This window comes from Corythoichthys intestinalis, chromosome 7 (genome assembly GCF_030265065.1).
Source record: "Corythoichthys intestinalis isolate RoL2023-P3 chromosome 7, ASM3026506v1, whole genome shotgun sequence".
NCBI lineage: Eukaryota > Metazoa > Chordata > Actinopteri > Syngnathiformes > Syngnathidae > Corythoichthys > Corythoichthys intestinalis.
The window spans coordinates 38877853-39166210 of NC_080401.1; the positions used below are offsets into that span (position 1 = coordinate 38877853).

At 39.6% G+C, this 288358-nt stretch overlaps 6 protein-coding genes, 45 non-coding genes and 1 pseudogene across 56 annotated transcripts; 2 read left to right on the top strand and 50 right to left on the bottom strand.

The window, feature by feature from the left end:
* The first annotated feature begins 887 nt into the window (after window positions 1–887).
* si:ch1073-396h14.1 (disintegrin and metalloproteinase domain-containing protein 10) lies at window positions 888–83077 on the top strand. Its single transcript, XM_057840506.1, has 15 exons — window positions 888–1090; window positions 6925–7072; window positions 10151–10269; window positions 10329–10478; window positions 27698–27789; window positions 30150–30272; window positions 38544–38636; window positions 43543–43711; window positions 68844–69007; window positions 72169–72340; window positions 72432–72576; window positions 75573–75756; window positions 75959–76058; window positions 77046–77266; window positions 82348–83077. Exons 1-15 carry the CDS (start codon window positions 1030–1032, stop codon window positions 82450–82452), a joined length of 2046 nt encoding a protein of 681 aa, XP_057696489.1. The 5' UTR covers window positions 888–1029; the 3' UTR covers window positions 82453–83077.
* Window positions 24010–26190, top strand: LOC130918595 (eukaryotic translation initiation factor 4H-like; annotated as a pseudogene).
* Window positions 83078–86504: 3427 nt separating the features above from the next.
* LOC130918635 (lipoprotein lipase) lies at window positions 86505–114369 on the bottom strand. Of its 2 annotated transcripts, none has more exons than XM_057840509.1 (10): window positions 114124–114369; window positions 113246–113442; window positions 109958–110137; window positions 109664–109775; window positions 109356–109589; window positions 107351–107593; window positions 90116–90236; window positions 89675–89893; window positions 87569–87676; window positions 86505–87477 (listed from the first exon to the last, which is right to left on the bottom strand). In XM_057840509.1, exons 1-10 carry the CDS (start codon window positions 114221–114223, stop codon window positions 87456–87458), a joined length of 1536 nt encoding a protein of 511 aa, XP_057696492.1. In that variant the 5' UTR covers window positions 114224–114369; the 3' UTR covers window positions 86505–87455. The 2 variants fall into 2 exon arrangements, with proteins under 2 accessions (XP_057696492.1, XP_057696491.1); XM_057840508.1 differs by having other exon boundaries at window positions 107351–107596.
* On the bottom strand, window positions 93482–93553 carry trnaq-uug (transfer RNA glutamine (anticodon UUG)). The gene has a single exon. It is a non-coding gene; the product is annotated as a tRNA-Gln (tRNA).
* On the bottom strand, window positions 93644–93715 carry trnaq-cug (transfer RNA glutamine (anticodon CUG)). The gene has a single exon. It is a non-coding gene; the product is annotated as a tRNA-Gln (tRNA).
* On the bottom strand, window positions 94128–94199 carry trnaq-cug (transfer RNA glutamine (anticodon CUG)). The gene has a single exon. It is a non-coding gene; the product is annotated as a tRNA-Gln (tRNA).
* On the bottom strand, window positions 94457–94528 carry trnaq-uug (transfer RNA glutamine (anticodon UUG)). Its single transcript has one exon. It is a non-coding gene; the product is annotated as a tRNA-Gln (tRNA).
* Window positions 94619–94690, bottom strand: trnaq-cug (transfer RNA glutamine (anticodon CUG)). Its single transcript has one exon. It is a non-coding gene; the product is annotated as a tRNA-Gln (tRNA).
* On the bottom strand, window positions 95259–95330 carry trnaq-cug (transfer RNA glutamine (anticodon CUG)). The gene has a single exon. It is a non-coding gene; the product is annotated as a tRNA-Gln (tRNA).
* trnaq-uug (transfer RNA glutamine (anticodon UUG)) lies at window positions 95588–95659 on the bottom strand. Its single transcript has one exon. It is a non-coding gene; the product is annotated as a tRNA-Gln (tRNA).
* On the bottom strand, window positions 95750–95821 carry trnaq-cug (transfer RNA glutamine (anticodon CUG)). Its single transcript has one exon. It is a non-coding gene; the product is annotated as a tRNA-Gln (tRNA).
* trnaq-uug (transfer RNA glutamine (anticodon UUG)) lies at window positions 96390–96461 on the bottom strand. Its single transcript has one exon. It is a non-coding gene; the product is annotated as a tRNA-Gln (tRNA).
* Window positions 96552–96623, bottom strand: trnaq-cug (transfer RNA glutamine (anticodon CUG)). Its single transcript has one exon. It is a non-coding gene; the product is annotated as a tRNA-Gln (tRNA).
* trnaq-cug (transfer RNA glutamine (anticodon CUG)) lies at window positions 97036–97107 on the bottom strand. The gene has a single exon. It is a non-coding gene; the product is annotated as a tRNA-Gln (tRNA).
* On the bottom strand, window positions 97365–97436 carry trnaq-uug (transfer RNA glutamine (anticodon UUG)). The gene has a single exon. It is a non-coding gene; the product is annotated as a tRNA-Gln (tRNA).
* trnak-cuu (transfer RNA lysine (anticodon CUU)) lies at window positions 97527–97598 on the bottom strand. The gene has a single exon. It is a non-coding gene; the product is annotated as a tRNA-Lys (tRNA).
* On the bottom strand, window positions 98013–98084 carry trnaq-cug (transfer RNA glutamine (anticodon CUG)). The gene has a single exon. It is a non-coding gene; the product is annotated as a tRNA-Gln (tRNA).
* trnaq-cug (transfer RNA glutamine (anticodon CUG)) lies at window positions 99452–99523 on the bottom strand. The gene has a single exon. It is a non-coding gene; the product is annotated as a tRNA-Gln (tRNA).
* On the bottom strand, window positions 99781–99852 carry trnaq-uug (transfer RNA glutamine (anticodon UUG)). The gene has a single exon. It is a non-coding gene; the product is annotated as a tRNA-Gln (tRNA).
* On the bottom strand, window positions 99943–100014 carry trnaq-cug (transfer RNA glutamine (anticodon CUG)). Its single transcript has one exon. It is a non-coding gene; the product is annotated as a tRNA-Gln (tRNA).
* On the bottom strand, window positions 101390–101461 carry trnaq-cug (transfer RNA glutamine (anticodon CUG)). Its single transcript has one exon. It is a non-coding gene; the product is annotated as a tRNA-Gln (tRNA).
* On the bottom strand, window positions 101719–101790 carry trnaq-uug (transfer RNA glutamine (anticodon UUG)). The gene has a single exon. It is a non-coding gene; the product is annotated as a tRNA-Gln (tRNA).
* trnaq-cug (transfer RNA glutamine (anticodon CUG)) lies at window positions 101881–101952 on the bottom strand. Its single transcript has one exon. It is a non-coding gene; the product is annotated as a tRNA-Gln (tRNA).
* trnaq-uug (transfer RNA glutamine (anticodon UUG)) lies at window positions 102366–102437 on the bottom strand. The gene has a single exon. It is a non-coding gene; the product is annotated as a tRNA-Gln (tRNA).
* On the bottom strand, window positions 103812–103883 carry trnaq-cug (transfer RNA glutamine (anticodon CUG)). Its single transcript has one exon. It is a non-coding gene; the product is annotated as a tRNA-Gln (tRNA).
* trnaq-uug (transfer RNA glutamine (anticodon UUG)) lies at window positions 104141–104212 on the bottom strand. Its single transcript has one exon. It is a non-coding gene; the product is annotated as a tRNA-Gln (tRNA).
* Window positions 104303–104374, bottom strand: trnaq-cug (transfer RNA glutamine (anticodon CUG)). Its single transcript has one exon. It is a non-coding gene; the product is annotated as a tRNA-Gln (tRNA).
* trnaq-uug (transfer RNA glutamine (anticodon UUG)) lies at window positions 104788–104859 on the bottom strand. The gene has a single exon. It is a non-coding gene; the product is annotated as a tRNA-Gln (tRNA).
* On the bottom strand, window positions 105427–105498 carry trnaq-cug (transfer RNA glutamine (anticodon CUG)). The gene has a single exon. It is a non-coding gene; the product is annotated as a tRNA-Gln (tRNA).
* Window positions 114370–130686: 16317 nt separating the features above from the next.
* On the bottom strand, window positions 130687–151218 carry lpla (lipoprotein lipase a). The gene is made up of 10 exons (XM_057841724.1): window positions 151003–151218; window positions 150030–150238; window positions 149677–149856; window positions 140176–140287; window positions 139845–140087; window positions 137665–137910; window positions 137465–137585; window positions 134503–134682; window positions 131721–131828; window positions 130687–131633 (listed from the first exon to the last, which is right to left on the bottom strand). Exons 1-10 carry the CDS (start codon window positions 151103–151105, stop codon window positions 131582–131584), a joined length of 1554 nt encoding a protein of 517 aa, XP_057697707.1. The 5' UTR covers window positions 151106–151218; the 3' UTR covers window positions 130687–131581.
* Window positions 151219–178809: 27591 nt separating this feature from the next.
* On the bottom strand, window positions 178810–208933 carry safb (scaffold attachment factor B). The gene is made up of 19 exons (XM_057841543.1): window positions 208640–208933; window positions 208282–208372; window positions 200714–200775; window positions 200446–200625; window positions 196128–196161; window positions 195042–195435; window positions 194695–194726; window positions 194515–194618; window positions 193462–193611; window positions 191334–191422; window positions 191217–191254; window positions 191061–191137; window positions 190348–190490; window positions 190178–190277; window positions 188354–188541; window positions 188122–188281; window positions 187977–188041; window positions 179436–179522; window positions 178810–179340 (listed from the first exon to the last, which is right to left on the bottom strand). Exons 1-19 carry the CDS (start codon window positions 208790–208792, stop codon window positions 179232–179234), a joined length of 2256 nt encoding a protein of 751 aa, XP_057697526.1. The 5' UTR covers window positions 208793–208933; the 3' UTR covers window positions 178810–179231.
* A 1700-nt stretch (window positions 208934–210633) lies between these two features.
* On the bottom strand, window positions 210634–239082 carry malt2 (MALT paracaspase 2). Of its 5 annotated transcripts, none has more exons than XM_057842212.1 (18): window positions 238937–239051; window positions 238505–238656; window positions 233084–233250; window positions 230998–231128; window positions 230768–230927; window positions 229006–229193; window positions 228673–228769; window positions 225603–225653; window positions 225224–225310; window positions 220840–221043; window positions 220591–220768; window positions 220453–220527; window positions 220255–220382; window positions 218255–218404; window positions 218126–218180; window positions 217950–218052; window positions 215527–215664; window positions 210634–215448 (listed from the first exon to the last, which is right to left on the bottom strand). In XM_057842212.1, the coding sequence occupies exons 1-18, from the start codon at window positions 239012–239014 to the stop codon at window positions 215230–215232; spliced, it is 2361 nt and encodes a 786-aa protein (XP_057698195.1). In that variant the 5' UTR covers window positions 239015–239051; the 3' UTR covers window positions 210634–215229. The 5 variants fall into 5 exon arrangements, with proteins under 5 accessions (XP_057698195.1, XP_057698196.1, XP_057698198.1 ...); XM_057842213.1 differs by having other exon boundaries at window positions 210635–215448; window positions 238505–238661; window positions 238937–239082; XM_057842215.1 differs by lacking the exon at window positions 238937–239051 and adding an exon at window positions 238809–238897 and having other exon boundaries at window positions 210635–215448.
* Window positions 239083–246666: 7584 nt separating this feature from the next.
* On the bottom strand, window positions 246667–260152 carry tmem161a (transmembrane protein 161A). The gene is made up of 11 exons (XM_057842268.1): window positions 260013–260152; window positions 257988–258091; window positions 257828–257911; window positions 257226–257317; window positions 256984–257140; window positions 256673–256888; window positions 254841–254984; window positions 254651–254764; window positions 254404–254578; window positions 254246–254342; window positions 246667–250881 (listed from the first exon to the last, which is right to left on the bottom strand). Exons 1-11 carry the CDS (start codon window positions 260013–260015, stop codon window positions 250574–250576), a joined length of 1494 nt encoding a protein of 497 aa, XP_057698251.1. The 5' UTR covers window positions 260016–260152; the 3' UTR covers window positions 246667–250573.
* A 1217-nt stretch (window positions 260153–261369) lies between these two features.
* On the bottom strand, window positions 261370–261441 carry trnaq-cug (transfer RNA glutamine (anticodon CUG)). Its single transcript has one exon. It is a non-coding gene; the product is annotated as a tRNA-Gln (tRNA).
* Window positions 261442–263569: 2128 nt separating this feature from the next.
* On the bottom strand, window positions 263570–263641 carry trnaq-cug (transfer RNA glutamine (anticodon CUG)). The gene has a single exon. It is a non-coding gene; the product is annotated as a tRNA-Gln (tRNA).
* A 1372-nt stretch (window positions 263642–265013) lies between these two features.
* trnaq-cug (transfer RNA glutamine (anticodon CUG)) lies at window positions 265014–265085 on the bottom strand. Its single transcript has one exon. It is a non-coding gene; the product is annotated as a tRNA-Gln (tRNA).
* A 257-nt stretch (window positions 265086–265342) lies between these two features.
* trnaq-uug (transfer RNA glutamine (anticodon UUG)) lies at window positions 265343–265414 on the bottom strand. The gene has a single exon. It is a non-coding gene; the product is annotated as a tRNA-Gln (tRNA).
* Window positions 265415–266966: 1552 nt separating this feature from the next.
* On the bottom strand, window positions 266967–267038 carry trnaq-uug (transfer RNA glutamine (anticodon UUG)). Its single transcript has one exon. It is a non-coding gene; the product is annotated as a tRNA-Gln (tRNA).
* A 422-nt stretch (window positions 267039–267460) lies between these two features.
* trnaq-uug (transfer RNA glutamine (anticodon UUG)) lies at window positions 267461–267532 on the bottom strand. The gene has a single exon. It is a non-coding gene; the product is annotated as a tRNA-Gln (tRNA).
* A 586-nt stretch (window positions 267533–268118) lies between these two features.
* On the bottom strand, window positions 268119–268190 carry trnaq-uug (transfer RNA glutamine (anticodon UUG)). Its single transcript has one exon. It is a non-coding gene; the product is annotated as a tRNA-Gln (tRNA).
* Window positions 268191–268618: 428 nt separating this feature from the next.
* Window positions 268619–268690, bottom strand: trnaq-uug (transfer RNA glutamine (anticodon UUG)). Its single transcript has one exon. It is a non-coding gene; the product is annotated as a tRNA-Gln (tRNA).
* Window positions 268691–269112: 422 nt separating this feature from the next.
* Window positions 269113–269184, bottom strand: trnaq-uug (transfer RNA glutamine (anticodon UUG)). The gene has a single exon. It is a non-coding gene; the product is annotated as a tRNA-Gln (tRNA).
* A 701-nt stretch (window positions 269185–269885) lies between these two features.
* trnaq-cug (transfer RNA glutamine (anticodon CUG)) lies at window positions 269886–269957 on the bottom strand. Its single transcript has one exon. It is a non-coding gene; the product is annotated as a tRNA-Gln (tRNA).
* A 255-nt stretch (window positions 269958–270212) lies between these two features.
* Window positions 270213–270284, bottom strand: trnaq-uug (transfer RNA glutamine (anticodon UUG)). The gene has a single exon. It is a non-coding gene; the product is annotated as a tRNA-Gln (tRNA).
* Window positions 270285–270702: 418 nt separating this feature from the next.
* On the bottom strand, window positions 270703–270774 carry trnaq-uug (transfer RNA glutamine (anticodon UUG)). Its single transcript has one exon. It is a non-coding gene; the product is annotated as a tRNA-Gln (tRNA).
* Window positions 270775–271320: 546 nt separating this feature from the next.
* On the bottom strand, window positions 271321–271392 carry trnaq-uug (transfer RNA glutamine (anticodon UUG)). Its single transcript has one exon. It is a non-coding gene; the product is annotated as a tRNA-Gln (tRNA).
* A 750-nt stretch (window positions 271393–272142) lies between these two features.
* On the bottom strand, window positions 272143–272214 carry trnaq-uug (transfer RNA glutamine (anticodon UUG)). Its single transcript has one exon. It is a non-coding gene; the product is annotated as a tRNA-Gln (tRNA).
* Window positions 272215–272475: 261 nt separating this feature from the next.
* Window positions 272476–272547, bottom strand: trnaq-cug (transfer RNA glutamine (anticodon CUG)). The gene has a single exon. It is a non-coding gene; the product is annotated as a tRNA-Gln (tRNA).
* Window positions 272548–273782: 1235 nt separating this feature from the next.
* Window positions 273783–273854, bottom strand: trnaq-cug (transfer RNA glutamine (anticodon CUG)). Its single transcript has one exon. It is a non-coding gene; the product is annotated as a tRNA-Gln (tRNA).
* A 1309-nt stretch (window positions 273855–275163) lies between these two features.
* On the bottom strand, window positions 275164–275235 carry trnaq-uug (transfer RNA glutamine (anticodon UUG)). Its single transcript has one exon. It is a non-coding gene; the product is annotated as a tRNA-Gln (tRNA).
* Window positions 275236–275645: 410 nt separating this feature from the next.
* On the bottom strand, window positions 275646–275717 carry trnaq-cug (transfer RNA glutamine (anticodon CUG)). The gene has a single exon. It is a non-coding gene; the product is annotated as a tRNA-Gln (tRNA).
* Window positions 275718–276954: 1237 nt separating this feature from the next.
* trnaq-cug (transfer RNA glutamine (anticodon CUG)) lies at window positions 276955–277026 on the bottom strand. Its single transcript has one exon. It is a non-coding gene; the product is annotated as a tRNA-Gln (tRNA).
* Between the last annotated feature and the right edge of the window lie 11332 nt (window positions 277027–288358).

Sequence of the window (288358 nt, forward strand, 5' to 3'; positions counted from 1 at the left end):
CAAGGTGGTGGAAACATCATGCTTTGGGCTGTTTTTCTGCAAAGGGACCAGGACGACTGATCTGTGTCAAGGAAAGAATGAATGGGGCCATGTATCGAGGGATTTTGAGTGAAAATCTCCTTCCATCAGCAAGGGCATTGAAGATGAGACGTGGCTGGGTCTTTCGGCATGACAATGATCCCAAACACACAGCCAGGGCAACAAAGGAGTGGCTTCATAAGAAGCATTTCAAGGTCCTGGAGTGGCCTAGCCAGTCTCCAGATCTCAACCCCATAGAAAATCTGTGGAGGGAGTTGAAAATTAATTAGAAACTTCAAAAATTAGCATAGAAAATGTAAAATTTCCCTTTTTCACCCAAGCAACGTCTGCCTGTCGCTCAATAAATGTCCTTTCTGGCTTTATGAGTATCATTTTTTTCTATTGTTGCCATTATTCGGTGCTATAAACAAAACAAAAAAGTCAAACATAAAAATCAAAGAAAAACTTTTCATCAGGAACAAAGATTGTTAAGCTTTTGAGTCTTTCGAAACCTGTTGAAATACAGCCAAAAACTCACTCACACACACACACACACACACACAAAGGCATCTGAGGTAAGCGGTTAGAAGTTGCATTGTATCAAACTGTTCACTTGTCCTTTTGTAATTTACATAAAAATAATAAAATAAAAATCTTTTTTTTTTTTCTTCTTTTTTTTAAATTTTTTTTTTATAAAGACCAACTGAACTTAGCTTCAGGTCACAACTTCATTGCAAATACCTTTCCCAACACTTTTTTCTTAAGTTTGGTAAACTTCCACGAAAAATGGTCCATAGCGCTCCTACACCTGCACACATACAAGTCTGAATACGCCTCTCCACTTCGCGTCTTCAACTTCCAACAAGTCACATTCCAACATGGGGAGACTACGAGATCGAGTCCGCTTTGGTCGGAGAGGATGAAAAAGAAAGATGGGGATATGAGTTAGAGAATTGAGCGGTAGAAGAAGCTGAACAGGAAAAACAAAGTGACCGCTCATCGGAAGCTGTCATGAGGCCTCAAATTTGCTGCCTGCTGATTTTGTTGCTCGACTGTCAGGAGCGCATTACAGGTAGTGTGCTCGGAGAATGTGCAGATTAGTGTGCGTGTTTGTCTAAAGGAGTGGCCTTTTCTTGCATTGTTTATAGTTTTATAGCTCTTTGTGTGTGCCAAAGTGTTGTTAACCGACATGGGGGGCTCCTGGCATGTACAACCCTATCATCCCAAGAATGTCACTGCCCACAATACAAAAGCTGCTGGGGACATTTGTCTTTCATAGCAGGGGAAATGGTACTTTTTCTTGAAGCAGGCTCAATGAGAGTCTGGACACAGGTTCCTTATTTCACTTTCAAATAGCTCAGGGAACAAGGTTAAATCAAGGGAAGTAAAAGTAGAATTTGTGTATCAGATGTAATTATGACTTAAACTGGCATTTACTCATCCATTACTCATCATTTTGGTGTAAAAATAGTATTTTAGTAAGGCAGAAGGGAATGTGGGAAGTGAATAAACATTTGCCTGTCGGTGTTCTATTTTTGTTCACTATTATACTTTTGCTTGTGTTTTTCCTCCAAGTAAGCAGAATGAAAAAAATTACACAAATACCTTTGTATATTAAAGAGACAGCACGTGGTGCAAATTACCTTCATGTGAAAGACAATTTAAGTACCGTAATTTTCGGATTATAAGGCGCGCGCGACTACAACCCGCCACCAGCCAAATTTGACACGAAGACGGCATTTGTTCATAGATAAGCCGTACTGGACTATAAGCCGCAGCTGTCCTCACTGTATTATAGGATCATTACTAGGGTTGTTCTGATCATGTTTTTTTTGCTCCCGATCCGATCCCGATCGTTTTAGTTTGAGTATCTGCCGATCCCGATATTTCCCGATCCGATTGCTTTTTTTTTGCTCCCGATTCAATTCCAATCATTCCCGATAATTTTCCCCGATCATATACATTTTGGCAATGCATTAAGAAAAAAATGAATAAAACTCGGACGAATATATACATTCAACATACAGTACAAAAGTACTGTATTTGTTTATTATGACAATAAATGCTGAAGATGGCATTTACATTATTAACATTCTTTCTGTGAGAGGGATCCACGGATAGAAAGACTTGTGACTTTGTATATTGTGACTAAATATTGCCATCTAGTGTATTTGTTGAGCTTTCAGTAAATGATACTGTAGCCATGCTCAAATGCATGATGGGAAGTGGAACCATGACTGTGCGCAGTGCTACCAATTGATATATCTTCTCTGCGTTGGGAAATAACATAAGGTGTTAAGAAAAAGATCAATTGCTACCTTGCTTCCCCACATTGCTTCCCATGATATTTCTAATCGTAGGGAGAGGGGTTGGAAGGCTTTAGCCAATTAAAAAAAGGCTCCAAAGGCTGCCAAAATTCACTCTACTCATTTTACGCTGCCTTTATCTCTCTATATCAGTAAAACGGCGATTTTACAGATTGAGCGCGACAATGCGTGAGTGAGTCGTGCAGTGCATGCATTAATTGCGTTAAATATTTTAACGTGATACTTTTTTTTTTTTTTAATTAATTACCGCCGTTATCGGGGTAAATTTGATAGCCCTACCTTAAGCCTAAACTAAAGACTCTGGATGAGTGTAACATATTATGTCTGTAACGTTAAATACAATTAGAAAAAGAAAAAGACACTTGAAAGACAGTTGGTCAAAGTATTTAAGTACCGTAATTTTCGGAGCCGCAGCTGTCCTCACTGTATTATGGGATGTTCACACCAAAATATATTAACCGGTAATATTTTATTTGACAGCGGCATCATGAAACTTTCATAAGACTAAATGAACCACCATGAAGCTTTGCAGCCAATTGGTTCATAGCTTCAAGAAGCTTCATTTAGCCATCACTGCTCCCTTGGGGGAGACAGTCAACCCCTGCTGCCACCTGCTCTCAACACTGTTGTCATCCAACATTCCTCCTAGCATGCATTGCAGCGCTACAGATGTAAATGACGATCAAAATGTATCTTCTCTGCTAATTATTTCTTCAGTTACTGTTCCAGTTATTTCATTAATTGCTAGTTATGGTATTTGGTAACATTCTATTTGACAGTGGTGCTGTAAGACTGTCATAGGACAATCATGATTATGACACTGTCACGAGCATTAATGAATTCTTATAACAGAAGTCATTTTGTGTCATCTGGCAAATTATGTCACTTTTGAATGGATGTAAAAGACCCTAGCTGGACATAAATGGAGTTAGTGACATAATTTGCCAGATGACACTTAATGACCTCCATCATAAGCATTCAGTATTGCCCATGATAGTGTCATGTCATAATCATGATTGTCTTATGACAGTCTTGCGTCAAATAAAGTGTTACCTATTAACCCAAATAAATCAACAAATAAGCCGCACTGGACTACAAGCCCCAGGATTTAAAATGATGGAAAAAAAGTAGCGGCTTATAGTCCGAAAATTACGGTATGCAAATCGAGTTTCTTAGACCTTTAATAATGAAGACAATATTTTTAAACACAAAAAAGACATTTGACAGCCACATTGTAACATCAGTTAAACCCTCGCACATACAGTACACACTGATAGACTTGAGCAAAGGTGCATGTGATATTGAGTATTTATGATGTCACAGGCAAGGGCGTGCAATCTAGGATAGGCTACTAGCATTTGATTGACTACAATAGTACTGATAAATAGTACTGATAAAATGTCTGCGTGCACTAAGGGCAGTCATTTCCTGGAAATACTTATATTGACTGTTTCAGCGTAATTTGTACAAGTAAGCACTGATTTTTAAATGTGTACGCCGTACGTTCAAAATCTGTATGTTTTTCGTGCATTACGTTTTTTTTCTTCTCCGTTCGGATTTTGTCACCGTTTTGGCAACGAGACAATGTGCGTTACTGTGCGTTACTACGTTGGTTGAATTACGCGAGAAAAGTCAGAGACACGAAGAAAGAAGAGCGGGATTGGGAAGGAGGGAAGAGTTGTGACGCTGTTGTAAACGCAATGCTAGGCTAGGTGGCTACAATATTTCCTGACTGTAGCCGACAGCCTACAATCTCCGCCCACTTGATGCAACACTAGATATCATATGCATATAGAACGAGAAGACTGACTCGGCGGCATTAGTAAACAACCGCCATCTTAAAGCAGTAGACTTCTCAGAAAGGCTCTGTTGTAGTTTAGAATACTCCTAAATCGGCAAAACCTTAACTTGAATCTATCTTTAAATGATGAAACAGTTTTAAAACTTTCACATATCGAAAGTAGAAAGAAGGGAACAAATGCAAAAACGGGAGCAATTTTAACAACTTTAGCGGTTGATTCACAACATTAAATGACCTTCAAACATAGCAAAGGTTAGTATGCTTTTTTCTTTCTTTTTTTTAAAATGAAAAAAAAAAACAAACAAACATGAAAGGTAACACCAGTTACTTTGCCGAGTTACTAACTCAATTACTTCTTTGGGAGAAGTCATTTGTAACTGTAATTAATTACTTTTTTAAAGTAAGATTAACAACACTGTTCATAAAGATGCAGTCTGTAAAATGAAAAGTGACAAAAGCTGAGATTTTATTCTGCCAATTTGTTGCCGAACACTATTTGCCTGCAACTATTGCTGATCACTTTTCAGAATTAGCTAAAGAAATGTTCCCTGACTCAAAGATTGCATCAGTAAGTTAATTTTATCAATTGACCTTTTTAATTTATAATTGGACACTCTAACAAACTACCTTCAAGTCAAACTGAATTGCGAGCTGAAGTGCAGTCATCAAAGGACATGATAGAAATTGCCAAAAGTGCTACATACAGTTATAATAAAAGTCACTGTTAAATTTTAGTAATCATGATGTAGCTGAAGATATCAATTCTTCTTTGATTGCACCACGTTATATGTGACAATATTACCAATAAATTCATATTTTTTTAAAAAATTGAGTTTTATTTTTGTTTCATATTGCACGCTATATAAAACGTTGTAAGATTAGTCATCAATTTGTAAGGGCATACATCACTATTTGTAAGATTGCCAATGGCCTCGGGTTGACAGGTATGCTTTAATTAAAAATTGTGGGTGGCACATAGAAAAAGATGCAAATAACTAACATAATGGCAGTGTACTGTTGATATTGTCACAATAAAATAAAATGAGAACAAAATGAAATTTGAATTTAAATTATTTGACAGTTTGTATAATATAAAGTCAATGTGACACTGAATATACAAAACACTGTATTGTATACGGTAACCACGCGTTAATTGGTGCCGGATCCTGCTGGAGCAAGATCCGGCACCTCTCGATTTTGGCCTCCCTATGTTCCGGGACTTATTTGGGCAGATCCGGCACCTCTCGTGTATACAAAATAATAATAATATGAAAATGTCTTTAAAAATGTATTGTAATAGCCCCGCATGGGGGAAAGAAGGAGAGGAGTCATTGATGGCTTTCTCCACTTTATTGTGGCAACAATAAGAAAACAATAAACAAAAATAACAGACTGCCGCAACATTCGACCGCTAACTTTTGCTTCTTGCCTGTCTCCCCCTCGCTTCCTACTACCTCACAGCTCTCCAGTCCCAACGTCTCTTAAAGGGACTGTGCATTGTTACGGACATTACAGTGTATAATAAAATAATAATATGCATACATTTATTTACAGAACAAAGCCCAAGAATTGCATGTTATTTATAAAAAAATTAACATCATTTAAAAGAGTCGGAGATTTGTTGATGCACTGAAAAACTGGACCAACAAATCACGCCCCTGACATTAAAAAAAAAAAAAAACTGAAAATTTGCGGCTTCTGGGAGTAAGCAGCCAGGATCAAACGGTATTTCAACATGCCAAAAAGACAGTTGCATTTACTGTCTTTTTTCAAAACGAAGGAAGATGGTTCAAAACGATTCAGAAAAGCAAGCAAGCATGAGGGCAGATGCAGCGATCATGCTAACGGGCAAGACCGGGTGCAGCAGGAGGCTAGCGCCGCAGCAGCTAGCCAGGTTCACAAACAGCCAGCCAAGCCGGGGCAGGAGGCTGCTATCGTGGCAGCAGCTGGTCAGGTTCAGCGCCACACGTAGTGGGGGCCAGCTACAGCACCAGCAGTCAGCCAGGTGGACCAACAAAAGCCGGAGCAACAGGCCAGGACCCTTATGGGAAATTTGGGTTTGGGCTGCACAGTTTGTAAGGCAGTGGGAACTTTGGGGCCAGAGAAGGCGGGGGGATGAAACTCGCAAAAGAATGGGTTTGTGTTATTTATTGTAATCTCAGATTTAGTTTTTTTATGTTTTGCAAGTTAGATTGTATGTTACTGTAAGTCCCACCTGTGGTTATGTGGGCAATTGCCTGTGCTGTGCAGAGTAAAGCCTAAATAATTGTATATTGTTGTCATAACATTTATACCATGGATAATATCTGAAATTGAGGGTTGTAAGTCCCACAGCATGGCAAGTGGGCATTTGTGTGTTGTTTTCAGCACCATTTTTTGCGTATGTTCCAGGACCTGTATCCGTCTCGTCATCCCTGCGCTGTCATAAGTACTTTGCATTCCGGCACCTTATGATTTACAAGTTAAGCACTGATGGTAACTGTAAGGCAAGGTCACTTACTGCTGCAAGTGAATAATGTATTTTTAAGTGGCGTTAACATGTTTGAAAAGAAAGCGGAAAAAAAAAGTTGAAAAAAAATATATCATATATTGTCTTTTTGTTTTCAAGAATCGGTACGGAGAAAACTATCCAACCAACATAATTTACGGAGACTAAATTGTACACTGTAGGTGAGGGCTAATAAATAATTGGCTGTTGGGCTGTGGTATAATGACAGATAAAGCATTACATCCGAAAGACCACTTTGTTTTTTGTTTTTTCTCCCCTTTTTCCGCCAGGTGCCGTGAGTTTCATTAGCCCCTACATAAAACACTATGAGGGATTATCATACGACAAAGAGGATCTTCACAGGAAGCACCTGCGAGTGCGCAGAGCTGCGCAACCTCAGAGACACACGCTGGATTTGGACTTTACCGCTTTTCACAGGTTTGGACTTTTTTGGACAGAAAAAAAAAGTCCATAATGCATCATTTGCTAATGGACCATATACAGTGAGAAACTTAAAGAGCATACGACAGGAGAAAAAAAGTCTTAAATAGCATTATTATGTGAATTAGAATCATATTTTGAGACGATTCGACTATATACAACAATTTAGCAAAGCGCCGATGACAAGAAATTAGTCATTTAATCTGCCGGTTAGCCATGCCTACCATTATAGGGCTCAAGCGTCCCCAACAGGTGGATGACGTCAGCGGGAGGCTGGGCTCATCGGTTTTACTATACAGCCCATTGAGGGGGAATTATTTAGAACGAGGAAAACGCGATGAAGAGAGCCGCAAAATGTCATTGTTTCAGTGTCTCTACTCCAATATTTTTACAGGAGAATCTTTTTATCCAAGTATTTTTCCCCAATAGCTAAATAAATGGCTTGAGAAGGACCAGTCAGCCCGTCGAGGGGGAAGTATTCACAACGAGGAAAAGGCGACGAAGAGATCTGCAAAATATCATTGTTTCTGTCTCCTTACTTCAATATTTTTACAGGATATTCTTTTTATCCAAGTATTTTCCCCAACAGCTAAATAAATGGCATGGTCATGAAAAATAAGTCTTGTGCTAAATGGAATATGAAATAATAAAAATGCACTTATTCAGGACGACATAGCAAAATGACTCCATAATGGTCAAAACTGTCGACTTCACCTTTACCGTCGCACCTCCCGAACGATATTTTATGACACCTAAATCAGACATATGTCATTTCCCTTCCCCGGCTTCGGAGAATGTAAACAAACCAAGAGGCGTGACAGCTAGCCGACAAGCTAACCCGAACCGAGTGATGTTTCAAAGTCTTCGACGTGGAAAATCACACATAACTAGCCCGGATTATTTGAACTGACGACTGGGTTGTCGATTGTCTTCGCGGATCAGCAAACCGCCCGGCGGAGAGCAATTTACAACTCGTTCCCCGGAGGAGGGCGGCTGCAGTTGTTGTGAAGCTAACGTGCAGCTAATGTGCAGAAGGAGAGCTTTTTACATCAATGATCAAACGTAAGTAGTCCTTTATTTAAAGAAAGCTTGTAGTGTTTACTTTGTAATCGCTGTATTCGTATTTGACATAATACAAAACAAGATGTTTACTCACTTCCTCGTCCAAGTCCAATGGTCCCACAGTAGTAGGGCTTGTTTTGGCCAATATCCACGGTGAATGAGAACCTTTTGAAACTCCAAAACGGCGCACACGCCTCTCCCTCATACAGCAAGATTTTTCTGCAGTCGTTTGGCTGGCGTGATGCGAAAGATAAATGTATTAATCCGAAAAATCAGATGAATCCTTAGTCCTCATACACAACAGTAGGCTGTATAGTGAAGAGGAGTCCTTCTCCCGTACACGTCACAGCGCCCTCCTCCTCAATGCATGACCGAAGCCAGAAGTCACTCATTTTCATGGCGCGGGATTCAAAAAACTAAATAAATATAACGATCGCTTCCACACACATCCAAGCGGTCCATATCATTCAGGAGCATAAAATACCGTGTGTATTATGAAATAAACATGCTTTTTTGTGTCACATGCACTTTAACTCCCATATTAGATTCTGCAGTCACTGTTTGTACGTCTTCCAAGACTAAAACAGCTACAGGCACTGTATATTTCCCAAACTGTAAAAGTCAAATGACAAGGTTACAATAACCCATAGTTCAAACTAGACCTCTGCATATACTGTGAAATTTCACCTCAGCGAGCATTTCAAAGATTTGCCTTTTTTAACGCAAATCCTGGGGTTGGCCAAGTGTATAAAATTGTGATTAAAAAAAAAAGAATTCGAACTTTTTTTATAATGAAGACCAGACAAAAATGTCTTTGCCATTACTGATCAGTACAATGTGTCAATAGTAATAAAAGTAGAAGAACAGAATGTACACTCTCAAGTGAGTTGCATATGTTATGGCTTTATCTGAACTCGTGAAGACAGCTCCCAAATACCAAAAAAATCTCAGTGACTCTTCATTAAAATTGAAGTTGAGCCTATGTTTTTTTTTTTTTTTTTAAACATATTTGAATCTTAAAATTGAGACCATTGAACTGTACATTTTGAACCTAAAATAGATGTTTCCTGCATTTTGTTAACTTTTACTGAGCCCCCCGGGTGCCAGGATAGAAAAAATAAAAAAATCATAGCTAATCTGTACCCACAGTTTACTAATCTGTGGGTACAGTTTAGTAATCTGTGGGTACAGTTTAGTATGTACCCACAGTTTACTAAACTGTACCCACAGTTTAGCAATCTGTACCCACAGATTACTAATCTGTACCCACAGTTTACTAAACTGTACCCACAGATTACTAAACTGTACCCACAGTTTAGCAATCTGTACCCACAGATTACTAATCTGTACCCACAGTTTACTAAACTGTACCCACAGATTACTAAACTGTACCCACAGTTTACTAATCTGTACCCACAGTTTAGCAATGACCCGGAAACAGTAGTCACCAATGCTTGGCAGGGACTCCGAGTCCAAACGCCGAGTAACCGACCGAGCAAGCATCTGCACCATTTGCCCTCGGCGAACAAAAAGGTTTTAAAAGGTAACTATTGCATGTTTTCTTTGTTTACATTCTCCGAAGCCAGGGAAGGGCTTATTTCGAAAGAACTAAAAAACACTAGTTGAATTAAGCATGCACGGACACGACAGCAGTCCAGAAAATGTGCAAACACAACATGCCATATTGATTGATGACACCTGAAAGTGTAGACGGCTACCAAAGAAAATGTGCAATAGTTACCTTTTAAAACCCCTTTGTTCGCCGAGGGCAAAAGGTGCAGGTGCTTGCTCGGTCGGTCCCTTGGCGTTTGGAGTCCCTGCCAAACATTGGTGACTACAGTTTCCGGGTCATTGCTAAACTGTGGGTACAGATTAGTAATCTGTGGGTACAGATTAGCTATGATTTTTTAAAAAAAATTCTACCCTGGCACCCGGGGGGCTCCGTAAACTTTAAAGGTTGCTCTGTCCTTTTTTATATTAGAAGCTGCCTGCTTCCCTGTTTGTTTACTATAGAATATTCCGACTGCGTCTGCGACGAGATGCTGCGACGTTTTCCAGCGACTTTAAGGTGGTCAGCGAGGATGGAGCCACAGCGGCCGATCTTTCCCACTTATATTCAGGGACATTGCATGGTGAATTTGTTTACATGAAGGTGCTCCACTGGCACTCACTGACCTTGTGTTTCTTGCAGGTGAACATGACTCTGCTTGTCACGGGTCAGTGTTACAGGGTCAGTTTGAAGGAAGCATCCGCACCAACAATGTCACTTATCACGTTGAAGCGGCTCACGCGTACAACCTCACTGACCACCACTCCATCATCTATCGTGAGGATGACATGGGTGAGAAAATTATCCAGATCCAGTACAAACTTTGTTTTGTGCTTAGTTTCACAGTTCATTTTCACTTATTTGCTGCCAGTGACAAGGATAAACATCCAATCCAAGTGGATCAGACGTCTGTAGCGGTCATTGGCAATGAATTAGTTAACTGAGTTGCTGCCATTGACGGTGATTGACAAACAGGAGTTTCTCAAAAATTTACTTTTTACATTGATCACACTGTAACCTTGGCATAATAAGAACACAACACAGAAATTAAAAGGAAACACATCAACAATATTACTGTTCTAACAACTTGAGTATTATTTCATAAATGAACTATAGACCCACCCCACACATAGTGCAATTCATGGAAGCCCCGGTGCTTTCAGACGCTGTATACTCATTGGATGTGTTGCATAAAAGGCGTTATGTGGAAAAGCTTCGGTCGATCCATTCGCCAGATCCATATTTGATGCCTAAATCGATATTTTTCGACCCGCTGTCTTGGCCGTCTCTGCCTGACATCTGCTACCCTGATATTTACAACCATCTTGTCCACAGAAACTCAGCGTATTCTCACGAAACTTTGAAAAACTTTAACAGCAGCATTCTAAGCAATATTACCCCCGTGTGACCATTTACTTCCAATTTTCTAAAATAGCGACAATCAATAAAAAAAAAAAAGTTGACTGCGACGGCCGATGCTTCAAGGATAGGTGGATATTTGACTATTTCTTCAATAAAATACGCAACAACTGTGTCTGCCTCATTTGCAAAGAGACAGTCGCTGTTTTCAAAGAGTTCGATGTGACGCGATATTACCAAACAAGACACGCTGACATGTACGACAACATTACAGGGAAGATACCCAGCGAGAAATTAAAGCAACTTGAATCTAATTTAATTTCACAGCAGCAGTATTTCGCAAGAGCCCGAGTGTCGAAAGAGAACGCCACAAAGACGAGATTGTTGAAATTATGAATTAAAAAATAATAATAATAAAGCAAATGTGACACACAGAAGGGCTTGCTAAAATTTGTTTAAATATATTGTTCTATGTAAATCAGCCAAGGTAGCCCCCTGCATTTTTACCACACCAAATTTGGCCCCCTATGCAAAAGGTTTGGACACTACTGTTTAACTGATGATCCGTAGACGAGGCCAGCTTCTTTCACTTGGTAACATCTACATATTATTCAAAAAATAATGATGGTGGAAGAAATAAGCATCTTGAATTTGAAACTGTATGTTGTCGGCGATTAGCCTCGCAATGATCTTAATTGTGGTTGTCAGCCCAAAACCCTCTAAATATACAGTATATTAAATGCACCAGATATGAAATGACTACTACATAATCTGTGGTGATCGTTTGGTGCCCAGTTTTCTCGTCAATTGCAGCCGTCCATCTCGCTCTCCTCTCCGGGTCTCTCGTAATACGGTAGAACTTCAAGTCTCTCCGTCTATATTCTCTGTTACTGCAACCAACCGCCACACACGCCTTCACCATTTTGATTATTAATGTTAACGGGCAGAAAAACACGCCATAATAGGAGGAATTTACGTTGCGGTAATGCGTAAACATGACGAGTGGACGGACAATATGGCGCGGAGGCGTGGTTGTGACGTCAACAATATATTTGAGAGAAAAGGATGTTATTTTGCCTCATTCAAATCTTAATGTCTGAACATTTAAATATGTAAACTAAAGTGCAATCACATTCGTAAATGAATGGCTTCTGGTTTTTGAAATGTAAATAAACCAATCTATTGTGATAAAACAAAAAAATTGCAATAACGGCATTAACCATCAAAGTGAAGTATAACTGTAACTCTAGTTTTGAAACAAATCTGAATAAGGAAAAACATTGCAATAAAATAATGCAAACTGGTTAAACTTGAGAGTAGCTGTGATCTGTCATGACAGAACATCGCTTTGAGGATATCTGGCGCCATCTAGCGTCGTGAATGGGTATAACATCTAGACTGCGAATATAAGATGACCCCTCTTTTGTCAGTCTTATTTCAATGCAAAAAACACTGTCTTATATTCGGGCCAATACGGTATTTTCGTGGCGTAAAATGACGCTTTCAATTATTTTTTATTATTTTTTATCTACGCAGTTCACGCTGTCTGTGAATCTGTTATACTTCCTCAAACCAAGTGCCTGTCATCCTTCCACTGAGCAAATTGATTTTTACTCCCCTTAGATAGAAGGCTCGCATTTGAAAGAAACGGAATAAAGCCTGGAAATTGGGGCCAAACCAGGACAAAACGTGGTCTAAATGCCACTTTGCCTAGATTTCGTCAGCGTACAAAATAGGGCTCTGCGTTTCTTAACCCTCACCAAACCAGAGATTTACTCATTGAGCGAACCCCAGTTAAGAACCACTGTTCTACACTATTTTTTGCCGAAATATTTTAATGTAATTTTATTAGGTTAGCCAGACAATTTGCATTGAAATTGGCCAGAATATCCTGTTGTCCATATTCTTTGTTTTTGCTTGCCTCTGCAAATGGCCAGATTTTCATTAATATGTGACTGACTAGATCAAATTTGAATATTTTAATAGTACTCTGTGCTGTACTCTTTGAACTCTGTGCTATGATATGACATTGGTCAATGGGCATGTGAGAGGGTAAGTTTTCATATTAAGAACTATCTATTATGCTATTACTACTACTATACTATAAGAACTACATATCAACTGACGAGTAGGTATGTAAGAAGCACAAAGTAGGCAGTTGAGCTGCAACTAACGATTATTTTTATAGTTGATTAATCAGACGATTAATTAAATGATTAATCGGATTAATGACTAATCAGATAAATATCACTTTTTTTCCCACTTACAATTAACACAATTTAACTTGAAGTTATTTAGACATGTTGTAAGTAACAATGAAGACAAAATAGAAGACTATTTCCTTCCAAAATAATATTTTATCATAGCTTCCTGACTTAGCTGTAGTCTACAACTGTACTGTTTTAAGTTCATAAAACTAGGAAAAATATATTCCTATAACTTCTCCATCAGATTACCAATGTCTCACCAGTATTATTTAAAGTATTTAAAGCATAGAGAAATTTGGGTAAAATAGTGCCTGATAAAAAGTATATACAGTGGGGCAAATAAGTATTTAGTCAACCACTAATTGTGCAAGTTCTCCCACTTGAAAATATTAGAGAGGCCTGTAATTGTCAGCATCGGTAAACCTCAACCATGAGAGACAGAATGTGGGGGGAAAAAAACAGAAAATCACATTGTTTGATTTTTAAAGAATTTATTTGCAAATCATGGTGGAAAATAGGTATTTGGTCAATACCAAAAGTTCATCTCAATACTTTGTTATGTACCCTTTGTTGGCAATAATGGAGGCCAAATGTTTTCTGTAACTCTTCACAAGCTTTTCACACACTGTTGCTGGTATTTAGGCCCATTCCTCCATGCAGATCTCCTCTAGAGCAGTGATGTTTTGGGGCTGTTGTTGGGCAACACGGACATTCAACTCCCTCCGCAGATTTTCTATGGGGTTGAGAGCTGGAGGCTGGCTAGGCCACTACAGGACCTTGAAATGCTTCTTACGAAGCCACTCCTTTGTTGCCCTGGCTGTGTGTTTGGGATAATTGTCATGATGAAAGACCTAGCCACGTCTCATCTTCAATGCCCTTGCTGATGGAAGGAGATTTTCACTTAAAATCTCTGGATACATGGCCCCATTCATTCTTTCCTTTACACAGATCAGTCATCCTGGTCCCTTTGCAGAAAAACAGCCCCAAAGCATGATGTTTCCACCCCCATGCTTCACAGTGAGTATGGTGTTCTTTGGATGCAATTCAGTATTCTTTCTCCTCCAAACACGAGAACCTGTGTTTCTACCAAAAAGTTCTATTTTGGTTTCATCTGACCATAACGCATTCTACCAGTCCTCTTCTGGATCATCCAAATGCTCTCTAGCAAACCGCAGATGGGCCTGGACGTGTACTGGCTTCAGCATGGGGACACGTCGGGCAGTGCAGGATTTGAGTCCCTGGCGGCGCATTGTGTTACTGATACTGAACCTTTGTTACTGTGGTCCCAGCTCTCTGTAGGTCATTCACTAGGTCCATCCGTGTGGTTCTGGGATTTTTGCTCACCGCTCTTGTTATCATTTTGAAGCATGATCTTGCATGGAGCCTCAGATTGAGGGAGATTATCAGTGGTTTTGTATGTCTTCCATTTTCTAATAATTGCTCCCACAGTTGATTTCTTTACACCAAGCGTTTTACCTACTGCAGATTCAGCCTTCCCAGCCTGGTGCAGGTCTACAATTTTGTCTCTGGTGTCCTTCGAAAGCTCTTTGGTCTTGGCCATAGTGGAATTTGGAGTGTGACTGACTGAGGCTGTGGACAGGTGTCTTTTATACCTATGATGAGTTAAAACAGGTGCCATTAATACAGGTAACGAGTGGAGCCTCGTTAGACCTCGTTAGAAGAAGTTAGACCTCTTTGACAGCCAGAAATCTTGCTTGTTTGTAGGCGACCAAATACTTATTTTCCACTCTAATTTGGAAATAAATTCTTTAAAAATCAAACAATGTGATTTTCTGGGTTTTTTCCCACATTCCGTCTCTCATGGTTGAGGTTTACCCATGTTGACAATTACAGGCCTCTCTAATCTTTTCAAGTAGGAGAAATTGCACAATTGGTGTTTGACGAAATACTTATCTGTAGAGATGTCCCGATCGATCGGCATCCTGATCAATTGGGTCCGATCACGTCATTTTCAAAGTATCGGAATCGGCAAAAAAATATCGGCCATGCCTTTTTTCAATATATATATTTTTTAAATAAATCGTTTTCTAATTGTATTTAACGTTACAGACATAATACGTTACACTCATTCAGTCTTTAGTTTAGGCTTAAGGTAGGGTTATCAAATTTATCCCGATAACGGCGGTAATTAATTTTTTAAAAAACATGTATCACGTTAAGATATTTAACGCAATTAATGCATGCACTGCACGACCCACTCACGCATTGTCACGCTCAATCTGTAATGGCGCCGTTTTACCCATATACTGGACTGTCTCAGAAAATTAGAATACACAATATTCTAATTTTCTGAGACAGTCCTGTACATTAATCCACCATTTAAAGCAGGGGTGTCCAAACTTTTTGCAAAGGGGACCAGATTTGGCGTGGTAAAAATGTGGGGGGCCGACCTTGGCTGACGTCCTTTACATAGAACAATATACAGGACTGTCTCAGAAAATTAGAATATTGTGTATTCTAATTTCCTGAGACAGTCCAGTAGAGAGATAAAAGGCAGCGTAAAATGAGTAGAGTGAATTTTGGCAGCCTATGGAGCCTTTTTTAAAATTGGCTAAAGCCTTACAATCCCTCTCCCTACGATTAGAAATATCATGGGAAGCAATGTGGGGAAGCAAGGTAGCAATTGATCTTTTTCTTAACACCTTATGTTATTTCCCAACGCAGAGAAGATATATTAATTGGTAGCACTACGCACAGTCATCGTTCCACTTCCCATCATGCATTTGGGCATGGCTACAGTATCATTTACTGAAAGCTCAACAAATACAATAGATGGCAATATTTAGTCACAATATACAAAGTCACAAGTCTTCCTATCCGTGGATCCCCTCTCACAGAAAGAATGTTAATAATGTAAATGCCATCTTGAGGATTTATTGTCTTAATAAACAAATACAGTACTTATGTACTGTATGTTGAATGTATATATTTGATTGGAATTGAATCGGGAGCAAAAAAAAAAAGCAGATCGGGAAATATCGGGATCGGCAGATACTCAAACTAAAACGTTTGGGATCGGCTCGGGAGCAAAAAAACATGATCGGAACAACCCTACTTATTTGCCCCACTGTATGTGTTTTAAAATCTAATGTAACGCATTTTTTTTCCTGTCCCATTTGTGTGATGTAGATCACCTCCACAATTCAATTCACATTCCTTGTAGCAACAAGATCCAGAATGCTCTGGTGGCAGGTTTACTTCAGGTCATGGAATCAGACTAATCTAAAGTCAAGTGAGAGATGCAAGCCACATGAAAAGCAGCCAAAGAAAAGGCTAGATGAATTTGGCATGATATTGAGGGAGAGGAAAGAGTTGAGAGGAAACTACAAGAAATATAGGAAATTGAGTATATTACAAGGCCTTGTTTTATACAATGGCCAGATGAGTGTGTCAATATCAAGTACAAGAATGTTTCTTTATTTGTGCAACATGTCTCGGTGTTTCTGAGAAATGATGCCCAATTTTCCAACATTTTTGAATGGGAGCACGGGTGGCCTTGCCTCATCTCCTCTCAGACAAAACCTTGACTTTGATAGCCTTGCAAAATGACAACATCCTGCACTTTCATGCAAAGGCCAGGTTATCTCAAAGGAAACACTAAACAATCCGACACGGCGCGTTTCGAGGCAACAATCGGTGGTGATTTCCAGTTTATGTGGATGTCGTCAGACAGATCTGGTGTTAATGTGCAGTTAAAATAATTGATTTTAAGAAAAAATGAATAGAAATCTAGTCATTGTTCACATTATGTTTGCTTGTAGTGCATGTTTTAGACCTCTGTGTATTCTTAGCTATTTTTTTCTTTTAAATTCCCACAAAATATCAATACAGTACAGTATTTTAAAAATTATAGGCCATCATTTTGTCACGTCTCAGCCTGATTCCTTTGGCCTTTTTCTTGCTGAGTCTCTCATTTTCATTCACTCCCTTGAGACTAAATTTGGACGTGGGTAAGGCAAAGCAGTTAACTATAAATCATTTGCAGATATTTGCCTAGTCATAATGGTTTTCCAGTAACTTTAGACAAGCCAATGATTTGAGATATATGACAACGAAACATGGCTGAACTCTGAATACCTGCTTTCCCATTTTGATGAAGTGGAATTCTTGGAAGTAGCTTTCAGAGGAATTGCACAGCTGTCAGGGGGCTAGGGTTTGTGCGTTAGGTTTTAATCGGATAAGGTAATGTGAAACACTGTTAATCCATAGTGCAGGTTTTAATCGGATAAGGTAATGTGAAACACTGTTAATCCATAGTGCATGAGTCCAAAAAATTTAACGCTTCAATCACCTGAGTTTGAGTTCCATAGAGTGGTGTGATCTAATCAAGTGTTTCCTAGCTGCTGCTCTCTTGTTCATGTGTGTCTGTCCTTCTTGATATTATGGGTCACCGGTTTACTGACGAAACATTGCCAGCTCCAGTTTTCAAGGACGATTGAAAACAACATGTGAAAGTGATTTGAGGTCATGTGATTCAACAGCATCTTCTGGAATGTACAGCCATTTGTCTTAATTGAATGCTGCAAAGATGGTGTGCGAGCAGATGCTTCTTCATCAAGTGTTGATTCTACACCACCATTACCAGAGTAACACATCCAAATACAGTCATTTACAGAGTTTTGGAGGCATTTTGTATGACTTGGACTGTGTTGTACGATTTAGAAATTTGCACAAATGCAATTACTCTCGTGTGAGTTAGCCTGATTGCAGAAACAGATTAAGAAAGTTGTCCAAAAGCTGTTCCAACGAAATCAAGCCTATCACCCAACTTTCTACAGACAGCCCATTGGGAATGCCATGTTTCCCAACCTGGCTCTGCTGTTTTTACATTGTCTGATGCTGTGATTGTGCATGATTTGTGTCAATGCTGTACAAAAGAATACAACTATGAGATAGGAATCTTTGCAGGCAATTTGGAGGCAATTTGTTTCTCAATATGACATCTGGCAAGATGGCGCAATCTCTAAGGTTGTGTGGTTAAGAATTTGCCCTCAAACTGTAGGATTGCTAAATAAATTCTGGCAGTTTTCCTTGTAATTATAAGGATATTTTGAAACAGTTAAATGCTTCAGACAGCAAAGCGTGCCCTAGTAGGCCTACATAAAAACAGTACTGTACCTTTGCATCGTACATCAATAAATGGACAGACGATATAAATGGTATAATGGTAAACAGATATAAATGACCTTCATTAAATATATAGTAAAATCCGTTTTTTTTTTTCAAATTAATTAATTTTTTTTATAATGGCGTTTCTTCGACGCGCCGCACAGCCTGAACCTTTTGACCGATTGGCAGCGTTCAAATATCGAAATTAGTTTTCGCACGACGCAGGGAATTATTTTTCAAATGGCCCCCCAAAAAGTTCCGTTCACCCGTAAACACAGCTTAAAAAAAAAAAAAAAAAGTTTTTCAAAACGCTACTTGTCCTACAATTTTTGACCAAATAACAAAATGTACACATCGAAAATTCCAGGACAGCAAGGGGCATAAAGGTAGTATACAGAATTTGGCAAAAACTTAAGATTCCCCAAAAATTCGCTCAAAACTTGCCCCTTCATTTCTAATGGGATGCCTTTGACAGCCATGTGCGTCCAAATTTCCCATTCACTTTCAATGGCTGTAAAACATAGGTCCTTGTGATTTTTGACCATTTACCATGACAGCCTATTGCCATTCACCTGGCGCACAAGTAAGTCGATGCCATTGACAGCTTTGACGGCCATGTACGTCCACATTTCCCATTTTCATTAGCAGAAAAACCCGTGTGGTTGTGATTTTTGACCAAAAAGCATTACAGCTCATTGACATTCAACTGGCGCCCAAGTACAGTAATTCACAGCCATGTAACCTGACGTGTCCCCGAAATGTCCCAAATCAACGGGAAGTGATCTGATATCAACAGGATGTGTCCCCGAAATGTCCATAAATCAACAGGAAGTGTCCGTCAAATGTCCCCAAATCAACAGGAAGTGACCTAATAGATCTGTACAGACCACAGCAAAGCCCAATCATAATTTCTGAAGAAATTACGGTTTCTAGTTGATAAGAAAATATTTAGTATGCAAATCACGGTTTTCTTAGCCTTCTGATAAGGGATAAAATCATTTTCAAACAACGAAAAAAATTACACTTGACTTATGTGTGCGGCCAGTTTGTGACGTCTGTTATGCCCACGCACATGCAGTGATAGACTCAAGCACTGGTGCATATGATCATGAGTATTAGGGCGCTTTCACAGCAGCACTGTTTGGTCCGTTTTAAACGGACCAGAGTTCTTTTTCTAGGGATGTCCTGATCCAGGTTTTTGCACTTCCGATCCGATACCGATATTGTTTTGCACTTCCGATCCGATACCGATACTGGCCGATACCGACCTATCTGAGCATGTGTTAAAGTTTAAAGTTATTTAGCCTCCTTACTTAGTTGTCAGACTCATGTTGAAAAAGGTTTTAGTACTCTTGATAACAACTAGCCAGCTGAATTAGGTGAGTTTGAATAACACACAACGGTTGGTAACAAGAAACTGAATTGTTTATTCAGTGACAAACACAAAACATTATAAATAACAAACAGAAATGGCATAGTCAGTCAGTAAAACGTGCAAATAATATTGTAAACTGTCTTAAAAAACCAAAACACACCAAAAACTTCAGTGTAGAATCCCACAAATCCCCTAAGCTATTAGATGCTTTTAATGTTTCGAGCATTAGTTACAAAAATTGTATAAAAAGCCTCTCAGGTTTAAATAAAGGACTATTTCAGTATCAAGTTAACATTTTAAAACAGTAAATAAAATACTCAAGTCCCCATTCTGTATCAGCAGCTTTAAACTACATTCATTTAATTTTGCGAATCAACTGTTAAAGTTGTTAAAATTGCTCCCGTTATTCCATAATTTCCCTTCTGTCTACTTTCGACATGTGAAAGTTTTAAAACTGTTTTGAAGACAGATTCAAGTCAAGATTTTGCCGATTTAGGAGTATTTTAGATTTTTAAAAAAAGTTAATTAGGTTCGCTTGGAAGGTTCACAACAGCCTACTAGGGAAGTCTTCTGCTTTAAGATGGCGGCTGTTTACTAACGCATCTGGTTTTCAATACTTCAATGTTGCTAACGCAGTCGAGTCTGTCGTGTAGCATCTAGTTCTATATACATATGATATCTATTATCTCCAGTAAAACGACGTTGACGTAGTTTGTAGCGGCTGTCAGCAGCAGTCAGGTATTCTTGTGTTTTTTTATCCAGCGGCATGAGTTGAGCTAAAGCCGTGAGTTGAGCATTGGCATTACCCGGGTCTATGACAAGCATTATGTTTACTTTCGGGACGCAATGCGGTCAGTTTCTCATTGCGTCCCGAAGACCGCGCTGTGCATTAGTGCCGCTTTACTTGACATATTTCAATAATCGGAATTTGGATGTTTGTGAATCGTTCTCAAATCTTCCACGGCCGAATCGCTCAAGGATGTAATGACGGCTGGGCATGTTGTACCTTGGTTCTAAGTGTTGGATGGTGCGTCTTTACTCACGTGAGATAATGGCTCGTCATCCAGAATGAATTCTTCGGCAATGACTCTTGTTATTCCCGGGGCTTTGGGACTGTTGAGTGCCAGTTTGTCACGCATAGCAAAAGTTTCTGCCAGTGTTAGTTGCGTAGGACTTTTCTTTTTGTCTTCGGTTTTCTTAACATACTCCTCATATTTTTGTGTAAATGCTTGATTAGGTTGGTTGTAGTAAAACTTCTTACAGCTTTACCACTACGCTTGACTTTATTGTGGCATATGTTGCACTCTGCCTCTTCGTCTTTGTCGTCCTATAAGGTGAAATGATCCCACACAGCTGACATTTTTACCAATAAAGTCTCTCGGTAAATTGGGAGACGGTAATGTAGTTTGTTGAAGGTGTGCCGTAAAATGCGGACCGGATTTTAGGGAAACCGAAGCAAAAACTGGAATGGATTATGTAAATCAGTGTGATGGAAAACCCGGACCGGACATGAAAAAAAAAAAAAAAAAAACTGGATCGGAAGTCTGGATCGGAATTTTTCCGTGTTGGCCAATCCGATAGCGATGCGCATTTTTTTGCCCATATCGGCGTCCGATCTGATCCAAATATCGGATCGGGACATCTCCAGTTAGGAGTGTAAGAGGCAGCTAAGATTTGTTGATATTTCAGACTATTTATGTTGCCTTCCACCCTGCAGATCTCTCGCACACCCCCATACTGGATGTAACCCCAGACCATGATTTTGGTAATGATGTAACCACCAAACTTCATTCTTTTCTGAGTGAATCTCAGATCCATGCAGGCTCCAGTAGGTCTCTTGGACTTAAAAAAAAAAAAACTGGATTGGAAGTCTGGATCGGATTTCTTCCGTGTTCCGATCCGATGCGCATTTTTTTGCCCATATCAGCGTCCGATCCAAATATCTTTTTCTCAAATAGTCCGCTTCGTTTTGTAAATGTAAACACGCATCCGAACTCTAGTATGATGTATGACAATAATAATGGACCCGGAAGACAGAATACAGAAAGAAAAAACATATACAACAGGCATTAAAAAGGTGTCAGTATCCACAGTGGGCAATAGAAAAAGGTGCAGGACAGGTCAAAAACAAGAACAACACAACACGGGGGGAAGGTAAAAACAAACAAAACAAGAACACAGAGATATGGTGACGTTGCCGTACGTGAGGGGAGTCACGGAACATATCCAAAGGGTCATGAAAAAAATACAACATACACACACCGGTCAAATCACACACAACACTTCGCCAGATATTGGTCCACCCAAAGGACAAAATCCATCCAGAAAACCTACAGTTGTGGTCAAAAGTTTACACAGTTATTTCTACAACTCTGATTTTTCTCCGATAGAGTGATTGGAACAGATACTTCTTTGTCACAAAAAACATTGATGAAGTTTGGTTCTTTTATGACTTTATTATGGGTTAACAGAAAAAGTGATCAAATCTGCTGGGTCAAAAATATACATACAGCAACACGAATTAGCAATTTCTTGTGAGTGATTATTGACTTGAACAATCATTGACTTGAACAAGTCAGGAAAGTCACTTGGAGCCATTTCAAAGCAGCTGCAGGTCCCAAGAGCAACAGTGCAAACAATTGTTTGTAAGTATAAAGTGCATGGCACTGTTTTGTCACTGCCACGATCAGGAAGAAAACGCAAGCTATCACCTGCTGCTGAGAGAAAATTGGTCAGGAGGGTGAAGATTCAACCGAGAATCACCAAAAAGCAGATCTGCCAAGAATTAGAAGCTGCTGGAACATAGGTGTCAGTGTCCACAGTCAAGCGTGTTTTGCATCTCCATGGGCTGAGAGGCTGCCGTGCAAGAAGGAAGCCCTTGCTCCAAAAGCGGCACCTTAAGGCTCGACTGAAGTTTGCTGCTGAGCACATGGACAAAGATAAGACCTTCTGGAGGAAAGTTCTGTGGTCAGACAAAACAAAAATCGAGCTGTTTGGCCACAATGCCCAGCAATATGTTTGGAGGAGAAAAGGTGAGGCCTTTAACCCCAAGTACACCATGCCTTCAGTCATGCACGGTGGTGGTAGTATTATGCTGTGGGGCTGTTCTGTTGCCAATGGAACTGGTGCTTTACAGAGAGTAAATGGGATAATGAAGAAGGAGGATTACCTTCAAATTCTTCAAGATAACCTAACGTCATCAGCCCGAAGATTGGGTCTTGGGCGCAGTTGGGTGTTCCAACAGGACAATGACCCCAAACACACATCAAAAGTGGTAATGGAATGGCTAAATCAGGCTAGAATTAAGGTTTTCGAATGGCCTTCCCAAAACCCCATTGAGAACTTGTGGACAATGCTGAAGAAACAAGTCCATGTCAGAAAGCCATCAAATTTAACTGAACTGCACCAATTCTGTCAAGAGGAGTGGTCAAAGACTCAACCAGAAGCTTGACAGAAGCTAGTGGATGGCTACCAAAAGCGCCTAATTGAAGTGAAAATGGCCAAGGGACATGTTACCAAATATTAGTGCTGCTGTATGTATATTTTTGACCCAGCAGATTTGATCACTTTTTTCTGTTCACCCATAATAAAGTCATAAAAGAACCAAACTTCATGAATATTTTTTGTGACAAAGAAGTATCTGTTCCAATCACTCTATCAGAGAAAAATCTGAGTTGTAGAAATAACTGGAAACTCAAAGCCTTGACATTATGTTGTTCACAAGTGTATGTACATTTTTGACCACAACTGTATGCAACTCAATATATGAAATTCCATGCAAATCATGCAATAAATCATACATCGGGGAGAAGGGAGGAGCTTCATTACAAGAAAAACACAACACAAGAAGGAATGTGAAAAGGAGACAACAATGAGACAAACAATGGCAATAAAAGAACAATCACAACAAGAACGTCACAAATCAGCCATCACCAATCACTGCAAAAGGGAAAACCACATCATGGACTAGGAAAAGGCCAAAGTCATCCGCACCGAAGAAAACAAACATCAGCGCTGGATCGGGAAGGCCATTGAGATCCGCAAGCAGGGCCCGAGGACCATCAACAGGGACGAGGGAGCATACATACTCTCTACGACCTGGAACAGCATCTTGGAAAAGTGAATGGGCAGCAGAGGGCTTGGCTCGCCTGTCATTCTGACAGGTGAGTCACGCCTTCATCCATCAGCTGATAAAGACGCGTCACACCAACATCTGGGACTCTCTGACGGAGGCGGAAGTGCTCGCCGAAACATGTCAGGTAAATAAAACCACCTATAAAACCACCGACTATTGCCTGGGATAAAAGAAAAGGTTTGACGAATTTATTAGTGTAAGCAAAATGAACTCTATACAACGTTATCATAAAAGCACCGAGGCACTCTCAATCAGTGATGATGTATCAAGTGTTTAAACTGTCTGTTGTTGAAAGCAGTTTTCGGCCGCCTGGGTCACCGCTTCGTGTGGCCATTCGGTTCTGAACACACACATACTTGTCTTAGAGGTTCTTCCATTTTTAATGCATTCGCTGACCTAGTGCCTTGAAGAAACATTGTACAGGTGGTCGTATTTAATTTTAATTTCGCGCTGAATCGGAAACAACAGTCCGAGCGGACTAATCACAGTCCATTTGCGTCACGTCACCACTTTGATGTGATGCCCCGTCAGAAATTTGTGGAGGATCACGTAGGCTACGGCAGAGCGTCGTAAATCGGGTCTGCCTTGATGGTGTAGGTCTGCCGCAGAAGTATAACTCGGCCTTTAGAGTATTAAGGAAACAAACGCCTGCACCAGAGGCACCATTTTTCAGTTGTTTCTTTGCCCTTTTTCCGGCGGGGATGGGGGTGGGGGGTAGTTCGGTTAGCGCAGTGTGAATGCTAAAACTTTTCAATAAGTCATTTGCAAGTGTGGATATGAGGTAGGTTCTCCAACCGGACCTTGGTCCTCTTGGTCGCGTGTGAACGTGTACTTCATGACGTCACATGCAAGGGTAAGAAATTTGGGATTCTTGTATTCAGTGGCGCCACCAGGGGGTGGCCAGGGGTGGCCACGGCCACCCCTATAAATTGGTTGGCCACCCCACTGTCCACCCCACTTGCCAGCATATCGTTAGATAGTTGGAGCATCAGTTATGCATTTCATCCCAAATTAATGCATTTATTTTGAATTGGTAAATGTAGGGCTGTCAAATTTATCGCATTATCGGGCGGTAATTAATTTTTTAAAATTAATCACGTGAAAATATTTATCGCAATTAACACATTCGCGATATGACTTATTCACGCATTACCGCAAACAGCCTACACTGGCGCCGTTTTACTTATATACAGAGATAAGAGGCAGTGTCAAGAGACTGGAGTAGATACAAGCATTCATTGGGGCCGTGCTTTTAATTGGCAAAACCTTTCATTAGTATCATCAAATATTACACAATACACCAAAGTATATCAGTAGCCGTGTCCTTAAGTCTTTCTGATAGTTTTCCCCTGACCTTTTTACTGCTATAATATAACGCAAACCTGAAATTATGGCTTTTAGTTTTGGCCAGCCCAAGATTTTAAGTGGCCCCATCTGGCCACCCCTATGAAAAATTTCTGGAGGTGCCACTGCTTGTATTTGATTGGCTAAGGTAGTACTGGTATTAACAGATATGCAGCTCATTAGCCTATAATGGGAGTGGAAATGTTTATAGTCTGAAAATTATATTACCTACATTTGAAGAGATTATTATTCAAATTTAAAATGAGTGCCTTTGAACTACAACGATCGGGACCCGGCCTACAGCAGTTTCGGCGGCAACAGAGGGCCTCGTGGCAGCGGCTAGTGAGCGGCGTGGCAAGGAGCTTCCTTCGAAGCCGTCCTTCACCGCCTACGAGGGCAACCTGCCCCCCAATACAGTCCAGGGCGACCTGGACGACATCTTCAAGGGCCTCAGCATACGCAGTGTCAGACTGGTGCGCGAAGTTCAAAGGTTTCTGTTATGTGGAGTTTGATGATCTGGAGTCCCTGAAGGAGACCTTGGCCTACGACGGCGCCAATTTAGGCTCCAGGTCGCTTCAGGTAGACATCGGCGAGGGACACAAACAGACGCGAGGGGGGACAGGCTTCGGCTTCAAAGACGACGGTCGAGGCCGAGGAGGTCCCCGAGAAGGACGCGACGACTTTGCAGACGGAGGCTTCAGGGACGACTACTACTCGAGAGGCCAGAGTCGGGGCGGTGGCCGCATTGGCAATCGCCAGGGCGGCGGCGGGATGGGCCGATTCGGAGACGGACCACCTCGTGGAGGAACCACCGACTTTAGGGAACCTTCTGAGGAGCGCGCTTAGCAGCCGCGTCTTCAGCTGAAGCCCCGCACCATGTCGGAGCCTCTCAACCAAGTGGCCAAACCCAACTCCGCCATCTTTGGGGCCGCCAAACCATGACAGGAGCAGTGACGCGTTTGTGGCGGCCAGGCGAGAGAGAGCAAGCGAGCGGACGCTGGGAGAGCGGGAAAAGGTTTCGTTGCGTCAGTGTAGACCACCAGAACAAAGTCAAAATTGTTGCCCATTGTAAGCAGCGCCACCTAACGTGATCTGCTTTGACTTCCTTTGCCCCAACTTTTCGCTTTCTGCTCTTGGTCCACACCCAGGGGGTCCGTTCCGGTCCGGTCCCGAACTGGACCATTTTGTCTCTACGTGCTCTTGTGGACCGGCTCAGCGAGCTCTGATTGTTCAGGTTTTTGTCTCGTGTGTTCTGGATGTGGCAGACACTTTCTTACTGTACAAAAGAAATAAATCGGCTCTTTTAATTTTTTTTTCTCTGTGATAATGATGGCAATAAACAAAATAATCCAACATTAGGAAAAAAAAAAAAATTAAACAAATAATGAAATAAAATGAGTGCAACTTTGCTCAATAAAGTTGGAAAACACTGCATTAAATATGTTGTGTGAAAATCACCTATGACATAAACCCCATCAAGCACTACTCAGAATAGGAAGTGACCAAATATCGTGTGTGCAAAGTAGCTGCAAAATTCCCACAGACATCCTGTAGAAAGTTTTCCTAGAAAAGTGGAAGATGTTGGCGCATGTAGGGACTGAAAACTGCCTCAACACAACACTTCCTTAAGGTTTTATGGCCAGGTGTCTCAAAACCCCATGGGTCCAATCATGTTTAAAAGGAAGAATCTTTTTCCCATGTCCATTTTTAGATAATCAGTTTGCTCTCACAACCACAAAAGCACGTCCTACCGACTACAGGTTCACGTCCGGTAATTCTTGGCTGCACAGAGAAAAAGACAACTTTTATGACTCCGGGTGCTGGAGCACTTAGATTAGTAATTTGGTTTTCTCTATTGACCTTGGCCTACATAACAAAGTCACGTTTTATGTTTATTTCATATCATTTGCATGAATGAAACTTGTTTTGGTCTGAGATTTGTTATTTCCAAGAATTGTTTGCCTTTTATTTTGCACATCCTTTTTCAACTGCGAAACTCAATTTACTGTAAATTGGTGCACAACTGCCACTGTTTAAAGAGGTTTTGATTTACCTCAAATAAACCTAAGATGTTCTAGTTGGCTTTTGCTGACATTTTAGGAAAAATATCTAAGCGCATAAGCTCTGGTTCCAGGTTCCACAATGGGGAAAGATCAAATTGTTTAAAGGTATCAGTCAGCAGAATTGTACAAAAGAAATAAATATACAATCCAACACAGTTTTTTTTTAGCGCCTTCAGGATTCTTGTCATTATTAAGTTTTATAGGTTATACAGTTCACATTAGCGGTGGAAAGTTTAAACATTTATCTTGGTCTCCTTTTTCATATTCCGAAAACCTGGCATTGAAACAGTGGTGTGGAGACTTTTATAGGTACTGTAAATGACTCATAAAAATATAGTGTGAACTGTTCTGAAAGTAAAATGATGTATTTATAATGGCCTGTGCTTGTTTTCATGTAGTCTTACCCACAATGAGAACTGGACTGGATTCTGAATTTTGCGGTGCAGAACATCTAAATGTGCTTGCGCAAAGCCTCAAATCTGGTGATCAGGTAGGAAAGTTCTAACCTTTCACAGAGACAATCATAGAATATTTGTCCGGGCAATCTGGTTATTCTTGTGATTTAGCTGAAGATCAGACCACATTTTGTGAACTATTTAAGTAGAAATGTAAGAAATCCTCAAAGGTTCACATTAGGGGTGTGACAAAATATCAAAATGGTGATATGTCATGATACGTTGTATCCCGAATGGTTATCGATATGCTCCTGCCAAGAATCGAATTGAGATATCGTTTTGAAAAGGTGTCAGTGTTTAAAAAAAAAAAAAAAAAAAAGGGACCAACAAGTTGCTACCAAATCTTCCACCATAATAGTGTCTCAGGTAACTCTAAGGCTGCCATTGACGGTGCTCGACGCCCAATCTATTTAGACTGGGAACGTTCGTTCATTCGAAATAGGGCTGCAGCTATCGATTATTTTAGTAGGCGATTAAACGATGAACTATTTATTTCGAATAATCGGATAAGGGACATAAAAAAATCAAAATACCTGAGCTGAGCCTCACACGGTATATATATATAAAAAAAGGGGATCTATGTACAACAAAAGAACAATTGGCTAACTTACATAGCAAAGGTTTGCTAGCTTAAATGCTATAAAATGCTAACACTTTTTCACAATGCTCTTAACAAATGGCTCAGACACATATTCCCACAAAAAAAAGGCTAAATATACCTTTAAACTAAATTAAGAATGCATTAAAGAAAAAAAAATCTTAGCTTATGTTGGTCTTAACAGGGAGCAGATGGATTCAGCCATGTGAAATCAGGTAGAGGGCCGTGTATCCACCCAAATACTGTATTGGCCTGAATATAAGATAGTGTTTTTTGCATTGAAATAAGATTGAAAAAGAGGTCGTTTTATATTCTAGACGTTATACCCATTCACGACGCTAGATGGCACTAGATATCATTGAAGCGATGTTCTGTCATGACAGATCTCAGCTACTCTGAAGTTTAACCAGTTTGCATTATTTTATTGCAATGTTTTTCCTTATTCAGATTTGTTTCAAGACTGCAGTTACAGTTAAGATTTCTCTTTGATGGTTAATGCGGTCATTGCAATTTAGTTGTTTTATCACAATAGATTGGTTTATTTACATTTCAAAAACCAGAAGCTATTCATTTACGAATGTAATTGCACTTTGCACTTTGAACATATTTAAATGTTCAGATATTAAGATTTAAATGAGGCAAAATAACATGTTTTTTCTCTCAAATATGTATTGCCCTAATCATTTGTTTTGGATGTACTGTAATTATTTTCTGTATAAAAATTAATTTGGGGTTCAAAAAGTATTTTTTCAAACTTGAGCTTTGAAAAAGAGGGGGTCGTCTTATAATCGGGGCCGTCTTCTATTCGGTCCAATACGGCAAATGAAAATAAATGCAAACACTTTCAAAACAAACCATTACAACGCCAATTTAATTAAACGAATACTCGAAGCAGCAAAATTATATAGTTTGAATCTTTTTTTCTAATCGAATACTCGAGTTAATCAATTAATCGTTGCAGCACTAATTGGACAACAGAGCATTCAGTCATTCTTTTCATCCGATTTTTCGGCGCATTTACAGGTCACTTGCTGTTCATTTACAGGTCATTTCCTGTTGAGTTTGAGTCACTACCTAATCATTTGGGTGATTCCCGTGTCACTTCCTGTTCTGTCAAAATACAAAATCTCAAAATAAACAGGAAGTGACTCATACAATACCCCCAAATCAACAGGAAGTAACTGAAAATCAACAGGTAAATGACCTTCAGTGGCCCAAAATTACCTCATTTCCTGGCATTGGCAGCCAATGACGGCCATAGAGGTTCAATCCGTTTGAAGTGGGAGGGACCACCCACCCCGTTCAGATGGATTGGACGTCTACTAGTAATAAACTCATTCCAATTCACAGCAGAAGCTTGTTTTTCTGTTTATTAGTTGTTTGTAGAATATCCTAGAATGATTTCCTGACCAATGTATCGTATCGCTAATCGTTGTATCGCCATATCGTCAGATCGTTGTTATCGTGAGCTTTGTATCGCAAATCGTATCGTATCGTGAGGTAACAAGAGGTTCCCACTCCTAGTTCACATGCTCTTTCCTCCCACTGTACTGATTATTATTCCCAAAGGTTAACCAGCGTATTGTTAATCAGGGGTGTCCCTGATGTCCCTTTCAACAATGGCTTCTTACACAATTACACGTATCCATTTTTAACAACATGACAGGCTGTACAGATCACTTCCAGTCTTTGGACATGTGAAATGATCTGAGCAGATGTTGATCCCAGAAGGGAGTTAAAGTTGTGTTCCTGTCGCCACAAGTTCCCCATGTGACTTTTCCTTGCAACATCCCACAGGAGGCAGCAGCGAACCGTGCAAGAAGAACAGTGGACGAGGCCAAAACCAGCTGCCTGCTGCACCTCACCGCTGACCACCGCTACTTCAACAAGTTTAAGTCTGTGGAGGCTGTTTTGGCTCAGGTGACCTTCACACACCTTTTGCCTGGCTTTGCTCTTTCCAAAGTTAAATGCCTCACTTGGCTTTAGAATTTTTCAGATAACTTCACACTAATCTGAATCACGAATAAAGCCAGATTTAACCTCTAATTCTCCCGATTTTATAATGATTAATTGTACAGCCGAGCACCTTATCCTCAGAAAACATGAATAGACAAAGCAGCACTTTACTCTACTTTATCTTGCGCATGGAGCAGAAGATATCTTGCTTATAATATTGAAAAAACATTTCGTTTTTCTGACATGTAATGTTGGAGAAAAACGTGAAAGAAAAACCACTAATTCATTAAAGTGCCTGCAACAGCATTAAAAAAAATCTTTTAAATAGCATTACTATGTGAATTAGAATCATATTTTGAGACAATTTCACTTTATACAACAATTTGGCAAAGCGCAGATGATGAGAAATCAGTCTTTTAATCTGCCGTCTAGCCACGCCTTTCATTGTAGCGCTCAAGCGTCCCCAGCTGGAGGATGACATCGGCAGGGTCACGATTTCAGCTGACTTAGAATTCAGCCCACTGAGAAGGACGATTCAGAACAAGGAAAATACGTCATCATTGTTTCAATCTCTCTACTTCAATATTTTTACAGGATATTTTTTTTAACAAAGTATTTTTCCCCAATTGCTAAATAAATGGTATGGTCATGACAAATAACAGTTTTGTGCTAAATGGAATATTAAATATTAAAAATGCATTTATTCAGTATGGCAGGGCAAAATTACTGCATAATGATCAAAACTGTTGACTTCATGCACCTACCGAACGGTATCTTATGCCACTGGACTTAGTTTGGCTTTTGTCATTTTCCTGCCCCAGCTTCGGAGACGGAGGAAAAAGCGTAAGCAAAGCAGGAGGCGTGACAGCTAGCCGACATGCTTACCCGAACCGAGCAGCGTTTCCAAGTCTTATTCACGCCTTTCGAAAACGAAAAAGCACACAAAACTACCTTGGGTCATGTCACACGGTGGGGTTGAATGTCTTCACCGACAACTTGCGGCGAGCAAGTTACAGCTCGTCGTTCCCCTGCTGCGTGCAGGAGTGCTCGTTGAGGGCGAAGCAGCTGGAGAACAACCGCCGGACGAACTGGCCGACATCAGAGGAGCGGGTTGCTGCCCGAGCCTAAGACGAAAATAGTGGTCTATTGCCGGGCACACGAAGAGGGCAGAGACAGCTGGAAGTCTGGACAATGTGGCAAACCGCAGACGAGAGCGGGGGGCTTCACGAGCATAAGCCGAGTATAGCGTCCTCTCGGCGGGCACGTGAAGAAGACTGAGAGGGTTGTGCGGCAAGCCACCAGTCGTCGGCGGAGTGGCCTTATTGGTGGACAATCAGCTTCAAAATCCAAGCCACCTCCTTATTAAAACGTGTGCCAGGATCCCAGTATTTGACATAATACAAAACACATAGTTACTAGGGTTGCCACCTGTCCCTTAAAATAAGGAGCGATCTGAAATTGGGAAACATGCTGCGTTCCGTATTGAACTAATGCGTAAAATAAATGAATAGATACATTTCTATGCATTTTAGGAGTTTTGGGGATGTCTCTTTTTTTCTCTGCCTGTACAGCTTTGGGCGCGAGGGGGGTGTTCCATATTTCTTATTTCCGAAAGGTGGCAACCCTAAGAGTTACTCACTTCCTCGTAGGTCCAATGGTCCCACAGTTGGCCAATCTCCGGGGTGAATGGGAACCTTTAGAAATCCAAAAAGGCTTATACGCCTCTTCCTGGTGCAGCAACAAAAACCTGCAGCAAATTTGGCTGGCGTGATGCAAAAAATAAATGAATTAATCCGCAAAATCGTCTGAATCCGCAGTCCATCTACATGCTATAAAGCAATGCTGTATTGTAAGATGCTGACCCGGGTGACCTCACATTCGCATTCATCCTCACCCCGAGACTGGAGCCGGAAGTCACTTATTTTCATGGCGCGGGATTAAAAAAATTGAATAAATAAAACGATCGCTTCCACACATATCGAAGCGGTCCATTTTATTCAGGAGCATAAAATACCGCGTGGAATATAAAATAAACATGCTTTTTGCTGTCACGGGCACTTTAATGTCTTTATTACTTGTGCTTGAATTGTTTAGTGTCAGTTATGCCCAAGCATATACACATCTAAAATTACTGTGCTCGTAAGCGATGACATATTTTGTGTTTAAACATTATTTTGACTTTTACATGAAGGTCATTTATTCAGTACAAGGCATCTGTCCCTTTAATGCCAAAAACATAAGATAAGTGTTGCTCGATCCAAAGATGTTTTGAGTGTCATCCATATTAGGAAAAAATAAATAGCCAAATCCAGACTTTATTTGTTGACAGCTATATCGCAATTAAAAAGCGCTTGGGTCATATCGAAGCCATGCAATTCAATGCATCGATGGGATACGGGACGAACACTCCGATGCTCACGGAACCGTTCGAATTTTTAAAATTTTGATTCCATGTTTCGTTGCCCTGACCGCCGATCGGAAAAAATAGCTGCCAAACACCACGAAGAAGAAGCCACATGAAGCGTGTGTTTGTGCATTGCAACTTTCAACCATGAGCACGGTACGGCGGCACTCAAAAGTTTGGCTGAACCTCACAAAGAAAAATGACCAGTCAGCTCAGTGCAACATTTGTAACACGGTTGGATCATGCAAAGGTGGCTGCACGACCAATATGATTAAACACCTCCGGCTTCATGGAATACAAGTGCCAAGTAGTGCAAAGCTGAGTGCCGCATATTTGACATGTTGCGCTGGTCCTCTAACCAGTCAGAACCAGGGGAAGTAAAACAAAAAATTACGTATGTCTTCTGTTGCCCCCCTGACCCGACCCCGGATTAAGCGGTAAAGGATGTATGGATGTATGGATGGATGGAACAGTACAAGAAAAAGTCGTATGATTACACCGGGCTAATGTAGCTATATAAGCAGCTACGTAGCGCGTTGCCGCCACGTTTAAAATCAACAGTTTTAAAAGCATCGGTTTTACAAATAAGGAAATACTTATTATTTTGCCTCATCTACATCAAATTATAATCAATAGAAGAATGTATACTAATGCTTCGTCGTAGCTTCCAGCTAAGGTACATGTACGTAAAGTGCGTAGCGGCTCACAACTACCTTACTCCTACGTAATATTTGAGGCTTTTTCTCGCTTTCTCATATTTATGCATTCCAGTTTCATCTACACCCAGTGATCGTGTGTTCTCCACTGCAGGAGACACTATCTGTCCCGAACGCTCACGCTTATTGCCTGAGAAGGCAGATATGATCATCCTCAAGAGAAACTGTTTCTGATTTTTACTGTACGCGCTGCTAATCTGGACTGGGTTTTACAAGTTGTTTTTTTTGTTGTTGTTGTTTGTTTTATATTCTGCACTAGGTTAGCCCATAAGCGGGAGCTCAATAACATGTCAAAATATAAGACACTCTAAAATGTTGGCAAATGAGTATGTGTAAATGTTTTCTACGTGAGCTTTAAAAAAAATAAACATCTTTGTGAAAGTGCACTCCAGTGGAAAGAAACTTGTTCATATTCAAATTCAGAATGACTGATATTTATATAGAAGTTAAAAAGAGTTAATTGAAAGTTCATATAATTTAAACATAATCAAGAAGTTAAGAAATTAATATAAACTGCATTTTTTTTTACCCTGCCTATTAAAAGAATCAGAATCGAGAATCGTTTGGAACCGGAATCAAAAAGTGGAATCAGAATCGGAACCAGAACCGTTCAATTTCAAGCGATGCCCAACCGTAATTCACGGTGTTGAATAACAACTATTCAGACAACAGAACGTGATTAACTGGTAACGATTAGAGGTGTACGAAATTTCCGATTCTTAGATTATTCGCGATTCGGCCGTGGAAGATTCGAGAACCAATCACAAACATCCAAATTCCGATTATTGAAATATGTCAAGTAAAGCGGTACTAAAACACTGTCAGAGCGAGAGTAGACATCATGCTTATCAATTGTCATTACCCGGGTAATGACAATGCTCAACTCACGGCTCTGGCTCAACTCATGCCGCTCGATAAAAAAAACAATAATATCTAACTGCTGCCGACAGCCGCTAAAAACTACGTCCACATAATGCTATGGTAGATATCACATATATAGAGAACTAGATGCGAAATGACAGACTTGGCGGCGTTAGCAGCACATGTATAGAAAACTAGTTGCGAAATGGCAGACTTGCCGGCGTTAGTAAACAGCCGCCATCTTAAATCAGCAGACTTCCCTGGAAGGCTTTTGTAGCGAACCTTCCAAGCGAACCTAATTAACTTTTCACTAAAATAATCCTAAATCGGCAAAATCTTGATTTGAATCTCTTTAAAACAGTTTTAAAACTTTCACATGTCGAAAGTAGAGATAAGGGAAATTATAGACTAACGAGAGCATATTTTAAAGTGTATGTCAACACCTGGGGAAATGCTAATATTCCATCATTTATCCATAAACGAATGCCTTTTGGATTCATATCATGTCACTTCGTGTAATTACACACATCGCAACACCAAGAAAATTAGAGAAATTTGGGTCAATTGCAAGCTAAAAAGACCCGCCCCCGAGATCCCGGAAATCTGGCAGATTGTGGGCGTGACATCAAAACAAGGAAACAACCGGCTCAGTGCTTTAGTACTGAATGGCGGCGATGATGGCGGACAATTACGTTTCTAGTTGCAGCGACGAATCCGACGTAACGAACATTCTTCTAATGGTGACGAGGAGAGTTATGAACCTTTCTTTGGTGTTTTGGGTTATCAATTTGAGCCCAAACGAAAGCCAGTGCAGCCTAATGAAATGATCATTGAGGGGAGCAATCACACTGATGAAACCCCGACAACAGTTCGTGTGGGAAACACCAAATGGTATGTTTTGCATTTCTTTTTGTGAAGCTGATACACCGTGACCGCAAAATAAAGTAATGTATAGAATAATTATCATTTAATATGCTATCATCGGTTTCGCTCTGCCAACCGACACAAATATGAATGGGATTAGAGCAGGGGTCCCCAACCTTTTTAGCACCACGGACCGGTGTGATTTGGGTCTTTTTTTCACGGACCGGTGTCCCTCTTTTATATTCAGTTGGACTCTCAATGTTATCCAATGGTGCTAAAAAACTATTTACATCACAAACATACATGTGCAACACGGAAATGGCGTAAATTAACGCTTAACGACACGGCGAAGTCGTTAAGCGAGAGAGCTACGTGCAGTTGTTGTGTGCGCCAAACATTGGAAACGTAAGTTAATATTCCTTTCTTTAAAGAAAGTTTGTAGTGTGTACTTAGGAATCGCTGCATTCGCGGTCCTTTTTAACGTTACGCGCATGCCAACTTTGTCAGAACACCGGCAATGTGTGGCAGAAAAATACAGCAAATATAAAATAGCATTTGTTTTTAGCCCCGTCGTGTTAAGTGCAAGGAAAAAATACAACTCACCCGCTGAATCAGTGCGAGGGCTGAGTTTGTTTCGTTGAGACGAGATGGTCCCGAGATGGGAGAGTGAGAGAAGCTAGCATCAAGCTAGCGATGTTGGAAATTGTAGCACAGTTTTCAGCGCGCTCCAAGCAATGTCGGGATATTCCGAAATGACTTTAATCCAGAACTTCGGTAGAGTTGTTGTCTCAAATGTACGTTTAAGTCGCCGTGATTTGCGATCTCTACAAGCTGATATTCCTGTTCCACAGACATGCTCGAATCACTCGATTTATTCACATACGGGTCACGAATTCACTCCTTCGCAGTTCGTGGGTCTTTAGTGATTGGGAAGTAGCATAAATTTTGTTTTCTTTGAGGTTGTAGGCACATCTTCTGGCTCGTCAGGTTCCCGTTTTCCTGTAAAATTGCAAAATTAGCCCTCTTAGCACTGACGAACTTTACTCATTGTCTGCATAGTCCAGCTCTTTTTCTCGCGTTCGGGAACTCATGGGTACTACATTGCGACAAATGGCTATTTGTAAACCACATAGCATGACAGGTTTGAACCATTTTAGCGATTTTTTGATAAAACACGAACGCAACTCTCTCGTCGATAAACAACGATGGCACCTGCCTCGACCTTTTGTTTCCTTGTTATGACGTCTCCGCCCCATTCGGCTGTTTCCGGAACACTTTCGGAAATGTTCGTCATTTTCAATCTATTTTCGATAACTGCTCATTAATGTGATTGATTTTTTTGTTAACTTTATCAATATTTGTTATCTTGGCACATAACGGTTCTATTGATGTCTCACACGCCCTTTGCGTTTTCATACCCTTTAACAACTTTAACGGTTGATTCTAGTGCTGTCAAATTTATCGCGTTAACGGGCGGTAATTTTTTTTTTTTTAATCAATCACGTTACAATATTTGATGCATTTAAAGAATGCGCGGAATGACCCGCTCATGCATTGCCTCAAACAGATTACAATGACGCATTTTTTTTTTCACATTGAGCGCTAAGAGGCAGAGAAATGCGAGTGGACACAGGCGTTCATTGGACCGTGCCATTTATTTGGATAAGCTTTGGTAACTCTTTCATAACAAACATAATTATTGAGGCCAGCAACGTGGGGAAGAGTGACAGGAAATGATCTTTTTCTTAACACGCTTCATTGAACACAACGCAGAACATACACGTACCATTTGCAGCCACCACTGACAGTCATAGTTGCCCAAATTCCCATCATGCATTTGGGCGGAACAGTTAAGTCACTACAGTATCATTTAGTGAAAGCGCAACAAAAATAATATTCCAATCTCTCTCTCAAAAAAAATAAAATAATGGTCACAAAAAGAAAAGCGCTCAATGCAAAGAGAACTGGCTTTCCCAATCAAAACAGCTATGTAAAACACACATAAAACTTACTCAAGACTTTGGTCGAACTCAATTCGAACATTTCGTTTAGCTCAACAAATACACTAGATGGCAATATTTAGTCACAATATACAAACTATCAGAGGTCTCGTACGTTGTGAAGTCAACACTCAAATGAACGTAAGGTACAAGTCGATTTTTGTAACTAATGTACGAAACATTAAAAGCAGCTAATAGCTAAATCAGTATTGGGCTTGAATGTCATGTAAATGTGAATCATTGTTTGGCTAAAAATCCTACAATTACTATCAAATCATTAGAGTTATGCCCTTATTCCAATAATGTTTCATATCCAAACAATTATTCCTTTACTCATTATGACACAAGTTGTTCACCTTTTGAAATGTTGCTTTATTTAGCTAACAAAAGTCAACAACAACTGAATGAAGTGTTGCTCCTGCATGGAATAAATAATGTAATAAATGTCAGGGGATGAAAAGCTTTGCAGATATCCGACATGGCGTTGCACACATCATGTTGTGCTTAAATAATATGTTCTAACACTGTGTTCCAACAACAAAACACATTGTCAACTTACCAAAATGTAATGAGAACTATGTTATTATTAGAGGTGTACCATTACAAACAATTAGTGGTATTTGTCCTATAAATCCTCTCATCACTTCCCCTGACCTCCTTTGCATTCTTTCCACGCCAAGCAATCACATGCACAGACGTGTTGTCCCTGGTTCTCTGCCAGATTCTTGTAAGGTGGACTATCAAAATATATTGTAAGTGATGCTGTGATATGATCTGTACGTTTAAATAGACAAAAGGTTGTTGTCAATCGCTGCTGGCCTGCTTTCATCATCTCCTGTGTCCAAGGTGTCAATATTTACAGTCAAGGAAATTCTCCCACCCTTTTTTTTCCCGCCTGTATATACCCTCAGACTGTCACGCGTGACTGCTTTTCACGTGCATCTTTAAGCGTAAGACCTCTGAGGAAAACACCTCGTGGTATACTAACTGTGCTGTGTGCTTTTTATCCGATATGGCATGAATAATATTATTAATGATCAGAGGGCAGTCCAAAAGATTAGTAAGGGGCCTGGACATGCTGCACTCGCCTCCTAATACATTCAGAATTCCTTTATGTACAAGGTTATTACAGGTCGTTTATTGAAACTGAATACAATGGGAAAGACTCATTGGCCGCAATTGACCTTCAATTCAATTAAACTGTGGGGATTGGCAGTGAATGATCATGTTTCACTGCTATAAGCATCTATGGACGTCCAATCCATGAGTTAATTGTTATACAGTATGAATTTGTTTCTGGCAGTATTAAATACATCATGTGCTTGGTGGCTGACATAAAGTGACCTATTAGTCCTTATACATTTTCACTTAATTATGTGGTTTGTTCCAGGTTGCTTCCTACATGCGAGCTGTCAATGACATATATGACAAAGTGGAGTTCGATGGAATCAAGCTGATCAACTTTAAAGTTAAATCTCTCACTGTAAGAAGCTATTGCATACCAAACTGTTCAACAGCTAATCTACTGGTTTAAAACTTAACTCACACACTGTGTAAGAAAAAGAAATACATTTCTTTTAGTCATGCTAACTTAAGATTTTAAGTACCGTAATTTTTTAACTATAAGCCGCTACTTTTTTCCTTCATTTATTTGGGTTAATAGGCAGCACATGCCTCCTAGCATGCATTGCATCACCACAGATGTAAATAATCGTCAAAAGTCATGTTCTGTCCTAATTGTTTATTCAGTTACTGTTCCAGTTGTTTCTTTAATTGCTTTTTATGGTATTTAGTAGGGGTGTAACGGTACACAAAAATCTCACTTCGGTACGTACCTCGGTTTTGAGGTCACGGTTCGGTTCATTTTCGGTACAGTAAGAAAACAAAATGCAAAATATAAATGTGCTACTTGTTTATTTCACACCTTTGTGCTTTCAACAAAAGGAACATTAGCCTATACAAAGCTAGAATTCTGCTCAAAAAGTAGCGGGTATTTAAAGATAATCCAACCACAATTTGCCTTTCAGACCCCGGGTATTGGTCAGCTTTCTTTCTGAAAGAAAGAAGAAAAAAGAAGTCCTGTGCTAAAGAGAAAAGCATTCCCAATGACAAAGATATTAACATGTATTTTACAAATGAAATGCCTCAATGAATCATTTTTTTCCCCTTAGGAACGGTTTTCAAAAGCTTTATTGGTGGATTTTCTCAAGTTAAAGCGCCACACAGAAATTAATAAATTTAATTGTGTAAGGAGGATCTGTGTATTATTCTTATTATTTAATTACAGTTGTTTTAGCTCATTTCAATTTATTTTATTTAAATGGGCTATTATTTATTTTATTATGTGTTTATATTTTATAAATGTGATGTAGTATTCATTTAAATTGTATATTTTATGATGTATAACCAGGGGCGCACATAATTTTTTCGCCCAGGTTCTCAGAGGAGGACCTGGAGATGTGACTTGGTCCTCATTGAGCTTGAGAGCCGACCCGCCTGATGCGATAAATTTATGACAAGCTTTACTTAGAGCCAATTAACTTTAATTAATTATATTAACAATTAATGCTTGATTAACATCAACTGGCCCAACAAAATTGCCATTACTTTGAAGTGAAATGTAAAGAAATAAAAAGCACCAATTCAAAATAAAGGGCATTATGCGGCTCCCACATTAACTCCAAGCCTTTTTAAAAGTGGGATGTCCTCTTCATAAGACCTCATTGAACGTGCATGTTTAGCTTTGTAAAATGCGAGCAAAAACACGTTTGTCAGTGCATGTCGCTGTTCATTACCTTTATTCCGCGACTTGTCCATAGGGCGAGTGGGGTCATGTCTGACATCGATAGTTTGCTTAAATGCCACATGCTCTCTGTTTTTTCGTGCTTTTCAAAGTTTGGATGGCTGAAATTCTTTGACCCTACATAAAATGCGCTGCTCTTATCGGCGACATTGGGATTCTCACGGCACATTTTGTACCGCATATCCGTGCGAGCATCATTTGCTTCTAGCCATGATACCTCCTGTAGCCACTTTTCAGCAAAAGCCCTTTTTTTCGGTAGCTCCGGTGACGTCTCTGTCGTCTGTCTGTCTTTTGACGGGGGTGGGGGAACATGGAAGTAATTACTCAGTGTGGCCTGCCTCTTCGACATTTTGAAAAGTTTTTTTCTCGTGTCCGCCACAAATACAGTGGTCAGCCATCGGTACGCAAAAGCGTATGGAAGCCGTTGAGGGCCAGTGCGTTTGTCTACGTCCAGTACGCATGCGCGCATGCTACCACTTATGTGCACCCCTGTGTAAAACTTTAGTTCCTATGTCAATATTAGTTCCTACTTGTTTTGTTGTGGTAGGAGGGTTTTGTATTGAACACGGGGCCGTGTTGGTTATTATTATAGCAGAGAAGACAGCAGTAAATCAACAAAGACAAGTCAACTGTGCCCCGATCTACCACTCAAGAGATCTGATGGACTCAAAAAGTGGGTTACGATTGCATATTAGTTTGAAAATTGACCGGATCCACCGTATTTTTACACGAGTGACTTCCGGTCTGCCCAATCCTACCTACCGGTAGTCGTATTGACGCAGGAAGGTCGCGTCTCGCATCAAATAATAAACTCTGCCGTTCTTTTCGCGTGCGTCGTGTTGAGCCGCTTCTGAGCAGTGGCGCCCCCAGGGGGTGGCCAGGGGTGGCCACGGCCACCCCTATTTGTTGGCCACCCCACTGGCCACCCTGCTTGCCAGTATATCGTTAGATTGTTGTAGCATCAGTTATGCATTTCATCCCAAATGCAAATCTGCCAGCACCTGCTTTTCCCCAGTAATTATTTTGTTTTGTTAAATATACACCTTATGCCTAATATATACATAATACAATAAAACAGAATTATTGTGGAACTCAAAATGTTGACTGGACAGTTATGGACTATGCACATTAAATCATTAGTAACATAAAATATTACACAATACACCAAAGTATATCAGTAGCCCTGTCCTCAAGTCTTTCTGATAGTTTTCCCCTGACCTTTTTACTGCAATAATGTAATGAAAACCTGAAATTATGGCTTTTAGTTTTGGCCACCCCAAGATTTTAAGTGGCCCCATCTGGCCACCCCTATGAAAAATTTTTGGAGGCGCTACTGCTTCTGAGACACGTCTAACATGCGGCCGCACTGGGACTAGTGTGCATTGGCTGATTGACTTTAACGCCTGCGTTTCACTGAGTTCTCGTGGTGGCCATGTTGTCGCGCCGTTGACCTTTCTGGGTTATACTGTCCTACCGTGTTGGTCCTCGTTATAGTAGAGAAGACGGAGTAAATATAATCTATACAAAGAAACTGTAACCCGATCGACTCACAGCCTCGAAAAGTAAGGGTTACATTACGTCAGAAACTCGTTCGGTACGTCACCGTTCCGAACCGAGCACCACGTACCGAAACGGTTCAATACAAATGCATGTACTGTTACACCCTTAGTATTTAGTAAAACTTTATTTGACAGAGGCGTCGTAAGACTGTCATATTTATGACATGACACTATCATGGGCATTAAGTCATTAAGTATCATCCGGCAAATTATGTTACTAACTCCACTTCCATATAGTGTTACCAAAGACCATAATTAGTCATTAATGAAACAACTGGAACAGTAACTGAATAAATAATTAGCACAGAGCATGAATTGTGATTGATATTTACATTTTTAGTGTTGCAATGCATGGTAGGAGGCATGTTGGACAAAAACAGTGTTGACGGCAGGTGGCAATAGAGGTTGACTGTCTCCCCCAAGGGAGCAGTGATGGCCAAATGAAGATTCTTGAAGCAATAAAGCTTTGCAGCCAATTGGGTCAAAGCTTCATGCTGGTTCATTTGGTCTTATGACAGTCGTATGATGGCGCTGTCAAAGTAAGCGTTACTGGTTAACATCTTTTATTGTAAATATCCCGTAATACAGTGAGGACAGCTGCGGCTTATAGTCCAGTGTGGCTTATGTATGAACAAATGCCGTTTTCGTGTCACATTTGGTGGGTGGCGGCTTATTGTCAGGTGCGCCTTATAGTGCGAAAATTACGGCAGCTATAACTCAAATTCTTCAGTTCTCTCAAGTAAATTTTGCGTATTTCTAACTCAATTCATCAAATGAACGTTGTGAACTTGATTAAATGAGTTGAACCAACATGCATGATCAAGACTGTGTGTTTAACTCAGTTGTCTGCGAGCTAGCTGTCGCGATGGTAGCCAGTGTTCAATTCCCAGTTAGAGAAAATGTTCGATATATTTACTTGAACTGAAGCTCAGTTAACTTAAAATGTTGAGTTCGAACTACCCTAATTTTCAGACTATAAGCCACTACTTTTTCCCCTCATTTTGAATCCTGCGGCTTATTGTCCAGTGTGGCTTTTTTGTTGATTTATTTGGGTTGATAGGTAACACTTTATTTGACAGTGGTGTCATAAGACTGCCATAAGACCATCATAATTGTGACAATATTATGACACTATCATGGGCATTAATGAATGCTTATGACAGATGTCATTAAGCATCATCCTGCAAATTTTGTCACTAATACTCCATTTATGTCCAGCCCGGATCTTTTACATCTATTTAAAAGTGAGATCATTTGCCGCATGACACAAAATGACATCTGTCATTAGTATTCATTAATGCTCATGGCAGTGTCATGTCATAATTATGATGGTCTTATGACAGTTTTATGGCGCCACCGTCAAATAAAGAGTCACAGAATACCAGAGCTAGCAATTACATAAACAACAACTGAAGAAATAATTAGCACAGAAGATGAATTTTGATTCTTATTTACATCTGTAGTGCTGCAATGCATGCTAGGAGGCATGTTAGACAACAACAATGTTGAAAGGAGGTGGCAGCAGAGGTTCACTGTCTCCTCCAAGGGAGCAGTGATGGCCAAATGAAGCTTCTTGAAGCAATGAAGCGTTGCAGCCAATTGGTTCAAAGCTAATGGTGGTTCATTTGGTCTTATGATGCAGTGGTCAAATAAAGTGTTCCCGGTTAATATCTTTTAGTGTAAAAATCCTATAATACAGTGAGGACAGCTGCAGTTTATAGTCAAGTACGGCTTATCTCTGAACAAATGCCGTTTACATGTCAAATTTGGTGGGTGGCGGCTTATAGTCAGGTGCGCCTCATAGTCCGAAAATTACGATAAACTGATTCCAATTTACTTAGAATGTTGAGTTTGGTGTGTTAACTTGTTTTTTCCCCTTTACTTTTCAATCAAAACTTGAAGATTCAAATTAAATTTGTTGAATCGAAAATTCAAGTTTTGCCAACTTCTATTAACAATGCATATACAGCATATGACTAATGAGGAATAAGAATTACTGTACCTAAAAATTATGATATTCTGGCCAGGTGATGACTGAGGAGAACAAAAACGATCGTCTGAATCCTCTCTACATCGGCCCAGAGAAGCTGCTTAGTCTTTACTCGGAACAAAACTGGGGTAACTTCTGTCTGTCGTACCTGCTCACCAACCGAGACTATAGTGGAGTGCTCGGACTTGCCTGGGAGGGCAAGCCTGGTGAGTTACGACATACTTCATGGTAACACAGCCTTACAATAAGTCGTAGAATTTATTCTAAACAGTCTATTCCTTTTTGTGAACAGTATGTTTTTCAATTTTGAATATGTTCTCACTCAACATGGCGGCATAAAATTCCAATCAGAAAAGAGGAAGAGTGCAAACAGTAACATGAAGACCAAAGACTCATCAAAATATTTGACTTGAAAGCTGAAATAATATTTGTCTACTCTGCGTCAGTGTTTGAATATCTGCATGGTGTACCATTGATTCATTGCCTACATGACTGTTTGGACTCTCTGGTCATGACCAGAAACAGAAAATAGTGTTAGATGTTCCGTATATGTGTCAGCTAAGAAGAAAAGCTTTCAACTTTTCAACAAAGCTTCACACTCGTGTTGCTCGGTTAAATAGGACGCTGTAACAAAGTCAAAGAGGTGCCACAATCCTTAATTCAGTCTTGTTTTGCAGGAAGTGCTTTGGTTTCAGGGACCAAAACAAAACGTGAGGGAACTCCTCAATTGAGAAGGCTTTTCTTATGCATACACAATGCCTCAACATTGTTGCAGGGGATAGCCAACTAAAATTCTCGTGGGTAAATAAATATAGAGAACATATTTTTCCAGTAATACTGCAAATGTATTCTTTGAAAAAAATACAATCTTCCTTTTATAATATTTAGGAATAATATAAGGACTTAATCCTTATATGATTGACAGTGGTATGAAAAAGTATCTGAACCTTTTGGAATTTCTCACATTTTTGCATAAAATCACCATCAAATGTAATCTGATCTTTGTCAAAATCACACAGATGTAAAGACATTGTCTGCTTTAACTAAAACCACCCAAACATTTATAGGTTTTCAGATTTTAATGAGGTTAGCATGCAAAAAAATACAGAAGGGGGAAAAATAAGTAAGTGAATCCTCTGCCTAAGGGGGCTTAAAGAGCAATTAAAACCATTTTTTGCTAAACAATTTAAGTCAGGTGTGTGCCCAATCACTGATGAGTGGTTTAAAGCTGCCCTGCCCACTATAAAACACACACCTGGTAAGAATTGTCTTGATGAGAAGCATTGTTTGACGTGCATCATGGCTCGGTCAAAAGAGCTGTCTGAAGACCTGCGATTAAGGATTGTTGATTTTTTATAAAGGTGGAAAAGGATACAAAACCATCTCTTAAAGTCTGGATGTTCATCAATCAACAGTCAAAAAAGTTGTCTACTAATGGAAAGAGTTTGGCAATGTTGCTTCTCTCCCAAGGAGTGGCCGTCCACCAACGATGACGCCAAGAGTTCAGCGCAGAATACTCAGAGAGGTAAAAAAGAACCCTAGATTGTCAGGCACAGTTCAATATCTCTGTGCACACATCAACTATATGTAACACTATGGTCAAGAATTGTGTTCATTGGAGGACTTCACAGAGGAAGCCACTGCTGTCTAAAAAAAAAAAAAAATGTTGTTCATGTTCGCAATGTTTGCAAAAAGGCACTTGGACACTCCACTGCACTGATGAAACCAGGGTTGAATTGTTTGGGAGTAACACACAACGTCATGTGTGGAGGAAAAAATGGAACTGCTCACCAACATCAACACCTCATCCCCACCGTGAAGCATGGTGGAGGGAGCATCATGATTTTGGGCTGTTTTGCTACCTCGGGGCCTGGACAACTTGCAATCATTAATGGAAGAATGAATTCAAAAGTTTATCAAGATGTTTTGCAGGAAAACCTGAGGCCGTCTGTCAGACAGTTGAAGCCAAAAAGAGGATAGATGCTACAACAAGTCAATGATACAAAACACAGAAGTAAATCAACTTCAGAATGGTTTCAGAAGAACAAATTACACATTCTGGAGTGGCCAAGTCAAAGTCCAGACTTGAACCCCATTGAGATGCTGTGGCATGACCTAAAGACAGCGATTCATGCCAGACATCCCAGGAATCTGACTGAACTACAGCAGTTTTGAAGAGAAGAATGGGCCAAGATTAGTCCTGATTGATGTGCCAGACTGATCTGCAGCTACAAGAAGTGTCTGGTTGAAGTTATTGCTGCCAAAGGGGGGCACAAAATATATAAATGTGATGGTTCACTTACTTATTTTTACCTTCTGTCATTGTTTGCATGCTATCCTCATTAAAATATGAAAACCGATAAATGTTTGGGTGGTTTTAGTTAAAGCAGACACTTTTTCCATCTGTGTGATTTTGACAAAGATCAGATCACATTTGATGGTGATTTTATGCAGAAATGTGAGAAATTCCAAAAGGTTCACATACTTTTTCCTACCACTGTACTTAGTAAAGTGCTTCCTGTATTGCAATGCCGTTGTAAAATTTAAAAATTTGTAAAAACATTTTTCTTGTGTCATTATAATTGACATTTTTCATACTTTGATTTGGTACATAATTTTTACTTTTGCATGGTTTATTTCGCAACTATGAATTCATTCTCCGAATTCTACATCTTTTCAGTGTGGTCCTTATGTACCCCGGGATGTTGTAGCCACTGAGGGCTCAAATACACCAGTCACATCTTTGTTCAAGGTTCGGTCTGGCTTTATTAACACACGGCGCTAACAACACCTGTGGCTCTCGGTAGACTGTCTCTTTCTCACTCCCGCATCACATGAACAAAACAACATCATCGTAGAGTACACTCCATGGTGCCTCGGAAAACATCCCATCAGAATATTGCACATGGAACGCCATAGCAGAAGTTATGGGGATGGACGGGGAATTTTTATGCAAGTCATGTAATTTAAAACAGTAATTAAATAGTGTCGCAAACTCTTGGTAAAAGCAAAAAAAAAAAAAAAATCGGGGAAAAAATGTTCAGTCAAATCAATGTCTGATGAGTACAGACTCCGTGGGTTTGTCATTGTTTTGAATGCCATATTACGATGGGACGGAGTTGGCGGACTGCAGCCGTGCGCTGCCGGTATGTTTTGCCTGCTTTTGATGTACTGCGGGGCATGCAGTCAACAAAGAGCCGTGCCGGACCCGGAACGAAGATGCGTTTGGTGTATTTGAGCCCTGAGTGTATGCAACGCTACCATGTTTGGGATATGAATTTGATACAGGCTGGCAGAAACATAAATTTGTATAGTCGACCTTAGATTACCTTTACCTCCTCTACACGGTGTCCATAAAGTCTCTTTACCATTTCAAAAATTTATTAAAAATGCAATAGATATTTTATTGAGATTTGATCTATTGTATTCAGCGTTTATAGAAGTTTTTTTGACCTCTTTTAATACACTTCTACATGGGCACCATTAATTGCCCGAAGCACATCAAGACGGTACTCGATTTCTTGCCATGTTCGCTGTAGCATAGCCTCATCAATTGTAGCAATGGCATCAGTAATCCTTCGCTTAAGGTCAGTAATGTCCCTTATCTTTGTTCAATACACGATATCTTTAACATAGCCCCATAGAAAGAAGTCATTTCCAGACCAATGGATTGGAAGGGATGGGCCAATTCCTTGGCCGCCACGTTCACCAGATATCACTCCCCTGGACTTCTTTCTATGGGACTATGTTAAAGATATCGTGTATCGAAGAATCGAATCGAAGACTCGAAGTCCCTTAGCTGGGACTCGAAGAATCGAATACAGTAGAATCTGAATAAAATATCTAATCAATTGCATTTTTAGTAAATTTTTGAAATGGTAAAGAGACTTTATGGACACCCTGTATTTTGCAGACTTTGTGTGTGGTATCATTGCTAAAGAGCAGGAAGTTCTAGAATGGCGGAGTTGTGTTGGTAAGAGGATTCTTCCTGTCTGCTGTCATATACAGCTTTTGATTGGCTATCCTGGGGGGGCGTGAGAGCAGACTGCCACAATGACATGTGATTAGGCACCAATGAACCTTTGACACCAAACACACCACTACTATCGGCACCACCCCCAGATGTCTTAGAGGCTACATTCCACAGTGTGATCGCCATGGCGACGTCTCACGTGAGGATCGCAACTTTGTGGCCAATCAGACTGTTGTAACTTCCCAGCACCATGTGACCAGCAGTTGGGTTTATTTAACTTTAATCCTATCTGACCTCAAACGACTGATTTGTTCATATCTCACTAACCCACTTCACTGATTTATGGCTGGTGTTGGCTAATATGTGCCTCAGAGAACCCGACAGCAGCAGGTTGCGCCATACACATACATGGAAACACTACCCCCCATTGATCACACAAGACTCCTCCTCTAGTTGAGTTTCATATGTCAATGAGGGCTGGGGGGTTGGGTGCTAAACCATGGTAAAATTCCATTTTTCCTTAAACTGATAGCAATATTCTACTAGTATTTGGTGGTACCTAATGATGCTTTGAAGAACTGTTTTAAACATAGCGTGAAAAGTAAATGTATTTAAATGTTGTAATGAGGTGTCTTAGCAACAGACTCTTTCGAATTGTTCCCATTGTTAAAGAATTGTGCATGTGAAACGCTTGCTCCTCTTGCTACACACCAGCATGGCTATTCTCCAAACTGGGATGGCACCCAGCCTATACGGTTGCATTAGTTAAGATGACCTAAAACAGCACGGCTGAGATGAACTCACAAGCTGAGTGGGGTTGACTTAAGACCATTCCATCCTTTCCACTCCCAAATACCGAAGGCAGTCTCTGATAAGTCCTGCTCTGTAGGGGCAAGTAATGTCAACTTTGAGGAGGGATTCAGCCCCCACTATTAGCAAATCTCAATTTCCATATGTGAATCAGTTAAATGTGCCTGGTCTTGGTGCACATAACTAGGGGGTACCTACCTAAAGTTCAAAACTAGAGTCAACAGCAAAAGCAAAATGACCCCACAAATAACCTAGAATACATTTTGGCAAAATTTTCTTGGGTGCAAACCACATACTCAGTTTAGCTGCTAATCCCACAGATACATTCAGTACCAAATGCGTGATTTAATGTCATTTATGGGGTTTTTTTCACAGGGAGGGTTATTGGAATGTTTAAAGCTGCTCTATGGGTGAATTCCAAGTTTGTTAAAGGGGTAATAACATGTAATGCCAAGGAGCATTACAACAAATAAATAATCTACCAAACACTATTTTCCTTATTTTTATGCTATGTTACGATAAAGTTTTTATGACTTACATAGCAGTCCATTGACACTGCGTTTTATTACTTGCCTTCGTGGTGTATAACTATGCTCTCTCACAATTTTAGAGCTTATTTTACACACAATCCTCACTCAGTATTATGCAGCACCATTACAGGCTTCAAATTCTACATGGATTGACTTGCTTATGTTAAACATTGAAGCGAAAGAGGTGGTTTTTGCCTATCATTGGATGCTCGTACCAGCAACAAACACAACAGCAATTTAATTAGGAGTAGTTCATGTGGACTGGTTTGTGTGATTGCTCGGTGCCCTATTGAAAATTCTTGTGTGAAATTTGCTTCAATCTGGTTTTACTGAAAAATTCCCCAACAGAAAGTAACTGAATGGAAATGTTAAGACAATGTTAATGCCTTCATAATACTTAAAAGCAGATTGAATTTTCATGATTTGTTTGGATGGAATTTGGGCGGTAAGATAAAAACATGTTTATGTATCTAATCATTTTTTGGATACAGTCAACACTGCAAACCACATTCGCAATAAAAGGACATTAGAATAATTCATCTCTGTCAAGTTCAGTCATAAAGATGCATGCATTAATTGCAAAGGCTGCTACTGTGTTTAGTAGTAGCATTTCTACCATTAAGAGTGCTCTATTATGAAAGACACCGTTGGGTGACAGCCATGTACATCCCGCCCACAGCTGAACTGTTTTTAAGTATTTTACTCCTAGGGAGCTACTAAATCTACACAATAAATATTGCTCAATGTGGCTCAATAACAACATTGAAAGAAGTAAACAAGGTTGAATACAAGCATCTCTTGTGCTTAACCAAATCAGTTTTTTTTTTTTAAACTCAAAACAAACCCAGAATTATTTTTTTCTAGTACATATTTGTGTGGTTTCTGTAAAAGCTCAGATAGAATTAAGCAATCCTCCCCACAGTCCAAATAACTGTCTTGACAAGATTTAGCTGCACATCCTTGCCCTTGAAACTATCTGTCCTATCATCTCACGGTCAAGTACGACGGAGGATTAGGGCCAAATCAAGGAGAAGAAAAAAAAAAAAAGACTACAAGATTAAGGTCATACTGTACTACGAGAAAAAAAGTTGTATTATTACATAGGGTAAACCGCTACGCACTTTACGTATATGTACCTTAGCTGGGAGCTACGACGAAGCATCAGTATAATGACATCTATTGGTTATAATTTGATGTAAACAAGCCAAAAGATAAAGGATATCCTTTTTTATGAAGCACACCTATAATATAGAGTCAGTAGATGCACAGTATTATTCCAATTCACTATTACGTCACTTACGTTGTAAAGCTATTAGGTAGCTGGGAGCTACGACCAAGTGTTAGTGGCCCATAAATCATTTTATCAACTTTTTTTCTCGTAGTAATAGTATGACTTTTTTCTTGTACTATGACTACGAGAAAAAAGTATTATTTTGTTGGGCTAAAGTAGCCCAAACTGCTACTAACTTTACGTAGCGCTTCGCCTCAGTTAAAATCCACAATATTAAAGCATCTTGTGTTTTAGAATCGGTTTTATAAAGAAGGAGAAAGAAATCCTTCATATTTTGGCTCACCTACATCAAATCATTATTAATAGAATGATTTATAGGCTACCAACACTTCGTTGTCGCCCCCAGTTACGTAGTAGCATTACGACTAAAGATGCACCGATACCGATACTAGTATCGGCAGGGGGCGCCGATAAGGCCCAAAATGGTGGTATCGGTATCGGCGAGTACCAACAAAGACTGCGCCGATACCATTTACCGGTCCATTATTTTAACATTTGACCGCAGCCTTTTTTTTTTTCTCCTGGCGCTCACTACACTTTGTCTCTGTGTTGTGTGATGACACGTGAACACCAAGCAGCTATCGCTATTGGCCTGCTCCAGACCAATGAGAACGGGCCAATAGCCACTCCTGACCAATGACAAGGCCGCTATGTCGGCGCCGCCAACATGGCGGCGGTCGGGGAATATTTCAAAATAGAAATCCCTTCAATTAAAATCAATAGCTGCATGCAAGATTTGTGGCCTGAAAGTTTCGAGATGTGGAGTTAAATCGGCCAGTTTCAATACCTCGAACCTGATAAAACATTTGAAGACGAAACGCGAACGAACACAACGAGTTTGAGCCTGCAAGAGCAGGACTGCTCTCCAGAGGAAGGGCGCAGGACCGGAGCAACAATCTCTGGTCAGTTTACTACGTCTACTTTACTTTTATTGTCTTTTACTGAAAGAAATGCCGCAGTAATTTGGGACCTGTTTCCAAAGTAGGGTTGCCACCTTTTAGAAATAGAAATAAGGGACTCCCTCCCCCTGAAAAAAGGAGGCTAATAGAGAGACGGGATGCTGTGGTCAATTATTATTACTTATAATTGTTAGCGTCCGCAAATGCGGAAACAAGGTTGGACCTCGACGCGGACAACAAGCGGGGGATACGTACAAGGGTTTAATTGCAAACAAAAAATTACACGCGATCGCTGGATAGTAGAAATAACAAAAGGAGTCTGTGACAGCAGGTCAACGGAGCTCAATACTACAAACTCGAAGGTTTACTAAGACGATAGGCAGCGAGCCAAAAAGCCAAAATAAAAACACTCAAATACCTGCACAGGGTAGAGGTTACAAACGAGTGCAGCACACTAACAGAAAAAAACCCCAATGCAGGGGCGTAACAAGCAAATGTAGCGAGACTATAGTGCGAGATGTCAAATGGCGATCAGCAAAGCAAATATCTCGGCAGCCTTCTCTGAGCTCACCTGTGCTTAAATGCTGCGTTGATGAGCCCGCATTGGATTCAGGTGCGACGTCAGGAACGCCCCCACTAACAGCCCAGCAACAAAACACAATCTAACCAGCAGCAGAATGTGACAATTTCATGAAAGTTGCACTGTTTGGCCTTTGAGGGGTTTAAAAAAAGTTTACTCAGTTCATTCAGAGTTTATTATTATGAACTTATTTTTACTTTCTTACTGTTGGGCTAGTATTATACTTTGTACTAGTCTTTTTCCTATTTTGCAAAGGTAAGCAACAGCCTGACAAAGACTTGATAGCAATGATTTCACATCCAATTATGTAGCTCTTTTGGGGGGAAAAAAAAAAATATATATATATATATATAAACGGGGTGGTATCGGTATGGTATCGGTATCGCCTGATACTGCACAATCAGGTATCGGTGCAACACTAGTTACGACGTAAGTGAAGTAATAGCGTAGGCCTATTGGAATAATATTATGCATCTCCTGAGTCTATATTTTAGAATCATCTTCATAAATAAGGAAATCCTTTTGGCTCATCTACATCAAATTATAATATTTGTATGTATATGTAAACTATGGCCAAGAATGGTGTTTATGGGAGGACTCCAAGGAGGAAGCCACTGCTGTCTAAAAAAAACATTGTTGCTCGTTTAATGTTCATAAAAAGGCACTTGGACACGCCACAGAAGTTTTGGCAAAATATTTTGAGGACTGATGAAACCATAGTTGAATTTTTTGCGAGTAACACACAACGTCATGTGTGGAGGAAAAATAGAACAGCTCCCCAACATCAACACCTCATCCCCGCCGTGAAGCATGGTGGAGGGAGCATTCTGATGTGGGGCTGTTTTGCTATCTCAGGGCCTGGACAACTTGCAATCATTAATGGAAGAATGAATTCAAAAGTTTATCAGGATGTTAGACAGCTGAAGCTAAAAAGAGGACGGATGCTGCAACAACGCGATGATGCAAAACACAGAAGCAAATCAACTTCATAATTGTCATATTTGTGTGTGTTCTCAGCTCTTTTTTCTTTATGCAGCACCTGATCGAGCCAGATTGGCGGGGTAATGCAACACACCTGTGCTTGATTAGGAAAGCTCAGTATTTAAGGAAACCTGTCACCATCTGCAAGTGTCGGACTATTGCTTGCTACTTGCCTTGCTTACCGCCTGTGTGTTCATCGTCAGCCTTCGAGTTTCCCGACGTTCTACGGTCGTATTTTGGTTTGGTCATCTTTACTTTAGTGCTCTTTTGGGCTTTGTAGTTTGATTCTTGTACTCTGTTATATTCATGCATATTTCGCATGCTCCCTTTGTTGTACTTTATTATTATACTCGCGTTTATTTGCGTGCTCTCTCAGTTTGTTATATCCGCATTTTTCGCGTGCTCCCTTTGTTGTAATTTATTATTACACTCGCGTTTATTGGCGTGCTCTCTCAGTTTGTTAAACCCGCATTTTTGGCGTGCTCCCTTTGTTGTACTTATTAAACACAAACTTTAGCTTTACCTGATCTCTTGGTCTGTTTTTGGGATTCACATCAACGGCTTGCCGTTCTTGACAGAATAGTCCGACCACATGGATCCCACGGACTCGGAGGATCTTTTCCGTGCTCTCGCTGGTCACGACCAAATGATCAGTCAACACGAGCAATCGATATGCAAATTAGTGGATGTGATCAGCTCGCTCACCACAAGAGTTGCGAATATGGCTCCGCCTGTAAAACCCGGAGGTATAATTGACGCTACCGCGGCGCCCGACCTGCCCGCCCCTCCTCCGATGAGCCCGCCGGCGTCTTTTCGGGAGCCTATGTTGCCACACCCTCATCGTTATGAGGGAGAGCCAGGTGCTTGCCGACAGTTTTTGCATCAGTGCTCCCTTATTTTTGACCAGCAGCCTTTTACGTTTGCTAGTGATAGATCCCGTGTAGCTTATGTAATAAGTCTCCTCACCGGTAAAGCGGCTACATGGGCCATGGCGGTAAGCAACACAAGGCCCGTGGTCCGTAATTGTTTTGAAACTTTCGAGACTGAGTTCGTGAGAGTTTTTGATCATCCGGTTAGGGGCAAGGAGGCAGCCAGCCGCCTGTTGGATTTTTTTCAGGGCGATCTGACGGTAGCAGACTACTCTATTCAGTTTCGCGTTTTGGCCGCGGAGTGCGGTTTTGGAGAAGCGGCGCTGTGTGGGATTTTTCGGCGTGGGCTGTCTTCTGCAGTGAAGGACGAGTTAGCGGCCCGGGACGATTCGTCGAATCTGGAGGACCTGATTTCCTTGTCCGTGCTTTTGGACAATCGTCTGAAGGAACGGGAGAGGGAACGTGCCATGGAGCCTCGGGGACGTCGTTGGTCGTCGTCGCGGAGCAGCCCGACTGCGGTCCATAAAGACGGCTTCGTCGAGCCGCCGTCCGTCTCTACGCCGACGCAGAGTCCAGTCCCGACGGGAGGGGAGCCTACACAACTCGGTGGCGGCCGCCTTTCTGCTGCGGAGCGACGGAGGCGGTTGGAGGCAGGCTTGTGTCTCTATTGTGGCTCGCTGGGACACCCTATCGCCGCCTGTGACGCTGTTCCTTCGCGTCGACCTGGATCTTCGGTTCCTGGGGTTCCCCTCGCCCGAGGGGGGCCGAGGTTCGTACATGACAGCAATCCGTCAAGTGAGTTGCCCCACGACGACATAAAGGAACCCAGACACCCCCAAGGCGTTATGAGACTGCAACTGCCGTGTGAATTGTCACATGGTGGGGTTAATTTTAAGTTTACTGCTCTGATCGATTCGGGGGCAGATGATTGTTTTGTAGACCAGAGTGTTGTGGACGCTCTTGGCTGTACGTTAATAAGACTTGCTAGGCCAAAACGGGTTTTAGATCTCGATGGGCGACCCCTGGCGGATATTAGGTTTATTACGCCTCCACTCAAAACAAAACTGTCGGGCAATCATTTTGAGGTCCGAAGCTTTTTGGTTATGCCGTGTAAATCTGCTCCAGTAGTACTGGGGCTCCCCTGGTTGAAAGTACATAACCCCAATATTGACTGGGCTAAAACGCAAATAGTAACTTGGAGTACTTTCTGTTATGCACACTGTTTACGGTCGGCGTGTCTACTTCCCGCTCAAGCACACGTGACGACCGAGCCAGTTAATTTGGTCAATGTTCCTACTGATTATCACGATCTCAAATACGTTTTTAGTAAAGAGCATGCTATGACCCTACCGCCGCACCGTCCCTACGATTGTGCCATTAACTTGCTGCCCAATGCCCCACTGCCCAATTCAAGGTTATATCAGGTCTCTAAACCGGAGCAGGAGGCAATGAGGGAATACATCTCCTCTTCCTTAGCTGCTGGCCTTATTCGCCCTTCGTCTTCTCCTTTGGGGGCAGGATTTTTCTTTGTCGGCAAAAAAGATGGGGGTCTTAGGCCGTGCGTTGACTACCGGGGTCTCAATGAGATTACTATAAAGAACAAATACCCCTTACCATTGTTGGATTCGGCTTTCGCCCCATTAAAATCAGCCACCATTTTCACGAAATTAGATTTGCGCAGTGCTTACCACCTGGTCAGGATTCGTGAAGGGGATGAGTGGAAAACCGCTTTCAAAACACCGCTCGGGCATTTTGAATACCTGGTCATGCCTTTCGGTCTGACTAACGCGCCTGCGGTATTCCAGAGCCTCATAAACGATGTGTTACGCGACATGTTGAATGTATTCTGTTTTGTATATCTGGACGATATTTTAATCTTCTCAAGAAGCCTGCAGGAACATCAGCAACATGTCCGCCTGGTTCTGCAAAGACTTCTGGAAAACAAACTATTTGTCAAAGCAGAGAAGTGCGAGTTTCACCAGGATTCAATACAGTTTCTGGGGTTTATTGTGGAAAAGGGACAGCTCCGGCCTGATCCTGCTAAAATTCAGGCAGTAGCCGAGTGGCCGACTCCAACATCGCGTAAGCAACTACAAAAGTTTCTCGGGTTCGCCAACTTTTACAGACGTTTCATTCGTAACTATAGTATGAGGGCCGAGCCCCTTACTAGACTAACCTCCAACAAAAGGCCGTTTACGTGGTCTTCGGTGGCAGAGGCCGCATTTGTAGGCCTTAAACGGGCATTTACGAGTTCACCTGTCCTGGTCCATGCTGATTCTGATCTTCCGTTTGTGGTCGAGGTTGACGCATCGAGTTCCGGAGTGGGGGCCGTCCTGTCCCAGAGGTCTACCGTCGACCAGAGACTGCACCCATGCGCATTCTACTCCCGCCGCCTCACCCCAGCGGAAGCAAACTATGATGTCGGCAACCGGGAGCTACTCGCCATTGTGCAGGCTTTGCAGGAATGGAGGCACTGGTTGGAGGGGACTGAAGAGCCGTTCCAGATACTCACAGACCACAAAAACTTGGAGTACCTTCGGGCTGCCAGACGCCTCAACTCTCGCCAGGCCCGTTGGTCGTTGTTCCTGACCCGCTTTAACTTTGCAATTACTTACCGTCCAGGGTCAAGGAATGGAAAGGCTGACGCGCTATCAAGGATCCATGAACCGGTGGAGGAGGGTCCTTCAGAGGAGCCGGTCGTACCTGACCGCCTGATTGTTGGGGCGCTACGGTGGGAGGTCGAGCGTCTGGTGGAGGAGGCCTTGCGGGGTGTAACGGTGCCTGGAGGCTGCCCCGCTGACAAGTTATTCGTTCCAGAGGCTCAACGTGCAGGAGTGCTGAAATGGGGTCACACTTCCAAGTTCGCCTGCCACCCAGGTGTGTCTCGCACGTTCTTCCTCATTTTCCAGAGGTTTTGGTGGCCGGGTATGCGCAGGGACGTCATGGACTACGTCGCTGCTTGTACCATCTGCGCTCGAGGCAAGGCGGTTCATCGTTCCCCAGCTGGATTGCTGCATCCACTTCCTGTTCCATCTCGCCCTTGGTCCCATGTGGCACTGGACTTCATCACTGGACTCCCGCGCTCCAAAGGTCTTTCTGTCATCTTGACTGTGGTGGACCGTTTCTCAAAGATGGCACACTTTGTCGCACTCCCCAAGTTACCCTCAGCTCTGGAGACTGCTGATTTGTTGGTGGCGCACATATTCCGGGCTCACGGCATTCCTACTGACCTGGTCTCTGATAGGGGGCCACAATTCGTCTCAAAAGTTTGGGGGGCGTTCTGCAAGGCATTGGGGGCCACGTCAAGCCGGTCTTCTGGTTACCACCCGCAATCGAATGGACAGACAGAACGGGTCAATCAGGAGCTAGAGGCCGCCCTCCGCTGTGTTTGTCAACTGCATCCAGCCTCCTGGTCAGCACACCTCCCGTGGGTGGAGTATGCCCACAACACCCTCGTTTGCTCAGCCACCGGGAGGTCACCATTCATGACCGCATACGGATTCCAACCTCCATTGTTCCCGTCGCAGGAAGCAGAAGTAGTTGTGCCGTCTGTCCAGGTCCACCTGAGGAGGGCCCATAAAGTCTGGAGGAACACAAGGGCTGCACTGGTCCGCACGGCAGCACGCAACCGCCAGATAGCTGACCGCCACAGAAGGCCTGCTCCGGTCTATCGTCCAGGCGAGATGGTCTGGCTGTCGTCGAGGGATTTGCACCTTGCTGGGACTTCTAGGAAGCTGAGCCCTAGATACGTTGGTCCGTTTGCTGTGGATGCTGTGGTCAATCCGGTCTCTGTCAGGCTGAAGCTTCCTAGCTCCATGAGGGTCCACCCAGTTTTCCATGTGTCCCTGCTCAAACCGGTCTCCACCTGCCCCTTGAACCCTCCGCCAGTGCCTCCTCCTGCTCCTCGCGTGGTCGACGGTGGGCCGGTGTATACGGTGCGTACCATTCTTGATTCTAGGAGGCGGGGTAGAGGGGTGCAGTACCTGGTCGACTGGGAAGGTTATGGCCCAGAGGAACGCCAATGGGTCCCCCGCTCCTGGATCCTCGATCCGTCGCTGCTGCGGGATTTCCACTCCCTTCATCCCTCGAAACCAGGTGGTCCGCCAGGGGGCGTCCGTTGAGGGGGGGGTTCTGTCATATTTGTGTGTGTTCTCAGCTCTTTTTTCTTTATGCAGCACCTGATCGAGCCAGATTGGCGGGGTAATGCAACACACCTGTGCTTGATTAGGAAAGCTCAGTATTTAAGGAAACCTGTCACCATCTGCAAGTGTCGGACTATTGCTTGCTACTTGCCTTGCTTACCGCCTGTGTGTTCATCGTCAGCCTTCGAGTTTCCCGACGTTCTACGGTCGTATTTTGGTTTGGTCATCTTTACTTTAGTGCTCTTTTGGGCTTTGTAGTTTGATTCTTGTACTCTGTTATATTCATGCATATTTCGCATGCTCCCTTTGTTGTACTTTATTATTATACTCGCGTTTATTTGCGTGCTCTCTCAGTTTGTTATATCCGCATTTTTCGCGTGCTCCCTTTGTTGTAATTTATTATTACACTCGCGTTTATTGGCGTGCTCTCTCAGTTTGTTAAACCCGCATTTTTGGCGTGCTCCCTTTGTTGTACTTATTAAACACAAACTTTAGCTTTACCTGATCTCTTGGTCTGTTTTTGGGATTCACATCAACGGCTTGCCGTTCTTGACAATAATGGTTTCAGAAGAACAAAATACACGTTCAGGAGTGGCCAAGTCAAAGTCCAGACTTGCACCCCATCGAGATGCTGTGGCCTGTGACCTACTAGTCCTTCTCAAAAAATTTGTATATTGTGATAAAGTTCATTATTTTCTGTAATGTAATGATAAACTTTAGACTTTCATATATTTTAGATTCATTACACACAACTGAAGTAGTTCAAGCCTTTTGTTGTTTTAATATTGATGACTTTGGCAAAAAAGTCAGGAGAAACCAAAAATCCCTATCTAAAAAAATGCATATTTCATCCGACCAATACAAAAAAGTGTTTTTTAATACAAAAAAAGTCAACCTTTAATTAATTATATCAGCTATGCACACAATACTTGATCGGGAATCCTTTTGCAGAAATGACTGCTTCAATGCGGCGTGGCATGGAGGCAATCCGCCTGCGGCATTGCTGAGGTGTTATGGAGGCCCAGGATGCTTCGATAGTGGCCTCTAGCTCATCCACAGTGTTGAGTCTGGTGTCTCTCAACGTCCTCTTCACAATATCCCACAGATTCTCAATGCGGTTCAGGTCAGGAGAGTTGGCAGGCCAATTGAGCACAGTAATGCCATGGTCAGTAAACCATTTACCAGTGGTTTTGGCACAGTGAGCAGGTGCCAAGTCGTGCTGAAAAATGAAATCTTCATCTCCATAAAGCTTTTCAGCAGATGGAAGCATGAAGTGCTCCAAAATCTCCTGATAACTAGCTGCATTGACCCTGCCCTTGATAAAACACGGTAGACCAACACCAGCAGCTGACATGGCACCCAAGACCATCACTGACTGTGGGTATTTGACACTGGAATGCAGGCATTTTGGCATTTCCTTCACCCCAGTCTTCTTCCACACTTTGGGACCTTGATTTCCGAATGACATACAAAGTTTGCTTTCATCTGAAAAAAGTACTTTGGACCACTGAACAACAGACCAGTGCTGCTTCTCTGTAGCCCAGGTAAGGCGCTTCTGCCGCTGTTTCAGGTTCAAAAAGTGGCTTGACCTGGGAAATGCGGCACCTGTAGCCCATTTCCAGGTTTCTGCAGGTCCCCCAAGGTCTGGAACTGGCCCTTCTCCACATTCTCAGGGTGCGGTCACCTCTTCTGGTTGTGCAGCGTTTCCTGCCACACTTTCTCCTTCCCACAGACTTCCCACTGAGGTGCCTAGGTACAGCACTCTGGGAACAGCCTATTCGCTCAGAAATTTCTTTCTGTGTATTAGCCTCTTGCTTGAGGCTGTCAATGATGGCCTTCTGGACAGCAGTCAGGTCAGCAGTCTTGCCCATGATTGCGGTTTTGAGTTATGAACTAGGCGGGGAGTCAGGAATCTTTCGCAGGGGTTTTGGGTTAATTCGTTGATTCAGATGATTAGGTTAGTAGTTTCTTTAGAGTACCTTTTCATGATATACTAATTTTTTTAGATAAGGATTTTTGGTTTTTCTTGGCTTTTTTGCCAAAATCATCAATATTAAAACAATAAAAGGCTTGGACTACTTTAGTTGTGTGTAATGAATCTAAAATATATAAAAGTCTAATGTTTATTCAGTACATTACAGAAAAAAATGAACTTTATCACAATATGCAAATTTTTTTAGAAGGACTAGTAAGGAAAGCGATTCATGCCAGACATCCCAGGAATCTGACTGAACTACAGCAGTTTTGTAGAGAAGAATGGGCAAAGTTTAGTCCTGATCGATGTGCCAGACTGATCTGCAGCTACAGGAAGCATCTGGTTGAAGTTATTGCCGCCAAAAGGGTGGGCACAAAATATCAAATGTGATGGTTCACTTAATTCTTTCCCCCCTTCTGTCATTGTTTGCATACTATCCTTATTAAAATATGAAAATCTATAAATATTTGGGTGGTTTAAGTTAAAGCAGACCCTGTTTTTTCATCTGTGTGATTTTGACAAAGATCAGATCACATTTGATGGCGATTTTAAGCAGAAATGTGAGGAATTCCAAAATATTCAGATACTTTTTCATAATACTGCATATAGATGCTTCGCCGTAGCTCCCAGTTAAGGTACATGTCGGCAAAGTGCGTAGCGACAAAGAGCATAGCGGTTTACCCTATGTAGTAATACTTTTTTTCTTGTAGCACCAGTACGACTTAAATCTCGTAGTCCTTTTTTTTTTTGGCCCTAATCCTCCGCCGTAGTCAAGAGAGTCAGAATGAACATGAAAAAAGTGAATAAAATCTGCTGTACTAATAAATCCCCCCCACTTGTGGGAGTAAAGTGTTTTCACGTACCTATTATGAATACTATATTCAAATGTGGAGGTCATTGAACTCTGCAGGAAAAAAAAGCCTCCTGACTATTGTTAGCTTGTTTTGTATCGGACAATGTGAGAACATTTTATGTGCCTCAGGAGAAAAGTAAAATTTTACTAGCATTCAAATGTTTCCCTTAGTTGACTCATGTTCCTTTGTAATGTGCACGTGTTGTTTTTGTTGTTGTTGTTGTTGTTAGGTAGAGGGATGTAGTGGAGAGTTTGTTTCTAGATGTGTTTATCCATGCGGCTAATAATAGGAGCTTTTCATGGTGACTCTCTTTTGTGGCCAAGACGAGTAGAAGAAGGGAACAAAAGTGTGCAGGCCAGCTTGTGCTCAGCCTGCCAAAATCCACAGCAAAGGCATTTCAAAGCAGCAGTCTTTCTAGGAATCACAGCTCCTTGAATGAGCAGTTTAGCGGTCGCGGGAGGACTGCGTGGGGAGCACTTTTTGCTGAAAAGAGCTGTGTGCAAGTGGAATTCCCAATTAGCGAGGCTTGGTGTATTAAACCTTTTAATCATGAGCACGAGTGGCCAGGCCTTTAATATTGATTAAAGAGTCATAGTAAAAGGATCATCGGCTGCTTCCCTTTTGGCATTTCTGCGCTCATTGTTTCATTAGGAGCAATGGGAGCGGAGTTGTAGAGTCACTTTTGTTGTTGTTTCCGGGCTCTTACGTGGACGTCACAATCACACCATCACACCACACAATAATGCTAATGGGCGATCCAGATGCCCACAGCTGGTTCCCACAGTTCCAAATGACATCTAGTGACCTCATACTTCTCTGAACTGGGAATATCTTTAACAGAAAAGCACACGGTCCTTCCCCCAAAATTGGGGATTCCACAGGTCAGGTTGCATAAGATGAGTTACATAAAAAAAAAATTAAAAAAAAAAAAAAAAGTGACTAATGTAAACTGCACATGGTGGGGCGAGATGGACATAATGAAATGGCGCCCAGAGGCAATTGCAGCAACCAAACGTTAGGGGTGCTCTTGGCCTACTGCAGATGTCTAGCATGAAGGGGAATAACTAAGGTCAAACACGTTGCTTCAGGAAGCTGGAGACCCTCCTCCTAACTATCATGCAAGTGTAAAAAGAAGTCACTGTAAAATATTATAAATTATTCATGGTCACTGACATTGCCAGCAATGGATGTCCATTTGGACTAGAACACTGGCAGTGATCGTTCACTGGATGTAGTGTTTTACAATGAAGTAAAAATGCTCTAGCACAGGGGTGTCCAAACTTTTAGCAAAGAGGGCCAGATTTGGTGTGGTAAAAATGTGGGGGGCCGACCTTGACTGACATCCTTTATGTAGAACAATATATTTAAGCAAATTTTAACAATCCATTATGTGTGTCACATTTGCTTTATTATTATTTTTTAATTAATAATTTCAACAATCTCACAACCATCCTTTGTGGCGTTCTCCTTCGACTCTCGGGCTCTTGCGAAATACTGCTGCTGAAAAATTAAACAAGCTTCAAGTTGCTTCAATTTCTCGCTACGTATCTTCCTTGTAATCTTGTCGTACATGTCAGCGTGTCTTGTTTGGTAATATCGCCTCACATTGAACTCTTTAAACTACAGCGACTGTCTCTTTGCAAATGAGGCAGACACAGTTGTGTATTTTAGTGAAGAAATAGTTCAATTTCCACCTATCCTTGAAGCGTCGGCCGTCTCAGTCAACTTAATTTTTGTTGACGCCATATTAGAAAATTGGGAGTAAAAGGTCACAAGAGATAATGTTGCTTAGAGTGCTGCTGCGTTTTAGTGGGTAAATGAGGAGCAGCATTTAGTGTGTACGCTACTTCATATGCTGGTAGCAGTACTGCTGACCAATTTATTAAGTCTGTGTGCGGGCCAGACGTTATTGATTTTATGACAGAGGCTGGGGGCCAGATGAAATTTGACCACGGGCCACATTTGGCTTGCCTGGTATACCAGACTCACCGCTGTTCCAGCGATCGAGTCTGGCGACCGTCCGGCAGATCAAATTCCGAGGGGCGGAGCAAGCCACAGCAAACAGACAGCAGAGTGGACCAATCAGCGACGGGCAGACGTGACGTTGTTAAAGCGACAAGTAATTAGCGTGAGCGGAGAATGGAGACGTTTATTCAACATGGCTAGCGTGAGCCATGTTGACTGTTGTCGATGTGTTTTTGGTAATTTAAAACTGGTTATGGAACATATTCTCGGCTCTCCTGTTCGCCATGTGTGTTGTTGTAGAGACAACTTTTGGCGCGCAAGAGTGACGTTACTTGTGAAACGTCTGAACTTATTCCCCCATCGAAGAAAATTAAATCGTTGGTATGGGAATACTTCGGCCAGAGAAAAGTTGAGGCTTAGAGGAAGGCCAACCGAAATGTAAAATATTTTTGAGGAGGGTGGCTGCCGAGGAGGCATTACCTCCAATATGATTTCCCATTTATTCAAAATTAAAGGTTAGAAAACACTGTCATGAATGTTTCCAACCAGTTAACTCCAGCGTGTTTAGTGTGTCTAGCGGTAGTAAAACGTGTTTTTTTTTCTCTCTGGCAACTGTCTGTGTTGAGAAAGCGAGTGTGTGTATAATGTGAACATGATACGAATCGTACACACATGCTTTTTATGGAAAATAATTCAATCATTTTTGTTCTCATGGTAATAATTTGAGCTACGACTGTGGGTTTAGGTTAACCAAAAGGACTACATTTATTTTAATTTTATTTAGAATATTTATTTTTATTTAATTTATTTATTTTCATTTTTACTTATTTTAATTTAACATTATACCGTACTGGCCCGAAAATAACACGGCCCTGATTAAAAGACAACCCCCTCTTTTTCAAGACTCAAGTTTGAAAAAAGACTTTTTGAACACCAAATTAATTTTTATACAGAAAATAATTACAGTACATCTGAAGCAAATTATAATAATAATATATGTGAGAGAAAAAGCATGTTATTTTGCCTCATTCAAATCTTAATATCTGAACATTTAAATAGGTGAACTAAAGTGCAATCACATTCGTAAATGAATGGCTACTGGTTTTTGAAATGTAAATAAACCAATCTATTGTGATAAAACAACAAAATTGCAATAACTGCATTAACCATCAAAGTAAAGGCTAACTGTAACTGTAGTCTTGTAACAAATCTGAAAAAGGAAAAACATTGCAATAAAATACTGCAAACTGGTTAAACTTTAGAGTAGCTGAGATCTGTCATGACAGAACATCTCTTCAATGATATCTGGCGCCATCTAGTGTCGTGAATGAGTATAATATCTAGACCGCGATTATAAGACGACCCCCACTTTTTCAGTAGTATTTCAATGCAAAAAACACCAAACACCGTCTTCTATTAGGACCAATACGGTACGGTTATCATACTGTCAGAATCTCATACTGGCAAATGCCTAGTTATAATACATTTAGTATTGGTTGAAAAGTTAATTGTGATGGTAGGGTTCCCAGAATTGCTTGAGGTGGCATTTTGTAAGACATAATTTGTTCGTGGCCAATTCTTTCCTCAATGTAGTAGTAGATACTATTTCTGTTTCTCAATGTAGTAGTAGATACTATTTCTGTTTACCCAATTAACTAATAATTCAATTGGCATTAATTGTCTTAATTGTATGTAGTAAGAGTTTATAAAGTATCATTGGTGGTGGTGTAGTACATTTGCCTGAAATTAAGGCAAGCAGTGCGGATTCATCATTGGTGGTGGTGTAGTATATTTGCCTGAAATTAAGGCAAGCAGTGCAGGTTCAATTAACAGAGCGCAGTGATTGATGATCCGTTGCGGTTGTCATTGAGGAGAGACACCAGCACCCCGCGACCTGAACCAGGGTAACTGCCACTAACTGGTGACAACAATCGATGTATAGATGGAGTATCTCCAGTAAACAAATGTTTGACATTCTTTGTTCATTAGTTTCAGGGCTTCTACGGCTCGTTCTGTGGTACTACTGAAATAAATTGTAGCCCTTAAATGGCTTCTTGGTGCACATGGTCTACAATATTGTCAAATAAATGATGTCAGTGATAATAGATGGGAATTATGTCGACAGTAAATTTACTATTGTTTAGCCAATATATACTGGACTGTCTCAGGAAATTAGAATATTGTGTATTCTAATTTTCTGAGACAGTCCAGTATATCGTCATTGAGAGTTTTTTCTAATGTTTTATTCTGCCGCTTATGTGTTGAAGTGTTTTCCCAAATTGCACACTGTGCTCCCCCACAAATAGGAGCATAGTTGGGAGTCTGAGCTGTTTATTGCTGTTTATTTTTTTTGGTTTTCCCTATGGAATCAGGGTGCCTTACAGTGACTGGTATGGTCAGGTCTCCCTGACCCGTGTGCCACTGACTTGTTTTATGTTTCTTAGGCGGGTTGAAATTGAGAGCATGTTTCCAACATACTCAGCCACTTAGCCAGAAAGATGACTCTCAATTTTCAAATAATCGTCACATATCAGCAACAGAAAGTATTCCATAAATTATAACTTGCAAAAAAGCAGGGGAATACTGCAATTTCTTCACATTTTTTGCAAAAAATTGTTGAAATTCCTTCATTAGTGTTACTAGCAATTGTTCCAGACAGCAAGTAGAAATTACCTTCTTGTGAAAGACAGTAGCTCTAAGTATTGAATTATGTAAATGGAAAATTTCCTAGTCGAGAATGAGGCAAATAATGTTAAAACACAAAAGATGAAACTTCTTATGAGCACAACTACTGCTGTAACAACTGTGATGTCAGTTATACTGACACATATGAACATTGATAGACCCGAACATACATTACCAAAAGTATTGGCACCCCTGCAACTCTGTCAGATAATGCTCAATTTCTCCCAGAAAATGATTGCAATTACAACTGCTTTGGTAGTAAAATCTTCATTTATTTTGCTTGCAATGAAAAACACAAAAAAGAATTAAAAAAAAAAAAATCATTATCATTTTACACAAAACTCCAAAAAAGGGCCGGACAAAAGTATTGGCACCCTCAGCCTAATACTTGGTAGCACAACCTTTAGACAAAATAACTGCATACAAACACTTCCGGTATCTTATTTAACATCTATATGCTTCCGTTAGCTCAGATAATGGAACAGTATGACATCTCCTATCACGCCTATGCAGATGACACACAACTGTACATTTCTGTGTCTCCACATGATTATAGTCCCTTAGTCTCCCTGAGTAAATGCATTTATCAAATCAATGAATGGATGTGCCAGAATTTTCTCCAGTTAAATGTGGAGAAGACAGAGGCGATCATTTTTGGGCCAAAAAAGGAAAGGTCAAAGATAAGCAGGCAACTTAGCACAATGTCACTTACAGCTACAAATTAAGTCAGAAACCTTGGCGTAATTATTGACTCAGACCTAAAATTTGACAGCCATCCGAAGTTCGTCACTAAATCCGCTTATTACCACCTAAAAAATATAACCAGAATTAAGGGGCTTCTGACTCAACAAGACATGGAAAAACTTATGCATGCATTCATTTTCAGCAGATTGGACTATTGCAACGGTATATTTACGGGTCTTGATCAAAAATCAGTCAGGAAGCTGCAGCTAGTACAGAATGCTGCAGCCAGAGTCCTCACAAATACAAGGAAGCTGGACCACATTACACCGGTTTTGAAATCGCTACACTGGCTTCCAGTGAGTCAAAGGATAGACTATAAAATACTACTGCTCGTCTACAAAACACTTAATGGCCTTGGACCAAAATACATGCTTGACTTGTTAGATTCCTATGAGACATCTAGACCCCTAAGGTCGTCTGGAACCGGTCTTCTGCATATTCAAAGAACAAGAACCAAGCAGGGTGAGGCAGCATTTAGTTATTATGCTCCTCACCTCTGGAACAAGTTACCTGAACGCCTGAAGTATGCTCAAACTGTTAGCTCTTTTAAATCAGGGCTAAAAACGCTTTTGTTTAGCACTGCATATCCATAACTGGCTATATATTTCAATCTACCTGCTTTCTATTCCTCTTGTGCTTATCTCCATTGCTGATTTCAATTATTATTAGTAGTAGTAGTTTTTGTTATATTTTTGTTTTATTTTTATTTATTTATTTTTATTCTACTTGTGATTAAATGCGATCTTTTGTCTTGGTTTTTACGTTGTATTGATTTAAATGTGATTTTTATGATCTTCATGTGATGTAAAGCACTTTGAATTGCCTTGTGTTGAATTGTGCTATATAAATAAATTTGCCTTGCCTTGCCTTGCCATCATTGAGTTTCTTACAATGCTCTGCTGGAATTTAGACCATTCTTATTTGGCCAACTGATCCCGGTCTCTGAGATTTGAAGGGTGCCTTCTACAAACTGACATTTTCAGATCTCTACACAGGTCTTCTATGGGATTCAGGTCTGGACTCATTACTGGCCACTTTAGAAGTCTCCAGTGCTTTCTCTCAAACCATTTTAAAGTGCTTTTTGACGTGTGTTTTGGGTCGTGGTCCTGCTGGAAGACCCACGACCTCTGAGGGAGACCCAGCTTTCTCACACTGGGCGCTACATTATACTGCAAAGTTTGTTGGTAGTTTTCAAACTTCATAATGCCATGCACACGGTCAAGCAGTCCAGTGCCAGAGCCAGCAAAGCAACCCTAAAACATTAGGGAACCTCCGCCACGTTTGACTGTGGGGACAGTGTTCTTTTCTTTGAAGGATTCGTTTTTCTCCCTGTAAACTCTATGTTCATGCCTTTTCCCAAAAAGCTCTACTTTTGTCTCATCTGACCAGAGAACATTCTTCCAAAACGTTTTTGGCTTTCTCAGGTAAGTTTTGGCAAACTCCAGCTTGGCTTTTTTATGTTTCTGGGTCAGAAGTGAGGTCTTCCTGTGTATCCTACAATGGAGTCATTTTTCATTCAGACGTCGAAGGATAGTACGGTTTGACACTGTTGTGCCCTCGGACTGCAGGACAGCTTGATCTTGTTTGGATGTTACTCATTGTTTATCCACCATCCGTACAATCTTTCTTTGAAATCTCTCGTCATTTTGTCTTTTCTGTCCACATCTAGGGATGTTAGCCACAGTGTCATGGGCTTTACACTTATTGATGACACTGCGCACGGTAGACACAGGAACATTCAGGTCTTTGGAGATGGAGCCTTGAGATTGCCCATGCTTCCTCACATTTTGCTTCTCAAGTCCTCAAACAGTTCTTTTGTCTTCTTTCTTTTCTCAATGCTCAATGTGGTACACGAAAGGACGCAGGACAGGGGTTGAGTCAACTTTAATCCATTTTAACTGGCTGCAAGTGTCTTTCTTTTCTCCATGCTCAATGTGGTACACAAAAGGACACAGGACAGAGGTCGAGGCAACTTTAATCTATTTTAACTGGCTGCAAGTGTGATTTAGTTACTGCCACCACCTGTTATGTGCCACAGGTATGTAACCAATTCTGTTAAATACACAAATTAGAGAAGCATCTCATGATTTTTCAAAGGGTGCCAATACTTTTGTCCAGCCCATTTTTGGAGTTTTGTGTAAAATTCATTATTATTTAATTTTTTTCCCATTCTCTTTTGTGTTTTTTCATTACAAGCAAAATAAATGAAGATATTACTACCAAAACATTTGTAATTGCAATCATTTTCTTGTTAGAAATTGAGCATTATCTGAAGGAATTTCAGGGGTGCCAATACTTTTGGCCAGCAGTGTAGGTGCATGGGACAATGGGTATTACTGATGTCACAAGGTAGATCTGGAAAACTCCCATTTGATTGGCTAAAATACTATTAATAAAATGTCTGCCCGCACTAAGGTTGGCAACTTCCTGGAAATATTTTTTTCTTTTTTTTTTCAATGTATTAATCAGAAATATTTCTGATGGAATACACATGGTAAAGTTGTTGTCTCTCCCTTTAAAATATGTACCTACCGTCAAGCAGCACAAAAAACGGGATGCTGTTAGACAGGAAGCCATATAACTTCAGTAATCACTGCTGCATTGTATTCACACACGTGCTGCCTACGGAAAAACCTTCAAGCGTCATTGTGTCACATGTCACCTATTATCAGGCGGGCCTGTCATCAATGCCTGCTTTAACCAATAGCTTTCTGTCCAGTGAGTCCTCTGAATGACGTCACACAAAGTCCGTGCCTTCATGTGAGGGTGACCAGCTGGTGGTAAACACACGATTGCCTTTTTAAGACCGTTACATAAACCCAAAGGTGGAGCATGTTGACTGTTGTTTGTGGGCCTTGTATGAAGATAACCTCTGTAAGCAAAGCCTTGTTGGTTTAAGGTATTTCCAGTAGCTGAAGGTCAGTTATGTAACCTTACCAATACAATTTATATATAGTATGATGGTGACTTATTGGATCACGTACTTCACACAAAAAAAAAGACTAAATAAAGCGGCCTGAGGTTCTCTTTTGGTCTTCAGGTAACTGGGGAGGTATCTGTTCGCAGCAGACAACCCTTCGTAATGGCCGCACTTCCACACTGAACACGGGCCTGATCACGATTCAGAACTACGGACAGTTCCTGCCTCCTCGCCACGTCCAGTTGACCCTCGCTCACGAACTCGGACACAGTCTGGGATCGCCGGTCAGTCACTATTTTCGACAACGTACACAAAAATATTAGCTACCCAAAGCAAGACTTTATTTTTTTGTCCACAACATGTCGCCTAACACCTAAAGAAGGAAGAGCCCGAAACCCTGTTTTCCTGCCTCCTTTCACACAACCTTTTCTCCAAACACGTCTTTGTGTTTTGACTATTTTGTCTATATACCCGCTTTACTGAATCCCTTTTCAGTGCTGCCGTCACCAGGAAATCACCATGACAAAACACGGAGTATGTGCACACACTGATGCATGTATACACCTTTATGTGTGTTATGACGAGAAACACCCACAAGCCTTTTCACTCTGCCAAACTTGTCTTTTCACCCGGGCCTCCCTTTCGCACAATTCCCTGGAGCAAAAAGAATCTGGTCGAGGTACTCCTGAGCTGATTAGTTCTAGTTGGTCAATCTCCGGCCTCTCTCTGGATGCACATGAGGAGGTTTGAATCATTGCGTCATAGGAATGAAATTCAAACAGCGATTAACCCTGTTTATGTCCTATCTTTCCAATCTCCTTCTGTTATTTACACTGTTAGTAAACAGTAAGTACTTTGAACTACCCCATCCACAAATAACCATGCATCTCTTTCCTGTTCACAAATACAGACTGAAAAACCTACAAGGAAATATTTCAAAAAGTGTCGCTCCGTTCCTTTGACCATTTCTATTGAAACAACCACTTGACCTCAAAGGAAGTGCAATTACAAGTTGATTGTCGCATGGTTTTCATTTTCTTTCTTTCAATCTTAAGTGGCCTTTTCCGTGAGCATGATTACAGTGGACATAAGAAGTGAACACGCCCTTGTGAAAGTTATTTTTTCCAAATGTAAAACAATGACTTCATATAAGGGTGTTCTGCTCTGAATGAGAAAACTCAAGGTTATTAGAATATCGTATTTTTGGCTCAACATTGCACACTTTTTTCATTGAACCCACTGACTGCCATTGACAGCTCCAAAAAATGATTATTAGTAACAAAAACAAAAAATAATAATAATAACAATTATAATTGTAACTGAGACCAGGCAGTGCTGGCCAAAAGTATTGGCACCCCTGAAATTCTGCCAGATAATGCTCAATTTCTCCCAGAAAATGATTGCAATTACAAATGCTTTGGTAGTTATATCTTCATTCATTTGACTTGCAATGAAAAAACACAAAAGAGAATGGAACCAAAAATTAAATCATTATCATTTTACACGAAAACTCAAAAATGGGCCGGACAAAATTATTGGCACCCTTTGAAAAATCATGTGATGCTTCTCTAATTTGTGTAATTAACAGCACCTGTTACTTGTTTGCATGAAACCTGGTTTATTTAGTCAGAGCTATGCTTAAGTACATTTGAAATAAACAGATCCTGCCACTGACCAAAAAAATATATTTATAAAGTATTTTATTTTGTTATTTTCAGTTAGTTATGTTCAAGAGAGTAAGAATACAAACAAACAATGCTATATTTTGTGGTCTGGTGACACAAATCAGTTGTATTGAGTGAATTGTGACTATAATTATATTAATGCGCGTATGTAAAAAGCAAAAGGGGACGAATTAGGTCACATTTGCAGGAACTAATGTTCGAACGTTAGCATCTGGCAACCCAGCAGCCTGGCCTGTGAGCGCTGAAAACTTGTTGTTGTCGGGGAAAATGGCGTCAAACATAAGAGCCCCGAAGCGCTGGTACCTCGCCCTACTCGGCTTCGCGGAGCATTTCCAAACCTCCAGTCCGCCAATGTTTAAGACACTTTATCAAAACAGTGGTACCTCGACATACAATCACTTCGACACACGATCCCACGTAAAATTTATTACAGCGCTGCAGTTTCTTTGTTTTCCCGCTAGACGAACGCACGGCGGATTTTCTTGTGAGAGAAATCAACATGGGTTCCAAAAATGTTAGTGCAGGTGGTGACAAATGGAAAAAAGTGAGGCATACAATTGAAATGAAGATGGAAATGATAGAAAAATATGAGCGTGGTGTGCGTGTCCGTGAACTGGCTCGACAATACAGCCGTAAAATGTCTACAATCTACACAGTCCTCCTCTGACCTCCGTTCACTAGTCTTTATAAGTTATGGTGACAATTACTATTTTTGTAACCTCGCCAAAGAAATCACCAGCTTCGTCAGTTTTTTAATCATTTATTTCAGAACTTGTGCAAGACAACATGCCTACTGTCTGCCACAGCTGACGCCAACAGAACATGAAAAGTGAAAGTAAAAAGTCCTCTCTTACTCTGTCACGTCAGCCACGCGGTGCATTGCATTCAGGTACACCACGCAAAACAAATCCGCCACATTAGAAACCAATTCGTTACATTATTACAGGTATTATTATTATTATTATTATTAATATTATTATTCCGATTTTTATTCATAATTTATTTGTTTTGCTCTGCGTAATTGCTATTTGCAATAGTACCAGCAGTATTTATTAAGGATTTAATGTAAGTTTTCGGGCTGTGGAACGAATTGATGGAATTATAATGTATTCTTATGGGAACATCCTGCTCGAAATACAACCATTTCGACTTACAAACAAGATTCTGGAACGAATTAACTTTGTATGTAGCGGTACCACTGTATGAGTAAATTTAAGACTTTTTAAGACCCCACAGTAACCCTGTAAATACAGTGTATGATTGTTTTTTCTTCTTCATGATTTGTTCACGGCGACTTATAGTTCAACACAATAAAATTTTTACATTACATTTTGTATTAGTGTTCCAGTTATTGTTTCCATTCTAAATAAAAAATTAATTATGCTGTTAAAAAGCTGTTATTTTCTCTATCTATTGCATTAGCAGGGCATAACCTACATGAATTGTTTTGTGTTATCTACAGCATAGCAAGAGGGTCTAGCTGTTCTTTCAATGCCAAACATTCCCCTGCTCCTTCAGGGTCATCACGTAGAACAGCAATCTTAACTGCCTATATGATACAACAACGACAGCTGCATAAGTGGATGTCAGTGACACTGCATTCTGGCATGTTGACTGACTTCACTGGCTTATTTGCTTTCTTACAGCCATCTTGGATGATAAATGTGAATTTTATAAACAGACCACTGGAACATTTGTAATTTATCTTATCATCATGTTATGCTATCTAGTGTCCATTGGAAAAAATCTTTTTTTTACAGCACGATGAAGGCTCTAATTGTGGCAACCTGGGCTCCCGTGGTGGAAAGGGCAGGTACCTGATGTTTCCTCACGCCACAGACGAAGTGCGGGAGAACAACGACAAATTGTCCACCTGCACCATTGAACACATCAACAAACTGCTGCGCCTCAAAAAGGACGACTGCTTCGTGGGTGAGCACGTGTTCACATTTACAAGGTTGAGTCACTATAAATATTATCTCTGGATTGTCACGGTATTTATATGCGCACACTCTGTGGCCAGTCAGCGATCAGCCCATTTGCGGCAACCAGATGGTGGAGGAAGGAGAGGAATGTGATGTGGGTCATAATGACATGGACCTCTGCTGCTATAGTGCTAAAAAGCCTATTGGGGTGCAATGTCGACTTAAGCCTGGAAAAACGTGCAGGTACATTGCAAATGCGCTCACCTGTCATAAAATTGTTCGTAAAACACTAGGGAATTGATTCAAGGGTTTTCGATCAATTTCATATGATATTATGTACATATTTAACACAATCAGTTACAGTTCACCTAAAGCACATGTGTCAAACTAAAGGCCTGGGGGCCAAATCTAGACCGCCATATCATTTTTTATTAGAGATCGATCGATAGTTGTTTTTCTGGACCGATACCGATTATTAGTAGTTAGAGGGGTCGATAACGAATTTTTAGAGCTGATATTCATTTCCAGTAAAAGTGTAAACATTGGCGTTGAAAAATTAAATAATGCAAACACCGAACTTCAATGAAATGCCAGAAGCATGTTTATTGAATCACGCAAATAGAAAATATAGCTCCAGAAATGTACTAATTACCTAGTCTAAGAAACATCTCTGATGAAGTTGAATAATAATAATAAATGGCTGTTTGAAAGTTTTCCACAGAAAATACAACAAAAATACAGTGAGGTCTCAAGCTCAGCAGCACCTCTTGTAAAGTTAAATAAAAACTTAGATAATAGCTCCCTGTTTTTTTTTTCAAAATAAGTAAGATGAAATTTCAAATAATAATTATTTAATATGTTATAATAATAATTTGAAATAATTTAATTTTGTTTTAACTTCAAACTTAACCAATCACGAGACGAGATGAATACTAGTGCAGGATTAAGCAGGAGAGAGGCGCAGCTGCATCTGAGCTGAAATAATCCCCAATTTAATTTTTTTTTTTTCGTATCGGCCAGTCAGATAAAAAAAAGAAAGAAAAAAGGGCTAATATTGATGTACAGTGATCCCTCGCTACTACGCGCCCTCAGTCCATCGAGTTTTTTTTTTTTTTTTTTTTTAATTTAAAAATAAATCATGTAAATATAGATGAGCTGTCCCGATCCGATCACGTAGTCTCACTCTCCCTTCTAGTCCTTTTCTTGGTCAGGCAGTCTGCTGGAGTTGATTATTAAAGTTAATGATGATTGACAGACGTTAAGGTTTGATCTTGCCAGAGTTGCCTGGAAGCCGAAATCAATCATCGTTTAACTCAGGGGTCCCCAAACTACGGCCCACCTCCACATTTGGTATGGCCCCCAGAACAATACCAGAGAGCATTTTGAATTTTTTTTTTTTTTTCTCAATAGTGTTATTTATTTCCTGGCCTTTTTCTGTGAAGAACTCAGTGAAGGTTATTTGGTTATTACCTATTTAATTAATAGGGGTATTATTATTTATTATTATTATATTATATTATTATTTTTATTTTATTTACTTTTGTTCCGTGAAGAATCCAGAAAGGGTTATTTGATTGTGGCTTTCTGAAAAACAATATTTTTTTAAATTTAGGCACTCCTACAATCATCACACTTTTTCTGTTACAAACTGACCCCGGCCCCTCATCAGAGAAGGGAAAAGTTATGTGGCCCTTACAGGAAAAAGTTTGGGGACCCCTGGTTTAACTTGTTAAACAGTTGCTGTGGCAACTCGCTGTGTGTAAGTGAGCAGCTTGACCGGATTTGAGTGAACTCACTCAGTGAAGCATTTAATAAAGACAAGCATTTTTCTACTTAATCCTTGTTAAAAAAAAACATATAATTATTACAATTGAAGTGCTTAAAAACCATTTATTAAAAAAAATTATATATATATATATATATATATATATATATATATGTATACACGTTTTTTTTTTTCATTAAACATGTTTTATATGCATCTCTTTCCAATGCTAAATCTGAATAAATATATTGAACACTTTTTTTGGGGGGGGGGGGGGGGGGGCTCTACTTCGCGGTTTTTCAGTTATCGCTACGGGTTCTGGTCCCCTTTGACCGCAAAAAACGAGGAATCACTGTATGTCAAATTTCCAAATATCGGCTCAGATAATCAGCCCAGCCGATAATTGGTCTATCTCTATTTTGAATGCACCCACAAACGATCGGATATCGACTACGGTTGTAAAAATTAATCTAAATCAATATATTGATTTGTTAAGTGCAATAGAATCGAAATGGAATGCAAAACATCAATATCGTCATCATTTTGATGTGCTGTTTCATCAAAATGAATGATTTTGATTAAAATGTCTGAATTGTTTCCAAAACTAAATTGTCAAATGCATCAAAATTGCTTTGAATTATTTTATTCCTTTGGGTATAATTTTACTACTTGTGTTGAATGTGTTGATATCGCATTAAATCGATCAAAGGCCCTTAAAAAGAAATCGAAATGTGGCAGACTTTGTAAAATTAAAAAATATATATCATACCGTGATCATAACAATTGATATCGTATCGTGATGAAATTGGTGATTTACACTCCTAGTATCGACTGCATATTTCATGCTAAAATATCAAAAATGTTAAAATATTGCAAGCATTTTTTGAGAAAAATTACAATTTGCTCAAACATGAGCCACACTGCACTGTGTCTGTAACTATCATTGGATTATTATGCCAAAAGATGTAACTTATTAGCCAGCATAAATTCATAAGTAAGGTGGAAGTAGAAGGATTCAAACAATGGGGGGAAAACGTAGCAAGTTATAGTCTGAAAATCATGGTAAATGGAATTGTTGTTAAACAAAAAAGTTTTTATTGGTTTCTGATTTTAAATGCAGGCATCATTCAGTCCGTTGCATTGATGCAATAATATGAGGCAACCATTTATATGGGTTCACAGTCATATTGGCCCTCCAAAGGAAACCACAATTACCATGAGGCCCGAGACAAAAAATGTGATTGACAACACTGACTTAAAGCATTGGGGGAAAAAAAGCTATTTTGACATTATTGACAATTCTGAATGAAAACTATTCTCTTTAACACAACAGTGCATCTGAGATGACGAAATTAATCGATTAACGGGCCACACGGTAGTTTGATAGGAATCACATCTAAATTTGACCACTAGGCGTGGAACAACCAAAAATGACTTTTCTGTACCTTGCTAAAATGTGTATGTCGTTTTCTAGTCCCAGTCAGGGTGTTTGCTGCAGTCAGGATTGTAGCTTCAAGTCACAGGCTCAAACCTGTGACGAAGAGACGGACTGTCAGATGGAAAGTGTTTGTTCGGGTTTCTCACCTCTGTGCCCTGATCCGAAACCAAAGGAAAATCTCACTATTTGCAGTAGAGGGACTCGGGTCTGCCTAAATGGGGTGAGACTGAACAAAAAACATATAAATGCAATAATCATATCTATTGTTGACAATTTAACTCCTTGGCTGCCATTGACAACAATGCATTTTGAGTGTGAGGGTAGACAGCGATCATAATGAGTTAAATGGGACTGGATGTCTATCACCATCAATGATACTGAAACTTAGTCGTGATATTTTTGTGTTGCTTTGGGCACTGCAGGTGTGTGCCGAATCTGTATGTGTGAAACACAACATGGAGCAGTGTGACTGTCCAGGTGGTTCCAAGAAGCAGAAATGCCACATGTGCTGCCAGCAGCCCGGTAACCTCATTGGTCGATACTCTACGTCAGAGGAATCTGTTTACACTTTTCTAACATATGTATGAGTACTTGTGTCAGTTTGCATAGAGGCCACATCTGGGTCTTGTTGTTTTCCATTAAACTCAGGGGAACCTTTTTTGGGTCATAAATTTTCATCCAAAATAATATACTACAGGTAGTCCTCACGAACAACATACCTGAGTTACGTGATTTCAACTTAATAACGCTGGAGTCTTGACCACTATTTTGTCTCCAGTCTTTTTTTTTTGTTTTGTTTTGTTTTTTTACACAATGTTGACTTTTTTTGTGATGCATGCTTTAATTTCAGCACAGGAAGCAAAGCAGGTAGTACTTCTTCACACGAGTAAGAGCGCATGTACAGACAATGTACAGATTTGCATACACGAAGAAGTCGAGCAGCCGACTGAGAGAGAGAGGGGAAAGAAAGCCTGCGCGCACATTTGTTGGTTGTGAAGCATCAACGGAGGCAACACCTGTATATAACACCTTTTGTACCGTTTATTGTGCGTTTTCAATTGTAGTCGAATACTTGGGGCGAGTTTATGTGATTGTTTTTGATGATGTGGGGACGCTAACTGATGCATGCTAATCGTTTGTGTGGATTGTCATTGCTGTATCAACAGCTAGTTATAAACACAAACTTGAATTGCTGTTATTAAAGATGAAACTGATTTTAATTTCATTGTTATTTAAGTTTCATTCTGGATGTGTTCATGTCATTATCAGCTCCAACATCTTGGCGAGGACGGTACATTGACATATGATAGATGTTTTTGGATCGTTATTTTCAGATTTAGGAGGTATTTAAGGGCATTTAAAGGGTTAATTCTGACTTACGCGGAAATTTTGGTTATGTCGCCAGCGCAGGAACGGAACTCGTTCGTAACCTGGGGACTACCTGTATATCTATTTGAAGCTATATAATGAAACCTAGTTAAATCTGCATTACCTGTACATTTCTGGCAGATAAACCTGGGACATGTGCCAGCACCACTTCCTCCGTCTTGTCTCGCCACTTCCAGAAAAAGGCTTTGCCCCTGGTGGGCGGGGCTCCATGCATGGGTAACCAAGGCTACTGTGACAAATTCCACATTTGCCGCTTACTGGATGCAGACGGCCCCATCGCCAGGTTGAAGAACTCCTTCCTCCACCTTGATGACTTTGAGGACCTAGGAGAATGGATGAAGGTTATGTGCAAGTGGATTTTAATATTGGCAAAAACGATAAAGCTGAAAAATGATTAAAATGTTCTTCTGAAGATGATGCAGTAATAACACAAAATGTTACACAAAATATTAATTAAACACAGTGCTGTTTTTTTAATTATTACTATTTTTGTCTTAGCCTCTTGGAGGAAAACACTAAAAAAAAGGGTTTCAATAATTTTGAATGAACATAGACGAGCACATATTGTAGCGTGTACAAGGACAACGCCAGCGTTGAGATAATAATTCACACTCAGCAGTAAAAGCAGAACATTATTTTCAATTAAACCCACCTTGAAGCCACGAACTGTATGTAAAAAAACCAAAAAAGTTGTCTGAGCGTTTAAGAGGATGCTCGTCACGCTAATGTTGATACTAATGCTAACGCGAATGCTATGCTAACGTGACGAATTACATTTAGTGTGGTAATCACTCAGCAGACCTTTAAAGGCTAAAGCAACATTGTATGTTCTTTCTTGCCAAGATAAGAAAACAAATCTTACCATGTGTTTCCAAAAAGCAAGATGGAGCGCAGCCTAGCTTAAAACACATGGCGGAAAACACCCAGGCCAAATTTCAAAATTCTCCTATATGTCGTATGTGTGATACATCATTGGAAAGCTTAAAATCTCAATTTTCTGGGGGAGAAAAATTTGAACAGGAGGGCTTTTTTTTAAGCAAAAAAAATTTTTTTGAACCCCTAAACCCGGGGTGGGCAAACCGGTCCTCGAGGGCCGCAGTGGGTCCTGATCTTTGTTCAAACGTATTCAGCACAGACAGTTTAGCCAATGAGGTATCAGTGGAAACAAGAAGCACCTGACTGAAATCTACTGATTGCACTTGTAAGAAACCGGATTGGTGAAAGGCTGTCCTCATGATGGGTATGAACAAAAACCCGCACCCACTGCGGCCCTTTGTGGAATAGTTTGCCCACCCCTGCCCTAAACCCTAACTCGAGGTGAGAGCATAAGAGAGCATATTTAAAGGCACCATGATTTCAACGAGATATTATCGCGTACTTACCTTGTTGTTTCCATCCAAAAACTCCGTGTAGCATGTCTCATCGTGTGTCAAGACACAGCTGTGAATGGCCACAGCCGGACTTTTTAGGGATTTTATGGATGAAACACGGTAATATAATAAGGGTTGCAATACAGAAATCGCAGACATCAAGGAGTGTTCCGGATTTTCTTTTTTAAACTTTTTTTTTCAATTTTTCTTTGTTTGGGTCAATAATCTATCATAACAAATATCGGGGGAAATGCGACAGTAACAAAAAAAATCCAATTAAGCGATAGTTATGAGGTAGATATCCGTGACCTATTTACTGACACTATTTTTTTCATTGTGACGTAATTTGTTTAAAAGTTTAAAATATGTGGGTGTATAATTTCATAGTCTTTTTTTTTTTTTTAAACTAAATATTAGACATCAATGAATTATTCAAAGCTAAAAATGATTGACATTTCAAATAGGGGTGCACGATATCCACTTTTTGAAACCGATACCGAAATCGATAACTTCCTGCTCCTCAAGACCGATACCGATACGATAACCGATAATATATCTAATTTTTCAATGTATATTCACCTGAGTTTTTGAATACCTGTAGGTCAAAAATACTAGTGGTTTATTCAGCATAGATTTGCCTTTGACCGAACCAGAATTTTCATGATGACATGAACATTATTATAATGAACAAAACAAAGACAAGAACAGTTTTGACTTCAAATAAAGTGCCCATATTAATTTTTTCACTTTGAGTCAATCACAATCAGTCAATATTATTGACGATGTGTTCACCTGAACAATGAGCACTGATCTAAAACAAACATAAACCAAACAGGTATTGTGCTTTTTCAGCAAATAAAACATTTGGTGACAAATGTGACAAAAAAGGAGAGGAGACTTTTGTCGTCTTGGTCCATGAAACAACTTTCTTAACCTGGCAATTGTAGAACAGCAAGCCTATCAATGAGCAAAAGGCCTCTCAAGAACTTGTAAACATAACACTGTAAAATGCAAACATTTGGTAATGGCATACCGCAAGCAACACGTCACTTCCGCTCATTAATATTTATGACATTAGCTACTGTTGCTAAGTAAGGACAAGACACCGTTTGTCCCTAATAGGAAATGAATGGAAATCGTGTATGAAGGAGATGTTTACAGATTTAAACCTACCAATTCTCTCCGAAAATGATGTGCCTGGTGCCAAATTCACTGGCAAAGATGTGGAAGAACATAAAAATGTTCAGTTAAAGAGATGGCTTTAGTGTCGAAGGCTGAAAAAGACGAAAAAAATGAGCCGACCTAAGCATAGCTTTAGCTTTTCTATCGACGCGACTGACAATGACATTCTCCTGTTTCAACAAGCTATCCTTTACCATCAGCCCTGTCTTTCTTATATATCCTCTGGTTGTCCTACGCCTCTTACCGTTCTTGGGGGTAATTTAGTTAGCTTTGTGTAGCGATCGCAAATGCTACTCAGTAACAGCCAACGAACACTTTTAATTTTTTCATTGATAACACATCTTAATTTTATAATTTATTTACACTTCCCCCTTACTAAAGTTGTCTTTTCATATATATATATATATATATATATATAACAGAAACGGTAACAGTGGCAGTCAGATACCATTGTAATTCTTTTCAGGTCATTCATTGTCAGACAGAAGCAGTACGGCACAACGTTACACTACAAAAATAAGTTAAAAATATAAAAATGGCTTACCTCTTTGTCCTCTGAAAGACCATGCCAACCCAACATAATGTTAACTGCATATGAAACGTGAATGGATTCACCGAGCTGGTGTTAACGTCAGCGCAAGTTGATTCGGTCTTCACATTTTTTCCTCTCAAGTTTTTGGCTTCCGGAAACGTATGAAGAAAACATCCTTCATGTGTCGTAATGTCTAGAGTCGTTTCTACAAGTTCCAAAAAAGCAATGCGTGATCGGCATGTTCGTTTTTGAAATATTACCGGAGAAAAGTAGCGCTTTTTACGTTGGGTCTCTGCGAGGGCGGGTCTATAATGTCCCACTTTGGCTTTACTTCCGCTTTATGATGCTACGTCAAGGTCTAAAAATAGCCTGCGTGCGGTACGCCATTGCCATAGTAAGGTTTATAACTCGGTTAAGGAAAAATACGGTCTCTATAACAGTAACAAAACTTTGCATACTGGCAAAACAGGAGTGGAAACAAACGCACACATCCCAATCCGACACCGTGCCCAAAATATTATTAATAGGCCCGATAACATATTGTTATCGGATTTATTGGGATGACGTCATAATTCCTATTATCGGACCGATAATTATCGTGCACCTCTAATTTCAAATAATAAATATAATAATTACTTACCTTATTTTTATGGCTGGGTTGTAACAAAAGCTGTTGCGCGGTGTCTGTAAACGGGGGTCTCCAGGGTAAAACGGACAAATTAAAAATAGTTCGGGGGCTTAACACGCCATGAAACTGCTATGGCAGCATATAGACATATCGTTCTATCAAGCACAAAAGTTCTTTTGGCTTAAAATACGGCAGTTTACTTTAAAGAGGGGTTTCGAGAGCAGAAACTGCTCTTTCAGCCTTGTCTGTGTTTTCCGACATATCTAAACTCTGCTGAGGAGAAGGAGGGAGAGGCGCAGCACATTTCACATGAGTGACACGATGCAAACACTGCTACGATGAAAGCTGATATACTCCACATACAATATGAAAATGTCATTGTGATCAGATGACAGAAACGATGTCGCATTTTCATCTCATTGCCATCTCGTCAGACGAAAACTGGTATTCGCATGGTTAATTTCTAGTCGCCCAAGCCACGTCTTTAGCTCGTCATCATCACGACATCATCATTAAAAAAAATTGTACGTCGACGAAATATTTTTGTTACCGTCATTGTTGACTTAAACAACTACAGTACTACCGGTAGTATAATTAAAAGGTATTTATTTCTTTAAAAATGGATATGGTTTCTTATCTCATTAATGAGTTTAAAAAAAAAACTTATTCTTAGCCATTTTTCACATGTGTGAACTAGGGCTGCAGCTATCGATTAATTTAGTAGTCCAATAATCGATTAACTATTTAGGTCGTATAATCGAGTAATCGGATGAGGAACATAAAAAAATTAAAATTCTTGACCTGAGCCTCAAACGGTATAACGGTATTAAAAAAATTCATGAAGATCTAAATACAACAAAAGAAAAGTTGGCTAACTTACATAGCAAAAGTCTGCTACCTTAAATGCTATAAAATGCTAACTTTTTTTTACAATGCTCTTAACAAATGGTTCAGACACATATTCCCGCAAAAAATGTCTAAATGTACCAATAAACTAAATTACGAATGCATTAAAAAAACATGAGCTCAAACAGCTTATGTTGGTCTTAACAGGGAGCAGATGGATTTAGCCATGTGACATAAGGTAGACTAGAGGGCCGTGTATCCACCCAAAATCAATAAAACTAAATGCAAACACTTTCAAAACAAACCATTACAACGCTACTTTAATTAAACGAATACTCGAAGCAGCGAAATTTAATTCGAATCTTTTTTTCTAATTGAATACTCGAGTTAATTGATTATTCGTTGCAGCACTAGTGTGAACAAACACTGTTCAAAAACTTTCACATTCTAACATATTCTAATTCAGAAAATGAAGAGAAACGAAGGCAATTCATCTCCTTTTAGATGTCTGAATGTGAGGTAGCTTAAAGGTCCAGCTCTTGACAGCGTAGCGAATCTGGAATGCTCATCTGGGTTTTAGGCATCTCAATGAGCCGTTTGGAAATAGGAAGAAACCTCGCCTAACTGCATCTTCTTTTACTTTATTTTTGTGCTGATTCATTTTCCTCCTCATTTGAAAAGATAAATGTAAACTGCTTACAAACAAATTGATGGACAAACATAAACACATATATTTCACCTGAATATTTGTTTTAAACAGTTCAGCATATGTCATATGCAGCAGGGTTTGATTGGATTCTGTTCCTAAATAGAGAACACACTTTGTAATACAGTTCACAAAAATAATGTTTTTTCTTTTCACAGGCTCATTGGTGGGCTATTTTGCTGGCCATCCTGGCACTGTGTGCAGTAATGGGCTGTACTGTTTGCCTCTGTGGCCAAACTCTGGATACCAGAAATCTGGAGTAACTCACTTTGAGGGACAGTTATCTGGAAATTCACCTTGAAGACGCTGCATTTCTCAAAAATATGGATGAAGCTTATTACAATCATACCTGCCAAATTAACTCCAATTTGCATCTTGTGAAACATGCTAGCCAACGTTAGCTTAGCAATTTTACCAGAACACATTTTGCTAGAACACACTCAAAACTTGTACAGATACAAATTTGTCATGTTCACTAATTTATAACACAATAATCATTTGACACTCACAACATACCTTAAATAAAGGGAAGAAATCACTACACAAGTGGCAATTTTGGCTTGAATGAGATGAGCGAATCTGTGTGTGATTAGACTTTGCAGCCCAAAGCAATCGATTACACGACACGAGGGCTAACTGCAGAGCACCAAAAAACAGAATGACACCAAATTTAAAAGACGACATCTAGGACATTCTGCATTATCATTATGCCTATACATATAAAAATCATTTTTCTTTCTTTCTTTTTTTTTTTAATTAGGTTTCTTTTGCACGCTGCACAGCCCAAACGGCTTGACCAACCATCACTGTTCCAATATCAAATTGACCAGAATTTTTGTCCGACGCAGGTTTTTTTTTCGAATGACTGCCCCCTCAAAATTTTCTGTTCACATGTAAACGTGGGTTATTCAGATTTTTTTTTTTTTTTTTTTTTTTCAAAATATATCTAGTCCTACAATTTTTGACCAAATTGCATAATTTACTCATTAAAAATTCCAGGACGGTAAGGGCATAAAATTTGTATACAGAAGTTGCCAAAAAATTTACAGTTCCCTCATAATTTGCCAAAAACTTGCCGGTTCATTTCTAATGGGAATGCCATTGACGGTTGTACGTCGTTCCATTCATTTCTAATGGCAAACATTTCCCCTTCTTTTTCAATGGCAGGAAAAACATAGGTGGTTGAATTGACATTCAACTGGGGCCCATGTAAGTCAATGCCATTGCCAGCCATGCACGTCCAGTTCCCATTCATTTTCAATGGCAGAAAAACCTGTTTTGTTGTGATTTTTGACCAAAAACTTAACATTAGAGCCCATTGGCATTCAACTGGCACCCAAGTAAGTGGACGCCATTGACAGCCATGCACATCCATGACATTGACGGCCATGTACGTCCAAATTTCCCATTCATTTTCAATGGCAGAAAAACATGTATTGTTTAGATTTTTGACCATATACTTACTGTACCATTACAGTCGATTGACATTGGGGCACACAAGTAATTTGATGCCACTGACAGCAGTGCACGTCCATGCCATTGACAGCAATGTACGTCCAAATTTCCCATTCATTTTCAACGGCAGAAAAACATGTGGTTTCGATTTTTGACCATACACCTACCATTAGAGCCCACTGACATTCAACTCCCTAAGTATGTCAATGCCACTGACAGCCATGCATGTCCATACCATTGACGGCCATGTACGTCAAAATATCAGCAGGAAGTGACCTTATATCAACAGGAAGTGTCCCCAAAATGTCCCCAAATCAACAGGAATTGATCTAATAGATCTGTATCTACCACAGCAAAGCCCCATCGTATTTTGTCCAAAAATTGCAGTTTCTAGTGCGATTTTTAAATGTTAATACCATATAATATGAATAATTTTTGTGAATCATTTGAACTAATTGTATTATACGAGCCCAAACGTCCAAATATGGCTCCACGTGATAATTTATGCAGTAAATTCTTGTCTTCTGTGTTTGTCCATCAGCAATCCATCTAACGTGTTATCGCGCAATATATTGCCTCCTCACATTACAGCACGTGTCATGGAAAAAACTGCTGCCCCTGCCAACTGTGGCCAAAAGTGACTCCAAGGTTCTTTGAGTTCCCTACAGACGCGGGTTGTCATTTAGAGAGCCGGAAAAGTCCAAAGGAACTTTCACTCCATTTCGTCACTGTGTCCTTGTCTTCTTTGAACCAGAGCGGCAATGCGTGCTCTGATGGTCGTCCAGGTTTCCATTACATTAGTGTTATACTGGTGCAACACTGACAACCTTTAGCCCAAATACTATGCAAGGGCTACTTTGTTGTGATGCATCACAATGATGAAAACAAATATGATTCAAGTAGAGTTTACATTTAAATTCAGAATAATAGAAAAATACTACAACATAAAACACAGCAAACAAAATGTGGTCAAGTTATGAATTATTTTGGACTTTACTGTGCTTTTCAAGAATTCAAAATACATAGTGTTAAAAGTGCGTGTGACACCAAAAAGCATGTTTATTTCCTATTTCACGCGCTGATTTATGCTCCTGAATGAAATGGACTGCTTTGATGTGTGTGGAAGCGATTGTTTTATATATTCAATTTTTGAATCCCGCGCCATGAAAATTAGTGACTTCCGGTTCCAGTCTAGGTTTTAGGACGAATGCGAATGTGAAGTCACCCGGGTCAGCATCTCACAATACAGCATTGCTTTATAGCATGCAGATGGACTGCGGATTCAGCTGATTTTGTGGATTAATTTGTTTATTTTTCGCATCACGCCAGCTAAACGGCTGAAGAAAAGTGTTGCTGCACCAGGAAGAGGCATGTGAGCCTTTTTGGGTTTCAAAAGGTTCCCGTTTAACCACGGATATTGGCCAAAACAAGCCCTACTACTGTGGGACCATTGGACTTACGAGGAAGTGCGTAAACATCGTAATTAGTATTATGTCAAATACTGGGATCATGGCACACGTTTTAATACGGAGATGGCTTGCAAATGCCACTCGGCCAACGACCGGCGGCTTGTTTGCACCCCCCCCCGCTATACTCTGCTTATTGCACTCTTTATTTGCCCGGTGTTCTGTCAAATTTTCAACCCCATCAGAAATTGCAACTTTGTGTTCAAAATGGCAGCGAATACAGCAACTACAAAGTAAACACTACAAACTTTCTTTAAATAAAGGACTATTTATTTACTTATGTTTGATCATGGACCAACATGTAGAAAAGTTCTCCTCAGACACATCCTGCCATGTTAGCTGCACAACAACTGCGCGCAGCTATCTATTTATGTCTTCGCCGTGTTGTAAAGCATTTTTTCCCGCCATATTCATGTTGATCATGTGGCAGCTACGCGCTCCTCTGACGTCGGCCGGTTTGTCCGGCGGTACTCTCCAGCTGCTTCCACGGCGAACTCTCCTGTCTGTGGCAGTGGAACGAGCTGTAAATTGCTCGCCGCCAGGCGCGTTGCCGATCGGCGAAGACAATCAACAATCCCGCCGCCGTGTGACATGGTCCAGGCTAGTTTTGTGATTTTCACTTCGAAAAGCAAAAATACAGTAAGACTTTGAGACGTCACTCGGTTTGGGTTAGCATGTCGGCTAGCTGTCACGCCTCTTGGTTTGTTTACATTCTCCGAAGCTGGGGCAGGGAAATGACAAAAGCCTGACTAACTATGGTGGCATAAAATATCGTTCTGGAGGTGCGACAGTAAAGGTGAAGTCAACAGTTTTGACCATTATGAAGCAATTTTGCCATGTCGTACTGAACAAAATCATTTTTATTTTTTCATATTCCATTTAGGACAAGACTGTTATTTGTCATGACCATATTTATTTAGCAATTGGGGAAAAAATACTTCGATATAAAGAAGATCCTATAAAAATATTGGAGTAGAGAGACTGAAACGATGACATTTAGCACCTCTCTTCGTCGCATTTTCCTCGTTCTGAATAATTCCCCCTCAATGGGTTGAATTCTAAATCAGATGAAACCATGACCCTGCCTCCTGTTGGGGACACTAGAACCCTATAATGGTAGGCGTGCCTAAACGGCGAATTAAAAGACTAATTTCTCGTCATCTGCGCTTTGCCAAATTGTTGTATATAGTCGAATCGTTTCAAAATATGATTCTAATTCACATAATAATGCTATTTAAGACTTTTTTTTAATCCTGTCGTACTCACTTTAATCTACATGCATTGGAAATTTGGGTCAATTTGACATAATTCAGTGATGCCGCCACTGCAAGGACAAAGATTATTTGAAAGTAAATGTACCACTCCTTTATCAAAAGAAAAAAAACAGGAACAAGTTGAACTTTCATGTTGTTTATTAAATATACACAATATAACATATTTACATTTATATACACTGAAAACTGACTAGATTTTATAATAGAAACAGTGGTTTTTACTACAAAAATCAATGGTCTCTTATTTACATCAGATCTTCTTTCTGTACACTTTAAAAATGGCCTCCCCTGTAGTCAGTGCAGTAACAAAGTATTCGCACGTGTTTTTGAAGTTGGAAAAAGTCACAATGATTACAGTACCGATCTCTGAGGAGTGACACAGAAAAATGGAAATTCCTTTTTTTTGTGCATTATCGTGGAAGACACGTGCAAATTTAAAAATTGGTGGAATTACGTAGCTCATTGGCTACCACTGACGTCCAAAACCATGTGCCCCCCTCATCCCACAAACGCAAAAAAAGCCTTCATACCTATTGGGAACATTGCTATACTTAGCCGTTTTACAGTATAGACTGTCCTATACCCTGCAAAAGCACCATTGCACCCCTATAAAAAAGCAATATAACTACGTTCAAACAAAAACATCACTTTGTTGAGGTAACAGTCAAGTCTTATTTCACAGCAGGAGGTGTAACTCAGTAGAACGGCAATAGTAATGTCTGTTTGTTGCCATAACAACAAAAAAGCACCCACAAAACACACACGCAGTGACAAAGCACTTTGTTGAACTTAAGGCACACTGATCCAGTCCCCCAGTCACATGCAGTGTTAGGGGCCACAGTGGTGAATGCTTGTTAGGTTACATTTAGAACACTACATATTCAGTAAATACGCAAATGAGTAGAACACATAAAACATGATGTTTTAAATATTAAAAAAACCAAAAACACGCCTGTGTATACATAAAAGTCAGTGTGAGGCTTTTTTTGTATTAGGTGACATCAAATAAATTATTCACTAAGTGCTTAAATGTACACAAGGTTGATGTTGGTGGTAGTTTTCTCCACAGGTTCAGTGGGCCTCCAAGGTTATTCTACAGATAAAGACATTGCTTGTTTTTACTGACAAAACCTTGACGAAATGATTGGTGTGAAAAGATAACGCAGGTGGGAGAAGCCAATTACCTTTTGGGAGTGCTTTTTGGATGCGTTCTCCACGTTCCCTTACATTTGACGAAGGTAAGTTCTTGCATTAAGTTGGAAGAATCAGGATCTTTTGAGCACAATACCATCCTGGAAGAGAAAGGAAAGTTATTTGGTAAGTACGGTACTCACAAAAATTCTGGTGTCGACCTGGTGAGTTTAAACAAGTTTAAGGTCATTCCAGAATTGGAGGACATTTTACGTCCCATCCTTCAAACGTCAAATAATCCACAGATAAAATACTAAAACATTTCATTTCTGAATAAATGCACTTGTACTGAGATAAAATCTTAAGAAAATAGAATTTTTTTTAAAAAATTGAGTACGCCCTAAAAAGCCATTTTTCTCCCTCAAAGAACAAATTGAAGCGCAAAATAGCCTCTTGTTCAGCAGTGACACCCTCGAACCCTCCAGAAAAAAATCACATAATAAACATCAAAATGTCCTCCAATTCTGAAAAGACCCATCGTTTCCTAAATACAGTGGTATGAAAAAGTATCTGAACCTTTTGGAATTTCTCACACTTCTGCATAAAATCAACATCAAATGTGATTTATCTTTGGTAAAATCACACAGATGAAAAAAAGTGCTTAAACTAAATCCGTAAAAACCATATTTTAATGAGGATAGTATGTAAACAATGACAGAAGGGGTCAAAATAGGTAAGTGAACCATCACATTTAATATTTTGTGGCCTCCCCTTTGGCAGCAATAACTTCAGCCTCCTGTGCTGCAGATCAGTCTGGAACATCGATCAGGACTCATCTTGGCCCATTCTTCTCTACAATTTGCTGCAGTTCAGTCAGATTCCTGGGATGCCTGGCATGAATGACTGTCTTTAGGTCATGCCACAGCATCTCAAAGTGTTAAAGTCTAGACTTTGACTTGGCTACACCAGAACGTGTATTTTGTTCTTCTGAAACCATTTTGAATTTGATTTACTTCTGTGTTTTGGATCATTGTCTTGTTGCAGCATCCATCCTCTTTTTAGCTTCAACTGTCTGACAGACGGCCTGAGGTTTTCCTGCAAAACATCCTGATAAACTTTTGAATTCATTCTTCCATTAATAATTGTAAGTTGTCCAGGCCCTGAAGTAGCAAAACAGCCCCATATCATGTTGCACCCTCCAGCATGCTTCATGGTGGGAATGAGGTGTTGATGTTGGTGAGCTGTTCCATTTTTCCTCCATACATGACGTTGTGTGTTGCTTCCAAACAATTCAAATTTGGTTTGATCAGTCTACAAAATATTTGCCAAAACTTGTGTGGAGTGTGTAAGTGCCTTTTTGCTAACATTAAACGAGCAACGTTTTTTTTTTTGTTTTTTTTTTTTTTTTTCAGACAGCAGTGGCTTCCTCTGTGAAGTCCTCCCATGAACACCATTCTTGGCCATAATTTTACATATAGTTGATGTGTGCACAGAGATATTGGACAGTGCCAGTGATTTCTATAAGTCTTTAGCAGACACTCTAGGTTTCTTTTTTTTTTAAATCTCTGAGTATTCTGCGCTGAACTCTTGGCGTCATCTTTGGTGGACAGCAACACCTTGGGAGAGCAGCAACAGTACCAAACTCTCTCCATTTGTAGACAACTTCTCTGACTGTCTATTGATGAACAGCTAGACTTTTAGAGATGGTTTTGTATCCTTTCCCAGCTTTATACAAATCAACAATCGATCACATGTCTTCAGACAGCTCTTGTGACCGAGCCATGATGCACATCAGACAATGCTTCTCATCAAGATAATTCTTACCAGGTGTGCGCTTTATAGTGGGCAGGGCAGCTTTAAAGCATTCATAGGTGATTGGGCACACACCTGACTTAAATTATTTGGTAAAAATTGGTTTCAATTGCTCTTTAAGTCTCTTTAGGGGGTTCACTTACTTATTTGTCCCCTTCTGTAATTTTATTGCATGCTATCTTCATTTAGTTAAAGCAGACACTGTTTTTCCATCTGTGTGATTTTGACAAAGATCAGCTCACATTTGATGGGGATTTTATGCAGAAATATGAGAAATTCCAAAAAGTTCAGATGCTTTTTTATACCACTGTACGTAGCTTACTAGTTGTCATTTTTGCAACACTTACTTTTGCTGTGTCTCTCCTGCCCGGATGCGAATTCTGTGCACCTCCATGTTGGCGCTGTCGGAGTCGCCGGACCACCAGGAAGAAACCATCTTCAACATACTGGAGGCTGACCAGCCGTTTGACTCCTCCCACTTGAACTTCAACATCAACAGCTCACCTATGTCCTTTTCGGTTACCAATAGGAAAGAATGAGTCCTATTGGCTGCTATTTTCTCCTTCCTGTAAGACAGAACCATCAAGTGAGGTATTAACCTTTACTGTAGTATGTCATAAACGTTCAGCATTAATCAGGAAGCCAACGCTTGAAACAAAAATAATGTTTTATCACATTGCTTATCAACTTTATGGTTCCTTTCAGTTTTCTTTATTGCCCATCCGTAACAGAGCAATACGTTTAGCTTTATTTAAGCTAATAAAAGTTAAATATTGCGGCACACTCACAGTTTAAGCTGCAGGTCTTCCGCTTCCCCCTTGGTTCCAAAGAGTGAGACTGTAAGCGAGGGCTCCATCTCCGAGCGGTTCACTTTACTGGAGAAGTGGATCTTCAACTGGTAGTGGTAAACTGTAGGAGAGTCACAGTTACATTAGTCAATGCTCATCATTTTTTAAATGCTCATTTAGGCTAATTAAGCAATTTGAACAAGCTTAAACACAAAGAGCAGCGAAATGAGTAAAAGAATAGTAACTAGGAGCACCATCATAGGATACTTGGCTATTTTGCCAAGGAGCCCCTAGCACTTTTCACACCGCATTCCTGGCTAATTGCAGCATTAGAGGCGAAACAGTAGAGCCGGGTTTAATTCGGCTTTGCCTTTCAGACAGAACTCGCCAGAGCGCAGCATTAACATAAGTGTGTTCACGCAGCTGTTGCGGCTTGCGACATTAACACAATTAGATGCACGGGGATGTCAACAACAACTGATTTCAACATCAAACGCTGTGCAAGGTGAGTTTAAGGGATTGAATTTGATACTCTGGTTTTGGCACCTTCACGATGTCTTAAGATATAAACAGTTCTCCAAGCCACATAAGGACAGTGTGGCAGATAACCTTTGTTCACACTGACCATTTTCTTTCATCATCATCTATCTTTATTCAGGGACAAAGAATCACATGGTTGTAAAACTTGTTAGGTGGGTGCACCAAGGGTAAAGAGTACTGTATTTTTCGGACTATAAGGCTACGTTCATACTACAGGTCTTGAAGCACGAATCCGATTTTTTCGTGTTTTTCCGACTCAAGTGAGGCATTAACTTGACGGTCTGAACGTGACAAGTCGCATAGAACTGGACCATTTCAAATCCGATCTGGGTCACATTCGTATGTGGTTCAAATCCGATCTGGGCCACATTTTTCCAGACTGTCGCGGCGGTCTGTACTGTCCAGTCTCCCAAATCGATATTCATGCAGCAATTACGTCATCAAATAGCGAGAGAGACGCTAAGGTAGCGGTGCAGCTGTGCATTATTAGCGCCTAGCTTGCAGTGAACACGGCTTTTTGGGGAATGGCCGGGCTTGACAACAGTCATAAAAAATAATAATGGGTTGAGGATAAGCCTGAGAATAATCGGTTTTCTCTCTGCTCTGTGTGAGCAATATTTTAACTAGGGCTGTCAAACGATTAAAATTTTTAATCGAGTTAATTACAGCTTAAAAATTAATTAATCGTAATTAATCACAATTAATCGCAATTCAAACCATCTATAAAATATGCCATAAAATATACACACATACACACATAGCAGAACGAGTCTCTGCCAATTAGAGCCCATCAAAAGTGTTCATTTGATCCAAAATGACAGTGATCTTGTCCTGCAAAGTGCACATTTTAGCAAAATTGAAGCCAAATAATTGATTGTCAATCAGATTTTTCATAATGGTTGTTATTTTAAAGCTATTCGTAGTGTAAAATTTGAAATATGTGAAATTAACTCCAGAAATATTTCTTTACATGTTGAACATGCCATGCTTTTATTTTGAAATGTTCACCGAAAGTACATTTGCTCAGCCGCTAGCCTTAAACGGAACCTCGGACTTCATATTATTAGCCATGATTGTTCTCTTTTACTAAGATATGTTATTAGAAACACATAAAATATTGCTATTGACTTAAAAATCTATAATATTCAGTGCGTTTTGACCTACTGAGGGCACCATGTTTTATGCGCGCAATGGACGCTCGGGTTGATGACGTAGTTTGTCACTGTTACTAGACGAACACTACGGGGTACTGCAATTCCTTCTGTGCGGCGAGATGTACAACATGTCACAAGAGATAAAACCCATTCACACTTTAATACAGGGTGTATTGTTTCAAAAAGCAAGGCATGAGGTCCTGGTTTTCATTGTACTGTTGCGGGTAACAAAATCTCAAGGTGCCACCGAGACTTGAACTCGGATCACTGGATTCAGAGTGCTAGCCATTACACCATGGAACCCATACCCACTTTTGAAGTTGGGCGTATAGTTTCATAAATTTTGGCATGAGGTTCTGCTTTTTTTGTACAAATGCATCTGCGAGTCACAAAAGATATGGGTTCCACCGAGAAGTGAAAACAGATCAGTGAGATCAATGTCCAGGGAGCTAAACATTAGAAGGAACCCAAAACAGTAGCATAGGTGGGAAAACAGGCTTACACTTTCCTGGAACAAGTCACTGCACCTGAATGTTGAAATGCAGGTTCTACCAAGACTTGAACTCGGATCACTGGATTCAAAGTGCTAGCCACTACACCATGGTACACATTCACACTTTATAAAGGGGTGTATTGTTTCAAAAGGCAAGCCATGAGGTCCTGGTTTTCATTGTACTCTTGCGGGAAAGAAAATCCCAAGGTTCCACCTAGACTTGAACTCAGATCACTGGATTCAGAGTCCAGAGTGCTAGCCATTACACCAAGGAACCCATACTCTCTTTTCAAGATGAGCGTATGGTTTAATACATTTTGGCAAGAGGTTCTGCTTTTTTTTGTACAAATGCGTCTGGGGGTCACAAAAGATAAGAGTTCCAACTCAAAGTGAAAACAGATTACTATCCAGGGAGCTAAACATTAGAGGGAAACCACAGCAGTAGTATAGGTAGCTAAAGAGGCTTAGACTTTCATGGAGCAAAGCAATGAACCTGAATGATGAAACGCAGGTGAAAGAAAGTCACAGGTTCCACTGAGACTTGAACTCGGATCACTGGACTCAAAGTCCAGAGTGCTAGCCATTACACCATGGAACCAATTCAAACTTTAATAAGGGGTGTATTGTTTCAAAAGGCAAGGCATGAGGTCCTGGTTTTCATTGTCCTGTTGCGGAAAATAAAATCCCAAGGTTCCACCGAGAGTTGAACTCAGATCCCTGGATTCAGAGTCCAGAGTGCGAGCCATCACACCATGTAACCCATTCTCACTTTAATAAGGGGTGTATTGTTTCAAAAGGCAAGGCATGAGGTCCTGGTTTTCATTGTACTGTTGCGGAAACGAATATCCCAAGGTTCCACCGAGACTTGAACTCGGATCACTGGATTCAGAGTCCAGATTGCTAGCTATTATACCATGGAACCCATACGCTCTTCTCAAGTTGGGCGTATGGATTAATACATTCTGCCACAAGAGTCTGCTTTTTTTGTGCAAATGCGTCTCCGGGTCGCAAAACATATGGGTTCCATCTCAAAGTGAAACCAGATCACTGAGATCAATGTCCAGTGAGCTAAACATTAGCAGGAACCCACAGCAGTAGTATAGGTAGGAAAAGAGTCTTAGATTTTCCTCGAACAAGTCACTGAACCTCAATGTTAAAACACAAGTGAAAGAAAGTCACAGGTTCCACCGAGACTTGAACTTGGATCACTGGATTCAAAGTCCAGAGTGCTAGCCATTACACCATGGAACCTATTCACACTTTAATACGGGGTGTATTGTGTCAAAAGGCAAGGCATGAAGTCCTGGTTTTCATTGTACTGTTGCGGGAAAGAAAATCCTAAGGTTCCACCGAGACTTGAACTCGGATCACTGGACTCAGAGTCCAGAGTGCTAGCCATTACACCATGGAACCCATACTCTCTGCTCAAGTTGGGCGTATGGATTAATAAATTTTTCCACGAGGGTCTGCTTTTTTTTCACAAATGCGTCTACGGGTCACAAAAGATATGGGTTCCATCTCAAAGTGAAAACAGATCACTGAGATCAATGTCCAGTGAGCTAAACATTAGAAGGAACCCACAGCAGTAGTATAGGTAGGAAAAGAGTCTTAGACTTTCCAGGAACAAGTCACTGAACCTGAATGTTGAAATGTAGGTGAAAGAAAGTCACAGGTTCCACCGAGACTTGAACTCGGATCACTGGATTCAAAGGGAAAGCCATTACACCATGGAAGCAATTCACACTTCAATACGGGTCGCATTGTTTCAAAAAGCAAGGCATGAGGTCCTGGTTTTCATAGTTCTGTTGCGGGAAAGAAAATCCCAAGGTTCCACCGAGACTTGAACTCGGATCACTGGATTCAGAGTCCAGAGTGCTAGCCATTACACCATGGAACCCATACTCTCTTCTCAAGTTGGGCGTATGGATTAATAAATTTTTCCACGAGGGTCTGCTTTTTTTGCACAAATGCGTCTATGGGTCACAAAAGATATGGGTACCTTCTCAAAGTGAAAACAGATCACTGAGATCAATGTCCAATGAGCTAAACATTAGAAGGAACCCACAGCAGTAGTATAGGTAGGAAAAGAGTCTTAGACTTCCCAGGAACAAGTCACTGAACCTGAATGTTGAAACGCAGGTGAAAGAAAGTCACAGGTTCCACCGAGACTTGAACTCGGATCACTGGATTCAAAGTCCAGAGTGCTAGCCATTACACCATGGAACCAATTCACATTTTAATAAGGGGTGTATTGTTTCAAAAGGCAAGGCATGAGGTCCTGGTTTTCATTGTACTGTTGCGGGAAAGAAAATCCCAAGGTTCCACCGAGACTTGAACTCAGATCACTGGATTCAGAGTCCAGAGTGCTAGCCATTACACCATCGAACCCATACTCTGTTCTGAAGTTGGGCATATGGATTAATACATTTTGCCACAAGGGTCTGCTTTTTTTTGTACAAATGTGTCTCCGGGTCACAAAAGATATGGGTTCCATCTCAAAGTGAAAACAGATCACTGAGATCAATGTCCAGGGAGCTAAATATTAGAAGGAACCCACAGCAGTAGTATAGGTAGGAAAAGAGTATTTCCACGAGGGTCTGCTTTTTTTGTAAAAATGCGTCTGCGGGTCACAAAAGATATGGGTTCCATCTCAAAGTGAAAACAGATCACTGAGATCAATGTCCAGGGAGCTAAACATTAGAAGGAACCCACAGCAGTAGTACAGGTAGGAAAAGAGTCTTAGACTTTCCAGGAACAAGTCACTGAACCTGAATGTTGAAACGTAGGTGAAAGAAAGTCACAGGTTCCACCGAGACTTGAACTCGGATCACTGGATTCAAAGGGAAAGCCATTACACCATGGAAGCAATTCACACTTCAATAGGGGTCGCATTGTTTCAAAAAGCAAGGCATGAGGTCCTGGTTTTCATAGTACTGTTGCGGGAAAGAAAATCCCAAGGTTCCACCGAGACTTGAACTCGGATCACTGGATTCAGAGTCCAGAGTGCTAGCCATTACACCATGGAACCCATACTCTCTTCTCAAGTTGGGCGTATGTATTAATAAATTTTTCCACGAGGGTCTGCTTTTTTTGCACAAATGCGTCTATGGGTCACAAAAGATATGGGTTCCTTCTCAAAGTGAAAACAGATGACTGAGATCAATGTCCAATGAGCTAAACATTAGAAGGAACCCATAGCAGTAGTATAGGTAGGAAAAGAGTCTTAGACTTCCCAGGAACAAGTCACTGAACCTGAATGCTGAAACGCAGGTGAAAGAAAGTCAGAAGTTCCACCGAGACTTGAACTCGGATCACTGGATTCAAAGTCCAGAGTGCTAGCCATTACACCATGGAACCAATTCACATTTTAATAAGGGGTGTATTGTTTCAAAAGGCAAGGCATGAGGTCCTGGTTTTCATTGTACTGTTGCGGGAAAGAAAATCCCAAGGTTCCACCGAGACTTGAACTCAGATCACTGGATTCAGAGTCCAGAGTGCTAGCCATTACACCATCGAACCCATACTCTGTTCTGAAGTTGGGCATATGGATTAATACATTTTGCCACAAGGGTCTGCTTTTTTTTGTACAAATGTGTCTCCGGGTCACAAAAGATATGGGTTCCATCTCAAAGTGAAAACAGATCACTGAGATCAATGTCCAGGGAGCTAAATATTAGAAGGAACCCACAGCAGTAGTATAGGTAGGAAAAGAGTATTTCCACGAGGGTCTGCTTTTTTTGTAAAAATGCGTCTGCGGGTCACAAAAGATATGGGTTCCATCTCAAAGTGAAAACAGATCACTGAGATCAATGTCCAGGGAGCTAAACATTAGAAGGAACCCACAGCAGTAGTACAGGTAGGAAAAGAGTCTTAGACTTTCCAGGACCAAGTCACTGAACCTGAATGTTGAAACACAGGTGAAAGAAAGTCACAGGTTCCACCGAGACTTGAACTCGGATCACTGGATTCAAACGGAAAGCCATTACACCATGGAAGCAATTCACACTTTAATACGGGTCGCATTGTTTCAAAAAGCAAGGCATGAGGTCCTGGTTTTTATAGTACTGTTGCGGATAACAAAATCCTAAGGTTCCACCGAGACTTGAACTTGGATCACTGGATTCAAAGTCCAGAGTGCTAGCCATTACACCATGGAACCAATTCACACTTTAATAAGGGGTGTATTGTTTCAAAAGGCAAGGCATGAGGTCCTGGTTTTCATTGTACTGTTGCGGGAAAGAAAATCCCAAGGTCCCACCGAGACTTGAACTCGGATCACTGGATTCAGAGTCCAGAGTGCTAGCCATTACACCATGGAACCCATACTCTCTGCTCAAGTTGGGCGTATGGATTAATAAATTTTTCCACGAGGGTCTGCTTTTTTTTCACAAATGCGTCTACGGGTCACAAAAGATATGGGTTCCATCTCAAAGTGAAAAGAGATCACTGAGATCAATGTCCAGTGAGCTAAACATTAGAAGGAACCCACAGCAGTAGTATAGGTAGGAAAAGAGTCTTAGACTTTCCAGGAACAAGTCACTGAACCTGAATGTTGAAACGTAGGTGAAAGAAAGTCACAGGTTCCACCGAGACTTGAACTCGGATCACTGGATTCAAAGGGAAAGCCATTACACCATGGAAGCAATTCACACTTCAATACGGGTCGCATTGTTTCAAAAAGCAAGGCATGAGGTCCTGGTTTTCATAGTACTGTTGCGGGAAAGAAAATCCCAAGGTCCCACCGAGACTTGAACTCGGATCACTGGATTCAGAGTCCAGAGTGCTAGCCATTACACCATGGAACCCATACTCTCTTCTCAAGTTGGGCGTATGGATTAATACATTTTTCCACGAGGGTCTGCTTTTTTTGCACAAATGCGTCTACGGGTCACAAAAGACATGGGTTCCTTCTCAAAGTGAAAACAGATCACTGAGATCAATGTCCAATGAGCTAAACATTAGAAGGAACCCACAGCAGTAGTATAGGTAGGAAAAGAGTCTTAGACTTTCCAGGAACAAGTCACTGAACCTGAATGTTGAAACGCTGGTGAAAGAAAGTCACAGGTTCCACCGAGACTTGAACTCTGATCACTGGATTCAAAGTCCAGAGTGCTAGCCATTACACCATGGAACCAATTCACACTTTAATAAGGGATGTATTGTTTCAAAAGGCAAGGCATGAGGTCCTGGTTTTCATTGTACTGTTGCGGGAAAGAAAATCCCAAGGTTCCACCGAGACATGAACTCGGATCACTGGATTAAGAGTCCAGAGTGCTAGCCATTACACCATGGAACCCATACTCTGTTCTGAAGTTGGGCGTATGGATTAATACATTTTGCCACAAGGGTCTGCTTTTTTTTGTACAAATGCGTCTCCGGGTCACAAAAGATATGGGTTCCATCTCAAAGTGAAAACAGATCACTGAGATCAATGTCCAGGGAGCTAAACATTAGAAGGAACCCACAGCAGTAGTATAGGTAGGAAAAGAGTATTTCCACGAGGGTCTGCTATTTTTGTACAAATGCGTCTGCGGGTCACAAAAGATATGGGTTCCATCTCAAAGTGAAAACAGATCACTGAGATCAATGTCCAGGGAGCTAAACATTAGAAGGAACCCACAGCAGTAGTACAGGTAGGAAAAGAGTCTTAGACTTTCCAGGAACAAGTCACTGAACCTGAATGTTGAAACGCAGGTGAAAGAAAATCCCAAGGTTCCACCGAGACTTGAACTCGGATCACTGGATTCAGAGTCCAGAGTGCTAGCCATTACACCATGGAACCAATTCACACTTTAATACGGGGTGTATTGTTTCAAAAGGCAAGGCATGAGATCCTAGTTTTCATTGTACTGTTGCGGGAAAGAAAATCCCAAGGTTCCACTGAGACTTGAACTCGGACCACTGGATTCAGAGTGCTAGCCATTACACCATGGAACCCATACTCTCTTCTCAAGTTGGGCGTATGGATTAATACATTTTGCCACGAGGGTCTGCTTTTTTTGTACAAATGCCTCTGCGGGTCACAAAAGTTATGGGTTCCATCTCAAAGTGAAAACAGATCACTGAGATCAATGTCCAGGGAGCTAAACATTAGAAGGAACCCACAGCAGTAGTATAGGTAGGAAAAGAGTCTTAGACTTTCCAGGACCAAGTCACTGAACCTGAATGTTGAAACACAGGTGAAAGAAAGTCACAGGTTCCACCGAGACTTGACCTCGGATCACTGGATTCAAAGTGCTAGCCATTACACCATGGAACCTATTCACACTTTAATAAGGGGTGTATTGTTTCAAAAGGCAAGGCATGAGGTCCTGGTTTTCATTGTACTGTTGCGGGAAAGAAAATCCCAAGGTTCCACCGAGACTTGAACTCGGATCACTGGATTCAGAGTGCTAGCCATTACACCATGGAACCCATAATATGTTCTGAAGTTGGGCGTATGGATTAATACATTTTGCCACAAGGGTCTGCTTTTTTTTGTACAAATGCGTCTCCGGGTCACAAAAGATATGGGTTCCATCTCAAAGTTAAAACAGATCACTGAGATCAATGTCCAGGGAGCTAAACATTAGAAGGAACCCACAGCAGTAGTATAGGTAGGAAAAGAGTATTTCCACGAGGGTCTGCTTTTTTTGTACAAATGCGTCTGCGGGTCACAAAAGATATGGGTTCCATCTCAAAGTGAAAACAGATCACTGAGATCAATGTCCAGGGAGCTAAACATTAGAAGGAACCCACAGCAGTAGTATAAGTAGCTAAAGAGGCTTAGACTTTCATTGAGCAAAGCACTGAATCTGAATGTTGAAACGCAGGTGAACGAAAGTCACAGGTTCCACTGAGACTTGAACTCGGATCACTGGACTCAAAGTCCAGAGTGCTAGCCATTACACCATGGAACCAATTCACTTTAATAAGGGGTGTATTGTTTCAAAAGGCAAGGCATGAGGTCCTGGTTTTCATTGTCCTGTTGCGGAAAATAAAATCCCAAGGTTCCACCAAGACTTGAACTCGGATCACTGGATTCAGAGTCCAGAGTGCAAGCCATCACACCATGAAAGCCATTCACACTTAAGTAAGGGGTGTATTGTTTCAAAAGGCAAGGCATGAGGTCCTGGTTTTCATTGTACTGTTGCGGAAAAGAAAATCCCAAGGTTCCACCGAGACTTGAACTCGGATCACTGGATTCAGAGTCCAGAGTGCTAGCCATTACACCATGGAACCCATACTCACTTCTCAAGTTGGGCGTATGGATTAATACATTTTGCCACAAGGGTCTGCTTTTTTTGTACAAATGCGTCTCCGGGTCGCAAAAGATATGGGTTCCATCTCAAAGTGAAAACAGATCACTGAGATCAATGTCCAGTGAGCTAAACATTAGCAGGAACCCACAGCAGTGGTATAGGTAGGAAAAGAGTCTTAGATTTTCCTCAAACAAGTCACTGAACCTGAATGTTGAAACGCAGGTGAAAGAAAGTCACAGGTTGCACCGAGACTTGAACTCGGATCACTGGATTCAAAGTCCAGAGTGCTAGCCATTACACCATGAAACCAATTCACACTTTAACAAGGGGTGTATTGTTTCAAAAGGCAAGGCATGAGGTCCTGGTTTTCATTGTACTGTTGCGGGAAAGAAAATCCCAAGGTTCCACCGAGACTTGAACTCGGATCACTGGATTCAGAGTCGAGAGTGCTAGCCATTACACCATGGAACCCATACTATGTTCTGAAGTTGGGTGTATGGATTAATACATTTTGCCACAAGGGTCTGCTTTTTTTTGTACAAATGCGTCTCCGGGTCACAAAAGATGTGGGTTCCATCTCAAAGTTAAAACAGATCACTGAGATCAATGTCCAGGGAGCTAAACATTAGAAGGAACCCACAGCAGTAGTATAGGTAGGAAAAGAGTATTTCCACGAGGGTCTGCTTTTTTTGTACAAATGCGTCTGCGGGTCACAAAAGATATGGGTTCCATCTCAAAGTGAAAACAGATCACTGAGATCAATGTCCAGGGAGCTAAACATTAGAAGGAACCCACAGCAGTAGTATAGGTAGGAAAAGAGTCTTAGACTTTCCAGGAACAAGTCACTGAACCTGAATGTTGAAACGCAGGTGAAAGAAAGTCACAGGTTGCACCGAGACTTGAACTCGGATCACTGGACTCAAAGTCCAGAGTGCTAGCCATTACACCATGAAACCAATTCACACTTTAATAAGGGGTGTATTGTTTCAAAAGGCAAGGCATGAGGTCCTGGTTTTCATTGTACTGTTGCGGGAAAGAAAATCCCAAGATTCCACCGAGACTTGAACTCGGATCACTGGATTCAGAGTGCTAGCCATTACACCATGGAACCCATACTATGTTCTGAAGTTGGGCGTATGGATTAATACATTTTGCCACAAGGGTCTGCTTTTTTTTGTACAAATGCGTCTCCGGGTCACAAAAGATATGGGTTCCATCTCAAAGTTAAAACAGATCACTGAGATCAATGTCCAGGGAGCTAAACATTAGAAGGAACCCACAGCAGTAGTATAGGTAGGAAAAGAGTATTTCCACGACGGTCTGCTTTTTTTGTACAAATGCGTCTGCGGGTCACAAAAGATATGGGTTCCATCTCAAAGTGAAAACAGATCACTGAGATCAATGTCCAGGGAGCTAAACATTAGAAGGAACCCACAGCAGTAGTATAAGTAGCTAAAGAGGCTTAGACTTTCATTGAGCAAAGCACTGAATCTGAATGTTGAAACGCAGGTGAACGAAAGTCACAGGTTCCACTGAGACTTGAACTCGGATCACTGGACTCAAAGTCCAGAGTGCTAGCCATTACACCATGGAACCAATTCACTTTAATAAGGGGTGTATTGTTTCAAAAGGCAAGGCATGAGGTCCTGGTTTTCATTGTCCTGTTGCGGAAAATAAAATCCCAAGGTTCCACCAAGACTTGAACTCGGATCACTGGATTCAGAGTCCAGAGTGCGAGCCATCACACCATGAAAGCCATTCACACTTTAGTAAGGGGTGTATTGTTTCAAAAGGCAAGGCATGAGGTCCTGGTTTTCATTGTACTGTTGCGGAAAAGAAAATCCCAAGGTTCCACCGAGACTTGAACTCGGATCACTGGATTCAGAGTCCAGAGTGCTAGCCATTACACCATGGAACCCATACTCACTTCTCAAGTTGGGCGTATGGATTAATACATTTTGCCACAAGGGTCTGCTTTTTTTGTACAAATGCGTCTCCGGGTCGCAAAAGATATGGGTTCCATCTCAAAGTGAAAACAGATCACTGAGATCAATGTCCAGTGAGCTAAACATTAGCAGGAACCCACAGCAGTGGTATAGGTAGGAAAAGAGTCTTAGATTTTCCTCAAACAAGTCACTGAACCTGAATGTTGAAACGCAGGTGAAAGAAAGTCACAGGTTGCACCGAGACTTGAACTCGGATCACTGGATTCAAAGTCCAGAGTGCTAGCCATTACACCATGAAACCAATTCACACTTTAACAAGGGGTGTATTGTTTCAAAAGGCAAGGCATGAGGTCCTGGTTTTCATTGTACTGTTGCGGGAAAGAAAATCCCAAGGTTCCACCGAGACTTGAACTCAGATCACTGGATTCAGAGTCCAGAGTGCTAGCCATTACACCATGGAACCCATACTATGTTCTGAAGTTGGGTGTATGGATTAATACATTTTGCCACAAGGGTCTGCTTTTTTTTGTACAAATGCGTCTCCGGGTCACAAAAGATGTGGGTTCCATCTCAAAGTTAAAACAGATCACTGAGATCAATGTCCAGGGAGCTAAACATTAGAAGGAACCCACAGCAGTAGTATAGGTAGGAAAAGAGTATTTCCACGAGGGTCTGCTTTTTTTGTACAAATGCGTCTGCGGGTCACAAAAGATATGGGTTCCATCTCAAAGTGAAAACAGATCACTGAGATCAATGTCCAGGGAGCTAAACATTAGAAGGAACCCACAGCAGTAGTATAGGTAGGAAAAGAGTCTTAGACTTTCCAGTAACAAGTCACTGAACCTGAATGTTGAAACGCAGGTGAAAGAAAGTCACAGGTTCCACCGAGACTTGAACTCGGATCACTGGATTCAAAGTCCAAAGTGCTAGCCATTACACCATGGAACCAATTCACACTTTAATATGGGGTGTATTGTTTCAAAAGGCAAGGCATGAGGTCCTAGTTTTCATTGTACTGTTGCGGGAAAGAAAATCCCAAGGTTCCACTGAGACTTGAACTCAGATCACTGGATTCAGAGTGCTAGCCATTACACCATGGAACCCATACTCTCTTCTCAAGTTGGGCGTATGGATTAATACATTTTGCCACGAGGGTCTGCTTTTTTTGTACAAATGCGTCTGCGGGTCACAAAAGTCATGGGTTCCATCTCAAAGTGAAAACAGATCACTGAGATCAATGTCCAGGGAGCTAAACATTAGAAGGAACCCACAGCAGTAGTATAGGTAGGAAAAGAGTCTTAGACTTTCCAGGAACAAGTCACTGAACCTGAATGTTGAAACGCAGGTGAAAGAAAGTCACAGGTTGCACCGAGACTTGAACTCGGATCACTGGACTCAAAGTCCAGAGTGCTAGCCATTACACCATGAAACCAATTCACACTTTAATAAGGGGTGTATTGTTTCAAAAGGCAAGGCATGAGGTCCTGGTTTTCATTGTACTGTTGCGGGAAAGAAAATCCCAAGATTCCACCGAGACTTGAACTCGGATCACTGGATTCAGAGTGCTAGCCATTACACCATGGAACCCATACTATGTTCTGAAGTTGGGCGTATGGATTAATACATTTTGCCACAAGGGTCTGCTTTTTTTTGTACAAATGCGTCTCCGGGTCACAAAAGATATGGGTTCCATCTCAAAGTTAAAACAGATCACTGAGATCAATGTCCAGGGAGCTAAACATTAGAAGGAACCCACAGCAGTAGTATAGGTAGGAAAAGAGTATTTCCACGACGGTCTGCTTTTTTTGTACAAATGCGTCTGCGGGTCACAAAAGATATGGGTTCCATCTCAAAGTGAAAACAGATCACTGAGATCAATGTCCAGGGAGCTAAACATTAGAAGGAACCCACAGCAGTAGTATAAGTAGCTAAAGAGGCTTAGACTTTCATTGAGCAAAGCACTGAATCTGAATGTTGAAACGCAGGTGAACGAAAGTCACAGGTTCCACTGAGACTTGAACTCGGATCACTGGACTCAAAGTCCAGAGTGCTAGCCATTACACCATGGAACCAATTCACTTTAATAAGGGGTGTATTGTTTCAAAAGGCAAGGCATGAGGTCCTGGTTTTCATTGTCCTGTTGCGGAAAATAAAATCCCAAGGTTCCACCAAGACTTGAACTCGGATCACTGGATTCAGAGTCCAGAGTGCGAGCCATCACACCATGAAAGCCATTCACACTTTAGTAAGGGGTGTATTGTTTCAAAAGGCAAGGCATGAGGTCCTGGTTTTCATTGTACTGTTGCGGAAAAGAAAATCCCAAGGTTCCACCGAGACTTGAACTCGGATCACTGGATTCAGAGTCCAGAGTGCTAGCCATTACACCATGGAACCCATACTCACTTCTCAAGTTGGGCGTATGGATTAATACATTTTGCCACAAGGGTCTGCTTTTTTTGTACAAATGCGTCTCCGGGTCGCAAAAGATATGGGTTCCATCTCAAAGTGAAAACAGATCACTGAGATCAATGTCCAGTGAGCTAAACATTAGCAGGAACCCACAGCAGTGGTATAGGTAGGAAAAGAGTCTTAGATTTTCCTCAAACAAGTCACTGAACCTGAATGTTGAAACGCAGGTGAAAGAAAGTCACAGGTTGCACCGAGACTTGAACTCGGATCACTGGATTCAAAGTCCAGAGTGCTAGCCATTACACCATGAAACCAATTCACACTTTAACAAGGGGTGTATTGTTTCAAAAGGCAAGGCATGAGGTCCTGGTTTTCATTGTACTGTTGCGGGAAAGAAAATCCCAAGGTTCCACCGAGACTTGAACTCAGATCACTGGATTCAGAGTCCAGAGTGCTAGCCATTACACCATGGAACCCATACTATGTTCTGAAGTTGGGTGTATGGATTAATACATTTTGCCACAAGGGTCTGCTTTTTTTTGTACAAATGCGTCTCCGGGTCACAAAAGATGTGGGTTCCATCTCAAAGTTAAAACAGATCACTGAGATCAATGTCCAGGGAGCTAAACATTAGAAGGAACCCACAGCAGTAGTATAGGTAGGAAAAGAGTATTTCCACGAGGGTCTGCTTTTTTTGTACAAATGCGTCTGCGGGTCACAAAAGATATGGGTTCCATCTCAAAGTGAAAACAGATCACTGAGATCAATGTCCAGGGAGCTAAACATTAGAAGGAACCCACAGCAGTAGTATAGGTAGGAAAAGAGTCTTAGACTTTCCAGTAACAAGTCACTGAACCTGAATGTTGAAACGCAGGTGAAAGAAAGTCACAGGTTCCACCGAGACTTGAACTCGGATCACTGGATTCAAAGTCCAAAGTGCTAGCCATTACACCATGGAACCAATTCACACTTTAATATGGGGTGTATTGTTTCAAAAGGCAAGGCATGAGGTCCTAGTTTTCATTGTACTGTTGCGGGAAAGAAAATCCCAAGGTTCCACTGAGACTTGAACTCAGATCACTGGATTCAGAGTGCTAGCCATTACACCATGGAACCCATACTCTCTTCTCAAGTTGGGCGTATGGATTAATACATTTTGCCACGAGGGTCTGCTTTTTTTGTACAAATGCGTCTGCGGGTCACAAAAGTCATGGGTTCCATCTCAAAGTGAAAACAGATCACTGAGATCAATGTCCAGGGAGCTAAACATTAGAAGGAACCCACAGCAGTAGTATAGGTAGGAAAAGAGTCTTAGACTTTCCAGGACCAAGTCACTGAACCTGAATGTTGAAACACAGGTGAAAGAAAGTCACAGGTTCCACCGAGACTTGAACTCAGATCACTGGATTCAAAGGGCTAGCCATTACACAATGGAAGCAATTCACACTTTAATATGGGTCGCATTGTTTCAAAAGGCAAGGCATGAGGTCCTGGTTTTCATAGTACTGTTGCGGATAACAAAATCCTAAGGTTCCACCGAGACTTGAACTCGGATCACTGGATTCAGAGTCCAGAGTGCTAGCCATTACACCATGGAACCCATTCACACTTTTGAGAGTGGGCGTATGGTCTAATAAATCTTGCCATGAGGTTCTGCTTTTTTGTACAAATGCGCCTGCGGGTCACAAAAGATATGGGTTCCACGTAGAAGTGAAAAAATATCACTGAGATCAATGTCCAGAGAGCTAAACATTACAAGACGGAACCCACAGCAGTAGTATGGGTAGGAAAACAGGCTTAGACTTTCCTGGAACACATCACTGCACCTGAATGTTGAAATGCAGATGAAAGTAAGTTGCAGCTTCCACCAATACAATCACTGGATTCAAAATCCAGAGTGCTAGCCACTACACCGTGGTACCTATTCACACCTTACGACGGGGTGTAAGAGTTTCAAATGTCATGGTCTCAAAGAACTTTTTGCATGTGTTTCCTTCTCATACTTTTAAGCATTGTCTTTTCTTGTGGTAGCTTTAAAGCAGATTGTTGATCTGTTGACCACATTAGTCACGTAGCATATTTAAACCACCCTTATTTGATATTGCTACTTTTAAGTTATTATTTTAAAGAATCTTTAGTATGTTCTGTCTTTACGCATCTAAACAAAACCAGCTGAAAAAGCACGGTAAGACTTTGCGTGTCAAACTCGCCGATGTCGCACATTTTCCTACTCTCGTCATGTCTCATCCCGTCTTTCCCTTTCTATTTGCTTTTGCTGCTCGTTTTGTGAAATATCTATATATCAGGTTCAGATTGAAAAGGTTGAACAGATGACATGTTTATGTCACTAAAGTCATACTCTGGAAGCCCGGCAGCGTAACCATGTGACGTCATCGCACTGCGACATCAACAACAATGGCGACCTACTAGTTAAACAAATTTTATAAATTCTATAAAAACGAAAACCTTAAGAGGGGTTTCAATAACAAATTATTTTAACTCATAATATTAACTCATAATAACGTTTATCTTTTAAGAACTACAACTCTTTCTATCCGTGGATCCCTTTAAGCTTTACACTCGGTAAAAAAAAAAAAAAAAATCCACTTCTCTTTTAGTCGTGCATGTGGTGTCAGTCACAAAATTTTTTGCTTGTTTGTTTGTTTGTTTGCAAATGCTGTTAACCAGCGATTTTTTTATGTTGGAAGTATCACATTTTTACCACAATTTTTAATTTTTAGATTTATTTACATTATTTTCATTAAAAACAAAATAGAAGCAAGGGGAAATATTTTTTTTTTTTAATTTGTTATATTAATGTTTTTTTTAATTTAAAAAAAGGAAAAATAATAAATATTCCATTCTTTTTTACATTTTTTAAATGTATTTATATCTTTAAATTGAAAAGGTAAAAAAAGACAACTTTTTAAGTTTTGTTTTACATTAATAAAAAAAGGTAAATATTCTATTTATAAATTTTAAATTATATTTAGAAAATGTTTAATTATTAATTAAAATAAAAAAAAAGTGAAGGAGGTGTGGAAACATGCTCTGGTCTCTGTAGTCCTCAATGAAAGTTATTTTAGCGAGAAACAAAGTCAATGCGCGTGATTTACTTTCATGAGCAACACAAAATGAGGTGTTGTTCTGGATCTGCCCCCGAGTTTGATACATGTTACCCCTCAGTGTAAAAAAAACAAAAAAAACAAAAAAAAATTACTACTAGATTAATGAAAATTAAACCAAAGTTGCAAATGAAAACACACAACCTCCTCCCAAAAAAAAAAAACTGAATTTTGAAAAACAAAAGTCAAAACGAAATACAAATTGACATAACTGACAGCGATGTTGACATCCAATCCATTTGAACTGCGAGAGGCCAAATGGATTGGACTTCAATCACAGTCAATGGCAGCAAATCAGTTAATTTAACTGAATTTTAAACAACTCACCTCGGAAGGGCATAGTGGCTCTGGTCTTGGTGTACATCTGCACATTGCGCGGTTTGCGGACCTTGCTGATGTCGTAGCCCACCGTGTTGCAGCGGCTCTTGCGGCAGCTGAGGCACATGCCGCGGTTGAACATATCGTTGCTACCGCAGCGGTAGGCCTTGGCCGCCTCCCACTCGTTTAGCAGAGAGTCAATGAAGAGGTGGATAGAGCGCTCGTGCTCGCACTTGACGGCGTCGCCGATGGCTGCTGGTGAAACGTTTCGTTGAAAACGGATCAAATAATAAAAGGCAAGTGGTTACATTTGCACTCATCCTCATCCACTTAGCAAACTAGACCGCCGGCCAAGAATTAGAGTGCCAAATTCTACAAAGACTCATTTCAGCCATGTTTGGGCCTCTCTGCTCATGTTCAGACTGTTGTGAATGGGTTTATTGTGTCAGTGGTGGTAACAATGCTTACCGCTAAGACCGATTAGCGACAAGCCAATGAGGAGCCAAGATGCTGGACTCTTTTTGTGTGGACTAATAGCACAAGTGTGATGCCTTGTTGGACACTGAAACAGCCTCTAGTAAACTGATTGGCTGCCTTTGACGACAATAAACGTCCAATCCACTAAACAGAGAATGCAAATAAAAGTTGTTTTATCAGAGTAAGATGGGCCTTTGCAAGGCAAAATTTTCTGTTTGCCTGTAAACGTGGGTTTTTGGGAACAAAAAAACCTACTTGTCCTACAATTTTTGTCCAAATCACATAATTGTAAAGGGCATAAAAGTTGTATACAGAATTTGGCAAAAACTTATGGTTCCCCCATAATTCGCCAAAAACTGCCCCATTCATTTCTAATGGGATGCCATTGACAGCCATGTACGTCCAAATTTCCCATTCATTTTCAATTGCAGGAAAACATATGTCCTTGTATTTTTTTAACCATTTACCATGACAGCCCATTGACATTCAACTGGCGCCCAAGTAAGTCGATGCCATTGACAGCAATGCACGTCCATGCCACTGACGGCCAATGTATGGCCAAATTTCCCATTAATTTTCAATGGCAGAAAAACCTGTGTGGTTATGATTTTTGACCAAAAACGTACCAAATACTTACTACGTGCAATATTAACGTGCAATATTAACGTGCAATATTCAATGCCTTCACTGCCAAACTGTGCCTACTTACTTCCATTATTTGCACTGCTTGAACATAGGACTCATACACATTTATATTTATATTTATGTAGATTTTATACTTGCACTGTTTTTTTTCATAGTTTGGCTGGGGGTGCAACTCTGGAGCGACTTATGTGTAAAATTATTAACACATTATTATATCATTTCACATGTTATTTTGGTGTTTTGGAGTGACACTGATGATTTGGTAAACTTGTTAGCATGTTCTTTATGCTATTGTTATTGGAATAACTCTTAATAGCTATGTTACGTTAACATACCGGCCACGTTCGCATTTCGTTGTTCATGCATCATGTAACATGATCATACTGTACACTTATTCAGCATGTTGTTCTCTATTCTATTTGTATTTGATTTGCCTTTCAAGATGACATATCTGTTATAGGTGTTGGATTTTATCATGTAAATTTCCCCCCAAAATGCGACTTATACTCCGGTGCGACTTATGTTTTTTTTTTCCTCTTCGTTGGGCATTTTATGGCTGGTGCGACTTATAGTCCGAAAAATACGGTACTTTCATTTCGTACTTGTTTCATAAAAAAAAATATATATATATATATATATATATATATATATATATATATATTTGACATACAAATAAATATGAAACAGATATGATTGCATTGTTTATTTAACACTCCTATTTGTTTTTAACAAACGATATGGCTAGTTGTATACATGTTGTAATAACACAGTACCGTACTCATTTTGAATCCTGCGACTTACAGTCCGAAAAATACGGTAATAAGTATTTTCATCCAAAAGACTAAGACTAAAACTAAAAAGGCTGCCAAAAACAAAACTGTTAGGAACTTACCAAATAACCCAAATGTAGCAATCTTCTCCAGAGCTCCTCTTAAGTTGCAGCCTGGCTGGAAGATGCCTCCATTGGGGTAGATATCCACGTGGCCTACAGGCTGCTGAATGCCGATGCTTAGACCCAGAGAGCCTCGGGTGAAGGTGTGGAGCACATCCACGAAATCGGCGTCATCTGGGGACAGGCGCCTGTGGGCGTGCTCACCCTCAAAGTTTGGCCCGGCTGGGTCCAAACCTGCAGACGGAGACGGGAGTGTCAGCTCTGATGTAATGTATTTGGGTGACACAATGTTTTTTTTGGCTTTTTACCTGTTATTCTTCCAACTTTGTTAGAGGCGTGGCTGCCTGCAATGCCTGCCACATGAGCCCCAAGGCTGTATCCAATAAGATGTAGGTTGTCAAGAGGAATGTTGGTGGTTTCCTGTCAAAACACCCACAATAAAAAAAATCATGACAAACAGCAGCTCACTAGACTAGCAAGTAGTCCAAAGGTGTACCCCGCCTCTCACCCAAAGTCAGCTGAGCTATGCTCCAGTTAGCCCGCGACCCTAATGATCACGCGTGCTATAGAAAATGCACGGATGAACGAATGCTCCAACTGACCTCAATCCAGTCGATGAAGCGTGCCACCTCCTGTCCCACCGCCTTGGTGTTCTGGGCCGCAATCACGTAGTCGTTCTGCGCCGTGCTGAGCCAGTCCACCACGATGACGTTGGCCATCTTCTCTCGCTCATACAATGCCGACACCAGCTTAGCCACCCAGCTTTCAAACATGCCGCTCAACTGTGGAAGGAAAGAATAAAATTAAGGGCACTGGACTTCAAAACTTAAACAGTCTGGCAGGCAACAGTGCCAGCTGGCTTAATGCTAAGGGCACTTGGCATTTACCTACAAATATAAATACATTATAACTAGTGTTGAAATGATAATAAACTTGAATAAATTTTTCCTTTAACACACTTGTTATGCTTTTGGCAGGGACCGTTAGTGATGTTACAGTTGGAATGCTAATAGAGGCCGTTCTCTAATTTAGGGGGCTTGTTTTTTAGGGGAAATAAATCCCATTAAAAGGGAAGTCAGCGTAGTAATAAAAATTATTTTGTTTTATACTTGTATATTACATTGATCATTTTTGTATTAGATATTAAACTTTAATTCAAAGGTTATTTTCAGCACTGGCGACAATCAAAATATTTTAATTGCAATGAAGAAAACAATAACACTGCAATTATTCACAATGTTATACAAACGCAATACTATTTTCAAAATTCGTATACCCCAATATTTTATGTCAATTATACTGTCTTACCAATTTAAAAAAAATGCATTTCTGAGATAACAGCATAACAACTTTTTTTCTATCATAACACAACATCAACTTAGTACACAGTAGGCATGTGCCGGTATGATATTCCGATGGTATGATAACCTTAAGCCAAAATTTCATGGTATTGCAATTACAGCTCTAAAATGTGTTACTTTGAGACATCTGGGTTTAAAAAAAAAACTTTTTTTCCCACTTTTATTTTTCAAAACATATTAGCAAATTGGAACATAAGTATAATGTTAAGTTAAAATAAATTCAAAAAATGTAAATAAATGCAATCCTTTAGGTGAGCCTAAACCCAAAGCCACAGCTCAACAATATTACCATCAGAACAAAGATAATAATTTTCCATAAAAAGCACATGTGTATGACTCGTATCATGTTTACATTGTACACACACTTTTTCTCAACACAGATTGTTGCCAAAGAGAAAAAAACACATGTTTTACCACCGCTAGACCCACTAAACATGCTGGAGTTAAATCTCGTAGCTGGTGGGAAACGTTCATGAAAGTGTTTGCTAACCTTTAATTTTGTAAAAATGCTAAATCATATTGGCGGTATTGCCTCCTCGCCAGCCACCCTCCGCAAACATGTTTACATGTCGCTTGCTAAGCCTTGGCCGCCTGTAACTTTCCTTTAACCGAAGTAATGCCATACCAGTAGGGCTGCTATTCACTGCTTTCACTCAAAAAACTTATGTAACTATTTTATACTATAAAAATATATATATATTTCTTACGTAAAAATGCCATTACGCTTGATAACACACATCACTTAAAAGTTAGGATTTTTTTCCCACATTTCAATTGAATGTCTATTTGTGTCAAGCTATTTTTAAGTTCTAGTTAAGTTTTAAGTTAGTCTAAACTATAAGTCCTGATAGGATTTTGAGTTTTTGCGGTGTTCAAAACAAATGTATGATACAGGCTGTATTGGAGTACATTAGGGACCAGTGCTACTCAGTCTTTTATCCAGCAATGACTACTGAGATAAAATTGATAGTTACCATCATTAAGTTTTTATTTTACACCCTCATCACTCCACAGAGCTTTGTTATGTTAAAGCCTGTATGTAAGACACGTTAGCCACGTATCGACAGTGGTCATAATTAATAGAAAACTAGCCCTCCGCAGGGCTAACATTACGTGAGCAAGTGTCAGTAACGTTAAACTTATTTATTAGCGCTTAGTGCTCTTCATTAGCGCTTAGCGCACCACTGCTTTAAGATGGCGGCTGTTTACTAACGTCGCTGACTCTGTCATTTTGCATCTAGTTTAACAAAATACATGTGACATCTATGAGACGCCTCAGATGCTACCTGCTACCGTCGTAGCATCATGCGGGCTAGTTTTTAGCAACGTCGGCGTCGTTTGTTGTCGGCTGATGTAAGTTTTTTTTTTTTCTTCCTTTTTCCTCTACGCACGTGACATCAGCGCGTTGTCCTGCATTAAAAGTAGTCCGAGCAAAACGTGGTGCTTAGAGCTGTCAAAATTAAACGATTACTCGAGGTGAATAAAATTACTCGGATCAGTTTTTAAACTCGCGTTACTGGAGTTGCTCAAGTATTCGTTTCAGCTCTACATACCAGTGATTTAGTTTTCTTCGATGGGGGAAAAAAATTCAGGAGTTTCACCTCCCACCACCCATCATGTAGCACAGCTGACTCACTGACACTGAGCAACAAACGTTGGGGGAGGGTTGAGCCTTACAGCTGCAAGCGAGGGATTTCTCCATGCATTTTTGTGACATAAAAAAATCGCAAATAACTCGGGGACAGTATGACGGAAATTTTTTGCGGTTTTTAAACCTTGACGTTTTCATACCACGGTATACCTTCAAACCGGTAGTCGGCACATGTCTAGTACACAGTATTCAAACATCTATTTGTTTTACTACTCTGCACTGAGCCAGTTGCTAAAACATACAATATTCTTAAAATTTTGAGATATTAAAGAAGCTTCTTTTCTTCTGTACAATATAACCAACAAACTTGGAGTTAACTCGCCAACTTGCCCAGTATTTGTGATTTCATGTGGTAAATTGTGTGACATATCTTATCAACCAAACAGAGCACTAAAAATGCAATTTGATTTCTTCAGTGAGTACATGAAATCCGCAAGTTGAGGGGGGACGCCCAGACGCCATATAAAAATGTCACCTAAGACACCCCATTAGGTTGGCGCCCAACCAAAGTCTAAATCACAAGAATGCAGAATACCAATAAAAACAGGATGAGTCAAAGCATAGCATCAGCTAATTTCTCTTAGTCCTTCGCCTTCTAATTATCAGTGATTTGTTTTGTATTTTCATGCTAAATAGTGAATAAAAGCAAGCCTGGAATTTTCTGAGCTCCTAAGTATAGCCCCTAAATTTAAGTATCTGTACTTCTAAAGTATAGAGTGTTAACGCTTTTGTCCCCTCTGATTATTAAACCTCAGCTCACATTCTTTCCTGATAGTTAACGCAATGAATGCAGCATTTGAAGTTGCTGCCCTAAGCAAATTCACACTTGGGGGGCAAGTCCCAACCGGTGGAAGCATGAAGCAAGTGGCGTGCCTCACCGCCCATCCGTGGATGATGAGGAAGGTTTTGGCGGTTTTGTTGAAGGCACAGGCCGCCAGAGAGTCAGCTTGGCCAGGATGGATATAGCAAAGGTCGTCTTCCGGCTGGGAAGGTGTTCGCAGGGAGAATCTGGCCGCCGTTTGATTGGCTTCATTCTTCTGCTCAAACCAGTCTTTAATAGGATCCAGGAAGTTACCTGTGAGGAGAGTAAAGTAGAAGTTATTCATATCATTCATTATCTTGTTGGTTGACATTGACAGCGCTAGATGTCTAATCCAACAGGCAAAATGGATTTAACGTCTAACACCATCAATAGCACTGAAACATGATCGTTCCCATTTTCCCAGGTAAATAAATTGGAAATCTGTCATTTTCACTGGCAGTGAATTGGTTAAAAAAAAAATGGACACTTTGTTTATTTCGGTTATCTTTGTTACCTTTATTTGACATGTATTGTTGTCAACTCATTGGCTACCACTGGCGTTCAAGCGCTGTCAATAGCACTGAAAGATATGAATTAGACATCTGTCGACGCCAATGGCAGCAAGATTTCACGCAGTCCAACTGGGTTCCATAGAAACCAGCAGCAGCTTCTAGGATTCTGAAGAGTCAGCTGACTCAAATGGGGGGAGGGCGTGTGTACAGAGAGTGGGGGTAGGGACTTAGTAACCTCACATTTATGAAGTTGCAAACCAAACTTTCAAAGTCCTACTGAAATTGCAGTAACCTGAACGCAGCGCCATTCATCAAAGCGTTAACTTTCCGTGATAACACGACGTCAAACACTGTACTTGCATGTCTAAAACATTAGCTAACTATGTTTTATGTCTATTTATTACACGTTAATGCGGACTGGGGGGCTACTTTGGCAACTTACCAAAAATAGAATCAGTCAGTTCTTGCTCCAGAGACGTCACATAGCGCACTGTTGCGTTCAAGACCACTAAGCAAAGAAAGCCAACTCTCCATGCTTTCATTGCTTTGACAGCTTTGTTCAGAATGTGTCTTCAACCTTGACGGAAGATGCAGAAGAGTTGAGAAATCCTAATTGTCGTTTCGTCAAGAGGAATAGTCCCGTTTAGTGCGTCGTGTTGCGCGCAGTGCGCAGGCATGTGAACCACCTCGAACAGAGGCTGCGTCTTAAATAGAACCTGAGCCGCCCCATTGGCTGTCAAGCTCAGGGCGGAGAATGGAAACATACATACTGTAGTTGGAAGTCAATCATTACTATACTGTCACTGGAGTGCAGTAAAAGGGCAGCCAGCGACATTGTGACACGTCTAAACTTTGTTTAACTCCTGAATCACTCATTTTAAACTTTCTTTAACTCCTGAATCACTCACTTTCAAACCAGAAATGTGACCAGGTATGGACAGTCAAGTACAGTTTTTTTTTTTTTTTTTTTTTAAATAACTGTCAAATTAAGTGGCTTTTTTCATCCTCTTGCTGTGAATTAGAATGAGTTTAAAACGTGTACAAGTCCAATCTATTTGAACTCAAAATGCGTTCATTCGCTGCCAACCCTCCCAAATCAAATGGATTGGATGCAGGGGCGTTACCGGGGGCGGGGGGGCGGGGGTGGGCAGTGCCCACCCACGGACTCGCTCTTTCCACCCAAAGAAAACTGGATGTTGTACTAACGGCAGTCTGGGCACCGCGTATGGTATCCAGTGTTGTCAGTAATCTGATTACTTTCGTTCAGTAACGAGTAATCTAACGCATTCATTTTTCGAAGCCAGTAATCTGATTAAAGTTTGTTTCCGTAGTGTCTCTGCGTTACTATTTTGTTTTTTCCTCATGATGTATGTAGAATAAAGAATACTGTAGTCATGTCATGGCCACGGCCACCCCTATAAATTTGTTGGCCACCCCACTGGCCACCCCGCTTGCCAGTATATCGTTAGATTGTTGTAGCATCAGTTATGCATTTCATCCCAAATGCAAATCTGCCAGCACCTGCTTTTCCCCAGTAATTATTTTGTTTTGTTAAATGTACACCTTATGCCTAATATATACATAACACAATAAAACAGAATTGTTGTGGAACTCAAAATGTTGACTGGACAGTTATGGACAATGCACATTAAATCATTAGTAACATCAAATATTACACAATACACCAAAGTATATCAGTAGCCCTGTCCTTAAGTCTTTCTGATAGTTTTCCCCTGACCTTTTTACTGCAAAAATATAATGAAAACCTGAAATTATGGCTTTTAGGGGCAGTTTACATGGCGACTCTGCGACACAAAGACGCAATGACTGAGTAGCGGACTCGCCTCGCGTGCATATGGTGTCGGCGAAAAATTCTGAATCCTGCCTCCAAAGTGGAAGAATCCGGTTGTGGGGGCTTCCTCGGCATGCATATCATAGGCTCTTGCGGTGCGACACCGCGCCGTAACGTCAGCACTCGTACACGTCATGTTGGGCGTGCGCAATGGTGCTACTAAACATTAAAAACAGCAAATATGGCGGAATGCCGGCTTTGATTTATTGCTTTAAATTAAATATGGTGAACGTTTCAAATTGTTTGCCTTTTTGAACAAAAGAAAAATGACATTGCGTCAAGTGGGCGGGCATATTTTTTTCCGGGCTGAGGGAGCTTGGTGGGGTCAAAGTGCATCATTCTCTGTCGCCCTGTAAATCTGCACTGCCCCCTAGGGTCTGGCATTAATACTACATCGTTTTCATGCAAAATTGCGACATTGTTCAAATAAAGACGCAAATGCAAATGCAAATTTGAAATTTTTCGTATTCTCGGAGAGTCACCGTGTAAACGGCACCTTAGTTTTGGTGTGCCACCCCAAGATTTTAAGTGGCCCTATCTGGCCACCCCTATGAAAAATTTCTGGAGGCGCCACTGAGAGAATCTGAATAGAAAATATTGCTCTTGAGTTTGGCAATGACATCGGATGTCACGTTTTCTCATCGGGGGGAAAAAAACGGGTCACGTGCATTACCATGCTATGAGTGCTGTTGGCGGCCAGCAAACAACTGGCTACCTCTCAGGATGCTAACAGTGGAAGACGTAGGAGAAAGAAGCACAAACAGCTGCATTTGCTTATTGGACATACAGCCATGACTTCACATTTTTCTCCAATAAAGATGACCAAAAATATCTCCGTGCGTCGCAAACTTTGCGCTGGCTTTGCGCTAATAACTCTACATCTAATTCAAGGAACCACTTGGAATTACAGCACAACGTGACAAAAATCGAAACAAAGCCATCAGATAACGAGACAGCCAGCACTTTTACAGTTTGTAACCAGCCTTTACGTACATTTTATAGTTATAGTTTGTAACCATAGGCGGAGTGTGACTTTGTGTGTGTGTGTGCATGTGTGTGTGTGTGTGTGTGGGGGGGGGGGGGGGGGCAAAAGAGCGAGTCAAAAGTCAAAAGTTTGGACACGCCTCATCATTTGTGCTTTTTATATATTTTCATTACTATCGTAAATTCTCACTGAAAATATCAAAACTATGACTGAACATGAGGAATTATGTACCGTACTTGAAAACAGGTTTTATATTCTACATTCTTCAAAGTATCCACCCTTGAGGTGTCTCCAAACTTTTGGCCTATACTGCATGCATTATGAAATACTTTGTAGGATTCTTGTTCATTTCATTTGTTTTTGTTGTTTGTTTTATTGCTTTACAACTTTTATAGACAGCATTTTAACGGCTAGGTCTTTATTTTAAAGGAGGAGTTCAGAATTTTTAACATTGGGCTTAATATTCGAGTTAGCGGGGGTTTAATTAGTCGTTGGAGTTGTTTTGAACAAATTCCGTGCAGTTTGTCAGTTATTTGTTAGTTTCAGGGCTCCGGAGTGGCTGAGCTAGCGCAAGTCAATGGTGGTTGAAATCAACTTCATCGACTAACTAAACCCCTGCTAACTCGAAGATAAAGCCTTATCTGAAAAATTCAATTACATGCGATGAAATTTTTCTGTTGAGGCAGCAAAGGGAGAAAAATTGGGAAGAGTAACTGACAAATTACTTTTAAAGTAACTTAGTTACTTTGATAATAAAGTAACCAGTAAAGTAACTAGATTACTTTTTTGAGGAGTAATCAGTAATTAAATTACTTTTTCAAGTACTCTGTGACAACACTGATGGTATCCCATTCATATAGTACTGATGTTTTCTAAGTTTTAACCTTTGCGTTGTTACCCCCTCTTTCAATAAAAAAAAAAAAAAAAGAAATAAAATGAAGGTTTTGTTCCTAGGAGGCGCTACACACATTTATGCATATTTTGATTTTTCTTTTTACATTTTATCAAAGTTTTCACCTGGCTGTTGAGTTTGGTGAGTTTTAAAGCATTCTGAGGGGGTCAAAGTAGGGCTCAAAGCGTCAGCGGGACGACTGCTAGAGGGCGCTACATAGTGTATTTGGAATTTGTCTTTACACGGTATCAAAGATTGTACCTGTCTTGACCTGCCTGCCGATTTTGGTAAATGGTGTTATACTTCTATAGCGGTTTTCCACATTTCAAGGCCCTCAAAGCGCTTTACACTATCTCACCATCCACCTAATGGTGACACAGCACCAGGAGCAATGTGGGGTTCAGTATCTTGCTCAAGGACACTTAGACAAGTTCATCAGAGCGGAGAATTGAACCCACAACCCCTGGGTTGGGGGACAACTACTCTACCACGTGCATTTTGGTGCATTTTTGGTGCATTGTGAAGCATTCTAAGGGGGTCAAATTGAGCTCAAAGGGGCTGCGGAACAAAGAATAACTATAATAATAATAATAATAATAAAACCTAGGAACCACAGTAGGTTACCTAAAAAAACATTGTCACCTGCATGTCCATACTGTTCAGTTATTGATGTGTTCTAAGTAGGGGTGAAAGTAGTGAAGGTCGCCACGGAGCCAGAAAATGTATTATTATTATTATTTTTTTTTTTTTTTTTTTTTTTTTTCATTTTTTGGGGGGGGGGGGGCTAACCTCTTAAACTACTGAAATCCAAAGAAAACTGTTTTAGCACAGTTATTTATAGAACACATACAAAATGATTTTCATTCAAAATTGTTTTTTTTTTCAATCATTTGCAAAATAAAAGTTAACAAAAACAGCAATAACCCCAACCTCCATCTCCTATTTTCCATCATTTCCTCACATACTAAATGCGAAATCTCAATTTTAACTACTTAAGAACATAGGATGTATATAAAAATTGAAGTCTATGTAAACATTTACTTACTTTTTTTTTAATACCAAAGATATAAGTAACATTCACGCAGAAAAATAAGTACAAATGACTTATATTATGCAGAGTGAAACGGAATATATTTTGAAGATTGCGCAAAAATTGACTTTTTTAAATCATAAGGAAATGAATAAGTACCATAGCCTACCATATTTGAACAAATATAAGTCCAAAGTGCACATTGACAGCTAAGATGTTCTGAACCTCTCCATCAGAGCAAATAAAACTAAATATGATAAATAAGCCTCCTCAACTCTTTCGTTGCTCTAAAAGATTTGATCCATTTTATGTTGCATTGCCCTTTTTTGTCACATCATTTCACCTTTTTTTTTTTTTTTTTTTTTTTTTTTTGCTGTTCCAGAAAACATACACATATGAACCAATCAGAGCTAATTACGTATCTCTGCTGATCACATGTCCGTATGTCAGCCAATTGAATTGATAAATGAGTCCAATCGTTTTGCTTTGCTGCGTGCATTCGCACATTGACGTGACTCACCATCGTCAGACTCAGATAACTGCCGCAGCTGGGGAAACCTCCATGCCGTCCGTGGGATAAAATAAATAATGAATATTAGAGGAAACGGAATACGCTACACAAGCACTTTATTATGCTTGTTCTTAACAATTGTGTATGTAAATCTGATGTTGGTAGATTGTTTTCTTTTTGGAGATGAAATGCATGTGTGGCAGCTTAGCATTTTTTTTGTTTTGTTTTTTTTACATAGCGTTTTGACAGTTGCCATCATATTTTCGGAATCAAAGCACATGTACCGCAACAGCATTCTAGCCCTGAATTTTATACTAGAACAGCATTCCAGCCCTGAATCTTATACCAGAACAGCATTCCAGCTCTGACTCTTATACCAGAGCTGCGTTCCTAACCGTTCTGGCCCACTTTCACCCCTTATAGTCAAGTCATATCAAATCAAATCAACTTTTATTTGTTTTGACCACATCACAAGAACAGTTATCTCAAGGAGAAAACAAAACATGTTTTAAGGTACAGTAGCCCTACGCTGGATTTTGACCTACTTGAGCATTGTAGATTTTTTTTTTTTTTTTTTGCCCCCCCCAGGTAAGACTAATGCCCACTCACACCTGGCATCCTGGTATCACCACTGATTGGATGTCTATCGTCGTCAATGGCAGGCTGTGATTGACGGCGCTTTATGTTGTGTAGGCCTATATATTCATATATTCATTCATTCATTCATTCATTCATTCATTCATCTTTCATACCACTTATCCTTATGAGGGTCATGTGGGTGCTGGACTCCCAGCTGACTATGGGCAGGAGGTGACCCTAAACTGGTTGCCAGCCAATAGCGTACCGCACGAATGCTATTTTTAGACGGCGACATCGCCATTGTAACGCGGAAGCCGGTCGTTAGACATGCCCTCGTATACAATCCATGTTATTTCTGCTTATTTTCTTTGGTAATCTTTCAAAAAAGAACATGTCAATCAAACACTGCTGCTATGGAACTTGTAGAAATGACTCTAGACTTTATGACATATGAAGGATTTTTTCTTCATACGTTTCCCGAAACCAAACACTCAAAGGAAAAAATGTGAAAATGGATAAGCTTGTGTGGACGTCCGAAAGACCAGTTTAACGCCAACAAGGTGAAATAATTCACCTTCATTTGCGGTAAACATTATCTTGGGGGTAATGGTCCTACAAATGACAATCCCGACCCATTGCCTGTTACAGCGTCCCCCGAAGAGGTAAGCCATTTTGATATTATTACTTATTTTTCAGCGTGGCGTTTTGCCATGCTGCTTCTGTCTGACAATGAATGACCTGAAAAAAAGATTAAAATGTTATCTGACTGCCACAGTTGTGACTTTTTCTCTTGTAAAGAAACAACTTTAATAAAGGGGAACTGTAAATAAATTAATAAAATTAAGATTTGTTATTAAATAAAAATTTTAAAGTGTTCGTTCGCTGTCAATGAGTAGCATTTGCGATCGCTACCCAAAACTAACTATATGAATTATACCCAAGAACGTTCAGAGACGTAAGACAACCAGAGGATATAATATATAAGAAAGACAAGGCATATGGGGGTAAAGGATAGCTCGTTGAAACAGGAGAACGTCATTGTCAGTGGCGTAAGGAAAAAGGTGTGAAACAGCTCGGCTGTTTTTCAGCCCTCGACAATCAAGCCATCTCTTTAGCTGAACATTTGTATGTTCTTCCACATCTTTACCAGTGAATTTGGCACCAGGGACATCATTTTCGGACAGAATTTGTAGGTTAAGCTCTATAAACATCTCCTTCGTACACTATTTCCATTCATTTATCATTGGGGACAAACGAGAGCGTCTCTCCCCTTGGCAAAAGTTGCTAACGTCATGAATATTAATGAGCGGAAGTGACGTGTAGTGTGCGGTACGCCATTGCAGGGAACATATATACTAGGGGTGTCCAAACTATTCCACATAGGGCCGCCTAACCTTTTTTCTGACTAAAGAACTGTTTGGTTGGACACATTGGCGTCTCAAGCTCCTTAGTGGCCAGGCCTACCTCATGTGCGGACACAGTAGACAACTTCTCTAACTGTCTATTGATGAACAGCGAGACTTTTAGAGATGGTTTTGTATCCTTTCCCAGCTGTATACAAATCAACAATCCTTGATCGCAGGTCTTCAGACAGCTCTTTTGACCGAGTCATGACGCACATCAGACAATGCTTCTCATCAAGACAATTCTTACCAGGTGTGTGTTTTATAGTGCGCAGGACAGCTTTAAACCACTCATCAGTGATTGGGCACACACCTGACTTAAATTGTTTGGTAAAAATTGGTTTCAATTGCTCCTTAAGCCTCCTTAGGCAGAGGATTCACTGACTTATTTTCCCCTTTCTGTCATTGCAGAGAAAAATTTGAAAACAACTTTTAAAAGGGTAAATATATGAAAAAGAACATTTCAACCACTCCTTGATGTCTGCGATTTCTGCATCGTGACCCTTGTTATATTACCATGTTTCACCCATGAAATCCCCCAAAAATCCAGCTGTGGCCATTCACGTCTGTGTCTTGACACTCGATGATACATGCTACATGGAGTTTTTGGATCGCAACAAGGTAAGTACGCGATAATATCTCGTTAAAAACATGGCGTTTTTAATTCTGCTCTTGCGTGCTCTCACCTCCAGCTAGGGTTTTCCTGTAATTTTTTTTTTTTTTTTTTTTAATGCCCTCCTATTCAAAATTTTTCTTCCCCCAGAAAATTGAGATTTTAAGCTTTCCAATGATGTATCACACATGTATATAGGACAATTTTGAAATTTGGTCAAATTGGGGGGTCTCAGAGCGGAACTTCAAGTCACCTGAGTGTTTTCCGCCATATATATATATATATATATATATATATATATATTAGGGCTGTCAAACGATTAAAATTTTTAATCGAGTTAATTACAGCTTAAAAATTAATTAATCGTAATTAATCGCAATTCAAACCATCTATAAATATGCCATATTTTTCTGTAAATTATATATATATTCTGTCAAATAAATTGTTGGAATGGAAATATAAGACACAAGATGGATATATACATTCAACATACGGTACATACGGACTGTAGTGGGCATTTCACTCTACTGTCATTTAAATCTGTCTATGCTGTCCTCACTCCGAAGCGTCTACTTTTTCCAAAGCTAGACAGCTAGTGAACGACGCCTTAATAATCAGACTTCTTCCTTTTTCATCTGATTTATTAATAAAATGGCCTCAAACCATTGTCCTCTTTAGACCGTCGTAAAACTACAAAAAAAAATACACAAGCATTGCATTAGCAACAATGTTAGCTTAGCACGCTATACAGGTTCACTAAACATAAACAAAAAGTGTCTCATACAAAAAATATAATATTTCGCTTACTAACATAATATGTACATTCTTTACAACAACCATACTTACGGACAAATCTTGTCCAAGGATCATATAAGCACAACATTACAACGTAGGCGTCAGCTTGAGACGTCGTGCAGCCATATTGAACTGGCAAGAAAACAATAAACCATGTCGCAAAGCGACCACAAGACTTCGCTGTTAGACAGCACAAAAAGCCTTGCTGTAAAACTTACCAAAAGGCAGAATACTGTCTGAGTGGGACATGTGCGTTAATTGCGTCAAATATTTTAACGTGATTAATTTAAAAAATTAACTACCACGCGTTAACGCGATAATTTTGACAGCTCTAATATATATATATATATACATGGTTTATTGTTTTCTTGCCAGTTCATTATGGCTGCACGACGTCTCGGGCTGATAATGTTGTGCTTATATGATCCTTGGACAAGATTTGTCCGTAAGTATGGTTGTTGTAAAGAATGTACATATTATGTTAGTAAGCGAAATGTTATATTTTTTGTATGAGACGCTTTTTGTTTATGTTTAGTGAACCTGTATAGCGTGCTAAGCTAACGTTGTTGCTAATGCAATGCCTGTGTACTTTTTGTAGTTTTACAACGGTCTAAAGAGGACAATGGTTTGAGGCCATTTTATTAATAAATCAGATGAAAAAGGAAGAAGTATAATTATTAAGGCGTCGTTCACTAGCTGTCTAGCTTTGGAAAAAGTAGACGCTTCGGAGTGAGGACAGCATAGACAGATTTAAATGACAGTAGAGTGAAAACCCACTACAGTCTTTACAGTGCCTTGCAAAAGTATTCGGCCCCCTTGAACCTTGCAACCTTTCGCCACATTTCAGGCTTCAAACATAAAGATACAAAATTTTAATTTTTTGTCAAGAATCAACAACAAGTGGGACACAATCGTGAAGTGGAACAAAATTTATTGGATAATTTAAACTTTTTTAACAAATAAAAAACTGAAAAGTGGGGCGTGCAATATTATTCGGCCCCCTTGCGTTAATACTTTGTAGCGCCACCTTTTGCTCCAATTACAGCTGCAAGTCGCTTGGTGTATGTTTCTATCAGTTTTGCACATCGAGAGACTGACATTCTTGCCCATTCTTCTTTGCAAAACAGCTCGAGCTCAGTGAGGTTGGATGGAGAGTGTTTGTGAACAGCAGTCTTCAGCTCTTTCCACAGATTCTCGATTGGATTCAGGTCTGGACTTTGACTTTGCCATTCTAAAACCTGGATAAGTTTATTTTTTAACCATTCCATTGTAGATTTGGCTTTATGTTTTGGATCATTGTCCTGTTGGAAGATAAATCTCCGTCCCAGTCTCAGGTCTTGTGCAGATACCAACAGGTTTTCTTCCAGAATGTTGCTGTATTTGGCTGCATCCATCTTCCCGTCAATTTTAACCATCTTCCCTGTCCCTGCTGAAGAAAAGCAGGCCCAAACCATGATGCTGCCACCACCATGTTTGACAGTGGGGATGGTGTGTTCAGGGTGATGAGCTGTGTTGCTTTTACGCCAAACATATCGTTTTGCATTGTGGCCAAAAAGTTCAATTTTGGTTTCATCTGACCAGAGCACCTTCTTCCACATGTTTGGTGTGTCTCCCAGGTGGCTTGTTGCAAACTTTAAACGAGACTTTTTATGGATATCTTTGAGAAATGGCTTTCTTCTTGCCACTCTTCCATAAAGGCCAGATTTGTGCAGTGTACGACTGATTGTTGTCCTATGGACAGACTCTCCCACCTCAGCTGTAGATCTCTGCAGTTCATCCAGAGTGATCATGGGCCTCTTGGCTGCATCTCTGATCAGTTTTCTCCTTGTTTGAGAAGAAAGTTTGGAAGGACGGCCGGGTCTTGGTAGATTTGCAGTGGTCTGATGCTCCTTCCATTTCAATATGATGGCTTGCACAGTGCTCCTTGAGATGTTTAAAGCTTGGGAAATCTTTTTGTATCCAAATCCTGCTTTAAACTTCTCCACAACAGTATCTCGGACCTGCCTGGTGTGTTCCTTGGTTTTCATAATGCTCTCTGCACTTTAAACAGAACCCTGAGACTATCACAGAGCAGGTGCATTTATACGGAGACTTGATTACACACAGGTGGATTCTATTTATCATCATCGGTCATTTAGGACAACATTGGATCATTCAGAGATCCTCACTGAACTTCCGGAGTGAGTTTGCTGCACTGAAAGTAAAGGGGCCGAATAATATTGCACGCCCCACTTTTCAGTTTTTTATTTGTTAAAAAAGTTTAAATTATCCAATAAATGTTGTTCCACTTCACGATTGTGTCCCACTTGTTGTTGATTCTTGACAAAAAAATTAAATTTCATATCTTTATGTTTGAAGCCTGAAATGTGGCGAAAGGTTGCAAGATTCAAGGGGGCCGAATACTTTTGCAATGGAAGTTGATGAGCATGAGCAGCATGAGCAGAGGTGAATTGACGATGAATAAGAGATGTCCCAATTTTGATTTTGAATACTGATGGCTGAAGAAAAAGTTACAGAAACTTGTGCTTTGGCTTTAGTATATGGCGGAAAACACTCAGGTAACTTGAGGTTCTGCTCTGAGACCCCCAATTTGGCCAAATTTCAAAATTGTCCAATATGCATGTGTGATACATAATTGGAAAGCTCAAAATCTCAATTTTCTGGGGGAAGAAAAGTTTTGAACAGGAGGGCATTTAAAAAAAAAATTAAAAAAAAACGTTTTTTTAAACAGCAAAACCCTATCTGGAGGTGAGAGCACGCGAAAGCAGAATTACAGACGCCATGACTTTAACTAGATATTATCGCGTACTTATCCATGTTCCGATCCAAAAACTCCATGTCGCATGTATCACTGAGTGTCAAGACACAGCTGTGAATGGCCAAAGCTGGATTTTTAGGGGGATTTTATGTGTGAAACATGGTAATATAACAAGGGACGCAATCCAAAAATCGCAGACATTAAGGAGTGGTTGAGATTTTCTTTTTCATATATTTACCCTTTTAAACATTTGTTTTTTTCAATTTTTCTTTTTTTGGATCGATTATTTATAATCTAACATATCGGGGAAAATGCGACAGTAACAAAAAAAAATACAATTTGGCGATAGTTATGAGGTAGATATCCGTGACTTTTTTAGAGACGCCATTTTTTTTTTTTTTTTTTTTTTTAAGTTTAAAATATGCGAGTGAATAATTTTTTAAAGTATTTTTTTTTATTTTTAAACAAAATATTAGACATCAATTAATGATTCTAAGCTAAAAATGACAGACATTTTGAATAATATAATTACTTACCTTGTTTTCATGGCTAGGTTGAAACAAAAACGGTTGTGCGATGTCTGTGAACGGCGGTTTCCAGGATAAAACGGGCAAATTAAAAATAGTTCGGGGGCTTAGTGCGCCATGAATCTGCTATGGCAGCATTTAGAAGTATTGTTCTATCAAACACAACAGTTATTTTGGCTTTAAATACAGCAGTTTCTTTTAGGGGTGTCAAAATTATCGCATTAACGGGTGGTAATTAATTTTTTTAATTAATCACGTTAAAATATTTGACGCAATTAACGCACATGCCCCGCTCAAACAGATTAAAATGACAGTGTCATGTCCATTTGTTACCTGTGTTTTTTGTGTTTTGTCGCCCTCTGCTGGCGCTTGGGTGCGACTGATTTTATGGGCTTAACACTAGAAAACCCAGCAGAGGCCGTCTTGGCCTTTCCCGAGACAAACACTACTAATATTCCCTAGCAATGGCCGATTTGGCCTCTCCTCCGTGACTCGTGATAGTTTGTGTCAGTTCAAGTCAAGCTACATTTATTTATGAAGTTTGACACTTTTTACACATTTTTTAATTCACTTTTCCTATACCCCACACATAACAACAGAAAGAATGGCCCAAATGTGTACATTGTTTTGAAGAAGAAAAAAAAAAGCGTTTTAGAACTGAAATTTGAGTGTAAAGCAGGAATTGTGTTTATAGTTTAGAAGGACCGAATTAGGGGCATGGAGTATGGATTGTGGTCATTATGTCTGAAGTCAACGTATGTCTAGTGGTTGCATTTCCATATGAACGGCTGTTGTCTGTCCGACAACGACTTGCCAATTCAAAAGCACTTGGGTCATTTTTGCCACCTCTGGGTTTTCCGGGGGAGAGGCCATATCGGCCATTGTTTGGGACTAGTGGGAGTACCAGAATTCTCTGGGACTTCTAGTGTTAAGCACCCATGAGCATTGTGTAATTATTGACATCAACAATGGCGGGCTACTAGTTTATTTTTTGATTGAAAATTTTACTAATTTTATTAAAACGAAAACAAGAGGGTTTTTAATATAAAATTTCTATAACTTGTACTAACATTTATCTTTTAAGAACTACAAGTCTTTCTATCAATGGATCGCTTTAACAGAATGTTAATAATGTTAATGCCATCTTGTTGACTTATTGTTATAATAAACAAATGCAGTACTTATGTTCCGTATATTAAATGCATATTTCCATCTTGTGTCTTATCTTTCCATTCCAACAATAATTTACAGAAAAATATGGCATATTTTATTGATGGTTTGAATTGCGATTAATTATGATTAATTAATTTTTAAGCTGGAATTAACTCGATTAAAAACTTTAATCGTTTGACAGGCCTAGTTTCTTTTAAAGAGGAGTGCAAAAGCAGAAACTGCTTTTTCAGTCTTGTCTGTGTTTTCCGCCATATATAGTTTAAAGCGCTATTTCTGACTTTTGACGATGGATAAGAGCTAAAAAAATTTTTTTTTTTTGCTCGCTCGCCAGTGCGCTGCTGTGCCCCAATATTTCTTTAGGTCTAGTGACGCCCCTGGTCCTGATCCACGAGTTAAGGAACCCTGCTTTAGAACTTAGAACGAGCAATTTCAATTTCATGTATGAAGTATGAATTTGACATACATTGATTCATTAATGCTGCAGATTTTTCATTTGCGTCTTTTCCAAAGCGTTTCTATCTCTTTCTCTGCATACTTTCCTGATACACTGTGGTTTTTCTCTTACAATGGGAGGTTAATTAAATTTGTGGCCTGCTAAGGAGCTAACAACATGTCAGCGGTTAACGATACGGTCGAATGACATTCCAGAACACGGGCTGCGAGGCTAAGCGCAAGGGGCCTCTTGAGGACATCTGGGGCCCCTCTTTCTTCACAAAAGGGAGTTGTACATTGTCAATGAACTATTGCAGCATTCAATTTCGAAATCACGTGTTTGCAAAAACTTTGTGCTTGTAACCTTGTTTTCTGTCCAGATGCACCCGCCGGGCTTGTTTTTTACGATGTGATGACATACGGCTCGAGTCTTATCTTTCTACGAAATACCAAAAGTACAGAGCATGATGCCCACAAAGCAGGTCAGCATGCCAGCTGCACAGCATGTAGGCACACAACACAAAAGGGGACGAGGTCATGGCTGAAAAGATACCAACCTGTAGAAAACTGTGGAATTCACACTCATAAATCATATGTGTTGCATTTAAGTGGGAGTCAATCTCTGCCATGATAGTTTCCAGCTCACCCATGATGAGGCCAAGCTGGAAAAAAATTGCATGGACTCAACAGTGAGTGACATCACCGTTTTTCACACAGTGCTACATTCCGTATTACATTCTCATAGTACAAAACACGTTCACTGTCTTCGCCATATGTTGCCACAGCTGTCTTGTATGAATTCTTCCATGAACTTGAACAAATTTTGCCTCGAAAAATCCCTGACCCCGTTTGTTTTCTCCCACTTGGGGACTAATTCGAAAAAATGAGGAGTGCAAATCTAAAATGTTTCCACGGTGAATGGAAGAACAACAAAAAAAGGAGACAACAAAATGTTTTGGAATTGATACTGGATATTTCCAGGAATTGCTCTGGTTATTTCTAGGAATGTTACACCCGTGATTCCGATCACAACACTCACTGGACGCTACATTAAGTACTCCATTCAATACAAGAGCAGTCAAAACAATGAAAAACATTGTTGCATTATGCAAATACGTTCAAATGGACAAAATGGACAAAAGTATTGGCACCCTCAGCCTAATACTTGGTAGTACAACCTTTAGACAAAATAACTGAAAAACCGCTTCCGGTATCCATAAATGAGTTTCTTGCTCTGCTGGAATTTTAGACCATTCTTCTTCGGCCAACTGTTCCAGGTCTCTGAGATTTGAAGGGTGCCTTCTCCAAACTGCCATTTTCAGGTCTCTCCACAGGTGTTCTATGGGATTCAAGTCTGGACTCATTGCTGGCCACTTTAGTAGTCTCCAGTGCTTTCGCTCAAATCCTTTTCTAATGCTTTTTGAAGTGTGTTTTGGGTCATTGTCCTGCTTGCCATGACCTCTGAGGGAGACCCAGCTTTCTCACACTGGGCCTTACATTATGCTGCAAAAATTGTTGGTAGTCTTCAGACTTTATAATGCCATGCATACGGCCAAGCAGTCCAGTGCCAGAGTTAGCAAAACAACCCCAAAACATTAGGGAACCTCCGCCATGTTTGACTGTAGGGACCGTGTTCTTTTCTTTGAAGGCCTCATTTATTCCCCCTGTAAACTCTATGTTGATGCCTTTTCCCAAAAAGCTCTACTTTTGTCTCATCTGACCAGAGAACGTGTTCGGCTTTCTCAGGTAAGCTATGGCAAACTCCAGCCTAGCTTTTTTATATCTCTAGGTCAGAAGTGGGGTCTTACTGTGTATCCTACAATAGAGTCCCTTTTCATTTAGACGCCAACGGATAGTACGGGTTGACATTGTTGTACCCTCGGACTGCAGGACAGCTTGAACTTGTTTGGATGTTAGTTCTTTATTCACTATCTGCACAATCTTCGGTTGAAATCTCTCGTCATTTTTTCTTTTCCGTCCACATCTAGGGAGGTTAGCCACAGTGCCATGGGCTTTACACTTATAGATGACACTGCCCACGGTAGACACAGGAACATTCAGGTCTTTGGAGATGGACTTGCAGCCTTGAGATTGCCCATGCTTCTTCACAATTTTGCTTCTCAAGTCCTCAAAAAGTTCTTTGGTCTTCTTTCTTTTCTCCATGCTCAATGTGGTACACAGGACACAGGACAGAGTTTGAGTCAACTTTAATCCATTTTAACTGGCTGCACGTGTGATTTAGTTATTGCCACCACGTTATGTGCCACAGGTAAGTAACAGGTTCTGTTAATTACACAAATTAGAGAAGCATCACATGATTTTTCAAAGGGTGACAATACTTTTGTCCGGCCCATTTTTGGAGTTTTGTGTAAAATTATGATTTATTTTTTCCCCCCCAGTCTCTTTTGTGTTTTTTTCATTGGAAGCGAAATCAATGAAGCTACTACCACCAGAGCATTTGTAAGTGCAATCATTTTCTGGGAGAAATAGATCATTATCTGAAAGAATTGCAGGGGTGCCAATACTTTTGGCCAGCAGTGTATTTCTTCAGTTACTGTTCCAGTTGTTTCATTAATTGCTAGTTATGGTATTTGCATAGACTTCATAATGAAGTCTATGGGTATTTGGTAACACTTTATTTGACAGTGGCGCCATAAGACTGTTATAGGACCATCATAATTATAACATGATACTGCCATGGGCATTAATAAATGCTTATGACAGATTTTATTAAGTGTCATCCGGCAATTTATATCACTAACTCCATTTATGTCCAGCTCGGATCTTTGACATCCATTCAAAGGTGAGATCATTTGCAGGATGACACAAAATGACATCTGTCGTAAGCATTCAGTAATGCTCATGATAATATCATGTCATAATTATGACGGTCTTATAGCAGTGTTATGAATGTTCATGATAGTGTCATGTCATAATTATGAGGTCTTATGGCAGTTTTTATGACGCTGCTGTCAAAAAAAAGTGTTACCGATTAACCCTAATAAATTAACAAATAAGCCGCAGCGGACTATTAGCCGCAGGATTCAAAATGAGTACGGTACTGTGTTATTACAACATGTACACAACTAGCCATATCATTTGTTAAAAACAAATAGGAGTGTTAAATAAACAATGCAGTCATATCTGTTTCATATTTAATTATATGTCAAATATATATAATTTTTTAATAAAGCAAGTACAAAATGAAAGTACAGCATTTTTCGTATTTTTTTGGGAAAAGTACTGTCAAATCTACTGTTTAAGAACTGGGTGTGATAACAAGCACCCCAAAAAAATGTTAAAAACAGCTGTCAGACCTAAATCAACAAAAACATGTTTTTTTCTGTTATTGTTGTTAGTAAAATGTAGCGTTAAAAAAAAAAAAAAAAAAAAAAAAAAAAAAGGTTTTATTTGTGTGGAAAAGTCCACTAAAAGCAGCTAGAATAGTCAGAATATAATATTTAATATCTTTATTAAACCATCTGGGGCTACTTCTTAATACAGTGAACTGCAAATCAGTTAAATGCGCTCAACAGCATGCATGGAGACCCATTGGATCCCTCATACAAACAATTGGCACATTCAGGAATAATCACAAAACGGCTTTTTATCAAAAAATACAGTCAACGGAAGCATGACAAAATATATTACAGCTTAATATACAAATATATAAATGTACATTCAATAAATACAATACAGCGTATTCTTGAGATGTATTATGGTTATTGCGTTGGAAGGTCCGTTACAAATTTTCATCAATTTTGCAACTTAATTAAGGCTGCAATCTCAAACTGAGCATAAATGTTTTTATTTAAAATGTCTACGTTGAAGAACATGAAAGTGTTTTAAAGTGACCTGTGATACGATAATCAAAACGCAATTGAATCAAATGAACACAATTCAGAATCCCAAATATAAAACACTGATATATTTCTTTAAACATGGTATTTACAAGACCAATGTGATTCAGTAGATAGTCAAAAACTCTTTGGTCCCTGGCGATTGTTGGCAGTTAGTGGTCGAACAAAGGAACAAAAATGATCATCTTGCGTTTTTACGACAAACACTATATAAATGTGCCTACATTTTGCCTGTCACCCTGAATCAATTAGATACGTAATAATTCAAAGTTCATATAGGCACAAAAAAGTGTGTACAAACAACATAAGCTTAAACAAATGATTTGCAAATAGAACGTGTACAAATATAAAATCTGAGCACATCATCAGATATGTAACATTTTGTTTCCAAAGTTCAGAGTGATCTTGCATACGGTTTTTGTGTGCTTGGATTGCCGATTTCCACGCAGTGTTGTCCTTTGGTGGTGAACGATAAGCTTGGTGATGATTTCTAAGCATCGTTCTGACCAAAGAGACTGCCCTGCGTCTTCAATTTGTGCATCCTGAAGAGAGACATACAATAAATCCATCATGATACAAAAATGCAACTTGAAAAAAAAAAATTGATAATCAACGTTTGTGAAACTCACAGCTTTTCTTTACGACTTCTGTTGTCTTCTTTGGACTTGACAAACACTGCCGCTTCTCCACCTCGGATCAGATCGGTGAACTCTGCTTCCTTTGCACTGAAAATCACCCTGTAAATGATCATGATAGGATGAAAAATTAGAGCTGCAAAAATCACGCCAATTAAGTACTGGAATATTTGGGATAAAAATTGTTCCGGTGTATAAGCAGGACCAGTAAAAAAAATATGTATCGTGAGCAGTGTAGTCAGTAATTACTGTAATGTGATTACTTTCTTTCAGTAACGAGCAATCTTACACATTCATTTTTTCCAAACCAGCAAACTGATAAAAGTTTCTTTCCTTAGTGTCTGTGCGTTACTATTTTGTTATTGACTCATAATTAATGTAGAATGAAGAATATTGTAGTCACAAACAGAGAGCATTTTGAATAGAAAAGGTTCGTTTCCATGGTAACCTCTCATGGTTACTTCCTGTTTTTGGTCTAAAGTCACACATCACATTCGAGCCGAGTGCAGCCACCTGTTGAGATGTGTGCGTCAATGAATGAACGTTTGTATTTTTCCTTCATTCTGGAGGGTTCCCACGATAGGTTGGAGCCACTACATTACCGGCTGTTTCGTAGCTTTGCCGTTGCAAGGACAGGTATTCGTCGCTCCCGCTTATCCTCGCGAAGTCCACAAGAATTGTTGACATCATATTCGGGTTGCACATTTATGCCGTGAGGTGAAGTGTTCGTTTAGCATTTTTGGGATGTTTTATACGTCCGATTGAGTGTAAAGTGCTTAGTTGCCGCCACCGTTCGTGGCCAAATTGACCAGTTGTGTGTACGACGTACTTCCGGGTTATGCGCGCGCATTCGCGCCTGCCCTCACATTTGTGTTCATTGCACTGTGCAATTCATTTGTGTGTCGTTTATTATTGCGCAGTAAAGTGCATTGTTTTACATTGGCACTGATACACTGTCCACCCTAAACCCTAACCTGAAATTCAGAATTGTTGATTTCAACAAATTCCATGCAGTTTGTCAGTTATTTGTTAGTTTCGGTGTTCCGGAGTGGCTAATCTGGCGCGGGTCAATGCTGGTTGAAATCATCTCCATCAAGTCAATTACATGACAGCATTTTTCTGTTGTCATTATTATGTTGAGGCAGAAAAGGGAGAGAAATAGTTCAAAAGTAACCGATAAATTACTTTTAAGGTAACTTAGTTACTTTGATAATAAAATAATCAGTAAAGTTAGTAGATTACTTTTTGAGGCGGAATCAGTAATCAGTAATTAAATGACTTTTTCAAGAAATCTGTGACAACACTGATCATGAGGAAACAAAAAAATCGCACTCATGTCAGTAAGTATGAAATAAGATTGGAGCATTTGTGAAATTACTAGGGGTGGCTTTTTAATTAGTCGAATTAATTTGAGGCTTTGCTATTCATCTTGATTGACCACATTTTTAATCGCATAGCAATATTTGTCCCAAACAGCTACATTTTTTTCAATTATTGAAATTTTTTTAGTGGATGAATGAATCAAATTGTATACTCTGAAAAATAATCATCTGCCCATAAACGTAAAAATAAGTTAGCATATTAGCTAAACATTTAGTTTTACCCATTACAAGATTTAGAATTAAGAGAAGATTTGGATATAATTATATTATTTAGATTTAACATTTAAAGCAACATTTTGTTACTTTTCAGTTTGGTCGATTTTAGCGACGCCAATGGACAATAGCAGTAGTGTTTTGGCTTAAGGAAGACTGCGTTTCCCATGAGGACCAGTGCAAACCCACAGTGTCTTAAAATTATCAATCAATCAAAAATTAATCTCCCGGTTGCCTGCAGATGGATTAAACAACATTTCTTTTTCAAGCGGCTGTATGAAGAATGAAAAGTAATGAGGTAATGAATCCAGTTGTGGCTAAACAATAGCATATGACGGTTAGCAACTGTGCAGCTTAGTGTGGCTAAAACCCCCACGCCACCCAAACTCGTCAGCGCTAACGAGTTCGCGGAGCGAGTGAAAGTCGGGCCAATGTTTATTCTGTATAACTTGGTAGGCTTTCCCTTTTTCCCTCCTCAGACAAATTTTTTTGTACTTTTGTTGCTCTGCCATCATGACAGAATTTGCGCAAAAGCATTTGCATGGACTTCCGTCTTTATTTTTTATTTTATTTGATCAAGGTTGAAAAGTTACCTAGTGTGGGTTTAAGATTTAGATTTATTATTTACATATATTATTTTAATTGTAATATTTAAGATTTAAATTTAAGATCTAGATTTAAGTATGAGATTTAGATTATATTTTTAGTCCTGGACATATAAGTTTCTTAAATTAACTGATTATTTTATTATTTTCTTAACTTATTATTTAGAAAGAAATATTTAAGTTGCTAAATATTGTTATAAATGTGCAAAAAAAAAAAAAGTGAATCTAAAATTTTCACAACACATTTTAAACACTGATCTGAAATATGACAATACAATATGTTGACGTAATTTTCAGCATGCACTGCTTTACAAATGGCGCCCTATAAGACACTGGATAATACAAAGATAAAGCAGCCTATAATCATGATAAATAAAGATTTTAAACAGACTTAAATTCTTAAGGGAGCTATCATTCGCTGCCAACCATTTAAATGGACTGTTTGTTGCCGTCAATGCCAGTAAATGAGTTAAATCAATTTTAGCATGTTTACTTTTTTCTGATCCTTTGTTTTTGTGATGGGTTTCAAATATGTATCTAATTTAAGTTGGGGAACAATGGACTTAAGGGACTCACTTCGACTGTGTCTCCCCTGATTTGACACGTATTTTTCGGACGTAGAACTTGCTTTCCCATAAGTCCGACCACCTGAAGATGGCATCCTTTTCCCAGCGCAGTTTGACAATCATCAAGTCGCCGATGCTCACGTCGGTGGTGATGAGGAAGGACAGCGTGCTGTTGCTGTCCATGACGGGCCTGTAGGATATAACGGGGTTAAAGGTGAGCCACTTCCCACTGTGTACCGATACTTCATTTAGAGCGGCACCGACAGTTCTTTTTTTAACTTTGGCGAGAAACTTTATTAGGTACACCTGTCAAATGTGACGTTTACTGACCACATCTTACGTAATATAAATGCTGAACATTATGTGCTGCCATTATGGCAATGTAGTCTATATGTAGATTCTACTGTATATACTGTGGGGCAAATAAGTATTTAGTCAACCACCAATTGTGCAAGTTCTCCTACTTGAAAACATTAGAGAAGCCAGTAATTGTCAACATGGGTAAACCTCAACCATGAGAGACAGAATGTGAAAAAACCCCAGAAAATGACATTGTTTGATTTTTAAAGAATTTATTTCCAAATTAGAGTGGAAAATAAGTATTTGGTCACCTACAAACAAGCAAAATTTCTGGCTGTCAAAGAGGTCTAACTTCTTCTAACGAGGTCTAATGAAGTCCAACAAGGCTCCACTCATTACCTCTTTTAATGGCACCTGTTTTAACTCATTATCGGTATAAAAGACCCCTGTCCACAACCTCAGTCAGTCACACTCTAAACTCCACTATGGCCAAGACCAAAGAGCTGTCGAAGGTTACCAGAAACAAAATTGTAGACCTGCACCAGGCTGGGAAGACTAAATCTGCAATAGGTAAAACACTTGGTGTAAAGAAATCAACTGTGGGAGCAATTATTACAAAATGGAAGACATACAAGACCACTGATAATCTCCCTCGATCTGGGGCCCCATGCAAGATCTCACCCCGTCTGCGGTTCGCTAGAGAGCATTTGGATGATCCAGAAGAGGACAGGGAAAATGTGTTAAGGTCAGATGAAACCAAAATAGAACTTTTTAGTAGAAACACATGTTCTCGTGTTGAAGGAGAAAGAATACTGAATAGCATCCGAAGAACACCATACCATAACAAAGTATTGAGATAACTTTTGGTATTGACCAAATACTTATTTTCCACCATGATTTGCAAATAAATTCTTTAAAAATCAAACAATGTGATTTTCTTTCTTTTTCTTTTTTTTCCACATTGTGTCTCTCATGGTTGAGGTTTACTCATGTTGACAATTACAGGCCTCTCTAATAATTTAGCAACTTATGTATGTAGTGATGTATGTACTTATGTTATGTACCCTTTGTTGGCAATAATAGAGGCCAAACGTTTTCTGTAACTCTTCACAAGCTTTTCACACACTGTTGCTGCTATTTTGGCCCATTCCTCCATGCAGATCTCCTCTAGAGCTGTGATGTTTTGGAGCTGTCGTTGGGCAACAGAGACTTTCAACTCCCTCCACAGATTTTCTATGGGGTTGAGATCTGGAGACTGGCTAGGCCACTCCAGGACCTTGAAATGCTTCTTACGAAGCCACTCCTTTGTTGCCCTGGCTGTGTGTTTGGGATCATTGTCATGCTGAAAGACCCAGCCACGTCTCATCTTCAATGCCCTTGCTGATGGAAGGAGATTTTCACTCAAAATTTCTCGATACATGGCCCCATTCATTCTTTCCTTTACACACATCAGTCGTCCTGGTCCCTTTGCAGAAAAACAGCCCCAAAGCATGATGTTTCCACCCCCATGCTTCACAGTGGGTATGGTGTTCTTCGGTTAAAATTCAATATTCTTTCTCCTCCAAACACGAGAACCTGTGTTTTTACCAAAAAGTTCTATTTTGGTTTCATCTGACCATAACACATTCTCCCAGTTCTTTCTGGATCATCCAACCGAACCTAAGACGGGTCTGGACGTGTACTTTCTTCAGAAGGGGAACATGTCTGGCAGTACAGGATTTGAATCCCTGGTAGCGCATTGTGGTACTGATAGTAACCTTTGTTACTGTGGTCCCAGCTCTCTGTAGGTCATTCACTAGGTCCCCCCCGTGTGGTTCTGGGATTTTTGCCCACCGTTCTTGTTATCATTTTGACGCCTCAGGGTGAGATCTTGCATTGAGCCCCAGATCGAGGGAGATTATCAGTGGTCTTGTATGTCTTCCATTTTGTAATAATTGCTGTCACAGTTGATTTCTTTACACCAAGCGTTTTAACTATTGCAGATTCAGTCTTCCCAGCCTGGTGCAGGTCTACAATTTTGTCTCTGGTGTCCTTTGACTGCTCTTTGGTCTTGGCCATAGTGCAGTTTGGTGTGTGACTGACAGAGATTGTGGACAGGTGTCTTTTTACCGATAATGAGTTTAAACAGTTGCCATTAATACAGGTAACGAGTGGAGCCTCGTTAGACCTCGTTAGAAGTTAAACCTCTTTGACAGCCAGAAATGTTGCTTGTTTGTAGCTGACCAAATACTTATTTTCCACTTTAATTTGGAAATAAATTAAAATAATTAGTAAATTAGTAAAAATCAAACAATGTGATTTTCTGTGTTTTTCCACATTCTGTCTCTAATGGTTGAGGTTTAACCATGTTGACAATTACAGGCCTCTCTAATCTTTTCAAGTAGTGGAACTGACTAAATACTTATTTGCCCCACTGTATATCATTGATAAATTGTCGCGTGATGAATGAATCACTGTATTATGGTACCACTGCTATCATGTAGACAGTTGTATTATGGGGATGTACTGTATGCTTAAACTGAATGTTGTGATTTTCGTTTTCATTAAACACAGCAAAGTTGTTGGTGTTGCGAAAATGACCACTGTTTCAACCCAGTAGACAACTATAGTTATATATCACCAAAGTGTTATGTATCAGACTGATTGCACATAATAAAGTGTTCTGTACGTACAGGACAAAGGCGATGTCTTCCTTCTCTCCCTCGGTTCCATACAAGGAAATTTTCATGGGTTGCTCTTTCAAGTTCAAGGTTCCCATGGCGAACAGATGCATCTTTACTTGGTAGTGGAAAACTATAAGGATAAGCACATATGTTCCATGAGCACACTGCTATTAGACGAACTTAATGTTGACCAATTCCCCGATGTTTACCTTTGTAGGGCATCATTTCTCGAGTCTTGAGGTACATCTTGGCCCCGCGTGTCATACGGACCTTGTTGATGTTGTAGCCGATTTTGTTGCAGCGGTTCTTGCGGCAGCTGAGGCACAAGCCCTTGTTGAAGGCCTCGCGAGAGTGACAGCGGTAAGCCATCATGCTCTGCTGCTGCGCGTTGAGTAGCGAGTCAATGAAAAGGTGGATGGAGCGCTCGTGCGAACACTTGACCAGTTGGTCCGCATCTGTGCAAAACAAAATAAAAAGAGCATGCTGTTACAATGGGCTCCAAGTTAGGCTCTATACAAATTACAATTTCGTAAAAGTGCATTCTGGTCATTGGCTGCTGACATAAAGGTTCAAACTGGACATTCAACAAAGATGGCCAAAACGACACTACGTTTGCATTATGAAAAAAATATTGAAGTCATGCTTTGCGATGGCGGGAGTAGATCTCCGTGTTCAGGGGCGGAGCATCAGAGTGGGTCATTGTTCTTAAATTTGAATAAACTCTTTTTGGGATTCTAAAAGGTTGCGTATTTACAATTCAAACAATTATTATTGTTAACATCTTTTTTAAAAATTGCTTTGAGCGTCAATTACTGGTACAGTGATCCCTCGCCACTTCATGCTTCAAACTTCGCACCCTCAGTCCATCTCGTTTTTTTTTTTTGTTTTTTTTTCCAATTAAAAAAAATAATAAATAAATGCAGTATTTTCTAGAGATATCCCGATCCGATTATGTAGTCTTTCCTGCTCGCTCCTGCGCTTTCTTGGTCAGGTAGTGCACTGGAGTTGCTTGTCAAAGTTAACGATGATTGACAGACATTTAGGTTTGATCTTACCAGAGACGCTTGGAAGTGGAAACTTCAAAGCGCCGCATGCGTCAATCATCGTTTAACTTGTTAAACGGTTGCTGTGGCAACTCATTGTGTGTAAGTGAGCAGCTTGAGCAAATTTGAGTGGACTTATTTTTCTAATTTATTCTTGTTTCAAAATAATGCAGTGGGACACTAACATGTTTAAAACTTATAATTATTACAATTGAAGTGCTTAAAAAATTTATTAAAACATTCTGTAAATATAGATGAAAGATGTTTTTTTTTTATTATACTTTGGGGGAAAGAGTAAAAAAAAAAAAAACATATATGTTTCTCTTTCCAATGCTAAATCTGAATAAATACATTGAACACACACAAACAAACAAAAAAAACACTTCAGGGGGTGCGACTTTGTGGTTTTTCACTTATAGCTGCAGGTTCTGGTCCCCATTAACTGCGAAAAATGAGGGATCACTGTATTCTCAATTTTTTTGGTACGGTACTTACCTACTGTATTAAATTGATATCACATGAGTATAGGGAGAAAACTTGTAATGCTGTAAACATTCCAATCCATTTGAACTGGGAGAAGCTGGCAGTTGAGTTCAAATACTGTAGACTGGGTATCTATGGTAAATGGAGAGTACTCAGTGCCTTGCCCAAGGGCACTTCGACAGTGGGCAGTCGTTTCCGGGAATCGAACCGTTGACCCTTCGGTCCGTGGACAACTCGAGCTACCAACTGCGGCAAATCATTATCAAGGGGAGTCAATGAGTTGCAAAAAAAAAATTCTAATTCTTGCCGGTTTTGGAGTTTTACTCAGACTTCAGTCCGCTAGGTGGCATGAATTTACATGAGAAACTGGTTCAACCCACCACACAACACAGAAGAAATCCTGTTTCTCATATTGTTTTAAAAAAAAAAAAAAAAAAAAAAGGCTGTGTTATCAAATCAATACTATTTTCCTGGTTCTTCGGTTTCGTAGAGGCAACAAAAAAAAAAACAACAACACTGTTTTGCATGACTCCTAAACTCAGTCTAATTTTTGATCCGTTATCCTCCTAAAAATTTGAGCAAAATAACAAATCATCATGCAAGGCTTTGATCTCAGCACGAGACGCACCACGCCTGTGTGATCTGTTTTAACTCTTTATGTTGAAAGAGCAGAGGGCAAACACATAATGTCCAAATGACTACTAGCGAGAAGGCGAAATGTATGCCCATGTTTATATTGGAAGACCATCTAAGCACAGCTACATTGTTTTTACAGCTGGAGCTATAAGACACTGTAAATCAAGTTTCAGGATGTAAATATTGTGAGATAAAATGAAAAGTGCACGTGTGGAGAGAGTACATACTTTGTAGGCCTCTGAGTCCTTCCAGCGCAATCACCCTCAGGGTGTTTGGAATGTCACAACCCGGCTGGGAAGTTCCTCCGTTGGGGTAGACGTCGATGTGACCCACGGCCCTCTGGATGCCAATGCTGCGGCCGGGCGAACCTCGGGTGTTGGTGTGCAGGACGTCCACAAACTGGGCGTGGTCCTTGGACAGCGTATCCTGCTCGTCTGCGTGTTCAAACATGGGACCAGCGGGATCCAATCCTGCAATATGCAATGTAAACAACCTTATATCGTGCCGGTGAATATAAGCTTAACATTGATGACGAAACGATGGAGGACTTCAGTTCACCTGTGATCCTGCTGATCTTGTGGTCAGTTAGGTCACCGGCAATTCCAGCCACGTGTGCCCCAAGACTGTACCCCACCAGGTGGATCTTGTCCCATGGCAGCTCCAGCTCTTTCTGAACGGGTCACCACAACAACAACCGTGCTCAATGTCTTACACTTGATATGAACAAGCACACTACAGTGATTCATTGTTTTTCGCAGTTAGTGGTGACCAGAACCCACCGCTATAAGTGAAAAAATGCGAAGTTGGGCCCCTCCCCCCTCTTGTGTGATCAATGTATTTATTCAGATGCAGAAATAGAGATACATATAAGACATGTTTTTTCCCTTTTTTTCTCAAATAAAAAAAAAATGGGTATATAGTATACATATTTTAATAAATGGCTTTTAAGCACTTCAAATAACAATTAGGATAAGTTTTAAACATGTCACTGTCCCACCAAAACATTTTTAAGAATAAAGTAGAAAAATGCTTGTATTTATTAAATGTTTCATTGAGTGAGTCCACTCAAATCCGCGCAAGCTGCTGACTTACACACAATGAGTTGCCACAGCAACTGTTTAAAAAGCTAAACGATGACTGACGCATGCGGCGTTTTGAGGTTTCGGCTTCCAAGCATCTCAGGCAAGATCAAACCTTATCGTCTGTCAATCATAGTTAACTTTAATAAACAGCTCTAGTGGACTGCCAGACCAAGCAGAGCAGCAGGAAGGAGAGTGAGATAATGTGATTGGATCGGGACAGCTCATCTGTATTTATTTTTTGTTAATTAAAAAAAAAAAAATCCACAATGGACTGAGGGTGCGAAGTTTGAAGCGCAAAGTAGCAAGGGATCACTCTATACATACATTATATATATATATATATATATATATATATTAAAAATGAATAAACTTTTTTTTTTAAATCTGGCAAACACAGTTGCCTATATTTTACTGTAAAAAATCAGAAAACACAACATAAAAAGTTCACTATTAAATTAACAAGAAACATCTGTAAAAACAATTTTTAACTGTCGTTTTTCAGCAAACAACTGCAAAAAGTATGTGTTTAACTCGTCTGACATTGATGTCACAGTGCAATAAGAGTCGAGCATGCTGACTGCTGAGCAAATAGCGCAATCTAAGTTCTCAAGTAGTAAGCTTTCCCTCACCTCCTACACCAGGTGTGTCCAAATTATGAAATTATCATTGAAATATCATTGAACCCTCCCAGTCAAAATGGATAGGATCTCTATTGCCTTCGATGGCAGCCAATGACTTACAGTAATTTGTAAAAATAAATTTATTTTAAAAGCCAAATCTTTTTTTTTTTACCTGATTCCGATCCTCTGTTTAACCCTTGAGAGTCGAAGGACGCGCCGGCGCGTCCTCAGCGCACGTCGTCTTTGAAGCACCCTCACGTTTTAATTACGTCACCCACATGCCGTTGGTTGGTCTCGTTTTAAAGTGCGGAAGTTGCGGTTTACTCTCGTTATTATTTGAAGTCAATCGACCAACTAGAACGTGAGATATTGTCATTTAAGTTTTATAGTTTTATTGTCCTCTCAAAAAAACATTAAAACGCTGCATGGATCATTTGTTTATGTCTATATTTCCATCATTTCTAGTCCTTTTTCAAAACGGAAGCTCCATGAAAAAAACACAAATCAAACGAACCCTTTCGAACTCACAGTGGAAGCACAAAATGCGTTTTTTATTTTATTTTTTTAATAAATATAACTGCGGTGCGAGGTTCAACCGAACGAGAGGGAGGAGGAGTGTTCTGAAGCAGCGAGGTGGCGAGCGATGGCCAGTTGGATACTGCTGGATCGAGCAGCGACTTTGTGTGACTTTGACAATGAACGGAAAACTAAATTTAGCGCAAGCAATTGTGCTTCTGATCAACTTGAGGAAGAGGATGGTCCAAATTCGTCATCATCGTCTTCTTCGGAAGAGTCCTCGAGTGAAGATAGTGACGGATTTGAACACGTGGGTGACGCCATCGACGAGCAGAGGTAAACCAACTCACTCTTTTTTTTCATGCTGAAAACGTTTCTTTTGAAAGTTTCTTTTGATATTGCAAGACAAAGTTAATTTTGATGCAATATAAGTGTGTGTTTGTGTATATAATAATAAAATGTGCATATCGGATCAAAGTCGTACGTGCACTGTGGGTATCCCAGGCAGGAATTTATAATTTGTGGTGTTCTTCTTTCTATATGAAGATTAGGGATGTAGCACATATTCAGCTATGGTATTCTTTCTATTGTCATACATATAGATTTCCATTATTATTTATTGCTGTATATATTTTTATTTTATACTTTATTATTTTCATAAATACTGACTTATTTTCATGTACATTTACACTATAGTGACAATGAAAGCAAAGTGAAATGAAAATGGAAGGGTGGAAGGAGGACTGACACCCCATGGAAGTGTGAGCTGTGTGATGTAGCCGTGTCTAATTCCAGGACGAAACTGCTTTTCGGAGTGGCATGACTGAAAAAAATTTAACTTGTTTATTGTAAATATTTTTGAAAATGCTTTTTCCCCCCCAATGTTATATATATATATTTTTCCCACATCAATCTTCTCAATTTGTGTATATAAATGTGTGTTCAAGAAGCTTGATTGTGTGTACATAGTTTTCATCAGGCGATTGGCCGCAATACCTAAACTCATAAAGAGATGGCCTCTAAACACTTTTTGTGTTAGATGGTATATATTTTTTCACTGTTCTTCACTGTTAGGTCTGCTGTATATAACATGTTTTGACTGGAGCATGTATAAAGGCAAAAAACGCCTATGGCTATACCTGTTGTTTATGTTGAATTGTCAAATATAAGACTATTTATTCTAAATTTTTTTGCTTGAATGTTCATCCTAACATGTTGAATAAATATTACAAAGTTTCAAAACGGTTCGTTACGCATGTTTGGTTGTCAATTGGACATCAATATTAAAAATTTTGACAAAACGATTTTGGAATTTTTGGTCTTTTTGGGCCCAAAATGATGATTTATAATTGATCAGTGAAGGAAACAACAATTTGGACATGAAGTTCAAGGTGTCACAAAAAAAGGGACCAAACCAGGCCATCGTAAACAATTCTTTCTTTGAAATATAAAGGCAACTTCAAAGGGATGCAAAATCAGACAAAATAGGCCCAGACCTTAAAGGGTTAACGAATGAAGGAGGAGCGATTTTTGACAGCAGCGTAATAAGACTGCTATAAGACCATCATAATTATGACATGATGCTATCATGAGTATTAATTACATTATGAATTATGTCACTAACTACATTTATGTCCAGCTCGGATCTTTACATCCATTAAAAAGTGAGATAATTTGCCGTATGACACAAAATAACATCTGTCATAAGCATTTATTAATGCTCGTAATCATGGTAATCTTATGACAGGCTTATGGCACCACTATCGAATAGTGTTACCAAATACCATAACTAGCAAATAATGAAACACCGAACAGTAACTGAAGAAATAATTAGCACAGAACATGAGTTTTGTTATTTACACCTGCTATCTGCTGTCATCCAACATGCCTCCTAGCATGCACTGCAGCACTACAGATATAAATAATGATCAGAATTCATGTTCTGTGCTAATTATTTCTTCAGTTACTGTTCCAGATGTTTCATTAATTGCTAGTTATGTTATTTGGTAACACTTTATTTGAGAGTGGCGCCAAGACAATCATAAGACCGTCATAAATATGACATGACACTGCCATGAACATTAATAAATGCTAATGACAGACGTTAGTAAGTGTCATCAGTAAGTGTCATCCGGAAAATTACAGTAATTTCTGGACTATAAGGCGCATGTGACTATAAGCCGCTACCTACCAAATTTGACACGAAAACGGAATTTGTTCATAGATAAGCCGCACTGGAGTATTAACTGCAACTGTCCTCACTGTACTATGGGATATTTACCCCAAAAGATATTAACCGGTAACACGTTATTTGACAGTGGCATCATAAGACTGTCCTCAGACCAAATGAAACACCATGAAGCTTTGCAGCCAATTGGTTCAAAGCTTCATTGGGGGAGACAGTCAACCTCTGCTGCCAGCTGTTGTCAACAAAGTTGTCGTCCAACGTGCCTCCTAGCATGCATTGCAGCGCTACAGATGTAAATAACAACCAAAATTCATGTTCTCCGCTAATTATTTCTTCAGTTACTGTTCCAGTTGTTTCAGTAATTGCTAGTTATGGTATTTGGTAACACTTTATTTGACAGTGGCGTCATAAGCCAATCATAATTATGACATGACACTGTCATGAACATTTATGAATGCTTATAACGGATATCTCTCAGTGTCATCCGGCAAATTATCTCACTTTTGAATGGATGTAAAAGATCTGAGCTGGACATAAAGGGAGTTTGTGATATAAATCCAGATTACACTGAATGACATCCGTCATAAACATTCAGTAATGCACATGATAGTGTCATAATTATGACGATCTCATGACGCCGCTGTCAAATAAAATGTTACCTTTTATTCCAAATAAATCAACAATAAAGCTGCACTGGACTATAAGCCGCAGGCTTCAAAATGAGGGGGAAAAATAGCGGCTTATAGTCCGAAAATTACGGTATGTCACTAACTCCATTTATGTCCAGCTCGGATCTTTACAAATATTTCAAAAGTGAGATAATTAACCCGATGACACAAAATGTCAATGTGGCTTATTTATGAACAAATGCCATTTTGTGTCAATTTTGGTGGGTGGCGGCTTATAGTCAGGTGCGCCTTATAATCTGAAAATTACGGTACGTTAAATGTTTTCCAAACCCCAGAAAAATCTAGACAAATTTACAGTTACCAAAGCGCTATACGATTTTTTACATATACGTATTTTACTGTTTTCATGTTATTTTAATGGTAAAATTTTGGCAACCACAGGTGCCAGGTTTTACTCTTTTTTTTTTTTTTTGGTATGTGTGTGTTTGAGGATTACCAACTAATAACTGGCAGTACAGGGGCTGTAAACCCTAGCGTCTGCTTGTGTTTAAAAGCCTTATTGTTGTTTGGAATGTAAACAGGGATTAAACAAACTGAGCGCTCTGTTCCAATAAACTACAACTACAAAGAAGTCATGTAAAAGTAAGGCAAACAATTTCATTAAAAAAAAAAAAAAAAACATAGGTAATGAGTAAGAACTAAACACAAAAAAGGCTTTATGGGAAACACGCAGTGGAAAAATGTTTCAAAATACAATATTCTCTCCTAATTGGTCACATGAACACTACATACCAATTCCAATGTCAACATTGCTATACATCACTGCCATCTAGCATTAAACATTCTGAAGCCAATGAATTATTTTGAGGTTTATTATCTTAAAGATTTCCCAACTACTTTTTGAAGGGATGCAACATATGCTTAAGATTACATTTACATTACTAATAATCATAATAAAAATGCAATGCAATCCAGTTGTTATCCCTCTATCATCGTTCCCAAATGAGGAACTAGCTTGCATGCTAAATCCATCCCCAAAAATGCGCCTAGGGTTGACCAATTTTATAACAAAACCATAGGCGGAGTTTGACTTTTGGGGCAGGAGGGGGGGGGAAATCACAACATGTTGATGACCCCGAAACGCAGTGTCAGCAATAAAATTAACTTAAAAGAGTATTTATAATATTAAGTTGACAATGAGCGTTTTTTGTTTCCCATCATTCTTGAGGGGAATTCTAAATCAGGCTGCTTAGGCAATACTTTTCGCCAAGATCGTCATCCATTGAATGTGGTACGCCCACCAGCATCGTGCCAATGTAGTTACCCCAGTCAAAAATTGTATCCCCTGGGCGGAGCCATATGGAGGTAAATTTGTGTCTTTATTATTCAATGGAAAAAAAAAAGTTGCTTCAATAAAAGAAAAAGTTGCTTCAATCAAAATATATTATTTTCAATCAAAAAAAAAAAAAAAAGTCACTTCAATCAAAAAATGCAAAAATAAATTTGAAACTCAAAAAATGAATGTGAAAGCTATTTTTCTTTGATTGACTTTTTTTTTTTATTGGAGTCAAGTTTTTTTTATTGAAGCAATGTTGATTTGTGTTTGGGCAACATTTTGGCATATATAGAAAATATACAGTATATTTTCAAAAAGAAAAATCACTTCAATCAAAAAAAGAAAAATTTCAATCATAAAAAACACTTTTTTTGAATGCGAAAAAATATTTGAGATTGAAAAATTTGCATTTGGACACTTAATTTTTTTATTGAAAAAGTTTTCTTGGATTAAAGCAATCGTATTTTTTTTGTGTTGGGGCCTTATTGTGGGAAGACATTTGTATCTAAATCATTCAATTTCAAAAAAAGTTGCTTCAATAAAAAAAAGAAGTTGCTTCAATCCAAATATATTATTTTCAATCAAAAAAAAGTCGCTTCAATCAAAAAAATGCAAAAATAAATTTGAAACAAAAAAAAAAATTAATGTGAAAGCTATTTTTCTTTGATTTTTTTTTTTTTTTTTAATTGAAGCAATGTTGATTTGTGTTTGGGCGACATTTTGGCTGGGACGTTTTTGTCTATTATTAAAAAAAAAAAAAAAGTTGCTTAAAAATATATATATTTTCAAAAAGAAAAATCACTTCAATCAAAAAAAGAAAAATCTCAATCATAAAAAAAATTTTTGAATGTGAAAAAATATTTAAGATTGAAAAATTTGCATTTGAACACCTTTTTTTTTTTTTTTTTTTTTTTTTAATTGAAAAAGTTTTCTTTGATTGAAGCAAACGTTTTTTTGTGTGTGTGTTTTGGCCATATTGTGGGTAGGACATTTGTGTCTAAATCATTCAATCTCCAAAAAAGTTGCTTCAATCCAAAAAAAATATTTTCAATCAAAGAAAAAAATTATTTGGAAAAATAAAATTGCCCCCCCCCATTTTTTTTTTTCGTTATTGAAAATTATATGCAAAGCAAATGACCGTCTAAGGTGCTAGTCACATGATCTGTACGAAAAATAAATTTGTCCCATTATAAAATTTTTTTTTTGTTCATTTCACTCATTTTTGTTGCAGTTTTATTGCTTTACAACTTTTAAAAATACGGATATAGGAAAGTCAATTTCATGCAATGACACTTTTCGGCCACCGGGGAGGGCCTGGCCCGCCTTAAAATCCGCTTATGAACAAAACGATATAATATCGATTCTTTGGACAACGATACAATATTTGCCAATGTTACAAAGTCCGCCACGATCTGATTTTGATTCAAGAGGCTTAAGTTGATCTAACAAGATATTATGTAAGCATTTAATACAGTGGTTCTTAACTGAGTTTCGATCGAACCCCGGAGGTTCGGTGAGTAAGCCTAAGGGGTTCGGTGAAAGTTAAGAAACGCAGAGCCCTATTTAGTACGCTGACTAAATCTAGGCAAAGTGGCGTTTTAGTCCAGGTTTTGGACTGGTTTGCCCTCAATTTACAGACTTTCTTTCATTTCTTTCAAATGCTAGCCCTCTACCTAAAGGGTGGAGAAATCGGTTTGCTCAGTGGAAAGTTGACTGGCACTTGGTATGAGGAAATATAACTGACCTACAGACAGTGTCAACTGCGTGGATAATTTTTTTTTGAAAGTTGCGTCATTTTACGCCATGAAAACAGTTTGTGATGCAAGGATGCGCCAATAAAATGAGAATGTCGACGTGAAAACAAAAAAGGAACAGTGTGAATTGTAATGAGTTTAAAAATGTGAAAATCAACTGCAAAATGCAAAATTATTTGTAGTAAATTTGAAAACTGGAAGAAATTTGAACAGGAATTGACTTAAATGACAGCTTGCTAGGTTTGGAATTTGTGAAAAAATGGCTTTATTTTGAAATTCTGAAGGGTTCGGTAAATGCACCTGTAAAATTCGTGGGGTTCTGTACCTTTAGCAAGGATTAGAACCACAGATTTAGCTCTAGCTGCAGCTCAGCTTTAGTTAGCTCTTTAGCGCTGCCCTGGTGGATCACTGGAGCTTTTTCAAAAATGTTTGAAAATGGAAAAAGATGGGGGAGGGAAATATATTTTTTGTTTTAATATGGTTTCTGTAGGAGCACAAACATGACACAAACATTCTAATGAAACTAAACTTGAGGCATACAACAGAGTAGTTACGTGGTGCGTCATTCTCTATAGGATGCACTGCAGGGAAAATAAACATTTAATCATGAAGGCTCATTATGTATTTGTGGCTAACTTAGTCATTTTGATAGTAGGCTAACATAGCTAATGTCGATACATACAGCATGTGTTGCCTTCATTATGAGGTTTATATAAGGCTTTAATTTTTTGCGGCTCTAGACATGTTTGTTTTTTGGGTCCAAAATGGCTCTTTCCACATTTTAGGTTGCCGACCCCTAACCTAAAAGAATAGAAAGTACAAAGCAATTCTGAAGTTCTAGTTTTGTTGCTGAACCATTTCACACATTTGAATGAAAACCATTCTGTTTAACAAAACATCTAAAAGATTACGATGTTGATTGACTTTTTTGCTATTAATGAATTTGATTGGATTGTTGCTTAATAAATCGATGTATCGATTAGGAATGTTTGCTGGTATGATATTTGGACGGTATGATAACCTTAAGCCAAAATATCACTGTATTGCAATTACAGGTCGAAAATGTGTTACTTTGAGAAATCTGGGTTTATATTTAAAAAAAAAACACATTTTTCATTGAATATGATTTGTATTTGTCAAACATATTAACAAATTGGAACATTAGTATAATGTTAAGTTAAAATTAATTTAAAAAAAAAAAATTAATTAAGATAAGTACAGTCCTTTATGTGAGCCTAAACCCACAGGCGCAGCTCAACATTATTATCATCAGATCAAAAATAATTATTTTCCATAAATAGCCAGTGTGTATGACTCATATAATGTTTACATTATACACAAACTCTTTCTCAACACAGACTGTTGCCAAAGAGAGAAAAAACACCACGTTTTACCACCGCTAGACACACTAAACACGCTGGAGTTAACTTTCGTAGCTGGTGGGAAGCGTTCGTGAACAGTGTTTACTAACCTTTAATTTTGTATAAATGCGAAATCATTTTGGAGGTATTGCACCCTCGGCAGACACCCTCCGCAAACATGTTTAAATGTCGGTTGGCCCTCCTCCTCTAAGCCTTGGCCGCCTGTAACTTTTCTGTAAACGAAGTATCCCCATACAAGCGATTTCATTTTCTTCGATGGGGGGAAAAATTCAGGAGTTTTACCTTCTCTAGCTATCGTGTAGCACAGCTGACTCCCTGACACTAAGCAACAACCGTTGGGGAAGTGTTGAGCCTTACAACTGCAAACGAGGGATTTCTCCATACATTTTTGGGGACATAAAAAATCATTAATAACTTAGGGACGGTATGGCGGAAATTTTTTTGCGGTTTTAAAACCTTGACGTTTTCATACAACGGTATACCATGAAACCGGTAATCGGCACATGTCTAGTATCAATACATTCCTATTAGGTAGCTTTCTAATGCACTCACTTGTATCCAGGTGACAAACTTGGCCACGTCTCTGCCCACCAGTTTAGTGGAGGCCGCGGAAGTATGGTAGTGCTGGTTGGCACGTGTCAGCCAGTCCACCACGATCACATTGGCGCTGGGTACGCGTTCGTACAGAGCCGATACCAGTTTGGGTACCCAGCTCTCAAACATGCCCGTTACCTATGAAACACGAACACAGATGCATTGGTCACAGAAAAGTACACCGTCCCTCCTTTGAAACACACTGTAGAAGCCCTGTTATGTTCTCGGTAGAAAATGGAGAAATTTCCTGACAAACTTCAATCTAAGGTCAATATATCAATTTTTTTTTTTTTTTGTGGACGGGTACTTACTGTCCATCCGTGGATGATGACAAACGTCTGCGTCTGCGCATTGAAATTGCACTCCCGGATGGTTTCGGGACTGCCGGTCACTATGTAGCACATGTCATCATCAGGAATGTCGGCCGTGCGCAGGGAGAACTTGGAAACGATGTCTGTGTAATTGGTGAGCCACTCAGCGGTGGTGGCGGGCAGGGAGGTAGGGGTGACACTGCTGTTCACTGTTGCAACACACACATACAAACAGTCAGGAGAGGTCAACAGGGCACAAAACTACTGCAAAGTGCACGAAACAGGATCCAATCCCTGTTTAAATATTTGGAATTTTCTTTGGGTTATACATAATCCATCAATTTGAATAAAAAACTCGCAATTTTGGGAGTCCCCATGTTTATATTAATCTCTGCAATCAGGCAGGCAGGTAAAATAAAGACTATGTCGCCCCCTTTTGTATTTAAAACAAATATACCACCAAAAAAAAAAAAAAAAGTTTACATTTGTAAAACTGTGACCAACCTGCCTTCAATAAATAAAAGTAACTTTAATCAATTTTAAACTGCTTAACATTATATTTACCTATACTGAGAACAATTTAAATACTTTAAAGTTTCCATGTAATCCCATTAAGCAAAAAATACGTTGAATGGGCGTTTTTTAGGGCGTCCTCCCTTATTATTATCTATTTTTACACTAAAGAACCCAAAGGCAGGCACACATGGAGGCAAATATGAGAGATGCTTTGCAGATCTGCTGGCTTTAAACAGCCACATCATAATATAACTTCCTTTAACGGTGATAGACGTCCAACCCATTTAGACTGGGAGTGATGGCATGATTGCCATCCGTCCAATTGAAGTGTCCTGGATGTCTCTCACCGTCAATGCAAGTGAATGAGATAATCAATCAAAGCATCTTCAAAATTATAAAGCATTTTTTATTAGATACCACATCTCTGACAAAAAAGGACATTTATCATCTTTCTTACCAAACCCACTGTTGGTGGTGAGTTCAGGGTCCGAGCAAAGAGTGGCAAAGATTTTTCCCAAAAGTATCCAAACTGGGAAAAAACGCCCGTTTTCTTTTCCCATATTATTAAAACGTTGGTCCTGTGAGATGTCCTGAGTCGTATTAAAGGATCGATATCCGAGTTTTAAAACCGAAAGTAATGGCTTAACGTTCCGTGTGCGTTGAGTGAAATTTCTTTAGGGTCTGTCACGGTTGGCGCTCCTAGGTCATCTTTAAGTGGCGCTCATTTGCATATTACAACGTGATTGGATGTGGGATTTGAGGGCGGGGTTTCCCCGGGGGGGGGGGGGGGGGGGGTTCTAAGAACAGGGGGTTGACCGTTCACTCACTCACTTGTCCGGAGTTCACTGAAATAACTACAGTTCTCCCTTTTCACAAATAATAGCAGTTCTATGCATGAAACATATATGTAGGTGCATCTCAATATATTTTAATGTACTGCAAACATTCAATTATTTCAATAGTTCAGTTTAAATAGTGAAATTTATACACCACAAATTCCCCAAACACATAAAATACATTTTAAAGGATCATTGCCCAACCAGTTTTTGTGATAAAGTTTTTGCTATTCTATGCTAGTCATTATTTATATGTGCCGAGGTGAGTAGAGTAGCCAAAAATTTTACTCAAGTAAGAGTAGTGTTACTTCAAAATAATATTACTTGTAACTAGGGCTGTCAAAATTATCGCGTTAACGGGCGGTAATTAATTTTTTAAATTAATCACGTTAAAATATTTGACGCAGTTAACGCACATGCCCCGCTCAAACATTAAAATGACAGCACAGTGAAATGTGTACTTGTTGTGTTTTTCGGAGGTTTGTCGCCCTCTGCTGGCGCTTGGGTGCGACTGATTTTATAGGATTCAGCACCCATGAGCATTGTGTAAGTAATTATTGACATCAATAATAGCGGGCTTCTAGTTTATTTTTTGATTGAAAATTTTACAAATTTTATTAAAACGAAAACATGAAGAGGGGTTTTAATATAAAATTTCTATAACTTGTACTAACATTTATCTTTTAAGAACTACAAGTCTTTCTATCCATGGATCGCTTTAACAGAATGTTAATAATGGTAATGCCGTCTTGTTGATTTATTGTTATAATAAACAAATACAGTACTTATGTACCGTATGTTGAATGTATACGTATATCATCTTTCCATTCCAACAATAATTTACAGAAAAATATGGCATATTTTATAGATGGTTTGAATCGTGATTAATTGCGATTAATCACGATTACTTAATTTTTAAGCTGTAATTAACTCGATTAAAAAAATTTAATCGTTTGACACCCCTACTTGTAACATATTTATGTTACACTGGAGTTGCCATAGTTGTGCGCCCCCTGTTGTTGTGGTATTACGCATAAGGCTGCGTTAAGCTTCTGCGGCAGACCTACGCCGCCAAGGCAGACCCGATTTACGATCCTTCGCCATAGCCTGATGTGCATCTCCACAATTTTCTGACTTCGCGTCATGTCAACGCATGGAGACGTGACGCAAATGGACTGTGACTGGTCCGCTCAGACTGTTGTTTCCGGTTTGGCGCGAAATCACCGCCATTTTCAAACATTGTTGTGCTACAAGCAAAGTACAACAACCTCTACAGTGTCTCGTCAAGACTTTATAAAGATTGCCAAATGGCTGCAACGATTAATCGATTAACTCGAGTATTCAGTTAAAAAAAAAAAATTGGAATTAAATTTTGCTGCTTCGGGTATTCGTTTAATTAAAGAGGCAATGTATTGGTTTGTTTTGAAAGTGTTTGCATTTAGTTTTATTGATTTGGGTTGATACACTGCCCTCTAGTCTGCCTCATTTCACGTGGCTGAATCCAGCTGCTCCCTGTTAAGACCAACAAAACGTAAGTTTTTGTTTGGGCAAATGTTTTTTAATGCATTAGTGAAGTAGTTTCTAGGTATATTTAGCCATTTTTTGTGGGAATATGTGTCTGAACCATTTGTTAAGAGCATTGTTAAAAAAAAAAAAAAACGTTAGCATTTTATAGCATTTAAGCTAGCGGACTTTTGCTATGTAAATTAGCCAATTGTTCTTTTGTTGTACATACATCCTCATTTTTTATTTTTTTTTATATCGTTTGAGGCTCAGCTCAGGTGTTTTAATTTTTTATGTTCCTTATCCAATCACTCGATTATTCGAACTAACTAATTCATCGATTAATCGACTGCTAAAATAATCGATAACTGCAGCCTTAGTGTAATTGGTAGAGCTACTCTTGGCATCACTAGCAAAAAAAGTAATAAATCTAATATGTAGAATAAAGAGGAAAAATGTCTCTTGTGTAGCCTAAAGTAGCGGAGTAAGAGTAGCGTTTTTTCTTCACAAATCTACTAAAAGTAAACAGTATGGCTTGTAAAACTACTCTTAGAAGTACATTTTTTCTCAAAAAGTTACTCAAATGTTGCGGAGTACATGTAACACGTTACTACAAGCCTCTGTATATATATGTATAGAAATGTGTATTTTTGTGCTGTAATCATTGTTTTTTTTAACTGCAAAAAAAGAACTACATTAACATAATTTGTCATAATTCACAAAAAACAAAAAAAAAAACAAAAACAAAAAAAACCATTATCTTATTTGTATTGAGGGTTACTATATATTCCCAATATATTAACTCACTGGCTTCCATTAAAGACAATAGAAGTCCAATCAATTTTTACTGTGAGGTGTTGGCAGTGTTAGAGCTTGGGAATTACTTTCTAAAAAATGGTAAAATATCTCCCAAAACTTCAAGTGATCAAGAAATTGCAACAAATATAATCCAACTAAACATAAAATGCCTTTTCTGTTGTCGCCAGTGGCTGTCATTTAACCATACAAGTGCTTACATATACATGCAAAAGTATTCAAATGTAACTTTTGGACTGTAATATTGCAGATTTTTATTCCTAAACCTTTCCCTACATTAAAACTATTTTATCAGCTTGCATAAGCCAATTTCTTGCTCCAAATAATGTTAATTACTAGAGGCAGCAGGGACCTCTGGTGTTAAGAACACACAATGCAACAGTGAGAAACAACAGAACAGATGCTCCAAAAGTGAAAAAAGGAAAAAGCACGTGCGTGGGTTACATCAAGTCAGATGTCAAGTATTTTGCAACAGGCATTGACGTGATCAAGAGTGATAAACACCAAATAACATGTGTCTGAGGTTTATAATAAATTCCATCCCCACTGCCTTTGTGGGGACCTTGATTCATCCTATGAGCTGTACTTTTTTGACAATAACATGTGTATATGTTCTCATATTTCACTTCAAGCAGTGTTGCAGAGGATTGAATGACTGTTTTTCACAGCTCGAAAGCCATTGCTCAGTCTTTAACTGCATATTAGCCAATGACTTAAGAGAGCGACACCATAGAGATTGATTGATTATTTTTTCCGAGCAGTAATAACAAAAACAGCAAGAATAGAGAAAAACAAATAAAAATAGTACCAGTAATGTTGATTTTAACCAAAAATTTATAACAAATACATACATACGTAGCTCGAAAAGGAGTGGGAAGAAGCCGAGCTTTTTTTTTTTTTGGGTCCCACCCCCAATTTACTCCCCAAAAATTCGATGTAAATACAGTCACTTCCCAACATCGTCATCATTATTGCACTATCACCACCACCATCACCGCCATCATCGTCGCCATCACCGCCGTCCCCAAATATTGATTGTACATTCAAAATCAAATTTTATGTAATAACAGCCTTACTGGTGCCAGTGCTGATGATTATTGAAATGTGTATTATTCATCATCCAATGTTATTTGTGGACCTGCTGCCATAGGGAAACAACCCCCAGGCAACAGGACCACTCATTGCTACGTGTTCTAGCTGTGCATTAAAAGACAAGATTTGGGTACCTGAGCCAAAGGGTTAACCTCCAGCGTCAGAGCTCCCACTTGCCAGCCTTATACTCCAAGTTTAATTAAATGTGTAGCCGTATAAAATGCTTGAATACTAGTTCATTTATATACAGTGCCTTGCAAAAGTATTCGACCCCCTTGAACCTTGCAACCTTTCGCCACATTTCAGGCTTCAAACATAAAGATATAAAAATTTAATTTTTTGTCAAGAATCAACAACAAGTGGGACACAATCGTGAAGTGGAACAACATTTATTGGATAATTTAAACTTTTTTAACAAATAAAAAACTGAAAAGTGGGGCGTGCAATATTATTCGGCCCCCTTGCGTTAATATTTTGTAGCGCCACCTTTTGCTCCAATTACAGCTGCAAGTTGCTTGGGGTATGTTTCTATCAGTTTTGCACATCGAGAGACTGACATTCTTGCCCATTCTTCCTTGCAAAACAGCTCGAGCTCAGTGAGGTTGGATGGAGAGTGTTTGTGAACAGCAGTCTTCAGCTCTTTCCACAGATTCTCGATTGGATTCAGGTCTGGACTTTGACTTGGCCATTCTAACACCTGGATACGTTTATTTTTGAACCATTCCATTGTAGATTTGGCTTTATGTTTTGAATCATTGTCCTGTTGGAAGATAAATCTCCGTCCCAGTCTCAGGTCTTGTGCAGATACCAACAGGTTTTCTTCCAGAATGTTCCTGTATTTGGCTACATCCATCTTCCCGTCAATTTTAACCATCTTCCCTGTCCCTGCTGAAGAAAAGCAGGCCCAAACCATGATGCTGCCACCACCATGTTTGACAGTGGGGATGGTGTGTTCAGGGTGATGAGCTGTGTTGCTTTTACGCCAAACATATCGTTTTGCATTGTGGCCAAAAAGTTCAATTTTGGTTTCATCTGACCAGAGCACCTTCTTCCACATGTTTGGTGTGTCTCCCAGGTGGCTTGTGGCAAACTTTAAACGAGACTTTTTATGGATATCTTTGAGAAATGGCTTTCTTCCTGCCACTCTTCCATAAAGGCCAGATTTGTGCAGTGTACGACTGATTGTTGTCCTATGGACAGACTCTCCCACCTCAGCTGTAGATCTCTGCAGTTTATCCAGAGTGATCATGGGCCTCTTGGCTGCATCTCTGATCAGTTTTCTCCTTGTTTGAGAAGAAAGTTTGGAAGAACGGCCGGGTCTTGGTAGATTTGCAGTGGTCTGATGCTCCTTCCATTTCAATATGATGGCTTGCACAGTGCTCCTTGAGATTTTTAAAGCTTGAGAAATCTTTTTGTATCCAAATCCGGCTTTAAACTTCTCCACAACAGTATCTCGGACCTGCCTGGTGTGTTCCTTGGTTTTCATAATGCTCTCTGCACTTTAAACAGAACCCTGAGACTATCACAGAGCAGGTGCATTTATACGGAGACTTGATTACACACAGGTGGATTCTATTTATCATCATCGGTCATTTAGGACAACATTGGATCATTCAGAGATCCTCACTGAACTTCTGGAGTGAGTTTGCTGCACTGAAAGTAAAGGGGCCGAATAATATTGCACGCCCCACTTTTCAGTTTTTTCTTTGTTAAAAAAGTTTAAGTTATCCAATAAATGTTGTTCCATTTCACGATTGTGTCTCACTTGTTGTTGATTCTTGACAAAAAAATTAAATTTCATATCTTTATGTTTGAAGCCTGAAATGTGGCGAAAGGTTGCAAGATTCAAGGGGGCCGAATACTTTTGCAAGGCACTGTAGATATGTATAACCATTTAACTATCACCATCGGCACCGGAATTCTGTTTTACTCAAAGACTTGTTCATAACAATAAAATCTGGACTGTCTATTTGATTAGAGCAATAGTGACAACACCAACAATGAAAATGACAGGTATGGCCACAACAGTAATGACAACGATGGCAACAACAGCCATGATAACAGTGATGACATCAATGATGACAACAAAACACTTATACGACAAGTCTACTAATCATAATGATTACACAGATAATAACAATAATAGTTGCAGTGATAACACAATTATATCGGTAGTAATATGTATAAGTAACTATAACATATGTAATAAATATATATACAGTATATACCCAAAAACATTTAGAGACCACTTTCTGTGTATTGTGACCAGACGTGATGTTTATAAAACAATTTGAATCTCTGAATACTTTGGCACTGCTTAAATTTTAAATTCAGACTGTTCCAGAGTTTTACCCCACATACAGACATACAGAATCCTTTACGAGTACTGTGAAATTTTGGTATTGAGAAGTTCTCAATCCTCTCAAATTATGAGATTGCTCTCGCACTGTAAAAATAGATTGTAAGTTTAATGGTAATAATTTATGGAAGGCTTTAAATAAAAATATAGATGTGTAATATTTTACAAGATCATTGAATTTTAACAGTTTGGATTGAGTAAATAAATTATGGGTGTGATCTAAAAATCCCACTTTATGTATGATCCGGACTGCTCGTTTCTGTAATATGACTAACGGATTTATTGCACTTTGGTAGGTGTTTCCCCATACCTCGACACAATATGAAAAGTATGGGAGTACCAAAGTGCAGTATAGCGTACGAAGTGCAATTACATCAAGGTAATGTTTTGCTTTGTTTATGATTGACAGACACTTAGAGATTTTGTTTTTTGTGTATTTACTATGGGGTTTCCACGACAATTTGAAGAAATGTTAATTTCAGAAACAACGATTATTGGGAAAACTTGGGTTTCAAAGTTTGTAGTTGTACTCGGGCTCTCGCGTAATTGTACGTGATAGAATTAATAACTCAAATTTCAGACGTTTGAAATAGTAGTTTAAGCATTTTTTTTTCAAACGACAATACATCTATTGAGAACAGTTTAGTTCTATTTAACTTAGTTCACTTGTACTTAACGTACATGAAGTACATTTGATCTTTTTTTAATCCATTTTTTGAAGTATTTATTTAGCGATATGACTTTATGTATAATAAATCTTCATTGAATAATGTTTAAATTGTGCATCATTCTACAGTGGCTAACTGGTTTAGTTTGCAGTTGCAGAAAAAAATTGATTGGACCAAAACTAACGTGTACTTGTTGAGGTAAATTTGGTGTAAAAATAACGAGTATTTTAAAATACTTAGTTATTTTAATTTAGTTTTCTTTTTTGTAAGTAGTGCCAAAACTAACTTGTAACTGTAAGGGCACAAAGTAAATTGATGCAAAACTAACTTGTGGTTGCAAATAAGACATTTTGTAGTCGTTAATTGCTTTTCCCATCGTGGCAACGCCATTACCGTTGATGAGGTTGCGAAGGGGCATGTTAGCCGCGTTACTACAATTTGGTTGTACTTGTTGTCTAATTTTGTCACAGCTGCCTGGGAGGTAGCGGAGTAGGAGGGAGGAGGAGGGAAACGGGTGGTGACACCATTGCAAGCGCGATGATATGCTCGGAGCGTTAGTATAGAATTCGCGGTCCCGTTAGCATTAGCCTTTAGCGTGGCGAGCATCATCATAAACTCTCGGGCAACTGTTTTTTGCATACAGTTCGTGGGGTCCAGGTGGGTGTAATTAATTGAAAATAATGTACTGTTTACCTTTTGGGTATGCATTATCATCACCAAGTTGGAGTTGTCCTTGTAGATGTTACAGTCTAATAATATATGGCGCAAAACACTCTGGTGACTTGAAGTTCTGCTCTGAGACCCCCAATTTGGCCAACTTTCAAAATTGTCCGATATGCATGTGTGATACATATTTCGAAAGCTTAAAATCTCAATTTTCTGGGGGAAGAAAATTTTTTAACAGGAGGGCATTTAAAAAATAAAAAAGAATTAAACAGCAAAACCCTATCTGGAGGTGAGAGCACGCGAGAGCAGAATTACAGACGCCATGACTTTAACGAGACATTATCACATATTTACCTTGTTTTGATCAAAAAACTCCATGTAGCATGTATCACTGAGTGTCAAGCCACAGCTGTGAATGGCCACAGCTGGATTTTGGGGGGATTTTATGGGTGAAACATGGTCATATAAGAAGGGTCGCGATGCAGAAATCGAGTTCTTTTTCCCTGTTTTCCCTCTTACCCTTTTAAACTTTTTTTTTCTTCAATTTTTCTTTGTTTGGATCGATTATCATCTAACATATCGGAGAAATACGACAGTCACAAAAAAATACAATTAAGCAATAGTTGTGAGGTAGATATCTGTGACTTTTTTACAGACACAATTTTTTTCTTTTTTTCTTTTTTTTAACCTGTCCTGCTCAGCTGTTTGACGCGGAGAATGGAAGTCTAAGTGCCTGGATAGTCTGAACAGTTTTAATGTTTCACATTGGGAGTCTGACATACTCCCTATGTGATCATTCAACATACCTCATTTATTATGACAAAACAGCGAACAGGAAGGGGTTATGGGGAAACAGAAGAAAAGAAACACAACAGAAGAAAGAGAAGAAACACAAACAACAACAAGAAATACATTAGCTAAATGTATTTCCGGTTGACACCATGTGGGGGGCCTGTTGACCAGTGAAAGAGGGGTAAGAAGGTGGGGGAGTCTATAAGCTAAGTGATAGAAAGGGGTAGAGTGTACACAAATCATCTCTGTGATTTAGAACCCAGTAATCGTGTGAATCCCTAGTGAGTGTAAGCCCGTTGGCGACCGACCCTACACCGCCCCGCCACCAATCCCGCCTGAGCGTGCCCAATAACATCCAGCCACCATTTTTTTCATTGTGACATCATTTGTTTAAAAGTTTAAAATATGCGATTGAGTAATTTTTTAAAGTCGTTTTTTTTTTTAACGAAATATGAGACATCAATTAATGATTCTAAGCTAAAAATGACAGACATTTTGAATAATAAATATAATTAATTACTTTATTTTATGGCTGGGTTGAAACAAAAGCGGTTGCGCGACGTCTGTAAACGGGGGTTTCCAGGGTAAAACGGGCAATGAAAAATAGTTTGGCGGCTTAATGCGCCATGAATCTTCTATGGCAGCATATAGACATATTGTTCTATCAAACACAACAGTTGTTTTGGCTTAAAATACAGCAGTTTCTTTTCAAGAGGAGTAAAAGAGCAGAAACTGCTTTTTCAGTCTGTGTTCCGCCATATATATTATTATTAGTAGTAGTAGTAATTATAGTCACTTGCCCTAAACCTTTCTTGAATGACGTATCCATGAACCTTGTGTTATGTTTTTTAATCAAAACAACAAGAGCAAAGGCAGGATATTAAGAGCCTTACCTGCATATTGTATCTATATATGGCGGAAAACACAAACAAGGCTGAAAAAGCAGTTTCTGCTCTTGCACTCCTCTTTAAAAGAAACTGCTGTATTTTAAGCCAAAACAACTGTTGTGTTTGATAGAACAATATGTCTATATGCTGCCATAGCAGATTCATGGCGCATTAAGCCCCCGAACTATTTTTAATTTGTCCGTTTTACCCTGGAAACCCCCGTTTACAGATGTCGCGCAACCGCTTTTGCTTCAACCTAGCCATAAAAAGAAGGTAAGTAATCGTATTTATTATTCGAAATGTCTGTCATTTTGAGCTTAGAATCATTAATTGATGTCTAATATTTATTTAAAAAAAAAAGAAGAAAAAAAAAAACTTTAAAAATTATTTAGAAAATATTCACTCGCATGTTTTAAACTTTTAAACAAATGACATCACAATGAAAAAATTAGCGTCTGTAAATAAGTCACGGATATCTACCTCATAACTATCGCTTACTTTTATTTGTTTTATTACTGTCGCATTTTCCCCAATATTTTAGATGATAAATAATCGATCCAAACAAAGAAAAAAAAAAAAAAATATGCTTAAAAGGGTAAATACAGTGGGGCAAATAATTATTTAGTCAACCACTAATTGTGCAAGTTCTCCCTCTTGAAAATATTAGAGATGCCTGTAACTGTCAACATGGGTAAACCTCAACAATGAGAGACAGAATGTGGAAAAAAAAAAACAGAAAATCACATTGTTTGATTTTATTTATTTGGTGATCTGACCCGTCAATACCATTATGAAGTCTATGATTCAGCCATGTTAAATAAGTTATGCCATATTCACTGTTGCCACTAGACGGCAATGTATCCACCTAAATCAATACAACTAAAAGCAAACATTTTCAAAACACACCATTACAACGCCACCATAATTGAACGAAAACTTGAAGCAACAAAATTTAATTTGAAGCTTTTTTCTAATCGAATTACTCGAGTTCGAATCGAATAATCATTGCAGCACTAGTGGGAGTGCGCGAACAACGTGTGTTTTCGCCCCACGGAGAGCAACGGCTGCTGAACAGACTGTAAATGTTGTCTTTGATCGGGGTAGCGTAACGTCATCAAAACACGGAAACACTGAGAATTAATGTGAAGATTTTTAGTTTTTTTTTTAATCAACACATGATTTTTACTGCCCCCACTGGGCTAGTGGTGGGAGCATTCTGGTGGTTCTGACCATTTTAAAAGTACGTTGTCTACCCTAGTTAACTTTTGTCAAGATGGTAGTACTTGGAGTGCCATCAAAAAGTTTGAAGACCACTGTTCTAGACGTTACCAAATAGGATTCTATTCCCCACTGACGTAACATTAGTAAGTCTGAACGCAACCTTTGTGAAAAGTGACCGTCTAGCCAAGTGTGTCCCAATTTGTATAGAGCCAACAGACATTTTCCATTACAAAAAAAAAAAAAAATCTGGCCAGAAACTCAGACAATGTCGATACGTACTGCGGGTCAACCACAAGAAAAATTTGGAATTGGCTTCAGAACCACCACAATTAGGACAAGCAGAAGGATCTGGATTCTAAGAACGATGATGAGAGTACAGTAGTCCAGTATATTTTGGCAGTTGTGCAGTACTAACAGATTATAATAAGGTTATGTCTAGTGTAAATAGGTCAATGTGATTACAAGAACTGTATCTTGATCCAAACACACAAGGAAAAATAGGATATATTGAAACCAAACGCATAAAGAATTGCTCAAGCTCTAGAAACCATTGGAATACTGCACACAGATTTGGTTTCCCAGCATAATTATTCAATGGAAGCAACATAGCAAAGGGGGCCCCTGTATAATTCAGCACATGTGTATCTATACAGTATGGACTCACATCCGTAACTATTCAGCGTTTTCTGCTGACATTTAAAATTATGCAATCCGTTTTTTTAACCCTTAACAATGTGCAGCGCCTGCCACAGCTGATTTATATACAACATTCAGTGCAACACACGTGCAAGGTCACGCTCTCGACATCTTTTATGGACTCACACAACCTTTTTTTTGTTTGTTATTTGGAGTGGGGGGGCTTTCATTGCCACTAGCTTTCAGACACAACAAGCGAGGAGACCTTGCAGTAGTAATTTCCTGTATCGTATAGGCCTTGAAGCCAGATGGAGAGAGGAAATTATGTCAGATTATTTTATACTTTTGTCTTAATGATTAAACTCTAAGGCCTGGCAGTGAATAATTATGATTCAGTTCCATTGATAGCAATAATGTCCAATTCATTTAAACTGGGAGGAGCTTGCAGTGATCATTCCTTCACAGGTAAAATGGTTTGGACATCTATCGCCACCAACGAGTTAACTGCAAACTCAAGTGGAATGCCAGGCAGCTATAGAGCTCTGTATTTTATTTGCTTCATCTTTTACAAGAGTTGAGCCATGCAGACAAAGCTCAGAGGGGGTTTCATAACTATTTGATTTCAACAGTTCATAAAGACAGTCCTTAAACGTCTGGGGGAAAGGGCTTCAAGTTGTGCATTCCAATTCATTTCGATTCAGCATTTTTAGTGGCCACATCATGATTGACCGATTTTTAGTTTAGTTTAAATCAGGGTTCACTAAATCCGGACCTCGGTGCCACTTTTCCTGTCGTATTTTCCATGTCTCCCCAGAGGCGTAGCGTCCCATTAGGCATATGCAGGCAATTGCCTAGGGACCCCAGCCAGCAGGGGCCCCCAGAGGGACAACAGATTTCGCACACAAAAATTTAGCACTCTAAGCTTCACCGCACTGTCGTAGCGACAAGTATTGGGAGTGATTCAATACCATGAAATCATTTGACAGATAATCTAACAATTCTGTTACCAGTCCCAATTAACATACGTGTTTAAGCAAGCCCGTTCAGTTTTACCACTGCATGTATGTGCAAAGAGTGAGTCATCAAGAATTTTATGTAAAGTCTTTGTTGTATAATGTTGGTTTTCACAGGCCACCTCATTATTCATGTGACTACTTAAAGAAATGGTGATTTTTCCCAAGAAAGTCTCATAATGGGTCTATCGTATTCCTCGTTGAATATTCTATAAGAAAAATATAACATATGTGCATCTAAAATAATCCTAAACGATTTTATTAGCAATTTTAATACTCCTTTTAGCAATGTTCCTTGGGTATGCGGTATGCCGCTGCGTACGTTCCCATAGCAACCTGTCCTGTTATTGTCCTATGTCACAAGCGCTGCATATTCTGAGAACGAGAATAGGCGTAAGCGTAAGGTGCGCATTTCGAGCAGAGGACCGCCACCCCACCTGTTAGAGGATTAATCTGTGCGTCCATGAACGAATGTAAGTATTTCCTCTTCATGCCATAAAGTTCTTATGATAAGTTAGAGCCGTTATCAGCGCGACCGTTTCGTGTTTTTCCTGTTACGTTGGCTGGTTGATCCCACTCGTTCTCGCTGCGTTGAGGAGAGCGTTCTTTACATTATATTCGCATTGCACATTTGCTTTAAGAGGGAAGGTGTTAGTTTAGCATCTTAAAATGATGTTGTACAGCCAAATAAGTGTAAAGTGCTTAGTTTTTGCCACTTTTATGGCCAAGATGACCGCACGCAGCGCGCACTCGAACCCCCCCCCACCACCACCACCACCTTCGTGTTCATTTTACTGTGCAAATATGTATGTGTGTCACGTGACTCAGAGTGAGAGTGGGCGGCAATCGGGCCTTTTTTTAATTGGCAAAATGAAGAGAAGTTATCCGTCTGGAAATGAAAAAAGAAAGGAAAAAAAGCAGAAGAGGAGAAAAGGAAGCAAGACAGCGGTGAGTGTACTATGTTACTGTAGTTTTATGTCTTAATGTAGTCGAAGCACTGCAGACTAGTAGTAGTAGTAGTAGTATTTTTATGTCCTAAACCAATTAACTGCCTTGACTTGTTGTAACTAGCTTGTTGGCGTTTGCTAACAGCATTGCAGCATTTCTTCTTCTTCAGCGTTTCTTCATACATAAAGATGTTACCTAGAACATTAAATCAGTGTTTAGAATCACCATACACACTGATCAGCCAAACTGATAAGATGTTGCATGATTCACTTCTGTGCCAGAATGTTATCCCTATTAAGTAAAAGCAATATAACTTACCAGCTAGTCAGTACAATACGGTATGTGTGAAGGTATGTGTACTAAGCACAATAATTATATTAATCTGAAGTACATTTTGTTTATTAGAGCAAATGTGTGTAAATAATTAAGGATAGTGTGAAGTGAATGAATAATGCAATTGGGAGGGGGGGCACTTTGAGTGTCCTAAAAAGCGCTCTATGAGAGCGAGGCGTTATTAGACTTTTATAAATATGCTATTGCTCCAAGTCCAACTGTCTCCCTTACTTGCACATGCTCAAAGGGCCCCATGTTGCCTGGGGCCCCCGGGGACCCTTGCTACGCCTCTGTGTCTCCCTCCTCCAACAAACCTGAATCAAAATAATCAGGATCATTATCAGGCTTCTGGAGAGGTTGCTGATGACATAATCATCAGGCATGAAAATGGGTCAGGGGTTAAAAAGGTGAGAAGGGTGTGGAGGAAATATATTCCAGTACACTGTATTGTACACCCCGACAAAATATTGAGCTCTGTCGACCCACACTGTGTTTCAGCAGGGCCATGCAGAGACCGGTGGAGGGGTGGGTGCTCGTAGATCAAAAGGGGCACATGAACAAGTATTTAATACACCTTAAAACAACATAACTTCAATTTTAACCAGCTTTAGATAATAATTGGCTGCGACTGTGACATACTTTAATTGGGAGGGGGCAACAGTGAATAGAAATCAAAACTGTCATCAACACTTTCTGGCTGTGACTCAGTCAGTCTGCCTCTCTTCTTCCTTCAACCTCTGCATCAAAACTTCCTTCCTCAACTTGTTCATCTGAGAACAAACCACATCAGATGGTCACTGAGCCACCAACAGCACAGTTTTCTTAAAACTATTATTTCATTATTATCCATACTTAACAACTCTAGCACCTAATGATTAATAAAGCAATGACATAAAAATCTTGTAGAAAAATAACATTGTAATTGTGTTTATAATTGGATTTAATACCTGACTATCCTTGCAAACTTGTTCTTACCAGGTCTGCTATTCACCCAGCTGATGAGGTATCCACTGCCTTTAGCAGCCTCATCTAACTCCTTTTTTTTTATCCCTCAATCTCCCTTCTCTACGACGCATGTCTATGTAATCAAATATAAATATTTAAAAAAACAAACAGACTCCCCGGTGGCTTTTAGTTTTAAAGCTTTCTTAATTTCTTTCTCACTCAATAACGATGGAGTTAGATTTGTGTTTTTATTATTCAATCAAAAAACAAAGTTACTTCTATCAAAAACAAAGTTGCTTCAATCAAAATACAGTATATAATTTTAATCCCAAAAAGTAGCTTCAATAAAAAAAAATGTTTTTGATTGCAATAATAAATTTGAGACAAAAAAAAGCATTTGAAAACTATTTTTCTTGATTGAAACAAATTTTTCCATTTAAGTAATGTTTTGCATTTGGGCCACATTTTGGCTAGGACATTTGTGTCTTTATTATTCAATCAAATAAGTTGCTTCAAACAAAAAAATATATATAAAAAGAAAAACTTTGCACATGTGCCAATCACCGTTTACCAAAGCCTGAGAGGGTTTGAGTAGACTCACTATGAAGCTTTTAATAAAGCCAAGCATTTTCTAACTACTTTATTCTTGTTTAAAAATAATTCGGTGGGGCAGTAACATGTTTAAAACTTATAATTCTTACATTTTGAAGTGCTTGAAAACCATGTATAAATACTTTGGTGAAAAAAGTGAAAAACATGTCTTATATATATATATATGTATCTTTTTTCCAATGTAAAATCTGAATAAATGCATTGAACACGCACAAAAAAATGGGGGGGGGGGGGGGGGGGGGGGTTGGGGCACTACTTCGCGGTTTTCACTTATTGCGGCGGGTTCTGGTCCCCATTAACCGCGAAAAACGAGGGGTCCCTGTATTTCTGAAAAGCTTTAAGCAGCAGGACTCATTCCCACCACTCGTCGGGCCGCTGTTGTGCCGACACCGGCCGTCAGCTCAAATCCAAGCCGAAAATAACGCGTCTCCGGCGGACGACGGGAGCGATGTGAGGCGCCCCCTCCATCCGAGAGCATGCCGCTTAATTTGACTTAACAGTGTGTTTCTTCGTTTATATTACCGCTAAATACAGAAGCTTGACGCCAATTTAACGGGAGCTATTTTTTTTCATGGGAGATTTGGCTAGCTCTGGCAGTGTTCAACGCAAGTGTTCTTAAGTGCTCAGTTTACGTACTAAGTTAATCACATGATGATAATAATAATTAAATAAAACCTCCCGACCCCCCCCCCTCCCAAAAAGAATTTCTCCTCGGATCTACGCAATTCACGTAGGTCGCCCTTTTTGACTTCAAAACGGCGAATTTCGCCGAAAGGTGGGAGATTTTCATGCCTGAATCATTTGATTCAGGTGTGTTAAGGGTGAGAGACGTGGAAAACACGACAGGAAAAGTGGCACCGAGGTCTGGATTTAGTGAACCCTGGTTTAAATATTACTTGACATTGAGCGTTGTATACACAAATGCTGAAAAAACATGGACAACATACAGTATCGTGAAAAGGAGTGCTGTGAAAAAGTGTCTACTTCTGGTTTCCTGTATTTTTGCATCTTTATCTTTATTGCAGAATTGTCTAAACTCTGCCATGTTGGATTGATTGACAAGCACGAACTATGGGGCACAATTTGTAAAGCAGTACATGCTAAAAATTACAACATCATTTTCTCACATAGAGCGCCATACAGTGTTTAAAATGGTTTGAAATTTTTAGAGTCACTTTTTTTGCACATTTACACTTAATTTAGCAACTTAAATATTTAGCTTTTAATAAGAAGTTTTAGACCTGAATGTTTCAATCCAGAACTAAATATTTCATTTTAATCATAAATTTATGTCCTATATCCTAAATGTTAAATCTGGAAACAGTTGGAACTAAATATTTAGCTTAATATGCAAATTCACGTGACTGGAGACCAGAAGTAACAAAATAAAAGCTGGAGCAACTCAGACTGTCTGTTTACGTTGATTAAAAATGAATAAAACCTACTCAACGGTGGCAGTCGGTCGGCTCTTGGACATGAGTCATTGTGATTATAACAATATATAGCTAAAATTCACATTTAGGAGAAACTATTTAAAAAGTATTTTGTGTGCGCCAGCTTTTATTTTGTTACTTCCAGTCTCCAGTCATGTGAATTTGCATATTAAGCTAAATATTTAGTTCCAACCGTTTCCAGAGTTAACATTTAGGGTGCAGGACATAAATTTAAGATTTAAATTAAGTATTTAGTTCTGGATTTAAACAATCAGGTCCAAAACTTCTTATTTATAAAATATTTAAGTTGCTAAATAATGTTTTAAATGTGCAAAAGAAGTGACTCAAAAGATTTTACACCACATTTTAAACACTGTGTGGCGCTAAAAGTGAGAAAATGTCGTAATTTTCAGCATGTACTGCTTTACAAACGGCGCCCCATAATGAACTGCTCGTTTGTTAGACCAAAGCTTCTCAACTGGATTTACTTCAACTTCAAAGAACTTTATTATTCCGTTAGGAACTTCAGTCATGCATTATTAAAAGTCAGGTAATATTAATTGTTTCTACAAAATGGATAAGCATCAAGACTTTTGTTAGGGACTGTATAGAGTTTTGTTTGTGCTATCATTTTTGAGTAGGTTCCCGATTGCATATTTTTGTGCAGGAGTCCGTTTCCAAGTCACCTGATTTTGAGAATCTGTTGATACAGAGAACATTTTTGGAGTTTTGTGTAAAATGATAATGATTTGAAAAAAAAAAAAAAAAAAATCTTTTCTCTTTTGTGTTTTATCATTGCAAGCAAAATAAATGAAGATATTACTACCAAAGCATTGGTAATTGCAATCATTTTCTGGTAGAAATTTAGCATCATCTGACAGAATTGCAGGGGTGCCAATACTTTTGGCCAGCAATGAATATTTCTTTAATTAAACCCAATGCCCAATGCAGATTTCGATCCTGTGAAAAATGGCGCGATCGGCCCAATTTCCTATCACGTGATCGGATCGGGACGTCTCTATTTTTGAAATATTTACTTTTTTTTTTTTATAGTTCACTCTGAGGTCAACCAGCACCGCATTTTGATTATAAATGGCTAAAAATAGTATCGATCGTTTGTGCTTCGTTTATGCATCCGAGTGGGATAAGTCCTACTATCCACCTTCCTCGAATGCAGCATTAGGATAGGAAATGGCTGCGAGTGAGATCGTCACTCAAAATTAATATGTTACCATCTATGAAACGAAAGCACAAGCGAAGATTTTTATAGTACAAATATGCACAAACTAAGCACAAACGAACGGCACTATTGCGGTTCCGTTCCGCCGTAGATGGTGGCTGCCAGACGTCATCACTACAAATTCAAAGCATGAGATCTACAGAACCGTTGCGGCGCGGCACAAATAAAAAAATTTGCTGCACAGACCAACAGTTTTTACAGCCATATGCAGGATAATGTGCGTATTTCCTTGTTGATCAAAACAAACATTGAACAAAAATGGACACAACACTTGGCCCGAGGGTTACATGTACTGTAGCTCCTTCTTGGCCCATTTCAGAAAAATCCTAGAACCGCCACTGCATCACATAGTAGACAAAACCGTATCAAACATAACAACAATATTACAAAATACGACTTCCAAGCAGGTGGGTTTACAAGTTAAGAAAATATCTCTAAAATATAAAGAAAAGTACACACGAAAAGAGTAGGGACTTGTTAAAGGAAATTTGAAAATAATAAAACACACTAATATGGATAAGTAGTCAATAGATCAGCTATTCATCAGTCTGATGAATATATTTAAACCTAGACTTGGACTTGGCCCCGCCAAAACATTTTTTGAGCCATTGAGAGATGGACCTGCTGTTTTTGGTTGTTGTCCTGCTGCATAATTCAAGAACTCTTGGGTTTAAGGCATAAGCGGAATTTAAAGTGCATGTGACACGAAAAAGCATGTTTATTCCATAATACACGCGGTATTTTATGCTCCTGAATGATATGGACCGCTTGGATGTGTGTGGAAGCGATCGCTATATTTATTTAGTTTTTTTTAATCCCGCGCCATGAAAATAAGTGACTTCCGGCTTCGGTCTTGCATTGAGGAGGAGGGCGCTGTGACGTGTACGGATGAAGGCGTCCTCTTCACTATACAGCCGTACTGTTGTGTATGAGGACTAAGGATTCAGCTGATTTTGCGGATTAATACATTTATTTTTCGCATCACGCCAGCCAAACGGCTGCAGAAAAATCTTGCTGTATAAGGGAGAGGCGTGTACGCCTTTTTGGAGTTTCAAAAGGTTCCCATTCACCGTGGATATTGGCCAAAACAAGCCCTACTACTGTGGGACCATTGGACTTACGAGGAAGTGAGTAAACATCTTGTTTTGTATTATGTCAAATACGAATACAGCGATTACAAAGTAAACACTACAAGCTTTCTTTAACTAAAGGACTACTTACGTTTCATTATTAATAGGCATGTAAAAAGCTCTCCTCATGCACGTTAGCTGCACGTTAGCTGCACAACAACTGCAGCCGCCCTCTTCCGGGGAACAAGCTGTAAATTGCTCTCCGCCGGGTGGTTTGCCGATCCGCAAAGACAATCGACAACCCAGTCGTCATGACAAATAATCCGGGCTGGTTATGTGTGATTTTCCGCTTCGAAGACTTTGAAACATCACTCGGTTTGGGTTAGCATGTCGGCTAGCTGTCACGCCTCTTGGCTTGTTTACATTCTCCGAAGTCGGGGAAGGGAAATGACATATGTCCGATTTAGGTGTCATAAAATATCGTTCGGGAGGTGCGACAGTAAAGGTGAAGTTGACAGTTTTGACCATTATGGAGTAATTTTGCCATGTCGTCCTGAATAAGTGCATTTTTATTATTTCATATTCCATTTAGCAAAAGACTTATTTGTAATGACCATGCCATTTATTTAGCAAGTGGGAAAAATACTTGGATAAAAAGAATATCCTGTAAAAATATTGAAGAGACAGAAACAATGACATTTTGCAGCTCTCTTCGTCGCGTTTTTCTCGTTGTGAATAGTTCCCCCTCGACGGGCTGACTAGTCCTTCTCAAGCCATTTATTTAGCTATTGGCGAAAAATACTTGGATAAAAAAAATATCCTGTAAAAATATTGGAGTAGAGAGACAGAAACAATGACATTTTGCGGCTCTCTTCGTTGCGTTTTCCTCGTTCTGAATAATTCCCCCTCAATGTGCTGGATAGTAAAACCGATGAGCCCAGTCTCCCGCTGAAGTCATCCACCTGTTGGGGACGCTAGAGCTCTATAATGGTAGGCGTGGCTAACCGGCAGATTAAAAGACTAATTTCTCATCATCTGTGTTTTGCTAAATTGTTGTATATAGTCGAATCGTCTCAAAATATGATTCTAATTCACATAATAATGCTATTTAAGACTTTTTTTCTCCTGTCGTAACCTCTTTAAGGGGGGGCCTTCCCCCCAGTGGCCAAAAAGTGTCATTGCATGTAATTTACTTTTCTATATATGATTTTAAAATTAAGAAATTTCCGGTAAAAAAATGTCTATAAAAGTTGTAAAGCAATAAAACAAAAATGAATGAAATGAAAAAAAAAAAAAAAATTAATGTGTAAAAATTATTTTTGGAACTGATCATGTCACTATTGTGATGATATGAGGAAATCGTATCCACCTGTTTGATTAGTAATGTCTGCTCATCACAGCACACTGAAGTCAAAGATACGCAGCGAGCTCGAGACAGCTGATAAAAAGCCTGCCAGAGGACCGTTAATGTTGATGCCGCTCTTTTGTTCTGTAACTAAAGATCTGTCAGTAAAAAACGTCAACTCTTTCAGTAAGTTGTTTTAATCAAGAAACCCGCAAATACAAAGTAACAAACTAGCACCATAGACGGTCATGTGCTTTGCTTAGCCAAAACCACCTGAGGAACGAAGAGGCAAGATGGATATAGTAATTTTTTCAAACCTAAGGTTTCAAAAGCGACAACAACTACTGAGCAAGAACACAGGATTTAAAATGTGGCCCATGAAAATCCAGAAAGCACTGCCAAAATGATGAGCTGAGTTTCAATTTGCCCCACTAAAGATGCTAATTGTACAACAGAGCCACCGCCGGTGTTCTGAAAAATTTTGCACCCTTATAATATTTTTCTCCCAAAGCTGTTGTGGCGGTGAATAACCCCTCTTTTACACTCAGTTGGTCTCTCAATGTTATCCATAGGTGCTAAATAAACAAGTAACATTGTAAACATACATGTTCAACACGAATATGGTGTAAATTAATGCTTAACTACACGGTGAAGAGGCGTGCAGTTGTGTGCAGCTAACATGGCAGGATGTGTCTGAGGAGAACTTTTCTACTTGTCCGTCCATGATGAAACTTAAGTAAATATTCCTTTATTTAAAGAAAGTTTATAGTGTTTACTTTGTAACCACTGTATTCGCTGCCATTTTTAACGCAAAGTTGCAATTTCTGATGAGGCGCAAAATTTGACAGAACACGCCCGGGCGTACCATATTCAATGGATGACGATCTTGGCGAAAAGTATAGTTGTCCTAAGCAGATTGATTTATAATTCCCCTCAAAAATGATGGGAAACAAAAAAAAAACGCTTATTTTCAACTTATTATTATATATATTCTTGTTAATTAATTTTATTGCTGACACTGCGTTTCAGGGTCATCAACATGTTGTGCCCCCCCCCTTCCCCAAAAGTCAAACTCCGCCTATGGTTTAAGGCAGGGGTGTCCAAACTTTTTGCAAAGGGGGCCAGATTCGGTGTGGTAAAAATGTGGGGGGCTGACCTTGACTGGTGTCCTTTACGTAGAACAATATATTTAAGCAAATTTTAGCAAGCCATTCTGTGTGTCACATTTGCTTTTTTTAAAAGAAAATTTTTAATTAATAATTTTAACAATCTCGCAACTAGCTTTTGTGGCGTTCTCTTTCGACTCTTGGGCTCTAGCGAAATACTGTTGCTGTGAAATTAAACTAACTTCATGTTGCTTCAATTTCTTGCTGCGCATCTTCCCTGTAATCTTGTCATACATGTCAGCGTGTCTTGCTTGGGAATATCGCCTCACATAGAACTCTTTAAAAACGCAGACTGTCTCTTTGCAAATGAGGCAAACACAGTTGTTGCGTATATTAGTGAAGAAATAGTCCAAGTTCCACCTATCCTTTAGGCATCTGCCATCACAGTCAACTTTCTTTTTTTTGGTTGATTGTCGCCATTTTAGAAAATTGCAAGTAAAGGGTAACATGGGGTAATGTTGTTTAGAGTGCTGCTGCCTTTTAGAGGGTAAATGAGGAGCAGCATTTCGTGTGTAAGCTACTGCATATGATGGTAGCAGTACTCCTAACCAATTTATGAAGTCTGTGTGCGGGCCAGACGTTATTGATTTTATGACAGAGGCTAGGGGCCGGATGAAATTTGACCACGGGCCGCATTTGGCCCCCGGGCCGGACTTTGGACATGACTGGTTTAAGGGTACAAACTGATGGCTGGGCGTTCTTCTTCAGGGTTTTCTGGTTGACAGCAGAATTCATTTTTCCAATCAGTCCCAGAGAGTTGTCCACATAGGGCCAGTTAGATTTGTAATTTGTTCCCCCTTGTAGATTAAGAATTTAGAAACTGCATTTTATATTTCATTCGGTTGTCTGTGTGATATTAAAAAAATTTAAGAACGAAAAGTGATAAATACGACAACAATAAAAATCACAGCGCTCTAAATAAAAATGCAGCAAGGCATGATTTGAGGTAAAGGATCTCACAGAGCATGGATTTCATTTTTTTTTTCACCCTGTGCAATTTGGGGGCCTCAGTCTTACATTAGCTGTCATGTCGAATTAAAGTGAGTCTTACCAGCAAGTATACTCCATATTTTCATATAGTATATTCTAAATACCAGTATGTGAAGGCACGATGTATTCCTACACCAAGTGCCGGTTGTAACCTCAAAACGTCGTTGTGAGTCCATGTTCATTCGTTAGCAAAGGGCGCCTCCTAGTGCACATTAAATAAATGCGTTAGCACAGGTTAAAATAAATTGAAACTTCTATTGAATTAGGGGCAGGGGTGAAAGTGGCTAGAATTTCTTGCCGGAACTCCCCGACGTGAAGGTCGCCACGGAGTCAGAAAATTTTGTTTATTTATTTATTTTCATTTTTTGGGAGGTGTGTGTGTGTGTGTCAAACCTCCTAAAACTACTGAAATGCAAAGAAAACTGTTTTAGCACAGTTATTTCTATAAGACATACAAAAACTGATTTTCATTCAAATGTTTTTTTATATTTTTTTCAATGATTTGCAAAATTAAAGTTAACAAAACAGCAATAACCCCAACCTCCATCTCCTAATTTTTATTTTCCCTCATTTCCTCACATACTAAATGCTACAACTCAATTTTAACTACCTAATAACATAGGATATATATTAAAATTGAAGTTAATGTAAACATTTACTTTTACTTTTTTTTTTAAAGTAACATACATTCAGAAAAATAAGTACAAATGACTCATATTATGCAGAGTAAAATGGAATATATTTTGAAGACGGCGTAAACATTGACTTTTTTTTTTTTTTTTTTTAAATCATAAGGAAATGAATAAGTCACCTAACATAAATACATACAAGTCCAAAGTGCAAAATGACAGCTAAGATGTTCTGAACCTCCCCATCAGAGCAAATAAAACTAAATATGATAAATAAGCCTCAAATCTTTCCCTGCTCTTAACCCTTTCATGCCTGCAATATGAACCAATAGTCAGAAAATCACAAAATTTAAAAAATAAGCTCTTAATGAAACCTTTTTTTCAAATTTGTAAAAAAGAAAAAAAAAGTAATATGTGTAATAAGTGCTCTAATATCTATAACCGTTGCTAAATCCTGTTTTTTTTTCTCATGGAACCTGCAAATGCATGAGTTGACTTGGATCCATTATTTTTTTGAGGAAAGATATTTCAAAATTCTGAATTAGTTTCAAAATCATTAAATTCTAAGTGTATGAATATGATATATTTGGCAAGAAATGGTTAATGATTACATCAATTTTCTGTTGCATTGCCCTTTTTTTGTCGCATCAATTCAACAAACTATTTTTTTGCTGTTCCAGAAAACATGAACATTTGAACCAATCAGAGCTAACTATCTCTGCTGATCACATATCAGTATGTCAGCCAATAGAACGGACAAATGAGTCCAGGCGTTTTGCTTTACTGCGTGCATTCTCATATTGACGTTACTCATCATCGTCAGACTCAGATAACTGCAGCAGCTGGGGAAACCTCCATGCCGTCCGTGGAATAAAATAAACGATAAATATTTAGTGGAAATGGATGACGCTACACAAGCACTTTATTATGTTTGTTGTTAACACTTATGTAAATCTGATGTTGGTAGATTGTTTTCTTCTTGGAGATGAAAAGCATGTGTGGCAGCTTAGCATGTGTGGCTTTTTTTTTTACATCGCGTTTTGAGAGTTGCCGTCATATTTTCGGAATCAAAGCACCGTGTACTGGAACAGTGTTCCGGCCCTGAATATTATACCGGAATTGCGTTCCAGCCCTGAATTTTATACCGGAACTGCGTTCCTGACCGTTCTAGCCCACTTTCACCCCTGATTAGGGGAAGGTGTTTTCACAATCAAGCAGTGTTGTTAATCTTGCTTTAAAAAAGTAATTTAGTAACTCACCTCATTGTAAGAGTAATTAGTTCCTCAGCAAAGTAACTTACTTTTCATGTTCTAGACCAGGGGTCCCCATCTGCCGGGCCGCGGACCGGTACCGGTCCGTGGCGCATTTGCAACCGGCCGCAAAGAAAAAATAATTTAATAATGACCGCATTCTGGCCGAATTAACCCTGTGCCCCTGCTTAACACACCAATATATCTGTCTACTCTAGACATAATACTACGGGATAGATTACATAGTTGTCATAGAAGTCCATTGATTGGACTGCTAGCAGTACATCTTGTTTGTGTATATAATATATCTATGTGCGCTTGTCCTCGATAATAGCGTATTACTAGGCCGCGGCGCAGCACATTTTGTTCCCGGAAATAATTAGCCCCCACACGAGCAAAGATAAAAGGAAAACAGACGTCTTTGGAAATATTTTTACGGCGAAAAGGATATTTTTACAGCGAAAAGGGCACCTGACGAGCCTACAACCTCGAAGACCCACGAACTGCGAAGGAGCGGATTCGTGACCCGTTTGTGACTAAACCGAGAGATCGCAAATGACGGCGACCTTATTAAACGTACATTTGAGACAACAACTCTACCGAGGTTCTGGATTAAAGTCATTCTGGAATATCCTGACATCGCGACAAGAGCGTTGAAAACCTTGCTACAATTTCCAACATCGTATCTTTGTGAAGCGGGCTTCTTAATTAATGTTTAACGACAAGGCGAAGTCGTTAATGGTGAGCGCGGTGTGCAGCTGTTGTGTGAAGCTTACATGGCAGGATGAATCTGAGGAGAACTTTTCTACAAGTCCTTCCATGATCCAACGTAAGTTAATATTCCTTTCTTTCAAGAAAATGTGTAGTGTTTACTTTGGAATCGCTGCATTTGCGCATTTTGCGGCTATGTTTAACGTTACGCGCATGCGCAGAACCGCATCGTTGCAATTTTTGATGGGTTGCAAAATTTGTCAGAACACCGGTCCGTGGAAAAAAAAAAGACCCAAATAACACCGGTCCGTGGTGCAAAAAAGGTTGGGGACCCCTGTTCTAGACGTTATTACCTTACATTACTTGGTACATCTTTCACATCAAATATGTTAATGGCGGAAAACACAGACAAGACTGAAAAAGCAGTATCTGCTCTTGCACTCCTCTTTAAAAGAAACTGCTGTATTTTAAGCCAAAACAACTGTTCTGTTTGATTGAACAATATGTCTATATGCTGCCATAGCAGATTCATGGCGCATGAAGCCACCGAACAATTTTTAATTTGCCCATTTTACCCTGGAAACCCCCGTTTAGACGTTGCGCAATCGTTGTTTTAACCCAGCCATGAAAACAATTATATTCATTATTCAAAATGTCTGTCATTTTTAGCTTATAATCATTAATTGATGTCTAATGTTTAAAAAAAAAAAAAAAAAAAAAAAGACTAAAAATGATTCACACGCATATTTTAAACTTTTAAACAAATGACGTCACAATGAAAAAAATGGCGTCTGTAAAAAAGTCACGGATATCTACCTCATAACTATCGCTAAATTGTATTTTTTTTGTTACTGTCGCAATTCCCCCGATATGTTAGATGATAATCGATCCAAACAAAGAAAAATTGAGGGAAAAAAAAAAGTTTATAAATATACGAAAAAGAAAATCTTAACCACTCCTTGATGTCTGCGATTTCTGCATTGCAACCCTTGTTGTATTACCATGTTTCACCCATAAAATCCCCCAAAAATCCAGCTGTGGCCATTCACAGCTGTGTCTTGACAATCAGTGATACATGCGACATGGAGTTTTTGGATCGAAAAGAGGTAAGTACGCGATAATATCTCATGAAAGTCATGGCGTCTGTAATTCTGCTCTCGCGTGCTCTCACCTCCAGATAGGGTTTTGCTGTTTAAAAAACTTAAGAAAAAAAGCCCTCCTGTCCAAAAAATTTCTTCCCCCAGAAAACTGAGATTTGAAGCTTTCCAATGATGTATCACACATGCATATCGGATAATTTTGAAATTTGGCCAAATTGGGGGTCTCAGAGCGGAACTTCCAAGTCACCTGGGTGTTTTCCGCCATATAAAAGACTGACCGGCTTTTGTGAAACGTGTCAGGAGCTGGTTGGTAGGTTTTGCTCTTATCTTGGCCAGATATGCCATGTTGCTTTAGCCTTTGTAGGCCTGTGCTGGGTGATCATCAAACGCTAAACTAACTTGCAGCCTTAGCATAGCATTCGCGTTAGTATTTCATTTCATTGCAAATGTTTTCCTGCTCTGTGTATCATCATGTACTAGTCCTTCTCAAAAAAATAGCATACTGTGATTAAGGTCATTTTCTGTAATGTACTGATAAACATTAGACATTCATATATTTTAGATTCATTTAACACAACTGAAGTAGTTCCAGCCTTTTGTTTTAATATTGATTTCGGCAAAAAAAGTCAAGAACAAAAATCCCTATCTCAAAAAATTTGCATAACTTCAGCAGATGGATGCATGAAGTGCTCCAAAATCTCCTGGTAGCTAGCTGCATTGATCCTACCCTTGATAAAACAACAGGAGACCAACACCAGCAGCTGACATGGCACCCCAGACCATCACTGACTGTGGGTACTTGACACTGGAACTTCAGGCATTTTGGCATTTCCTTCTCCCCAGTCTTCCTCCAAACTCTGGCACCTTGATTTCCAAATGACATGCAAAATTTGCTTTCATCTGAAAAAAGTACTTTGGACCACTGAGCCAACAGTCCAGTGCTGCTTCTCTGTAGCCCAGGTCAGGCGTTTCTGCCACTGTTTCAGGTTCAAAAGTGGCTTGACCTGGGGAATGTGGCACCTGAAGCCCATTTCAAGCACACGCCTGTGCACGGTGGCTCTGGATGTTTCTACTCAAGACTCAGTCCAGTGTTTCTGCAGGTCCCCAAGGTCTGGAATCAGCCCTTCTCCATCATCTTTTTCAGGGTGCGGTCACCTCTTCTGGTTGTATAGTTTCCCCTGCCACACTTTTTCCTTCCCACTGAGGTGCCTTGATACAGCACTCTGGGAACAGCCTATTTGCTCAGAAATTTCTGTGTCTTAGCCTCTTGCTAGAGGGTGTCAATGGCGGCCTTCTGGACAGCAGTCAGGTCGGCAGTCTTGCCCATGATTGCAGTTTTGAGTAATGACAGAGGCTGAGAGTTTTTAAAAGCTTCAGGAATCTTTCGCAGGGGTTTTGAGTTAATTCGTTGATTCAGATGATTTTAGTAGCTTCTTTAGAGTACCTTTTCATGATATGCTAATTTTTTGAGATATGGACTTTTGGTTTTTCTTGACTTTTTTGCCAAAATCATCAATATTAAAACAAAAGACTTGAACTACTTCAGTTGTGTGCAATGAATCTAAAATATATGGAAGTAATGTTTATCAGTACATAACAGGAAATAATGAGTTTTATCACAATATGCTAATTTTTTGAAAAGGACCAGTAAATGGTGATATCCTTGTGGACGCGACTGTTATGTGCTCATCTGTCATGTTCACTCGAAATTGTTGGAAACCTTTTATTTATTCATGGACTAAAACATTTGAAGTTTATAGACAAAAAACATTGAGAATTGTCAACTAAAACTAGACAAAATTTGACTGTTCGTTGACAAACTAAACACATTTTGAAATGACTAAAATATGACTAAGACTAATAACTATTTTCGGCCATAAGGCTAAGACGAAAATTAAAATCGTTGCCCCAAAAAAAACACTGGTTTAGATAGTTAACCCTGATGTGATTCAGTGGTATTGCAGTCAAGACCCGTGGAGGGAAAGTTGGATAAAATAAGCAGCTTTGTTACTCTTCCTTTATTACCAGTCACACACAATCAAGAATGACTTTAAACATTAGGTGGGATTGAAACAATAATAAACAGGCTTAGAAGAGTTGCAGTTTAGATGTACCATGCTTTTAAGAAAACATTTCTCCAGGAAATAATTCATATTTTCTGACGAGCTGCTTATATATATATAAAAAAAAGGGAAAATTGGCACAGCTTTAAAGCAACACAAAAGTGATGAGCTGAGCATGAAATGTGGGTGAGGGTTAGGTCCGTCAACCATGTGTCTATAAAACATTTACAACACACCAGTGACCACTATGACTCGGAAACAGAATTGTATCAGGGGAAAAATCCTGACCAAAAGAATAAAAATTCACAAAAAACGTTAAATCCTTCCTTTGTGGATTATTACTGTGGTTTCCAAAAGACATTTCAGAATCGTCGATTGAAGGCTCCGCCCTGCGCTCCGCCTTGCATCGTTTGGTTTTGTCGGTTGAGCGCGTTTGAGAGAGACTGGGAAGAATTCATGAAGCCTCCACGACTGATAACACACAAAAACACATGTTTTTAACCATCCAACTGTATCAAGTAATAAAACGAACGGCATAAAAAGCATAACGAATCGGCGCAACTAACCCTCCCATGCCTCCGCGTCCACCCATGCCTTGCCACGGCCGGTCACCATCCATCTTTCGACCAGAGTCCCAGTCTCGGCCTCCGTCCCTGCAACAATTTTTATCTTTACAAATGAGGAATACACAGTGTGGACATTCAAAAAAACAAATTTACAACAGTTTGAATTTTGACACAAAAGCGGAACGCCAGGCCTGCTTGAAGCGGTTGTATCAGGATGTTTAAAAGGGGTAAACGATATATTGTGCAGGCCTAACCTGTACTTGAGTACAAATATGAAGTGGTAACTATTTACTACATTTTACAGCACCTATTTGTACTTTTTACTCCACTACCTTTCAAATGTTGCCTGCGTTAAACATTTTGTTTTTCTCTCAGTATGAATTGATAGTTTCGTTTTTATGCCTCCAGCACATTGAATAAGCACTGTGCAACTTTGCCTTTATTGAGCACTAGAGGGAGCAACACGAGAACAAGCAAGATTAGCCAGGTGAACAAGATATTGACCACTAAAAAACAGTGAGAGCAGTGAGTCTTCAAACGGGTTCTGCACACTTGTACAGTAGGTGGGTGTATGCACTTCTGTTTACAGTGCAATTCAATTTATTAAGATTTTCCATTCTGCACGGTTGTATATTTAAAATATATACAGTGATCCCTCACTACTTCCTGCTTCAAACTTTGCACCCTCAATCCATCGCGGATTTTTTTCAATTAAAAAAAAAAACAGATGAGCTGTTCCGAGCCAATAGCGCAGTCTCACGCTCACTCCCTCCCTCTCCCTGCTCTCTGTTTGTTAGAGTGAACTGGAGTTGCCTATTAAACTATGACAGACGGTTAGGCTTTGATCTTGCCAGAGACTCGACCCTCAAAGCGCCTCATGCGTCAATCATCGTTTAATTTAGGGCTGCACCTATCGAATATTTTAGTAATCGACTTAAAATTCTATCGATTAATCGAGTAATCGGATAAAACTTTTTTTCTTAGGAAAAGAGCAATTATAAATATACATGAGAAAACAAGACATTTCATCTAATATTGAATCCTTTTCAGTCAATCAATGTCTTTATTTTCGATGTACATTGTTGAAAACAGCCAACAATTGCATCTCAGATGTGACTAGAATTAAAAAAAAATTTAAAAAAAGACTAATTCACTGCTTTCACTCAAAAAACTTCTAGTTCTTATAAAAATATATGTATATTTCTAACCTAAAAATGTCATGACACTTGATAAAACACATCACTTTTTGTGTTTTTCCCACTTGGTTCAATTGAATTTCCATATGTGTCAAGCTATTTTTAGGTTCTAGTTAAGTTTCATTTCATTTCACTCGTTTATTTCAGGCCATTATTCCTTGTCAAGACAACAAATATATACATCTCATATAATCAAGTAACAAAAAAGAGCAGCAAAGCTAAGTAAAATTGCAACATCAACTACATGCCTGAAAAGGAGTGGGAAGAAGAAAACTTATTTATAAAATCCCACCCCTATTCTTATCTAATTAAGAACAAAAAATTCTTGCTACTTCCTTCCAAAAATGTAGGCCACCAAAAAAATCAGTCCAAACAGTTTTGCACATATACATTTTTGTAACAAATTTTGTCCCTTGTGATGAAGTTACCACAGGTAACACCCAAACCAAAAACAATTTCATACCAACATGGTAGGGCTGGGCGATATGGCCTTAAGTACGTATCACGATAAATTGAGCAGATTTACCTCGATAACGATAAATGACGATAAATTCGCCCAAGCAAACTGTTATATAATTTGAAAATTTGAATCAATGCATGGAATACAAATTAACAGTTTCTCGTTAAATTTACCAGCTTTCAATTTAACAACTGCACATGCAGTCTAAAAATTAAGTATTAAAAAAAAAAATCTTGTAAACAATAAGAATTCTTGTGTGAATATTTATAACAGCTTGTATGACTTGAAAAATATCATCACTTGAGTTTCATTAAATTCATTCCGCATTGTTATACACTAGGCATACGTTTGGATATTTAGAATAGATACAAATACGACACATCCACCCGTCCCCCAGAAATTATACTTAATTAAAAAATAAAATGTTTCACAAACCTTTCCTTTCTTTTATTCGGCTCAATTATTTACATCTTATGATTTTGGAAATCCTTACAGTATGCAATAAATAATATTCCTGTTCCCAAGCACTGTGCTTACTGTACTGTAATTTTTACAAAAAATAAATACATAGTTACTCCCCGTCATCTAGGACGAGCCACTTACAAGACTACCACTGTTCTGTATTACAAATACTGCTTTGAACACATCTTCACAGACAAACGCAATGACACAGGCTTAAAGAGGTCAACTTTAATTGTGTAAATCACACTTAATGACGACACGATCTCCTGGTTGAAATAGATGACATCCACTTAATTCTATTGAAGATATGTAATGCTGAGGCAATTTGTCAACTTTACTTTTAAAAAGAAACGTGCACTGTTTATCCAGTAGATGGGGCTCTTGCAGTGTGTCAAACAGTGATTCAATTTAGGGCAATTGTCTTAAAAGTGGTTCATTGTTTCAGAAAGCCTCGGTTTTTCCATCCCTATCTGGAACCTGGAATCTGGAATCTGAAACTTAATGTCGGGTGAAAGTTTGGCAAAGCTAACTTAAGCCCGACTTCATCCCGTTTACTTGTAGCGTTAGCCGCTAGCGTTGGCAGCTATCGTTAGCCTACCGGGCTTCTGTTTGATTGGCTTCCTGAAAACCATGTGACTCCAAACGTAAGCACACTGTCTGTTTTCTTAAAGGGGAATGAACATAGCCGAACAACACAGAGTCAAAGCGGGATGAAAAGACTATATTTTCTTCTTTTATTAAATTACCGAATTTACCGACATGGTCAAAATTACGTCGGTCATCGTGAAGAATTTCGGTAACGGTAAATGGTGTTATACTTATATAGCGCTTTTTCAGCTTTCAAGGCGCTCAAAGAGTAAAACCATACCAACAATGGTAAAGGCCACAGACACAGGACAACAAATTATAAATGGCAACAATAACTATACCAACAACGGTCACGGACAATATAGCAGCAATGGTAAGAAACAACCAGCACTCATACCAAGACAATTTATTGATGTAATTAAGAACTTATATCAGTATACTGTGACCAGACCATAAGTTTGTATAACCTTTTAAATCTGTAGATAGTTTGGCATTGCTTGTGTTGCATTCCCAAATTATTCATAGTTTCACTCCACACACAGACACACAAAAACTTTTACGAGTTGTTCGAATTTTTGGTATTTTGAAGTCTCCATATCCTCTCAAGTTATGAGTTCTCTCTTTCATTGTAAAAATGTTTTGCAATTTAATTGGTAATAATTTATTGAATGCTTTATAGAGGATTATTGAGGTATTATAATTTACAAGATCGTTAAATTTTAGCAGCATTGATTGAAAACAAATTATGTGTGTGATCCAAAAACCCAACCTTATAGATGATCCGCACGGCCTGTTTCTGTAAGGTAACTAAAGGATTTATCGTGCTCTGATAAGTGTTTCCCCAGACTTCAACACAATATGAGAAGTATGGGAGAACCAAAGAGCAGTATAAAGTGCGGAGTGCGTTCTCATCAAGGAATTGTTTAACTTTATTTATAATTGAGAGACTCTTGGAAATTTTTGTTTTTATATGTCTGATGTGGGGTTTCCATGTCAGCTTACTGTCAATTGTGACACCCAAAAATGTATTCACGTCTACGTTTTCAATTTGGATACCATCAATAATTACATGCAATCATTTATATATAGATTAAACAGTTTTGGCCCCAACACTGACCCCTGAGGAACACCACAAGCAATACCAAGTTGTTTTGATGTATACTGTCCCATTTTGACATACTGCACCCTTTTGCTTAAATAATCTTTTAACCAATTCCCTGCAACCCCACGAATTCCATATTTTTCCAGTTTATGAATCAGAATTTGGTGATTGATTGTATCAAATGCTTTTTTTAGATCACAAATACCAATTGCATATTTATTCTGATCTAACGCATTAGTGATTTCTTCAGTTGCTTCAATCATAGCCATTGAGGTTGTTCTTCCAGTTCTAAAACCATACTGGCCTTCATTTATTATTTTATGTTTCTCCAGAAATTTTTCTAGTCGAGAATTAAAAAGTTTTTCAAGAACTTTAGAAAACTGGGGCAACAGAGAAATTGGTCTGTAATTGTTAAAACTACATTTATCGCCACTTTTAAATAGTGGTATTACTTTTGCAATTTTCATTTGTTCAGGAAAACAGCCAGATTGAAATGATAAATTGAAGATATGAGTTAATGGTTTTACAATGTTAAAGATGACTCCCTTAACCAATGTCATGTCAAGATCATGGCAATCGGTAGATCGCTTACTTTTACACTTGAGGACATTATTAATCACTTCCTGCTCGTTTGTTGCTGAGAGGAAGAGTGAGTGTGGATTTGGTTCAATTCTTACACATCCTTCGCCACCTCCGCGGTCCGGAATGTCAAAAGCCAACTCTGGGCCAATATTTACAAAAAAATCATTGAAACCATTTACTATATTGTTCATATTATGTTGTTTGCCATTTTTGCCAATAAAATAATCCGGATATGACAATTGAGTAGGACATTTCTTAATTAAATTATTGAGCACATCCCAAGTTCCTTTCATACTGTTTTTATTTTCATATAATTTTTTCCTATAACTGTTTTAAGATAGTCTAAACTAAGTCCTGATAGGATTTTTAGTTTTTTCTGTTTTCAATATATGATACGTGCTGTATTGGATCACATTAGGGACCAGTGCTACTTGGGGTTTTATCCAGCAATGACTACTAAGCTAAAATTGACAGTTAGCGTTATTAAGTTTTTATTTTACACCCTTATCACTCTACAGCGCTGTTTTCACAGATTAAATAATACTGCTTTGAGATGGCGGCTGTTTACTAACGCCGCCGACTGTCATTTCGCATCTTGTTATATATAAATGATATCTATGAGACGCATCAGCCGCTATCAGCTACCACCGTGGCATCAGACGCTACCTGCTACCACAGTCATGCGGGCGTAGTTTTTAGCGGCTGTCGGCTGCAGTCAGGTATTTATTGCTTCGTCCTCTACGCACATGACAGCGCGTTGTCTCGCATTACAAGTAATCGGACAAAATGTGATGCTTAGAGCTGGAAAAATTAAACGATTCCTCGAGGTGAATAAAATTACTCGGGTCAGTTTTTAAACTTGAGTTGCTCAAGTATTCCTTGCAGCTCTAGTTTAATTTGTAAAACAGTTGCTTTGTCAACTCATTGTGTCTAAGGGGCAGTTTACATGGCGACTCTGCGACACCAAGACGCAATGGCTGTGTTGCGGAATGGCCTCGCCTTCATATGGTGTTGGAAAAAACAGAAGGCGAAGACTCAAAACCACTGAATCTGGGCTCCAAAGTGGAATGATTCGAATTTGGGGGGTGGAGAGTTTTGCTCAGCATCCATATCATTGGAAAGCTCCAGCGCCAATAACATCACTCGCACACGTCATATTGGGCGTGCGCAGCGGTGCTACTAAACATTAAAAACAGCCAATATGGCGGAACATCGGCTTTAATTTTTTTTTTTTTTTTAATATTTTTAATTTAAATATGTTGAATTTTTCCGTTTTTGTGCTTTTTGTGGGAAAGTATGTTGTCTCCTGGGCTGAGGAGGTTATTGGGGTCAAAGTTGGCTGTCGGACTGTATATCTGCACTGCCCCCTAGGGCCTGGCATGAATACTACATCGTTTTCACGCAGAATTGCGACATTGTTCGAATGGAGACGGAACCATATACATGCAAATTTGAAATTTTTTCATATTCTCGGAGAGTCACCATGTAAACGGCCTTTAAGTGAGCAGCTGGAGCGGATTTGAATGGACACTCAATAAAGCATTTAATAAAAGACAAGCTTTTTTTTTTTTACTCTTTAAATGGATTGGGTGTCTTTTTTGTTTAAAAATAATTCTGTACGACAGTAACATGATTACAATTTACAATTACATTTAAAGTGCTTAAAAAAATTAAAATATACAATAAAGGTTTTTTTTATTATACTTTGGGGTATAAGGTAAAAAAAAAAACAAAAAAAAAAAACATTTTTTATATGTATCTCTTTCCAATGATAGAATACATAGAACCCAAAAAAAAATATATATATATATATATTTATATACACCGTAATTTCCCGAATATAACGTGCACTTCCCCCCCCAAAATCAACTTGTAAAATCATGGTGCGCATTATTAACGGGTACATGGATGGAGACAAATATATATATATATTATATATACATATATATAAACCGATTTTTTTCATATTGACACGGCCACGTTGTGTTGAAGAAACGTATGCGGCGATCCGTTGCCGACCATTACGGTACGTGACGTCACCATTTTGTTTCGGTAATACATCACTGATCGGCCGAATGATTTCGTCTGTGTTAAATTTTTGCTTTTTTCACTTTTCATAAAGCACAGAATTTAGTTTCTTGAACTCATTTGAGTCAACGTTTATTGCAGCTCCGCAACTCGGACCATAACAAACGTAACAACACAGACTTCCTGTGTCCGCCAACTATATCTGTCCCTTGGGAAGCTCAAACCCAAATAACAATAGTTCCTATTGTTACTGTCGTGTCGACAGCAATGAGCGCTCTCGGATTTCCGACTTACGTTCTCACTTTCATTTTACCGTATCAATCCATGGAAGAAACATTTATTCATCATGATGAAACGAGCAAGTTATACAGCAGCCTTTAAAAGAAAAGTCACATCTGTTTTGTTTTCTCCTAGATTCTGGTAAGTTGGAGAAGTTGTCAAATAATATTACCGTAAATATTGTCAGTTTATGATAATTTTTTGAACTACCAATGTGCTATGCTTGTGCTGTGTTTCACCAGTCAGTAAAATTACATTTCTGTATCTGTACACGAGCTTTGTTTTCTTGTACAGTGATACCTCAGCTCACGAACATAATTGGTTCCCAGAAAGTGTGTATAAGGCGAAAAGTTCGTCTTCCGAACATTTATTTCCCATAAGAAACCATTAAAATGAGAATAATCCGTTCCCAGGTCCCCATAAAACATAATTTTCTACTAAATAAGCCTTAAAACTACACAAAAATATACCTTATTTTATGTATAATAAATGTGCTATTGTATTATAATTAAAGAAATAAACTGTACTGTATAATAAAGTCGTTTTATTTACCTTTGTGATGGTAGTTGATGGCTTGATGGAATGGAGTGGGAGGAGGAGGGAGGGAGGGAGTTACTGTTTGGAAGGAGAGTGTTACCGGCAAAGTGCGCAGTTAGCGTAGACTCCACTGCTGTGCCCCCCACATGCTTTTGGTTGTTAATAAAAGTGCCCACAAAAAGCCATCCGACGCCTCTGGGTGTTTGTATGCACGCCGCCACCTTTCTGGAGAGGAAATCGGGCGAACCGAAGACAACCGACGACAACGGGCCAACGTGACTCGCCGGTCCACTTCTCACTAAGGTGGGAAGCTGAAAGCACCGCCAATTACCAGTCGAGGGCGAATTGGTAACACGAGTCACCTTCCATAAGGACTGTAGGTAACTCTTTTTCGGTCCCATAATAGCAAAAGTACACTCAAAATGGTCCAAAATGTCTATCAAACACAAACCACGTCCGCACTCAACGAAAGTGAGGGGACGAACTGGGACGCCGTGAGCGTGCGTCAGCTTCTCGTGGCGCTTTTCGACCGCGTGAATTGGTTCGTCCGCCGAAAACTAGTTCGTCAGCAGAGACTATATGCTCGCAAATTTAATGTTCTTGAGGCGAAAAGTTCGTGAGCTTAAGCGTTCGTGAGCCGAGGTATCACTGTATTCTTCTATTTATTGGTACCAACATTAGGGTGCGCGTTATAAACGGGTGCGCCTTATATTCGTGAAATTACGGTGAATCTATTTATGGGGGCTGGGGGGGGCGCTAAGTCGCGGTTTTTCACTTATCGTGGCGGATTCTGGTCCCCATTAACCGTGAAAAACGAGGGATCACTGTATATCACATTGGGAGAAAATACTTTAACCTTTTACTTGTAAATTTTAAAGCACATACGTTTGTGCTTTTACTTGAGTAAATCTTTTCCTATTTTTACCTTAATCGTTTTTTGCCCCAGTACCTGTACTTTTACTTCAGTAAAAAAAAAGTACTTCATCCACCATTTTTAATGCAATAAAAATTGCATTTAAAATAGAATGAACGTCTATTGCTGTCAATGACAGGAAAAGTTAAGCTATGTGATGTCATAAGAGTTATGAAAAAAAAACCTTAAGAGTAAAATGCCCATCGACCACCAATTTGAATTTGTATCTATGTATTTTATTCTTCAATTTTTAAAAATACATTAGTAAAATATTTATTACTCATGTTTTTTTTAAATTGCAGTTTTATAAATATTGATTTAATAAAAAAAAAACTTTACACTTCATTTCATTTGCAAACTTGCAAATTTTAGTCAAACTGAAAATAATGTTCACCTGTTCATTCGCTTATCGTAGCCTCCGCCGCCCCATGAGTCACGGCCGTGTCTTTCGTTGAAATTCTGCAAATGAGTTCACACGGTTACCCAAAACAAATCAAAAGGGGACTTACTATCCTGGCTTCTCAGTTTCCCATTCTTACCGGACCATCGCCACCCATGCCACGGCCGCCGCCTCTCATGTCGTCCTGGAAGCGCCCTCGCTCCCTGTGGTCAAAGTCCTGATAGCGATCCTGCCGGCCGAAGTCTGAGCGGTTGTACCGGTCATCCAAGTTCATGCGCTTGTCAGGCCAGTCGTCCTTCCTGAGATGATGGAATGAGACATTTAAGTGGAAATCCCAGCTTGAGTAACAAAATGGGCTGAACCTGCCATACATATCGTAAGGCCTCTTCATGGGGCGTCGGTCCTGCTCGTAGCGCAGCTGGTCCTGCTGCCTGCGGAGCTCCTCGCGCTCCCTCATGATGCGCTCCTGCTCCCGGCGCCGTTCATACTCTATGCGCATCCTTTCGCGCTCCAGGAACTGTCGCTCCATGCGGTCCGCATCCAGACGCTCCCGCTCAACCTGGAGAAGAAAATGGGATTTTAGGAATATGGTGAAAATAATGCCATTACCCTTTATAGGTGACTCATTTAATTCATTGACTGACAGTGATGCATGTTGTTGCAAAATAAACACATTCTAGATCAAAACAACAACACTTTTTTTTTATACGATCACTGCCTGTTGTTGCCAACTGCATCATACATAATTTACATGTTTTCTTAGTTTTTCAATTATTATTTTATTATGTATTTTAATGACTTTTTCAACTTGAAAGCAAAAACCCAAGTAAAACATGATAAAGATTTTGTCTGTTCCTTTAGGGTAAAGGTGGGCAGACTGACAGTGATGCATGTTGTTGCAAAATAAACACATTCTAGATCAAAACAACAACACTTTTTTTTTATACGATCACTGCCTGTTGTTGCCAACTGCATCATACATAATTTACATGTTTTCTTAGTTTTTCAATTATTATTTTATTATGTATTTTAATGACTTTTTCAACTTGAAAGCAAAAACCCAAGTAAAACATGATAAAGATTTTGTCTGTTCCTTTAGGGTAAAGGTGGGCAAACTGGTCCTCAAGTGCCGCAGTGGGTCCTGTCTTTGTTCTGACCGATCCAGCACAGTTTAACTAATGAGGTTTCAGGTGAAAAAAAAGCACCTGACTGCAATCATCTGATCGCACTTGTAAGACACCAGACTGGTGAAAATGAACCCTCTTAAAGGGCAAGTTCAGAATTTTTGACATAAGGCTTAATCTTCAAGTTCGCGAGGGTTTAATTAGTCGGTGGAGTTTATTTAAAAAAATTCTGTGGGGTTTGTTTGTTATTTGTTCATTTAAGGGCTAGGAGTGGCTAAGCTAGCGCGGGTCAAAGGTGCCTGTTTAGCATACCAATAAAAAACAATATGCACACGAGAATCACGGATGACCCATGCAATCAATAGTGTTGGCTATGTTTCCAGGATAAAGTTATTAAAACTTAATGTTGCATATCAATAATAGAAGTATACACAGCAACATTTGAAATCCAGCAACTCTGCAGGGAACAGGCTGTCTAGGCAAGCATGGCAGGGCGATACCACATCAGTTTTTTTCGACACTGATTTTTTAAGGGAACAAAAGGGACTCCCCAGCAGACTGAACACGAGTGGCCGAAGCACTCCTCTCTATTTTGGTCACATTACGCATGTAAAGAAAATAGTCCGGCAGAATGAAATGAATTACGGCAGTTTGGTAGAACATTGTTTTGGACGCATGGGTATTTCAAACAATGATCTGCATTTTTTAAATTAATTTGACGGTGTTAGATCTGTGAATATTTTTTTATTGGCAGGCTAAGCAGGTACCATTGACTCATGCTAGCTTAGCCACTCCGGAGCCCTGAAACTAACAAATAACTACAAACTGCACAGAATTTGTTGAACTCAACTCCACAGAGTACTTACACCCCCGCTAACTCAAAGATTAAGCCTAATGTCCAAAATTCTGAACTTCCCCTTTAATGGGTTGGAACAAACCTCAGCACCCACGGCGACCTTTGTGGAATAGTTTGCCCAACCCTGCTTTAAGGTGTCCTCACAGCTAGGGCAACATTTTCCTACACATTCCCCGCATGATTGAATTTTAAAAGATGAACACAGCTGGGCTCACCTCGAGCATTTGTCTCCTCTTCATCAAATGAGTCCGTTCCTCTTTCTCACGGAACATACGGATTCGCTCACGCTCCGAGCGGTTGTCCATGCCGCGATTGCTGTAAAAACAGATTCGCTTACATGGCTGTAGGTTGTGCGGCGGAACATTTTGCTTTTGAGGTCCCTCACTTGTATCTGCGTCTCTGCACCTCTCGCATATCGCGCTCACGTTGCCTCTGCCTCTCACGCTCACGTTGCTCCTTGATCTGGTCAAAGGACAGAATGTCCTTCCTCTCCTTGCTGGACGATTTGCGGTCCTGACTCTTGGAGCTCTGGTGGAGAAAGGCTGGCAATCAGATTCTGTGTGCATTGATACTGGACTTCCTCAGTAACAGACCTCAGCGAGTCAGGACTGGTAAATGGGGTTATACTTATATAGCGCTTTTCCACCTTTCAAGGCGCTCAAAGCCCTTTACACTATCTCGCCATCTACCTACTGGTGACGCAGCACCAGGAGCAACGTGGGGTTCAGTATCTTGCTCAAGGACACTTAGACGAGTTCATCAGGGCGGAGAATCGAACCCACAACCTCTGGTTTTGGGGGACAACTACTCTACCACTAAGCCACGCCACCCCACTGGCAACTGTACTTCCTCCACACTTATCTTGAACACTGGAACACCACAGAGATGTGTCCTCATCCCCTTTTCTCCGTGTCGTTTTAAACTTTCTTGCAATTCTTTATTTCTCATAGCTTTTGTACATTAAGTGCCTTGCTGTCATGTAGCTGCCAAACTGACTTGCAGTAAATGTGGTTGACTATGTTTAGAGTGTTGATAAAGGATTCTATTCCATTCAATTCAGCCCATCTTTCAAGGGTTTCTATCATCAGAAACACTTACGCGCTCTTTGCTTTTGGATTTGACGCTGATGACAGGCTCGCCCTTAGACTTGTCCATGACAACGGTCCTCTCGTCCCCTGTTAAAACAAGCAGCCATGACTTGGTGGCAACTATTTACAACTTAATTACCAAGTGAAAGAAATTGCCACTGCTCACCTTTACCATCCTTCCCATCGCCTGCTTCCTTTCCTGACCTGCGGAGTATGAATTTGTCAGCAAACATACATGCAAGAATGTCTGGAATTTGCGAGAAACAAATGCAGTCATGCTTACTTGGAGTCGGTGGAGTGTCTTCGCTCACCGCCTCCCTTCTTTGAGTCGTTCTTGTCGGCTGGCTTTTTGCCCGCTGGCTCATTTTTAGCCTGCAAAATCAATGGCAGGGTTTCCCCTACATATTAAATATTGTGGCGTACCGCCATACCAAAATAAAATCCACCATGCCGTGCAAAAGAGATTTTTTTAAGGCCGTTTCAAAGTACCGGCAGCCTAGTTAGTGAAGCGTTCAGAGGCAACCTAATCATTGTGTACTGTACTGTCCGTAACTAAGCGCGGCCCCGTTAAGAGACGATCGGACTGAGAGCTATGACATAGAGGGAAGCGAGAAGGAGAACCGGCGAGATAGCAGTCGCATGTCGTGGAAGCCCGCTGTCATTTTGTTATTGTTTTTCTTTATTGTTGTTGTCACAATAGAGTGGGTAAGCCAATACAGAATCCTCTCCTTCCCCCCATCTGGGGCATTACAGTATTTTGGATCGGATTTTTCGGTAAAAGTGAGTAGTGGACGTCTGTCCAAGGCAAGTTTGAATGAAATTGCCAACAACGCATTCAGCAGCAGAGTGGCAGGCGTACTTATATCTGTGCTATCAGGCTGTTTCTGCAGACGGATATACGCAATCACTGCTGACGAAACCTTGATAAATGCGCTTTTTTATCCAAGTTGTGCGAGCTCTAGGACACTTAAAAAATGACTCAATTCTTTTCCTTGCTGAGCTAATTGGTACCTCGATGTGCAATTGTGTGCAAAAGTAGTTCACGAACAACAAGAAAAAAAAAAACTATTCACCCTCTCACCGAAACTAGCAAAACTCTTCACGGCAATTACAAGGGCGTAGGTTTGGTCTCAATATTGGTAGGGACGATATAACAGCATAGCCTGCATGTGCACTTTGTGCTGGGGACGGGACATTAATAAAACCAAACAGATTAGGTGAAAGGCGGTCAGAGCTACATTTCTCACCAATATGAACCTAATTAATTGATAGGCTAAATGATCAATGCAAAAATAAATCCTTATCCTTCACACTGCAAATTTATAACGTTTTAATCTGAGGATTTTTCTTAAACCTATTCGAATACTTTTCTCCATCTTGTTTTTGTTTTGCGTGTTAAAGACTAGTTAACAGATTATTCAATGTACATTAGGTAAATACTACTATTTGTTCTTGTTAAGCCCATACATCTAAAGGTTGGTCATTTTTCACCAAAATCAAGGGGGAAAATGCTTTCAAATAATGTTTTGAACAATATCACTTCAATTAAGAACATTTAGGACAAAAAAAATGTTTCAAGATCAAATATACTCACTTTTTGCTTAAAATAAATGTTAAGATTATTTTCTGATAATTTTTCATATTTCAAGAAATCTGAGTATAATTTACTTGAAGCACTGGGAGATAATTTCACTTATTTCTAGTAGATTTACGCTGAAAACAAGGGAAATTAACAAGTCATCAGCCAATCAAACGCGCGTTTGAGGGGGGGGGGAGAAATGGTGCCAGTGTAAGGCTGAACATAAAGTAATACACTTAATATTGGTAGGGTCAATTCTATCCTTACAAAATATGTGAAGACAATCTAAATGACCTCTATAACTGAACTCCTTATATAATGCAAATGAGGATGCTTAAAAGTTGGTGGGGACAATTTGAGTATCCTGAAAAGTTCCTAGTGTCTTGTCCCTATGCAAACCTATGCCATTGGTCCAATAACAGAAGGACTATTATTGTTGTGTTAATGTAGTACATATTAGGGCCAAATAAAAGGAAAAAAGACTACGAGATCCAAGTCGTATTATTACTACGAGAAAAAAAGCCGTCTTAATACGTAGGGTAATGTAGCTGTAATCAGCTACGCATTTTACGTACATGTACTGTAGCTGAGAGTTACGACATTAGCCTGGCTAATGAAAGATTTCAAATAGATAATTGTTATGGTTCTTGGGAAACAAAATGAAAAAAAATAATTGTTATGATGCAATTTTGTCGTGGGACGATATGGTGAGGCGGTTTGACCCCGACGCAGCCCACCACCAGCTTAAAAAAAAAATCCTAGCAGGAAGGCTGAAGAGTGTTATCAAAGTTAATCTGACTATTTGGGGTTTCGGTCCGTGATTACTACACACCCGCTCAACAGAGATCATCTTGCCGTGCAGCTCTGTGCGATGAAGGTGGCTGACACACTTGGCGGCCTCTTCCATAGAGGACATTGTGACGAAGCCATAACAGCGGGCACCGGGACTCTTGGCGTTGGTAACCACCTTGGCGCCAACAACCTAAGCGAAACAGTGGCTTTACTCATTGGATGTTACTCATTTCGATGGGAAGTAGTGCCGCAACAATTAATCGAGTATCTCGAGTAATGCAAATAGAAAAATAGCTTCGAATCAAATTCGCTGGTTCGACGATTAGTTTAATTAGTGACGTTATAATGGTTTGTTTAGAAAGTGTTGCATTTAGTTTTACTGAGTTGAGTGGATACACTGCCTTCTAATGGCAACAGTGAATATGCCATAACTCGTCTAATGTGGCTGAATCCGGCTGCTCCCTGTAAAGACCAACATAAGGTATGAGTTTTTTAGGGAGCCAGTATATTTGTTTATGCATTCGTTTTTTTTTTGTTTAGAAGTATATTTAGCAGTTTTTTGTAGGAATACATGTTCGAACGATTTGTTAAGAGCAGTGTAAAAAAGACAGCATTTAATCTAGTTGACTTGCTTTGCAAGTTAGCCAATTGTTCTTTGTTGTACGTAGATCCTCATTTTGTTTACATTTTTTCAGGCTAAGCTCAGGTATTTTATTTTTAAAAGCATGTATTGCTCTTGTGAAATGATAGTGCAACTTTGCATAGCTTGAAGAAACATTTATGAATTTTATTTTGTATTCGCATTTAATGCTTTTGAAAGTAATCTTAGCAAGCCAAAATAAATGTAACTGCAAGCATAAACACTTGTTTTATATATTCTTAAATTTATTCTGCAACGCATTAAAGTTTCGAACTCCGATTACTCGATTATTCGAACTAAGTAACTGATAGATTAATCGATCACCTAAGTAATCGATAGCTGTAGCCCTAATGGGAAGACACCAATTTTTGTAAATACAACATTTTATAGAGCTTTAATGAGAAAATGTTATCGACTTATGCCTACTCGTCGATACTGGTGAAAGTTACTTACCTTGCCAAGCCTGCTGAAAAGTGCCTTAAGATCGGTCGCCCTGGTTGTGGAAGCAAGCCCGCTGACCCACAGATTCCTGCTGCCAGTAGAACCACTTGCAGTGGCTAAATGCACCACAAATATTAAACTATAAAACAGGAAATGACTAGCTCCTGTATAAACCCATTGTTTTTAACTCACCCTTTGACTCGTCCTTGTCCTTGTCTTCAGAACTAGAGACAAAGTCAGACAAAGACAAGTGAGGACAATTGCAAGCACTTCTCAGAAAACTTGTATGTCTTTAAACCAAAAGGTGGCGCCGATCAACCCGTCGTGGGTACTTAACAGTGAGTAAACAGGACTTGGTCTGGACAACCCCAACATGTTACTGACTGGATAATGGACATGTGTAAGTGCAGGGAGTGAGAAATGAAAGAAAAATGCATTCTTTTACTGCCTTCAAAAGAGCATCCAATTCTTACTAGCACGAAAGAGCCAATGCAAGAGAGATAGCCATTTTGGTTTCTAGTAGACAGAAAACAACAAACCTCTTGTTTTGATCTTCGCCCTCTACAGAGGACGACTCTTTCCCAGCAGAGGCCGAATCCGCAGTCGCATTGTCTTCTGTCTTCTCATCCTCATCACCCTTCTTTGACCCCAATTGTGACCCAACAGTTACAACCCCAACGTCCTGTTCACTTTCACTAATCGCTTGCGAGCGCTTTTCATTGTCCAATGTCTCTTCTGGGGCCTTCTCCGCATCCCCGACGTCCATTTCATCCCGGTCACTTTCCGCGTCGGCTTTGGCTCCCGTGTCGCCTGACACATTGTCTTCCCCGCTGGCGGATGGGGCCGGTTCTTCATCGGTGCTCATCTCATGGCTCGGGTGGTGGTCTTCGATAAGCGGCTCAGATAAACAAGACCCAGCTACTTTGTCATGTTCTACAGGTTTAACAGGAACAGAATGGCACAGAGTTTAATCACTTCTGAAACACAGCAATGGTTAAGGAGGAAGTGGCAAGGCCTGGATTAGGAACTTCATGACCACGTGCCTGTGCTGAGGTAGACCCTACAGAGAGACTGGATAAGTAGCCCAAAAGGTAACAATCAAGCATGTAGAAGATGAGGGTACTAAGTCTTTTGCCTCGTAGGTTGTGAATTGGCCAACTGTGCACCAGATCCAAAACAGTGTCCTTTGTGGGAAGAGATGTGCAAATGTTGTCGCAGTGCTTATAAAAAGTCCTTTTGCTTGGCTTCACAGTGTCCTTTGAGCAAAACTTCAAGTCCAACAGTTTTCTTATCCTTAAAAGCGTTTGAGACACAGTCGTCAAAAGGATCTTCACATCTTCGAGCTGGAAACACTGGAGGCAACCCGCACCAGCTCACCCTGACTCTCGCTCAGTCTGATTGCTGTCAACGTGAATCTATGTGTTAACCCTCAAAGTGGGTCAAGAATGGTAACCAGACCAATTTTTGCAACTTCAACAATTTGGGTTAACGAAATTTCAACACAAAGCCAGCAATCCCTTTTGGGCTTCCAGTCTCTCCCTCGTTCTTGTTGAAATTAAAAAGGTAGTGTTTGCATTCCAAGCAAAACGCTACAAAAACCCCTCCAGATCCTCTGTGTACATTACCTGTTTCTGCTAGCAGTTTCTCAGCCTCTGCAGTCTGAAAACACAAACAAATGGGTAGTATTTGTAAGTTTTTATCTGTCAAATACACCAACCGTTAACCAACATGCTATTCATTAGTGCGGCAGTAGCAATGCTCAGTGTTTGTACACCTTTTTCATGACGAAATTCAAGCAGCTTTGAAGGACTTCAAACTCATTTTTCCAGTTTTTCTAGCACCTTATGAACGTTATTCCATAGAGGTGTGCAAAATTTCCGATTCTCAGATTATTCGCGATTCGGCCGTGGAAGATTCGAGAACGATTCACAAACATCCAAATTCCGATTATTGAAATATGCCAAGTAAAGCGGAAGTACAACACACTCAGCGCGCCGCGCGGTCTTGGGGACGGAACGGAGCGGGAGTAGCTAAACATTATGCTTCTCATTAACCGGCCCCTCGGGTAATGCCAACGCTCAACTCACGGCTCTAGCTCAACTCATGCCACGAGATAAGAAAAAACACAACAACATACCTGACTGCTGCCGAAAAGCTGCTACAAGTACAGCTAAGCTACATAATGTTACGGTAGATATCATTTATATAGGACTAGATGGATTAGAGACTCGGTAGCGGTAGCAGCACATCTGCAAAAAGCTAGATGCGGGCGTTAGTAAACGGCCGCCATCTTAAAGCAGTAAACTTCCCTGCAATGCTGTTGTAGCGAACCTTCCAAGCAAACCTAATTAACTTTTTATCTAAAATACTCCTAAATCGGCAAAATCTTGACTTGAATCTATCTTTGAAATAGTTTTAAAACTTTCACATGTCAAAAGTAGTCAAAAGGGAAATTATGGAATAACGGGAGCAATTTTAACAACTTTAACAGTTGATTCACAACATTAAATTAATTGAATGTAGCTTAAAGCTGCTGATACAGAATGGGGACTGGAGTTTTTTTATTTAATGTTATTTTTGTATATTTGTTTACTGCTATATGTTAACTTGATACTGAAATAGTAGTTTGGTTTAGCCTGAGAGTATTTTTGAACAATTTTGGAACTAATGTACAAAACTTTATTTAAAAAAAAAAAAAAAAAAAAAAAAAAAAAAAAAAGAGGGGGGTGCATCAATAATCGTTTTATAATCAAATCGGAGCCTCTAAATCGTAATCGTAATCGAATCGTTAGGTGCCCAAAGATTCCCAGCTCTGTTATTCCATAGACTTCACAATCAGTTGGCGAGTCAACTCCTAAAGATATTCCGCCACGGCTTCCTGAAGAGAGCCAGGCAAGGCAGAGTGTCACGGCAGCTTTCACTGCGATAAACTCAAACACTAGCTGCGCCCTAATGCCAGATTTAGGTGGAAACAGGACGAACACTTTAGTACATACAAGCAGGCAGGAGGGTCTCGATAGTGATTTGGTCGAGGAATCGAGGTAATTATTATATAAAATAGCACCATACATACACATTGAACCGTGAAAAAAATGAATGGAAAAAATGAGTGTGAAACCTTGTGAAAAAAATGAAATGGAAAAAATGTGTGTAACTTTAGCATGAAATATTTACGTAAAATTAATGAGAACTGCACAGTTTGTTTTTAACCAACAATCTAGACAGTTTTACGTTCATATCTATAGAAATTCCATGATTTACGCCAATTATTTACAAGAATTTTCAACTTTTGTGATGGACGCCATGTTGGATTTTGTATCCATACACAATAAAATAAATTAACATTTAAATAATCAGGTAATTTTTGGTCAACGGCCTGTTTTTGGTAAAAAAAAAAAAAAAAAAAAAAACTTAATTTAGACATTTCGGCGTCCATACAAAACAATTAGGCTTTTACGTGTTTTATTTTATGTAACATTTCAATCTAAAAAGGATGAAGGCCAGATAGCCGGCAATAAGTGTTGAGGCAATAGTGACATCGGAATTCAAATTTAAGTTTTGATTGTAAATTGAAAAATGCAAAATTGGCTTTGAGTAAAATTAGGATGATTCTGCATGCTTTCCTCAAGTATTAAGTTTCTGATGTGAAAATTCATTACCTGTTGAAAACATGTCAAAATTGCACTAAATAAAAAAAAATTAAGTCGCTTTTTCAGGCAAAAACTCGATTTAAATATTGCTATTGATCTTGAAAATATAGATGGTTACCGATTTCTCTGCATTTGGTGATTTTTGTGCATCTAGCATAAAATCTGAGAAATTTATAGCCATTTTACATTTTGTTATACTTATATAAAAATAATAGGGATTTTATTAGGGAACCACTTTGAATTTTTTTATGCCGCTGCTCATGGAGAGTCATACATATCTAAGGGAGGTGCCCATTTTGCTTTTAGGTTGCTATCGGCTTTGGTTTGGAAAATATTCAAATTTTATTATTATTTTTTTTAATGCCCCGTTCCCCGTCAACTGATGGTAAAGTCTAGGGTTATTCCAACATTTTTTTAAAAACCCAAACGTTTTCCAAAATGTTCTACGGCTCTAAAGGCTCGAAAAATTTAGCTTGAAAGGCGCTGATTCTGACACCACTTTGTAAGGGTGCATTCCCGGTCGGAGTGAGCGTTTTGTGGCAATCTTGAGCGCGTCCTATAGAAGACGTGCTGTTGTAATGATACCATGCTGTTTGGTAAGGAAACCTTGATAAATGCACTTTCTTAAAGTTTGGGACACTTGAAAAATGGCTCTTACACCTCCAAATGCTGAGCTAAATGGTATCTCGATGTATGTTTTGTGTGGAACTGTAGTTAAAAAAAAAAAAAAAAAACTGCCGTTCTCGCCACAACTAGTCAAGCTCTTTAAAAGGCTATTACAATCTCTCCTACTATTTGGCTGTTTTCTTATGTTACAAGAGTAGTCGATCAAACTAGTCTAGCTCTTTACAAGACTATTACAATCTCTCCTACTCCTTCAAATAAGTGGCTGTTTCTTTGTGTTACAAGGAGAGTCGATTGAGAGCCGTTGAGTAGGCCGAGTCCTAGCGGGGACGAGGCAGAGCGAAGTGGCTCCCAGCCGGATTAAACCGTGACTGTCTGAAAGGGTGTGGAGGTCGCAAAAAAAATGTGACAAAAAGCAGAACTGGTCATGCAATAAGCTATTGTACAAATCCACATACATGGTAAGTATTGTACTAAACCACAACAAATGCACATTAATGCATTTAAATACTACTCTATTTGTATAATACAGTGGTACCTCTACATACGATCACTTCGACACACGATCTTTTCGACATCCGACGTAAAATTTGAGCCGCCATTTGTTTCTACATCCGACGAGTTGCTCGAAATACGACGACATGACAGCACTGCAAACGAACGCACGGTGGATTTTCTTGTGTGAGAAATCAACACAGTTTTCAAAAAAAGTTGATACAGTTGGAGAAACAAGGAAAAAAGTGATGCTTACCTTTGAAATGAAGATGCAAGTTATAGAAAAATATGAGCTTGGGGTGCGCGTCCCTGAACTGGCTCAACAATACAGCTCCATGGTCCTCTTCCGACCACCGTTCGCCACTATTTATAAGTTAAGGTGACAATTATTATTGTGGTACCATTGCCAAGGAAATCGCCAGCTTCGTCACGTTTTTATCATTTATTTAAGAACTTATCCAACACAAAACACCCATTGTCTTAAGCAGTTGACTGCTCTCAAGAAAACGAAAGTATTATCTCTACCGCACCGACCTATCTCACTGAGACGTCAGCTTCGCGGTGCGTTCAGGGACAGTAAAAAGTGTCCGCCATATTAGAATCCGATTCGTTACATTATTTACAGGAATAATTATTAATTATACTTCTTATTATTATATTATTCTGAATTATTTATTTATAACTTATTTGTTTTTCTATGTTTAATTGCCATTTGTAACAGTGCCAGCAGTATTTATTAAGAATTTAGTGTATGTTTTTAGGCTTTGGAACGAATTAATGGAATTATAATGTATTCCTATGGGGAAATCCTGCTCGACATACGACCATTTCGACTTACAAACAAGGTCCCGGAACGAATTAAATTCGTATGTAGAGGTACCACTGTATTCGTTTAACTCCAAACTCGTCACGCATTTTCTTTTCCTTCATTTAATAATAAAAATTCAAGCATATTTTTAAACCTTGTAAACACGACAGTAAAATCCAAGCCTTTTCAAAGGCCCGTACGAATCCTGAGTGCCGTAGCAGCAAACTTAGAACATAAATTGACGAACACAACATATCTTCATCTTCCAGGCCCCTAGAGTCATCCAACTGATTCAAATAAGATTAAATTAATCTCCAAGTCTCGCTCATCATACTCCAAAAAATGGTTGTTAGCCGATTTACTCACATGTCTCGCTTCATCTTCGGAATCGATGGTTACGTCGTCATCATTATCACCCTCCAGGTGTGCGTCTTCATCAATTAAATTCCCCAAATCATCCATATCCTGGTCTGGCAATCCATTGTCAGCCTCGTCCAGGACATTCATGTCAAGGATATCCATCTCCTGCATGTTCTCATGTTCATCCTGAAGAGTAAAATGTTTTGTTAGACCTTTATAACATCACAGTCTGATAGGGACATTTGCTGAAAACCGGGGTGGGTAATGGACTTACATGACCGTCATGGGAGTCATCTTCCAAATTGCTGTCCTCTTGTTCCTCATACCCAAGTGCATCTGAGGAACAAATTCAGACTGTTAAGAGTCACAATTCTAATTGATATTTTGAAATTTAAAATGACCTTAATCACAAAATTATGGAAATGCATAGTAATTCATGATGTTAACAGCTGTCACGCTGAGAATTTAGTGACACGACAGGGCTTTCATTTAGTCGATGGCAGTGTTATAAAGTTCTTCGTGTGGACACCGTTATTTAGTCTACTCAAAGTCAGGAGCGTAGGAACAGCTTTTGGGAAAAGAGGTTTGTAAATATTATGGGGGTTATTCCCTTGTGATTGTACTTATTTCAGAAAAAGCGAGGATACATTTTCCAAAATGGACATAACCTGCTTTTATTGTGTGGATTAAAGACGTTCTGCTTTTCCTTTGCAGTCTTTTACCGGCGTTCGGTATGAATGGCAAGCCCCGAAATACCCACAACTAGGGTTGTTCCGATCATGTTTTTTTGCTCCCGATCCGATCCCGATTGTTTTAGTTTGAGTATCTGCCGATCCCGATATTTCCCGATCCGATTGCTTTTTTTGCTCCCAATTCCAAGCATTCCCAATAATTTTTCCCGATCATATAACATTTTGGCAATGCATTAAGAAAAAATTGAATAAAACTCGGACCAATATATACATTCAACATACAGTATATAAGTACTGTATTTGTTTATTATGACAATAAATCCTCAAGATGGCATTTACATTATTAACATTCTTTCTGTGAGAGGGATCCACGGCTAGAAAGACTTGTAATTCTTAAAGGATCAATGTGACTTTGGATATTATGACTAAATACTGCCATCTAGTGTATTTGTTGAGCTTTCAGTAAATGATACTGTAGCCATTTAACTTTTGCCCCAATGCAGTCATACATAGTACTTAGAGGTGTCACGAAACACGTTTTTTCCGTGAACGGATTGGATCACTATTCATGGTTCGGGACACGAGTGGTCTGCAGATTGGTGACAAAGGCTGCTAGTGCTAAACAACTGCTCATCGCCACGTTATTTAAGCAGCTCTTTGAGCCAAAATCTGCCCAGGTTTAAGAAATTACAGAAGCGATTACAATTGGGGTATTTATTGCTGCATATTTGAGGTCATATTGGGTTGTGCAAAACAAAGTTTAGACATATGATGAATGTGATTGAGCCACGCTATCATTTCCCGTCGCGCAACCACTTCAGTGAGAAAATCGTGCTGCGTCTTTATGAAAATTGGAAAAAAAAAAAAAAAAAAAAAAAAAAAAAAAAAGAATGAATGAACTATCTCATATGCCTTATGTTGCGCTCCCAGCAGATAATGGAAAGACGCTATCTTGCTGTGCCTGGTACTTCAGTGGTTCGTGAAAAAGTTTTCTACAACAGAGGACATAGTAAAGCCTGAGTTATGCTCCCGCGTTGCGGTGACGACGCAGCGACTACGGCGTCATTCGATGTTTCTCCGGCCAGGTGACGCGTTGCTGTGTAATTCACCGCCAAGCCACTAGAGGGGTGTGCGGTTATGTTTGTACGGTTTTGGGGCATGCTTGTTGACTTCCTCTCGTCTAGTTTAACGGAGACAAAAATAAATAAACAATGCAAGATGGAACGCTTGAATGTGGATCTTCAGCTCATCAACATCATACTAATGTTGAGGCGCAGGCGACACAGAAGACTGTTTCGAGGCAGTCTGTCCAACTTTTGATGCCGCATAGAGTTCTAGCCTCGGGTGGAAACCAGCTGGCTGTAGCGGTTAGCTTCAAAATGGCATCAAGCACTGCGTCCAGCATTTTGTCCGAGGTCTGCAAAGCCCTCCAGCCCGATTTGCTTGCCGTGTCCTACAACCAGCCAGTGGGAAGCCATAGCAGATTTCTGGCGTATATGTAACTTCCCAAACTGCGTTGGAAGCCTTGATGTTAACGTTGTCATAAAAGCTCTGAGGCACTCTCAATCAGTGATGATGTATCGTGTGTGAACTATGTTGTTGAAAATTAAATATCAAAACAACTCTTGACACCAAACCTGTGCTTTATTCTTCATATACTTGAAGTGTGGCCCTTAAATAAGTCACAGATTCACAGCAAACATATGTACACAATAAATGTTGAAGTGCACCAACCAAAAATACGACAGTGATAAAAAGCTGGCAGTTTTTGGCCGACTGGGTCACCGCTTCGTGTGGCCACTTGATTCCGAACACACACATACTTGTCTCGTGGTTCTTCCATTTGTTTTTATTCAATCGCTGGCTGACCTCCAGCCCCGTATTTCCAGCAATCTCCTCCCACGAATTGCTTGCCATTTGGCAATCTTCATAATGTCTTGACGAGACATTGTAGAAGTTGTCTTACTTGCTCTTCGTTGATACTCTCGTCGGCTTGGTCCAATTTTGTGTGTAGAAAAATAATGTTTGATAACGCCTGTGATTTCGCACTGAACCGGAAACAAGTCTGAGCAGACCAATCATAGTCCATTTCCACCACGTCATACGTGTTGACGCGACGCGAAGTCAGAAAAAAAGGAAGGAGCCACAGAGGCTACGCCGTAGGGTCGTAAATCGGGTCTTCCTTGATGGCGCAGGTCTGACGCGGAAGCATAACTCTGCCTTAACTGCAAACAGGTCAACATTCTCCTCGATGTGGACAACCTTATCTTTTTAACAAAGAATTTGCCATTATAAGCTTGGGTATTCTTTGTTTGCCCTCTTTTTTTCTGATGTGGATCTATTTTGCACTTGTGTTCTCCATAGTTAAAAAAATGTGCCAAAGATGTGCCTTCAATTGCACTGTAAGTTTTTTGTTATTCACAGTCCATGTTTGTAACATGGAGTTAAGCGTTATTCTGCATTTGTGATCATTTAAAAGACCATCTTGGACATTTTGTGTTGAAAATTTTGTCCCAACAATAAATAAATAAGGTCCAAGATATATTTAGTGGTTTATTTATTTTAATGTGTCATGAAAAGTGATCCGAACCGTCAGTTTTCTCAACTGTGACATCTAGAGCTGTCCCGACTAGTCGACATAGTCGACGTCATCGATGACGTAAATCCGTCGACGAGCAAAACATCCCGTCGACAGTTAATGAAGGGTTAAAAAAATATATGCGTGGAAAGTTCAGAATGTGGGACGCTCTGCATGCAAGCGGGGAAAGCGGCACAAAGACAAAAAAGCGCACCAGAGTGTCCAAAACATTGACTTATTTCAAAGAAACAAAGGAGGGTACACTGTTTTGTCCTGTCTCTTCAATGCCAAGCTTGGCTGCACGTCGGCCGAGAATGAACACCTAAAGCGCCGTCAACCAGTTTGTAAGTCCATCTAACTAACTAACGACATGTTTTATTGAAGTTGCTAAGCCTGTCACGATATGCAATGAGTCCAATTATCGCACGGCAAATAAAAATGAGGCCGGTAATTTTCACGGCTGCCTTTTATCGCTGCGCACGTGCGTGCGTGCATACATTGGTGCGTGCGTGCTGATGGCTCCAGTTCCTTTCTCTTATCAACACGCTGTAGAATTAAAGTTCAGACATACAAAATAAGAAAACACATCCATATCAAACACGTTAGCACTGCTACACTGAGGTGAATGGGGGAAAAAGGCAACTTACTTTAGCCTGCTATAAAACATTGGCAGTTGTCTCGTGAAAGCAAACTTGCGGTTAAAAGGTGACACTTCAAACAAGAATAATGGCTGGTTAACAACATTTGCAAACGAAAAAATGACCCCCAAAAAATCTATTACTGACACTACTTGCAATTACAAAAAGTGCTTTTTTGCTGAGTGTAAAGCTGAAGTTAGCGGTTTAGCGAACGTACTTCCGGTAAACATTTCAAAATAAAAGCATGTCATGTTCTTCATATAAATAGCGATTTCTGGAGTTAATCCCACATACTTCAAAATTCAGATTCTACACTAAAAATACCTTTAAAATGACACTCTTTATGAAAAATCTGATTGGCAATGAATAATTATAATTATCATAATACTATTATATATAGTACTTTTAGATTTACATATTAATGCGAGGTGTTTTCTTAAGAATTGTTTTGAATCATGTTGGACAGGAAGTCAGTGTTCTGAATCTGTTTACATGCCATTCTTTTGCACTAGTTAATTCTATCAGCATTTGAACTCGTTTATTTTTTGATTTATTATTGTTATTTACGTGTTTATTTGTACTTAAATAAATAATTTACGTGTTCCAATATGTTTTTTGAATTGATAAGCGTCAACAAAAAATTTCATTGCTACATTAGTAAAAAAAAAAAATTTTTTTTTAATTTTAATTATAAGATTAGTCGACTAATCGTAAAAATAGTCGGCTGACTAATCGGGAGAAAATTAGTCGTTTGGGACAGCCCTAGTGACATCCCTAATAGTAGTGGTGCAACAATATCTCGATATGGTGATACATCGTGATAATTTGTATCCCGATAGAATACACTGAGCAACAGTCTTTTCCATTTTTTGATGCATAATTTTGATTGATTTGATTGTATACAATTTTTGGCTGCAGATTTAAAATCAGTTTTTTTTTATATTCTTATGGTATTTTAAAGAGATTCTTCATATATCTTCACCCAACAGCAGTTGAACTTTTGAGGCCTTTGCAAAGATATAAATATTCTGAATCCTTTTCAACATTTGGTTGTCGTAGTTGATTTTCACTTATTGGAGCACTTGGCCAGCAGTGTTGTACAACACATGCCACATTTTCACTGTTGTTGATCTCCGGTGTCTGCAGTTGTTTATAGCATAGCATGAATGCTATTATTTTGCCTAGTGTTATATTTTTGGACTATTTTAAATGCAAGCTATATAACTACTTTGGTAAATATATTGCTTTGAAATCATATTTAACTGCACTTAACTCATTTGCCCCCAAAAACGTATGAATACGTTCAATTTTTAATTGCTTCAGTGTCCCAAAATGCGTTTTTTTTTTTTTTTTGACAAGAGGCATCTCTAGGTTCTGTTGCACCTAAACTGCAATCCACAATGCTCAAACTCATTTTAAAGCAATAAAACTGGCCACTGGAGGTCAGTAGCGCATTTGATAAGAACTAATCTCAGGCCAAGAAAGGAAGAGAAGAACAATAGTCAGGAAACGGAAGTTGGAGGGATCTTGTGAAGACGCGTGAGAATTTGAGAAAAATGTGGAGAATGAGCGGGGGAAAAAGGCAAACGACATTGGAGGAGTGTTTTGAAAGAAAACTAAATCATCGTCAAAGAAGGATTCCAAAAAATTATCTTGATGAGACAGACGGTGACGTCGACAACAGTGTTAGGTTCCACACGCGTTCTGTGGAGCTCACGTTGCGTTAGTCCTTAGCCCGAGGTTGAAACCAACGATAAGGATGAGGAAGATGATGAAAAAAGTGAGACAGATTTTGATCCGGACTCATCAGATTAGCCACGGGAGCAGCAGAGAGCCTTCCCCGTTGTTATGTGCACAAATAGTTCAACAATTTAGTTATGTTTAAATAAATTGTTACTTTGCGATCAAAAGCTCGATTTGTCTTGTTGTATCTTATTTTGTAAAAGGAAAACATTATTCAGATGTTTGGGATGTAACCAAAGCAAAAAAATAGCTGTGTTAAAGTCAAAGTCACGTTTGAAATGTATGCTTTCACAAAAAGCTCAATTTCTCAGTTTTTTCATCAGAAATTGGAAAATTGCTCAAACTAGGCTATTTTCTAATGCTGATTTCTAAAGAATGGAAAAAAGATATGAACTAACTTTTTTTCTGTTGAAAGAAGAGAGTAGTCTTTCTTTTGGTGGGTTCCATGCATAGCAATAGAACAGAATTTTCTTTGGGCCTTGCAAAATCAGTCAAAATCCAGTAAAACGGCTGGGAGCGAAGGGCCTTGCCCTCGTGAAAATGGCTGGGAGTAAATGAGCTAAGTTTAAATATTGAATTGAGGGGAAGAAAGAAAAAAAATTGAGTTTTCAGGGAAAACAACTACCCTCAAATTTGGATTCGGCACCCCCAAATTTCATAAGAGCAAGTGTTTTCATCAACAAAACAACACTTTTTTTTACCTAGTTTCCTACCTATAAATCAGCATTAAAAAATCTGATTAAATTGACCGTGCACATTCCGAAGCCTTTGTGACATGGTTTATCTTCTATTTTACTTATTTATAGAGCAGGGCGGTAAACCGAAAATTTACCGTCACCGAAATTCTTCACGAGGACCGACGTAATTTTGAGCATGTTGGTAAATTCGGTAAATTTAATAGAACAAGACAATATAGTCTTTTCATCCCGCTTTGACGCTGTGTTGTTCGGCTATGTTCATTCCCCTTTAAGAAAGCAGACAGTGTGCTTACGTATGGAGTCACGTGGTTTTCAGGAAGCCAAACAAACAGAAGCCCGGTAGGCTAACGCTAGCAGCTAAACGGGATGGAGTCGGGCTCAAGTTAGCTTCGCCAAACTTTCACCCGACATTTAGTAAACTCTTGGCGGGTTCCAGACGGACTTTCACCCGCTGTCCTCCCTGGTTCTCACGATATCAGGAGAGGGTGCTTTCAGTGCTTTGTTCTGGTAGCCAAGCCTCAGGCTAACGCTAACGGCTAACAGCGGCTACAAATGAACGTGAAAGAGTCGGATAGCGGCTCTAACCTTGTCGAAACGGCTGAAATTAATGAGTGGACTGGGAACGGACTTAAAGTAGCAATCATCATGTCGCGTTATTTGGCATCTCTGTGTGATTTCTCTGAAAGGTTTCATGATGGCAAAGCACTCAATATAAAGTACGATCCAATAGTGAAGCCTATATGTAATACGACAGTTTAATGGCCACAGCTATTTTTCTGTATGTGTTTGCTTTATTCTGCCATAATAAAACCTTTAATGTTTCATTGGCATCAGAGCAATACAGCTTTAATCTGGTTGTGTCTGTGTAGGGGGGTGCATGTATTAAAAAATGTTTCGGGGAAAAAAATAAACCTGAAACCTTGACGTAAACACTTGTTTTGAATAATTATTTCACAGCAGCCATTACCAATAAGTTGTCTGAAGTGTACTGTTAAAGCTGCAAGTCATTTGGGTTAGAATAACATGTTTGCACAGTTGTCATGTTGATTTTTATAATGTACATTTTTCAAGTCATACAAGCTGTTATAAATTTTCACACTAGAATTCTTATTGTTTACAAGATTTTTTTTAAATACTTAATGTTTAGACTGAATTTGCTATTTTTAAATTGGAAGCTAGTTAAATAAATTTAATGAGAAACGGTTAATTTGTATTCCATGCATTGATTCAAATTATATAACAGTCCCCTTGGCGAATTTATCGTCATTTATCGTTTTCGAGGTAAATCTGCTCAATTTATCGTGATACGTACTTAAGGCCATATTGCCCAGCCCTACTTATTTATATGATAAAAAATGATAAATTATATTATCCTTCACAGGAAAGTCCTCTTTTTTCCCCCCCAATTTTATTTCACTTTACAAAATAATGTTGATTTGAACGGGGAAAAAACTCAAATATGGCAGCTGCCCCAAAAAGTCTTGCTTGCTAACCTTTCACTGAACGTCTCGGCGTCGACTTCTTCGGCCCAGACTCCGATGAAAGAACAACTGCGTCAGGGTTTCCGCCCTCATCCTCGATAGCCTGTGCAATTAAAAACAAAAAGAACACACAAACATGCTGCAAATTAGAAACGCGTCCACAACTACAAAGGAAGGCCTTTTGACACCAGGCTAGCTACATGCTTTATTCTCATGCTAGCACGATGGCGTCAATTAGCCCCTTAGCTAAACGTATTTTTATCACGTGATGTTATTTGGTGCTGTTGCCAAGATTTAAATGCAAAACGCGTTATTTCGTCTATAATGAATTGCAGGCAGGGTTCATTTGGATTCGGTGTAACAAAAATACCTTTTTCAGACGCTCCGACAGCAGGCTCTTGACGCCGGTGGTATCTAGGTTTCGTTTCTTCAACTCGGCCTTCAAATCAATAACTCGCAGCTCGGACAGTTTACGAACCTCGACGCCTTCTGGAATATCACTCTCAGTAGATGGATCAGCCATCGTTACGATCCGTAAATTCTAAGCGATAAAAAAAAATGTAGCAACGCGCGTTTTCACAGCACTTCGGTGGCGTCCACAAGGTGCTCAAAATGGAGTCCCTTTGGCCAGTTTTTCAGGAGCTGCTGCAGCCTGCAAGTCGTGTCGTCATTAGATCGCATGCGCAGTAAAGAAGCAGAGGGATAGTTTGGAAAACTGAACCAAGCCCCGGCATGACAGACTTGACAGTAGACATTGAATTTCATACTTGTCAATCCGAGGCCGTTGCCAATTTTACAAATAGCAACGTATGCCCTTTCAAATTGGTGACTAATCTTGCGTTTTATATAGCGTGCAATATGAAACAAAAATTAAACTAAAATTTTAAAATAATATGAATTTATTGGTAATATTGTCACATATAACCTGGTGCAATCAAAGAACAATATCTTCAGCTACATCATGATTACAAAAATTTAACAGTGAATTTTGTTACTATTACTTACTGTTTTGTATTATTATATTATTATTATTATATATTATATTCTATATATATATAATAGTAATATGATATATTATTAATATATTAATATATATAATATTAATAATTAGGGTTGTTCCGATCATGTTTTTTTTGCTCCCGATCCGATCCCGATCGTTTTAGTTTGAGTATCTGCCGATCCCGATATTTCCCGATCCCGATTGCTTTTTTTTTGCTCCCGATTCAATTCCAATCATTCCCGATAATTTTTCCCGTTCATATACATTTTGGCAATGCATTAAGAAATAAATGAATAAAACTCGGACGAATATATACATTCAACATACAGTATTTGTTTATTATGACAATAAATCCTCAAGATGGCAATTACATTATTAACTTTCTTTCTGTGAGAGGGATCCACGGATAGAAAGACTTGTAATTCTTAAAGGATAAATGTGACTTTGTATATTGTGACTAAATATTGCCATCTAGTGTATTTGTTGAGCTTTCAGTAAATTTTACTGTAGCCATTTAACTGTTGTGCCCAAATGCATGATGGGAAGTGCACCCATGACTGTGCGTAGTGGTACCAATTGATATATCTTCTCTGCGTTAGGAAATAACATAGGGTGTTAGGAAAAAGATTAATTACCACCTTTCGTCCCCACATTGCTTCCCACGAAATTTGTAGTCGTAGGGAGAGGGATTGTAAGGTTTATCCAATAAAAACAGCTCCATAGGCTGCCAAAATTCACTCCACTCATTTTACGCTGCCTTTTAGCTCTATATATAGGTAAAACGGCGCCATTACAGATTGAACGCGACAATGCGTGAGTGGGTCGTGCAGCGCATGCGTTAATTGCGTTAAATATTTTAACGCGATAAATTGAAAAAAAAAAAAAAAAATTACCACCGTTAACGGGATAAATTTGATAACACTACCTTAAGCCGCAACGATCATGCATCTGGTGTATTTGGGCCCTTACCCTTTTCACTTGCTGAATGTGCCTGTCCCTTTTTTTCCCCCTCAAACGCACGTTTGATCGGCTGATGACTAGAACCCCCCCACATTCACACAATCCCAACAAAAATACTTGTCTACATGCCGCCTCCTCCGCCCCTTTTGAAGAGGAGGGATATTAGTTTTCATATATTTATATTATTATATATATATTTTCAGATATCAGGTTTTTTTTCGGCCAGCAGCAGCAGCCACTGTAAGTAATGTAAAAAGACGTCCATGTTGTGGAGGTACGGAACACACCACTAATTTTGCTACTGAAAGTCCGACCTGCATCAGAGTTAGCATAGTATTAAACTGTGTGAACTTGCAAACCTGTAAAACTTCAGTCGAAAGCTGCTTAGAGAGGTCTTCCTGTACGTTTTCTACTGTTAACGTTAATTCAACTGCATTTTGTGCACTTATTCCTTAATTAAAATTTATTTATTTTCTACATCATTAAAAATATATATTTTTATTAGCAGCCTTAGCACATTTTTAACCCCCCCAATAAAAAAATCAAAAACACAACCACTGTTAATTTCCCTTACATGACGCAAGCATTTTGAAAAATTAAAATAATTTTAACTTTTTTCACTTTACGTATGAACCAACTATTTCTGAGAAATTTACCCAATCTGTCTCATTAATATCCCGTCCCCAGCAAAAAGTGGACATGCAGGTTATGCTGCTATCGCGTCCCTACCGATGTTGAGACCAAACCTACGCCCTTGCTTGAAGGTAGTTCATTGGTGTGTCCAATTATAAATTAACAAGGTCAATTGATAAAATTAACTTACCGATGCAATCTTTGAGTCAGGGAACATTTCTTTTGCTAGTTCTGAGAAGTGATCAGCAATAGGCAAATTGTGTTCGGCAACACATTGGCAGAATAAACTCTCCGCTTTCGTCACTTTTCATTCTGCAGACTGCATCTTTATGACCAGTGTTGTTAATCTTACTTTAATTAATTAATTAGTTACAATGTAATTCTCCCAAAATGTAAATGAGTTAGTAACTCAGTTACCTGAATGTAAGAGTAATTCGTTACTTGGCAAAGTAACTGGTGTTACCTTTCATGTTTTTTTTTCATCATTTTTTCATGAAAAAAAACAAAAAATTATTGTGACCTTTGCTAAGTTTGGAAGTCATTTAATGTCTTGAATGAACCGTTAAAATAGTTAAAATTGCTCCCGTTTTAGCATTAGTTCCCTTCTGTCTACTTTCGACATGTGAAAGTTTAAAACTGTTTCATCATTTAAAGATAGATTCAAGTCAAGTTTTTGCCGATTTAGGAGTATTTAGATAAAAAGTTACTAAGGTTCGCTTGGAAGGTTCACTACAACAGAGCCTAACTGAGAAGTCTACTGCTTTAAGATGGCGGCTGTTTACTGACGCCGCCGAGTCTGTCATTTCGTATCTAGTTCTATATGCATGTGATATCTAGTTTAGCATCAAGTGGGCGTAGATTGTAGGCTGTCGGCTACAGTCAGGAAATATTGGAGCCACCTAGCCTAGCATCGCATTTGCAACAGCATCACAACACTCTTCCCTCCTTCCAACTCCTGCTCTTCTCTCTCCGTGTCTCTGACTTTTCTCGCGTCATTCTACCAACGCAGTAACACATAGTAACGCACATTGTCTCGTTGCTGAAACGGTGACAAAATCCGAACGGAGAACAAAAACGTAACGCACAAAAAACATACAGATTTTGAACGTACGGCGTACACATGAAAAAATCAGTGCTCACTTGTACAAATTACGCCGACACCTTACAACTTGACAGGTATGGAATTTACAACAGCGCACAGTATTTCTGTCAAAACACATTTTATTATCATATAAAAGCAATACAAATAATTTTAAATAAAATATTTTAAATGAAGAACCAATTTTGGGGGGGAAAAAAACTTCTTTTCACGGTACACTAACAAGTAAAAAAAAAGAAAACGCAACAAATGTAAAATAATAATTATAAGTCATGGTAAATGGGGGAAAAAAATCTAAATAAATTTAAATTTCAAACAGAATAAAGACAAATTCAAATATGTGTTCCCAATGTGTATTTTGCTCTAGCAATTTATTTTTTGTTCGTTATGTTTGATAAATCTCTTGTGACATAGGTTAACTTTTTAGGAGCTATTGATGGCAATCGAGAGCCAATCTATTTTATCTGGGAGGGGCTGGAAGCAGTCGAAAAATTTCTGAATTGTGTCTTGCCTATGTTCATTTGATTTAAAGCACTTTGTATTAACTTGTGCTATACAAATAATTTCCCTTACCTGGCCTAAAGATGTGTATTGTTGGGATGAAGGTTTTCCTAAATAAAATCAAAACAACAGCCTAGGTCCTTTTGTGCTTTCTGTAGTTACCGTATGTTCATTTTAAGCAAAATTATCAGCCATTAAAACAGTGACATTTAAGCAGCCTCAAAACCGAGCAATTTCCAAAACTAGTGTATTTATACTACTTTATATCGTACTATAAAAGTTCTCATAAAAAGCCTGAGACAAGATATTTAAATTTGCGTACTCAAAAACTGCCTTGTAAGGAGAAAGATATATTTTGGTCAGAAAACAAGCACAATTTTCCTTGTTTTGGAAAATTTTATCTTGGCTGGATTTGAGTATTTACCGACGCCGGCTCTACGCAGGAGCTAGAGGGGGCCATGCCCCCTAAAATCAAAATTTTCAAAGTTGAGAAAGCACATTTTAATCTACTCACAAAATCAATACATTACAAGTTAACTGATTAATTTGTAGTAGTGGGGAAAAAACTGCTGAAAAGGGGACAAGAAAACTATATCCTATCAGTTCTCTCTCATCTCTCTTTGCCTCCACTGTGTGGCCAGCGCACGCGCACAGTAAAGCGCGCACGGCCCCCAGTAAACATCCAATCACTGAAATATGTAAATGTGCCTAGACGTCGCCAGAAAATGTGGTGTCAGGTTTCAGCGCAGCCACGAAGCGGGAAAACTTTGAAGAAGCAGCTGGGTTTTTGTCAGTCACAACAAGCACAGAAATAAGTCCATGTTCACGTCACGTGACAGACTGAAGTGAAGACAATTGATGATCTTGGCCCATGAGAAGTCCATAACAACTTGGACATGGATGAATTTGTGAGTTTTTGCAAAAGGAAGTAGGAGACAGTTGTCAAATGGAGTGCTGTGGAAATTTTGAACTGTTTGGTTGCTAAAAATTTTTTAAAAAGCCACACACACAAAAAAAAAAGCTCTGTTCTATATCGGTTGTGTTATATAAATTAGTTTGAGAAGTATTTTTTTCATTATTATTCATAAGACTACCTTTCAGTTCTCAGGTTACACTTTATTTGGGAATTAGGTCATCCTGTTAAGATACGTTTTTGTTTTTTTAATCTGGACGAAGGATATTTATTTTATTGTTCAGTTTCCTCCCTTAAGGGATTGCCACCTTATTTTGGTCAGGGGGGGTTGCGTGCCTCAGTGACCTTAAGAACTATACCTGAAGGAGCTTAGTCCTCAGGTAGGACACCCAAATTGGACAGGTATGAAGGTAGAGGCCTGACTAAGTGCAATCCACGTCTCTAAGTTGGGGTAGGACACAGCTAACAACCCAATGGCGTACCGCACGCAGGCTATTTTTAGAGCGTGACGTCGCATCGTAAAGCGGAAATAAAGCCGAAGTGGGACATTATAGACCCGCCCTCGCATAGACCCAACGTAAAAAGTGCTACTTTTCGCCGGTAATCTTTCAAAAACGAACATGCCGATCACACATTGCTTTTTTGGAACTTGTAGAAACGACTCTAGACATTACGACACATGAAGGATGTTTTCTTCATACGTTTCCAGAAACCAAAAACTCGGGAGGAAAAAAGGTGAAGACCGAATCAACTTGTGCGGACTTTAACACCAGCTCGGCGAATCCATTCACGTTTCATATAAAGTAAACATTATGTTGGGTTGGCATGGTCTTTCAGAGGACAAAGAGGGAAGCCATTTTTATATTTTTAACTTATCTTTTTAGCGTAACTTTGTGCCGTACTGCTTCTGTCTGACAATGAATGACCTGAAAAGAATTACAATGGTATCTGACTGCCACTGTTACCGTTTGTTATATATATATAAAAAAAACAACTTTAGTAAGGGGGAAGAGCAAATAAATTATAGGATTAAGATGTGTTATCAATGAAAAAATTAAAAGTGTTCGTTGGCTGTCACTGAGTAGCATTTGCAATCGCTACACAAAGCTAACTAAATTACCCCCAAGAACGGTACGAGACGTAGGACGACCAGAGGATATAAAAGAAAGACAGGGCTGATGGTAAAGGATAGCTTGTTGAAACCGGAGAATGTCATTGTCAGTCGCGTCGATAAAAAAAAGCTAAAGCTATGCTTGGTTCGGCTCGTTTTTTTCGTCTTTTTCAGCCTTCGACACTAAAGCCATCTCTTTAACTGAACATTTTTATGTTCTTCCACATCTATGCCAGTCAATTTGGCACCAGGCACATCATTTTCGGAGAGAATTGGTAGGTTTAGCGCTGTAAACATTACCTTCGTACACGATTTCCATTCATTTCCTATTAGGGACAAATGGTTTCTTGTCCTAGCTTAGCAACAGTAGCTAATGCCATGAATATTAATGAGCGGAAGTGACGTGTTGCTTGCGGTACGCCATTCAATGAAGAGAACGTTGTTACTATAAGCACTGGGGGGCTCGTACATTTGAAGTGTACATATGATGCCCCCTACACATTTCTGACTGCCCCCTAGTGCATGCCTGCATTCCTGGTATTTACAGTATATTTTTATGTGTGTGTGTTTTACTACTCATTTACACTGTAAAAGAAAATTATTATAGTAATGTCTATGTGAGGCATCATATTAAAAAAAAACTTGACACTTTCGTCCATTTCTGTCAAGGCTTTGAAAAAACAGTACCAGTAATTTGTCGCGTCCTTACAGTCGTCAGCATTAGTTGCGGGTGTGATTAGTAACTACACGTTGGAGGCTAATGGCGCAAAGTCCTCGGAGGAGACCTCAGAAATAGTACATGATTCCAGGTTGAGAGATGGCGAGGCTGAGCTTTGTCGTTGTTGGTGGAGGTTCAGTTTGGAAACCAGCGGTTTGCCGACAGTAACCACTTGCCTTTCCTCAACTTCCTCCTCCATGTTGGCGTAAATGTAACGGAGACAGACGGCGAACGTGAGCTCCTTCTGTAAGACATGACATATGTGAACCTATTCAAAGTATTCATTAGGCTACTGGAGTTGATTTTAATAACAAGAGTGCACCTTGAGTCTCTGCAGACTGCAAATACGAGTGTACCGACTAGGGAGTTCAGGCGAAGGAAGCTGTTCTTTGATTAACAATAAACTTCCAGCTTCAAGCAGAGATTCCTGATTGCTTTTCTTCAGGTCAATATCCACATCCTGTCATTAGAAAACAACATGCATGGACAATTCAGTGTATTTCCGCATATTATCGTGCAAAATCTCTACTTTCAATTAGGGCTGGCACAAACAACTATTTTGAAAGTCTTTTTTTTTTTTTAATTTCCATTTTCAAGCTAATCGGCTCATACATGAATCACGATATCCACAGTTATATTACTGTGGCTTTCACTATTCACTGTGATAAACTCAAACACATGCTGCGTTCTAACGCCGGATTTAGGTGGAAATAGGACAAAGGTTTTACTTTCTAGACTAGACTGTTTTACATTCATATCTACAGAAATTCTGCGATTTATTTGCAAGAACTTAAAAAAGTTCTTTGTTCCATCACAGCCACCATGTTGGATTAAACTATACTGTAACTTTGGCTTGAAATATTTACGTAAAATGAACAATAACTGCCCGTTTTTGCTTTTAACCAAGAATCTAGGCTGTTTTACGTTCATATCTATAGAAATTCTGCGATTTAAGCATTTATTTCCAAGAATTTTCGACTTAAAAAGCTCTTTGTTTTGTGACGGCGCCATGTTTGATTTTGTATCTCTACACAATAGCGGAATTTAACCTAAATAAGTTGTGATTGGAAATAGAAGAATGCAAATTTTGCTCTTGTTGAGTAAAATTAAGACAATTCTGCATGCTTTCCTCAAGTATTAAGTTTCTGATGTGAAAATTGAGTGATTGATTAGCCGTTGAAAACTTGCACTAAATTAAAATAAAATTAAGTTGCTATTTTGGGCAAAAACTTATATGTTAAATATTGCTATTGATTCTGAAAATATAGGTGATTATCTCTGCATTTAGTGATTTTTGTGCATCTAGCGTTATTTGAGGATTTTATAGTAAGTCTTGTTATGCTTGCATAAAAAACAGTTAATCTGGATTTTATTAGGGAATGACTTTGAATTTTTTCATGTCGCTGCTCATGGAGACTCATATATGGCTAAGGGAGGTGTCTGTTTTGGTTTTAGGTCGCTAGCGGCTTTGGTTTTGAAAATATTTGAACCGTAAGTTTTTGAAAACAGGCCCTCTACGCCCCGAGCCCCGTGTCCTGTCAACTAATAGTGAAGTCTATGCATCTCATTAGCCCAGAGACATAATGATAACCGCATCTGAAGAGCACACATGCCTTCTACTGGCTAACTCGGAACCAACAGACAACATTAATTACGCAATAACAATCACCCTGAGACAAAAAAAGGATCTGAGCAGTTATTCGTAAAAACAGGGATCTGAGCAGTTATTTGTATACATCCCTAGAATAGACCAACCAGATTTCGCTCTGAGCCATCCAAAAATAACATAGGAGTAGCAATTTTAGTTAGTGTCCTCACCAAGAACGAAAACAAAGCTAGTGAGATCTTGAGCCCTCCCTATGTGTGGTCTAAATAAACTATGCACTGGGAAAAGTTGGACAGTGAATACTGAAACCGGGGGCAACAGAAATGAGAGAATTCATTCTTTCTTTAGTCATTTTTTTCACTCTAAAAAGAAATAAAAAGAATATTTACTGTTTGCCTTTAAAACTTAGATTAAAAAAAAAAAAACTAACACAATAGTTTTTCGATTGGAAAAAAAAAAAAAATTCAAAACTAAAAAATAGATATTTACATTATAATTACCACTCACCATCAGGGAGTGTCCCACAATACGAACCCTCAAAACTCAGCTCAAGCAGTGGTTGAAATTAAACCAGTCCTGCAATCACTGACTTTTAAGTTCTTGGTAACCTATTTTACAGTACTGTTTTATAGTAATCTTTTGTTCCTTTTTGTCTTTTTGTGTCTTTGTGTTACCTGCCTAGGGACTGTGGATTCAAATTAGCATTTATTTGTAACAAAACCGGGCATTTTACATATTTAAGATGTTCATCAATGGGCACTGTCCCGATTAAATAAATATTTATAAGGCGCAAAAGGAGGATTTGCATGATTCTGATGTCAACAATGTCTGCACATGATTAATCGACTATCAAAATAGTTTGATAATCAATCAGTTGTCAATACCCATTGCCCGCCCTTGACAACGACAGCCGTCCAATTCATTTAAATTGGTAGGACTGGGTGTGAATGCTCATGTTTCAATGCCATCGACTGTATTAGATATCCAATCCAATTCGAGCCAGCCTCTCCCAGTCAAAATGAATTGGACATCCAGCGCTGACAATGGCGTCCAATGAGCTAATCGTGGCAACCCTACTCTTGATTTGAAATAAAATACGTTTTTGGGGAAAAAAAAAAGAAAACACGGTGTGATCATACCTCAGGAAAGTCAGCGAGCTGAGCAGAGCATGAAGAAATTTCTCCGGGCTTGTCCAGTATACGCGTGTATATGACCATGATGTTGGAGAATTCGGCAGCAAATCTACACAGCAGATTAGGATTTTTTTTTTTCTTATTTGAGAAAACAACTGGTTATCTTTTGCTTTAATACAAACCCAAGCTGGACTTTAACACCACAGTCAAAATGGACGAAAAGGCTCTTTGGCAGGACTGTAAATACATATTTGCTCATTTCAAAAGCTTTGCTTTGGTAAGATTGTACTGTTTTGTTCGACTTTAAATACCATGAGCAACAGCCCATTGTAGGTTACGAGCCGAATACGCTGCTGTGCAGTCTGACATCTGAATACGATCAGTGAGGGAACGCCGCTCGGACAGATTACTGCGGAGCTCCAGAGCCTGCCTCCCACGAGTGATTTCAAATCGACCCATGTCTGGTAAGAGCAGGAAGAAAGACAGAGTCTGACATTATGGGATGGCCTATGGGCATATGTGGAGAGCAGAAGTGACACAATTTGGAGTGGAAACAACCTCAAAATACAGGCAAAAACCTAATTGGAGAATTCAGCAAGCTTTACTAGATTATATTTCACTACTATAGTTTAAATGAATTGGACGTCTATTGCTGTCACTGGCAAGCAATGAATAAAAGTGCTATGAGATTAAAAACAAACACATACAAAAATAAACTTTAGCATGTTATTGGGGACCTAACCCAGATTGTATTACTGTTTGTATCCGTTTTAATATAATTAATGCAGGTTTTATTCATTTATAATTTCATTTATTCATTTGAAAACAAAAAATAATGAATAAAAAAACAATTTATTGTAATTATAATTGAGACCTGGCATCTACATATCATTGGCAAAAAATAAAAATAAAGAGCTAGTGATGTAACACAATTCATTTGCTTTTGCCAAGTGAAAACCATTTGTACAGAACGGCTTGTTTTAAACAAGCACATGAATAGGGCTGCAGCTATTGAATATTTTAGTAATCGAGTAATCGACTGAAAATTCTATCGATTAATCGAGTAATCGGATAAAACATTTTTTTTAGGTAAAGAGCAAATATAAATATACATGAGAAAAAAAGACATTTAATCCAATATTGAACCATTTTCAGTCAATCAGTGTCTTTATTTTCGATGTACATTGTTGAAAACAGCCAACAATTGCATCTCAGATGTGATTAGAAAAAAAAAAATCACTGCTTTCACTGAAAAAACTTCTAGATCTTATAAAAAAAAAAAAATCTTAACCTAAAAATGTAATTACGCTTGATAACACACATCACTTGAAAGCTACGTGTTTTTCCCACGTGTTTCAATTGAATTTCCATTTGTGTCAAGCTATTTTTAAGTTCTAGTTAAGTTTTAAGTTAGTTTAAACTGTAAGTACTGATAGGATTTTGAGTTTTTGCAGTGTTCAAAATAAATGTATGATACCTGCTGTATTGGAGCACATTAGGGACCAGTGCTACTTGGTGTTTCATGACTACTGAGCTAAAACTGACAGTTAGCATTATTATGTTTTAATTTTACACCCTCATCACTCTACAGCGCTGTGTTTTTACAGATTAAATAAAGCCTGTATGTAAGCCACGTTAGCCACGCATCGACAGTGGTCATAATCAATAGAAAACTAGCCCTCCGAAGGGCTAACGTTACGTGAGCGAGTGACAGTGACGTTATATTTATTAGCGCTGAAAAGTCTACTGCTTGAAGATGGCGGCTGTTTACTAACGCTGCCCAGACGCGGCCGAGTCTGTCATTTCGCATAGTCCTGAATGCTTGCGACATCTATGAGACGCATCGGACACTACCTGCTACCACACTAGCATCATGCGGGCGTAGTTTTGAGCAACGTCGGCGTAGTTTGTAGCGGCTGTCGGCTGTAGTTAAGTTTTTTTTTTTTTTTTTAAATAGCTTCTTCCTCTACGCACGTGACGTCAGCACGTTGTCCCGCATTAAAAGTAGTCCGGACAAAACGTGATGCTTAGAGCTGGCAAAATTAAACGATTCCTCGAGGTGAATAAAATTACTCGGATCAGTTTTTAAACTCGAGTTTCTCGAGTATTCATTTCTGCTCTACACATGAAGAAACAAAGCCATTATTTTCATTTGTTTTTTTCTTTTTACAGTTCTTTGTTTTCTTGATTCCAATGATTATTTCCTGTTGCTTTATTGTTGTTCTTTCCTTCTTCGCATTCTCATGAAAAAAACTGGCTGGTGATCCTAGTGAGAACATGTGGCAGAGAAAATAGATACAATTTTACGTGCCTTCTGCCACCCTGTCCAGCATTACGGTGACCTTTTCATCCTCGCGAACCCGCCGCTTGAGGAAGCTTATGAAAATGCCGTTGGAAACATTTTCTCTCTTCACTTCGTAAGCCTCGGCATCGACACACCTAAGAAATGAAAAAAAAAGTTACTTATAAATTGTTCGACATTGATATGGATATTTCTGCTTTAACTTACGTGGCATATCCAAACACAATATTTGCAGTCACCTTCAACAAACCAGGTTGGACGACGACATCATCGTTTGGGTTTCTGAGGGAATAAAAGAAAAATTCAAATACATACGTAAAAGGCAGGCAACATTTAACATGACACCTTTTCCGGCACATGTCCAACAGGAGTACGTTGAGTCCAGTCTCCTTCTCCTGCATTCTAGTTAGTATGTTCTGGACGCAAAAGCAGTGCTCCGATGTATACGAGGCCGGCGCGTCAGTGGGCACCATGAAACTGTTGCCGTAGTTCTCGTATCCGTGACCGGCAAAGTAGAGCAAGCCTTTGCAAGAAGACAAAGATGCACGTTTGAAACTGAGCATTCTTTAATGCTAAAAAATGCTGAAAACGAACCGTAAACTCCTTTGCCAAGAAGCAGCAGAAACTCCGTGATGGCACTGTGCATCTCGTGCCAGTTGAGGTCCAGCAGAGAGACCACCTTGAAGTCCATTTGCCTCAGAATGTTGCTCAATTCGTGGACGTCCGCCATGGGAGCGCAGAGCTGAGTGTGGTAGCGGTAGTTCATGTTGCCGATAAGGAGTGCTACCTTGTCTGTGGCTTGAGAGGAAAAAAATGGATGTGAATGTTGATATATTTCTGCTGAAACAGTTCAATCTGACTGCTCAGATTTTGTCCAACAACTTTTAGCATATGGCGGAAAACACTCAGGTGACTTGAAGTTCGCTCTGAGACCCCCAATTTGGCCAAATTTCAAAATTGTCCTATATGTATGTAAGATACATAATTGGCAAGCTTAAAATCTCAATTTTCTGGCGGAAGAAAAATTTTGAACGGGAGGGCATTTAAAAAAAAAAAAAAAAGTTTTTTAAACAGCGAAACCCTAACTGGAGGTGAGAGCACGCAAGAGCAGAATTAAAGACGCCATGACTTTAACGAGATATTATTGCATACTTACCTTGTTTCGATCCAAAAACTCCATGTAGCATGTATCGCTATGTGTCACACAGACACAGCTGTGAATGGCCACAGCTGGATTTTTGGGGGATTTTATGGGTGAAACATGGTAGTATAACAACGGTCGCGATGCAGAAATCGCAGACATCAAGGAGTGTTCGAGATTTTCTTTTTCATATATTCACCCTTTTAAATGTTTTTTTTTTCCCCTCCAATTTTTCTTTGTTTGGCTCGATTATCATCTAACGTATCAGAGAAAATGCGACAGTGACAAAAAAATTACAATTAAGCGATAGTTATGAGGTAGATATCCGGGACTTTTTTACAGACGCCATTTTTTTCATTGTGGTGTAATTTGTTTGTTTAAAATATGCGAATGAATAATTTTTTAAAGTTTTTTTTTTTTTTAATGAAATATTAGACATCAATTAATGATTCCAAGCTAAAAATGACGGACATTTTGAATAATAAATATAATTAATTACCTTCGTTTTATTGCTGGTTGAAACAAAAACGGTTGCGCGATGTCTGTAAACGGGGGTTTCCAGGGTAAAACGGACAAATTAAAAATATTTTGGGGGCTTAATGCGCCATGAATCTGCTATGGCAGCATATAGACATTTTGCTCTATCAAACACAACAGTTGTTTTGGCATAAAATACAGCAGTTTCTTTTAAAGAGGAGTGCAAGAGTAGAAACTGCTTTTTCAGTCTTGTCTGTGTTTTCCGCCAAATATATTTCCAAACTATAATCAAACCTTTTTTCATAATTTGGCAGGGCGAATGACTTGTGTTCACTTATATTGAATATGATAGTGATTTAAAGCGAGATCGAGAGTTTAGTAAACAACTTTTTTCATGTTTAGGGCTTCGTGTCTTTAGTTATTTGAATTAACTATTAATATGATACTCTAACAGACACCTTTTTAGCCTGTATCCCCGCATATTGCAACATGTTTTTTCCCGCTTCCTTGCGCATATTTAGAACAGTGCATTATATACTCAAATGCGACTTATAAAGTGGCGGATGCTGGTGTATCAATTAGGGGAAGCTCAAAGAGTGTCCGCCTGTGAGTGCTTTGTGACGGTGGAGGGGCTCAGTGGCACCCCCTGCTCGGTAGGGAAAGAAACTAGAGTGGCAGAAGTCAAGTCTCCAAACAATAGCAGCTACAATAGAAAAAAAATGCAGTGGTATCTCGACATATGATCGCTTCGACACACGATCTTTTCGACATCCGACGTAAAATTTGACTCGCCATTTGTTTCAACATCCGACTACGTGCTCGAAATATGACGATTCATGACAGCGCCGCAGTTCGTTTTCCCGCAAGACGGCACGGCAGATTTTCTTGTGAGAGAAATCAACGTGGGTTCTAAGGTCAGTGCAAGTGGTGGAAAAAGGAAAAAGTTGACGCTTACCATTGAAATGAAGATGGAATTGATAGTAAAATATGAGCGTGGTGTGCGCATCCGTTAACTGGCCCGACAGCACAACCGTAGAATGTTTACAATCGCAACGGTCCTCCTCCGACCTTAGTTCGCCAGTCTTTATAAGTTAAGGTGACAATTACCATTGTGGTATCATCGCTAAAGAAATCGCCAGCTTCTTCAAATTTTTAATCATTTATTTCGGAACTTGTGCAGCACAACAGGCCTACTGTCTGCCGCAGTTGATGCCAACAACAAAACATTAAAAGAGAAGGTAAAATCTCCACCGCACCCATCTCACTGTCATGTCATCCACGAGGTGCGTTCAGGTTATCATCATCATCATGGCTCTTGCGTTGGGGCTGGTTTCCCGTCCCATTGCGTAGAGCTGGCCAGGTGAGCTAAGCACCTCCAGTACAGGGTTCAGCTTACAGTACGTAAAACACATCCACCACATTAGAACTCAATTCATTACAGTATTACAGGAATTATTATCATTATTATTATACTGGACTATTATTCCAATTTTTATTGATAATTTTGCTATGTGTAATTGCCATTTGTAATAGTACCAGCAGTATTTATTAAGGATTTAGTGTAGGTTTTCGGGCTGTGGAACGAATCAATGGAATTATAATGTATTCTTGTGAGAAAATTTTGCTCGACATACGACCATTTTGACTTACAAACAAGGTCCTGGAACAAATTAACTTCATATGCTGAGGTACCACTGTACAAGAAATAAGCTCGAACAAAGGAAGTGTCATCAGGATGATTATGAAGGTCTCCGATTCAACTCAGTAAATAAAAATAAAAATTGAAAATACCTCCCGCAGATGTTAATAAAAGATCACTGTTTCAGCCTCAGACAGATCCTCCACTCATCATGAATAGAACCTGAGCGTTTCTCAGAGTGAGTTAGCCAATCCCTGCCCATTGCCCATAGACCCCCAGAGACACAGAGCTTCCGATGGGTGGGATAAACTCAGCCTTTAGCCAATGACTTGTCTAATTTCGCTGAAGTAGAACAATGTACTCTCAATTCCGGAGAAGCACAGCTTCTACACTGTTTAAAGGACTGTGAAGCTGCAGGAATGAATGAAAAGCAAGCCGCATTGTAACCAGTGATAAGAAGCTAATTTTGAGCAAAAGTTTGTTTTTAAAATTTAGTCAATAAAATGTACACACAACAGAATGAATTTCATCACTTATTTTTTGACATTTTGGGGGAAGCTGAGATTCCTTTGTAGTCTTAGAGCAATCGCCTCTGGATTTATAGTCCGAAAAATACCGTGATGAATTATATTACGTTATGTTTCAATTCAATTACAAAGGCTAAAAAACATGGACTTCATGTACGGCATGTAAGTACACAACACTTTTAATAAATTAACATTTCAAATAGGGGTGTGACAAAATATCGAAATGGTGATATATCGTGATACTTGGTATTCCAAAAGGTTATCGATATGCTCCTGCCAAGAATCGAGATATCGTTTTAAAAAGGTGTCGTTGTCTAAAAAAAATAAATAAAAATGAACCAACAAGTTGCTACCAAAATCTTCCACCATTATAGTGTCTCAGTTAACTAAGGCTGCATTGACGGTGCTCGACGCCCAATCCATTTAGACTGGGAACGTTCGTTCATTCGAAACCAGAGCATTCACAGTCATTCTGTCCGATTTTCAGGACATTTACAGGCCACTTGCTGTTCATTTTAGGGCATTTACAGGTGATTTTCTGTTAAGCTGGAGTCACTGCCTATTCGTTTGGGTAATTCCCAGGTGATTTCTTGTTCTGTAACTCAAAATAAACAGGAAGAGACCCATAAAATACCCCAAAATCAACAGGTAAATGACCTTAAATGGCCCAAAATTACCTCATTGGATGGCATTGGCTGCCACTACCGGCCATAGACATTCAATCCGTTTGAAGTGGGAGGGATGGCAGCGAATGAACGAATGCCACCCTCCCAGTTCAAATGGATTGTTCGTCTACTAGTGATAAACTCATTCCAATTTACAGCAGAAGCTTGTTTTTCTGTTTATTACTTGTTTGTAGAATATCCCAGAATGATTTCCTGACCAATCTATCGATAATCGTTGTATCGCCATATCGTCAGATCATCGTTATCGTGAGCTTTGTATCGCAAATCGTATCGTATCGTGAGGTACCAAGAGGTTCCCACTCCTAATTTCAAATTCCGTATATGAGCTGTCAAATGACCAGCTTGGTTGGTGTGCATGTTTGTTATTGAAGAACAAAGTCGCACCGCCTCCGTCCTAACAAATCGTGCTCTCAACAACTGTCCCAGCCTTACCGATTACTCAATTCATCAGCTTATTTTTTAAATTTCTTTGGAATTTCTTGTATTAATAGAAAAATACGGTCATTACCATAGAACTGCTTTGATAACGGTGATAGATTGGTCATTTGTGGATTTACTTCCGCGCTGATGATAGGACTGTCCACTTCCTCGGATTCTATAAACATAGAAAAAAGTATTTAAGCATTTTGGTCCGTAGGAGTAAGAAAGCGTATGCTGAGAAAACCCAAGCTAGCAAGGGCAGAACAAGGTAATTTAACATGTAGATGCTGAATTTCAAATAACCCTCAGCCAATACTGGGCCGGTGTTTATGAAAGAGATGCTGAAGCGGATTTGTTTGCTTTTCTTATAATGTTTACACTGTACATAAAGGAATATTATAAATGAACAAAGGAGAAGGATGACATGAACACATCTGCTGTTCCTGTCCCCATTATTAAAGGAATACCCAGGCCGCGGTCAACTGCCACCCAGGAGGGATCAGTGATGGAAGATGGGCCTAAATGTAAAAGGAAAACATGACGTTATATGCAAAGAAAACACATTCAGCACATATACAAGTAGTCCCCGGGTTATGAACGAGTTTCGTTTCTTTTATAACCCACATTTCCGCGTAATTTGGAATTAACCCTTTATGTACTCCAAGATACCCCCTGAACCTCAGAATAACTGTCCAAAAACATGTATTATACTTCATATACCGTAATGGCCCGAATATAAGACGGTGTTTTTTGCACTGAAATAAGACTGAAAAAGTGGGGTCGTCTTGTATTCGCGGTCTAGACGTTATACCCATTCACGACGCTAGATGGCGCCAAATATCATTGAAGCGATGTTCTGTCATGACCAGGGGTCGCGTTAACCGAATATTTTCCGTCGTTGCCCGATTTTTTAAAACGGTGACGGAAAAAACTGAAGTCCATCCGTCATTTTGACAGGTTGCAATTCACACCCCAGACCACAGGGTGGCGAGTGAGCATATTAATTAGCTATTGTCTCTCTTGATGCATGACGTCGTTGGCCTTACTCTGAAAAATGTCAAGGCAACTGAGTGTCCGAAGTTTCTTCAAAAAGCCCCAAAGCGACGATGGTGTTGATAAAAGAGGTGAAAAAACAGGGACTGCATAAGCGGACACACAATTCAAGTCCATGCGCACCAGGAGGAAGGTGTGAAACTACGGTTAGGCCACAGCAGGTGAACTGTTAATTTCATTGTTCCATATGCTACATATTGTAGGCTACCTTCCTACTGGGGCCGCAGTCAGCTGTTTTTGTCACTGCGGAGAAAAAGTTGCCTATTCATCTGCTTGATGTGTGATGGCACAGTGTGGATTCTCTGTTAAGCTTGTTCGGACAGAATATTAATTTAAAATGAATGAAAACTAAATACTATTGAATATGCTGAAGCGGTATGCAATGTTAAGAGTCTTGTTAGCCGAATTGCTGTGTCCAGCCGCTGTAGCTCTGCTGCTCTCTGTGAACTCTCTATTCAAGCCGGAACGCGCGCGGCTCTTAAGTGTCTCTGTCACGTGACTGTGTCGTAGCCGGTAACGCGCTCGGCCAAATGGACACACAAGTACGGAAGGTGAATTATGCCAAACAAAGGGTCACCACAATGTCATTATCATCATTTTAAAAATTTAAGTGACGGGTAAAAATAGATTATGACCGGATTTTTATGACCCTGTCAGTCAAAATGACAGACAACGAAAAAGTCTAGCACAACCTCTGGTCATGACAGATCTCAGCTACTGACAAGTTTAACCAGTTTGCATTATTTAATTGCAATGTTTTTCCTTATTCAGATTTGTTTCAAGACTACAGTTACAGGTAGACTTCATTTTGATGGTTAATGCAGGTATTGCAATTTTGTTGTTTTATCCCAATAGATTGGTTTATTTACATTTCAAAAACCAGAAGCCGTTCATTTAGGAATGTGATTGCACTTTAATTTACATATTTAAATGTTCAGATATTAAGATTTGAATGAGGCAAAATAACATGCTTTTTCTCTCTCAAATATATTCTTATAATCATTTGTTTCAGATGTACTGTAATTATTTTTTGTATAAAAATTATTTTGGTGCTCAAAAAGTATTTTTTCAAACTTGAGTCTTGAAAAAGAGGGGGTCGTCTTATAATCAGGGCCGTCTTATATTCGGGCCAATACGGTACTGTGAGGTATGTTGTGTTAAATGTAGGGCTGTCAAACGATTAAAAATTTTAATCGAGTTAATTACAGCTTAAAAATCAATTAATCGTAATTAATCGCAATTAATCGCAATTCAAACTATCTATAAAATATGCCATATTTTTCTGTAAATTATATATATGTTCTGTAAAATAATTTGTTGGAATGGAAAGATAAGACACAAGATGGATATATACATTTAACATACGGTACATAAGGACTGTAGTGGGCATTTCACTCTACTGTCATTTAAATCTGTCTATGCTGTCCTCACTCCGAAGCGTCTACTTTTTCCAAAGCTAGACAGCTAGTGAACGACGCCTTAATAATCAGACTTCTTCCTTTTTCATCTGATTTATTAATAAAATGGCCTCAAACCATTGTCCTCTTTAGACCGTAGTGAAACTACAAAAAAAAAGTACACAAGCATTGCATTAGCAACAGCGTTAGCTTAGCACGCTATACAGGTTCACTAAACATAAACAAAAAGCGTCTCATACAAAAAATATAACATTTCGCTTATTAACATAATTTGTACATTCTTTACAACAACCATACTTACGGACAAATCTTGTCCAAGGATCATATAAGCACAACATTACAACGTAGGCGTCAGCCCGAGACGTCATGCAGCCATATTGAACTGGCAAGAAAGCAATAAACCATGTCGCAAAGCGACCACAAGAGTTCGCTGTTCGACAGCACAAAAAACCTTGCTGTAAAACTTACCAAAAGGCAGAATACTGTCTGAGCGGGACATGTACGTTAATTGCGTCAAATATTTTAACGTGATTAATTTAAAAAATTAATTACCGCGCGTTAACGCGATAATTTTGACAGCCCTAGTTAAATGCAATTTTATTCAATGACTATTCGGGCTTTTTAAAAAAAAAAAAAAAACTATTTGGGCTTTGCTGGTGAGTCGCGTTGCTGACAGAAAAGGGCGCTGAGGAAAGAGTAGGGAGGCGAGAGAAGGAGGATATCATGGACGCTCACGTCCCCTCTCTTAACGCAAGCCTGCCATCTGGACTAAAAAAAAACACAAAAAAAACGGATCGGGACACGCAAGAGGTGTCCGCAACGGGGGGAAGCAGCAGCAGCAGCATGAGAAAAAGGAAGTGGGATCGGATGCTGTTAAGGCAGGGACGCTGGAGGAGGAGGAGGGGATCTTGACATGGCAAGAACTAGGTACTGTTTACGCGACTAAAAAAGGACTGGAGACCGAACGGCGGACGAGAGACTCCGGCGTCGTAAAGTTGAAATTACGTACTTAATAACGCGGGGACTACCTGCATATATATAAAAAATAGGATGGATCATGTTTCACCAATGCTGACAGTAGCTGGGTCACTCCATACTTCGTGATACAAGTTGAACACCTTACATCTATACTGCCCTCTGTGTGCTGTGGTCACACATGGGATCTGGAAGTTCAGAAACATCAATTGTATTTTTTATTATAAGGATACATTATACTGTACGACTAATGTCTTTATTAGGAAATCAAAATTGTCAAGTAAAAGTTGGCTAGACAAACAATGTTACATTCTATTCTTTTGAAAGAAATATTTCATTCCTTAAATGTAATTTACCGACAAAATGGAAGTAAACTTTTTGAGGTTGCACAGATTTTTTGCAATAGACATGCAGTGTGACTTACTTTGAGTAGACGCGCCTTGTTTTGTGGCAACACAACAGAGTTGTGGTACCACTGGTACTGAGCAGGAGGGTTGGCAACGGCAGTGCACTCTAAAAGCAAGGCATCACCCTCAGATGCTGCTTGGGACTGAGGCTGGTAGATGATACGCACCCCACTGGATGAGCCTGAGAGCATGCTGCTGCAATAACCTGAAGGACATTTTTGAGCTGTTAACAGAACAACCAGATGCTTCCTGCACAGTGTCAAAATGATGATGATGTCCTTCGGAGGCAATGAGCGTAAATTATTTTTAAAAAAGTTCATTGTTAATTGATTTATTACATATTCTCCAGATGTTTTGTGAGTAAATTCTCACTTCAGAAACTTGTGTTTGAATGCACTTTTGCGAGCATTGAGAAAACACCTTGAATAACACATCGAAGTTTCCCGTTTTTGAGAAGCATTTAAAAAATTCCCTAAATCAGCTGCTCATAACCAGAGTGGCAGCGTGGTGGGGGGTACATTTCCAGAAATTATCAAAACATGACTCGCAGCTTCTTTAGCTATTTTCTCAAATTTTATAACACTGTATTGAATTTCCTTAAATTTGAAGGAGACAAAAATGTGACGACAGTGAGCCCTCATTTTTCTCAGTTAATTGGGACCAGAACCCGCCGCGACAAGTGAAAAACCGTGAAGTGGCAAAAGAAAAAAAAAAAAAAAAAAAAAAAAAAAAATTTTTTTAAATAAACTTTTTTGTGTGTGTTCAATTTATTCATTCAGATTTAGCATTGGAAAAAGATACATACAAGACATCATGTGTTTTTTTGTTTTTTAAACTTTTTCTCCCAAAGTATTATTAAAAAAAACTTATGTATACCGTATTGGCCCGGTTATAAGACGGTGTTTTATGCATTGAAACAAGACTGAGTCTTTTTTCAAACTTGAGTCTTGAAAAAGAGGGGGTCGTCTTATAATCAGGGCCGTCTTATATTCAGGCCAATACGGTATACACATTTTAACAAATGGTATTTAAGCATTTCAAATGAAATAATTATGATAAGTTTTAAACATGTTATTGTCCCCCCCGAATTGTTTTTAAACAAGAATATAGTAGAAAAATGTCTTTATTTAATGCTTCATTGAGTAAGTCCAATCAAATCCTCTTAAGCTGCTCATTTACACACAATGTTGCCACAGCAACTGTTTAACAAGTTAAACGATGGATGACGTTTGTGGCGCTTTGAAGTTTCGGCTTCCCAGGGTCTCTGGCAAGATCAAACCTTAACGTCTGTCAATAATCGTTAACTTGAATAAGCAACTCCAGAGCACTGCCTGCCCAAGAAAAGCGTCAGGAGCAAGAGTGAGCGACTACGTGATCGGATCGGGACAGCTCTATAAAATACTGCATTTTTTTAATTGAAAAAAAAAAAAAATCTGCGATGGACAGAGGGCACCCACTTTAAGGCGCAAAGTACCGAGGGATCACTGCAATTCACTAAACCTATTTGGAAAAGCACATCAAACGCACACATTTCATACCCAAGCGCCTGGCTTCGGTGGAAAGGCTCATTTTTGTATTAGTTCTTTGCACTGTGAAAAGCGTGCTTTTCCTTCCACCTTTAGTTCGACAAGCTTTCGAAGTAGTTTGGTTTTGTTGGATTAAATGAACCATCGAAAGATGCTACAATAGACAGTCAATTCGTATGCGTAGCTCAATTTTTGTTGTGTTTGAACATTTCGAATAAAACTGAAGGATAAAGGAGGGCTAGGAGTGTCATACCTGGACTCGCACTGGCTGAAGGTTCAACCAAGCGCACTTGAGCCCACTGGGAAAAGACACAGTTGTCTCCATGGTTGACTCGACAGATGTAGCTACCTTGGTGCTCGGGGCCCAAAGGACATACAACAAGCTCAGGTGTGCGTGCAGTCGCTTCCAAAATCTTACACAAAGGAAGAGACAAATATTTTATCTGAATTTCACATTTTGTTGTTACTAATAACAACACCTACCTCATCTTTGCCTTTGAACCACTGGTAACACAAACCGGGAGGCCCAAAGGCCCGACATATCAAAACCACCCTGCTGCCCAGTGGTGCCCTTTGGGAGTTGGGCTGGACTGTAACCTGGATTTGTTCTGTTACTGTTGTACAAGGAAAACAGTCATGATATAGTCATAAATATTTTTCAGACCTCCAGTTAAAGTTAAGACACTCAGTTGGGTGGCCATACAGTGGGGCAAATAAGTATTTAGTCAACCACTAATTGTGCAAGTTCTCCCACTTGAAAATTTTAGGGAGGCCTGTAATTGTCAACATGTGTAAACCTCAACCATGAGAGACAGAATGTGGGGAAAAAAACCAGAAAATCACATTGTTTGATTTTTTAAGAATTTATTTGCAAATCATGGTGGAAAAAATTTGGTCAATACCAAAAGTTCATCTCAATTCTTTGTTATATACTGTAACCTTTGCTGGCGATAAGGTAGGCCAAACGTTTTCTGTAACTCTTCATAACCTTTTCACACACTTTTGCTGGTATTTTGGCCCATTCCTCCATGCAGATCTTCTCTAGAGCTGTGATGTTTTGGGGCTGCCGTTGGGCAACACGGACTTTCAACTCCCTCCACAGATTTTCTATGGGGTTGAAATCTGGAGACTGGCTAGGCCACTCCAGGACCTCGAAATGCTTCTTAGGAAAGCCACTCCTTTGTTGCCCTGGCTGTGTGTTTGGGATCATTGTCATGCTGAAAGACCCAGCCACGTCTCATCTTCAATACCCTTGGTGATGGAAGGAGATTTTCACTCAAAATCTCTCGATACATGGCCCCATTCATTCTTTCCTTTACAATTCAATTCAATTCAATTCAATTTTATTTGTATAGCCCACAATCACAACAGAGGTCTCAAAGGGCTTTACAGAGGCAATATGATACACAATTAGAAATGAAGCAACAAAGATGAATAGATACAGTTCAAGTCCTGGGTATCCCCTATCCTTAAGACCCTCCATGCCGGCAAGGAAAAACTCCAAAAACTCCAGAGTCAATTGGGAGAAAAATGAGAAACCTTGGGGAGTACCACAGTCAGGAGAGATCCACTCCCAGGACGGATAGACAGGAACCCCAGAACGGCTAATGGGAATTAGCAAGCGAAATTGTAGACACAGATCAGTCGTCCTGGTCCCTTTGCAGAAAAACAGCCCCAAAGCATGATGTTTCCACTCCCATGCTTCACAGTGGGTATGTTGTTCTTCAGATGCAATTCAGTATTCTTTCTCCTCTAAACACGAGAACCTGTGTTTCTACCAAAAAGTTCAATTTGTGTTTCATCTCACCATAACACATTCTCCCAGTCCTCTTCTGGATCATTCAAATGCTCTCTAGTGAACCGCAGACGGGCCTGGACATGTACTGGCTTCAGCAGGGGGACACGTCTGGCAGTGCAGGATTTGAGTCCCTGGCGGTGCAATGTGTTACTGATAGTAGCCTTGTTTACTGTGGTCCCAGCTCTCTGTAGGTCATTCACTAGGTCCCCCCGTGTGGTTCTGGGGTTTTTGCTCACCGTTCTTGTTATCATTTTGACGCCATGGGGTGAGATCTTGCATGAAGCTCCAGATTGAAGGAGATTATCAGTGGTCTTCTAGAGGAGATCTGCATGGAGGAATGGGCCAAAATACCAGCAACAGTGTGTGAAAAGCTTGTGAAGAGTTACAGAAAACGTTTGGTCTCCGTCATTGCCAACAAAGGGTACATAACAAAGTATTGAAATGAACTTTTGGTATTGACCAAATACTTATTTTCCACCATGATTTGCAAATAAATTCAAAAACAATTCAAACAATGTGATTTTTTGAGTTTTTTTCCCCCCACATTCTGTCTCTCATGGTTGAGGTTTACCCATGTTGACAATTACAGGCCTCTCTAATATTTTCAAGTGGGAGAACTTGCACAATTAGTGGTTGACTAAATACTTATTTGCCTCACTGTACTTGTGTTCGAGTTTGTTATTTCACCTTATTCACTTAATGCCACAAACTGTCCTCTTTTTTGAAGGTATGGAAATGGCCACCCTAACACTAAGCCCAGCAGAAGCCTACCTGTCATTGTGAGGAGCTGTACAGCTTCCCGGTGGTCAGTCTTTCTTAAACACTGTAGCAGAAAGAGCAGAGAGCAGGATCGATCGATCAGGAGATTCAGAAAACTGCGACCAGGGCTTCCTGTCGCACTCAACACCTGGAGCGAGCAGTTGGTCACATCCTTTTCACTGCAGGAGGGAGGCTCAATTTGTAAAATTTGGTGGTTTAGCATGATTGTGATAATGACAAGTGTTTAGCAGTCAGACTGAAAGGACAGTAAAAATAAGTTGTGCTAATTAATGATTGTAAGGAACCATAACTCAAAATTTTGTATCTTATTATTTTGAGTACAGTAGCCTAATCGTTACTCATCATATTAACACCGTTAACTTGATCAAATGTATTGTGGTAGCTTGAATGATCAAGTTTGGGGAGAAAGCTGACTTTCCTTAGTAAGCAGAACTTGAAATGTTAAGTTGTGTGAACTAAGACCTAGCCTCACTCATGATGCCTTCAAAAGAGTGCATTGGCAACAGCTTAGTCAGCCAGACTTTGTGGCTCGCTTGGCAATGCATTGCCCTGTCTGAGGAGAACCGGTGGCCTTCTTAAAGCAGTGGCTTCTTTGCCGGGCTTTTCCCCCCTCTTTCTCCACTAAAATACTCTTCTTCGGTTTATATTAAACCAAGATGACCATGATCGAGGTTGGATGTTGAAAAAATATATATTAGAGATGTGACCGAAAATTCAGTGTCGAAAATTATTGGCCCAAAATAGCTAAAAATGCATGATCGGTTTTCGGTTTAAATGTTTTGAAGACCTAATGTTTACCACAGAATTGAGTGAAGAACCTTCATCCTCTTGTTATGACTAGTGAACACGCTGGCTGACCCAGTCTTGCAAACACCCTGGCTCACAGCCACCATGTCCGCAGTTTGGGAGTATTTTGAGTTATCAAAGAAAAAAGCTTGCACAACGGTCTGTAAAATTTGCTCTGCTGAAGTGTCTCGAAGGGGTACAACGACAAAGAATTTTGCCGCCTCAAGTTTATTCAGCCACATATCCTATAAACGCAGAAAAATACAATGAGTATAAAAAAGCTCACAGAAACGGAAAAAAAAAGTCACTGCCATCATACGAGTCCTTCCGTGGCGTAGGCTTTCGAGAAGGTGAAAACATTTCCTTGGGACAGTGCCAAAGCAAAGGGCATTTATCGGAAAATAATGGAATAAAAAACATTTTTAGAAATAAATAAATGAATTGTTTAGATGTGTAGTTTTTGGTTTTCCACCAAGTGTTTTCAATATTCGGTTTTGGCTAAGAATTTTCATTTCGGTAAATCCCTAATATATATATATATATATATATGTATGTATATATGTATATATTAGGGCTGTCAAAATTATCGCGTTAACGGGCATTAATTAATTTTTTAAATTAATCATGTTAAAATATTTGACACAATTAACGCATGCACTGAATGAGCCGCTCTCGCATTGCCTCAAACAGATTTCAATGAGGCCGTTTATGGACATTAAGAGTGAAGAGAATGCCACCGGCCGCTTGGCGGCAGCGCAGCGCCGTCCCATACTAATGTTATTCCTTCTAATAGTGGGAGAATTATTAGTTGTGAGACGTTTATGCCGTTGCTTTGTGCTCCACACATATTTCGGGAAGTTTGCTTTCTTTTAGTGGCAATTGTGTGTCTCTTGTTGTATTTTGGGTAAGATATGCTCAGAGATATATCTGTTATAAAGGCGAGTGGACACAGGCGTTCTTTGGGCTGCGCCGTTTATTGGCATACACTTCTGCAACTCCTTCACAACAAACAGAAGTATCATTTAGTGAAAGCACAACAAAAATAATATTGCTATCTCTCAAAAAAAAAATAATGTTCACAAAAAGAAAAGCACTTCAGTCTGTAGTAATGAGGCCCTATTCTCACACAGCTAAACAACAATGCAAAGTGAACTGGCATTACTCAGAGTTTGGTCACTCAATTCTTATTATTGTTATTTTTATTCTTATTATTATTATATTAACTCTGCTTTTGATTGAAAATGTACACATTTTATTAAAACAAAAATATGAAGAGGGGTTTTAATATAAAATTACTATAACTTGTAACTATAACATTTATCTTTTATGAACTACAAGACTTACTATCCATGGATCACTTAAACAGAAAGAATGTTAATAATGCCATTTGTGGATTTATTGTTATAATAAACAAATACAGCACTTATGTACAGTATGTTGTATGTATATATCCGTCTTGTGTCTTATCTTTCCATTCCAACAATAATTTACAAAAAAATATGGCATACTTTAGAGATGGTTTGAGTTGCGATTAACCCTTGAGAGTCGAAGGACGCGCCGGCGCGTCCTCAGCGCACGTCGTCTTTGAAGCGCCCTCACGTTTTAATTACGTCACCCACATGCCGTTGGTTGGTCTCGTTTTAAAGTGCGGAAGTTGCGGTTTACTCTCGTTATTATTTGAAGTCAATCGCCTAACTAGAACGTGAGATATTGTCATTTAAGTTTTATAGTTTTATTGTCCTCTCAAAAAAACATTAAAACGCTGCATGGATCATTTGTTTATGTCTATATTTCCATCATTTCTAGTCATTTTTCAAAACGGAAGCTCCATGAAAAAAACACAAATCAAACGAACCCTTTCGAAGTCACAGTGGAAGCACAAAATGCGTTTTTTTTTTTTTTTTATAAATATAACTGCGGTGCGAGGTTCAACCGAACGAGAGGGAGGAGGAGTGTTCTGAAGCAGCGAGGTGGCGAGCGACGGCCAGTTGGATACTGCTGGATCGAGCAGCGACTTTGTGTGACTTTGACAATGAACGGAAAACTAAATTTAGCGCAAGCAATTGTGCTTCTGATCAACTTGAGGAAGAGGATGGTCCAAATTCGTCATCATCGTCTTCTTCGGAAGAGTCCTCGAGTGAAGATAGTGACGGATTTGAACACGTGGGTGACGCCATCGACGAGCAGAGGTAAACCAACTCACTCTTTTTTTTCATGCTGAAAACGTTTCTTTTGAAAGTTTCTTTTGATATTGCAAGACAAAGTTAATTTTGATGCAATATAAGTGTGTGTTTGTGTATATAATAATAAAATGTGCATATCAGATCAAAGTCGTACGTGCACTGTGGGTATCCCAGGCAGGAATTTATAATTTGTGGTGTTCTTCTTTCTATATGAAGATTAGGGATGTAGCACATATTCAGCTATGGTATTCTTTCTATTGTCATACATATAGATTTCCATTATTATTTATTGCTGTATATATTTTTATTTTATACTTTATTATTTTCATAAATACTGACTTATTTTCATGTACATTTATAGTGACAATGAAAGCAAAGTGAAATGAAAATGGAAGGGTGGAAAGAGGACCGACACCCCATGGAAGTGTGAGCTGTGTGATGTAGCCGTGTCTAATTCCAGGACGAAACTGCTTTTCGGAGTGGCATGACTGAAAAAAATTTAACTTGTTTATTGTAAATATTTTTGAAAATGCTTTTTTCCCCCCAATGTTATATATATATTTTTTTCCCACATCAATCTTCTCAATTTGTGTATATAAATGTGTGTTCAAGAAGCTTGATTGTGTGTACATAGTTTTCATCAGGCGATTGGCCGCAATACCTAAACTCATAAAGAGATGGCCTCTAAACACTTTTTGTGTTAGATGGTATATATTTTTTCACTGTTCTTCACTGTTAGGTCTGCTGTATATAACCTGTTTTGACTGGAGCATGTATAAAGGCAAAAAACGCCTATGGCTATACCTGTTGTTTATGTTGAATTGTCAAATATAAGACTATTTATTCTAAATTTTTTTGGTTGAATGTTCATCCTAACATGTTGAATAAATATTACAAAGTTTCAAAACGGTTCGTTACGCATGTTTGGTTGTCAATTGGACATCAATATTAAAAATTTTGACAAAACGATTTTGGAATTTTTGGTCTTTTTGGGCCCAAAATTATGATTTATAATTGATCAGTGAAGGAAACAACAATTTGGACATGAAGTTCAAGGTGTCACAAAAAAAGGGACCAAACCAGGCCATCGTAAACAATTCTTTCTTTGAAATATAAAGGCAACTTCAAAGGCATGCAAAATCAGACAAAATAGGCCCAGACCTTAAAGGGTTAATTACGATTAATTAATTTGTAAGCTGTAATTAACTCGATTAAAAATTTTAATCGTTTGACACCCCTAATATATATATATATATATATATATATATATATATATATATATACTGGACTGTCTCAGAAAATTAGAATACACAATATTCTAATTTTTTGAGACAGTCCTGTGTATATATACAGGACTGTCTCAGGAAATTAGAATACACAATATTCTAATTTCCTGAGACAGTCAGGAAATTAGAATATTGTGTATTCTAATTTCCTGAGATAGTCCTGTATATATACACAGGACTGTCTCAAAAAATTAGAATATTGTGTATTCTAATTTTCTGAGACAGTCCAGTATATATATATATATATATATATATATATATATATATATATATATATATATATATATATATATATATATATATATATATATATATATATATATATATATATATATATATATATATATATAATGTGACGGAAAACACTCAGGTGACTTGAAGTTCCGCTCAGAGACACCCAATTTGGCCAAATTTCAAAATTGTGCGATATGCATGTATGATACATCATTGGAAAGCTTAAAATCTCCATTTTCTGCGTGAAGAAACATATGGAACAGGAGGACTTTTTTTTTTTTTTTTTTTTTTTTTTTTTTTTTATGTTTTTTTAAACAGCAAAACCCTATCTGGGGGCAAGAGCAGAATTACAGACGCCATGACTTTAATGAGATATTATCGCGTACTTACCTTGTTTTGACCCAAAAACTCCATGTCGCATGTATCACTTGGTGTCAGGACACAGCTGTGAATGGTCACAGCTGGATTTTGGGGGGATTTTATTGTACATTAGTAAGCAAGCAGTAATTTACTGCATCTGTGCTGTTTACGGAAAAAAAAACAAAGCCTTGTGAAAATAGCTATAAATTGCTCAGTTTCCAACCTATTTCAAAGTACACGCTCCATTATTATTATATTATTAAATATCCAATATCGAATGGCACTGACACAAAATGGCCGACAAGTTGTAACGGCCGTCCCGATTATCTGACGGGCACGCCTTATTCATCTATCTCGATATAGATGTGATAACTATGGTAATTACTATTTTTTGTCCCCAAAACTGCGATTTCTCCCGCAGCAGCAACACCAAAACATATGTTCGCAACATATTCACAAATGTAACTCTTCAATTTGAAATAATTCGACATTTTCATGCCAAATGTGCCGAGAAACGCCACAGTACGTAAAACACGAGATTCCACGTTGCGTTCATGGCCCACCTGCAGCGGAATTTAGGCTCTTCACACACAATTTTGGCCAGCTGCCTCCATCCGCAGGTAGAGTTGTCCAACATCTTGCCCAGCTTGTCGAGCATGTCTTCGCCCAAAATAGCAAGACTGTAGCTACACTCCTCCATCTTTTCGTAGGTGAGCTGAACTAGAAAAAGACAGGTTGAGAAAAAAGTAGTGCGGTAAAAGAAAGTGCCCCCTTTAAATCTTCACCACTAGTTAGGGGACTTCCTTGTTAAAAAAAAAAAAAAAAAAAAAAAAAAAAGAGAGAGAAAAAAAAGGAAGCGAAACTCACAGTGCAAAAAAGAATCTATCGGTGTCGAAGTGAAAGTTGATTCCCATGTGGAACCACATTAAACACAAAACTCCGAACGTACACTTCCGCCATCCGCGTTAATGTGACTCAACTCGTTTAAAACTTACCGAGTGACTCAACGGTGGAATCCAATTTCTAGATAGGGGAATTTCTCCTTTAGTTGTAAGAGGACTTGTGGGAATCATTTAAACACCCAGAAGCTAGTTATTAAGTGTATTGAGTTCCTCAGATAATCATCTCGGTTCCTCATTTCGCACTTCGCACGTGTTGTCATAGCAACCACTTTGCGGTCAAAGGCCATTTTCAAGGATTTCAATTAGTAATTTACATTTTAAAAACTATTACACATATATTCTTGATATAAAGAGGGGGGAAAATTCATGTAAAGAAGTTTAGATACTGTATAATGTAATTAGAAAAAAACATTAAATCAACGCCTACTTCATTACCAGTAGAGGGCGTTAACATACCATTATTAATCCACGTACGCTGATAGTGCTTGGTAGTCTTTGACGGCGCTAACGAATCGCTGCCAACCTCTCCAGGTCAAAGTGGATTGGACGTCTGGTGCCGTCAATGGCACGGAAACATTCGCATTTACAGCCAGTCATCTCGGTTTAAATGAATTAGATGTATATCGCTGTCAATGGCAGGCAATGAATTAAATACTATATACTGTATATATATACAGTGCCTTGCAAAAGTATTCGGCCCCCTTGAATCTTGCAACCTTTCGCCACATTTCAGGCTTCAAACATAAAGATATGAAATTTAATTTTTTTGTCAAGAATCAACAACAAGTGGGACACAATCGTGAAGTGGAACAACATTTATTGGATAATTTAAACTTTTTTAACAAATAAAAAACTGAAAAGTGGGGCGTGCAATATTATTCGGCCCCTTTACTTTCAGTGCAGCAAACTCACTCCAGAAGTTCAGTGAGGATCTCTGAATGATCCAATGCTGTCCTAAATGACCGATGATGATAAATAGAATCCACCTGTGTGTAATCAAGTCTCCGTATAAATGCACCTGCTCTGTGATAGTCTCAGGGTTCTGTTTAAAGTGCAGAGAGCATTATGAAAACCAAGGAACACACCAGGCAGGTCCGAGATACTGTTGTGGAGAAGTTTAAAGCCGGATTTGGATACAAAAAGATTTCCCAAGCTTTAAACAGCTCAAGGAGCACTGTGCAAGCCATCATATTGAAATGGAAGGAGCATCAGTCCCCTGCAAATCTACCAAGACCCGGCCGTCCTTCCAAACTTTCTTCTCAAACAAGGAGAAAACTGATCAGAGATGCAGCTAAGAGGCCCATGATCACTCTGGATAAACTGCAGAGATCTACAGCTGAGGTGGGAGAGTCTGTCCATAGGACAACAATCAGTCGTACACTGCACAAATCTGGCCTTTATGGAAGAGTGGCAAGAAGAAAGCCATTTCTCAAAGATATCCATAAAAAGTCTCGTTTAAAGTTTGCCACAAGCCACCTGGGAGACACGCCAAACATGTGGAAGAAGGTGCTCTGGTCAGATGAAACCAAAATTGAACTTTTTGGCCACAATGCAAAACGATATGTTTGGCGTAAAAGCAACACAGCTCATCACCCTGAACACACCATCCCCACTGTCAAACATGGTGGTGGCAGCATCATGGTTTGGGCCTGCTTTTCTTCAGCAGGGACAGGGAAGATGGTTAAAATTGACGGGAAGATGGATGCAGCCAAATACAGGAACATTCTGGAAGAAACCCTGTTGGTATCTGCACAAGACCTGAGACTGGGACGGAGATTTATCTTCCAGCAGGACAATGATCCAAAACATAAAGCCAAATCTACAATGGAATGGTTCAAAAATAAACGTATCCAGGTGTTAGAATGGCCAACTCAAAGTCCAGACCTGAATCCAATCGAGAATCTGTGGAAAGAGCTGAAGACTGGTGTTCACAAACACTCTCCATCCAACCTCACTGAGCTCGAGCTGTTTTGCAAGGAAGAATGGGCAAGAATGTCAGTCTCTCGATGTGCAAAACTGATAGAAACATACCCCAAGCGACTTGCAGCTGTAATTGGAGCAAAAGGTGGCGCTACAAAGTATTAACGCAAGGGGGCCGAATAATATTGCACGCCCCACTTTTCAGTTTTTTATTTGTTAAAAAAGTTTAAATTATCCAATAAATTTTGTTCCACTTCACGATTGTGTCCCACTTGTTGTTGATTCTTGACAAAAAATTAAAATTTTATATCTTTATGTTTGAAGCCTGAAATGTGGCGAAAGGTTGCAAGGTTCAAGGGGGCCGAATACTTTTGCAAGGCACTGTATATATATACTGTATATACAAATGTATATATATGTATATATACAGTGAGGAGAACAAGTATTTGATACACTGCCGATTTTGCTGGTTTTCCCACTTGCAAGCCATGTAGAGGTCTGTAATTTGTATCATAAGTTCTCTTCAACTGTGAGGGACGGAATCTAATACAAAAATCCAGAAAATCACATTGTATAATTTTTAAATAGTAAATTTGTATTCAACTGCATGAAATAAGTATTTGATACATTACCAACTAGTAAATATTTCGGCTCTTAGTTCTTTTTTTAAGAACCCCTCCTGTTCTCCACTCGTTACCGGAAGTAACTGCACCTGTTTGAACTTGTTACCTGTATAAAAGACATCTGTTCAGATGCTCAAACAAACAAACTCCAACCTCTCCACAATGGCAAAGACCAAAGAGCTGTGTAAGGACATCAGGGATAAAATAATAGACCTGCACAAGGCTGGGATGGGCTACAGGAAAATAAGCAAGCAGCTTGGTGAGAAGTTAACAACTGTTGCAGTGATTATTAAAAAATGGAAGAAGTTCAGGTTGACGGTCAATCTGCCTCGTTCTGGTGCTCCATGCAAGAGCTCACCTCGCGGGGCATCACTGATTATGAGGAAGGTGAGGATCAGCACAGAACTACACGGCAGGACCTGGTCAATGACCTGAAGAGAGCTGGAACCACAGTCTCAAAGAAAACTATTGGAAACACATTACGCCGTCATGGATTAAAATCCTACAGCGCACGCAAGGTCCCGCTGCTGAAGCCAGTGCATGTCCAGACACGTTTGCCACTGACCATCTGGATGATCCAGAGGAGCAATGGGAGAAGGACATGTGGTCGGATGAGACCAAAATTGAACTTTTTGGTCTAAACTCGGCTCGTCGTGTTTGGAGGAAAAAGAAGGATGAGTACAACCCTAAGAACACCATCCCAACCGTGAAACATGGAGGAGGAAACATCATTTTTGGGGCTGTTCTCTGCCAAGGGTACAGGACGACTGCACCGTATTGAGGGGAGGATGGATGGGGCTATGTATCGCCAGATCTTGGCTGACAACCTCCTTACTTCAGTGAGAGCCCTGAAGATAGGTCGTGGCTGGGTCTTCCAGCATGACAACGACCCAAAGCACACAGCCAAGGCAACTAAAGAGTGGCTCCGTAATAAGCATCTTAAGGTCCTGGAGTGGCCTAGCCAGTCACCAGATCTGAACCCGATAGAAAATCTATGGAGGGAGCTGAAAGTCCGTGTTGCCCGGCAGCAGCCCCGAAACCTGAAGGCTCTGGAGAAGATCTGCATGGAGGAGTGGGCCAAAATCCCTGTTGCAGTGTGTGCAAACCTTGTCAAGGACTACAGGAAACGTTTGGTATCTGTAACAGCAAACAAAGGTTTCTGTACCAAATATTAAATTCGATTTTTGTGATGTATCAAATACTTATTTCATGCAATTAAATGCAAATTTATTATTTAAAAATCATACAACGTGATTTTCTGGTTTTTTGTATTAGATTCCATCCCTCACAGTTGAAGAGAACTTATGATACAAATTACAGACCTCTACATGCTTTCCAAGTGGGAAAACCAGCAAAATCGGCAGTGTATCAAATACTTGTTCTCCCCACTGTACATATATATATATATATATAGATATACACACAGGGGTGAAAATGGCTAGAATTTGCCGAAACTCACCGTTGTGAAGGTCACCACGGAGCCAGAAATGTATTTATTTATGTTTTTCTTTCATTTTTATTTTTTTTGGGGGGGGGGGGGGGGGGGGGGCAAACCTCTTAAACTACTGAAATGCAAAAAAACCCCCTGTTATAGCAGTTATTTCTATAACACATACAAAAACTGATTTTCATTCAAAATTGTATTTTTTCAATGATTTGCAAAATAAAAGTTAACAAAAACAGAAATAACCCCTAACTACCTCCATCTTCTAATTTTTTTTATTTTCCCTCATTTCCTCACATACTAAATGCCAAATCTCAACTTTAACTACTTAAGAACACAGGATCTATAATAAAATAGAAATTAAACATTTTTTTGTTAGTAATAAAGATATAAGTAACATTCATAAAAATAAGTACAAATTACTTATATTATGCAGAGTGAAATGGAATATATTTTGAAGATCGTGTTAACATTGACTTTTTTTAAATCATAAGGAAATAAATAAGTAGCCTAACATAAATGAACTAATATAAGTCCAAAGTGCACATTGACAGCTAAAATGTTCAGAACCTTCCCATCAGAGCAAATAAAACTAAATATGATAAATAAGCCTCCTCAACTCCTTCGTTGCTCTTAAAGATTTGATCCATTTTAAGTTGCATTGCCTTTTTTTTGTCGCATCAATTCAACTTTTTTTTTTTTTTTTTTTTGCTGTTCCAGAAAACATGCACATTTGAACCAATCAGAGCTAGCTATCTCTGCTGATCACATGTCAGTATGTCAGCCAATTGAACGGATAAATGAGTCCAAGCGTTTTGCTTTGCTGCGTGCATTCACATTGACGTGACTCTTCGTCGTCAGACTCAGATAACTGCAGCAGCATAACTGCAGCAGCTGGGGAAACCTCCATCCCGTCCGTGGAATAAAATAAATAATAAATGTTGGTGGAAACGGATGACGCTACACAAGCACTTTATTATGCTTGTTGTTAACACTTGTGTATGTAAATCTGATGTTGGTAGATGTTTTCTTCTTGGAAATGAAATGCATGTGTGGCAGCTTAACATATATATATATATATATATATACACCGTATATATATTTTTTTTTACATAGCATTTTACCAGTTGCCGTCATATTTTTGGAATCAAAGCATCGTGTACTGGAACAGCATCCCGGCCCTGAATCTTATACTGGAACAGCATTCCAGCCCTGAATCTTATACCGGAACAGCATTCCAGGCCTGAATCTTATACCGGAACTGCGTTCCAGCCCTGAATCTTATACTGGAACTGCGTTCTGCCCTGAATCTTATACCGGAACAGCGTTCCTGACCGTTCTGGCCCACTTTCATCCCTGTATGTATAATATACAGTATATATATATATATATATATATATATATATATATATATATATATATATTAGGGTGTCCCAAAAAAGTAAATCCAGGAAACTAATCTCGCACACCCTCTCAATGCATTCCATTTCTTGCCAAAGTACTATGAGAAAAAATTAACAATGATCGCTTAATATTTAGGGGTCCCTCAGAGCACATGTAATGTCTGCTATGCCATATACAGGGGCCAGCCGGGTAGGGGCGTCATCCTGATCTGTTTTCAACTGTCCATTTGCACTCACATGCATATAACGTATGCGGTGTTGCCTTGACCTGGTGTTGACAGTGGCCGATCCAGAAAAGCTATCTGAAACTCGAAGGGGGGGGGGGGGGGGGGGGGGATTTCCCCCCCAAATATCACCTATTTTTAAAAACTCATCGGATTTGGGAAGCTTATCACGTGGGAGGTGGTTTAAGCAAGTCTTTTTCTGATAGAATGTGACTTTACTTCGAGAAAATCGCACTTTCAAGCGATCATAGCATGGAACTGGTCATCGTGGCTGTCTTCGACCTCTTCTTCCGATCCTCTGGCCCTGATATTTCCCTGTTCGTCCGCTTCAAAGCAGAATGGAATTTTTTGGACCACTCGAAGGCATCTCCCTTTGACGACAATCCGAACGACAACCTCTCCGAGTGGGTGCGTCCCAAGAAGGACGAAGTCGTCGGGTTTATCGACAGCCAGCTGGAGACCACCCACCACAGGGACGACTACCGCCAGTTCCTCCTCCTCGCCCGCTTCTTCCTCACGGGCCCCGGGACAGAAGTTGTCTGTTTCAACCAAAGGCCAAAGGCATCTACTCGCTGAAAATCTACATCTTCCGGAAGCAGTTCCAACTCACTCCACATGAAGCAAGAGCTCTGCGCAAGATTACCGTGTTCGCAGTGACGGTCTACCTCAAGCGGTGGTTCGAAGCTCCAGTGACCGTCGATGCACCGGTCAACGACCTGGAGATGTGCGAGGAGCTGGACAGATACACAGCTGTTGACAGTGAAGTTGGCTCGGCTGCTCTCAAGAAGTTCCGTGGGCATCTCTGGTACTTGAGCGAGAACTTGGCCCCCCTGGCGATGTTTTCAATGAAGACCGAGGAAGAGGAGAAGGCCAAGATGCTGCACAACCTCTACGAGGCTCAGGAGAAAGAGAAGGAACTGCGGCGGCTGGAAGGAAGGAGGACCCTTACACTCAAGAGGGCTGACCTGGGCGACTTCATCTCCCGGAGGTCGCAGAACCTGTTCCACTGCCTGAAGCTGCCTGTCCCAGCTGAAGTCGGTGAATGATGTTGCCGAGCGAGCGGTGAAGCTGGCGACCGACTTCAACCGGTGCCTGATGAAGGACGAAGACGAGCGGCAGCTCATCTTTCAGGTCGTCGAACATCACTGCCGCCAATTCCCCACGGCTGACAAGGCCAGCTTCCAGTAGTGCAGCTGTCACTTCCCTGTCTGCAGTTGTATTGCTACAATCCAGTTGTATTGCAATTCAGTTGTATTGCACTTCAGTTGTATTGCACCAGTGCATGTAACACCTTGTTCAATTTGAATTGTGCAAGGTAAATAATCGGTCTGGGAGAGAGGCGATCATTAGTCAGAAGAGTGCGAGACCGACACGTTAACCACTGCCAGTCCAGTAGGAATGTCAATGAGGGAAGCCTCAGCAACCAGCTATGGGAGTAAAATTTCGTGTGCTCGGTTCTTTTAGCAAGTGGAATACAATGAAGGGGTGTGCGAGTCCGAATCTGCTGATATGCGATTTTATATAGGGGGCTTGGGACACCCTAATATATACTGGACTGTCTCAGAAAATTAGAATACACAATATTCTAATTTCCTGACTGTCTCAGGAAATTAGAATATTGTGTATTCTAATTTCCTGAGACAGTCCTGTATATATATACACAGGACTGTCTCAAAAAATTAGAATATTGTGTATTCTAATTTCCTGAGACAGTCCAGTATATATATATATATATATATATATATATATATATATATATATATATATATTAAAGGTGCACGATAATATCAGTTACCAACACCAACCGATAATTATCGACCGATAACAGCAATTATGACGTCACACAGATAATCCAGATATTAAAAAATTCAACCGATAATGCAATCCGATAATTATATACTTGATTTAGCCTCCAAATGTGCACAACCGAAGCAATTTTGTCCAATTCAGCACTGCCGATATAATAACTAATAATATAATTATATTTTTGCACAGTAATATTTTCTCCTGTGTTTACTTTAAAAATTTACATAAATGTTTTAATAGAATTATCAGCTTGACATTATCGATTTTCGGTTGGAACAAGGAGGAAATTATCGGTATCGGTTGAAAAATGTATTATCGTGCATCACTAATATACACACACACACACACACACACAGTATATATTAATATACGGTGTATCACAATAATGAGTACACCCCTCAAATTTCTACAGATATTTAAGTATATCTTTTAATGGGACAACACTGACAAAATGACACTTTAACACAATGAAAAGTAGTCTGTGCGTACCTTATATAATAGTTAATTTATTTTCCCCTCAAAAATATAGCCATTAATATCTAAACCCCTGGCAACAAAAGTGAGTACACCCCAAAGAAACTACGTACATCCCTAAATGTCCAAATTGAGTGCTGCTTGTCATTTTCCCTCCAAAATGTCATATGACTCGTTACAGGAGTGCTGTCAGCATTGCTGCAGAGATTGAAGAGGTGGGGGGTCAGCCTGTTAGTGTTCAGACCATACGCCGCACTCTACATCAAATTGGTGTGCATGGCTGTCACCCCAGGAGGAAGGCTTTTCTGAAGACGATACACAAGAAAGCCCGCAAACAGTTTGCTGAAGACATGTCAACAAAGAACATGGATTACTGGAACCATGTGTGATGGTCTGATGAGACGGGCGGGCAGTATTGAATTTGATAAAATTTTAAAATGACAAGGAAATATGTTGGTGGGGGGTAACTAAACTGGGTTACCTATGACAAAGAAAAATCAGAAAAATTGTGTTGGGAACAAATATATGATAAAGTACATTAGATCTCACCGAGAAAAAAAGTGACTTCCATAACTGTAAACAGCCCGAGATAAAGTAAATATTACCCTTGATGAGAGGATTTTGAAAATTTTAAATTTCTCTTTTCCTTCTCAATATCCACAAAATGTTTGCTGCTCCAATTGTAGTAGCTTACAGTCGCCCAAAAAGAAACCAGGATAAAAATATTTTAATACAACACACAAATACAGTACAGTCAGAACAAAAACATGGACACACCATGCAGTCCAAAATGTTCACAAGCTTCTCCGTTTTACTTCACAGTATTGAAGATAAATTCCGACCGTTCAAACACCTAATCTAAAAAAACTGCAGCATATTTAAATCCCAAGCAAAAGTGAAGCACAGCCGCTTAAGAACAAATAGTAAATTCCCATTTGGGAATGTTTATCATACTAATCACCAATAAATACAAACTTTTGCGTTATAATTCAAATCATTCAACTAAAAAAATTATTAAGCTACTTTGTAAAACAGAAAAAGCAACCCTCCCATCCCCCAAAACAAACGAACAACAAAAGTCACGAAAACAGTAAAAAAAATTGAAGATTTGTTAAAAATCCCTGAGCATTCAGGCACTTGGGAATTCTGTTGGGGAAGTAAATACTTGGATGATAAAATTCAATCACACACATAAAAATGAAAAGAAAACAAATATAGCACTCTTGAATCGGTTCCTTGATGACACAATGACGTGACATAAAAACACACACATAAAAAACAAAAACTATCACTGTCGGCGCTGCGTCTGCCCAACAAAGTCACCAAACATCAGAAGGCAAAACCTTTTCAGTTTTTGGCAAAAAAAAAATAGTGCTCAAAAAAGCAATACCATATACTTCATAATGTATTGATGGGTCACATCGCTCATGCGCCTCGCATTCAAGTAGGGGGCCGCCCACATCAAGAGGCGCTATTCACAAACACACGCAAGCAGCGATCTAACGCCGGGTTTCTGTTGAAAAAGTACGAAAGCTGTACCGCATTTAAACAGGAAGGATTGTCTCAGGAGTGATTTGTTCGAGGATTCAAGTAAAGCTGAAACGAATACTCGAGCAACTCGAGTAACTCGAGTTTAAAAACTGATCCGAGTAATTTTATTCACCTCGAGTAATCGTTTATTTTGACAGCTCTAAGCATCACGTTTTGTTCGGACTACTTTTAATGTGGGACAACGCGCTGATGTCACGTGCATAGAGGAAGAAGCAAAAAAAAAAAAAAAAAACTTACTGCAGCCGACAAGCGCTACAAACGACGCCGACGTTGCTAAATACTAGCCCGCACATGCTACGTTAGTTGCAGGTAGCGTCTGATGAGTCTCACAGAGATCACATGTATGTTGAACTAGATGCATAATGACAGACTAGGCCGCGTCTGGGCTGTGTTAGCAAACAGCCGCCATCTTAAAGCAGTATAGCGCTAAGCGCTAATAAAGACCACTAAGCGCTAATATATAAGATTAACGTTACTGTCACTACTAGCTCACCTTACGTTAGCCCTGCGGAGGGCTAGGTTTCAATTAATTAAGACCACTTTCGATGCGTGGCTAACGTGTCTTACATACAGGCTTTAACATAACATAGCGTTGTGGAGTGATGAGGGTGTCAAATAAAAACTCAATAATGCTAACTATCAATTTTAGCTCAGTAGTCATTGCTGGATAAAACACCAAGTAGCACTGGTCCCTAATGTGCTCCAATACAGCCTGTAACATACATTTATTTTGAACAGTACAAAAACTCAAAATCCTATCAGGACTTACAGTTTAGACTAACTTAAAACTTAACTAGAACTTAAAAATGGCTTGACACAAATAGAAATTCAATTGAAAAACGTGGGAAAAAATCCTAACTTTTAAGTGATGTGTGTTATCAAGCGTAAAGGCATTTTTAGGTGTGTGTATATATATATATATATATTATATATATACTTTTTAAAAATAAGATCTAAAGGTTTTTTGAGTGAAAGCAGTGAATTTGTCTTTTTTTTTTTTTTTTTTTTAAATTCTAGTTACATCTGAGATGCAATTGTTGGCTGTTTTCAACAATATACATCAAAAATAAAGACATTGATTGACTGAAAATGATAAAATGTCTTGTTTTCTCATGTATATATATAATTGCTCTTCACCTAAAAATATATTTGTTTTATCCGATTACTCGATTAATCGATAGAATTTTCAGTCGATTACTCGATTACTAAAATATTCGATAGCTGCAGCCCTAGATTCAAGGTTATTATTCTATTTTTCGTACCATGCATGCAATTTGAAACGTTGTGAAAAAAAAATCAATGGGAGAAATTAGCCGCTACTACATTGGCATCATAGTTCGCAATATTTACGAAAAAATAAATGCTAACTGCACGTTTTTGGTTTTTGCTTTTAACCAACAATCAAGACTGTTTTACGTCCATATCTATAAGGAATTCGGGGATTTAAGCATTTCTTCACAAGAATTTTCAAGGAAAAAAGCTCTTTGTCTGTGATTCCACTCGGTCAGCTTTGACGGCCTCGCCAACAATGCAGGCCCCCTATTTATCGGTCCTGCGTCCAGTCAATACATTAGGAAGTCTTTAGCAATATATATACCATGCAAATGTGTCAAGGAAAAATATACAGGAATAAAGTCAAACCAAGCAAATCTTGTTGTTCGATTTCACATTTCATCTCAGCCATGAATCGAATGACTACAGATTGAAATAACCTGGATGATCGAGAATTCTCACAGGCACTAGAATTACCTACCCTGACTAATCTTCGTAAGATGCGCAAATTTATTTTTCTAACATCAAATGTTTTCGTTGTTTTAAGATTGTCTCTTCCCCCCCCCCCTAAATATAACTTATTCCTGTAATAGTATGACTTTTAGCGTTTTTTTCCCTGTAGCAGTAATAATCTTAATACAGGGAAAACGGTTACTTCTTTGCAGACTTGCCATAAATCTCTACGGTCCCTAAATGCAACTGGACCAGAAAAGCAGTTAAAAAAACAAAAAAACTGATACTCACCCTTGCACTCTAATTCTTCTTTGCTGTCATTTGGATGTGTTGCGCATCACATATCACGTTTTATTTTTCCTTGAATTATTGTAGAAAGTCACATGTTGAAAGCAGCATTTTAAGCAGTATGCTTGAGTCTGAAATGTTGCATAACGTTGTTGAACAGGTGGAAGAACTCTTTTTTTCAGTGTTTTTAAAACATACCAGAATCCTGCTCTGGTCTCGCCTGAGCAAACGTTTCTGGAGCGTCCAAAATCTCCACACAACCTTGCAACATCCTAGTTGTGCATGAGATACTGATGGAAGTAGATGCCAAAAAGCGAGCTGATCACCTGGCAGGCCGCCACCCACCAGGTGAAGAAGGCGAAGAAGCCCCTAAAGAAGAGCGGTGTGAGAACGGAGCGCAGCGCCGACAGCATCTCTGACAGACGGGCCACTGTGGCCTGGATGTCCTCCTCCATTTCCTCCATCGAGTCCTCATCTTCCTCAAAAGTGCCTTGGACGACTGGCGCTGCCCTGGGCACCAGTAAAGCAGGCGTCATGCCCGGGGTTTCGTCCGCACCTACTCCACTCCAAGAAAATCCCCCTGGAAGAAAAGGAAAAATTAATCAAATTTTAAGCTAAAGCAGTACTTCTCAAATAGTGGGGCGGGCCCCCCCAGGGGGATGCAGAGCGATGCTGGGGTGGCGCATGTGACCTTGGGGAACATACATTTTTGCCGTACTAGAATAAAGTGTAATTGCAAATCCTCTCAGTGGGTGCCAGTGCCGCTCTCATTTTCAACGTGTGCGCAATACTTTTGAACCAAACGAGCACACAGCAAAGAGCACTGCAGATATGAAAAGCTAAGACAAGGAAATATGATGAAGCGTATGTAGCATTTGGCTTTTGGCGTTGACTTTTAGTACAGTGGGAGACAAGAAAAGACCAGTCCGTTTTCTTTGTCTAAAAATTCGCAGTGGACAGCAGGAATTATTTTTTACAGCGAAAACATGCCGAATATTGCCAACAATCCTCCCACTTTGTCAGTGTTACATCAGTAAACCAGCGAGCACTGTCATATAATCATATACAGTTTTGGTCAAAAGTTTACATACACTTGTGAAGAACATAATGTCATGGCTCTCTTGAGTTTCCAGTTATTTCTGCAACTCTGATTTTTCTCCGATAGATTGATTGGAATAGATACTTCTTTGTCACAAAAAACATTCATGAAGTTTGGTTCTTTTATGACTTTATTATGGGTTAACAGAAAAAGTGATCAAATCTGCTGGGTCAAAAATATAAATACATGGATCTGAAAAAGCGAATCATTGACTTGAACAAGTCAGGAAAGTCACTTGGAGCCATTTCAAAGCAGTTGCAGGTCCCAAGAGCAACAGTGTAAACAATTGTTTGTAAGTATTAAGTGCATGGCACTGTTTTGTCACTGCCACGATCAGGAAGACAACGCAAGCTATCACCTGCTGCTGAGAGAAAATTGGTCAGGAGGGTGAAGATTCAACCGAGAATCACCAAAAAGCAGATTTGCCAAGAAATAGAAGCTGCTGGAACACAGGTGTCAGTGTCCACAGTCAAGCGTGTTTTGCATCTCCATGGACTGAGAGGCTGCCTTGCAAGAAGGAAGCCCTTGCTCCAAAAGCGGCACCTTAAGGCTCGACTGAAGTTTGCTGCTGATCACATGGACAAAGATAAGACCTTCTGGAGGAAAGTTCTGTGGTCAGACGAAACAAAAATCGAGCTGTTTGGCCACAATGCCCAGCAATATGTTTGGAGGAAAAAAGGTGAGGCCTTTAACCCCAAGTACATCATGCCTACAGTCAAGCATGGTGGTGGTAGTATTATGCTGTGGGGCTGTTTTGCTGCCAATGGAACTGGTGCTTTACAGAGAGTAAATGGGATAATGAAGGAGGAGGATTACCTTCAAATTCTTCAAGATAACCTAACATCATCAGCCCAAAGATTGGGTCTTGGGCACAGTTGGGTGTTCCAACAGGACAATGACCCCATACACACATCAAAAGTGGTAATGGAATGGCTTAATCAGGCTATAATTAAGGTTTTCAAATGGCCTTCCCAAAGTCCTGACTTAAACCCCATTGAGAACTTGTGGACAATGCTGAAGAAACAAGTCCATGTCAGAAAGCCCTCAAATTTAACTGAACTGCACCAATTCTGTCAAGAGGAGTGGTCAATGATTCAACCAGAAGCTTGCCAGAAGCTTGTGGATGGCTACCAAAAGCGCCTAATTGAAGTGAAAATGGCCAAGGGACATGTTACCAAATATTAGCGCTGCTGTATGTATATTTTTGACCCAGCAGATTTGATCACTTTTTTCTGTTCACCCATAATAAAGTCATAAAAGAACCAAACTTCATGAATGTTTTTTGTGACAAAGAAGTACCTGTTCCAATTACTCTATCAGAGAAAAATCAGAGTTGTAGAAATAACTGGAAACTCAAGAGAGCCATGACATTATGTTCTTCACAAGTGTATGTAAACTTTTGACCACAACTGTAAGGTGGCATACCAAGTTGCTTAGTGCAAAATAAATCTACATCATAGGAAAAGAGCTTATATTGCCAGCAGCAAAAATAAACTGTCCTTCTTGTTCTATTAATTTTTGTTTTTTCGGTCTAATTGTTTGGCATATTGTCCTCGTGAGTTAATGTTGCCAATCAATCTGAATTTATTATTATTTATTGACTTCATTAAATTGCATTTTTCAGTGTCAAACGGTGAAAAAATCTTGAGTGTATTTTTACAGTATGGATGAGTTTTTTTTTTTTTTTTTTAACTTTATTGTACGTTGATCTATATTATTTTTTTTCAATATTAAAAAGAACAATGTTATGCAGAGGATTATTTTATATACAATTATACTACAGTATATTTACAGTGGCGGCAGAGAGTTGGGGGGGCACGGAACGTTTGTCTTCGGGGGTGGGGGGGTAACAGAAAATAATTGAGAAGCACTGAGCTAAAGAAAGACATTAACCCTTCATTGCCAAATGTATCACATTTAATACACCTAAAATTTAATGATTTTGAGACAAAATATGAATTTGGGCATTTCTTTTTGGAAGAAAAAAAAAAAGATGGATTTAAGTCAACACATGCATCTGCAGGTTCCATGAGGAAAAAAAAACAGCATTTATCAAGGGTTATAGATATTAGAGCGCTTATTACACATTCATTTTGACTTTTCTTTTTACAAATTTGAAAAAAAGGTTTCATTAGGACCTTATTTTTCAAATTTTAGGATTCTCAGATAATTGCTTCATGTTGCAGGTATTTAAGGGTTAAGTGTATTTTAATTAGAGGTCGGCCAATATGTGATTTTCAAATGCCGATGTTCCAAAAAAAACTTTTCAGCCAATTACCATATATTTATATATCCAAGATATGTCAAGCCGATTTTGTAAGCCGATACTTTTTTTTTTTAAAGCACGTAGATTATGAAAGGTAATTTCTTATGACTGATGAGAAACAAAGGATTAAATAAGCCTCCTGCTCCCAAACCAATGAATGCAGCATTTCTTTTATGATTATACATACTCAACAAGAACAGTACATTATTTTCAAATAATTAAACCCATCAGGATGTCTCCATGAAAACAAACGTAAACAAGTGAGCTAATGCTAACGCGAGTGCTATGCTAATGTTACGAGTTAAATTTAGAGTGTAAGGTAGGGAGACTCCCGGTATAACTGATGCCACAAAATGGCTGCGCTTGTAAGCAGTATTGATTTTTGTGTTTGGACATTTTCATCATTATCAGAGGAAATTCACATCTTAAATACTGAAGTATTTCAAAACTTTCAGCAACCATCTTTTACATGAAAATCATTCATGCTAGACATTCTTGATGTTCTCTCCTTTTAACATGGTTTGTTGTTTAACATATTTGACTGTAATTGTCGGGTGTGCGTATGGTAAAATAACTGACCTAGTGCCTTGAGGGCTAGCGTGGAGAAGAGGATGAGTAGTACCGGCACCACATACTGTAGAGTCACGACACTGAGGTAGCAAAACACACGTGTGACCTGGAGAGAAGAATTCAATTTGATATACTGGGTTATTCTCAGTTCATGACATTGGTCTGACCTTCCGCTGAATGTCAATGGCGGCGATTCGTCCGACTTCCTTCTTCATCTGCTCCACCCACTTCTGGGCCAGGTTGAGGTAGGCCTGCAGGTGGTAGCGGGTAAGTGCCAGCCTCAGGACGCACAGAGCCACCACAGTCCAGAGCCGCATGCTGTCAAAGGCTTCGCTGGACACCCTGTGAGGTGACTAGATTCAAAGGTTGTTCGCGATTGACTATCTGGTTTTAAGGACTGTCATGTGTGCTCACAGCGTGACGGAGGTTTTCCCCAGAGGCGCGTTGGCGAGGAAGTCCCTGGCCATGGGTTTGACCCACAGCATCAATACGACCATGGGAGACAAGAAGCTCATGTGCAGAAGAATCCTACAGCAGACAGTGGTTAAATCAGCATTGAGTTGAGATACCTACTGGCATTTTTGTTAATCGAATAAACACGCACTGGATGAGAGGACGGTCCGAGTTCATCTGCACGGCATCCAGGTGAGTTTGAGCCAGACGCAGTCCAGGGAAGGCCATCAGGGCACCGACGTACGCACAGAATGCAGCTAGCCCAAGCTTCACTGTCAGCTTGGTGACAGGGACCCTTGACACCAACGTAAGTAGCACTTAGTTCAGGGATTTCAAATTTGTGGCTCAGAGGTCAGTTGAGGTCCACCGGACAGTGTTTTGCGGACTAAGTATACTGAGGATTTTGGGTTTGGTTTTATTTTTACTCGCTGACAGCAGGAGCTACAATACTCAGGCTAATGAAAGTTTTCAGCAATATTTGTCAAGTAGTTAGCCCAAGTGAATTTGACAGTCATTTTGTTGAAATTCCAAAGTGATACCAATTGCAACGAAAATATATCTAGCCATGTCTTTTTGAAACCCTGCTGTGGAGAGAAGGTTGGTGGCCAACACAGGTAATTTCAAAAGTTGGAACATAAGACATTATTTAATTAGACCTCCTGAGGACTATGTACCGTATTGGCCCGAATATAAGACGGTGTTTTTTGCATTGAAATAAGACTGAAAAAGTGGGAGTCGTCTTATATTCGCGGTCGAGACATTATACCCATTCACGACGCTAGATGGTGCCAGTTATCATTGAAGCGAATGCTGAACTTGAGGAGTAATATTGTCATGACAGATCTCAGCTGCTCTCAAGTTTAACCAGTTTGCATTATTTTATTTTATTTTATTTTAGTTTTCCTTATTCAGATTTGTTTCACTACAGTTAGACCTCACTTTGATGGTGATTACAGTTATTGCAATTTTGTTGTTTTATCACAATAGATTGGCTTATTTACATTTCAAAAACCAGAAGCCATTTACAAATGTGATTGCACTTTAGTTTACATATTTAAATGTTCAGATATTAAGATTTGAATTAGGCAAAATAACATGTTTTTTCTCTCAAATATATTGTTATAATTATTTGTTTCAGATGTACTGTAATTTTCTGTATAAAAATTAATTTGGTGTTCAAAAAGTCTTTTTTTCGTCAAACTTGAGTCTTGAAAAAGAGGGAGTCGTCTTATAATTCTGGCCAATATGGTAAATAGCAGAGGCAAGAGGGAAGCTAATCTTCATGTTCTGACGAACCGTTCATGTTTTTAAATGTTACTCATGAAGCTCAAGAAGATTGGATTACCGTATTTTTCGGACTGTAAGTCAGTTTTGGTATTTTTTCGTAGTTTTGCTGAGGGTGCGACTTATACTCAAGAGCGACTTATGTGTGAAATAATTAACACATTATTATATCATTTCACATGTTATTTTGGTGTATGACACTGATGATTTGGTAAACTTTTTCGCATGTTCTTTATGCTATAGTTATCTGAATAACTCTTAACAGCTATGTTACGTTTACATACGGCCATGTTTGCATTTGGTTGTTCATGCATCATGTAATATTATCATGTACTTATTCAGCTTGTTGTTCTCTGTTGTACTTTTATTTTAAATTGCCTTTCAAGATGACATATCTGTTCTTTGTGTTGGATTTTATCAAGTAAATTTACCCCAAAATTGCGACTTATACTTCGGTGCGACTTATGTTTTTTTCCTCTTCGTTGGGCATTTTATGGCTGGTGCGACTTATAGTCCGAAAAATATGGTACTTGCAGTTTTTTTTTAAAACGATTCTGTGGAATACTTTATGTGGCCCACACTCACCCACGTTGTATCTCCAATGACTCATTGGCTGCCACTGACAGTGATAGGAAGTATTTTGCTTTTAATAGCGATGAAACGGTAAATCCTCGCTACTCGCCCTTCAAGTCAACTTACGACCAATCGGCGTATCCCTGCTGTTTGGCAAACACCTCTAGGTTGTCGAAAAGGCTGGAGAAGCCCGACTCCAAGCCAAATTCCAAGTAGTCTTCTCGGACCACCAGCACCAGCATGGCTACCAACAGGCACAGAAAACCAAATGCGAGGCACACCGAACGCTCGCCGCCCTCTTCTGAGCGGAAGTAGTGGCTCATTAGCGTGTGGAGGGCTTTGCTGGAGGCTTCGTGTTAAATTAAATAGCCATTTCATGTCATGAGCCTTAATGTAACAGGTATTGTCTGTGTTTTAGTGTCTCCAACAAAGGATACAGGCTGAAGAGAACAGTGAGGACACACCAGATGGCGCCAATGTTAACTTCCTTGCTAGCTTCCACCAGAAAGTAGTAACACTCAGTGAAGAGGAAGACCGCTGTTGCGTAGACTGCAAAGTCAATCAGCCACTGGTACTCCAGAAAGAAACGTAGCACTGAAAGCAAATTAATCAAGGATCAAGTATTATTTTTGTGTAAATGCATGTGGAATGATGCAGCTTTGAGAAACATTCATCTAACCGAGTGCATCCATGGCATTGACTGGAGCTTTCTCCAGGTGAAGGTCAATATCTTTGGGCACAGTAAGAGGCTTGTTTTCTCCATTTTGTCTCCTGAGGATAAAACACCAACACGTTCAATAACTTACTTAAAAACAATGTAAACCAACATAAGACTTTCCTAACACCTAATGATAAAAAAATGCTTTGTACATTACCTCAATGTTTTCCATATACATCTTCTGACTTAACTGAAAGTGAATATTAGGCCAACTCCAACCTAATCTCTTTGCAAAAACAGTTCTGATTTTTTAACGTAATGGACTAAATTCATCCTTTGTATAATATCAACATTACATGAGTTACACTTTATGCAGTGAAACGAAATCTTTTCATATTATTCTAATTTAATCAGATCAATCAGTATGTATTTATTTAAAATAAAAATAAAATAAATAAAAAGCCATCTCGAAATTTTGCATTTTTCTTCATGTTTTGAGTAAAAAGAAGACATGGTATTGGATAATGTTTGTGTAGATTTAGGCATGATAATGGGGGGGGGGGGGGGGTGAAGCTGAAATACATGGTTTTCCCTGCTAGGTACTGGAATTTTTGCTGCCCAACCTGTCTTTCCTATTGATTTTAGGCATCTGTTTCCCAGCCAGCGCACACAGCTCTCCTTCTGACGGATGTTTGTACCGAAACAAACTGGAAGAAAACAAGAAATGGTCAAAAAATGATGACACCTGCCTGTTGTAAGGAGAGTGGTCTGTCTGTGCCTCACCTGCCATTACAGAGAAGCCAGCGTGCAAAGGAGCAATGTGGCGCCATCCTCTGCATGATGCTGGCAGTCAGCAAACTGACCACCAGTTGAATTCCCATCAATGCCTAGTGTCATAACAAAATTGACATACAGTCAATGTCCAGCCAACAATTTTCGACTCCACCAATTTGGGGTACGTTGTACAATGCTAGACAGCGCCGCCTCATGGAACATAAATTAACATGTACAGTGATCCCTAGCTACTTTGTGCTTCAAACTTCCCTCAGTCCATCGCAGATTTTTTTTCAAAGAAAGAAAAAAATATACAGATGAGCTGTCGATCGCGTAGTCTAACTCTCGCTCCCTCCCTCCCTCCCTCCCTCCCTCTCCTTGCCCTTTGTTTGTCAGGCACTGCACTGGAGTTCCTAATTAAAGTTAACAATGTTGACGGATGTTTGATTTTGCCAGAGTCACGAGCTTCTAAAGTGCCGCATGCGTCAATCATCGTTTAACTTGTTAAATAGTTGCTGTGGGAACTCATTATGTGTAATTGAGAGGATTTCAGTAGACTCACTCAATGAAGTGATGCGAGTGCTGCCTTGGAACAGACAGGCTCTGTGTGCGCATGCGGGTGGGTGGTTAAGGAAGCGCATGCTGTAATGAATTTTCTGTGTGTGGCGACGTTCGAAGCAGCCGGACGTGTTGTGTTCGCGGCAATGAGCACCACATGTTAAAAATGATCCTGAGCAGTTTGTAATTATTACGTCACTCCAATAGTCAAAGCCAAGGGAGGTAACAGAAGCATTTAATAAAGCCAAGCACTTTTTCTACTACAGTATTTTATTCTTGTTTAAAAATAATTCAGTGGGACAGTAACATGTTTAAAACTTATAATTATTACATTTGAAGTGCTTAAAAACAATTTATTAAAATATATACCGTATTGGCCCGAACATATGACGGCCCTGATTATAAGACGACCCCCTCTTTTTCAAGACTCAAGTTTGAAAAAAAGACTTTGAGCACCAAATTAATTTTTATAGAGAAAATAATTACAGTACATCTAAAACAAATGATTGTAACAATATATTTGAGAGAAAAAGCATGTTATTTTGCCTCATTCAAATCTTAATATGTGAACATTTAAATATGTAAACTAAAATGCAATCACATTCGTAAATGAATGGCTTCTGGGTTTTGAAATGTAAATAAACCAATCTATTGTAATAAAACGGCAAAATTGCAATAACTGCGTTAACCATCAAAGTGAGGTCTAATTGTAACTGTAGTCTTGAAACATCTGAAAAAGGACAAACAATGCAATAAAATAATGCAAACTGGTGAAACTTGAGAGTAGCTGAGATCCGTCATGACAGAACATCGCTTCAATGATATCTGGCGCCATCTAGCATCGTGAATGGGTATAATGTCTAGACCGCGAATATAAGACGACCCTCACTTTTTCAGTCTTATTTCAATGCAAAAACACCGTCTTATATTCAGGCCAATACGGTACATAATTTTAAATTATACTTTGGGGGAAAAAAACTGATAAAACATGTCTTATATGCATCTCTTTCAAATGCTAAATCTGAATAAGTACATCGAACACACACACACACAAAACTGGTGCGGGTGCGCTACTTCGCGGTGGGGTTCTGGTCCCCATTAAACGCGAAAAACGAGGGATCACTGTATATATTTAAGACGTCCAAAACAGGGCGTATGTTTCCAGGGACGACAATATATGCTGTCATTCCCTGCAGGTAAATTAAATTCAAATTCGATCACACACCGCAAGACGTCACTCACTAAATAAGACAAAGAAAAACACTTTGGCAGATTCTCTTAAGAGTGTGGTCCAAACCAAGAGCGAATGAATGAAGTAGGCAAATGGTCGCTGTGCTAAATTTAACCAAACTTAAGCACCTGTCAGTGTTACCGGAGGAGCTATTTTGTTAGCATTAGCACGAGGAACTTTGCAGTGAAACGTCTTCATTCTAAAACCTAACAGTTGTTAGTGAAATGTTTATAAACGACTATTACCATCTTTTTCTCCCCGAATTATGCGCTCGCATCGACGAAGGGCGGCTTCAAGAGCGGTAAGAACAGCTGGAGAAGGGACATGTGTAGCTTCTTCTTTGTTGTCTGTGACGTAAAATACAGGCTCGTTGGTCGCTTGAGACATGTTGCTGCCCCCTAAGGGATGGAAGAGGAATCCATCCAGAGTCCTGGTTGCAGCCACAGGGTCAAGCTTTATGCCTCTCCTTTATGGAGGTCCAAAACTGCCAAAATTAAAAATAAAAATAATTAAAAATAAATCAATGAAAGGCAAAATATAAACCACTATAAATACAAAATAAGAAATTAGATACAAAAATTTATAATAAATACAAAAATAAATATAGAAATAAATAGCTGCTTAAATAAAAGTTAAAAAAAAAAAACAATGAAAATATATACAAAAATAAGAAATTACATGAAAATTTAAGAATAACTACAAGAATAAATGTGGAAATAAATAAAAAAATAAGTATATTGATTGAAATAAATGTAATTCAATAAATAAAAGCGCTTTGCCTTATACGGTATTTACTTATTTCATTGTCAGCACCAACACGCAAGTGGAAATGTTATTCAAATGAGGCGATCCGATGGGTGTCATGGGTTGATCTATTGGATTATTGGTTGATCGACATTCGAGTGCTGAAATCTACAAGCCATGCCTGCCACCAAAGACGTGGATGGAGACTTACAGTGTTGGTGTGAAGTGAGAGAATATCACCCGTCGAATGTCAGAGCATGGTATAAGGTGAGTTTGTATGACAGCGGCATATTCTAAAATGGAAACTTGGTTATTCGTATGGCATGCTGCACTCCATATATCTCACTGCCACGGGTATCCAAGCTATTTGTAACTACTCCAGTGTAGCTTAGCTGAAGTTACAAATAAGTTCTCATGAAAGCAAACAATATTGCTGCTCACGTGTAACGTTGTTCTTAGAGTTTCTGACTTGAATAATTCCACTGACATTGCAACGTTGCATGCTGGATGATTACGGAGATCCCAGGATCTCATAAATTCTGGGTTAAAAATGATGAAAGGACATCTCCGGGCCCGACGTACAAAGGTTCAAAGTAAGTGAATGTCGTTAACTAATTTGACTTGGACTATAGTTTTTATTCATTCAAATGAAGTGTCAAGAGGAAATATTTGTGTTCAATAAAGTAACAAACCCTCAAGGTTCCACCAAGACTTCAACGTGGATCACTGGATTCAGAGTCCAGAGTGCTAGCCATTACACTATGGAACCCATTCTCATTCTAAAGCGGGTGTATTGTTTCAAATGGAATGGCAGGTGGTAATGGGTTTCATTGTACTGTTGCTGGTAACAAAACCTCAAGGTTCCACTGAGACTTGAACTCAGATCACTGGATTCAGAGTCCAGAGTGCTAGCCATTACACTATGGAACCCATTATTTTTCTTGCGCGGGTGTATTGTTTGAAAAGGGATGGCAGGTGGTCCTGGTTTTCATTGTACTGTTGCAGGTAACAAATGCTAAAGGTTCCACCGAGACCTGAACTCAGATCACTGGATTCAGAGTCCAGCGTGCTAGACATTACACCATTGAACCCATTCACATTCTAAAACGGGTGTATTGTTTCAAAAGGGATGGCAGGTGGTCATGGTTTTCATTGCACTGTTGCAGGTCACAAATCCTCAAGGATTCCCCGGAGACTTGAACTCGGATCACTGGTTTCAAAGTTCAGAGTGCTACACATTACACCATTGAACCATTTCGTTCTTCAAAGCAAGGTGTTTCTTTCAAAAGGCATGGCATGAGGTCCTGGTTTTAATTGTACTGTTGCTGCTGCGGGTAACAAAAGCTTAAGGAACCATCGAGACTTGAACTCGGATTGCTGGAATCAGAGTCCTAGCCATTACATCATGGAACCCTTTCACATTTATAAACAAGGTGTTTGTTTCAAAAGCCATGGCATGAGGTCCTGGTTTTCATTGTACTGTTGCTGCAGGTAACTAACCATCAAGGTTCCACTGAGACTTGAACTCGGATCACTGGATTCAAAGTCCTAGCCATTACACCATTGGACCCTTTCATTCTTCAACACAGGGTGTTTGTTCCAAAAGGCATGGCATGAGGTCCTGGTTTTAATTGTACTGTTGCTGCTGCGAGTAACAAAAGCTTAAATAACCACAGCGACTTGAACTCAGATCGCTAGATTCAGAGTCCAAAGTGCTAGCCATTACACCATGGAACCCATTCTCTTTCTAAAATGGGTGTATTGTTTCAAAAGGCATGGCAGGTGGTCCTGGTTTTCATTGCACTGTTTCTGGTAACAAAACCTCGAGGTTGCACCCAGACCCAACTTTCACACTTACAAACAGGGTGTTTTTTTCAAAAGGGATGGCAAGAGGTCCTGGTTTTCAACGTACTGTTGTTGCTGCAGGTAACTAACCCTCAATGATCCACAGAGACTTGAACTCAGGTCACTGTGCCAGCCATTACACCATGGAAGCCTGGTGTTATTTATAAACAAGGTGTTTGTTTCAAAAGGGATGGCATGAGGTCCTGGTTTTCATTGTACTGTTGCTGTTGCGGGTAACAAAAGCTTTAGGTTCCACCGAGACTTGAACTCGGATTGCTGGATTCAGAGTCCTAGCCAATACACCATGGAACCCTTTGACCTTTATAAGTAAGGTGTTTGTTTCAAAAGGCATAGCATGAGGTCCTGGTTTTCATTGTACTGTTGCTGCTGCGGAAAACAATAGCTTAAGGTTCCACCGAGACTTGAACTCGGATCACCGGATTTAGAGTCCAGAGTGCTAGCCATTACACCACGGGACCCACTCTCATTTAAAAGCGGGTGTGTTGTTTCAAAACGCATGGCAGGTGATCCTGGTTTTCATTGCACTGTTGCTGGTAACAAAACTTCAAGGTTACACCGAGACTTGAACTCAAATCATTGGACTCAGAGTGCAGAGTCCTAGCATTACAACATAGAACCCTTTCACACCTTCAAAGAGGCTGTTTGTTTCAGAAGGTATGTCATGAGGTTTTGGTTTGCATTGTACAGTTGCCGCCACAGGTAACTAACCCTCAAGGTTCCACCGAGACTTGAACACAGATCACTGGATTCAGAGTACAGAATGCTAGCCATTACACCATGAAGCCCATTGTCATTCTGAAGCGGGTGTATTGTTTCAAAAGGCATGGCAGGTGGTGCTGGTTTTCATTGCACTGTTGCTGGGAACAAAACCTCAGGGTTCCACCGAGACTTGAACTCGGATTCACTCACTGGGATTCAGAGTGCTAGCCATTACACCATGGAACCCTGTCACACTTTCAAACAGGGTGTTTGATTCAAAAGGCATGCCATGAGGTTTTGGTTTTCCTTGTACAGTTGCTGCTGCGGGTAACAGAAGCTTAAGGTTCCACTGAGACTTGAACTCTGATTGCTGGATTCAGAGTCCTAGCCATTATACCATTGAACACTTTAAAACAGGGTGTTTGTTTGAAAAGGACCGGCATGCTGTTTTGGTTTCCATTGTACAGTTGCTGCTGCAGGTAACTAACCCTCAAGGTTCCACCGAGACTTGAACTTGGATCACTGGATTCAGAGTCCAGAGTGCTAGCCATTACACCATGGAACCCTGGTTTAATTTATCAACAAGGTGTTTGTTTCAAAAGGTATGACATGAGGTCCTGGGTTTCATTGTACTGTTGCTGGTAACACATCCTCAAGGTTCCACCGAGACTTGAACTCAAATTATTGGCATCAAAGTCCAGAGTACCAGCCATTACACCCTGGAACCCTTTCATACTTCAAAGCAGGGTGTTTTTTTCAAAAGGCATGGCATGAGGTCCTGGTTTTCATTGTACTGTTGCTGCTGCGGGTAACAAAAGCCTAAGGTTCCACCGAGACTTGAACTCGGATTGCTGAATTCAGAGTCCTAGCCATTACAACATGGAATCATTTTACATTTATAAACAAGGTGTTTGTTTCTAAAGGCGTGGCATGAGGTCCTGGTTTTCATTGTACTGTTGCTGCTGTGGGTAACAAAACATCAAGGTTCCACGGAGACTTGAATTCAGATCAATGGATTCAGAGTGCTAGCCATGGCACCTATTCTCATTCTAAATCGGGTGTATTGTTTTGAAAGGGATGGCAGGTGGTCTTCACTGTAGTGTAGCAGGTAACTAACCCTCAAGATTCCACTGAGACTTGAACTCGGATCATTGGATTCAGAGTCCAGAGTGCTAGCCATTACACCATGGAACCCAGGTTTAATGTCTAAACAAGGTGTTTTTTTCAAAATGTATGACATGAGGTCCTGGTTTTCATTGTAATGTTGCTGCTGCGGGTAACAAAAGCTTAAGGTTCCACCGAGACTTGAGCTCGGATTGCTAGATTCAGAGTCCAGAGGGCTAGCCATTACACCATGGAACCCTTACACACTAACAAACAGGGAGTTTGTTTCAAAATGCATGAAAGGTGGTACTAGTTTTAATTGTACTGTTGCGGGCAACAAATCCTCAAGGTTCCACCGAGACTTGAACTCAGATCACTGGATTCAAAGTCCAGAGGGCTAGCCAATACACCATGTAACCCTTTCATTCTTCAAGACGGTGTTTGTTTCAAATGGCATGGCATGAGGTCCTGGTTTTAATTGTACTGTTGCTGCTGTGGGGAACAAAAGCTTAAGGTTCCACCGAGACTTGAACCGCTAGATTCAGAGTCCAGAGTGCGAGCAATTACACCATGGAACCCACTATCATTCTAAAGCGGGTGTATTGTTTCAAAAAGTGTAGCAGGTGGTCCTGGTTTTCATTGTACTGTTGCTGGTAACAAATCTCAAGGTTCCACCGAGACTTGAAGTTGGATCACTGGATTCAGAGTCCAGCATTCTAGCCATTACACCATGCAATCCTGTCACACTTTCACACAGGGTGTTTGTTTCCAGAGGTATGCCATGCGGTTTTGGTTTGCATTGTACAGTTGCTGCTACGGGTAACTAACCCTCAAGGTTCCACCGAGACTTGAACTCGGATCACTGGATTCAGAGTCCAGAGTGCTAGCCATTACACCATGGAACCCAGGTTTAATTTATAAACAAGGTGTTTGTTTCAAAAGGTATGACATGAGGTCCTGGTTTTCATTGTAATGTTGCTGCTGCGGGTAACAAAAGCTTAAGGTTCCACCGAGACTTGAACTCAGATTGCTAGTTTCAGAGTCCAGAGGGCTAGCCATTACACCATGGAACCCTTGCACACTAACAAACAGGGTGTTTGTTTCAAAATGCATGAAAGATGGTCCTAGTTTTGATTGTATTATTGCAGGCAACAAATCCTCAAGGTTCCACCGAGACTTGAACTCGGATGACTGGATTCAAAGTCCAGAGTGCTAGCCAATACACCATGGAACCCTTTCATTCTTTAGGACAGGGTGTTTGTTTCAAATGGCATGGCATTACGTCCTGGTTTTCATTGTACTGTTGCGGGTAACAAAAGCTAAAGGTTCCACCGAGACTTGAACTCAGATTGCTAGATTCAGAGTCCAGAGGGATAGCCATTACACCATGGAACCCTTACAAACTAACAAAGAGGGTGTTTGTTTCAAAATGCATGGCAGGTGGTCCTAGTTTCGACTGTACTGTTGCAGGCAGCAAATCCTCAAGGTTCCACTGAGACTGGAATTTGGATCACTGGATTCAAAATCCAGAGTGCTAGCCAATACACCATGGAACCCTTTCATTCTTCAAGACAGGGTGTTTGTTTCAAATGGCATGGCATGAGGTCCTGGTTTTCATTGTACTGTTGCTGCTGCAGGTAACAAAAGCTTAAGGTTCCATCGAGACTTTAATTCGGATTGCTAGATTCAGTCCAGAGGGCTAGCCATTACACCATGGAACCCTTACACACCAACAAACAGGGTGTTTGTTTCAAAAAGTGTGGCGGGTGGTCCTGGTTTGCATTGTACTGTTGCTGGTAACAAATCTCAAGGTTCCACTGAGACTTGAAGTCGGATCACTAGATTCAGAGTCCAGCATGCTTGGCATTACACCATGGAACCCATTCTCGTTCTGAATTGGGTGTATTGTTTCAAAAGGCATGGCAGGTGTTCCTTGTTTTCATTGCACTGTTGCTGGTAACAAAACCTCAAGGATCCACCGAGATTTGAACTCAGATCACTGGATTCAGAGTCCAGTGGGCTAGCCATTACATCTTGGAACCATTTCACACTAACAAACAGGGTATTTTTTTCAAAGGCATGGGAAGAGGTCCTGGTTTTCAATGTACTGTTGCTGCTGTGGGTAACAAAAGCTTAAGGTTCCACTGAGACTTGAACTCGGATTGCTAGAGTCAGAGTCCAGAGTGCTAGCAATTACACCATGGAACCCACTCTCGTTCTAAAGTGGGTATATTGTTTCAAAAGGCATGGCATGTGGTCCTGGTTTTCATTGAACTGTTACATGTAACAAATCCTCAAGGTTCAACCGAGACTTAAACTCGGATCACTGGTTTCAGAGTCCAGAGTGTTAGCCATTACACCATGGAACCCTGGTTTAATTTTTAAACAAGGTGTTTGTTTCAAAAGGCAGGGCAGGTGGTCCTGGTTTTCATTGCATTTTTGCTCGTAACAAAATCTGAAGGTTCCACCGAGACTTAAACTCGGATCACTTGATTCAGAGTCCAGAGTGCTAGCCATTACACCATGGAAGCCTTTCACATTTATAAAGAAGGTGTTTGTTTCAAAAGGCATGGCATGAGGTCCTGGTTTTCATTGTACTGTTGCTGCTGCGGGTAACAAAAGATTAAGGTTCCACCGAGACTTGAACTCGGCTTGCTGGATTCAGAGTGCTAACCATTACACCATGGAACCCTTTCATTCTTCAAGACAGGGTGTTTGTTTCAAATGGCATGGCATGAGGTCCTGGTTTTCATTGTACTGTTGCTTCTGCGGGGAACAAAAGCTCAAGGTTCCACCGAGACTTGAACTCGGATCACTGGATTCAAAGTCCAGAGTGCTAACCATTACACCATGGAACCCTTTCATTCTTCAAAACAAGGTGTTTGTTTCAAAAGGCATGGCATAAGGTCCTGATTTTGATTGTGCTGTTGCTGCTGCGGGTAACAAAAGCTTAAGGTTCCCCCGAGACTTGAAGTCGGATCACGAGACTCAAAGTCCAGAGTGCTAGCCATTACACCATGGAACCCTTTCGTTCTTCAAAACAGGGTGTTTGTTTAAAAAGGCATGGCATGAGGTCCTTGTTTTCATTGCACTGTTGCTGCTGCGGGTAACAAAAGCTTAAGGTTCCACCAAGACTTGAACTCGGATCACTGGATTCAGAGTGCAAGCCATTACACCATGGAACCTTGTCACACTTTCAAACAGGGTGTTTGATTCAAAAGGCATGCCATGAGGTTTTGGTTATCATTGTACTGTTGCTTCTGCGGGGAACAAATCCTCAAGGTTCCACCGAGATTTGAACTCAGATCACTGGATTCAAAGTCCAGAGTGCTAGCCATTACACCATGGAACCCTTTCATTCTTCAAAACAAGGTGTTTGTTTCAAAAGACATGGCATGAGGTCCTGATTTTGACCGCGCTGTTGCTGCTGCGGGTAAAAAAAAGCTTAAGGTTCCACCAAGACATGAACTCTGATCACTGGATTCAGAGTCCAGAGTGCTTGCCATTACACTATGGATCCCATTCTCATTCTGAAGTTGGTGTATTGTTTCAAAAGGAATGGCAGGTGGTCCTGGTTTTCAATGTACTGTTGCTACTGCGGGTAACAAAAACTTAAGGCTCCACTGAGACTTGAACTCGGATTGCTAGAGTCAGAGTCCAGAGTGCTAGCAATTACACCATGGAACCCACTCTCCTTCTAAAGTGGGTGTATTGTTTCAAAAGGCATGGCATGTGGTCCTGGTTTTCATTGAACTGTTACATGTAACAAATCCTCAAGGTTCAACCGAGACTTAAACTCGGATCACTGGTTTCAGAGTCCAGAATGTTAGCCATTACACCATGGAACCCTGGTTTAATTTTTAAACAAGGTGTTTGTTTCAAAAGGCATGGCAGGTGGTCCTGGTTTTCATTGCACTTTTGCTTGTAACAAAATCTGAAGGTTCCACCGAGACTTGAACTCGGATCACTAGACTCAAAGTCCAGAGTGCTAGCCATTACACCATGGAACCCTTTCGTTCTTCAAAACAGGGTGTTTGTTTAAAAAGGCATACCATGAGGTTTTGGTTTTCATTGTACAGTTGCTGCTGCGGGTAACAAAAGCTTAAGGTTCCACCGAGACTTGAACTCAGATTGCTAGATTCAGAGTCCAGAGGGCTAGCCATTACACAATGGAACCCTTACACACTAACAAACAGGGTGTTTGTTTCAAAATGCATGGCAGGTGGTCCTAGTTTTGACTGTACTGTTGCAGGCAGCAAATCCTCAAGGTTCCACTGAGACTGGAATTTGGATCACTGGATTCAAAGTCCAGAGTGCTAGCCAATACACCATGGAACCCTTTCATTCTTCAAGACAGGGTGTTTGTTTCAAATGGCATGGCATGGCATGGGGTCCTGGTTTTCATTGTACTGTTGCTTCTGCGGGGAACAAATGCTCAAGGTTCCACCGAGACTTGAACTCGGATCACTGGATTCAAAGCCCAGAGTGCTAACCATTACACCATGGAACCCTTTCATTCTTCAAAACAAGGTGTTTGTTTCAAAAGGCATGGCATAAGGTCCTGATTTTGATTGTGCTGTTGCTGCTGCGGGTAACAAAAGCTTAAGGTTCCCCCGAGACTTGAATTCAGATCACTGGTTTCAGAGTCCAGAGTGCTAGCCATTACACCATGGAACCCTTTCGTTCTTCATAACAGGGTGTTTGTTTAAAAAGGCATGGCATGAGGTCCTTGTTTTCATTGTACTGTTGCTGCTGCGGTTAACAGAAGCTTAAGGTTCCACCGAGACTTGAACTCGGATCACTGGATTCAGAGTGCTAGCCATTACACCATGGAACCCTGTCACACTTTCAAACAGGGTGTTTGATTCAAAAGGCGTGCCATGAGGTTTTGGTTTTCATTGTACTGTTGCTTCTGCGGGGAACAAATCCTCAAGGTTCCACCGAGACTTGAACTCGGATCACTGGATTCAAAGTCCAGAGTGCTCGCCATTACACCATGGAACCCTTTCATTCTTCAAAACAAGGTGTTTGTTTCAAAAGGCATGGCATGAGGTCCTGATTTTGATTGTGCTGTTGCTGCTGCGGGTAACAAAAGCTTAAGGTTCCACCGAGACTTGAACTCTGATCACTGGAAATTAAAGTGCTAGCCATGAGACCATGGAACCCATTCTCATTCTAAAGTGGGTGTATTGTTTCAAAAGGCATGGCAGGTGGTCCTTGTTTTCATTGCACTGTTGCTGGCAACAAAATCTCAAGGTTCCACCGAGACTTGAACTCGGATCACTGGATTCAGAGTCCAGATGGGTAGCCATTACATCTTGGAACCATTTCACACTTACAAACAGGGTATTTTTTTCAAAGGCATGGGAAGAGGTCCCGGTTTTCAATGTACTGTTGCTGCTGTGGGTAACAAAAGCTTAAGGTTCCACTGAGACTTGAACTCGGATTGCTAGAGTCAGAGTCCAGAGTGCTAGCCATTACACCATGGAACCCTGCTCATGCCATGCCTTTTGAAACAAACACCTTCTTTATAAATGTGAAAGGCTTCCATGGTGTAATGGCTAGGACTCTGAATCCAGCAAGCCGAGTTCAAGTCTCAGTGGAACCTTAAGTTTTTGTTACCCGCAGCAGCAACAGTACATTGAAAACCAGGACCTCATGCCATGCCTTTTGAAACAAACACCTTGTTTAAAAATTAAAGACTAAGGTTCCACCGAGACTTGAACTCGGATAACTGGATTCAGAGTCCAGAGTGCTAGCCATTACACCATGGAACCCTGTCACATGCTCACACTGGGTGTTTGATTAAAAAGGCATACCATGAGGTTTTGGTTTTCATTGTACAGTTGCTGCTGCGGGTAACAAATCCTCAAGGTCCACCGAGACTTGAACTCTGATCACTGGAAACTAAAGTGCTAGCCATGAGACCATGGAACCCATTCTCATTCTAAAGTGGGTATATTGTTTCAAAAGGCATGGCAGGTGGTCGTTGTTTTCATTGCATTGTTGCTCCTGCGGGTAACAAATCCTCAAGGTTCCACCGAGACTTGAACTCGGATCACTGGATTCAAAGTCCAGAGTGCTTGCCATCACACCATGGAACCCTTTCATTTTTCAAAACTGGGTGTATTGTTTCAAAAGGCATGGCATGTGGTCCTGGTTTTCATTGAACTGTTACATGTAACAAATCCTCAAGGTTCAACCGAGACTTAAACTCGGATCACTGGTTTCAGAGTCCAGAGTGCTAGCCATTACACCATGGAACCCTTCCGTTCTTCAAAACAGGGTGTTTGTTTAAAAAGGCATGGCATGAGGTCCTGGTTTTCATTGTACTGTTGCTGCTGCGGTTAACAAATCCTGAAGGTTCCACAGAGAACTGAACTCGGATCACTGGAAATTAAAGTGCTCGCCATGAGACCATGGAACCCATTGTCATTCTAAAGTGGGTATATTGTTTCAAAAGTCATGGCAGGTGGTCCCTGTTTTCATTGCATTGTTGCTCCTGCGGGTAACAAATCCTCATGGTTCCACCGAGACTTGAACTCGGATCACTGGAGTCAAAGTACAGAGTGCTAGCCATTACACCATGGAACCCATTCTCGTTCTAAAGTGGGTGTATTGTTTCAAAAGGCATGGCAGGTGGTCCTTGTTTTCATTGCACTTTTACTGGTAACAAAACCACAAGGTTCCACCGAGACTTGAACTCGGATCACTGGATTCAGAGTGCTAGCCTTTACAACACGGAACCCTTTCACACTTTCAAACAGGGTGTTTGATTCAAAAGGCGTGCCATGAGGTTTTAGTTTTCATTGTACTGTTGCTTCTGCGGGGAACAAATGCTCAAGGTTCCTCCGAGACTTGAACTAACATTACACCATGGAACCCTTTCATTCTTCAAAACAAGGTGTTTGTTTCAAAAGGCATGGCATAAGGTCCTGATTTTGATTGTGCTGTTGCTGCTGCGGGTAACAAAAGCTTAAGGTTCCACCGAGACTTGAACTCGGATCACTGGATTCAGAGCCCAGAGTGCTAGCCATTACACCACGTAACCCATTCTCATTCTAAATTGGGTGTATTGTTTCAAAAGGCATGGCAGGTGTTCCTTGTTTTCATTGCACTGTTGCTGGTAACAAAACCTAAAGCTTCCACCGAGACTTGAACTCGGATCACTGGATTCAAAGTCCAGAGTGCTAGCCATTACACCATGGAACCCTTTCATTCTTCAAAACAAGGTGTTTGTTTCAAAAGGCATGGCATGAGGTCCTGATTTTGACAGCGCGGTTGCTGCTGCGGGTAACAAAAGCTTAAGGTTCCACCAAGACTTGAACTCTGATCACTGGATTCAGAGTCCAGAGTGCTAGCCATTACACCATGGATCCCAATCTCATTCGAAAGTTGGTGTATTGTTTCAAAAGGAATGGCAGGTGGTCCTGGTTTTCAATGTACTGTTGCTACTGCGGGTAACAAAAACTTAAGGTTCCACTGAGACTTGAACTCGGATTGCTAGAGTCAGAGTCCAGAGTGCTAGCAATTACACCATGGAACCCACTCTCGTTCTAAAGTGGGTATATTGTTTCAAAAGGCATGGCATGTGGTCCTGGTTTTCATTGAACTGTTACATGTAACAAATCCTCAAGGTTCAACCGAGACTTAAACTCGGATCACTGGTTTCAGAGTCCAGAGTGCTAGCCATTACACCATGGAACCCTTTCGTTCTTCAAAACAGGGTGTTTGTTTAAAAAGGCATGGCATGAGGTCCTTGTTTTCATTGTACTGTTGCTGCTGCGGGTAACAGAAGCTTAAGGTTCCACCGAGACTTGAACTCGGATCACTGGATTCAGAGTGCTAGCCATTACACCATGGAACCCTGTCACACTTTCAAACAGGGTGTTTGATTCAAAAGGCGTGCTATTAGGTTTTGGTTTTCATTGTACTGTTGCTTCTGCGGGGAACAAATCCTCAAGGTTCCACCGAGACTTGAACTCGGATCACTGGATTCAAAGTCCAGAGTGCTAGCCATTACACCATGGAACCCTTTCATTCTTCAAAACAAGGTGTTTGTTTCAAAAGGCATGGCATGAGGTCCTGATTTTGATTGTGCTGTTGCTGCTGCGGGTAACAAAAGCTTAAGGTTCCACCGAGACTTGAACTCTGATCACTGGATTCAGAGTCCAGAGGGCTAGCCATTACATCTTGGAACCATTTCACACTTACAAACAGGGTATTTTTTTCAAAGGCATGGGAAGAGGTCCTGGTTTTCAATGTACTGTTGTTGCTGCGGCTAACTCAGCCTCAAGGTTCCACCGAGACTTGAACTCGGATCACTGGATTCAGAGTCCAGAGTGCTAGCCATTACACCATGGAGCCCTGCTTTAATTTTTAAACAAGGTGTTTGTTTCAAAAGGCATGGCATGAGGTCCTGGTTTACATTGTAGTGTTGCTGCTGCGGGTAACAAAAACCTAAGGTTCCACTGAGACTTGAACTCGGCTTGCTGGATTCAGAGTGCTAGCCATTACACCATGGAACCTTTTCAGTCTTCAAGACAGGGTGTTTGTTTCAAAAGGCATGGCATGAGTTCCTGGTTTTCATTGTACTGTTGCTGCTGTGGGTAACAAAAGCTTAAGGTTCCACCGAGACTTGAACTCAGATTGCTAGATTCACAGTCCTAGCCATGACACCATGGAACCCATTCGCATTCTACAGCGGGTGTATTGTTTCAAAAGGTATGGCATGTGGTCCCGGTTTTCATTGAGCTGTTACATGTAACAAATCCTCAAGGTTCTACCGAGACTTAAACTCGGATCACTGGTTTCAGAGTCCAGAGTGCTGGCCATTACACCATGGAACCCTGGTTTAAATTTTAAACAAGGTGTTTGTTTCAAAAGGCAGGGCAGGTGGTCCTGGTTTTCATTGCACTTTTGCTCGTAACAAAATCTGAAGGTGCCACCGAGACTTGAACTCTGATCACAGGATTCAGAGTCCAGAGTGCTAGCCAATTGACCATGAAACCCTTTGACACGGTCAAACAGGGTGTTTGATTCAAAAGGCATGGCATGACGTCCTGGTTTTCATTAAACTATTAAAGCTGCGGGTAAAAAAAGTTTAAGGTTCGCCCGAGACTTGCACTCGGATCACTGGATTCAGAGTCCAGAGGGCTAGCCATAACAACATGGAACCTTTTCACACTTACAAACAGGGTGTTTTTTTTTTCAAAACGGATGGCAAGAGGTCCTGGTTTTCAATGCACTGTTGTTGCTGCAGGTAACTAATCCTCAAGGTTCCACCGAGACTTGAACGCGGATCACTGGATTCAGAGTCCAGAGGGCTAGCCATTACATCTTGGAACCATTTCACACTTACAAACAGGGTATTTTTTTCAAAGGCATGGGAAGAGGTCCTGGTTTTCAATGTACTGTTGCTGCTGCGGGTAACAAAAACTTAAGGTTCCACTGAGACTTGAACTCGGCTTGCTGGATTCAAAGTCCTAGCCATTACACCATGGAAGCCTTTCACATTTATAAAGAAGGTGTTTGTTTCAAAAGGCATGGCATGAGGTCCTGGTTTTCGTTGTACTGTTGCTGCTGCGGGTAACAAAAGATTAAGGTTCCACCGAGACTTGAACTCGGATCACTGGATTCAGAGTCCAGAGTGCTAGCCATTACACCATGAAACCCTGGTTTGATTTTTAAACAAGGTGTTTGTTTCAAAAGGCATGGCAGGTGGTCCTGGTTTTCATTGCACTTTTGCTCGTAACAAAATCTGAAGGTTCCACTGAGACTTGAACTCGGATCACTAGACTCAAAGTCCAGAGTGCTAGCCATTACACCATCGAACCCTTTCGTTCTTCAAAACAGGGTGTTTGTTTAAAAAGGCATGGCATGAGGTCCTTGTTTTCATTGTACTGATGCTGCTGCGGTTAACAAAAGCTTAAGGTTCCACCGAGACTTGAACTCGGATCACTGGATTCAGAGTAGAGCCTAGTTCGGGCCTTAAAAATCCAGCCCGACCCGACATGGCCCGCTGGTATTGAGGCCCGACCTGGCCCGAGCTCGATCACTTAACTAGATTTGCAGGCCCGAGCCCGAAAAACCCAATTTTTTTTTTTTTTTTTTTTTTGAGTGACGCGGAAAAAACGCAGCAGCAGCAATTTATTTTCATTTCTTCGAGTTGGCAGAAAAAAACGCAAGTTTTCTTAATGTTTAAATAATCTACATATTTTTTTGAGAATTATCAAAGCATTCACACAACGAAATAACGCTGGGAAAGTTTGTTAAACATATTTCTGAGTGTGTGGGATATTGTTCTCACATGGACGCGCCTCTCTGACAAGGAAATGAAAAAGCGGCCGGCGCCACGGCGTTCGTGCACACGCACAAGCAAAAGCGCAATACAGAGAGCCTGCTCTCCATTTATTTTTTTTTTTTGGAGTGACGCGGAAAAAAACGCAGCAGCAGCAATTTATTTTCATTTCTTCGAGTTGGCAGAAAAAAACGCAAGTTTTCTTAATGTTTAAATAATCTACATATTTTTTTGAGAATTATCAAAGCATTCACACAACGAAATAACGCTGGGAAAGTTTGTTAAACATATTTCTGAGTGTGTGGGATATTGTTCTCACATGGACGCGCCTCTCTGACAAGGAAATGAAAAAGCGGCCGGCGCCACGGCGTTCGTGCACACGCACAAGCAGAAGCGCAATACAGAGAGCCTGCTCTCCAATTTTTTATTTTTATTTTTTAAAATAATTTATTAGTCCGGCATGGCGGCCCGACCCGAACTGACCCGAACGTGAATGCTTAAAATGTGGGCCCGACATTCGGGTCGGGTCGGGTTCGGGCTCGGGCACAAAATCTAACCTCTAATTCAGAGTGCTCGCCATTACACCATGAAACCCTGTCACACTTTCAAACAGGGTGTTTGATTCAAAAGGTGTACCATGAGGTTTTGATTGTACTGTTGCTTCTGCGGGGAACAAATCCTCAAGGTTCCACCGAGACTTGAACTCGGATCACTGGATTCAAAGTCCAGAGTGCTAGCCATTACACCATGGAACCCTTTCATTCTTCAAAACAAGGTGTTTGTTTCAAAAGGCATGGCATGAGGTCCTGATTTTGATTGTGCTGCTGCGGGTAACAAAAGCTTAAGGTTCCACCGAGACTTGAACTCGGATCACAGGATTCAGAGTGCTAGCCATTACACCATGGAACCCATTCTCTTTCTAAAGTGGGTGTATTGTTTCAAAAGGCATGGCAGGTGGTCCTTGTTTTCATTGCACTGTTGCTGGTAACAAAATCTCAAGGTTCCACCGAGACTTGAACTCTGATCACTGGATTCAGAGTCCAGAGGGCTAGCCATTACATCTTGGAACCATTTCACACTTACAAACAGGGTATTTTTTTTCAAAGGCATGGGAAGAGGTCCTGGTTTTCAATGTACTGTTGTTGCTGCGGGTAACTCAGCCTGAAGGTTCCACCGAGACTTGAACTCGGATCACTGGATTCAGAGTCCAGAGTGCTAGCCATTACACCATGGACCCCTGCTTTAATTTTTAAACAAGGTGTTTGTTTCAAAAGGCATGGCATGAGGTCCTGGTTTACATTGTAGTGTTGCTGCTGCGGGTAACAAAAACCTAAGGTTCCACTGAGACTTGAACTCGGCTTGCTGGATTCAGAGTGCGAGCCATTACACCATGGAACCTTTTCAGTCTTCAGGACAGGGTGTTTGTTTCAAAAGGCATGGCATGAGTTCCTGGTTTTCATTGTACTGTTGCTGCTGTGGGTAACAAAAGCTTAAGGTTCCACCGAGACTTGAACTCAGATTGCTAGATTCACAGTCCTAGCCATGACACCATGGAACCCATTCGCATTCTGCAGCGGGTGTATTGTTTCAAAAGGCATGGCATGTGGTCCTGGTTTTCATTGAACTGTTACATGTAACAAATCCTCAAGGTTCTACCGAGACTTAAACTCGGATCACTGGTTTCAGAGTCCAGAGTGCTAGCCATTACACCATGGAACCCTGGTTTAATTTTTAAACAAGGTGTTTGTTTCAAAAGGCATGGCAGGTGGTCCTGGTTTTCATTGCACTTTTGCTCGTAACAAAATCTGAATGTGCCACCGAGACTTGAACTCGGATCACAGGATTCAGAGTCCAGAGTGCTAGCCAATACACCATGAAACCCTTTGACACGGTCAAGCAGGGTGTTTGATTCAAAAGGCATGGCATGACGTCCTGGTTTTCATTAAACTATTAAAGCTGGGGGTAAAAAAAGTTTAAGGTTCGCCCGAGACTTGCACTCGGATCACTGGATTCAGAGTCCAGAGGGCTAGCCATTACAACATGGAACCTTTTCACACTTACAAACAGGGTGTTTTTTTTTTCAAAATGGATGGCAAGAGGTCCTGGTTTTCAATGTACTGTTGTTACTGCAGGTAACTAATCCTCAAGGTTCCACCGAGACGTGAACGCGGCTCACTAGATTCAAAGTCCAGAGTGCTAGCCATTAAACCATGGAACCCTTTGTTTCTTCAAAACAGGGTGTTTGTTCAAAAAGGCATGGCATGAGGTCCTGGTTTTCATTGTACTGTTGCTGCTGTGGGTACCAAAAGCTTAAGGTTCCACCGAGACTTGAACTCAGATTGCTAGATTCAGAGTCCAGAATGCTAGCAATTACACAATGGAACCCACTCTCATTCTAGAGCGGGTGTATTGTTTAAAAAAGCATGGCAGGTGGTCCTGGTTTTCATTGTAATGTTGCTGGTAATAAATCAGTAAGGTTCCACCGAGACTTGAACTCGGGCCACTGGATTCAGAGTCCAGAGTGCTAGACATTACACCATGGAACCGTTTCAGTTTTCAAAACAGGGTGTTTGTTTCAAAAGGCATGGCATGAACCCCTGTTTTGCATTATACTGTTGCTGCGGGTCACAAAACGTCGAGGTTCTCCCGAGACTTCAGATCAGTGGAGTCGGTGCACAAAGTGCTTGCCAGTACACCATGGAAGCAAGACGTTTTATTTGGTAGGGGGAATTGTATTTATTGTATTTTTTTTTTTTTTTTTTTTTTTTTTTTGCTGCTGCACTATTTAATGGCAGTAAATTAATTTTACCGTTGACATTTTTGCTACGTGTTTCAGACGATTGGCAACACATCATAACTACACTTACAGAACCACACACTCAATAGTTTGTCATATTTGCTCCAGTTTCTCTGAAACAGCAACAAAATCATTTAAATGGGGAGTTTAAAAAAAAAAAAAAAAAGAATCACAATAGCCTGAATTTACAATGTTCTATTTCGTTTATGTCCGTATGTCACTTTATATCTTAATTATGATAATCTCATCATTTCATGCTTACTCCTGCATGTAGTTTTACATTTCATTGAGGGCAAATAAGCCTGAGGCAAATGATTAGACTTAAAGTCTCCGATATGCTCGTCTACTCCGTAATTTGTCATGAAAACATGTACTGGTTAAATCAATGTCTTTCCTTCTATTGAAACAAATTGGTAGCTAACTACTACCAAGTTATTAACATTTTTTATTCCCTTAATATGAGATTAATGTTGGCCAATGGTGTCTTGTGTTCCCCATACAAACAGAAACACCCTGGCTCGGCCAGCCTGCACATGCATCATAATGTCAGCTCATCCTCTATCACGCACAATTCCTTCGAGAGCTCGCTGGCACGGCCTCCGAGGACCTTCAACCCAAATCCATTCACCCTATTCAAATCCGTCCGTTTTATCTGGGTGGTCTGTCAATTTAATGTTGAATCCCCTCATGCTGCTAATTTGTGGCGCTCTTTCTACCACAAGATGTGCTTGATCCTTCACACTGTGCATTTGGGCACAAGAGTGTGACTTGATGATAGAAGTGGCAGAAGTCACATCTCTGGTGGATTTCCCCACACCACTGTGCAGGCGTTTGTAAACATACATTATATGAAATGAACATGTCTGCTCTGTATAAAGTGCCTCTGTGTTAGTGCTACCTCAGGCGATGCCCCGAGGCAAATCAGTCTGTGCGAGGAAGGGGAAATGGATCCGATTAGATTTTAATTAAAATGGCAACTTTGAAATACACAGCAGAAACTCTAATCTCGAATGCCAAAAAGTGATACAGTTTGGAGATCAACCATAATATGATTCCAAAGTAGGGGTGTTACAAAAAATCGATTCCGAGATTTGTTGTGATACTCGTATTACGTCACACAATTCTTGTATCGATCTAAAATCCGTCTGTATTGATCAATATACAGTACGTGTGTTTTTGGTGGAAATAAACATTTCAGTGGCTGCAATTTTACTACCGTCCAGTAGTCAGCAGCACGCAGAAGCTTTGCCTTGCAGTGGGCTGAAGTAACAACAAAATTCAACTAATCCAAGTAGAGATTTATGTACGTCGCCTTCTATTAGTTGCTTGGATTAGTCCTTTTATAAGGACTATATATCTATTATATTTGGGCTAATTTTGGCTTTGACTGCAAAAACAGAGGCATTGAGTATTTGGAGTCCTGCAGTTAAGCAGGTTTGCATTAAAAAAGAAAAAATGTAATGAAATGGGTTTCAAATATAAAACAAAACCTTTTTTTACTTGAGTGCTGGACGACGTTTCAGGAATAAATTGATAAAAAAATGTATTTATGCCGATTTTTGTTTGCCTTTTTTTTTTAACCCGTGGGCGTTATTTTATTTTGACCAAATTCTTGTGATTTTGTCCAAAGTATGGCTTTTCCTTTGAAGTGTGATAACTAAGTCATTTATGAATATTTTTTCACTTTCAACCACTCAAAAATGTTCATTGGCATCAGACATATCCACACATATATAGTTTTTATTATATATATATATATATATATATATATATATATATATATATATATATATATATATATATATATATATATATATATATATATATATATTAGGGCTGTCAAACGATTAAAATTTTTAATTGAGTTAATTACAGCTTAAAAATTAATTAATCGTAATTAATCGCAATTAATCGCAATTCAAACCATCTATAAAATATGCCATATTTTTCTGTAAATTATTGTTGGAATGGAAATATAAGACACATGATGGATATATACATTGAACTTACAGTACATAAGGACTATTTGTTTATTATAACAATAAATCAACAAGATGGCATTAACATTATTAACATTCTATTAAAGCGATCCATGGATAGAAAGACTTGTAGTTCTTAAAAGAAAAATGTTAGTACAAGTTGGAGAAATTTTATATTAAAACCCCTCTTAATGTTTTCGTTTTAATAAAATTTGTAAAATTTTCAATCAAAAAATAAACTAGTAGCCCGCCATTGTTGATGTCAATAATTACTTACACAACGCTCATGGATGCTGAAGCCTATAAAATCAGTCGAACCCAAGCGCCAGCAGAGGGCGGCAAAACTCCATAAAACACAACAAGTGAGCGTTTCACTGTGTACTGTCATTTAAATCTCTCTGAGCGTGGGATCTGCGTTAATTGCGTCAAATATTTTAACGTGATTAATTAAAAAAATTAATTAACGCCCGTTAACGCGATCATTTTGACAGCCCTAACACACACACACACACAAAATGTATACATGGACAAAAATACACACGATCCCAGGCTTCAACTGGGACCGTGTGCTTTGGTCAGATGAGACCAAGATTGAGCTTTTTGGCAACAAACACTCTTAGTGGGTCTGGCGTGCCACGAAAGATGCGCATGCTGAAAAGCACCTCATACACACTGTGAAGTATGGGGGTGGGTCAGCGATGCTGTGGGGCTGTTTCGCTTCCAGAGGCCCTGGGAACTTTGTTAGGGTGCATGGCATCATGAATGCTTTGAAATACCAGGACATTTTAAATCAAAATCTGTTGCCCTCTGCCCGAAAGCTGAAGATGGGTTGACCCTAAACATATGGCCAAAATCTACACAGAAATGGTTCACCAGACACAAAATCAAGCTCCTCCCATGGCCATCTCAGTCCCCAGACCTTGTTTTGTTGGCAAAAGGGGGTCGTACAAAGTATTAACACCAGGGGTGCTAATAATTGTGACATACATTATTTGATGTCAAATAATTTTTTCTTCATGTAGGATTTTTCCCCACTGAATGAATGCACTTGTATTGAAGGTTGGATTTTTCTCTTTTTTCCCATTAAGGTCCCATATTATTTGAAAAAAAAAAAAAAAAAAAATTGAAGCTAAAAAACACATCTTTTTCAGGGGTGCCAATAATTATGGAGGGCACTGTATATATATGCACACATATTATATATATACAGTGCCTTGCAAAAGTATTCGTCCCCCTTGAACCTTGCAACCTTTCGCCACATTTCAGGCTTCAAACATAAAGATATAAAATTTTAATTTTTTGTCAAGAATCAACAACAAGTGGGACACAATCGTGAAGTGGAAGAAAATTTATTGGATAATTTAAACTTTTTTAACAAATAAAAAACTGAAAAGTGGGGCGTGCAATATTATTCGGCCCCCTTGCGCTAATACTTTGTAGCGCCACCTTTTGCTCCAATTACAGCTGCAAGTCGCTTGGGGTATGTTTCTATCAGTTTTGCACATCGAGAGACTGACATTCTTGCCCATTCTTCCTTGCAAAACAGCTCGAGCTCAGTGAGGTTGGATTGAGAGTGTTTGTGAACAGCAGTCTTCAGCTCTTTCCACAGATTCTCGATTGGATTCAGGTCTGGACTTTGACTTGGCCATTCTAACACCTGGATACGTTTATTTTTGAACCATTCCATTGTAGATTTGGCTTTATGTTTTGGATCATTGTCCTGTTGGAAGATAAATCTCTGTCCCAGTCTCAGGTCTTGTGCAGATACCAACAGGTTTTCTTCCAGAATGTTCCTGTATTTGGCTGCATCCATCTTCCCGTCAATTTAAACCATCTTCCCTGTCCCTGCTGAAGAAAAGCAGGCCCAAACCATGATGCTGCCACCACCATGTTTGACAGTGGGCATGGTGCGTTCAGGGTGATGAGCTGTGTTGCTTTTACGCCAAACATATCGTTTTGCATTGTGGCCAAAAAGTTCAATTTTGGTTTCATCTGACCAGAGCACCTTCTTCCACATGTTTGGTGTGTCTCCCAGGTGGCTTGTGGCAAACTTTAAACGAGACTTTCTATGGATATCTTTGAGAAATGGCTTTCTTCTTGCCACTCTTCCATAAAGGCCAGATTTGTGCAGTGTACGACTGATTGTTGTCCTATGGACAGACTCTCCCACCTCAGCTGTAGATCTCTGCAGTTCATCCAGAGTGATCATGGGCCTCTTGGCTGCATCTCTGATCAGTTTTCTCCTTGTTTGAGAAGAAAGTTTGGAAGGACGGCCGGGTCTTGGTAGATTTGCAGTGGTCTGATGCTCCTTCCATTTCAATATGATGGATTGCACAGTGCTCCTTGAGATGTTTCAAGCTTGGGAAATCTTTTTGTATCCAAATCCGGCTTTAAACTTCTCCACAACAGTATCTCAGACCTGCCTGGTGTGTTTCTTGGTTTTCATAATGCTCTCTGCACTTTAAACAGAACCTTGAGACTATCACAGAGCAGGTGCATTTATACGGAGATTTGATTACACACAGGTGGATTCTATTTATCATCATCGGTCATTTAGGACAACATTGGATCATTCAGAGATCCTCACTGAACTTCTGGAGTGAGTTTGCTGCACTGAAAGTAAAGGGGCCGAATAATATTGCACGCCCCACTTTTCAGTTTTTTATTTGTTAAAAAAGTTTAAATTATCCAATAAATTTTCTTCCACTTCACGATTGTGTCCCACTTGTTGTTGATTCTAGACAAAAAATTAAAATTTTATATATTTATGTTTGAAGCCTGAAATGTGGCGAAAGGTTGCAAGGTTCAAGGGGGCCGAATACTTTTGCAAGGCACTGTATATATCTATATATCTATATATCTATCTATATATCTATCTATATATATCTATATCTATCTATCTATCTATCTATCTATCTATCTATCTATCTATCTATCTATCTATCTATCTATCTATCTATCTATCTATCTATCTATCTATCTATCTATCTATCTATCTATCTATCTATCTATCTATCTATCTATCTATCTATCTATCTATCTATTAGGGTGTTTGTATATATATATATATATATATATATGTATGTATGTATATATATACATATATATGTATGTATGTATATATGTATGTATGTATGTATATATATATGTATGTATGTATGTGTATATATATATATATATATATATATATATATATATATATATATATATATATATATATATATATATATATATATATATACATATATATATATATATATATATATATATTAGGGCTGTCAAAATTATCGCGTTAACGCGCGGTAATTAATTTTTTAAATTAATCATGTTAAAATATTTGACGCAGTCCCGCTCAGACAGTATTCTGCCTTTTGGTAAGTTTTACAGCAAGGCTTTTTGTGCTGTCTAACAGCGAACTCTTGTGGTCGCTTTGCGACATGGTTTATTGTTTTCATGCTAGTTCAATATGGCTGCACGACGTCTCGGGCTGACGCCTACGTTGTAATGTTGTGCTTATATGATCGTTGGACAAGATTTGTCCGTAAGTATGATTATTGTAAAGAATACATATTATGTTAGTAAGCGAAATGTTATATTTTTTGTATGAGACGCTTTTTGTTTATGTTTAGTGAACCTGCTTAGCGTGCTAAGCTAACGTTGTTGCTAATGCAATGCTTGTGTACTTTTTTTTGTAGTTTTACGACGGTCTAAAGAGGACAATGGTTTGAGGCCATTTTATTAATAAATCAGATGAAAAAGGAAGAAGTCTGATTATTAAGGCGTCGTTCACTAGCTATCTAGCTTTGGAAAAAGTAGACGCTTCGGAGTGAGGACAGCATTGACAGATTTAAATGACAGTAGAGTGAAATGCCCACTACAGTCCTTATGTACCGTATGTTGAATGTATATATCCATCTTGTGTCTTATCTTTCCATTCCAACAATTTATTTTACAGAATATGTATATAATTTACAGAAAAATATGGCATATTTTATAGATGGTTTGAATTGCGATTAATTGCGATTAATTGCGATTAATTACGATTAATTAATTTTTAAGCTGTAATTAACTCGATTAAAAATTTCAATCGGTTGACAGCCCTAATATATATATACAGTGCTGCTCAAAAGTTTGTGAACCCCCTCAACATTTTGGAATTTTCTATTATTTCAACCTGATTTCCTAATCAATCAATTCAGTAGTTTTTTTTTGTTTTTTTAACAGTTGTGTTGTCGAGACTAAATTAAAAAGAGTTTTCATCAACTGATGTAGGTGCAAAATTGAACTGTTTGGTCACAACCAAAACCGCCATGTCTGGCGAAAAGTCAACACTGCATACCACCAAAAGAACCTTCTCCCAACAGTGAAGCATGGAGGTGGGAATGTCAAGATCTGGGCTTGCTTTTCATCCTCAGGACCTGGACAACTCCACATAGTCCAGGGAATCATGAATTCTGAGGAATATTGTCAAATCCTAGAACATAACCTGACGCCATCTGTTTTGAAGTTAAAGCTTGGCAGAAGGTGGATCATGCAACATGATAATGATCCAAAGCATTCCAGCAATACAACCAAGGAATGGCTGAAAAAGAAGAAGATTCGTGTTCTGGACTGGCCCAGTCAAAGTCCTGACCTAAATCCCATTGAAATGCTGTGGCGGGACCTGAAGCGAGCAGTTCATGCCAGACGCCCATCAAACCTCTCTCAACTGACTGCGTTCTGCAAGGAAGAATGGGCAAAAATCCCCCAAAGTAGATGTGAGAGGCTGATTAGTCACTACAGAAACCGTTTGGTTGAGGTAATCTCTGCAAAAGGAGGCGCAATATCCTATTAACTGAAGGGGTTCACATACTTTTGCACACATGATATCTGAGTTTTTCTTAAATCAACCACTTTTGTTAAATAAAGAATGACAATATAACTATTTCTTTTGTTTCAGTCCATTATTTGGAATGTCAGTATTGTGGATTTGGGTATAACTTAACATTTAATAAGGTTATTTTAGTTTTTTTTACAAAAAATCTGACCATCGCTGTGGGGTTCACAAACTTTCGAGCAGCACTGTATATATATACATACATATAGATAGATAGATACAAATATATATGTGTGTATATATAAATAAATAAATAAATATATATATATATATATATGTGTGTGTGTGTGTATATGTATATATATGTATGGCTATTAGAATAATACTGCTATTAATGTCCATGGGGGCATTAAAAAAAGTGAAAAAATAAAAACTATATATGTGTGGATAGGTCTAATTTGAATATTTCATGTGACAGTGTTAGTGCGAATCTCCCCAACCTGTTTGCAATAGGTTAGAATTTGCAGCATGGTGCCATTTTGATCTTTACATGTTTTTTACTATCCTGGGGAAATATTAGCTCCCTAGTGTAATTTTTCCAATGCTTTGTCTTTGATGAAACACAAAAAAACAAAACAAAAAAAGCCAGATAATGGACAAATAACACCGACAGGTAGTGATATAGAAAATATCGCATTAATCGTCTTCAAGTGTAGTATCGGGATTAATCGGAATCAAATTAGCGCCACCACGCCTACCCAAGGTATTCTATTTAGCAACTGAAATTTTTAATATGGTAAAAGTCTCAGAAAAACAAGCATGCTTATGATGTCATGCCTTAGCCCGAATTCCCACCGCCTGCGACTGCGACAAAATTGGCTGCGTTCACGACGTCGTAGCTATTCACAAGCATACTAATCAATATGACAATTTCCACCGCATGCGGAATCGTCTATGACGTGCCGCGGGTCATCGTAGGCATGACGCAGAAGTCGGTGTAGCCGGACCGCATCAAGTTGAAACAATACCCAGGCGCTGGAAAGGACGTTTAACACTGATACAAAATACAACTACCGGTTTCCTATCAAAATAAAGCACTTTTGTCAACGAGGATCACGGTTATTATACAGTGCCTTGCAAAAGTATTCGGCCCCCTTGAATCTTGCAACCTTTCGCCACATTTCAGGCTTCAAACATAAAGGTATGAAATTTAATTTTTTTGTCAAGAATCAACAACAAGTGGGACACAATCGTGAAGTGGAACAACATTTATTGGATAATTTAAACTTTTTTAACAAATAAAAACTGAAAAGTGGGGCGTGCAATATTATTCGGCCCCTTTACTTTCAGTGCAGCAAACTCACTCCAGAAGTTCAGTGAGGATCTCTCTCTCTCTTGGAAGGACCCGGCCGTCCTTCCAAACTTTCTTCTCAAACAAGGAGAAAACTGATCAGAGATGCAGCCAAGAGGCCCATGATCACTCTGGATGAACTGCAGAGATCTACAGCTGAGGTGGGAGAGTCTGTCCATAGGACAACAATCACTCTTTTTTCTTTGGACTTTGTGTTTCTGTTAGTTATCATTAAAACATTTTTTGAGTTCATCACCACCGTGCCATGCTTTGCATTTGTTTCCCTCCTTTTGGGTCCTCCCCCAATAGCAGGCGTCTGCGTGCCGGATCTGGCCTCAGCTCGCCAGATCCGCATGGCAATCACACCCACTTAACGTAAGTGTCCCAGATGCGGCCTGGATCAGCACTATGACAGTCCAAATGATAAGTTACGCACTGTTTCAGGGCGGACCTTGCAGACTGGACGTGCTCAAACTACCGCTTAACGTCAGTCAGATGCGGCCCGGATCAGCACTATGACAGTTTTGTCTTAATTGTCGCCTTAATTGCATAGATGGCTGAGCCTGGGACCAGGTGCGGCTGATCATCGTCAGCAGCTTACTTAAACTGGTCCTATGCCTCACATCATTGCCAGATCAACAACTCACCTACAGGTATGTGACTTTCAGCTAACAAAGAATCTTGCAATTCTGATACTATGCTCATTTTTGTGTTTTTCCACCCTGGATCCTGTACTACTTGCCTGACGAATAGCATGCCTGCCCGTTCACCTGTTCTATCACCAAACTGCCCACCGGATTCTTCAGACACTAACACTCCCTCTCATCGTCATTGAATTAGGTCCGTGTTACCCTAGAACCTTAACAAATATGATACGTTGTTTACAGTCTAAAAATGGATCTTTAATGTTGAGTTGCTTGTTCCAGTTAAAATATTTTGTAAAAAAAAAGTGTTATATTATGTTGTTGTATGTTGCATTAATATGTTAGTATTAATAAATGGCATGAAAAAAAGTGTCATTATTGCTTTTAGTAGACAAATTCAATTTGCAATATAAACACATTACAGTATGATACATTGAACAAAATGGACCCCTGAAAACTGTTTTCATACAAATCTGGCCCAGATTGGGTAACGTGTGCCATATCCGGGCCATACATTAATGTCGTGTCTGCTACTTTGTGGCCCAAAACTGGTTGCTGATCCGGCAAGTGACTCCTTACTGAGTTTGGGCCATTGTTCAAAAAGACACTGGAGCGGATCTGTTTTACGAAGTTGGGTCGAAATATCTGGCATGTATATCTGGCCCATGTCCGCTCCAGTTATATTTTGCTCTCTTGGTCCATGGACCCCAGCTGTGACGTATGATGGGTTTGCTTACAAAAGCACACGCAAACACAACTTGTGTGTATAAATGTAAAGTCTGGATTAAAAGTTCCTGAGGTGGGCGTTTATGCAGAAATCTATTATAATGAGAATTGTAAATTAAAAAACGCACTACCCCCAGAAGTTTTCATTTTATTTACATATTATAGGTTACTGGTGGAATGGCTCACAATTATGAAAATGTTACATTTGACTAGTTATAATCATGGGTTATACTCTTTTAGCCGTAATTAAGAAGGAAAACAGTCAAATACAAAACAAAAACAGAAGGAGCATGTTTGGATCAGACGATTTAAAAAATAACTTTACAGGCCACCCCAAGTAGGTGCAGCTTGTTAAGTTACTTGATTGTGTGGGAATTTTTGGCAAGGGAGTAGGTTTGCATAGGGACAGTAGGGACATACAGTGGGGCAAATAAGTATTTAGTCAACCACTAATTGTGCAAGTTCTCCCAATTGAAAATATTAGGCCTGTAATTGTCAACATGGGTAAACCTCAACCATGAGAGACAGAATGTGGGAAAAAAACCCAGAAAATCAGATTGTTTGATTTTTAAAGAATTTATTTGCAAATCATGGTGGAAAATAAGTATTTGGTCAATACCAAAAGTTCATCTCAAGACTTTGTTATGTCCCCCTTGTTGGCTATAACGGAAGCCAAACGTTTTCTCTAACTCATCACAAGCTTTTCACACACTGTTGCTGGTATTTTGGCCCATTCCTCCATGCAGATCTCCTCAAGAGCAGTGATGTTTTGGGGCTGTCGTTGGGCAACACGGACTTTCAACTCCCTCCACAGATTTTCTATGGGGTTGAGATCTGGGGACTGGCTAGGCCACTCCAGGACCTTAAAATGCTTCTTACGAAGCCACTCCTTTGTTGCCCTGGCTGTGTGTTTGGGATCATTGTCATGGTGAAAGACCCAGCCACGTCTCATCTTCAGTGCCCTTGCTGATGGAAGGAGATTTTCACTCAAAATCTCTCGATACATGGCCCCATTCATTCTTTCCTTTACACAGATCAGTCGTCCTGGTCCCTTTGCAGAAAAACAGCCCCAAAGCATGATGTTTCCACCCCCATGCTTCACAGTGGGTATGGTGCAATGCTTTCTCTTCCAAGCACGAGAACCTGTGTTTCTTCCAAAAAGTTCTATTTTGGTTTCATCTGACCATAACACATTCTCCCAGTCTTCTTCTGGATCATCCAAATGCTCTCTAGCGAACCGCAGAAGGGTCTGGACGTGTACTTTCTTAAGCAGGGGGACACGTTTCGCAGTGCAGGATTTGAGTCCCTGGCTGCGCAATGTGTTACTGATAGTAGCCTTTGTTACTGTGGTCGCAGCTCTCTGTAGGTCATTCACTAGGTCCCCCCGTATGGTTTTGGGATTTTTGCTCCCCGTTCTTGTTATCATTTTGACGCCACGGGGTGAGGAGGGAGTTGAAAGTCCGTGTTGCCAAACGACAGCCCCAAAACATCACTGCTCTAGAGGAGATCTGCATGGAGTGATGGGCCAAAATACCAGCAACAGTGTGTGAAAAGCTTGTGAAGAG

Bases quoted from the DNA above. Each gene is read 5' to 3' on its own strand.
- malt2 (XM_057842212.1), bottom strand. From the start codon at position 239,014: ATGATTCCCACAAGTCCTCTTACAACTAAAGGAGAAATTCCCCTATCT. The intron at 220,383-220,452 runs GTAAGTTAAAGC...TTCATTTCTTAG, and splicing joins ATTGTGTTTGGATATGCCAC to GTGTGTCGATGCCGAGGCTT. The intron at 218,181-218,254 runs GTATTTAAAGTC...ATGTATTTACAG, and splicing joins ACAATGGGCTGTTGCTCATG to TCCTGCCAAAGAGCCTTTTC.
- tmem161a (XM_057842268.1), bottom strand. The intron at 257,141-257,225 runs GTTAGATGAATG...ATTTGCTTTCAG, and splicing joins CAATGCCATGGATGCACTCG to TGCTACGTTTCTTTCTGGAG. The intron at 254,343-254,403 runs GTCAGACCAATG...TCTTCTCTCCAG, and splicing joins CCATTGACATTCAGCGGAAG to GTCACACGTGTGTTTTGCTA.
- lpla (XM_057841724.1), bottom strand. From the start codon at position 151,105: ATGGGAAAAGAAAACGGGCGTTTTTTCCCAGTTTGGATACTTTTGGGA. The intron at 131,829-134,502 runs GTGAGTCCCTTA...GATCATTTACAG, and splicing joins TCAGGGGAGACACAGTCGAA to GGTGATTTTCAGTGCAAAGG. The intron at 131,634-131,720 runs GTGAGTTTCACA...GTCTCTCTTCAG, and splicing joins AGAAGTCGTAAAGAAAAGCT to GATGCACAAATTGAAGACGC.
- safb (XM_057841543.1), bottom strand. From the start codon at position 208,792: ATGGCTGATCCATCTACTGAGAGTGATATTCCAGAAGGCGTCGAGGTT. The intron at 194,619-194,694 runs GTGAGTTAAAAA...TGGTGCATTTAG, and splicing joins GGACAAGGACGAGTCAAAGG to CCACTGCAAGTGGTTCTACT. The intron at 190,491-191,060 runs GTAAGTGTTTCT...TTTCTCCACCAG, and splicing joins AATCCAAAAGCAAAGAGCGC to AGCTCCAAGAGTCAGGACCG.
- si:ch1073-396h14.1 (XM_057840506.1), top strand. From the start codon at position 1,030: ATGAGGCCTCAAATTTGCTGCCTGCTGATTTTGTTGCTCGACTGTCAG. The intron at 30,273-38,543 runs GTGACCTTCACA...GGTTTGTTCCAG, and splicing joins TGGAGGCTGTTTTGGCTCAG to GTTGCTTCCTACATGCGAGC. The intron at 76,059-77,045 runs GTAACCTCATTG...CATTTCTGGCAG, and splicing joins CATGTGCTGCCAGCAGCCCG to ATAAACCTGGGACATGTGCC.
- LOC130918635 (XM_057840508.1), bottom strand. From the start codon at position 114,223: ATGAAAGCATGGAGAGTTGGCTTTCTTTGCTTAGTGGTCTTGAACGCA. The intron at 113,443-114,123 runs GTAAGTTGCCAA...CTCTCCTCACAG, and splicing joins ACTGACTGATTCTATTTTTG to GTAACTTCCTGGATCCTATT. The intron at 87,478-87,568 runs GTAATTGGCTTC...CTTTATCTGTAG, and splicing joins CCAAAAAGCACTCCCAAAAG to AATAACCTTGGAGGCCCACT.